At 39.8% G+C, this 288,358-nt stretch overlaps 3 protein-coding genes across 5 annotated transcripts; 1 reads left to right on the top strand and 2 right to left on the bottom strand.

Moving 5' to 3' along the window:
- Window positions 1-86,410: 86,410 nt before the first annotated feature.
- Window positions 86,411-165,120, top strand: ITGA4 (integrin subunit alpha 4). The gene is made up of 29 exons (XM_081095436.1): window positions 86,411-86,650; window positions 86,964-87,085; window positions 104,226-104,332; window positions 104,429-104,558; window positions 106,425-106,492; window positions 108,107-108,236; window positions 109,800-109,885; window positions 110,796-110,858; window positions 110,951-111,088; window positions 114,904-115,015; window positions 121,599-121,693; window positions 122,874-122,964; window positions 123,998-124,043; window positions 124,411-124,565; window positions 127,558-127,712; window positions 137,302-137,451; window positions 139,892-139,968; window positions 149,944-150,094; window positions 151,323-151,418; window positions 152,044-152,123; window positions 152,487-152,576; window positions 154,374-154,464; window positions 156,443-156,550; window positions 157,362-157,487; window positions 158,098-158,217; window positions 159,829-159,927; window positions 160,275-160,394; window positions 160,912-161,050; window positions 164,293-165,120. Exons 1-28 carry the CDS (start codon window positions 86,454-86,456, stop codon window positions 161,014-161,016), a joined length of 3,108 nt encoding a protein of 1,035 aa, XP_080951562.1. The 5' UTR covers window positions 86,411-86,453; the 3' UTR covers window positions 161,017-161,050; window positions 164,293-165,120.
- CERKL (CERK like autophagy regulator) lies at window positions 163,243-258,037 on the bottom strand (the record flags this gene model as incomplete). Of its 3 annotated transcripts, none has more annotated exons than XM_081095439.1 (13): window positions 163,243-163,482; window positions 164,142-164,320; window positions 168,566-168,662; window positions 170,447-170,555; window positions 170,649-170,674; window positions 171,262-171,321; window positions 171,409-171,586; window positions 172,359-172,433; window positions 182,893-183,035; window positions 188,743-188,806; window positions 196,253-196,384; window positions 218,077-218,313; window positions 257,806-258,037. In XM_081095439.1, 13 exons carry the CDS (start codon window positions 258,035-258,037, stop codon window positions 163,401-163,403), a joined length of 1,614 nt encoding a protein of 537 aa, XP_080951565.1. In that variant the 3' UTR covers window positions 163,243-163,400. The 3 variants fall into 3 exon arrangements, with proteins under 3 accessions (XP_080951565.1, XP_080951563.1, XP_080951564.1); XM_081095437.1 differs by lacking the exon at window positions 196,253-196,384 and adding an exon at window positions 187,854-187,931 and having other exon boundaries at window positions 163,302-163,482; XM_081095438.1 differs by lacking the exons at window positions 182,893-183,035; window positions 188,743-188,806; window positions 196,253-196,384 and having other exon boundaries at window positions 163,302-163,482.
- A 12,931-nt stretch (window positions 258,038-270,968) lies between these two features.
- NEUROD1 (neuronal differentiation 1) lies at window positions 270,969-274,472 on the bottom strand. Its single transcript, XM_081096050.1, has 2 exons — window positions 274,350-274,472; window positions 270,969-272,791 (listed from the first exon to the last, which is right to left on the bottom strand). The coding sequence occupies exon 2, from the start codon at window positions 272,778-272,780 to the stop codon at window positions 271,707-271,709; it is 1,074 nt and encodes a 357-aa protein (XP_080952176.1). The 5' UTR covers window positions 272,781-272,791; window positions 274,350-274,472; the 3' UTR covers window positions 270,969-271,706.
- Between the last annotated feature and the right edge of the window lie 13,886 nt (window positions 274,473-288,358).

Below are 288,358 nucleotides of genomic sequence, written 5' to 3'. Positions count from 1 at the left end.
TATAGATTAAATGATCTCACAACACTTCTGCTTTAATTCAATGGGAGCCCTCCCAAACCATATTCGTAATGGAAGATCCTGCAGCTACACACATTTACTTATGTTTTCAGTCTGTGGTTATCGGTCCACTAAAAATTTTAGTCATGAGGTAGTTTGTCTATATTAGATGTTTTGTTGTTCTTTACTTATGAGCATAATGATAGAGAATTTCAAAAAAAAGGTGTCAAGTTAAAGTAACCCAAGGTATTTAAACAAAGGAGTGTGTACAGCAAGCATGTCAAACTCGCGGCCTGCAGGCCGTGTGTGGCCCAGAATGAATATTTTTGTGGCCCAGGCAATATAATGGTATAATAAGAAATGTTTTAATAAAAATTTCATCACTTAATTTTTACAACATCCTGTTATACATAATTATTAATAGTGAACTACAATGTTCGATAATGACTGATTACTATAATCGTGTTGCATTCATTTTCCTTACATGCAAGCGCACCATTTCTCTCCACTAATACTAGCATTGAATATTTTAGCAGCTGATCGCCATGTCATTAGTCTTGTACTGACTTGTTTGGTGTGCGCAACAAGAAATATTTCTTTTTTGGAGAACACGAAAAATAGGTTTATTTCTGTTACACTTATTAATTTATGCAGTTATTCAGTGTCTGGTAAGTTAATGTTCAAGAAAAAATGTTAATTTTTATTAAAATCTTCTATTATTTTATGTTAACACTTATTTATTTCAGCCCTTTGTATTCAGCATGTCTCTATCGAAATAAACCTACATTTTTGTGAAAATTGAAGCTTTTGTTTTTTGGGGCCCACATAAACTTAAACCTTGTTTATCTGGCCCATGTTAGCCTTTGAGTTTGGCATGCTTGGTGTACAGAATCTCATCATAGCTTAGACAATAGTAGTAATCTTGATTTGATTGTAAAAATGTATGTTTTAAAGTGTTTGCTTATTGTGCTAGAATTGAATAGAAGATGGCAAAAGGTCAAAAACCATGTATTTGCATTCCAGATGTGAAAAAAAAGAAATGGTTCCTTTTCAAAAAGGACTGCTACATTTATCCGTTTTAGAAAGGCAACATAAAGTAGCATGTAGGGGTTTAGAACGGCAGCTCTGTACAGAACACAGAACAGAAGCAAATGCTTTCTCTTTTTACTTAGGAATTATTGTCTAGTAGGTTTTCATTTGCATAGTTGCAATCTTGTCAAACAAAGGCCCCCCGAATGGATTTATATCCCATGGTCAAGAACTGACAAAATGCGGTATAAACCACAGACAGTGGTTTGGTTTGAAGGAAAGAGAGAAGGAGAGATGAGCAAAGAGGGGGTACTATTTGTTTGTTTGTAGAAACAAACAAATCTCTTTGAGATGAGAGTTTCACTGTTAAAGATTCTCTAACACTAGGCAAGGATAATTATTATATTTTAATGTTTTGAAAAGGCATATGGTTGGCAACCTTAATTCCTAAAAACTCTTTATGAAATCTATTATTTTGAAAATAATTTTGGCTGACTCATTGTTTAGGCATACTGGGTTTTTTTCCATCCCATGAACTGGGGAGTCTAAACTGGGGAGCAGCTATGGCTTCTGTGGGAGAACAGTGAGTTTCCTTTGAGTGGAGGAAATAGTGTGAGGAACCAAAAGCCTCCGCTGTGCTCAAGGAAGGATTTATACTGTATATTTGCCAGAATGGGTAGAAAAACATCTAAGCTATATGCTTTTAATCAGTTTAACTGGAAGCAGTCAAAATCCCAATAAAATAAATCTTAAGAATACTATTTACATAACAGATTTAAGTGACCTTGAATGTCTTTTTAAACTCCAATTTATCATGTATAAACCCATACTGGGTTCATATGCAATGCATTAATCATCAACCGTATAAAATAAGCTACATAATAAAATTAAATTAAATCTCAATTTATCAAAACATTAACATGCTAACAGCTACCAACTTTGTTAAGTTACAGTGTAAAGATGAAATAAATAAAACAGTAAAATCACTGTACCAAACAATGGAATTGAAGTTAAAAATGCTGTTTTTTTGTGGTTCTTTTTAGAAAAAAATAACAAGTTATTTACTTTAATGCAGTGACATTTTATTTTGTGATTAATTTTAAAATAACATTGTAAAAACTACAAACTCATTTTAATTTGACAAGCAGTTGGTAATTAATTTTCAAACAATGCTATGGGAACCCAGAAAGCACTCTTCCTTTGACATGTATTTTATAATTTATTTTAAAACAATGCTGCACAAATCTGCAAAGGCATAATTCATTTGGGAGTTCATTAATTATGCAAATGAGTTGCAATTAACAAATCTGTTCCTAGGATGGTATTTGCATAATAATGAACTTCATGTTTGTGACATTATTTAATAAGATACCTTTGTGCATTTTTAAACAAAACACTCCTGTGAATACTATACAGTGAGATGGGGTTGAAAATGAACATCTAGTCAATGAGATTCAAAACTCTACCCAGAAAAATGTTAAAATAAACAGAACTATATCTAATTCAAATAATAAATATGGATATTCTTTTTAAAGCACAGGGTTTTGATTAATCTCAACTTCCCTAAATATCATAAGACTTTAATTTACATTTATAAAGCCAATATACAAATTAGGTTTAAGCAAAATGAAACAAGCAAAGCTATACACTTCAATTAATATTTCAAATGAAGGCAGGTCAAACACTATAGACATGAACCTCAAACTTTTCAGTGGGAAGAAAAAATATAACATTGAGTCAAAAGACTCCCCTTTCCAGGGGGTTATGGCAAGATGACCACAGAACTCAGTTGGCATTCATTTATTTAATCAGTAATCATTATTGGGCATTTATGCCAAACTATACTCAGGTTAGGGCAGTGGTCGTCAAACTCATTAGTCAACAGAGCCAAATATCAACAGTACTTCTTCAAAATAGACTTGCTCAGGCCGAAAACCAACTTCTGCGCATTGGCCACGAAGTTTCAATCGCACTGTACACATGCCCACACGTGGTATTTTGTGGAAGAGCCACACTCAAGGGGCCAAAGAGCCGCATGTGGCTCGCGAGCCGCAGTTTTCTGACCACGGGTTAGGGCAAATAAAAAGAAGAATCAGTTGTATGTCTACTTTCAAGTGTCATGAAGCCTAATGAGGGACACAGGCATCTAAACACTAAAATTCAATGGCAGTTATGAGAGAGAGAGAAACGCAAAGTGTTAACAAGTACAAAGGGTCAGAAGAACTAACTCAGTTTGGTGGGATTCAGGAAGGTGCCATAGATAAGGGTTGAAATATTTTGAAGGATGGGAGGAAGTTCACCTTGGGTAAGAAGGTCAGAGTATTTGAGCAAAAGGAAACCACATATACAAAGTCATGAAACAGTACATGATAGGAAAATGCAGAGAAGATCCACTGACTTGAAGCAGAGGCTAGGTGTGGGCAGACAAATGCTTTTGGAGCAAGACTGGCAAGTGTCTTAGAGATCCAGTTTGAAATTGTAGAATGATAATGAAAATGGTGTTATAGTGGATGGGTTTGAAAGGGCAGAGCAATGGGTAATTTTCTCTGAAGTTGGTCAATTGCAGAGTGTCTTGAATGATTGGTGATGAGTGCAGGGTGAGATCAGGTGAATTGATGAGCCAAGTATTTGCCACTCCGAAGCGCTGTGACTCTGATGAACATAAGATCCTATGCGTCTCCTAGGGCAATGGAAACTAAAGAGAAAATAAACAAATGGGACTACATCAAAATAAAAAGCTTTTGCACAGCAAAGGAAACCATCAAAAAAACAACAAGAAGACCCACTACATGGGAGAACATATTTACCAATGATACCACCGATAAGGGTTTAATTTCCAACATATACAGGGATCTCATGAAACTTAACAAAAGGAAGATAAACAATCCAATAAAAAAATGGGCAACGGACCTAGATAGACACTTTTCGAAAGAGGACATACAGAAGGCAGAAAGACATATGAAAACCTGCTCAAAGTCACTAATTATACGAGAGATGCAAATCAAAACGACAATGCGTTATCATCTCACACCTGTCAGAATGGCTATCATCAACAAATCAACAAACAACAAGTGTTGGAGAGGATGTGGAGAAAAAGGAACCCTTCTGCACTGCTGGTGGGAATGCAGACTGGTGCAGCCACTGTGGAGAACAGTATGGAGCTACCTCAGAAGACTAAAAATGGAACTCCCATTGGACCCTGTGATCCCACTCCTAGGAATATATCCCAAGAAACCAGAAACACCAATTAGAAAGGATATATGCACCCCTATGTTCATAGCAGCACAATTCACCATAGCTAAGATTTGGAAACAGCCTAAGTGCCCATCAGCAGATGAGTGGATTAGAAAACTGTGGTACATATACACAATGGAATACTATGCTGCAGTAAAAAAAAAGGAACTCTTGCCTTTTGCAACAGCATGGATGGAACTGGAGAGCATTATGCTAAGTGAAATAAGCCATTCAGAGAAAGATAAATACCACATGACCTCACTCATTTGTGGATTATAGAGAACAACATAGACTGATGAAAAAGGACAGACCCAAAGACTGAGAAACAGCGATCAGGCTATCAATCCCCAGAAGGAAAGTAGGGGAGAGCGGGGGTAAGGGGAAGAGATCAACAGAAGGACTTGTATACATGTATATAAGCCAAACCAATGGACATGGACAACGGGGGGATGGGAGCATGAGTTTGTGTGTGGGGGGGAGGTTGGGGGTTAAAGGGGGGGATGAGGACACATTTGTAATTCCTTAACTAATAATAATAATAATAAAAAAAAAGATCCTATGCGTCTATCATATGTTTTTCCTAACTCTTGGCCCTTTACTTGTGCTTTTAACCTCTCTGGTCACATTTCAGTTTGAACACAAGGATCTCTTGGGAATCACTCCATGCCCTAGCCTCACCAACTTCCTGCAGCTAGAGAGGCCCTCCAAACCTAGTCTTGTCTATTCTCCACTTAACTAAATTCTACCCAGCCTCCAAAACTAAATCCTCATGGCTTTGAAATTTAAGCAAGTAAATCATCAAATGGCAAAATACAGTCACCCAACCGGCCAAGCAAACTGGTATTACCTTTGGAGCCACTTAGCATTCCTTGACCAGTTTTATTCCAGAATCCCATAGGAAAAAAAGTATGTGGAAAGAAACAAAAGGAAATGTTCATAAGACTAAAATTGAATAGCCCCACTTCAACTCAAGGGCATGTTTTTTTTTTCTTTTGTTTTCATTTAGTATAAAAATACACACATTCTTCAGCTTTAATTCTTTTAATAAGCTTTTGCTTTTCTTCCATAATATGCTCCTGCTGATGGTCAGCAAATCTTGTCACCTCTCTCACAAAAGCAGAAATAGGGAGGGGAATAGATATTACTTTTTGCTCATCTAGCATCCATTCTCCATTCTTATTATTCTTTCCATCTTTCCAAAGAAATTGTCATTTTCCCCATCGTGTGCAGTTCCCCTAGGGCAGTGGTCGGCAAACTCATTAGTCAACAGAGCCAAATATCAACAGTACAACGATTGAAATTTCTTTTGAGAGCCAAATTTTTTAAACTTAAACTATATAGGTAGGCACATTGTTATTAACTTCATTAGGGTACTCCTAAGGCTTAGGAAGAGCCACACTCAAGAGGCCAAAGAGCCGCATGTGGCTCGCGAGCCGCAGTTTGCCAACCATGGCCCTAGGGTGATAAAGCTAGGTACTCCCTTCTATTCCTTTCACTGGATTCCATTAGGCCTTGAACTAAATTTAGTCAATAAAACTCTCTCTCCCTGGTTAGAGTGTTGCAAAGGCTGAGAAATGATGAAGTTTCATTTCCTTTTGCAGCAGCTACATGGGGGACAGACTTGTTCCAAACCTCTTGAATCCCATGAGCTCCCCCACGTACTTTCATAACATTCCCTTTTGCTGTCACTACTGAAGAACTCTGAAGCAATATAGGAATCACAAAATGCTCATGTTAGCCTTCCCCCTAAGTAAGTTTTCTTTGGGGGTCAGGAATAACCAGAACTTCTGAAAAATAGAAAGAAAACTAAAGAAAATGCTACGTGGAACAAATGAAGTCTAAGCAAAGGGCTCCAGGTAGAGACTCTGTACTTGAGTCACTTGGTAGTTCCAAATAATGGCATTGATCCCTGGTGACTGAGGCAGAGGCTGAAAGCCTTTTGGAAGTTTACAGACATACAGAGAATTAACTCAGCCTGCTCTCTCTCCTTTACATTATCTTCCCAACCTAGCTTGACCCCCCTGCCTTCCAAATGAAGAGACAAGCCAATATTATGGCATCTCAAAAGTAGGAATGGGTAACTTGGCCAGATGGTCATGACCCTAATATTGAAAACAGATATTCTCTATATCAGCTATAAGACCTTGAACTTCAGGGTCATTATATTTGCCCAAACTCGCTCACTACAAATGATATCCAGCTGAGTCTGAAATGTATCAGGTTTAAAAGCACAAAAAGAACAAAAATAATTTCTTAAAGTTATAGCAGTACAGTAATTGCATTGGCTATAGCCATTAAAGTAGCAATTATGTTCATTTATATTTAATGCAGAGAATTGTTGAGAGAGGGAAAACATTGCTAAGCAAAGAAAAATATCAAGGCAAATACTCTGCTCATATAGGTTATATTAAATAGCGTATGCAAAAAGTGTAAGAAAAACCCTTAAGAACTATTTATTTGTCTAATGATGCCATACAAGGTTTAGCCAGGCTTTGATATTCTTTTTTCCCTATGTTTTCCAAATTCTCATAAAGCATTCTCCAAATGTTCAGGATGTTGTCAATGCTGTTCTCTCTACATGCCCACACACAATGAGGGAGTGACCTTCCTTTCCCTGGCAAGGATATCTATTCTGAAGGACTTCCTTCTCATGGCCCTTCTCCCTTTTGAAATCCAGTTGCCAGAAATGGTTAGTCTCTTGGAGTTAAACCAGGTTGCTGTCAGCAGGCATTTTAAAGTGTGATATCTGAGAGCTTCATGGAAAATAGCATTTTCTCTGGTTTGACTTATCTGCATATAAGGCCAAAGGAGGTTTAGGCTTAACTGTTACTAGATGCAAGTTGATTAAAAGAAAAGTGAAATAATGTGCAGTGCCTGATTATTTACATGAGCAGTTCTCATCTCTCAGCTGGGGCTTCTGAGATTTGCATATTTCTTCTTCTTCCCCTTCCCCATCCCCTTCCCCTTCCCCATCCCCTTCCCCTTCCCCTTCCCCTTCCCCTTCCCCTTCCCCTTCCTCCTCCTCCTCCTCCTCCTCCTCCTCCTCCTCCTCCTCCTCCTCCTCCTCCTCCTCCTCCTTCTTTTTCTGTATATAGCCTACAACACCCTGACTGATAGAAAGGACTTAGCCGTTTTAATGGTTTATTATTCTATGTGTATTTTGATGGTGTCCAATGCCAAGCAAATAGCAGCAACAAAAACAAAAATCAAAACAACAACAAAGGAGAAAGTATTGTTTTCCGTGTCATTATTAATTATTTTATCTTAAGTAAAACCATAAGAGCAAGTCCTCTTACACTTTACAGCTGGAAGACAAAGTAGCTCTGAGGATGTGTTAGGTTTCAGGGATCTTCTTGCAGCTTTCCAGGGATGCTTCATATCAGTGTGCTATTACCGCCTGACCTATGCAGGCCCTGAATAGAATTCTGGAAGGCAAATGTGTAGGTGTTTGGCTGCTTTCTACATTGTTACGACACTTTCTGTGTCACTGAGTGCTGCCCCTTTCTCCCCTCCCCCTCCAATTAGGGCTACCAGTGTTGAGTCTGAGGGGCCACTTGGCTAAACTGGTAGTCCCCTAGGGCTCTGAGATTAAATCTGTTAAAACAGGACTAGGAATCATTACATGCACATCTTAGTCTGTAGTTTCCACCTCATGTCAAAAGGGTATCAATGGTAAGGGAATAAAAGATGAAAATATGCTATTCTCAGGAGAGAAAAATGCTCAGGAGATGGCTAGTTCATTCACTGGGAGGCAGTATAACTTCATGATTAAGGCCATAGACTTTGGTCCAGGGGTTATTTCCTAGTTCTACATTTTAAAAGTGGCTCCCTAACCTTCTTTATTTTCTTATTCATGAAACAGAGATAACAATATCCCCTATACTTTGGGGTTGTTTTGATATATATATATATTTTAAACAGAACTTCAAACAGTGACCAGGTTTTTATTAAATGGTAGTAATTTTGTCATTATTATCTCCTATGACATGTAATCCTGTATATAATGAGAAACTGAAGATCATACAGCCTCTTTCCAATAACAGCAGAACTGAAATAAAACAACTTCTCTTATCATCTTGTATTAGATCCATGAAATGGAGAACCCTTAATAATAGTGACTTTAAAAACATACATTGGGCCCTAGCTGGTTTGACTCAGTGGATAGAGCATCAGCTTGCAGATCAAATAGTCCTGGGTTCAATTCCAGTAAAGGGCACATCCCTTGGTTGCATGCAGGCTTCTCCTGGCCTGGGCCCTGGTCAGGGCTCATACAGGAGGCAACCAATTGATGTGTTTCTCTCTGTCTTTCCCTCTCTCTTCTACTCTCACTAAAAATCAATGGAAAATATCCTTGGGTGAGGATTAACAAAAAAACAAAACATACATTAGTCAACAGGAACATATAGGTTTCAGATGTGGGTTTCTATGTTACAAGATCTGTATATTGCACTGTGTGCCCACCCAACCCAATCAATTTAATAAAAAATATATACATTTATTTCTCTCTCAAATACAAGAAATCTGGAGTTAGATGGTCCATGCTGGTATGACAGCAACACAATCATCAGCAATCCATGATTCTTTTATTTTTTTGGCTCCCATTCCATCTTCAAGTTTGCCTCATAATTCCAGATGGCAACCAGAGCTCCATTCATCACTCTGCAGTCCACACATCAGAAAGACCGAATATAAAGTCAAATCCCCCTACTGAATCAGCTGCCTTCAAGCAGTCTGCCCAGAAGTCTATTCATCTCATAGGTCAGAACTTAGTCACTTGGCCATAACTAACTGTAAGAGAGGAAGAAAAATGTAATCTTTAGGTTGCTTGCATTTTTTACCCCAAATAAACATTTATTCCTGAGAAAGAGGGAGAGAATGGATACTGAGTGGCATCTAGCAGATCCTGGTCTTTCTTCACTCTTGGTAGGAAGGTGAGAAGTTATATGTGAACATAGATGCAAAACCTTGAACTACTAAAGAGCTGATACTAGACCCAAATGTGGGCCTCTGGCTTGCTCTACATTCCAACCACTTTTGCTGACTTAATCTAGAGAAAAAAGGGTTACAGAGGAATGTCCATAATATAAAGCAGAGAACCACAGATTATACACTTTGTAAATCAATGACCCCTTTGTACTCTAGCCATTTCATGATAGGTTTTCTCTATATTGCTCAGAGCATTTGGCCTTGTTGACCCTTGACAAGTTATAAATTAGCCTATTCTTCCTAAAAAGAAAAAATGATATCTACTCTAATGAAGTATATTTAATATAATTTTATTTGAAATGTAGTCATTTTTCAAAGGAATGTGTTTATTCACACAATTATGTCAGCTTATTGAAAGTATCCATAGACTTAAGAATGCAGGCTAATGTAGTTGCAAAATTCTGTCCCTAATCATTTTTTCTAAATATTCATGAGTGCTGATAGTTGAGCTTAATTCTTCTTTGCTGAATAAACATAACCAAAATGTTGCTTCATTTAGATTCAAACATATAATCTGAAAACAGTGACTTCAATTCCAGCTTTTTCCTAAAGGATGCTTAGGATAAGGAAGAAGTGGCAAATATTTTTTACACTTAATTATCAAGAAGGATTTTTAATGTTCTATTATTTTTATTTGGCCTATGCAAATATCTACAAACTATCTTTTGAAGAAGAATTGATTCAATTTGTAAATGTGTTACCCCTAATGGCCTCAAATCAACAATTATTCAGGGACTGTGAATTAATACATGGGATATATTATAAAAGTGTTTTATAAGATGAAGAACAATATACATATTTTTAGCTACTTCTGGTTATAATAATGTTGGAAAACATTATGTTCATTTCATAGCAACACAATTAAAACTGAAACTATGCATCTGAGTGAAATGAAAAAAATAAAACAGCCTATTAGGCTATTTCTACAAAGAACTTGGAGTCATGTTGACTATTTGTATCTGAAGATCCAAAAGATAGGGAGGAGAAAAATCATCACCCTACAATGGAAATCAAGTTAAGTTACAAAAATGAACAAAAGAGCCATAACATGGAAAACATGGAAAAAAATCCCAAAAGGGATGAAGTGATTATGGGTTCAGAAGTCAAAGGCCTCCACTGAACCGGGTCTCTTTGCTTTCTGAGACCCCACCCCCCTGCACTTCCCAACAAAAGGCTGTTCTTTGATTGGATCCCCACTCTTACCTCCATGACCCCATTTTCTTCCCCTGAAACTTACTTAGTCTGACCTCCCTTTCAACGGAAAACATGTAGCTCCCCAGAATCTCTCCCAACTTAGGTCAATTGGCTAGAATTTCTCCAGGAAATTTCTTTTGACTTCGAGTTCACATATGCTGGCGAATTGCACAGTATGTCAACAGAAATTTTAAAGTCTAAAAATTCAGTGAAGAGTGATGTTGTCAGATATTGGAGACAGGTGGAATATATCCTTTATAAATTCCAGGTAATCAATAAAAACTCATTGAAAACTGAAAAAAAAAAATAGAGTGTGATATTTTGGATAAACTAACTCAGGTTAGAAGTTGACTGAGCCCAAAAGAAACTTGTTTCTGATGAAGAAAGCCACATTCTTCATGTAACAAAGGCTGTTTTCAAAAGCCAGAGGACTCACGTTATTAAACAGACCATCTAGGACAGCTGTACAAGTTCAACAGTGCAATAACTAGACATTCCACACTGCCGCCATTTGATATGAGGTGCCCAGACATGGTCGCTGAGACAGTGAAGCAGGGTTGCTAACACAGTGAGGGGGGAAAATTGTGTGAATGGAATGAGTAATACTGAATGGAATTAAGATTCTGCACTTGCTTCACTGAAGAAAATCCCAACCTAAATAAAGCAAGGCCTGGAATGCTAGAAAGCTTTCAGAGATGGGAACATGTGTGAGGCTGCCAAATGGGTCATTGTTTCTAAAAATGATGTGTCCCAAGATGACAGCAAACTTGTTTTTCAGACAACTGGCGTTGGTTTATGTGATGCCTCTGCTACTTCCTTCTTTCTTGATTTGTCCAGACAAGGCTGGAGAGGAATCCACGTGTCTTGCCAAACTGAAGACTATGACGGTTTGGGGTGTTTTGTGTTTTATAAATACCATTCTCATGGGGTAAAGGTGACTATGATATTTAGGGAAGGAAGAAGAAATAGGTCAGGTTGAGCATTTCGTTCAGTAGCCAGGTCAGCAACCTCTGAACTCAGAAACTATAAATAGCTGTCTGTGAATAAACTCTTTTTATTTAAGTTCAGAGAACTTAATATTTTATTATTGTTCCCCCTGATACTTTTATTAAAAGGAAGTCTTTCCAATTGCATTTGCCTTTGATAAGCATCAGTTAGATTTTGTCTTGTTCTTTTTTTAGATTTGTTGGCTTCACAGTGACAGTTGGGAATAGTATTATTTTTTAAAAACCGATTTCTGGGAAATTTATATGTTGCCCTTGCCGTTCCCGCACTCCTACACTGACGCCAGCCAGCTGTTTTTTTGTGTGGCCCTGTCTTAATTAAAGGCCTGGCCATTAACACCAGGCTAGGAGTCATCCTCTATCACATTTCGTTTACCCCCCACATGCAATCAATCATCCAATCTTGACAGTTCTGCTACAGAGATATCTTCAAAATCCATTGCTTCTTCTCTTTACTCGTGGTCTATCTACACGGCTATTAAAATAACTTTCGCAATGGCCTTCCAATCCTGATTCTGCACTCCCTCTCCCCTCCCCTCTTGACAGCTCCCACCCCACTCTGCCCCCCGTCCCCCATATTACTGGTCATTATAGGCAATGCCTGTTTCTGTGCCTAAAGGCTTCCATTCACCCCTAACTACCTGCAGGCACTAGTATGGCACCAAGGCCACTTCTTATCCTACCTCAGTTCACCTTTCCAGCCTCAACTCTTGCCACATAATCCCATGCCCTCTGCTTCTACCACTAGCTATCTCACTCTTCCCTAAAATTCTATGTCCTTTTATTACACTGTAACTCTACACATGCAGACCTTGAGCCTTGAAAGCCTTTCCTCGCTTTTTCTGCCAGGCCATGTTTTACAAAACCCATCCCACATGCATTTTTACTATGACACCTTTCCCCTGTAATGCCAGCTAAAGTGTGCTGGTCCTTAAAGGCAGTTGAAACCTGTAGTCTTATAACATGTGCGTGTATTTTTGGAATCACCTTTCCACGTGGCTGTTGTGAACATTCTGTGAGCTCTGTGATAGCAAAAACTGTGTTTTATTCATCTTCTTATCTCCATCTCTAAGCATAGGCCCTGGAATAAAGCCGGAGCTAGGAAAGAGTTTGTTAACCAAATGATTCTGTAATGCAGGCATTTCAGGCTATAAGTTTTGAGAAAAGCAAGTCTTTTGTTAGCATTCTCCAAGGAAACCCTACACACAGGCAATGATTTTTTTTTAAGCAGCAAGGAAGTTCTGCATAAAATCAATAAATGGAGCTACAATAGCAAGATCATCAATGGGAAATATTCCCTGCTAACATACACACATACATTCAACAGAGATTTTTGAGTATTTACTCAGTGCCAGGCACTATGTAAGACGCAGCAACTGTAACAGCTCTGGGGAAATATTGAAAAGCCTTTAGAGCAGTGGTTCTCAACCTTCCTAATGCCGTGACCCTTTAATACAGTTCCTCATGTTGTGGTGACCCCCAACCATAAAATTATTTTCGTTGCTACTTCATAACTGTAATTTTGCTACTGTTATGAATCGTAATGTAAATATCTGATATGCGGGATGTATTTTCATTGTTACGAATTTAACATAATCAAAGCATAGTGATTAATCACAAAACAATATGTAACTATATATGTGTTTTCTGATGGTCTTAGGCAACCCACAGGTTGAGAACCACTGCTTTAGAGCAAGCATGTCAAACTCAAAGGCTAACACAGACCAAATATACAAGGCATGTGGCCCGCTGACCGTGAGTTTGACATGCTTGCTTTAGAGCTATTCATTGTAGGAAACTCAGCTAATTTACCTGCAATATTCTTAGGGAAAATGAGCAATAGATTATGTGTGTGTGTGTGTGTGTACATCATATATACACATATATATATATATGTATATATATATACATACACATATATATATGTGTATATATATACACATACATACATACATACATACATACATGCACACACGTATACGGAGTGATATTCAAAATGTTTTAACCACCAGCATGGCACAAACAATGACCATTTATTTTGCCCTGAAACCCTTACCCACAGAAAAGTGATGTGGAAAGTGGTAGGAGAAGGCACAATAAGATGATCTACCCGCAAGCCTAGAACCTAGGGTGCAGCTTTTAAGAGAGATTGTGTCTCTCCATCTTTATTTCTTCTCAACCTCACAGGGAGGAAAACCAGTGATGAGTAAGAGATTGAAGCATCTTATTTTTTATTATTTGAGTAGCCACACCGTTGGTACCTGTTTCCTAGAGACTATATAATTATGGCATTATTTTTCTAAAAAAATTTTAAGTTGTTTTTTGTGAAAAGTAGGGCATGGTCAACCAAGAGAGATGATAAAGCCCAACCCTTGCTCACAGAGCTGATAATGATCAGTCCGTTACATGCTATTTCACAGCTGATATCTCTTCCAACAGCAAAACAGAAAAAGGGGGAAAAATGGTACTAATTGCAAAAGTTTCACAGATGTCTGCAGCAGTTGACCAGAGCTCCTGGGTTATTGCTTGTCAGACTATTAATGGGTTTGGCTATCCATGACAGTCATTACTTTTCCCCCTCCTGCGAGCTACTTTCTGTGTAATTTATGCATAGGTTTTGCCAAGATTTGACAAGTTTCAGGATATTAACATAAAATTACACCGCAGAGCTGAACAATGGGTGGCTTTAAAATTAGCTGTGGTGAAAACCAGTCACACAGAGCTGGCTTTTCCCTTGCATCACTCCTGACTTTATTACCGTTGTCTTTCTTTCCACGTATAAGAAATCACGTCAGCAAGTCTGCACAGATTAGAGGAAGGAGGCAGAGCTGAGAGAGGCGAGATATCCTATGACCTTGGAGAAGGGGTTCTTTGTAACCCAGGCAAGCTCCTGCCAGAGAGCATGCCTGCCAACGGCTTGCACGAATTTAGGCAGCAACCATTCCTGAAATTTAGCAAAGCACACCACATTTTGAAGCTTATGTGAGAGGAGAAGTTTCCCTTTGCCATCCTTCGGTTCCACACAGCTTGCTCTGTGAATGCCGTTACAGAATGCGATGTGCGTGTTAATAAGCCAGGACATCTGGTAACCAGCTTTTTTCTGATTCATTAACTGACTCTGCTTCTGTGGCCAGGGGGGGGGATGAGAGGAGAATCTGGAAGGCTTTGCCTTCAGCAAATGGGAACTTGATATATGCTTTGCTTCTCCGGTTTTGCCTCAACTTTTAAACATTCCCCCAAGGTTAGCATTTAAATGCAAGCCACCTTTGGTACGTCTGGTCCCATATAGACAGCAAGTAGTACTGAAATCATTCGGTACAGTCTGAGAACTCAGGAAACAGGAAAGAAATCTTGGAAATCTTGTAGTCTAAACCTTATTTGAAAGCAGATGAGGGAAGTGAACCTGCCTAGGATCACATTCGTGTGCCTAAGCAGGGGCCAGTCTCCAGGTCTTTTGAGCCTCAATCCAGACCTTCTACCTAACTTTTGTTTTCTGTGGGCCGCACTGTTATTTTTTATAGCTCACCAGACGTTGCCTGCTTTGTTTTCCGCTTTTGACCTCCTGTTCATCGCCTCTAGAACATTGAAGCAGGCACAAGAGCCGAATCAATCCTCCTGCCGCCTCTAATCAGTGATTAGGGACTCATTCAAGCATTTATAACAGGTACTTAGGGACAGTTAATTTAAACTTTTGAAGAATGAACAACTTCAATCCAGGTTGTGAACAACCCGAGGGAATAGAATTAACTAGCGCACAATGAGAAAACTCAAATGGAAAATAGAACAAGGCTCTCCCAATGAGCAAGATGTTTAAAATAAAAAATACTATTATTCCATCAGAAATTAAAAAAAAAAACAAAAACCCAAAACTTCTTTTTGAAGTAAATCAGATCCAAATGCTCTAGAGAGGGATTTGAGTAAAAGAAGTCTGACTTGATGGTACATGGTGAGAGATGAAATGGACAATGAAGTTTCCATATGTTGTTTTTACGCAGTAATTAGAAACCGTCACACACCGTTTCCTTTTTCCATCTCCTTGGGCTTATTTGCATGTTGGAACTTCCTGTGGAGCAGAATGGAGAGCATCAAACTGGTCCCCAGTTGGAATGAGGGGCAGTGGCTTCGGGTGCCCTCCCACCTCAGAGGCAGGAAGGAAGCCAGGGGTGGGCAGCTTGGCGCCACCCCGGGAGGACCAGGGAGGACCGCTGAGCTGCGAGCGATGCAGCTGCCCTGGATGCTCTTCACAGGGCCCCTCCTCCCGCCTGGGCTGAAAAGCTGACCAAGCCCTGCAGTGGTCATTCTGGAGCACGCCGGCTTCCCTAAGCTGATCTCCCTTTTTAAAGCACTTTCATCCCATCCCCTTTATCTTTCCTTTTCTATTTGCCTGGGCAGACTTGAAGGCAGGGACCCTAATTTTCCTATTGCCAGGCTCAATGTGGTTCCCAGGGGGCCTTAGCAAATCTAAATAAATAACCTTTTGATATCTGGATCTTCATATCTTCTATCTTTTTTTAGGCATCTTTGGCATTGTAAAACAAACAAACAAAACAGAGTGGACCAAATAATTTTTATTTAATAAGGACCATGGCTAGAAGATATATACTCCAGAAGTCTTTTGAATGTCAACTGTGTTCTAAAAATCTGCTGCTTTCTACTACTCAGCTGTTACTAGTGACATGAGAATCCCAGGAAGCTGAAAGTAGAAAGAAAGGTCATTTGTCTAAGATGGGTTATATACCTGAACAGCTATTCAATTGAATACTTAAGTAACCTGGAACCATAAGAGTTGAATTACATGGGCATGATTTGACTTATCACACAGTAAAAGACTTTCCAAAAATCACATTGTCGTCAGATAAAAATTACTTGAGAAGTTTAAAATGCCATCTTAATTAAATCCTTTAAATAAATTTTGTTTAAACATCAAGATAAAGAAAAAAGAAAGCCTAATTAATCCCACTTCCAAAGGCAAGCATTATTTTGATATTTGTTTTTTGATTTTTTTAGTATGAGTATAGATGTATAGATATATAAATTTTTCACAAGAAATGGCTAACAATGAAGTAGTATTTTATAATTCTTAGAACCATTTTTCATGACATATTTCTACTACAGCATTTTATTTTTTTATTTTTTAATCATTTTTATTTCAGAGAGGAAGGGAGAGAGAGAGAGAGAGAGAGAGAGAGAGAGAGAGAGAGAGAGAGAGAGAGAAGAACATCAATGATGAGAGAGAATTATTGATTGACCTACTGGGGATGGAGCCACAACCTGATGGAGATTTGAGCCGTGACCTCCTGGTTCATAGGTCGATGCTCAATCACTGAGCCGCACCAGCCTGGCTACAACAGCATTTTAACAACTGCTTAGTGTTCTAGCATATGATTATTCTATATTCTCTTTAGGAAATCTATTTTTTTAGGCATCTGCATTGTTTTACATTTTTTCTCTATTATAATCAATGTGTTGATCGGCATTGAATATCCGTCTTTGGCATGTCTCTAATCCCTTGGGACATATTTTCAGAAGTGGAAGTGCTTTAATGAAAGTCTATGCCCATTTTTAAGGCTTTTGATACATTCTGAAAATTGCCTTCCAGAAAAGTTGTATTAATTTAGGATCCCACCGGCAGCGCACGAGGCACTTATGTCCTTGCTCTCTTGCCAACACCCAGCATTATGGTTCTTTTTAATCTTTGATAATCAGAGGAGTGAAAAATGGTGTCTCTTTGTTGTTTTAATTAATTCATTTTTGCAACCAGCACTTCTGAAGATAGAATGGCACCCACCTATTTGCTCCTTTACATGATTGCATATGCCCGTAGTTATACCTAGCATTCACTATTACTTTCATTTTACAGTCATGATTTTATAGCAGGTAAAACCAATTTGGTTAGACTACAAGGCTGTTTGATCTCCTAGGGAAATACAGATTTATGTAAATAAATCATGGGGTTCATCTTCTTCCTTGTGTCTGGGAAAATACAAAAGACAATGAAATTTAAAATCCATGCTTTGCTTTGTGCTGGAGGAGAAAGGGGGGAGATGTTTGGAAGATAACAGTGTCGCTGGTCAGCCCAGTGGATGGCATTCACTGGCTACCGCACAACTGCTGGAGATGACTGTGTTGGTATCTGTAACATGTTGATGTGTGAAGTGGAAAAATGCATCCTATTCCTCAGGAGAGCCCTGCATATGTCAAGGATATTGTCTCATTAAGCCAATCCATTTATCAACCCGCTGAATGCCAATTAAATCGCACAGGATGGTGCAGGTATATGGTGGGCTGTTGGTGCCAAACTTTATTACAGCTGAGCTTTTCTGGCACAGTATGTTCCACCCAGCAAAATGGCAGGCACATCAAAGCCAAATTAAATGTTCTTGAAATAATGCCTTTAAAAAGGACGAAATGCCACAGCCTGGCAGAAGAGAATGTGAAATGTAATGTCAGTTCTTAGTGTACTTTTAGTTCCAATGAAGATGTCAAGGCTCAGATCCAGCCAGTGCCAAATGTCTTCACAGCGTGCAAATTAGATCAGTGTAATTTCATCAGGAAAATGATCAGACTCGGCTATAGTTATGGCTGAATTCACTGCCGCCGAGGACTGGGCTGAGGACCGAGGGCCCAGCTGAGCTCACACTGCTACTTCAGTAAGAGAGAGAACCTGATTTAATGTATTGTTCTCTTGATGCCACTGTTGGAAATCCCACCTCTCAATAATACTGCTAAATGAGCATCTAACATAGAGTACAACGATTTTGTTTGGAATTTAAAAGAAAGCTGTTTAGTAAAATTAAACCCCAAGTAAGTGAAATGCTAAGCCAGCTGCTAGGAGGCTCTTATAAGTAGGAGACTTTTTATTTCTGGTTAAACATGAAATTTGTATAAAGATATATAGATATTGGTATTAAATGCTTAAAGTCTTAATTTCCAGGAATATATATTTGTGTATATACATATACATATATATATTGATATAAATATTCTTAAGGGGCACAAGAGATTAATAAAACAAAATAAAGAATTCTAATGATCTTTAACTAGAAAACAGAAGCCCAATGAGAATGGTGTGACTAACTTTCAGTATTAAGTATTGGAGAAATGAGACAAGGGGCACATCTTGGGAAGGAAACTATAAGTGATCCAACATTTGGAATAAATTGAAAGAAATCAATTTTATAACAAGAGGTTGCTATTATCATAAACTTGTTTCCCATTTTGAAATTGTTTCTCAATACAGTACTATTAGAAATACTTCTGTGCTATTTTAGTTTAAAAGTGGATTTTCCTTTTCACGTATAGCTTTCCACCAGAGCAATAGTATCAGGATTCCCTTTGAATCTGTTGCCGTATCCTCAGTAACAATAAAGCAGAAATTCCAATACTTGGGTATTATTGCCAAGAGCAGCTGGAGAATTTTCAGTGTTTTATGTTTGAAGAAGTGGTTGCTTTTCAGCCCTTTCAAACCCTATATGTTCCACTAATACTATAAATATGCACATTGTTTTCATTCCTATTTGCATAATTTAAATGTTTATTGTATGATCTTTATAAAATGTATTAACAACAATAACTAATGAAGAAGAAAATAAAAATTACCCATAATCCACCATTCAGACATAATGATACTCATACTTTTATATATTTTTTCCAGTATTGAGTCGGTATACACCTTTTTTTTTTTCAATTCAAGCCCTATTCTTTTGTCTCATCTTTAATAGCATTTTTATGCCATTAAACAGTCTTAAAATTTATTTTAGTGCTGCAGAATACTTTATTATGTGTAACATTCCCTACAAATGCATATTTGTATCAGTATTTAGCTATTTACTTTCACAATGCACATCCTTACAAATAAATCTCTGTTCATATCTAATTAATTTTGGATAGATTCTTGAGAAGTGGAATTAATGAGTTCAAAGTATGGATTTCAAGGTTCTTGTTTTTACCCTGCTACTTTTCAGAATCTACCTATAAATCTATAAGAAAATAACTCTATAAAGTCATATCCATAAAACAGTTCATTTTTATATTCCACCAACCATATTATGGGTTCCAACATTAAATTTTATGGCAATGCAAAGAATAGTTCAAAGCACTTTACAAGTACGTGAAATCTGAGGGTAAGAATATGGGTGCCTTCCTTCTCTTCGTATTTAGCATTGAAAGATGTGCTGTATATTCTCAGTTACTGGAAAGTAATTCATTTGATTGATACAATTAACTTAGAACATGCTTAAAGCCAATGAAAAATCATTAGCTCAAGCCATGAAACTATTTTGACATTCTCTCAGTATATTTAATTGGTAATAGACAAACCAATCACTTACTGAGAGCTGTTACTTTGAATTACTTTTTATTCCTGTGTATGTCTTCAGAGTCATTTAGACTCTCTACTGTGGAACTTTCTTTTATTTCCTATTTTAGCACAAGACCTGAGGCTACTGCTGGGTCTCTTGCCAATACCCAGATGCCAAGCCTTGGAACATTCTAGTAGCCACATCTGGCCTTTTGGTGAGCTACACAGGCAGTTGTGCACTCAGCACAGGACTGCCTCTGGGGATGTCACGTGGCCAATCAATCTACTGGTATTCAGGCTGGGCGCTCTCTAAGGAACCATTTGTCTTTCTGCTCACTTTGGATATGTAGCAGATAACATTACAGATCTCAATTATGTATAAAAATACTGTTTTCCACACAAAATAATTAGATTTAAAATCTTACTTCTTGCGTTTGTTAATGTTGCACTCCAGTCTGGTTTCTAGCTTTCTGTGAAAATTGTGAGGATGCAGGAGTGACACTATTTCAGGTTTGAGCAGCTGCACCAAATTCATGAAAAGTAGTCAGCTTTACATTTAGGAGTAGCTTAAGTTATTGACAGTTGAAAAAAATGTTACTACCTACAAATCGCTTCCTCAAAAATAATGTTCCTAATTTATTGTGTTAAGAATATGCTCTAAATATATGGAATGCTGTGATCCACTATGATCATTTGTTTCTTATCATTAGAGGGCTAAAGATTTGTTTCAATGTCTTTTTAATCAAGAGATTAAAATCCATGTTCAAACAATACCATTGATTTATTTAAAGTTATTATCAATGTAACATGAAGAGTAATCCCAACTGTTTCCCATTTTGAGTATGCAAGATAATCAGACGCAAGAAATAAATGCAATTAAATTAACATATTGCCTCCAACAATTTCCTATTTTTCAAGGAAAAAGAAAAAGTCATTTATGAATATTTGTCTAGTGTGTGAAAAATAAGATCTAGTACCATGTCAAAACACGTGGACTTCAGACAAATCTTTATCCTATCCTTTTTTGCAATTGCAAGATTTTGGCTCCTTAGTAAGCTCTGTTATCATGACACTACCATGTAGTTCGTTTTCTTATTTTTGAAAAAAAGATAACATTTAAAAATTTTTAAATTAAAGTATAGTTGACATACAGCATTATAATATTAGGTTCAGGCATACAATGTAGTGAATTGACATTTGCATTTATACATTAACTATTTTTAAATGTACATTGCAGTGGAATTAATAATATTCACAATGTTATACAACCATGACCACTAATTCCAAAACTTTTTCATCACCAAAAACAGAAACTATATATACCTGTTTAAAGGAAACAATGAGACGTGCATTTTAAAACAAGCTACTTCTTCCTGGCCCCGTGGTTTAAGTGTGGGTGATGAGCAGAGAGCCTCTCAGGCATATGCCCCTTTCTGCATCTGGTTTTCTGAGTAATGTAAACTCTATGTCATATTTTCACCCACTGGTAGGTCCTTGACGAGAGATTATTTACAAAGTGGAGAAATGAAGGGCTCCCATTCAAATTACGTAATAGCAAATCCAATTAATAAAATTCATGTGAGATCCTTGACATTCATTTGCCTTAATGCCTAATGATGACTCCCAGATGTTGGATGTTAGACTTTTCTTAAAATGTAGGCACGTAAAATATAAATTTTTGGTCTTTTTTCTTTTGGAGATTGATGTTGTTACCCACTTTGGAATCCCCTTCAATTGTACTGTATTTTCAAACCACTTCTTATACAACAAATTTTAACAAAAATGCTTTTGAATGAAATGTATTCACAAATATTGAAAAATGCTGAAATAATAGAATAATCTAAACTATGCACCTTGAATTTTTAGGATAATCATTTATAATTGTTACCCAGGAAAAAAAGTATTAAGAAACTAATAATATGTAGCAAAAAGAAAATAAGGGAAAACATGCTTCAAAAATTGTATACACAAACTAAAATATAACAGACACAATGTACATGGGCTTTAAGAACAAGAAAGGAAAGGAGGAGGGGAGGGGAAGGGAGGGGAAGGGAAGGCTGTTGTCAGTTTTGTTAAAGCCATGAGGCTTTCAGGGTAACTGTAAATTAACCTGCCCTGAATTCGTAATGTTCTAGTTCTTGGCTTATTACTACTGGCTCAGTCACTACAGACTTATTCCTGATACCTTATTTATTTTTAAAATACTTCTGTTTTATAAGTTACCTGAATTTTCAACTTGTTTTATACTTCTCTAAATACCAATAATACCATCATTTCCTAATTTTCCTTTTTTGTTTGGTTATTTCATTTTCTATTCTATTTAAGCATAAAAATATGAATTAATACATACACTACAAATTGAAATTTAAACTTCTTCACAGAAAGTAATTACTGTTTTTATGCCACAATATAAATAATGAGTCAAAGAACAATTCTGTTTTAAATGAATTTGCCTGGCTTTGATTTTTATGGAAATGGGTCTTTGATTTATGCTTTGATTCAGACAAGAAGCAAAGTATTTTATGTTTAAAAGATTTTTCAATATGCTTAATAGCTACAGTTGAAGTTTCTTTTATTTCCCCAATGAATTACTTTCATAATATGAAGAAATGACTCCCTCAAAGGAAAATCATTTATTACACCTGAGCCTTTCTGGTCCCAGTTGTACCACATGCTGCTTAGTAATTTGCAATGATTCAGGAAGATTGCCATAACCACTCAATTAAGCAATGGTTTTGGATACAACCTATAGCATTAGGCGCATCCTTGGTTCACATTTAGAACTGTCTTGTTAACGAGACAGAATTCAGCAACCACTGTGCTCTGAGTGTCCCATAAAGAGCAGACAACCTATCCTGGAGAACTGAACGCAGTCACTCGTTTTCTTTGGTCCAGCTAGGCAGAGGTAGCGTTGCCATAGGGTAGAAAGGAAGCCGGGGGAGAAAGAAGTGGACGAAGATTTAGGAAATCTAATTTCTAATTCTGGGCTGGTACTTTTTGGTTTTGTATCCTTGAGTAATGATATTCTCTGAGCTTCAATTTCCTTTTCTATGTGGAATGTGAGCTACAGCTGATAATTTCTCAGACATTCCTAATTAATGACACACCTCTATGTAATTTATCCTAAAGGTAGAAAATATTTTCCAAAGTGTTACCAGGGTAGTTATGAGAAGTCCCAATGACTTATTTCCATGCAGGATTCTGAAGCAACATAATGAAAAATCAGTTAAACATGATTAAGACAGGATCACTAATTTAAAATTGTCAAAATGTGTAATTACTTCTGGACCAATGATATAGAACTGCCAGGCCATGTACTTTAACAGTAGATTTTTATAGCCAGAATCAACCTTCCCGTGGGGGAAATAGACACATGTCCCTATGACTAGGAAGTGAGACTTGAAGGATAAAGGAAAATGAGTGAGTTCTGAACATAAATTTTGCTGAACTCATAAAGATGACTTGAACCAGTCTTATATTATTAAGGTTTGAAATAAGCCCCTTCTGACTATGAAAAGTAAGTAGAATATATTTAACTAACAGCATCGATATAGTCATCTAAATAAATGGATTGTCTTGGTACATAATTAGATTTAAAGAGAACACTCACTTTTGGCTTTTTTCATTGTATCATTTAATAATAATCTATTTGTGAAATTCAATGTATAATATTCATTATTTTTTACCTTATAGTTCTGTTTAAATGAAGTCGCTGAGTATTAATTTACATAATGCCTAGGGCAGTATTCCTGTGTAATTCTTTTTGCATAATACCTGGTATTGCACCTGGTATTGAAATTTGAAATGCTTTGCAGTGCTCCCTAGTACTCTGCAAAGATCATAGGTTTTGGAGATTGCCTATTTAGTTTCTCTTCAGATCATTCTTGACTGATAATGGACAAGGCAGTTAGAGTTTTTGAGGCAATTCTCCATTTATAAAAATAAGCATTATAATAGTATCCAGAGTCTTTTTGATATTCAATGATATAATGACTCATTTATTTTCAGGGTAGTATCTATGCACATCCATTCAAATAAAGTTTTATTCCCATCTCCCTAGATATTTCTTTTTTAAAAAAATTGTTTTATTGCTCAAAGTATTACAGACTATTATATATGTCTCCTTTTTTTTCTCCCTTTGACCCTCCCTAGCCTCCCAGTGTCTTGTGTCCATTGGTTATGCTTGTATGCATGCATACAAGTCCTTCCTTTGATCTCTTACCCACCCTCCCACTCCCCAACCCTCCTCCGCCTTCCTGCTGTATAGTTTGACAGTCTGTTTAATGTTGCTCTGCCTCTGTATCTATTTTTGCTCTTCAGTTTATAATGGTCTTTATTATCCATAAATGGGTGAGATCATGTGGTATTTTTCCTTCATTGACTGGCTTATTTCACTTAGCATAATGCTCTCCAGTTCCATCCATGCTGTTGCAAATGGTAAGAATTCCTTCTTTTTTTACAGCAGCATAGTATTCCATCGTGTAGATGTACCACAGTTTTCTAATCCATTCATCCGCTGATGGGCACTTAGGCTGTTTCCAGATCTTAGCTATGGTAAATTGTGCTGCTATGAGCATAAGGGTGCATATATCCTTTCTGATTGGTGTTTCTGGTTTCTTGGGATATATTCCTAGAAGTGGGATCACTGGGTCAAATGGAAGTTCCATTTTTAGTTTTTTGAGGAAACTCCATACTGTCCTCCATAGTGGCTGCACCAGTCTGCATTCCCACCAGCAGTGCACAAGTGTTCCTTTTTCTCCACATCCTCTCCAGCACTTGTCGTTTGTTGATTTGTTGATGATAGCCATTCTGACAGGTGTGAGATGGTACCTCGTTGTTTAGATTTGCATTTCTCGGATGATTAGTGACTTTGAGCATGTTTTCATATGTCTCTTGGCTTTCTGAATGTCCTCTTTGGAAAGGTGTCTATTTAGGTCCTTTGCCCATTTTTTGATTGGATTGTTTATCTTCCTTTTGTTAAGTTGTATGCGTTCCCTATAAATGTTGGAGATTAAACCCTTATTGGTGATAACATTGGCAAATATGCTCTCCCATGCAGTGGACTTTCTTGTTGTTTTGTTGATGGTTTCTTTTGCTGTGAGAAGCTTTTTATTTTGATGTAGTCCCATTTGTTTATTTTTCTCTTTAGTTTCCATTGCCCTAGGAGCTGTATCAGTGAAGAAATTGCTTCAGCATATGTCTGAGATTTTGTTGCCTTTGGGTTCCTCTAGTATTTTTATGGTTTCCTGTCTTACATTTAAGTCCTTTATCCATTTTGAGTTTATTTTTGTGTATGGTGTAAGTTGGTGGTCTAGTTTCATTTTTTTGCATGTATCTGTCCAATTTTCCCAACACCATTTATTGAAGAGACTGTCTTGACTCCATTGTATGTTCTTGCCTTTTTTGTCAAATATTAATTGAGCATATTGGTTTGGGCCGATTTCTGGGCTCTCTATTCTATTCCATTGATCTATATGTCTGTTCTTGTGCCGGTACCAGGCAGTTTTGAGAACAGTGGCTTTGTAATACAGCTTGATATCTGGTATTGAGATCTCACCTTCTTTGTTCTTCTTTCTCAGGATTGCTGCAGCTATTTGGGGTCTTTTTTTATTCCAGATGAATTTTTGGAGAGTTTGTTCTAGATCTGTGAAATATGCCATTGGTATTTTAATGGGAAGTGCATTGAATTTATAGATTGCTTTGGGTAATAATGGACATTTTAATGATGCTGATTCTACCAATCCAGGAACATGATATGTTCTTCCATCTGTTTATGTCTTCCTCTCTTTTTTCAATGACCTGTAGTTTTCTGAGTAGAGGTCTTTTACCTCTTTAGTTAAGTTTATTACTAGGTATCTTAATTTTTTTGGTGCGATGGTAAATGGGATTGCTATTTTTTCCCTAGATATTTCCTAAGAATGAGTAAGGGCACTTGTCAGCTTAATCAGGAGTATGAAAGGGGCTGTGGGAAAACAGAAAGGACAAAGACAGTATTTTCCAATTTTTCAAACTATGACATATGTATCTCATCTTTTTAAAAACAAAAGCCCTAAAATAGGTATATCACAGCATCTGTGAGTATTGATTGAGATGTCATAAGTGCTTTGAGTTTTTTCTTTACAATTTCCAAAATAGAAATTGCTTGTTTTACTTGATTATGAAGGTTATTCACTGTTATAATTTTGATGCATATTTTTCAAAATTTTTCTGTGCCTAAAGAGAAATATTTTCCTCAAAATAGGGCTCTATATGTAAAATATTTGAAATTTGATTTTTTTGGTCTAATAATATAAGTTGAAAAGCTCCTGTGCCAAATATAGATTTACTACATATTTTGAATAGTTGAATAATATTTCATTAATGGATGTATCACAATTTATTTAAGCAGTTCCCAATGGACATTATCCTGCTTATACGAGTAAAAAATTGGAAGCTGTAATTGACTTCACTGTACATAAATCCTTGTACACTTGTTTGATTGCTTCCTCAAGACAAATTATCAGCATCTATCCCCTGTATTCAGGCCTTTTACATATGGTGCCAAAAGCCAATGTGTTAGTTTCCTGCTAACCACATTAAACAAGCACTCCCAAACTGAGTGGCTTGAAATAACAATAATCATTTATTATCTCCTATGGTTCCTTGTGAGTGAGAAATTCAGGCTCAGAGACCGCTTACCTGTGCTCTATGATGCTGGATCTCAGAGGGAAGACTGGCAGTCTAGGGGCTTGGCCAATCACTCTATTTCTAGTTACCTAGTAGTTATTGCAAGGCATCAACTGAGGGCCTAGCTTTTTCATGGGACTGAGTTTCAAGAGAAAGGGGAGAGAGAGAGAGAGAGAGAGAGAGAGAGAGAGAGAGAGAGAGAGAGAGAGAGAGAGAGAGAAAGAGAAAGAAAGAAAGAAAGAAAGAAAGAAAGAAAGAAAGAAAGAAAGAAAGAAAGAGAGAGAGAGAGAGAGAGGGAGAGAGGGAGAGAGGTGAAAGGAGAGGTGAAACCATGTTACATTCTATGATCTGGCACTTGGAAGTCACACAGCAGCAGTTCTGCCACATTCTATTAGTTGAAGCAATTACAAAGGTCAGTCACTCAGGTTCAAGGGGAGGGGACTTGGGCCCTATCGCTAGATCTTGGAGTGTTGATGTCACATTTATAAGAAATACGTGGAATGGGTTTATATTGCTGCTTGACTGATGTCTTTAGAAAATAGTCTCTACCACAGCCAGTATTAGAACTTTTGGTAATACATCACTGAAGTGATCTCCATCAATAATATAAAATTTGGGGAATATCTTTGCCTATCTGGTGAGATGAAAAATGGTATTTTACTGTCATTTTATTTTGTTTTTATAATCAAACATGCCAAACATTGGTTGTAAGTTTTTTGCCATTTATATTTTTCATGATTTTTTTTAATTTGGCATAACCATTATGTTTCTATAGATGTATTCATTTGTGTAATAGTGATTTATAAAACTTCATATACTGTATTAAGTATATAACCCTTTGTAGGATTTGTTGAAAATCTTTTTCTCCATGTTATTTTTTACTGTTTAATTGCATTATTCATTCTTTATTAACTTTTGAACGTTTTCTATCTTGCATGCCATGCTTAGATATACCTTCCTTACCCCAGAATTATTTTAGAAATTTTTACTTTTATGCTATTTACTTGTTTGTAAACTACATCAGAATGAATTCCATACAGATTAAAGATAGGCTCTAACATTTTTCCAGGTGTTTTAGTTATTAGTTTTGTTTGTTGAAATAGTCAAAACAGCAACAAGTTTTAAAGATAGTGATGTCCAAGAAAATGGGGAAGAAACCCCACACTGGATTTGTTCTGCTGAATAATGCCTGCCTGCTCTACAGGTTAGGCACATCCCATTTATCATGTTTTAATTCCCATATGTTCTTGAGTCTCTTTCTGGACTTTTTATCATTGATCTCTGTTGCAATTCATTATCACAATGTTTTCATCATGAGTGTTTAAAAAATACAGTTTAATACCTGGAAAGCTCCCTTCCTCTCAAACTGTCTCCTAATTCACGAAGAGTGGCTTAATGCTTCATCCTCCGTCTGCTTCCTCCCTGGTGATCTTATCCAGGCTCCGAGCTTTCATAGTTCAACTCCTTAACTTTATCTCTGGTTCATGCCTCTCCTGTGAACTCTCAACCGAATTATTCCCTGCGAAGCTGAACAACCCTCTTTGTTTCCATAGGTCCTTCAAACCCTTGACATTTTTTTCTTTAGGTCTTCTTTTCCTGCAGTCTTCTCCACCCCAATCCATTGCATTTTACCATCTATGCAGGGTACAGTAAAAGGCAGATTTAATTTTGTGGTAGCCAGTCACTTTATCAGTGTACAAATGGTCAAATTCTTCTAACATATCAATTAAAATAGGAAATGTGACATTTGGGGGCAAGTTAAGTCTGCAGGGAATCTAGAGGTCAAAATTTGCACCTGAATTAGCATGTGAACAAGGGGTTCGAAAAAGGCCAGTCAAGGGCCCTTGGAGGAGTTTAGTTTTTGTATTTATAGCAGGAGAGCTGATGTCTTCAGCTATTGTGGTTTCTTGCTAGTTTCTGGGGGCTACACAGTGTTAATAAGTTTTCCCACAAGCAAAAATGTACTATCACACCTACATTTCTCATAGAGTATTTTTCTTGAAAATACTTGATGTATTTTTCTATATGTTTTAAATAATTACAGTAAATATGCAGTTGTAGTTTAAAAAATTGAAGGATCAAAATGGTCCTGAAAAACATACCAAATGGAGATGAATTATAGACTTCAATCAGAAGTAAGGTTAACATTAAAAATCATTCATTAGTACAAGAGGAAGTTCTATTTTTTATTATTGTTAGATTGATAGTTTAAAGTGGCAACTCTAATAAAATATAAAAACAGTGGAACAATATAAGATGGCTTTGAGAAAAACTAAAAAAACATGCCATATATGAAATAAATAACATAATTGAAAACATTATTATTTGGTGATTGATAATAAATAAACTATTTTGCATCTGGTGACCATCCTTATATTATTTGGTAAAAATAAAGAGTCACAAACAGCAACTGTTTTATGAATAGCATATCCAAAGAAAACAGGAAGGAGTCTTATACTGATGATCCTCCATTTGTCTTTCCAGATTCATTCTCCACTCATCCCCGTGGTGCTCTTGCTCCAGCAGGCTGACTTCCATGGGCTCTCTCACCCTTTTACTTCTCTCACATCCCTTGGGTTCATCCAGTGGGAAGGACTTGGTAGATTTCAGAGAGCAGCGGGCTGGGGAAAAGGAAAGCCAAGTAGTGAACCACAGAGAGAGTGAATTTTGACAGTGAATAGATTCTTCTACCGACATCACAGCTCAGTTAGTTGGTCCATTTCCCACTACTTAGCTCTCATCACACTCAGTACCATGTTTTTGGCACTTTCGTAATGGCTTTCCACAGTTGCTACCCCTGGGGTGCTTCACCATTTCTTGTTTGTTTCCTTAACCCTGCCTCACCTCTATAAATGTCCCCTTCATAAGATCTCTCCAGTATAAGATCTCTAATCTACACTAATAAAAGAGAAAAATGGTAATTGGCGTACAGTGCTACCCTTTTCATTGGCTAATCAGGGCTATATGCAAATCAACTGCCAACTAAGATGGCAGTTAACTGCCAACAAAGATGGTGGCTAATTTGCATATGTAGGCACAATGCAGGGAGGCGAAAGGGAAAGCAGGAAGAAGCCCCCTGCCACTGACAGTGATCGGAAACCCAGGGGGGAGCTAAGAGCTGGGGGGCAGGGTCCCCGCTGCCCGGGCCAGACGCCTAGGCCAGAGGCGTTAGGCCTGGGCAGGGGCGGAGCCTGCAACCGCAGGGAGCTGGGGGTCCCCTGCCCAGGCCTGACACCTCTGCCAGAGGCCTCAGGCTTGGTCAAGGGGCCGATCCGGTGATTGGTGATCGGAGGGTGATGAAGGTCAACTCCTCTGGCCGAGGCATCAGGCTTGGGCGGGGGGTGGAGCAAGCGATCAGAGGGAGATGGGGGTCTCCTGCCCAGGCATGATTCCTGGGCCAGAGGCCTCAGGCCTGGGCGGGGGTCAGAGCCAGTGATCGGGGGGAGATGGGGGTCCCCTGTCCAAGCCTGACACCTCTGACGGAGGCGTCAGGCCTGGGCAAGGGGCCAATCAGGCGATCGGAGGGTGATGGGGGTCTACGCCTCTGGCCGAGGCATCAGGCCTGGGCAAGGGGCAGAGCCAGCAATCGAAGGGGCCTGGGGGTCCCCTGCCCAGGCCTGACGCCTGGGCCAGAGGCATCAGGCCTGGGCTGGGGGCAGAACCAGTGATTGGGGGAAATGAGGGTCCCCTGCCCTGTCAGAGGCGTCAGGCCTGGGCAAGGGGCCGATCCTGCGATTGGAGGGTGATGGGGGTCAACGCCTGAGGGCTCCCAGTATGTGAGAGGGGGCAGGCTGGGCTGAGGGACACTCCCCCCCACACACACACACACACCCAGTGCACGAATTTTGTGCACCGGGCCCCTAGTAATATATATATTATTGATTTCAGAGAGGAAGGGAGAGGGAGAGACAGAGACATCAGTGATGAGAGAGAATCATTGATCAGCTGCTTCCTGCATGCCCCACACTGGGGATTGAACCTGCAACCCAGGCATGTGCCCTGACTGGGAATCAAACCATGACCTCCCAGTTCATAGGTCAATGCTCAACCACTGAGCCATGCTGGCCAGGCTACTTTGGTTTCTTTAACTGTAGTCATAAAAGGGAAAGGTGCAGTTTGTGAACCCTGCTTTGATCTTCCTTACAAAGCTATTCATGATCACTTACTACTCTTATTATTAAATCACTCAGTTCTACTTAAACTTCTTTGGGGTGGTTTTTCATAAGCCAAGCACCAAGAAAATAGGATAATGAAAAGGAAAATAAGACAGAGTACCTGTCCCTCAAGAGGGTTCACTTGCTCAGGAGATAATTTATAAACATTTGAAAATTTTAAACAGGATGATGTATGACAGAATGTAATAAAAGGAAAAACAAATATAAGGGAAAGCAGAGAAGAACATGGTGGTGTAATAGCAGGAAAGGCTTTGCTAAGGATGTGAGACATGAACTGGGCCTGGAGGAGATGAATATGCTCCCGTGTGACTCCACCACTAAATGCTTCCTGTCTGTGTTTCACTGCTGCCAACAATGCATGGGAGATCCCATTTCCCAAATTTGGGTTTTTGCCCATCTTCTAGGTTATAAAAATGATTTCTCAGCATAGGTGTTTTGTTTTGTTTAACTTTGTAGTAGGACCATTTTTATTAATTATGCTGCTGAACTTTTTTTTTATTTGTTTACCTTTCACATGAAAAATTGTTTAAATTCCCATTTATAGGGAGAGAGCTCTCTAGTAAACTTTATCATCCTGTAGCTGCCATTCCCTTTTCCTTACAGGGAGCTGTAATATTGCCTTTTCTTTGACAAAGTGGTTTAAAAATTTGTCTAAAAAGTTGTCTCAGTCCAAATGTTGAAGGCAATACATGAAAAATATTATTGAATATGCAAAGTTAATGTGAGAGGAATGTGAAAGTGTCACACATATGGGAGGTAATTATAATGATAAGAAAGGAGTTTTTTATGCTTTCCTACTGGTGTATCTTTCCCACGGAGTTTTGACCTCTGCCGGGAACTTTCAGAATCTCTACTGACCCTCAGTATAGTTTTAATTCAAATTTATCTTAAATCTGAGTATTTCTTCATCTGTGTAAGGATCATTTTTATCTTTATTTGGACTTTTTATATCTCTTGTCCATTTTTATGATGGGTTGTTATGCTTCCTATTAATTTGTAGCGGCTTTGTACATATCAGGGAATTTGCTATTTCTGTATGATATGAATTGAAAATATTTTCTGGCTTGTCATTTTTTTTCTTCTCCTAAGTTTTCAGATATTTAGGTGCTTGTTCTAACATGCACATATATTTTACATATATGTAATAGTCAAAGTTATCATTTAAAAAAGTGTATCTCCTGGATTTTGAGTCATAGTTTAAAAAAGCTTTGCTTCTCTAAGATTATAAAGAAATTCTCCCTTTTATTCTAGTACTTTTTAAAAAATATATACTTTTATTTATTTCAGAGAGGAAGGGAGAGGGAGAGAAAGATAGAAACATCAATGATGAGAGAGAATCCCCTACTGAGGATTGAGCCTAAAACCCAGACATGTGCCCTTGACCGGAATTGAGCTTGGGACCCTTCAGTCTTCAGGCTAACACTCTATCCACTAAGCCAAACCAGCTAGAGATAGCACTTTTTTTTTTCAACATTTATATCTCTCATTTAACTAAAATTTATCTTGGTGTACAGGTACAATATGAATAATCCCATATGGTTTTTTTCTGGTTTATTTATTAAATAGTTTATCTTTTATCTATTGATTACATTGCTACTGCATCAGTTATTAAATCCTGATATATATTTGGGTCCAACTAATATTCTCTAGATAAAGAGATCCTGAGTAGTTCTTACTTTTTTCTTTTATTTTTTTTAATGTTTAAATTTCCTACAAAAGACATATGATTTTTATAATTAGAAAAAAATAAATTTTAAATTTTCTCAAAGCCAGTGTATAAAAATATATACATTCTTAATTATGTTAAGCTCTTAATTATGTTTTTAAATATATAGAAACAAAAGTGAATTTGTTGGGAGAGATTAACAAAGAATTTATATGCATTTATGCATAACCCATGGACACAGACAATAGTGTGGTGAAGGCCTGGGGAGAGGAGTGTAGGGAGAGGAGGTCAATGGTGAAAAAATGGGGAACATCTCTAATATTTTCAACAACAAAGGTAAATTAAAAAATAAATAAAAGTAGTCAAATGTTAGCAGAGATTCTTTCCACATGAGCTACTTTCTTCCTCCTTTTATTTTTCTGTTGCTTTTTCAATTTTATACATTAATTATGAATAATCTTTAAATTTAAAAAATAAGTGTTTTGTGGTAAGCAAACTATGTCTTGTGTCACATAGGGATTTGAGGTTATCTTCAGTATTTATTGGAAATTAAATCTGTCTTCAGTATTATGTGGAAAGTAAATTTGTTTTATCTGTCACTGACTTTCATTAACATTAGTTAGATTTTCAGATTATATTTACTCAACCCCAAATTCCTTTAATATTCATCAAAAGGTATGTTGCCTGTCGATCCCATGAAGTTACAAATATATGTAAGTTGTACAATAAAGAACCAGAAGAAACATTAAAATATATTTCTAAACTTCTGCTTTCTATGGTTTCAAACTAAATTTTAGTTATAAAAATAGAAACATTATTTCAATTGTGTCACTGTACTGATAGCAATGTAATAATTTGTGATTTATATTTTCTTATCATGAAATAGCAAGCCTCAAAACAATTTCACTTTGACATATCAATTTTATAAATTAAGTACTTCAGAATAATTCTTTTTTTTCTGGAATTGCAAAACTTTACTGAAACATAATTTTAGAGTGAGTCATATCTTTAGGTATATATAAAAGGAGTACAAATAATTGAGTTTTTATCAATGCTGTTAATCTTTTAAATTTGTGTTCTCTTGCATAATGGCCTCAAAGGACTGTTTAGTTACTAAACAATGAACAATGTACTTTCAAAACACCAGTCAAATACACATACATAAGTAATCACTGAAATTGAAGAGTACATTCCATTATTTCCTTTAAAACAAATTGCAAAGTAGAACTAGATCTCATAATGAATTTTAATTTTAAAAAATTTCATTTATATTTCCTTCATTTCATTTAATATGTCTTCTTAGAAATTACTCCTACTTGAAAAACTAAATCAGTTTTAGATTTGTAAAGTCTACATTTATAGAACTTAAATTAATGAGGATTTTCCATAACCTAAAATGGCATGGCCATTCAGAATAGCACCGCTAAGGTTTCTACTTTATGCCTGACCACAGAAAGAGATGTAAAGTACAGTTATAGCCAGAACTCTCCAACCCAAATGTGCTTAAGTTTGTTTATCCAGTAGTACCACATGCCATACAGCTGCGCACTATTTAGAGGTTTACTAGATACCCCTCTGTCTAGGAATTTTTTCTTTCTGATTTCCTGCTGTATATCACACTGGGAACAGTTTAATGGAACTACACTAAGTGTTTTCTGAACTGCTGCTATTTCTAAATAGTTCTGAGGTCTTTGGAGGCATACTTCTTCAAAAGACAGATTTCCTAAAAAGGGATTCTGGTTCAATTAATTAACTTAGTATACTGAGCATATCCATTGATACAAACAAGTAGAATTGTTATTTTGCCCAACAATGGCCTAGACCAGTGATGGCGAGCCTTTTGAGCTCGGCGCGTCAGCATTTTGAAAAACCCTAACTCAACTCTGGTGCTGTGTCACATATAGAAATTTTTTGATATTTGCAGCCATAGTAAAACAAAGACTTACGTTTTTGATATTTATTTTATATATTTAAATGCCATTTAACAAAGAAAAACCAACCAAAAAAATGGGTTCGCGTGTCACCTCTGACACGCGTGTCATAGGTTCACCATCACTGGCCTAGGTGCTGGGGCTAAAGCAAGGAATACGGCACACAGATGACTGTTTGTGTGGAGAGCTCGTTTATCAATAAATAATCAAATATTTAAAGGAGAACATTCCAGGAAGAAAAGATAAGCACATAAAGAATGACTGATGATGCTTTCCTAGAAAGTTCATTTTCTAAGCACTCTAAAATAGCATAATTCATATCAAGAGGTAGCCAGTCTCTCTATCATGACATCGGGTCTGTAAAGGCTTTAGAGGGAGAAATAAAGGATAGGAAATCTAAATTAAAAAAAGAAACAATACAAAGGTGACTGTTGACAATAAAGTCACCAGCGAGCAGGAACGCCAAGACAGAGGTGGCCGGGGAACACGTGGCCGTGGGAAGCGTGGTGGGCGTCGTGAGCTGCCATCCCTGTCCCGGGCTCCAGGTCTGGAGAGCTGGAAGCACTCTTTAATCATTTACTAGCGCCTTCCTGTCCTACAGATAGAACGACTGGCCCCTGGAAAGTGATGAGACTCACTCAGATCGTGGTTAGAAATTTAGAACCAGAACTAGAAGCTAACCTTCTTGGTATATTTAATTTACATCTCTACCGATATTTGCTTTCATCTGGGTTATCTGCACTAAGAAATGTGATCCATGGGCTAGAATCAAGAAGTGGTCGTGTAGAATCTAGATTTCCACAAAATTAGCTATTCACTACATTTATGATGTGGCAAAGAATGTGTCTGTAGGTCAGAACATCCTGCCAGGTATTATGATTCTGTCTCCTGGAGCCTCTTTTGATGGGATTATGGAGAAAAGTGGGCTCTGTTCATTTTCCCCAAAACCGTGACCCCAAAGCAGCTTGAAAATGTAAGAGGTATAGGAACTTCTGTTCTGTTGAAAGAGGGGTGCTTGAAAAGGCCCAAAATAGAGACAAAGAAAAATCGGGCTAGGGTGATTAGCTCCTTAGTTATTTGGAAGGAAGATTAAAAGACACCGTGGTCTGGTCTGTAGTTAAACCCCAGGATATATAATTTTAGCAGTCATCTGGGGCGTGGTGGGGTGTAATTATGGAAATGCTGACACAGCAGAACATAGCACATAGTGGAAACCAAATTAATTTTCAGCATGCATGCCCAAGACCTAATAAGAAACTTCCGCTGACGACGAGAAAATAATTGGGAAATAAAAAGCGTGAGTGATAGTATGTGAGTAAATATAGAAAATGAGCTGGATTCTCCTTACCCAGTCTCTGCTCTTTTCACTAGCTCTTTGCTCTCCAGTCGGAGGAAAGAACAGCATCATGAGACTCTTCCCAGCGAGTCCTCTGCGTGAAGGTAAGAACCTGGACCAATGTGCCTAGGAACTTTTTAAAGCAATCTGCTTCTGCTGACACGCGGAGGGAGTTAATAAGTAAGAAAAATAGCTAATGCGTATTCGTAAGTTGTTATAGAAGTCGCATAAAATAACACTGTGACAATGATTCTGAATTAACCATGGACCCAGTTAGTGGCCCAGGAAAACGATAAAATCACACATGAGGATAGATCTGAGAGATGGCAGCTGCTTTGAGATCTTTCGAGAAACAGAAAGGAAAAGCAAGTTGTTTAACACTTGGAATTCAGAACTTCAGGTCACATCTCTGGGACTGCTGCTAAATTTCTCTTGGCTACAGAGTCCGCCTCCACGAAAAGCCTCTGATCCTCTCATGGTCAGAGGGAGTGAGAGTCAACACGTTGTCAGGTCGGAGGCACCATGTACAGGCTCAGCAACAACAGGAGCAGCAGGTACATGGTGTTACATCTCAGTTCAGCTCCATGTGACGGAAGTTTCAGAAAAGAGGAGAAAAAACAAAGCTCCCTGTGAGCAATGGTAAACGGAATTCTCTATCGCTGTCTCCCAGCCTTGGTCATCGTATTATTTATATTCTTTATCTGTTATTAGTTTATACGGTTGCTTAACCAACCACCCCCACATTTAGCATCTTAGCAATAACCATGTTTTATGTCACACGGTTTCTGTGGGGCAGAAATCCAAGAGTGGCTTAGCTGAGGCGGCTCTGGGCCCGGGGGTCATGCAGGTTGCAGTCCAGCCGTCAGCTCACTCACGTGGCTGTAGACAAGAAGACTCAGTCCCTGTGGGCTGTTAGTTCCTCGGCTGTTCAGCAAATGGGACTCTCCCCAGGGTGCTTTTCACGGCAAGGCTGTTGACTCCCCTCAGAACAAACGGCCAAAGGTCAAAGTGAAGCCTCAATGACTTGCTCTAGTTTTGGAAGTCACACTCTTCCATTCCCACAAGAGCCTGTTGGTTACACATCAGCCCTATTCTGTGTGGAAGGGGATTTTAGGGCATGAATACCATGAGCTGGGAACCACTGAAGCCATTTCGAAGGCTAGGTACACAGTCATGTACCCACCAAAGTCAAAAGTTTTGCCTTTTTGCCCTGGTCTGTGTGGTTCAGTTGGTTGGGCATCGTCCTGTGCACCTCAAGGTTGCCGGTTCCATTCCCAGTTTGGGCACAAGCCCGGAACGTGGGTTGGGGTCTCAACCCTGGTAGTGGGTGTGCAGGAAGCAGCCAATTGATGTTTTGCTCTCACATTGATGTTTCTCTAATCCCTCCCCTTTCCTTTCTCTCTAAAATCTAAGAAACAAACAAAAAATAGTTTTGCCTTTTCTACCACATACCACTTATAATATTATTTATTTAATATTTTTCTTTTTATGAGCTTTTTAAAAAATTATTGATTTGAGAGAGAGAGAGAGAGGCATCAATTTGTTATTCCACTTACTTATGCATTCATGGGTTGCTTCTTGTATATGCCCCGACTAAAGATCAAACCCGCAACCTTGGCATATCAGGATGATGCTCTGAGCTACCGGGCCAAGGCCTATATGAACTGTTTTAACAAACCCATCTTAAGCAATAATATCCATGCAATCCTGTTTTGATATGGTCTTTATACTTATTTTAATAATTTCCAAATAAAAATATAACTGTTAAAACAAAATACATTTTTTCTTGGATCTCCTAACAACAACTCAAGCATCACGAGTGTTAGATGCACTACCTTTTGGAAAGCACCTCTAGCACAAACTGGAGCTGGCCTTGCTTGAAGGAGATCCTTCTACTTCTAGGTCTAGTGTAAGTCAGGAGACATTTGTTTCCTATGACATTGTCACTTTCGCTAAACCCTCTTCTAGAAGTATAAGATAACAGTACTTGAGGGTAGACTACAGTGCTACAACCATGTCCATTTGCTACAGTAGTTATAACTGTCACTTGCCAGCTATCATTTGTAATTACTTAAAACAGAAGCAGTTTAAAGAATGGAACCATAAAAGTCAAGCAGATTGTTCTCAGGACATAAAACTAAACTCACCTTATTATGTATTGTTACACTGCTGTCCACTCTCATTACAAAAGGCCATAAAGCAATTTTAACTGTTCCCTGGAATGTCACCAGCACTAAACGTCTTTGCTTTACTGTTCTGATGAGCTCAGTGTAATACTAATATTTTAGAACTCTTCCAGCTGGGAAATCTAGTTATATTTTAGAACTTTTACAGCTGGGAAATCTAGAAATGCCTTCCGGTCTTTGTGAATCTATTAAAATATTTGATTTGGGTAACCTTGGTGTTACCTTAAATATGGTTGGGGAAATCATGTTATAATCACTGAATTTTACTAGCAACCAGCCCTTTTTAATCATAAAATCAGTGTTCTGAAATGGAGAGCCTCTTCTGTCCCATGCTGGTGACTCTCTCTTGTTCAGTGTCTGTGTACTCTGTGATGCTGTCCTGAGGGCACTGTATTTACTGGCGTCCTTCATAGCCAAAGGTGACAACACAGACAATGTAAGAGTGTGGCTGCTGAAAAGAATCTGTGCTGAGTTCACAGAGCAACTCCATGCTTCATCGGGCAAAGGCTGTGACCAGTTGCAGGGTTAAGATTCTGTAATTTTAACATATACCTGTCAGCTTTACATTGTTACTTCATTTGAGAAGAAAATAATCTCTTTTACTTTAATTCTAAGTTCTTATCTGAATTAATGTATCCATTACCTTCTTCAGTTTTCTTCACCATCTGTTTCATGAAATGGGGGAGTCGTGGGGAGCTTCAAAGCAGGATGTCCATCCCCCACGCCAATGCTGTTATCTTCCTGAGTGTTTCCTCCTCCTTCATCAGTTTCCTTTTTCCCCCCAGTTTCCTTTTATTAGGCTATTTAACCTCCAAGAATAAATGCTTTGCAATTTAAAGTTGTATATGCCCAGCCTCTGCTTCATTAAGAATAGGGAGAGGAACATGAGCCTGATCTCTGTTATCCGATTTGTGACTTTGGCATACCCGAAGATGATTTATACAGTTATTATTTCCCTTTTCCTTTACAACCAGGTAGGAAGTAAATATCTCTTCATAATAAAAACTCATTAAAACTGAATTAAGTAAAAAGAGATGCATTGTAAAGCTATAAAGACCATGGTGCAGGTATCTAAGAGAGTCTGGCTAGATCTGGAGCGGCAAGTGGACCTGGAGGTCATGCTGGGGCTGTTCTGGCTAGCTCTCACACACCATGGGCTCTCTGTCATCTTGTTTCTCTCTGCTTCTTCTTGCCTCTGCTTGCCACTGGTCACCCACCCTTTGCACTCCGTGACTATTTCAATCCAACCATCATCTAACCAGTATCTTTGTGTGTCTCCAATTAAAGAAAGAGGAGATCTGAATGTTATTTATACCTACCTTGTGTAGATTCTAAGGAAGATGATATAGAGAGTCTGTGTTTACTGAAGTGGATGAGGATACACAAATACACAATTACAAAGGAAAGAGATTTTAAGTTGCTTTGAGAGAAGAAAAAGTTAAGAGAGAAATGAATTATCTTGGAATCCAGTAAGAAACTTGATGAGACATTGAAAAGGACATACATATTTAATCAGGACTTTTGCTATGGTTTGTTGGGTATGGTGTGATGTAATTCTCTTTTTTGTTCCCTATCAAATCTTCTGTAAATATCTATTTTTGCTAACATTTATGTGGTCAAGATTCTCTTCTGGGGATTCTGACTAAGTGCCAAGTCAAGGTGAGCAGAGCTGAAAGCAGAAAGTCTCCCGTCAGCATTGCACTCATGCTTGTGGAACAGAAAAGGGACCCTGATTGCTTAGCACTTCTGTGACTTTCCTCATGTGATTCTACCTCCTCATCAAAAACTCATTTCAGCAATTCCAAAAGCTACTCTACATCCATCCAAATGCCACTTTCCCCAGCCAAAGTTAACTTCTCAACTCCTATAGCACTTGGTTCAGTACTCATTTAATAACCCTGTCACATTGTGCCTTGCACTAAACTTACTCATTGTATGCTTCACCTGCCCTATCAGAATGAAGCAACATCTGTGCATCTCCGATCTCCCACAGGGCACAGGCACAGTGCCTGGAACATAGGAGCACTCAGTAAATGTTTCTTAAATTGAACAAAAAGGTCAGTAACTCACTTCAAGGTTTGGTTCACACAATGTGTGTTCTATGCAGATTTTTACAGTGCAATACTAGAAAATACTAGACTAAAACATGTGCACTTATATAAAGGCATTATCCTAATGAAGATAGGTTGGCTTCTTGCTGATAAAATAGTGTACTTACATCTACCTGCCACAGAGTCTTTCTTGAAGATAAATGGGAGCATGAACATGCAAACACTTTGGGAAGTAAAAATAGGCTACATAAATAAAATATATTGTTTATTTCTTTAACCACTATATGAAGTAGTATCCCTATAACTCAAGGTCTTCCTGTGCTATGGGCAATTACAGTAGGTTCTGGGTTAATCTGAATGGTACTCACATTTTGAACCATGGACCAGAGCCAATCCATGAACTATTACTGATCTATAATAAGATAAATGGAAACATTGGGGGTGAGCATTCAAAAACATTTATGGCAATTTGGCAGAGCAATATAACTGAATTTAATAATAAAAATGTGGCTTATGTCTATATGCCTGTGTTTTATTAGTTTCATTTTGCCAGTAATGCATTTTTGTTGTTATACAATAGAATTGACCTACAATAGATTGCAGATGAAAACAGCACGTCGGAAAAGTTGGGTCCTTTAACATAGACAGTTTACTGACAGTTTACCTCTCCTGCTTGCTTACCCCAAGTGCATGGCTCTAAGTAATTCTCTCCAGAATGGAAGGTATCCACATTGTGTACATGGGGGAAATGAGAAACATAAATGTGAACATATAAAATACTAATATCAACCAAATGTCAATGCAAGTTCATATCAATATCAACAAAACTGATATAACAGAATGATACAGTGAATAGTAGTAAGAAAAGGCATCTAAAATATGACAGTTTCTATTCATAGCATTCATTTTGATGAAGGTCTTTCTAAACCTTTTGTGCATCTTTAACAATCCTCTCTGCAGACAGGAGTCTGTAGTAAATGAGCTTGCATTCTAGAACTTCTAGAGAAAATGGCATTCTCTCCTGTTGCTAATTGAATTTGGATTTTCTGGGAGGAAACATCCACGCACCCATTTAGTTTAACCTCAATCATAAATTCCCGGTCATCTGTAAGCCTTCTCTATGAAAAATTATTTCAGGAAGCCAATAAGCCAGTGTCTTTAAAATACAACTGAGTCTTGGTAATTCTTTGCTTTCTCACAAGTTTAATGCTGACTTTTCTTTTTTTGGATGCTAATGTTTTATGGCTTGTCTTCTTAATGTGGGTCAGAATGATATTTTGAGCAAACAGTATGTGGTTCTCATTGACAGAGCATCTTATTTTTCCCAGATTACCAAGAAAATACATTTCATAGGGATTTAGAATATGTTCTATCGATTTCTCATCCTATTAAAGATAATATTTGCCAGTGTCTTAAAATTAATATCCATGAAGCGTGTTGCAGATCTTGATTGGAGGAAACCTGGATTCGTTATTTAGATCACAGAACCAGAGGCCCGGCTGGGTTAGGTGTCAGGTTGTGTGTTGTGCCTGATGTGTGGGGTTCTCAGAGACAGTTCCTCATGTGTAAGAGGCGGAGGCCTTGACACTGCATAAATCTAGGAGAAGCAGGAGTGGCTTTATTTCATTGACAATATAATTTTGACTTTCCCATGTTTCACTTTGCTTTGCTTTCCTTCCCTGGCTAGTCAAATCTGGCCCTGGGCTGCTCAGTCCTGTATGAACTGTAATTGGGAACATCGACAAACCCTCTGTTATGGTCCTCCGGGCTGCACACTCCATCCCTACCTCTTTCCTCCTACTTTCAGACTCAGATTTTCTTTATTCATTTTGCAAAGTAGGTTATAATTTGTCCATTTTTTTTTTCAAAAAAGGAATTGAAAAGTTTTATAAAACTGATGATGCCCCAGTAAAGAGAAAGTCAGTTCCTGCTAGCCAGATTGCTTCCTATAATACATTAATATCCAAATCTATTCTAAATTATGTGCATCTAAAATTACTTCTTATATCACTGTTTGTGGGGGTAAAGGAAGTAGGTTACACCCAACAGAGCACTCCACATATATCACCTTGTCCCTGACGACATTTCTAGGCTCCCCAATACAGCTGGCCATCCCTCACTCTCCTGCCTCTCCCTTCCCTCCCAGTGACAGATCCATCATTTCTGGTCCCAGATGTTTCTCCCCAGCTGCTGCTTAGGTATGATGTTTTAATCTTCCCTATCTTTCTCCCTGTTCTTGTTGAAAATTCAGCCTCCCTAAATACATGGTAGCTAGTTCCATCTTTTTCTATCACCCAGTTCCCCCTTTTCTTTTAAACTCATCTCCACTTCCAAACCCAGTTTCTCTCACATCAATGTTTCTCTCTGTGTGTCTCTCCCCCTCCCTTCCACTCTAAAAATCAATGGAAAAAATATCCTCGGGTGAGGATGAACAAAACAAAACAAAAAATCGTGAGTCCTGTTTTGCTGAAGGTAATTGTATAAATGGCATTGCTTGACTAACACCTGACCGGATACTAGAATGTAAATAGTCCAGGACGCTCAGGCCCCAGTGGAAGCAAGCAGGGTCTGGCAAGCCTAATGTTTCTTGTTGCTGGTTGACAAAGGGCCTGACAGTATACCTCCAGCATTTCTGCTCATCTACTCTTGATTTTCAAAAAGGTGCCAATTCAGAAACCTGAAATATCACTTCCCGCTGTGCTTCCCACTTTCCGCCCTCGGGGCCTGCTGTCGGCACCCTGCCGCTGGCATCCCCTGGGAGTGTTCACCTGGCACCTGCAGCAGCTGCTCCCCTGGCAAAGCAGCTGTGAAAGCGGATCAGCCAGGAGTTTTCACTTGAATTCGTTTAAACTGAGCACAAAAGATGTGGCAGACATAACTAGACACGTTTTCTAGCCATTTCTTTCAAATTTACCATCTTAGCCTTATGCTTAGAGCAGTGTGTTTGGTCTGTGGCTTGGGTATTTGGAAGAATACCAAAAGCCTCCTGTCACAGATAACACCCTTTTCCACATTAACCCTTCAGATCTCAGTGATCTTCTAAAGAACAGATAGAACTGACGCTCCCAGGCCTGGCTTCTCGCTCAGTCGGTGACAACACATTTCATCTTTCCTGAAGCGAGCAATCTGTCAGTTTCAACATTTCAGTTCTCTTTCCCTCCATATTTATATCTGTAGCCAAAACGGATTCTTTTCGCTTACCAGCAGCTCTCAAAAAAATTAGGTTTTTTATCCATCTATCTATCTACCCCCTTATCTGTTATTTATTTAATATAGTCACTGTTTTACCATCTGTGTTTTGAATGATTGCGTACTCTTTCTTTTCTCTCACCCTGAACCTGTCCATTTTATTTTTATTATTATTTTTTTCCAAACCTGTGGCTCCTCTCCTGCTTGCTTTCACCAGGCTGTCTAAGACTCTTGCTTTGCAGTTCCCTTCCTTTTCAACTGTCCCTGTGCTCCCAGGTTAAGGTAATTCTATTTGAGCCTTTTATTATCCACTACCATGTGTGAGTCTCATTTCTGATTGAATTTCATCTCAGAGGTGGAATCCTATACAGATCACCTCTACAGATGACACACAGATCACCTCTGCAGATCACACACAGATCACTTCTGCAGATCACCACTGTCAAAGAAAACAGAACTGGATCCTGTCCACAGTCTCATCTTGGATGTGTCCTTGGAGAAGCCACTTCAGCACGATCCTGAGGGTCTCTAATATCTATCTATGTTTACATTGTACTTACACAGTGTGGCCATGTTCTAAGGGCTCCATACATGAAGACTCTGAATTCTAGCAATGCTAGGAGATAGGAGCATTATTTTCCCCATTCACAGGTTAAGATACTGAGGCTCAGGGAGATAAGTGACTCGCTGGTTACACCGCTCATCAGAGAGAAACCAACTTACCCAGGCAGTTTAGCTCCAGAGTGCGTGTTTTTTTACCACCACGCCCCAATAGTGCTTCAACACCGAATATTTCTGCATTCCGTCTCTTCTCTAAGTCCCACTAGCTTCTTCTACATTGCCAGGCTCCACATTCTGACAAGCCAGGGGAAAAATAAAGATTCTCGCTTACACTCATGAAATCTTATGACTTCCTCTTTACTCACCACACTTCCTTTCATTTCTTGGTGCAAATTGAACTTAATCCCTTTATTGCCATGGCTTTGCCCCAGAGCCTTGCCTGCAACTCATTTTACTAAATATAGATGGACGTTTATAATCCTCTTACTGACATTTCCTGTCATGAGGCGCAGCTTCACAGGGAGCACTGGGTCCTTCCAGGGTGCTCACAGCCTTCATCTGAGGACCCAATTCCAGAGTCTAGAACAGTGGTTTTCAACCTGTGGGTCGCGACCCCTTTGGGGGGTCAAACGACCCTTTCACAGGGGTCGCCTAAGACCATCGGAAAACACATATATAATTACATATTGTTTACAGTTGCAAAGTTACAGTGATGAAGTAGCAACGGAAATAATTTTATGGTTGGGGGTCACCACAACACGAGGAACTGTATTAAAGGGTTGCGGCATTAGGAAGGTTGAGAACCACTGGTCTAGAATGAAAGTCCGTGTTCTCCTCCTTGAGTGATGTGCTAACCATTACACAGCGCAGGTCATTGTAGAGCACAGCGAACCATCTGCAGTCCCTTCCCTCTTCGATCAGGGCTGAAACTCCAGCACATAATAAAGCCGACTCAACCAGAACAGCTGGCATGGTGGCAAAGGAAGGAGCACACAAAATGGCATGGGTTTCAACATTTCAAATGAGTGAATAACATGTTTAATTTTCAAAAAGTGAACATTCGAACTTGATAACCCAGTAGCCACATGTTGTGCAAAAGTCTAGCGGCCTGAACGGAAAAGTCTTGGCCCGAGGTCAAGCTATGTAACTCCTCCTCCGAAAGGAAAGAGGCAGGGCTCTTGTGTTCTGCTTGCTCTTTGTCTTTATGAAGATGAGCACCGATAGTTGGTGACACTGAGGAATTAGCCATGATTCCTCGTTTTCACTGCCCACCACCCACTTAGAAAAGAAAGAAAAAGTTTTTCTCTGGTTTATAAAGCACAACACATCCTGGCCCCTGACTACCTCTCTGACTTCAATTCTCCCCTCACCCCTACACCCTACCCACACTGCACTGCTTTCTGTTCCATGACCATCCTCAAGTCAGCACTTTCTCTGTCCAACATGCTCTCTCCTCTGACCTTTTCACAGCTCATTCTTTCTTGTCAATAGAAAACTGCCTGAAAACTGTCCGGTCAGTCTATCATATCGTCTGATTTTAATTCTCTACATTGCACTAAAGACAGTTATAAAACCGTCAATTGGGATTTTTACCTAAGTTGTAGCTGAGTTCACAAAACTAGAGGTGAAAAATACTCCAGTTTTCTAAAGTGAGATGCTAAACCACCTATAAGGGCTTTTCAAAGAGGGAATAACTAGGTTTTGCAGCTCTTAGTGGTCTATGAAATGGGTTGGAGGAATCAAGAGAGATATTGGAGATTATAAATTATTTTTTTTTGCAAGAAATTGATGGTGTGCTATGATTTGCTCCCTCCAAATATATACACTAAAGAGGAACAGGATAGGGGGTGCACCCCCTCTTTTCTGTCTGCTGGAGAGACTTTGGTAAGTTTAAAGTTAGTTGCAAAGGAAAAAGAAATCTCTACTCACAGACACTTGTTTGGAAGGTTTCTATAACGGGATGTTTTGTCTACTGGCTGCCACGTAACCTCTAGATACCATATGTTTGTAATTCTCCTAACGCTTCAGTTCAGCATGAAAACGGAACCATCCCAGAAACTCTGCCACTTCAGTTAGATGTTAGTGATCACTTCCTGTTGAATGACCATCATAACTTAAGACTCGTGTTCCCTTGGAGTCACTGCAAGATCAACAGAGAAAGTGTAAGAAAAATAAAAATTTCAGATTTTTATTTTGGTATCAAATTACAAATACTTTTGTTGCTAGAAGAAAGTTGAAATCTCTTCACATTAACACTTAAAAATTAAGCTCCATCATAACAACAATAGTTAAATCCTAAAAATAGCTCCAATTACTTCCTTGTAAACAAGAGCCTAGGAAGCTTCCTAGACATGTTTCAGCAGTTTGGTCAAGAAATAGTTACTGAGCGATTTTTGCGAGGTGTCAATGACAGAATATGTAGCCAAATAAATAGTCTTATAAGATTTTATTTGAGCCAAACTGACAACAGTTGCCGGGAAGCAAAATCTCAATGGATTGAGAAAGTGCTCCAAAGAATGGCAGTTTCACAACATTAGAATCAAAGGAGACTTCAGGGGGCTAGATGAAATTCTTTGTTGGTAGATTAGGGAGGTGGAAAAAGCAAAGTGGGAAAATCTCTGAGATTGGATAGAACAAGAGACACATACTTCTTCTACATTTGCGGGTACAAGATAGTTAACAATTAACCTTTATAGCACATAGAGATGGTATTGGTGGAACAAGATAACAATGAGGGAATCTATGGGCTTATGCTCTTGTGCCCCGAGGGGTCTGGGAAATCAGATTACTCTGACATTTTAAAGAACGTATGTTATTTTAGATGCAAAAACAAAAAAACAAAAAAAAAATGGACTCCTTTAAGGTAAACATTGACCTTTGTCAAAGAGGCTATAGGCCTGGGACTTGACTACCCACCATGACTCACTTTTAGTTAGGAATTGTTATGTTCAGTCTCTGAGTTTGTACGACTCACCATGCAGGCCTCCCCTGAGCTTGTCAGGTGCAGTATGCGGCCCCCTTTTTTGTCCACAGAGGTGCCAGACCATGTTCAAGTTCTGAAGACAGCATGGCACAACCCCAAGTTCCTGCTCTTACCCAACAAAGCTCTTTTCTGACAGTTATACCTTCTGTGAAAATATTAATTAAGACACTTGCTAGTGCAGTTTTCCAGACTTGCTTGATAGTAAGACTTGCCTGGGTAGCTTATGAAAAGCACAGATTCCCATTCTTTTACAAATGGCTCAGATTTGTCTTAGGCAATGGTGGGGAGCATTGATTGAGAATCCCAGCCTAAGGGTAGTCTGGAAAAGCCTACCAAGGAGGGGCTGTTTGAGTTGAGGCCTGAATGATGAGAACATGCAGGGGAACTGAATTTCAAGCCCAGGAAATAGCAAGGACAAAGGTCCTGAGACAGTTTTAGGTGGCTGGCTTCCAGGAGGAGCGGAGCAAGCCAATCAAGAGAAGTTTGGCCAAAGAGGTTTCAGAAGAAGGCAGGAGCTATGCTAAGGAGTTTGGAAGTTTTCTAAATCAGCGGGTAGCCTTTGGATTGTTTTTAGAAGAATGATAATCTGATAAACATTTCAAAAAGATCTATTTAAAAAGACTATTCATCAAAATCAAACTTGAGAATATACTCCAAACTCACCTGGGATAATGTCTTTAAAAGGGCTGTTTCCTAGTCCATATCCCACATCTTCTGAACTAAGGCCCAGACACATGTACTTCTAGCAAACCCTCCAGGGCAGATTCTAGACCAGTGGTTCTCAACCTTCCTAATTCTGTGACCCTTTAATACAGTTCCTCATGTTGTGGTGACCCCCAACCATAAAATTATTTTCGTTGCTACTTCATAACTATAATTTTGCTATTGTTATGAATCATAATGTAAATATCTGATATGCAGGATGTATTTTCATTGTTACAAATTGAACATAATTAAAGCATAGTGATTAATCACAAAAACAATATGTAATTATATATGTGTTTTCCGATGGTCTTAGGTGACCCCTGTGAAAGGGTCATTCGACCCCCAAAGGAGTCGCAACCCACAGGTTGAGAACCGCTGTCCTAGACTCTGTTTTGTTTACTACTGAATACCCAGTGGCTGCCATTGAAGTAGTGGAGACACTGCTTAATTCCTGAAGATCTTGTAAAATGTTCTTAATGAATATGTAAATGAAAAAGCAAATGGCTTTTTTTAAAAAAATCATGTATTTTACAAATTAATTAGCATTATTAGCAGTCCTTACATATTTCAAATATTCCCTAAACAAATGAACTATAATTTAAGGTAGTGTTTTAATTATTTTCTGAATATTATATTCTGGTTTCTCTAATTTACCTAGATCTGATCAGGTCTCTCATCACAAAACATTGAGTAGTTGATTATTATCCTATATAATAAAAGGGTAATATGCAAATTGACCCTAACAGCAGAGCAACTGGGAATCACTGGTCACTATGACACACACTGACCACCAGGGGGCAGACGCTCAATGCAGGAGCTGCCCCCTGGTGGTCAGTTCTGCTCAGCCACAAGCCAGGCTGACAGCTGCCAGTACAGCGGTGGTGGTGGGAGCCTCTCCCGCTTCTTCAGCAGCGCTAAGGATGTCCTACTGCAGCTAGGCCTGCTCCCCGCTGGCAAGTGGACATCCCCTGAGGGCTCTCAGGCTGCCAGAGGGATGTCTGACTGCCAGCTTAGGCCCAATCCCTGGGGAGCAGGCCTAAGCCAGCAGGTGGTCATTTCCCGAGGGGTCCCAGACTGTGAGAGGGCACAGGCTGAGCTGAGGGACCCTCCCGAGTACACAAATTTTTTGCGCACTGGGCCTCAAGTAGGTTATAAAAGGTAACAAAGCAATAATCACACTTGAATAGTTTTAGTTGCTCAACACTTAGTGTTTGGTCACATCTATAGCATCTATAATCCATAATTGTTAAGAGGAAAATCTTATGAATCAAGACAAAACTACATAGTTGGAATATCGGCATTTTCCCCTCTAATTTTTCTAAAATTCAGCTCATATACATGGACAGGAAATGTGTTCACATTCATATTGTTGTATTTGTAAATGATTGTAAGTATTTTTCTAAGAGCAAAAGAAATGTTATAAAATACAATAACAATCCATAAAACTTAGAAGAAAATATTAATTATCAAATATATATTAAAATATGCTCTGGGTCATTAAAAAGGACAACTTAGGAAGACATACTTTTTATAAAGTAAATGGGAGTAATATGTGAGAATCAGTGTAATTTATAGCCAAAAACTACTAAAACTTTCTTAAATTCTTGGGAACAGCATAAATTGGTTTAGAAAATATATTTAGGTATGAATATACATCATTTTGACAGGTAATATACAAAGCATTAAGTGTAACTAGATCAGTTATAAACCCAATCTATATTGGGCAGATCCCATATTTTACTCACTTTATCTTCAGGGATTAACACATAGTGGACCTTCAATAAATGCTTCATGAATGACTGCCTGAATGGTTGTCACAGTTGATTTATATCATGAAGGTAATGAGATCAAATGCAAGTTCATTCAACTGAACATATCTGTTGTCTAGGCACCAAGATACACTGTATCTTTCTTTTCATCCAGAAACCCAGTGTGTTCTTATTCATATAATCCTGTTTCATATAATCCTTCACAATTTGTCAACAAATGTTATTAGTTATTGCCTTCATATGCCAAGAGCAGGATAAGTATATAAGTGTATATATCTAGATCTAGATTGAGATACACACATACACACACACATATGTTCTAAATATATATATATATATATATACATATATATACATATATATATATATGAATCAATATTATCATTATTAGATAATAATTTGTTGGGATTTCAAAGGGAAAAAGTTAAGGCCCATTATTATAGGCCTGATGTACATTATTGAATTTTGAATGTGTTCCAAAGAGATCTCACTAAAGAGTTAATGTGTTTAGAGCTAATAGAAATAAAAGGTTTTGGGGAAAAAAAATGTTGAAACTTTTTACACAACCACTTTACTCCACTTTCTGTCAAAGCTTATGTGCTTCCAAGGGAGTAGTAATTTGTGCATTTCTATTTTTAAATCATTCATTGTTCTAGTTAGATATTGTGAGTGTATGCCAATTCCTGAAAGAGTCATACAGTGATAGTTGGCGCAATTATGTTGTACTCAAAATAAGTTCATGGTTAAAGCAAATATTTAACTGTCAAATACCGGATTGCATGTAAAAAAAAAAAAAGAAAAGAAAAAGAAACTAATCCTGCATAGCACCTGGAACTTCGAACCATACCTTCCTTTCCTTCTGCACTTTATAATTAGAAAACCAAATGAGAAACTTTTCTGAGCAACCTGGTTTAAGAAACCCACCTGTTTTCTCTTTTTAAAAATGTATTTTGAAGTTAGTATCTTGAAATATTTAAATAACTCAGAAAACTGAAATTGAATTGTAAAATGTAACCCATTTAAATGTTACTATGAATATTTGTGAAACACTGCAATTTGATAAATACTGCAATTTGATAAATGACTTACAAGGCATTAATTATAAATAATATGCACTGAAAAAGAATCAAACTCAAGCTCTGCAAATAAAACACCATCTGAGGAATGGCAAGCATCCCATGGATCACCCGCCAACCCTTACGTTCAGTGACCTTTATATTTCTCCATCTTGGCCACTCACCTTCCTGGCTTCATCTGGGACCTTGTCAGAGGAGCTATACTGAAATTTTAAATTTAGGTGTTCATTGCCTGATGACCAAATCCACTCTGTTAGCTCCACCATGTCTGTCTGCATTCTCTCAGGAACATTTAGTCTCTTGACTCCTCTCTTTTCTCTGTTACCTACCTTGCCTCTCCCAGTGAAATTTCATGCTCTGTTATTTCAAAGGCTTGCTTCCTAATTTCTCTACCCTCTTCTCCTGTTGTCTTTCAGTCTGGGTATTTGGAAAAACCCAGCCATGGCCCAATCTAATTCTTCACCTTTTCTGAAAGAATACCCACACTGCTCAGTACCTTTGGAGAAGTTTCATACAAACTTGCAGATTGAGGTATGCCTAAATGCATGATTTTTAGTCTAAAATGGATTCTCAAAGAGTTCTGCCAATTCTATGGTTTATTTTGTTTTTCAAAATATTTGGAACTTCTCTTTTTGTATCTCCAACCCTCACTCTCTTTTTCATCAGGCAGCCTTCCTTTAGCTTCATGAGGAAAAGAGGAGCCAGCAAAATAGAATAGCCCTAATCTCCCACTCAGATTACAGATTCCCCTGTATGCCAACCATACTTTCCTCCTCCCCTCCTATGGAACAGGGTCTCTGCTAAGGCTAGCCATTCTATTAGGGGAATCCCATTTCTTCTCACCTTTTTAGGAGACTATGCTCTAGTTGCTAGCTCCCTTTTCTACTGTATCCTCAAAATCTCTCCCTATACTAACATATTTTCACAAACAACGGAATGATCAAGTCTTTCCATCATAAAGAGAAAGATACATAAAACCTCTCTGGATGTTCCTCTGAGGCCTCTACCCCTTCTCTCTACACCCTTTAAAAAGTAGTTAACCTTTTTAAAAGAATACTGTACCAGCTAGTTCCTTTTCTTCACCTCTTATTGATTCGTTGGTCTATCTGTAATCTGGCTTCTGCCTGAAAAGACTCTCATCAAAGTCACAAATGACCATTGTGTTAATCAAAATTCCAGCAGGAACAAGATGGGGCATTCCAAGTGGGAATTATTTGAAGAGAATGTAATAGAGACTATTAAGGGCCATTGATAGTGTGTAGTGAGTCCTCAAAGGACAGCACAACACTCCAGAGCTGGTAAGTGCAGGGAGTTCTTTCTCATCTGAGCCCAAAAAGGATAAGCAGAGAGAGCTGAGGGATAGGAAGTGCGGTTTAGATCAAGGAATGCATAGCCCACAGCAAATTCACAGAGAAGAAACAGAGGAAATATATCCCCATTCACTCTCTTAATCTTCTTCCCTCCTTCTCATTTCTTGCCAGTGCTCACCATTGCTCTAACTCAAACAGAAGGTAGAATGCAATACACTTCATTGAGGTGAGTCATACTGGCCAAACTGCCTGGGAATGGAGCGAAATGAACTAGGATGGGGACAAACAGAAGAGATCCAGCACAACCTTACTGCTAAATCTGTCGTGCAGCTTTGAGTCTTCTAACTCAGGCTTCCGGAAGCGCTTAACAATGTTGTCCTCTTCTTGACACTCTCCTTTTTGTGACCCTTTTATGCTACGTCAATCTACTTCTCTTCACCTGCAGTGTCTGTATTCTACACTGTTTTTTTTTTCTTTTCTTTTTAATTCCTGGTGTTCTTCAGGGCTTATAAAGACAGCTTTTTCTCTTATTGCCCCTCAGTGGCCTCATTTATTTTTATTACTTTATTCACCATCTAGAGTGTCATGATTCCTGAGGCTGTGTTTTGAGCCCAGATCTTTCTCCTAAGTTTCCCTCATCTGTCTCCTGTGCATCTTTACTTAGAAGTCTTATAGGTACCTCAAGATCACCATGTCAAAAATTAAACCATCATACCTAATCTCAAATCCACTCTATGTGCACTTCCTATTTTAGTAAATGATACCAGCATTCTTGCAATTGCCCCAAAGCAGAAATTTAAGGTTCACTTTGACTTACCACATTTACAATTCATTAGAATTTCTATCTTTTTTTTTCTCAAATATTTCTCAATTTCATTGATTTCACCAACACTATTCAAATCTAGACCACCAATAGGTCCTCATTTTTCTGAGAATAAAATCCAAATTTCTCACCTTGGTTTTCAGGACTTATTCTTTCCCATCTTAGACACCACTGTACTACTTTCCAAAAGAGAAACATTTTTTTTCAGTTGCTTAAGCATGCCATGCTCATCTCACCTCTGGACCCCACACATCCTTCACCTTCTCGGTGTGCCACTTGCCTACTCTTCATCAGAATAACTCCCGCTTTGCCTTCGGGCCTCCGTATAAATGTCACTTCCTTCATTCATAATCCAAACCTTCATAAGCCATCTTCCATAATCCAAGCCCGGACATTGTGGAGCTGCCCTATGCCTTACTCTATATTGTGCTTCCCAACATGCAACTTGTTTGACTTGTGTACGTGCCTCTCTAGACCCCACGTGATGTGCTCAAGGACTGTGGCTTTCCTATTCCGTGCTGTATCCCCAGCATCTAGCAGAGTTGCAAGCATTTTAAAATAATGAATGAAATTGCCTTTGAGGATATGGAGGCATTTTAAGGAGTAGGAGTAGAGCATGGAATTGACAAGGTGTAGCAAGGTGGCATTGGAGATGGCGTTATACTTCTGTCTGAAGTTTTATGGTTCTTCGGAGGGCAGTCGTAAGCCACAGTATATTTTTAAACAATGAAGTGATAGTCAGGAGTTGTATTTTAGAGAGAGCAGTTTTCCTGCTGATTGTGGGATAAACCAAAAGAGAGGAGGACCTGGAAATTGGGAAAATAATTTTGAAGACTTAACAAATTTGGGCAACGTGTTAGACTTGCTAAGACTGCAAAGAAAGAGACAGCTATGGAAGCTGTTTGGAAATAAAAACAGAAACACTTGGACATAAGGGCAAAGGACAGGAAGAAGTAAAACATGACTGATTTTCATCCTGGTAACTAACAAAAATAGTTCTGTCAGTTACCAGAATAGGGAAGTGGGAAAGAGGAATTTAAGGGAGACATATAAAGAGAATTAGAAAATATAATGAGGTCATAACATCTAAGTAGAAATGTTCTGAGAAATGGGATATAGGACAGGACTTGAACCATCTCTGCGGTTTCTCAAGGTAGAATGCCCTTTTGTGACCCTCAAAACATGTGTTCTGATACCAAAAGAAACACTGTAGGGCCTGAGGTTTTTAATGTGCTACTGTCTAAATTCTGAGTCCTACCAAAGACTATTAATGATGATGGACAGAGGACAGAGAAGCATAAACAACATCATGTAGGTGTTAAACCTCTCTGATCAGGCAGAGTTGAAGAGCAGTGAAGAAAATTCCATTGCTTGCTTTTTCTATTATAAATCACACCTAGCTGAAACTCTGTTCTCCAATGACTACACTAGTTCTCTGCTCGCTGCCTTTTATGATGCTTGTTAATTAATAGAGAGGGTGCTTAACACGCACAGAAAGTGTTCTTTAGTATGTAAGTGCTGGGAGTCTGCATGTGTGTGATGCATATGACACAGTATTTTGTAAATTACCTCCTTAGGCTTTCTTCACATGATAAGAATACAATCATCATCTGCTACAAAAATGCCCTCTTTACATAAGGCTATTTCTGTCATTTTTAAAAAACAAAGTACAGCATATTTCAAAGTCATAAAACAGCTTTATTCTTTTTCCTCACAGTTACCCAAAGCTGTTTTGTGGGGTTAGCTCTTTCCCTCCCCTGCAATGCCCATGACTTTTTAATTCTCTGTATTTGGCAGATGTTTAAAGTGACTCTTTTATGTGTATTTTCTCGGACTCTTCTCAGATCCCTCATCACTAGAGATGTCTCATTTACATCTCTCAACTTCTCCAGCTGTCATTTTTCCTCTAGTTCCTGGGTAGCCAGCAAGTCATCTCCAGATTCTTTCTGCTGAGGCCTCTTTGACCTTCTAATAGTCTTGTTGGGAAAACCCCTAAAAAAATCCAGACAGCTCTCATTTATGGTTACCATCTGGGCCTCTGTCTATAGGCCATTCAATTACTCCAAGCGTAGCACCCTCCACTGTCACCAGAGGTCACTTCAGCCAGCCACCTGCCCTCAGGCGATGCTCAGGTGACTACTGTGTTCCCATAATTCCAGGAAATTTTCTGTGTGGCCTCTTTGAAGCCTTTCTCATTTGACTCGCCGTAACAAGGATACACCTTTCAAAGCTCTCCTCAACAGAAAGAATCCAAGGACTATGATGAGTCTCTCTAAAGAATTCTCCTGGAAACCCCTCTCCTCTCATGAGCTTTCTAAGCTTCTTTATAAGCTGGAATTGAGTGATTGGCTAAGGGTATCAAAAGCCCCTCCTGTACAAATACAGCTAAAGTTAGTTAACACTTCATGTGTGAAGTGGGAGTACACTTGTCACCTCTAGTTTGGGCCTCAGCTAAACCCCAAACAGAAAGAGCCCCATTTAACTTCCTGTTACCAATGAGATGTAAACACTTACCAAAATCATAAAATTAATATTTGACTATAAGATAATTCTGGTTAAATAGAGCCTTGAGAGGGTTAATGAGAAACACTATACCAGCAGGATAACAGGCAAAGCTCATTGCATAGGACATAGAAAATTCATCTAACCCCACCTGTGGTGCTTGTTTCCATAGAAACTACACTTTCAAACACATATTGCACTTCAACAAGAAAATAAACTTTTCACATCTATGAAGCACAATTACAAGAGAAAGAAATGAGTCATGTGCTTTCATTTCAGAATATGTATGTGTGTGTTTTGTGTGAAAAACTAGAGAACAAATGAGGGTTGTTTATTCCAATAAATGTGAAGTATGTTCTACAAAATTATTCAGATATTGAAAGAATACAAAAAAACTACAAATTTCTCTTTCAGCTTCATTTTTTGTTTGTGTAGGGTTTTTTAAGTTTCTTTATGTGCAGGAGGGCCTACATGATCTGAGAAGAGAACTGACCTCTTAAAAACCTAATTTCAACCTTACATTATGACCTCCTTTGCTCTTTGGAAAGTTTTTAAGTTTTATAATTGAGGCATACTCATGGAATGAGTGGTCTAGAAAGACGTATTGCTGTGGTTAAATTGTGGTGACCTTAAAAGACATGGTGAGGTTGTATCCCCTAGCACCTGTGAATGTGACCTTATTTTGGAAAAAGGTTTTTTCAGAAGTAATCAAGTTAAAATGTGGTCATATTTCAATGAACAGGTTCTAAATCTAGTATGACTGGTGGTGTCCTTATAAAGGAAACACCCTGTGAAGACAGAGACACCTGGGGACTTTAAGTCAAAATGACAGAGTAGGGCCCTGCTAGTGTGGGCCCATAAGTGTCAACCTATGAACTAGGAGATCATGGTTCAATTCCTGCCCAGAAAGCATGCCCAGGTTGCAGGCTTGATCCCCAGTAGTGGGCATGCAGGAGACAGCTGATCAATGATTCTCTCTCATTACTGATGTTTCTCTTTCTCTCTCTCTCTCTCTTCTTCTCTGAAATCAATAAAAACTATATTTAAAAAAATATATGGCAGAGTAGATAAATGCTGGGCTCTCCTCCTCCCATAACCACGTCAAAATGACAACTAAACTATAGAATAACCTCCATTGAGAACTACCTGAATAGATGTATAGAAGTCCTACAACTAAGGATATAAAGAGGAAGCTACATAGAAGCTGGTAGGAGTGGAAGAGACTCAGAATGGGCTGTTCCTACACCCACATGTGGTGTTTAAAAATTGAGAGTGACATCTCAGCTATGAAGGTCCACCCTGAAGAGTGAGGGCTCCCAGCCCACACTAGGCCCTACAATCCAGGGTTCCTGCCAGGAAGAGAAGTCCTCATAATTCTGGCTGTAAAAACCAGTGGGGATTATGGCTGATAGGATCTGAGCTGAGTGAGATGAAGGGATGCTAGAGACCCAGACATTACTCCTAAAGGGCCCACACATGGGCCTACTTGCTGATGACTCTCTTGCTCTGAACTCCAGCACTTGATCGGCAGCTGGAAAGTGCCAGGGACACCCAAGAAGGAACTAAGTTGTCTAGCTCCAGGGTGAGGGCTGGAGGGGCAGCTTTCTCCCAGACAGAAATGCTGGCAGAAGCCATTGCTCCTCTGTTGAGCCCTCCCGCAACCCAGCCTGCAGGCTCAAGCAGTCTCCAAGTCTGAGGGTCTATCAACCTGGATAACACTATTGACCCAGTCCTGGTGATCCCTGAAACCGTGCCACACCCAACTTGCAGGCCCACCCAAGATGCTTCAAGTGGCTTTTCCATGCAAATGGCTTGTCTTGGCTCATACTTCAGATTTTCCTAACATCTATTAAAGGTTCACAAACCCAAACAAGGTCAAGGGAACTGCACCACTGGGCCCCACAGAGCACCTATTACATAAGGCTACCCTGTCAAGAAAGGGAGACATAGTAGCTCTACTTAATACATAGAAACAAACTCATGGAGGCATCTAAAATGAGGAGACAAAGAGGCATATCCCAAATGAAAGAACAGAAAAACTCCAGAGAAACAACGAAACAAAATAGAGACAAGCAGTCTATCAGATGCAGAGTTTAAAACTTTTATAAGGATGCTAAATAAATTTAGGAGCATAGTAAATGAACTTAGTGAGAACTTTAGCAAAGATACAGAAAATATAAAAATGGAGATAAAAATATAAAGAACCAATCAGAAATGAAGACTACATTAGGGGGAATCAAACATAGATTAGATGATGCAGAGGATCGAATCAGCAATTTGGAAGATAAGGTAGCAGAAAATACCCATTCAGAACAGAAAAAAAAAGAGAAATTTTTAAAAGGATAGTTTAAGGGTCCTCTGGGACAATGTCAAGTGTATCAACATTTGTTAGCATCAAAGGAGTACCAGAAGGAGAATACAGAGAGCAAGGATTTGAAAACCTATTGGAAGAAATAATAATGGAAACTTCCCTAACCTGGTGAAGGAAATAGACTACAAGACCAGGAAACTCAGAGAGTCCCAAATATGCTACACTAAGATACATCATAATTGAGAAAGAAATCTTACCTTTTACAACAGCATGGATGGACCTGGAGAGTATTATGCTAAATGAAATAAGCAGTCAGAGAAAGAAATACCGTATAATTTCACTTACATGTAAAATCTAATGGATAAAACAAATAAACAAATAAAATAGAAATAGACTCATAGATACAGAGAACAGACTGACAGCTGTCAGAGGGGAAGGGGGTTGGGAAGCTGGGTGAAAAAGATGAAGGGATTAAGCAAAAAAAACAACAAAAACACACACACAAAAATCCCTCATTGACACAGACAACACTATAGTGATTACCAGAGAGAAAGGGGGTGAGGTGTAAGTACAAGGATACAGGAAGATAAATGGTGTGATAGAAGAGACTTGACTCAGGATAGTGAACACACAATACAATATACAGTGGATGTACTATATAATTGTACACCTGAAAGTATATAATTTTATTAACCAATGTCACCCCAGGAAGTCCAATTAGAAAATGTATATTCCTCACAGATTCTATGTTTAAAATGGTGTTTTACCAGAGTCACATAATGTCATAATATTTTCAAGGTGGCCCTTGCCTTTTGAAACAATAAAAAACTTGTATTTTTAAAATTTATTTTATTCTATATAAAACCAATTATTGCAGGATTAGTTCATTTTAAAATGCATTTAATAACTTGTATTAAAGGAATGGAAAGACTATGCACATTTTAATATACTCTCTCGCCGAGGCCGGTTTGGCTCAGTGGATAGAGCGTCGGCCTGCGGACTGAAGGGTCCCAGGTTCGATTCCGGTCAAGGGCATGTACCTGGGTTGCGGGCATGTCCCCAATGGGAGATGTGCAGGAGGCAGCTGATCGATGTTTCTCTCTCATCGATGTTTCTGGCTCTCTCTCTCTCTCTCTTCCTCTCTGTAAAAAATCAATAAAAATATATTAAAAAAAAATATACTCTCTCTAGGTGAGTATGAAAAAAACAAACACTAACAGTTAAAGACAAAGAGGGAATTTTAAAAGCAGTAAGAGAAAAGCAGTTAGTTACCTAAAAGGGAGTTCCCATAGGACTGTCAGTGATTTCTCAAAAGAAACTTTGCAGGCCAGAAGGGACTGGCACAAAATATTTTAAAAAATGAAAAGCAAGTACCTACACCCTAGATTACTCTACCCAGCAAGGCTATTATTTAGAATCTAAGGACAGATAAAGAGCTTCCCAGACAAGAAAAAACTAAAAAGTTCATCTCCACCAAACCAGTATTTTTTTTTATAAGTGTTAAATGGACTTCCTTAAAAAGAAGAAGAAAAGACAAAAAATATGAATAATAAGATGATAATAACTATATATCTTTCAATAATCACTTTAAATGTAAGTGGATTAAATGACATGGGTGTCTGAAACGATAACAAAAAAAAAAGATCCATACACATGCTGTCTACAAGAGAACCTCTTCAGATTGAAAGACACACAGAGACTGAAAATAAAGGAATGGACAAAATATTACATGCAAATAAAAATGAAAAAAAAAATCTAGGGTATAGCAAGACACTAATGAAGGACCCAGCTTCTGAGTATTTATCTGGAGAAAACCATACGCATCCCTATGGTCATTGCAGCATTGTTTACAATGGCCAAACAACCTAAGTGTCCATCTATGATGAATAAATAAATAACTAAGAGGTGGTACATAATATACAATGGAATATTACTCAACGATAAAAATGAATAAAATGTTGCTATCTGCAACAACATGGATGGACCTAAAGGGTATTATGCTAGGTTAAATGGGTCAGACACAGAAAGACAAATGCCATATGATTTCACTTATATGTGGAATTTTAAAAACAAAACAGAAATGAACACTTAGATACAGAGAGGACATTTTGATGGTTGCCATATGGGAGAGGTGTTGGAGGGCTGAATGAAAAAGAATTAAGATGTGGAACTTGGCAGTCATAAAAACAGTCATGGTAATTTAAGGTACATTATAGTCAACAATCCTATCTAATAATAGACAAACATGGTAATTGACCGTACCTTCCCTACACCTCCCATTGGCTAATCAGCGAGATATGCAAATTAACTGCCAACAAAGATGGCGGTTAATTTGCATACATAGGCGCGAAGCGGCGGAGCAAAGACTGAATGTGGCTCCGGCTGGAGCAGCGAAGGCTTGAAGGCAGCTCCGGCCAGAGTGAAGGCCTGGGTCCCGGGTGCCAGAGGAAAACCGGTGCCGGCAGCCAGGGGAAGGGAAGGCCTATTGCAATAATACTATGTAATAAAAGCCTAATATGCAAATCAACCGAATGGCGAAACGACCGGTCGGCAGACAGCACCATGCCAGCCAAGGTAGGTGCCAGTAGGCAGAGGGAGGGGACGGCGATTGGGGGGTGGCAGGGCCGGCCACTCATCAGCCGGCACTGGTTCCCGATCCCCCTGATCGCCCCACCAGTCGCCTCCCACAGATGGAGGCCACCAGTGCAGGTGGTGAGGCGATGGGAGGTGTGGGGCTGGCTGTTCACCTGCTGGCACTGTCCCCCAATTGACCCACTGGTTGCCTCTCACAGATGGCTCCTGGACTGTGAGAGGGCATAGACCGGACTGAAGAATCCCCCCTGCCCCCCAGTGCATGAAAATTCAGCACTGAACAGCCAGCAGGTGAACAGCCAGCCCCACACCTCTAGTAATATAATAACTACATATGGTGTAAGATGGGTACTAGACTTCCTTATGTGATCACTTTGTAAGTTATATAAAATGTCTAATCAATATGCTATACACCTGGAACTAATATAATATTGTATTTCAACTCTAATTGAAAAATACATAAATATTTTTTTTAAAAAAAGCACAGACATACATACAGGGAGAATGCCACGTGATGACAGAAGCAGAGATTAGAGTGATGCAGCTACAAACTAAGATATACCAAGGCTGGGCAGTCACCTTCAGAAACTAGAAAGAGCCAAGGCAGGAGTTTGTCCTCTGTCAAAAAAGGCACATGCCTCTGCTGGCACTTTGATTCTAGATTTCTAGCTTCCAGAACTGTGAGAGAATAAATTCCTGTTGTTTTAAGCCCACTTTGTTAGGGCAGCCCTGGGAAACTAAAACACACAGAAAAGAACATTTTAGTTGCAAATGTAGAAACTGTAAGGTAATTTCCTTATGAAATTTGGGCTCCACTGTATAATTGGCTGAGTGAGAAAGTTGCTTGAATTGATGGTCTGTCTTTTTTTGGGAGGACGGGCATTTCCAGTTTTGGTGCTGATATATTGACTATTGTTGGAAGCACTTGTTTCAATTCAGTGACTGGTCTTGTCCTTTCTGACTTGAGTGTTGTTGATCTTAATAGATCTCAAGCCGCATCACTCTTCAGCAGTCATAAAGGAAAACAGTCTCACTTCTCAAGATGATGGAAGAGCGCCTAATAAAATTATTTGTAGAGAGAAGAATTTTTAAATATCTGTGTGTTTTTTTCTACTAAAGGATGTAAATTCTTTAGCTTGGTGGCAAATTCTGATGCAACATAAAAATAATTCAGTTAAAATTTTATTATTGCCATGGATTAGCAGTATATTTACAGCAACTACATTACCCAGTCTGCCAACTCAATGACAACCAAGAATGTGAGGTATTAGTCAAACTACAAAAAGCCACAAATTAAATACTAACTGTTCACATTAGACCGTTTATAATCATATTTTTACATTGTAACCTTAAATAGGAGTCATTTATTTGTGCTTATTTTACAAACTTAAAAATTAAGGAGTCTTTATGGGCTGATGAGAATATTCTAAAATCATGTTGTGAGATGGTTTTACAACACTGTAAATTTATGAAAATCATTGAATTGTGCACTTAAAATGTGAAATGTTTTTCTTGCAAATTATGTTGATAACGCTGCTTAAAAAAATAAAGATTCTCTGTTCCTCATAGGGACTATCTGCAGAACTGGTGATAGTGTTTACATCACTCTGATAATAGTCCAAACAAAACAAGATGCCTTGCATATGTTGCAATTTTGTCTTGCCCAAAAGATGCATGTGGCTAAACCAGGACCCTGTTGGATGAAAGAAATTCCAGAGACAGTGGTCCTCCAGAGGATGAATAAGTGTTTCTCCTGCAGTGGATGGAGAGCCCTGGATTAATCATTTGAAGTCCTTTCATGGCATTACCTTTACAAGAATTTGCACTGCTCCCAACTATACCTGGCACCTCATCTGACACACTGATGATGTAAGAAGGATTTAGTCAAACAAATGACACAATCTGTCTCCTTGGAACCACTGAAGAAGTGTTTAGATCTATACAGGGTTTGAATATATGACTCTGACCACTAATTCATTGGCCTGTTCCATGATAAATCTTCAATGTTCATAGACTGAGCAAGGAGGTAAGGGAGAAGGAAGGAGTGAAGAGGCTGCCTTTTGAGGCATTAAGACATCCCATGTATTCAGGATGGAGGTGCCCTGACTTTTTCTTTAAAGAAGCTGGGCTGATCAATAAACCACAGTCTTCACAAATGCCCTCTGAGAAACATTGACACTGCTCTCCACATGCCCTTACTCTGTGATTTTCTTATAAACAGCTCTCAAGCTACTTGGATATTAGGACATCTGAGTGTGTTGGACAGTCTTGATCCTCCAGCCTTTTCCATAAAGTATCTCCATTCTGTTGGGGTGTTGGGTGGCCACCTTCCATAGGCCACATCAACTATGTCCCTCTCCTCTGGCTTTGGTTGGCCTTAGTCATTGGGAGGCCCTGGTAGATTAGTGAGTTGAGAGGAAAGAAGTTAGGGATTTTATTTCATGGCAGACCTTGGGCTGTCAGCAGCTTTTTTCTTCAACAAGAAAATCCTCCTATAGGGTTGCTCTACCCAATAACTGCTTTCTTGCCTTCACCTTCAGGTCTAGTGGTAATACTCGCTTTACCATCTCTTTAACCTACTTGTAACCCTGACCTCACACTTGATTAAATTATCTTTATTTACCCTTTTTGAGTGTGACATTCCTTTCCTGATATACTGAGGCCATTCTTTCCATAGAAAATTTGTTTGCCAAATTCCTCCTTGGGTTGGTCATGGGAGCCTCTGAGTACTTAGATTTTAGTCTAGTGTCAAACTGCTAAAGATCACATTTTTTAAGAGGATAATTGACTAAAATATTTTCTACAAAATTATTATGTACAGCTAAGCTCACAGCTCATGGATATAGCGCTGCCACTGTTCACATTGTTCAAATATCAAGAGAACACTAATCCAAAATTATCGTTCCTAGTTCAAAGTCAAGCTTAAGGGATTTTTTTCTTTTTCTTTTCTTTTTTCTTTCTTTTTTTTTTTTTTAGGGACAGAAAAAAATATATACAATTTTGGGAATCCCTCCATGTATCTACCCATCTAACCCTTGGTAATTTTAATGATCCACTGGGTTGGGAGGCCAATGCATTAACCTCCTCAGTATATTGTATTACAAGGAAGGCATAAGGCAAGACACTAACAGCCACCTGTGTTCCAAATTTCTTACGAGGAAAGTGTCTGAAAATGTAGAGGTGTTTTACTCCATAAACCAGCAAGACCCAAAGGATACTGTCTAGAAATCCTGCTTTATCAAAAGAAGAACTGACTAGTAGTTTCCATATCAAAGATCAAGCTCCGCTGAGCCCAGTGGCCTTTGTGTGGCAACCACAGTGTTGGCACACTTCTCAAGTGTTTCAAAATGGTCCTCCAGTGCTAACCGGGGCACTATTCATTTGCTTAACAAGCTGCTCTCCTTCCTCCCCCCGCCCCCCTTCAAAAGACAATAGGGAAAGATAAATTGCATTCTAGGCCAAATCTGAGTAATCACACATTTTATATTAGAGAAGCCTAAAAAATACACTTTCTTTTCTTATTTTTTTGCATATTTTTAAATACTTCTCAGCTCACAAAAAGCTGAGTGTCAGCATAAAGTGATTTATTTTATGGTGAAGTTTCAGGGATTATGTAAAGCCTGTAGATTATTTGGAGACCATTTTTCAATAAGATATAGAGAAAGGGGAAAGCAGTTTCATAAAACTTTCAAATGTACCATAATGAGCTTTCAAATGAAGTATTACTACCATGATCTTAGAATAACTAAAATTATTATAACCTATTCTTAGGACATGAGTTTTGATACTATATATGTTTTCTTTTTCATTTTTAAATCGGTACTTTTGAGCAAATTAATGAGTTTACAGAGCATTCTCAAACTGATTTCTGAAAAGCAGAATATTTTGGAGTTAAAAAGTTAAACCATTTTTCATAGCAATATACGTATTTCCTTCTGCTCATTGTTCAGTTATGTTGATGCTCAAATTTTTCCCCCACTGTAGAATAGACAATGGCGCAGGTTATGAGCTAGACCACTGAATACAATCATTCATAAGATAAACTAGTGTGTCAGTATTTCTAACTAAGGCAATCAGTCAGGAATTTATCCTTCCCCTTGATTTATGATTTTGAGTCTGTTGGCAACTGTTTGATACATTTAACTATGTACAATAATTAAACAAATGCATCTAGCTATAAGTAATTTCATCTGGAATATCAACAATGTTATACATAAAAATCTAAAATCTAAATAGTGTAAGCAATTTACTTTACACTAAGATGCTTGAGTTCTACCAAGTAAAATGTATTTTTTTTTTGCATTTAGAATGCAAATGCTTCCCTAACCTCCTTTCCCCAAAAGATAATCTATAGCAGAATCTGCAAATGGATTTGAGCATAAAGCTGACCACATCCCTTTTATTGCAATAAGGAGTGCATCATCTACGATGTTCATTTGTATATTGGCGCTTTCTGGGAAAGGAACTGCATGGTACTTTGAGAAAGGGCAGCATGAGATTGTCCATGATTCGGGAAAGTTAAAATTAGAGGCCATATATTTATTCCACGTGTTTAATTTAGTTAGTGACCATAGATACATTTACATGGTGGGGACTTTCTTTTTCCTTCTCTAAAGCATTGTTCTTAGTAGGCTGGGGCAGTGTTAGGATTTGAGGGTTGATGTTCACATAATAAGAGAAAATTAAGTAATTTTGCAGAAGGATGGCCCTGCAGCCTACTCTCTAGTATAGTGGTTCTCAACCTTCCTAACGCCGCGACCCTTTTATACAGTTCCTCATGTTGTGGTGACCCCCGATTTCATTGTTACAAATTGAACATTATTAAAGCATAGTGATTGATCACAAAAACAATATGTAATTATATATGTGTTTTCTGATGGTCTTAGGCGACCCCTGTGAAAGGGTTGTTTGACCCCCAAAGGGGTCGCGACCCACAGGTTGAGAACCGCTATGACTCCATGGCACTGGAGCACTTCCAAGATTGTTAAGAGACTCCATTCAAAAACGCTAAGGCAAGAGGCAGGCACCCAAAAAGAGGAGCAATCCTGTTTTCTAAATGAGCTGATGTGCTGAAGCAAGCCTTTAAACTTGGTTTAATAGTAAGAAATATTTGGCCTCACAACCCAGTACATACTAACACACACACACCATCACGCCATCACGCCATCACGCCATCACACCATGACATTTATATACAGTTGAAACTAAATTGCCCAGCCAGTGTGGTTCAGTGGTTGAGCATCGACCTATGAACCAGGAGGTCATGGATTGATTCCCAGTCAGGGCACATGCCTGGGTTGAGAGGTCCATCTCCAGTTGAGGGTGTGCAGGAGGCATCCAATCAATGATTCTCTCTCATCATTGATGTTTCTATCTTTTTCTCCTTCTCCCTTCCTCTCTGAAATCAATAAAAAGATTTTTTTAATTAAGAAAAAGAAACTAAATTACATAAAATGGTACTTATTAAAATTATAGCCAAAGCACTATTTCACTATTTTATTCTGTTCATCCTATTTTTTGCTATGTTAATCATGACCCAATAAGTTATATCATGTCACACTAAAGATTTTGGAAAGCGGGGCAAGGTGCATTATAAAGAATGACATGTACGATGAGCACCTGTTATTCTCCAGTTTCCAAATACAGGTGGCCAAGAGAACATGAACTTCCTTTCATCAGTGCTGTCTACAAATTCTTTCACTTTTGGCCTCACAAAGACTGATTAAGTTGGAATATCTAAGACAGTACTCAGAAATTTTGAATGTCTGATTCATTAAGACAAGTAAAAGAAAACCTACGTTGAGTCACACAATCTCAGTTGAATCTACTTACAGAGAGTAGGTAGTAATTGATATTTATTTAATTCATGACCATCTGAAATTATAAATTAAGCCCATGTTTCTCAGATTAAAAACTTGGATAGTCTCTTACTCCTAGTTACCTAACAAGACAGTGGTAAGGAGATGAGACAAAGAGGCTGGCCTCCCTTTGTGCCCTCTTTCTCTCTTGGAAGGGGCGGCTGAGCCCGGCTCTAGCCTGAGAATCTGAGAGGAAAGATCCTTTCCCTTAAGTCGAGCCATAGAGGATATAACTGGACAGACACCTGAGGGGTCTTTGGGCTTCTGCCTGAACTTCTGCCAGTAAAAAATTCATCAATTTGGGTTAAGTGGCAACTCTCAGGAAAGGTAAGTACTTTTAGGAGAAGGGATGGCCTATAAGCTTCTAAACACTTAACTGAGTTTATGTGAGTCCTTTGAAAATGTCAGGTCACTGAAAATAAATGCAACAGGACTCAGGACTTTGATGTCCAACAAGCCAAGAGCATGAAGGAAAGACCCCAGAAGAGAACACACACATAGCTCCTGAGGGTCCTGGTGAGTGAGAAGGCACCGCGAAGACACACAGAGCATGAACGGGGAGTGGGAGGGCCCCAGAGATGGCTTTAACCCCTGGATTATTCTGTGTAAAAAGCAAAGCTGCTATAAATGCTATCCCAGAGGGTCTTAACAATAGAGAGCCTTTAAAAATAACTTCTATCTCTTCCTCACATATCCATCTGGGGAAAGTAAGCAGGCTGCTATGCTCCACACAGTCAGCAACCCTGGCTCCTTCCATCTTTCTCCATTAGCATCTGGAGTGTTTCCCTTGTTCCCATAAGGAATGCTTTCTAAGGAAGATTGCTTAGAAGTAAAATCTGTTCCAGCTTGATTGTAGGAGAAAATGCATGGAGGGAAAACACATGTGTTCAGTGTTTCAACTCCAGGAGTGGAAGAGGTACATGGCGCCTCCATTTAATTTCCCCTGGTGAACATGAAGTCACATAGCCTTGTTTAGCTGCAAGGACTAGGTGAGCCAGTGGCAGTGCTACACAGTTTAGTCCCTGGCTTGATGGGCAGAGCCCTAGCCTAGCTGCATTCCTAGAGAAGAAGGGGAAAATGAACTTTGGTGCCCAGCCAGCATTCCCTGCCATAGCTACTCTTACTCAGCCCTGGCTTGTAGACTATTTCTGTCTACTGTCCAAAGGCAGGCTGTGGTGTACTAGGATTCTGGGACTATGTATAAAGCATTCTTAATGGTGCAAATTTCCCTTGGACATTTATTATCAGGTCATTGACATAACTACAAAGCCTTTTGAAAAATAACCTCGTATTAATTGTAATCCAATTTTTCTATTAGCTTGGAATGCTTTACAATTCTTCTGGGACTAAAGCCATAAGTTAAAAGTAAATGTCTTTAATCAGTTCCAGATTTTCAATCTAAATTCTATTATAAATCTTGCTCCTTGAATTTAATATATACTGTAAGAGAAGAGGTATGATAGATAAGTCATACATTTTAAAAATATTGGTTTGAACAGAAATCAGGCCAAAGCTGACACTGCCATCTATACTAAAAATGATCTTGCATATAAGGAAAGTTAATGTGGGTTCTTTCCATGTAAAAGAGTGCACAGCCCCGATAAAATTGTCTGGTAAGTTTATGAATAATCTAGCCTTGGATTTTAATGTCTTTGAAGATGTTTTCTTAAGGAGGGTTACTTCAATAGAATTTGAAAGGAAGGGAAGGATCAGTTTTTAGCTAAGTGGGAAACTGGAATTCAAAACCCAAAATGTAGAAGACACCTTAGATTCTGTCCAATTTAGAGGTATTCCTTTGTCCATGTTAATCTGTGACATTCTCTCAGAATCAGTGCCCCAGTCCTAAATCTTTGTTAAGGTAGCTCTTCCTTATAGTAATGAGAAAAAGTCTCTAATTCTAACATCAATGTGATCGTGTTGTAGATGTGAGAGATGTCAGCAGAAGACTCAGGTGGGGTTTCAAATGGAATCAAAGGCATACTGGTACACTAACAGCCACCTGTGTGTTGTCAAGCTTTGCAAATGCAATTTTTTAGCCTTGCTAACTCTCAGTGAATTATCCTCATCTCGGGTTTTAAAAGAGATCGAAGATGTCAACAAGGGCTTTGCTGTTTGGTTTTCATTATGAAGGTCCCCAAATCATTTCTACTACTCTGCACTGTTCTTTCCAAACAAACCATCACCTGATCTTTTAACTGCCTGTGCTGGCTTTCTCTTTTAACTTTGTGAATTTCAGTCATGCAAGCCTACTGTGTGATTTACTGTTCTAAGTGCTGAGCATATAGCTATGGATGAGATCAATTCATGCTTTTATGTCCTAGTGGAAGCAGCAGGAAAAAAAAGCTAAGTACAAAAGTATGTAACAAAAATATACATCAGAAAAATAAAGTAGGTGTCTTACAGGGCCTGATCAAGGGGGTTCTCCCTGAGGAGGTGACATATGAGCAGGGAATAAGGGAGCAAGTCAAGTGAAAATCTGGGTGGGGAAAAATCTGGGCAGAAGATTGAAAGTGCCAAGGGCACAACATTAAAAAAAATTTGTGGCATTTTGGAAGAATGATAAAAAGGCCAGGACTAGAATGAACTGAACAAAGCATGAGGTAAGGTTTATGCAAAATGAAATTGCTAAATGAAATGGAAACCCATTGGGAGGGGTTGAGCAGGGAAGTAACATGGCTTGGTTTATGTTTTGAAATGACCACTCTGGCAGTCCTGTAGAGAACTGATAGAAAGGGGACAAGAATGGAAGCATTAGTAAAAAGGCATTTACAGAAATGGGGAAGATGGTGACTTAAACCAGTTTGAAAATGGTGGAGGTGGTAAACACATTAAAAAAAAAATCTCCTATAGGTGTTGTTAGTTGCCTTCCCAGAAGCTATCCTCACTTGCATAGTTTGCTAACAGGGCTCCCATCTGGTGTGCCAACCCCTGGTAATGAAGTATGATTGGTCTAATCATATCCTGATGATCCTGACTCCCCTTGGTAGATGTTCCCTTGGCCAACACAGCTCAGAGGATCCTGATGATCCAAAAAGACTTCAGAGAAAGTCATCTGGGCACACTTATGCGAAGGCTTTCTTCTTATTGATGATGGAAGGAAAGGCATTCTGTCCAAACCAAACACTTGAATGCTATGTAACATTTTCTAACTAAAAGATTACCCTGTGAACAAATGTATTTGAAAAAACACTGTGATAGAGTGCAATAGCTTTATTCCCTGGATTTAAAAATATTTATGTGCTTTATGTATGTTCAAGAGAAAAATAAAGAACCCAGATTTTCCTAAATATATGTAACCATAGAGTTCCCATTTGGGGATTAATCTGGTTCACAGAATTAATCTTCTTCAGAACACCATTATGATAATATTGGACAAGAGAGTGCATTTTGTAGAATCAAATAATAGTCTTCAAAATGTTGGTGTACCATTCAGGAAGGAAAGAAGGAAGGAAACAGTTAACAGTCTTTACAAATACAGTAGTTCATTCTGTTAGTATTTAAAAGCATTTAATTAAATAAAAAATCTGAACTACACTAGAAATTTTAACATGACAATTTATAGTTATAGAGAGAGAAAGGATTTCAAACTATAATTCATTGAATGCTAGTAAAAGATCACATGCTGCAAAATTTTATCTCATAATAAAAAAGGATTAATATGGCTTTTAACTAAATGTCAAAATACATTTTCATTACATAGGCTAATTTAATTTCTCAACTATAAGATGTTGGTAAAAAAGAGTGATTTACACTCAGCTGCTCGGTTCTGATTTTCTCTGCTGGCAATTCTGACAGTAGACTTTATATTTACTGGAATAAGTGTGTAATGAAACTCAGTCAAGAATATTCTCTTAAATCCTTACTGCTTACAGTGTTATCCATAGCCTAGCAGCTTTGGGATTACCTGAGAACCTTTAGAAATGTAGAATCTTGGTCCCCACCCCAAACCTACTAAATCAGAATTTCCATTTTAACAAGATTTTCAAGTAATTCATAAGCACATTAAAGTTTGAGACACACTGCCTTCAAATACATTCTCCAGGTGTTTTGCTATCATTGAAGATTAGAGGCCCAGTGCACAAATTTGTGCATCGGGGGGGGGGGGGCGTCCGGCCAGTTCACCCCAATGGAGGTCCATCAGGCCAGGCCAGGGGGGGGGGGCACAGACAGTTGGCCAGCCGGCCCCACCCCCAATTGGGGTGGGGAGGCTGATGGGACACAGATCAGGCTGGTTGGCTGTCGCAGTGCACGTCATAGCCACTGATCGTTCTGGTCATTCTGGTCATTCCGCTGTTTCGGTCACTGGGCTTTTATATACATAGATTGTTCTGCCACTACCTGGGGTGAACAGCAGGTTTTACTAAGAACCTGACACTGGGATTCTATCTCATAACCTTCATGGTGCACCCACTTAAAATGTGTGATTTGCAGTAGAGCAAAAATACTTTCAGAGTGTAACATACACCATACTTTGTGCAGATCTGGCCTGCAAATGCTGAATAATAATTAGTTACACACCTATCTATGCTCACTTAGTAGGGAACAGATTTACAAAGCAGTGTGTGTGTGTGTGTGTGTGTGTGTGTGTGTGTGTGTGTGAAGGAGAGAGAGAGAGAGAGAGAGAGAGAGAGAGAGAGAGAGAGAGAGAAGAAGAAGAAGAAGAAGAAGAAGAAGAAGAAGAAGAAGAAGAAAAGAAAAGAAAAGAGAAGAGAGAGAAAGTGCTAGCACACTTGGAAGTATGTGAGTATGCTACCTAGACTCCAAGTTCACCAATTAGCAAAATTGTAAACAGCCAAGTCTGTTGCCACTGACTTCCCCAGTATAATACCTCAACTTTATTGGAAGTATTAGTATTTGGCATTTAGATTTTTTAAAAGCTTCCTGTGGGGAGGCACGGGACAGGAGTTGGCTTAAGGCAACTGCCCCTGCCTTGACTTTTCCAAACAAGTCTGAGCCTCAGGGTGTTTACTGGAATCTTTATGCTTAGTCTTCAGATGCCCTTGCTTAACAGACACTATAAACGCATGTGTCTTCTCAAGGATACTTACCCTGTTGATAATATTTAATAGTTAATTTTAGTTCAAGCTGTTGTTACAATAAAAGCCTAAGGAGGCAGGCGAATGGGGCTTTTTGGTTCCTATAGCCAAGCAGTCCCTTAGCCCTCTCTTTCACAGAAATGTGTGTCAGAGTAATCATTCATCTGTTGCTCAGAGCCTGCTGGTGAGCCCCAGCAGCTTCCATCCTAGATTCTAAATGAAATCTCTGAACCAAATTTTTCTAAAATCCCCAAGGTTATTAAAAACTCAGCCCACTCTCAAGCACATCACCAGACTACCTGGATGGCATACTCACATAAAAATTCAAGAACTTCTGATCTTCTCAGAGCCTGACCTTCTCTACACACTAGTCTACAATGCAACACAATTACATGCTGATCACTCAGCCTAGCACCATAACATGGGGCAGTGATACTGGGAAGATTTGGCATCTGCCAGTAAGGTCTGGTGTGTTAGGTTGAAGTACAACCGTGTCCTTGGCTGTCTTCCTTCTTCTCCTGAGGAGTCCAACACTTGGCCTTCCTATGTAGACCTTCTTGCTTCCCCTCATTTTCCACCACTCTGTGATAAATCTACATTCTCCTTGTGAGGGTTGCAAGCACTAAGATTCACATGCCCATCACCTCCTGTAATAAACCAACTCCTCCTAAATTTGAGGAGACTGAGGTAGCTGGAATTTGGAACAGTGGTCATCCTTACTAGCCATCCTTAGAGGAGGAGAGAGGGAACTACATGTTAGGACCAAGGCCAGCAGAGTGGAAATTTGAGAGAACATTTTGTATCTGGTAGTAACACGGGAGAAAGAAGAGGAGGCACATGCTGGCAGAAAAGGTGGGTAGGCAAATGAAGAAATGAGCTATATGTAAAAACCAGCATTCAGAGAAAGCAGTCTTCCCTTTTCAGTACTAATTTGGCCTTAATGCTAGTCCTGAGTATAGCATGTGATGATTTCAGAGGACACTCACTCAGGCCTCCCTCTTAGATGAAATAGACAAGCAGCTCTAGGGTGCCCTCAAGATCTATCTTTCTCACCCAGCTTTCCCTGAACACCCTTAGTGTATGAAAGCAGCCTTTTAAATCATGTCTCTGAAGAGCCCCTAATTGCGAATCCCCATAGTACTTGGCCTATCAGTCCCATTTCACATATAAGCCACTTTCTTCTTAACATTCTCTGCTCTTGGTCATCTGAACCATAACATTACCCTGGTTCTCTTAGCTCTCTGGTGATTCCTGTGTGGCCCTCATGGTGAGTTACTTTTCTTTTGCCTGACCCAAACTTTGGTATACTTCATGATTCTCTTCAAAGCTCTATTTTATTCTCTTTACACATGCTCCCCTATATGTTAATGTGTTTCCAAAATAATGTTGTTAGCACAAGTGTCTCCTGAGTTCTGAAATTGTCTATATAATTGTCTCTGGAACACATTCTCTTGTATGTCTTTCAGAAAATTCAGCACAGCCAACCCTGCCATCATTATCTTCTCATTGCAATCTGCTTCTCTCCTTCACACTTTATCACAATGAACCGCAAGACCCTGTCACCCAAGAACTGTGGATACCATGCTCAATTCCCCCCAGGCCCTCATCACATCCCTTCCTCTTCAGCCCTTTCAGACTCATTTATTTTGAGCTACTGACATCTCTTTATGATACTAACACACCAGTCATTTAGCTAGACTGCCTTCTTCTAATTTCTTATCACTGTGAACTCTTGAGATGTGTTATTCTACTGCAGCGGTTCTCAACCTGTGGGTCGTGACCCCTTTTGGGGGGGTCGAACGACCCTTTCACAGGGGTCGCCTAAGACCATCGGAAAACACATATATAATTACATATTGTTTTGTGATTAATCACTATGCTTTAATTATGTTCAATTTGTAACAATGAAATTGGGGGTCACCACAACGTGAGGAACTGTATTAAAGTGTTGTAGCATTAGGAAGGTTGAGAACCACTGTTCTACTGCATAAAATATTTTTCTGAATGCAATAAAAAGTCATACTCCTTAACATAGCATATGAGATTTCCATATCTAAACCTGCTTATGTCTTCTGCTTCTGTTCTTGCCACTCCTTGATCTATGCCCAGTGCCTGAAGTTCCCTGAATGTACCATGTATTCTCATGCCATTCCAGTGTTCCACCAACCAATTCGGTAAACACCTAATTGTACTGAAAGGTTCCCACCACCCCCACCCTCAAGCCCCAGATAAAACTTTTCCTGACTCTTAGCATTGGCCACTCCTTTGTTTTATATATATTATTATATGATAATATTATGTATTCTATTATTATGTATATAATAATTTTCTCAAGTGTGGGATCCTGTCTCATTTATGTTTGTATTTGTAGCACCAAGCACATTGCCTGGCATAGTCTAGATGTCAGTACATATTCACTGAGAGGAAGAATAAATTTATAGGCATGGAGTGAATTCAAAACAGGGAACTTGTCTGTAGTCTATGTGCTGGTGCCTAAATGTATCATCACAAAGCCTGGTTTAAAATGAAATGCCTCTGGTCAGACAGCATTCACAGCATGGCCTAAAAGAGTGCTATCACAGTCATTCTTGTGCTGAGAGCTGAGAGGAAGCAGATCTCTTAAGGATATGGGCACTGACAAGTGGTCAGGGGGGTTCCAAAAGAAGAGGGGCCGATTTTATCTGTTAACAGACATCTGAGTTACACATACGGAGGAGCATAAAAGAACAAGAAGGCTTACGCTCAGACAACTGTTCCTTCACTTTAATTCCCATACAGGAGACCTTTTGATGTTGTTTACAAGTCAGACTGTGATCTCACTTCAAACAATATCCGTAGCCTGTGTACACCTCCTTTCCTTGTAGCTGAGTTCTCTATTGTGGAAACAAGGAATTCCCCTAAATTGGAGTGAAAAAGCCATTTGGAAGTCTTGTCTGTGAAAGATTATCAAATGAAGTTATGAAACCAGGGTTGTTGTTTTTGAAGACAGGTCTCATGGCTTAAAAAATAGTCTGGTGCTACTGATAGTGTGGCTTAGAATGTGAGTCTGTTACGTGGGCAACGGAAGAGGTTTAATCCTGCCCTACCCCCATTCTGCTCTATGGTTTTTATTTTATAAACAGTCAAAGTCGATTAAAATGTCCATTGGCAATAATTACTGTCAATATCGACATTGATCCCCAAACAAGGATTCATGTCAGTCAAGCCACTAAAATTTCATTGGACTCAATGAAAGTTTTTTCAATGGAGCTATGAAAGTATTTTCGCCCATTCCCTAAACTGTTATAGTTGGAAACTGAATTGGATTTCATAAAGATTTATGAGCGCTTCCAAAATCACCTAACGGCTGAAAGCCATATAGTAACCTCTCTGTGTCTGAATAAAACGAGAGGCTTGTAGAAGTGACAGTTGTAAAAGAGCAGTGAGATTAGATTTGGATTGTTTCTACCCAGCCCTTGCTCCGTCTGCTGCAGGGTCTGTGGCTCTGCTGCTAGCCCTGGTCTGTCTGCTGCCCCTAAAGAATTATGCAAGCTTGCTGAAGCCTGGGAGTGCAGTATCTAACATTAACTTGTTAGAGTTCAAGTTAATGTGAGTAAAACTCACTCCTAATTATTGGCAGAAATATAGAAGGGTAATTATGACTCAAGTGTAAATAACTTGAAAATTATTCTGAATAAGAGTTGGAATAGGTTTATTTTTACATTTTTACCTGAATTTAGGTAGGAGAGATGGTCTAGGGATTATCTATATATATAAAAGGCTAATATGCAAAGTGTCCCCTTGGGATTCGACTGGGAGACCGGGAGTTTGATTGCTTGCTATGAACATGCGCTGACTACCAGGGGGCAGTGCGGACGAAGGAAGACCCTGGCTGGCAGCCAGAAGGCCCCGATCAGCCCTGACCACCCGCCAGCCCTAGAGACCCTACCCATGCACAGATTTTGTGCACCAGGCTTCTAGTTTTCAATAAAGTCTCATGATTAAGATCTGACTTACATGGATCTAGATTTTAGAAAGTCATTCTGTTTAATTCCTTGTCTTCAGCCTCATTTCACTTATGCATGTGAAAAGCCATAGACTGGGCAGAGGGCTTCCTCAGAACTGCCTTGAGAGAAAGAGTGGTTCAGAGTTTGCATTCCCAAGGCTTCCTTCATTTACAAGGAAGAAACTTGTGAATCTGAAATCGACTAAACTAAAAATTAAACAAGTAGATACTGTCAACATTTAAAGACGAGATTTCTTGGAAGAATGAAGGATGAATTCTCAAAGTAGGCTCTTTTTCTGGTGTCTTCAGATACTGAGATTCTCTTCTCTAGGCCCTGAGCTGTATTGGAAAAAATAATTGGGGGGAAAAACAGTACATTTGAATATCAGACCATGCCTTGAATTTCATCTCAGTCACTTATTAACACTGTAACATCCTCCCCAGCAGTCTCCATAGCTTTAAGGTTCCAAAGGCAGTCTAGACAAGCCATAGATGCTCTACTCCACTCAAAGCAAGTGCCCAGGAACATTCAGACTTGCTCTTGTTTTGTGAGTTTCCACCTGTTTCCTGAACCTTAGCTTTGTCTTCTTTTCCCTCAATTCTGTTCTTTGGTTGAATGGATTAATCTTGGTTTCTTTAACTCAAACTTGAGGAAGGTCTTTCTACTTTTGTCCAATTCTGTTCCCAGAGACCCACTGTTATGGTCGTCCTGCTGGATAGGCCAGTTCAGTCTCCTGCTAAGGGAATGTTAGAGAGTCAGGAATGTAGCCACTCACCTTGAGCAAGCCACTTAACACTCTGTAAGCCATTATCTCATCTCTAAAATGAAAGAAACCATCCTGCCTAATTCAGTACTTTTTTCCCAAGGATCAATGAAGTTAGCATATGTAACCTATATAGTTCACTTAAGTAGCCAGGAATAATCCTTAATAAGACAGCATTACCTCTTAGCTAACTGGTAAGTATTCTAAGTAGCAGAGTATTGACTGCAATTTTTAGTTGAGATGCTTCTAGAACTCTATATATTAAAACTGGTATCTTAGTACTTTGTACTAGTAATAAAAGCATCAACTAGGATTGAGTAAACTAACAGAGAAAAGTGAGCTGTGAATAACTTATAATACTATTAACTTGAAAAAAATCAGTGAGGTAGACTTCTGATACTGATGTCAATCTCTCCTCTCTGAAGAATCAGTAATAATCTTTACTCCGTTGTGGCCAAGACAGTTGTTGCTAGTATGGTCAATGTTGTTTCTTATCTATTCTCTTGACCTGGTTCTCTACATCCTTTCTGCTCATGCCCCTGTTAGTACTCGTGCGATGTTGATGGGACCTGGGGTGGCACTTCCTTTTATTAAGATTCTTCATTCTAAACAGAAGCTCCTCAGTTTTTCAAATGCAATTACTCCAAGTTTAGTCTCCCTTAATAAAGGTTCTAGTGTTCTGCAATTATACCACAGAATTATCTTTAGTCAGGCTGTGACACTCTAGGAATGTGCTGTCCCTGAGATCTGTGATCTGTCTGGATGTCTTTGACATTTTGTCTCTGACTTTCGAAATACTGATATTACTTGCTCACTTATTGATGAGAAAAATAACTCCCAGATTAAGCCTATGGTGAAAATCTTGTCCCCAGGATGCTTCTGTTTGGAGTCTTGTCACTCCTGGTACATTTTATATAATTTCTTTTTGCACTTTACCATGCCCCTGGGATCTCAAGCTTTACCGATAATCACTTCACATCTCTTTTAGTGCATCTTGGAAAATGTACTTTGTGAATGGTAAAGATCCGTACAAGTGCAGTTTATTTTTTGGTCATTTACCTGAAGACCACACTATAAGAGTACAAAGGGAAACGAGCCTTGGAGAAGGCAACTGTAAAACACTAGTCAAACAAAAAAAACCAACAAAAAAACCTATACATTTCTTTTCTCTTCATTAATCACTTCTGACATTAAATGTGTGAGTTTTTCACACAAGTAATTCTCCAGTTTTCTGCAAACACCAGGTTGGTGTACTATCCCTTAATTTGGCTATGAACTAACTACCCAGAGTTAGCAGACCCCACAGGTTAAGGAGGTTGGCCCATAAAAGCGATGCCAGTCACAAGTCTGGGCCTCCTGAACTTATGACCAACCAAATAAAAATTGAGGATTCCCAAGACCCTCTCCTCAGGTTCAAAAAGTTGATAGAATGGCTCACAGAACTCAGGGAAACACTACTTATGTTTAACAGATTATTATAAAAGATAAAACTCAGGAATAACTAGATGGAAGAGGTGCACAGGGCAAAGTGTGAAGGCAGGGAGAAGCTCAGAGCTTCAATGCCCTCTCTGGGCACACCACCCTCCCAGAACCTCCCAGTGTTTATGAACCCAGAAACTCTCCACGCCCCATCATTTAAAATATTTAATAGGCACAATTGATCAAAACATTGGCCATGGTGGCTGAACTCAGTCTCTAGCCCCTCTCCTCTCTCCTTAAAGGTTGAGGATAGAGTTGCAAGTTTTAACCCTCTGGTCACATGGTTGGTTCCCCTTGGCAACCAGCCCTCTTTCCCCACCCCCCAATCTTAGAGGCTTTCCGAAAGTCACCTCTGTCTCTCCAAAGCTATTTCAGGAACTGAGGACAAAACGCAAATATTATACAAAAGATGCTCCTTTCACCTTTATCACGTAGGAATTTACGAGGTTTTGGAAAATCTGGTCAGGATCTGGGGCTGAAGACCAAAATATATAATTCTTATTATATCATAATGTGACAACTAGAAAAGAGTGTTATCTAACATTTCTGGAAAGGAAAATTAAATGTTTCTATTTGCACTTAACCAAGCCCACATATGATAAGATAAATGATAGCCAATGAGGGGTATTGACATATAGTTATGCAGTTGTCCACATTTATTCAAAGTTCATATTTTTCTCCTTACAGTTGCATCAGCTTGCCTTTTTGAATAGAGTTATTTATCCACTGAAATGTCCTGCCCACCTGTCAGTGTGGTTCCCTGATTCCTATCACAGGCTCTGAAAGAACTGAGGTCTCCAGCTCTGTTGTAATGGAAATCACTTCCGTGACAATCTAATGGAACTCATTCATTTTATTAACAAAGAAGCTGTAAAAATATAAGATCAGTTCCATTGTCAGAGTTCATGTGTCCTCAATCACTGCATGGTTTCTAAAACTGGTTTTTCAGAAGCCTGCTGACTTTTAGGTGAAGCATGAAAAGTAAGATATATCTCTATATAACGTTTATAGGATTATTGTATTGAATTAGTATTACCATCCATTAAAAAATGAGTCTGAAATTGATTCCTTCATTTTTATCCACAATTCTAATGAGGTTCTTATGAAAAAGTTGTGGTTTTAAAACCAAAATAGTCTTTCTAATTTCTATAAACAGAGGAAATTTACTTTACTAGGTCAATATACTGTGCAACTGACATAAACAAAGCTGATATTCAGTATGCACCAAAAATAGAATATCTAAGTGCTCTGCTGGTCTTGCAATGCATAGATGTGAGATAGAGCCGAACTTATTTTTGTATTTGTAGTACTATTTATTCTATTTCAGTAATCCAAATTAGAATTCCTTTTCCAAAGTTTCTCCAGGATTTTAAACAATGTAGGAAACTTTGATGCATTGCATTATTTTCTTATTTCCCACTATTGTCCTTGCAAACTAGTGTAGCCTCTTTTGATGTTTACATTCCTCCTATTTGCTGATGATATTTTAGTCTCTGATGTTTTCTTATCTCTTTTATCTGGCCTACAAAGACTAGTCTCTGCGTTCTCCCAGTTTGGTCTGGTTTGGGAAAACAAAAGAAAAGAAAAATAAATCTAGGATTAAACTAAGTTTATTTCCTTTAAGTCTTCCCACAAAATATGCTGCCACTCTGAAGACATCATTATTACATTATATAATTTGTGCTATATTTACAACGTATTTTGTAAGTTGCTTTGAAATTGTTTTCTGGTTTCAAGTTTGTGTTGTCTGATATTCGATTGCCAGCTATTCAAGAATAAGAACACATCTTTAATGTTTTTGTGTGTGTGTGTGTGTTTGCCAAGTGCTTGGGACATATGTCTATCAGTGTTGGTTGTGTGATGTAACTGTGTCCATGATGAACTAGTTTCACACTGTATTCGCCATGGCCCTTTCCAGATGCCTAGGAACTCTGTTTTTCAAGATGAGGTCGTGCATATGAGAGGTTTCGGATAAGACACCATTAGATAGCACTTTTACGTGGAGTCTGATCTCTGAAGATCAAAAAAAGAGTGATGCTGGCAACTATCTGTGTCTTGTAAACCTTTGCCCTTTGGCTTGAACCAGTTGTTAAATCATTCCAGCGCCCAAATGCAATCTTCCAGATCAGATTACTTACGAGATAAAATGTCATAATAACTATGTGCTCTGAGGGGAGGGTTTATGCCAGTCCTTTATGCAGTAACAAGAGGAGCAATTGTTTCTTTCTCTGAGCTGAAGCATGAAATAGACATGGTTTAAGTTATGAAGTATCAATAGTTTCAGGAGTTGTGAAAAGACTGGTAGAAAAGTGAAATTTCTCAAAATTGCCCTTTACTTCAGAAAAATTGTCCTGAACACCTCAGCCAGAAAACAAAAAACAAAAACTTGTCTGTTGTGTGTCTCTGTTATGCACTATTTGTACGGCATTTGTTACCTACTGGCTTAAATAGTCCTTTCTTGATCTATTAATTCCCCAAACTAAAGGGAACATTGCTAGAGGAAAGGAAAAAAAATAGGCTCTAAGTTTGGGGTGGGAAGGAGGAACGATTGAGGCCAAATGTGGAGTGTATTAAGCCCCAGGCAAGACATTCTAAGTGGGTCGGATTGGGAATGGAGACATTACCACTCTCTGTGTGGGGATCTGACATATTCATAGTTGTGCTGTAGAAAAATCATCTGCCTATAAATGTCAGTGTACTGAAAAAGTTACAAGCCTATAAACAGGAAACATTATTGAGCATTGCTTATTGCTTCGTTGCTTTATTGGAATGCACATGTAAAAAGGATACAGATTCCAAATCTGTTCATCATGTTACACACAGCATCTCTAAATTACACATAATAGGTGCTCCAGAAAGATTTTTTGAATGAGTGAGTAAGTAAATATAAACTAATAGAGACAGAGAATGCTTCTTATTAATTTAAACAACCTTCCACATATGGGCCATTCGCCCTGAGCTCAGATTTTCATAAATAGTTTATTTCTGTAAGTAGTAGTATATTTCTATACAAATTATATCATTACTGATACTGATGATAAGAAAAGAGGGATAAAGGAGAAAGGGCTACTATATATTCAGTATTAATTATGAGCTAAGCACTGTATTAAGTCCTTTGCCCACAGCCACTCATTTTCCCCATCCAACCAGAGAAAACTAAGAGATGAAAAACCAAATTTGACTTTCTCTGACTGGTTTATTTCATTTAGCATAGCACTCTCTAGATTCATCCATGCTGTGGCAAAAGGTAAGATTTCCTTCTTTTTTACTGCTGCATAGTATTCCATTGTGTAAATGTACCACAGATCTTTTACCCACTTCTCTACTGATGGGCACTTGGGCTGCTTCCAAATCTTGGCTATTGTAAATAGCGCTGAAATGAACACGAACGAATACCATGATTTCACTTATATGTGGAATCTAATGAACAAAATAAACTAACATACAAAATAGAAACAGACTCATAGATACAGAGAACAGACTGACAGATGTCAGAGAGGAGGGAAGTTGTGGGGCTGGGTGAAAAAGGTGAAGGGATTGAGAAAAATATAGACACAGACAACAGTATGGTAATTGACAGAGGGAAAGGGGGTAGGGGGAGGCAGAAGATGGTTAAGGGGGATAAATGGGTGGTGAATGCACGATGAAATATACAGGTGATACATTATAGATTTGTACACTTGAAACTTGTACAATTATATTAACCAGTGTCACCCGAACAAATCCAATTAAAAAACAAAAACAAAAACAAAAAACAAAACAACACAAGTTTGAGTAACACTATCAAACCGAACAAGGTTTTGATTGGCAGTTGTGGCAGCTGCTGTCAATCCCTGGCCCCTTCCACTATCTGAGCTCCCCTGCTGCTGGGCAGACAATTTCAGCAGGTTGGCAGCTTCCCAGCACCTTGTCTGTCTTCTCCGCCTGAGGACTCTGGCTCCTGGGGGTGTGCTTGCCTGCAAGATTGCAGTGTTAGCCCTCCACCGGAAGAGGATGAGTCCTTAGATAAGTGCCCCGGCCTCCTGGTCTGTCAGAGGTGGGGGATTCTGAGGTGTGGTTTCACACAGTTTCTCAGCAGGTTTAAGAGCTCTTTGTTTGTTTAATGGTTTTATTGATTTTGGAGGGAGAGAAAGGGAGAGAGATAGAAACATTGATAAAAGAGTGACATCCACATCTTCTGGCTGCCTCCTGCATGCCCCCCACCATGCATGGAGTCTGCAACCCCGGCATGTGCCCTCACCAGGCCTCGGAACCAGCGACCTCTTGGTGCATGGGTCCGTGCTCAACCGCGGAGCCACGCCAGCGGACAGGTTTAAGAACTCCTGTAATTTGGAAGGCATCGCTTTAAGTTTCCTTTAAAGCAACCTTGTCGTTGATACTTTATCAAGAAATTTGTGCTAATATTACATATCGGGATAAAAGACTCAGAGGTTCTTGCGGCTTTTTGGGAGCTTTGTGACTGTGAAAAAAGAAATTCCTCTCTTGATTGGATCCTATCTTAAGGAATCTTAGTTTGAATCCCTCAAGAGAGGGCCTTGGGGACAAGCACTTTATAGGGAAGGGGAGTGAGTGCCTCCAAAGGTTGGATTACAGGAGGCAGGGAAAGGTTGGAAGCATTTCCTTATACACCTCTAAGTGTTCTACATGTTACATGCTTTAATTTAGTTAAAAAACAAGCAAACAATACTTCCGGACCAATCTATGCAAGTTCTACCAACATCTCAGACTCATCTCTAAAAACCCAGTCAGCATTATCCAAACACAATGTTCCTGCCCTCCCCGATTCCAGCCCTTTCTCCTGGTGGTTTTTTGCTTTGTTTTTTATCATAGTACCACCATTGTCTAGCCTAAAAATGCCAGGCATATTTACTTTTCCATATTATCTGCACCTGACAGCATGTCAGTTTTTCCTAATGTATTGTATCAATTCTTTCATTTTTCTCTGCCTTCCATTCTATCCAAATTAATGTCTCAAGCCTGCCCTTTAAGCCTACTCCATGGTTAGCTACCAACTGTCTCTTCTTACCCCAATGTATATGACATTCACATCGACTATATTCTCTGGTCTTCTAAGGGTATCATCTCTCTCCTTGTAAATTATAAGCTGTTTGAGAGTAGGACCTATGTTTTATACATCTTTGAATTTACCAGAGGACCTAATATATTGTTTTGCATGTAATAATGTATCAACCTAAATTTATAGAAATATCCAGATTTATCTCAGTTTATGACATCAAAAATCCAAATCATGTAAAGGCCACTTTAAAAATACTTATTGACCACCTGCTATTTGCCAGGTAGCATATCAATTGATGGAGATATAGTGGTGAACAACAATAACAACACAACACGAGTTCTTCTCATAGTCCATAGAGGAAGACAGAATGAAAAGGTAAATCCATATGTGGTTATAAATTAAGAGCTCCAAAGACACTGAGCAGGACTGTCTGCCAGAGAATAATATGATGATCTATTTTAACTGGATGAGCAGGAATATCCTCTGTAAGGAGGAGACCTTTAAGTTGAGACTAAAGAAAGAGAAGAATCGTGAAATTTCACAGGTTGTGTATTCCAGCAGAAAGAACAATTCGGGCAAAGACCCCATGGGTGGAAAAAAAAACCCAACAACAAACAATGCACCTAGGGAAATTAAGGAAGGTCGATGTGGCTAAAGCAAAGTGATCCTGAAGGACATGGCCAATGGAGAACTGGCAAGGTAGTCAGAGACCAGGTCATAGGGTCCTTGTAGACCACCTTAAGTCTGTCCTGGAAGAGCAATGGGAAACACTACTTATAGGACTGAAGCAAGAGAGTGGCATGATTAAGTGTGCTTTGATTTAGAATTGTAAACGTTCACTTTACCATGCATGTAGAAAATTGATGGTGTGAAGGAGTAAACAGGGAGGCCAGGTAGCAGATTACTGAACAGGCCAGATGAGATGATTGCGGTTTGGAAGGGGGTTGGAGCAGGGCAGAAGAAGATAAACTGATGCACTTGAGGTATATTCCAAAGGCAAATTGTTATAACAACGATGAGTGGATTGTATGTAGGGAATAGAGAGGGAGGAGTCATGAATTACTTTCCAAATTTCTGGACCAAACAACTAACTGGGCAGATGGATTGTGTTTTTCTCAAAAGAAAGACATTGGACGGAGGACTAGTTTAGATGTGGGATGAGAGAATCAGAACTCGGTTTTTCAGATATGCTATGTGCACAATGCCTGCTAGATTGTGCACGTAACATCCAGGTAGAGATGTCAGGAAGGCAGTAAAGCTTATGATCCTGGAGCTCAGAAGAGAGGGCCAGGCTGGAGACATGGACGGGGGACTCGTGTGGTAGTTAATGGCATTGTTTAGCTGGTATTTGAAGATGCAAAGACATTTAGGTGTGAGCTCCTAAAGAGAGAGATATGGGAAGAGAAGGAAAGAGGACCCAGACAGGGCCCTGGGACTCTCGAACACTACGGTGAAGGGAAAGGGGCTAGCAACGAGACCCCGAATGGCCAGAGACAAAGGCAGTGTGGGGACTAGAATAATACTATCACAAAAAGAGGGGCTTTCAAAAAGGAGAAATGTTCACTCTTGATAACAACTGAGGAGTTGGGTGAGCCCATATTAGGATGCTCTCTACTGGGAGGACGTCTTATCAAGGATAGAGAGTCTTTTATTGTTGAGTCCCTAAAGTAGGTCCTGGCACACAGTGGGCACTTGATACATATTAACCAAATGACACATATTGATTGAATCATTTATGTTCAGTTGAGGGTTACAGATAGGCAGAGGTAGTTTTTAAAAGTCTTCCTTTTCTCCCCCCTCCATGTACCCTTTTCCTATCAGATTCTCACACTTGCCTACAAAAGCATTGGTTAAAGAGAGAGCAGTATCTACAGGCTTTGTCAAAGCTACATTAAACACCCTTTATTTCAGCTGACTTCAGAAAAGTGAACTGTTCTCTAAGCCTTGGAGGAATGAAACTTGGGCTAATATAGTGTCTGAAGCAGTAAAGGGTGGTTAGTTCTTGAAAAGTGGTGAAATCATAATTATAACCACAATCATAGAAATAAGATCCTGCCCCATGAATGCTCTATTGGCTGCTACTCACCTTAATTATGATATGAAAAGAATTGTGTTGAATGGATTCTGTTACATAAGAAGGGAGAGAAGTGAAAGGATCTGTGGCTCTGACATGGCCCAGGTCTGGAGAGTCTGGAAGTACCTGTGAGACAACTACTTCCTGGGCCCCAAATGGACATGCGGCTGCAAAACAAGAGGGATTGCTTACTTATAACGATGGCAATGTGAGCTAGTTGCAGAGCTGGGTTGAAATCAGCATGTGGATCTACTCAGAAAGAAGGAAGCTTGGAGTGGAAAAACAGAGCAAGAGGACCATTCTCCATGGGCCCTGTGAGCTACTTTTCTAGAAGCCATTTCATTTCATTTTGCACCATTGTTTGCCTTTTACTTTGTTGCAAATAATAAGAGAGGATCACTATTGCTCTTCTTTTGTCTGTTGACAAAAGCATAAAAAATGATTGGGTCTGGCTAGAATATCCTACTATTCCACAAATACCTCAAACTCCAAATCTAATACTGAAACTGCTCGTGTGTGTGCCCATTCCTGTGCATACACACATGAGCAACCTTGTTCCTCCCATGTATTTTTTTCTCTATGAATTAGCATCATACACTCAAATCCCAAACTCAGGACTGAGCCATCATCCTGACTCCTTCATCTCAGCTCCATCTTTGTATTTGCCAACACTGTCACCAAGTTCTATTGGCTTCTGTCTCTCATATCTCTTGAGTCTATTATTTCCTCTGTTCCACCTTTGCTACTCCCTAGGGCAGGCCACCCATCTCCCTACTCATTATTTACTACAGGGGCCTCCACAATTAGGTTTCCTGTATCCAATCTTCGCTTCATATTTCTGAAGCACACGGCTGACCAAGACAAACCTTTCAACAGCTTCCTAACCTGGCTTAGGGGGGTCATGATGCGTCCCTGTTTCTCTAGTCAGCCTCATATCATACCAACCTGCGCGTGGACAGCTAAATGTGCCACCAAGACCACCTCTTCCAGTTTCTCTACCTGGCCCTGCTGGAGCCCACCCTTCTTCCTCCTCTCTAACTGCCTAGGCTAACTCGACCCTCCTTGTCCTCCCAATCTCTCTTTAAGTGTCCTTAAGCATTCAGAATTTTCTCTACTAAGTACAAGTTTGTCCATCTGCCACTGGATGAAAAATTTTCCTGAAGGCTTATCCTGCCTTGCTCACCATGGTACTGTGGGTCTTGCAACTTGCTGGCTCAATGAATGTGCTGAGTAAATGAACAAGTACTTTAGTGACGTATCTGCCATTACAATTTAAGATGTGATATTTCAGTGTGCATATGTGCACCCGCGCGCCTGCACACACGCACGCTCACACTCGCACACCTTAAGAAGCCCTTTTTCTTTTTTCGTGTTTTTTTTTTTTCACATAGCAGTAATTCATAACTGGGCCTGTATCTCCAAATATCAGCCAAATCACCTATGGCTGTCTCTCTGGTTGCGGGAGAAAGAAACCTGTGGCACATCTGGATCGCATTAGAAGGAGAGTCTAACGGTTAGACTCTAGTCTAACCCCTTCGGATGTGCTGAGCCCTGGTCCCCAGCGCATCCTCAGAGGCTTAGGCTGTCTGTGCCTTGGCCTCACACTGGCTCTCCGGTGGTGAGTGGATGCGTGGAAAGGGGGAGCAGCAAGAACGGGGTTTCTTGGTTAAAGTGAGGCCAGCCACAGTGCGCTCTCTGCCCTGCCCCGCTGCTGAACTCTTGGCAGCCCTGACCTCCTGCCATTCAGCCTGCGAGCTGGCTGCTCATCTGCGTCCGCCCCGGGGCAGCCCAGGGCTTAGAGGAAGTGTGGGGGGAAGGGGGTGGTGGTGGGGGGGGGGGGAGTCCTGGGCACAGACGCTCGCAGGGCTCTGAGTCTTGAAGTGAGTAACCCTAACGTCTTTGTGACCAAAGTACACCCTGCGCATTCAGGAGTTCTTTTGCTTGCCTTTCATTGAGGCCCTCTGCTTATTCCTACGCTGCTTTTTGCAGCGAAAAGCAGACAGTGCGCCCGATTATCAGCGCAAGATCTAGACGGTTCCCCGCCGCAGCCGGCGCCCAGGTTTGTGGCTGGCCCCGGGCCACACTGGGGCGGGCCGCGGAGGCTCCGCGTTCCTAGTGGGGTTCCCGCGGGTCGGATTGGGGCCACACCGCGCCGCAGCCGGGCCCACCACGGTCAAAAGGGGAAGCCCCTGCTCCTTCCAGCTCCGCTCTTGCAAAGCCCCAGAGCCCAGTCATCCGGCTCTCGGAGGAGGCTGCGAGGTCCGGCCACGCGCGTCCAGCAGCGCAGGTCCCCTAGCGCCCCCTACAGCCCCTCGTGGGGGAGGGGGCACGGCACACGGTCCGGCGCCCCAGCACCACGCCCGGGACCCCACCCAGCGGCCCGGCCCAGGACCGCGGGAGCGCCCGCACCTCCCCGCGGCAGAAACCGGGCGTGGGGTCCTGAGGGCGGGCGCACTGCATCCCGCGGCGGTGGCTCCGCCCGAGGCCGACTTCCCCTCCCTCTTGCTGTGCGTCCCTCCCTTCCTCCCCCCTCCTTCCCTCCTGCCTGCTGGCACCGGACACGCCGAACCTCTTCTCTGGGGGCCCTCTTCCCCTCGGCGGAGTCTCATCCCGCACGACGGCGGGACGGTGCCATTTGGTGTTGAATGTTCCCCTCCGAGAGCGCATGGCCGAGGGCGCGAGACCAGGGCCGGGCCCCCGAAGGGCCGCCGTCCGGGAGGCGGTGATGCTGCTGCTGTGCCTGGGGGTCCCGACCGGGCGCCCCTACAACGTGGACACCGAGAGCGCGCTGCTTTTCCAGGGCCCCCCCAACACGCTTTTCGGCTACTCGGTGGTGCTGCACAGCCACGGGCCGCAGCGATGGTGAGAGGAGCGGGATGGGGGCGCGCGGGGCATCTGCGAGCGGGGAAGGGGGCCCCGGGATCGCCGGCGGGGCCAAACTTTCCTCTCCCGGGAGGCGCAGAGGGGAGAGCTGCGATGGCTGGCGCGCTGGAGAGCTGCCCGGGAAACTAACTTATCTCGGGGTGGCAGCGCCCGGGGTGCGTCCTGGCCCAGGCCGTGGAGCGGCGGGTGAGGGTGGCCCGTGGGTGCGCGGCGGCGGGCGGCGGAGGGGGCGGCGGGCCAGGCGTTCCCGCGGCTCGGCTCCAGCTGCGCGCACGTGCGCGTTTCTCCGTAGGCTCGTCGTGGGGGCTCCCACCGCCGACTGGCTCGCCAACGCGTCCGTGGTGCATCCCGGGGCCATTTACAAATGCCAGATCGGACAGAACCCAAACCGGACTTGTCAACAGCTCCAGCTGGGTGAGTAGGATCTGGGACCAGGAGCGAGTGCACACACACCCTCCCCCCAACTCGGGGGCTCTAGGGTCACGCAAGTCCCGGAAGGACGCATGGTGCCTTCTGCTTCTAGGGTAAAGCAAACGATTTTCACTCAACTCTACACCGTCTTCACTGCTTACCCCTAAAGGGGCCCCCTTCTTGATGTCACCCTTCTCCTCCCTGTGCTAAGCCTTGTAGCATTGAGTGCAGTTCTCTGACATAACTGAATTAGAGGGACATGTTTATAGTACCTTCCCCTTCCCCCATCCTCTTGTGAAACACATTTTAAAGTCTCAGCACATTAAGAACAGGATACAGCTAAGCCAAGACGAAAGAATTGTATTTCCATCATTGACCCACCGGCCTTGTTTAGAGAGCAAGGGGGCTAGGGGGCAGATCAGGAATCGCAGTTGGAATTGATCCCACATCCTGTCAAGTAGCCTGAGGGCTCTCTAAATCAGAAAACGCTGGAGCTTTACTTAGCATATAAAAATGTCAAAGAAGGACACAGGAAAATTCGGCATCTTCATTGTTAATACAATTAAATTAGCCGGAACATAGAATTATTAGTTTTTATCTCCCCAAACGCTCATGTTAAATAGCTACTTCCATGTGAAGTCGTTTCTTAATGTCTCTTCTTAGATTTGTGATGACTTAGAAAATGCGTTCTGAAGGGGGAGGGGAGAAAGTTCATGTTTCAAAGCACCAAAGCAAATTTGCTTTGCACAGACCCACGGGGTGGGGTGTGAAAGAGGAACTAATACTAATTCAGACCTATCTTGTTCCAAATACTGTTAGGCACTGCCATATATGTTGCTTAATGTTTTCCTCTCGGGCACCACTGGGTCATAGTGGGCATTGTTCCTACTTAACATACAGCGGACTCTATGACTCAGGGGGTTGCAAGTCCTTCTTCTAAAGGCTACTCAGCTAGTGAGTGGAAGATGGGACCCCACGTCAAAGTCAGGTCTGTTGGGTCCAAAGTCCAAGCCCTGCTCTTTTCTGTACCCATCTTCAGTGCAAATGAAATGAAATGAAGAGTCCAATATGTTGCCTGCTGAGCTGACGAGTCATCTGTAAATGGTGAATAAAAGGTTATAATTGGTACCGTTTTCATATTGAGACTTTTGAGATAAGCTAGTTATTATACCTTTAACCCCTTTTACTAGTAGTTTTTGCTTTTCCTCAAACTAGGAAGCTGGTTTTCCTCATTTAGAATGAATTCAAATAGAGTATGCATATAATGGGATTTTTGTTTTTAACTCAGAGAGCATCCATAAAGTCTAGGAGTTGTCAGTAGCACGTAGAATAAGCTCCAGTCATTCATGAAGCCTCTTCCATCCCCAAAAGCAGACTATTAAAGCATAACACATTCGTAGACCTATATCTTTGGAATAATTCTGTAAAACATAATTTTCATTGCGTGAGGGAATTGTGGGATAAAGAATTAACGAGTGGAGCAGGCAACCTTGACCTGCCAGAGGATCTTAACAAGACTTCAGTAGGTAGAAATGTCATTTCTGTTATCCTGTCGTAGTTTTCTGATCCATGACATTATAACTGCTGGTGCCTGGCACTTAATTCTTATCTGGAAGGTCATGGAATCTATTTCTAGATGTCTGTATTTTAACTGGAAAGATGTCATTAGCATTATATAAAACTAGGGGCCCAGTTTGAAAGAAACTGTGGGCTGCGAGGCTGCAAGTAGGCACAGGGGCAGGTCTCGGCCCGTCCTCTGCGCCCTCACCTGGTCCCTCCAGCCACAGCCCCTGGTCCCCTTGTCTGCCGGCAGCCCAGCTCCTGCCGCTGCCACTCCCACGCACTGAAGGTGCCGGCCCCACTCACACCCGCTGATAGTGTGGAGCGATCGGGGCTGGCTCCAGCAGCAGGTGCGAGTGGTGGCTGCTGCCCCGATTGCCCCTCAGGAGCAGGGGGAGGTGGAGAAGCCCTCAAGGGTGATCCGAGCCAGCAGCCGCTGCTCTCACCCATTGATGGCGCCGAGTGAGTGGTGGTCCCGGCTGCGGGTGCGAGCAGGGCCAGAGTTGGCACTGGGTGCGAGTGGCAGCTCCAGTGCCAGCAGCAGGTGCAAGCAGGGCCAGGGCTGGCAGCAGGTGTGAGTGCCGGGCGGTACCGCTGCGCGCAGGAGCAAAGAATTTTCAGTGACCACCAGAGGCTTGCCCTTATGACAGCGACTTGCGGAGCTCCGCCTTGGTCTGGCACCCCCACTCACCTGCTCCACCATCCCACTGCGGCCAACACCCGCCATATTCCATGCATGCCCCCTGGTGGTCAGCGCACGTCATAATGACCGGTTTTTGGTTGTTATGCTGTTTGGTCTATTTGCATATTAGCCTTTTATTATATAGGATTTCAGATAATAATGCCTGTCAAAATTGGGCATTTGGAACATAGGGATCAACTACAGAAATATCCTTAGAGAAATGAGCACATGGTAAATGCAGAACAAACACAAATTAAATGAAGATATATTGATAGCTGAATGAATAAAAGCAAAGCAAAAGTTTGTTGTCAACCTGATTGGTAAATAAGAGAAATAATTAGAAATGACAAGCCAAAGGGATATTTTTAACTTTTAAATTTTGGGTCAGTTAAAGGCAAAAAGGAAGAAAAGATTTCTATTCAATCACTGATTGTAACACTAGTGACTGTAGTACTAGCTTTGCATATTAGCAAAAAAATTGACTAAAATTATTTTTCATGCAATGTTTTGAACAGTGAATCTTCTCTTCCTTTTATAAAGAAACTAGAGGCCCGGTGCACGACATTCATGCACTGGGTGGAGGAGCGGGGGGTCCCTCATCCCCGCCTGCACCCTCTCACAATCTGGGAGCCTTTGGGGGATGTCCGACTGACAGCTTAGGGGAGCGGGCCTAAGCCGTCAGTCTGACATCCTTAGTGCTGCTGTGGAGGCAGGAGAGGCTCCTGCCACCACTGCTGCACTTGCCAGCCGTGAGCCCGGCTTCTGGCTGAGCAGCGCTCCCCCTGTGGGAGTGCACTGACCACCAGGGGGCAGCTCTTGCATGAGCATCTGCCCCCTGGTGATCAGTGCGCGTCATAGCAACCAGGTGTTCCGACATCCAGTCGATTTGCATATTAGCCTTTTATTATATAGGACTATGTATCTCCCCTTTATCCTCTTCTTGGGTAAAGGGGGGATAAATGGTGATGGAAGGAGGCTTGGTGATGGATGGGGTGGTGAACACGCAATACAACGTACAGATGATGTATTATGGAATTGTACAGCTGAAACCTATATAATTTTATTAACCAACTAGAGGCCCAGTGCACAAAAATTTGTGCACTCGGGGGGGGGGGGGGCGGGCGTGGGTCACTCAGCCCGGCCTGCGCCCATTTGCAGTCCAGGACCCCTTGGGGAATGTCCACCTGTCGACTTAGGCCCACTCCCCAGGGGATCAGGCCTAAGCTTGTAGTCAGACATCCTTCTGGCAGCCAGGGAGCCCTCAGGGGATGTCGACTAAAGGCTTAGGCCTTCAAGGGATCAGGTCTAAACTGTTAGTTGGACATTCTTAGTGCTGCCACGGAGGTGGGAGATGCTCCTGCCACCACCACTGCACTGGCCAGCCATGAGCCAGCTTCTGGCTGAGTGGCACTCCCCATATGGAAGTGCACTGACCATCAGGGGGCAGCTCCTGCATGAGTGTCTGCCCCCTGGTGGCCAGTGTGCATCATAGCAACCGGTCATGCTGTTCAGTCAATGTGCATATTAGCCTTTTATTATTATTACTAGAGGCCCGGTGCACAAAAATTTGTGTACTCGAGGGGGAGAGGGAGGCCCTCAGCCCGGACTGTGCCCTCTCGCAGTCTGGGACCCCTTGGGAGATAATGACCTGCTGGCTTAGGCCTGCTCCCAGGTGGCAGAGGGCAGGCCCAATCCCTAGGTGCAGCCCCTGGTCTGGCTCAGAGCAGGGCTGATTGGGGAGTTGCGGCGCCACCCCCTGTCATGCACAGAGTGGGCGGATCGGGAGGTTGCGATGCCACCCTCAGTCACGCTCAGGGTAGGGCCGATTGGGGGGTTGGGGCACCGCCCCCTGTCACACTCAAGGCAGGGTCGATGGGGAGGTTGTGGCGCCACCCCCTGTCATGCACAGAGCAGGGCCGATCAGGGGGTTGGGGCGCTGCCCCCTGTCACTCACAGAGCAGGGCCCATCAGGGGGGTTGGGGCTCCGTACCCTGTCACGCACAGAGCAGGGTCGTACACGGGGTTGAGGAGCTCCCCCCTGTCACTCACAGAGTAGGGCCAATAGGGGAGTTGGGGCACCGCCCCCTGTGACACACAGAGCAGGGCAGATCAGGGGGTTGGGGCGCCGCACCCTGTCACACTCAGGGCAGGGCCGATGGGGAGGTTATGGCTCTACCCCGTCACACACAGAGCAGGGCCTGTGGGGGGCGATTGGGGCGCCTTCCTCTATCTCCCACAGAGTAGGGCCGATCAGGGGCTTGGGCGCTGCCACTGTCACACTCAGCACAGGGCCGATGGGGAGGTTATGGCTCTACCCCGTCACACACAGAGCAGGGCCCATGGTGGGGGGGGGGTTGGGGCGCCGCACCCTGTCACACACAGAGCCGCAGGGCGATCAGGGGGTTGGGGAGCTCCCCCCTATCAGGCACAGAGCAGGGCTGATTAGGGGGTTGGGTTGCCTTCCCCTGTCACGAACCGAGCAGGGCGGATAGGGAGGTTGTGGCCCTGCCCCCTGTCACACACAGAGCCACAGGGTGATCAGGGGATTTGGGCGCTGCCCCCTGTCATGTTGATCCCGGTGCTGGGAGGCATATTACCCTTTTACGATATAGGATAGAGTCCTGGTGCACAGGTGGGGGCTGGCTGGTTTGCCCTGAAGGGTGTCCTGGATCAGGGTGGGGGTCCCCACTGGGGTGCCTGGCCAGTCTGGGTGAGGGACTGAGGGCTGTTTTCAGGCTGGTGGGTGACTGAAGCTCTCAATCACTCCTTCTTTTCTTTTCTTTTTTATTCTGGGCCAGCTTTAGCTCTGAGGCTTGGCTCCAGCTCTTAGGCCTCAGCTGCTGAAAGCAGGTATCTGGTTTGTTTAGGTTCTATAATCGAAACACTCCAGCTCTGAGATCCCGCTGGCTGAAAGCAGGTTTCTGGGGTTTTGTTTAGCTTCTATATTTGTAACAATGTTTCAAACTGCAAGCTCAGAGGCCAGCAAGGCAGGTGGGGAACGTTGGAGTCCTCCATCACTGAAGCAAGCAAGCCTCATGTTCGCTTCAAGCTGCCTGGCTGTCGGCCGCCATCTTGGCTGGAAGTTAATTTGCATATTGCCCTGATTAGCCAATGGGAAGAGTAGCAGAGGTATGGCTAATTACCATGTTTCTCTTTTATTAGATAGGATATAGGATGTCCCTATTTTCCCCCTTTTGCCCCCTCTACTCAGCGCTTGCCCCCCACTTCTCTCTGGCCATCACCATACTGTTGTCTGTGTCCATGGGTTGTGCATATATTTTCTTTAGCTAATCCCTTCTTTAAATTCATTTCTTTAAATTTTTATTTTCAGATAAGTGCTTAATACTGCATTATTATATATTTTCTATCATATCATTTAGAATTAAGATATTTTTAATTGAACCCTTGTAAATTTTAGCACAATTTAATAAATTATGCTAGAAGCAATTAGGAGATTTTTCATGTAATGCAGATACATTTCAATTAATATTTTATTAATTTTTAATTTTTTAATATTTTAATTTGAAATAATCTCATACATGTAAAAAAAACTATAAAATAATACAGCATATTATATGTACCCTTCCCCCAATTTCTTAGGTGTTAATAATTTAAACATAACCATTATACAACTAACAAAATTTGGAATATATTTTCCTTATAATCTCTTTAATGTTACTTAATCCATTTACTTTGTTTTTGTTAATCTTCACCCAAGGATATTTTTCCATTGAATTTTAGAGTGAGTGAAGGGAAAAGGAGAGACACATTGATTGGTTGCCTCCTGCCCATGCTCTGATAGGGACTGGGGATCAAGCCAGCAACTGAGGTTGGAGAGGTAAGCAAGGATTATTTTGGGTACAACTTCCTAAACTCTCTTTAGGATTATGAATTTGCCCTGTGGTAATTTTACGCTGGGGAGTGGCATGATTTGATTTGTGTTTTAGATACTTCTGGTTGCAGAGTAGCGAATGCTTTGGAGGAAATGGGTTAAGATAGTGGCAGTAGGAATAGAAAAAAAACAGATTCTGCAATTATTTAAAAGACAGATTCAGCAGGATGTGATCACTATTAAATGAGAGATGAAGGAAAGTTTCTTTAACCCCCAAGACATAACTTATTTTTAAATTAACCCAAAACAATACACTAACTTATACAGACAAAAGATAGGTTTACGAAAAATATTTCACAGTTGACTCTCATATGTGACCTCCAACCAAATCTCCTTCATTTGAGAACTGCTAATATAAAGAAAGTATGCTTTAACATTTAAGTATTCAGAGAAGTTTTCAAAGATGTTACTGACGGTTTTGATGTGGGCTGTATGGTGCTGTGTCCTGTGAGACAGAAGTAAATACATAGTCATCAGTTGGAGGTATGGGTCAGGCGGGCAGGAGAGGTCTGTACCAGCAATTCAGAGTTGAAGGCAATTGGCCCAGAGGTGGCAGTCAATGCCCTGGAGTTCAATGAGTTTAATCTGGGAAATCTCCACCCTGAAAAGATTAGAGGACCCAGGATAGATCCCGGAGGATGCTACATTTGAGAAGTGGCTGGAACAATGCTGCTCTACTCAGGCCGCTATTTAGATTCTCCTGCAGAACATTAAGAATACTGCTGTTTATTCCCCAAGATGTTGGGAGGTGGGTCTAGGTAAGTGTAATAGTGTAATTTATAGAAAGGAAAATGTATGTATTTGGTCTTTGTCCCTGTTTCTGGCACAAAACAACTAAAACCCTTATAATTTCCTGAGGGATAAGAGAGACAGAGATATCTATGGCTATTTTAATGAAGTGGTTTTTGGACCTCACTTAAGAATGGGGGCTGGGCCCAGCCGGTGTGGCTCAGTGGTTGAGCATTGATCCATGCACCAAGAGATCACCGGTTGGATTCCCAGTCAGGGCACGTGCCCAGGTTGTGGGCTCGATCCCTGGCAGAGTGTGCCGGAGGCAGATGATTGATGTTGATGTTTCTTTCTCATCGATGTTTCTATCTCTCTCACCTTCTCCCTTCCTCTCTCTCTAAAACCAATAAAAAAAAATTCTGGCAACTATAAAATTAAAAAGAAAAAAGAATGGGGGCTGGTTAGTAGTGGAGCCCACCAGATGATTAGAGTGTGGACTTTTCAGTCACACTTCCATGAGCTCCGAGATGGGGAAAGGGCCTGGAGGTGGAATGAATCACAAATGGCCAATGTTTTAATCAGTTGTGCCTATATAATGAAGCCTCCGTAAAAACCCAAAGGATAGAATGTGGAGAGCTTCCAGGTTGATGAACTCATTGGAACTGAGTGCAGAATCCTCAGTAGGGCATAGGATCCTCTATGCAGCAGTTCTCAACCTGTGGGTCAGGAACAATGAAAATACATCCTGCATATCAGATATTTACATTACGATTCATAACAGTAGCAAAATTACAGTTATGAAGTAGCAACGAAAATAATTTTCTGGCTGGGGGTCACCACAACATGAGGAACTGTATTAAAGGGTCGCGGCATGAGGAAGGTTGAGAACCACTGCTAGGTTCCCAAATGATATGAATATTCATCTTCTCTTCTCCATGGTTGTGAATACTGGAGAAGAGAAGAGAAGCCTGAAAAAATGCCTGAGGAGAAGCCAAAGGGATGGGAAGGAAATCAGGTTGGTGTGGCATTATGGAGGTCTAAGGATGAGAGAATTTGAGAAGAATGAGTGAGTGACAGTATCAAAAGTTGCTCCAGTCTCAGGCTTGTCTCTTCCTTTTCCTACTTACTGTGACTCCGTCCCTGTTGAGTTGGGTTGGGCAAAAAAAAAAAAAAAGTTGCCAAGAGGTGGAGCAAGTAAGAATTTAGGAGATTTCATTGGATTCAGATAGAATCAGTTCATTAGTAACCTTGGTAAGACCAGTTATAGAGGTGAAGCCAGATTAGAGGTTGAGAAGGAAGGAGTGAGAAAATATTGGAAGCAAGTCTCAATAACTCTTTTAACTGGGCTTTTCATTAATTATATAAATTTTGTCAATTACTTGTGCTAGGTACTGGGAATAGAAAGTTGAATAGGACATGGCTGAAGCCCTCAAAGAACTCAGGTGGACAGTTAATCATGAGAAAATATAAGCGTGATAATAGAGACACACACAGTGGGGGTTTGGGGGAGAAACCGGATAATGAGAGTTGGTTTCCTGGAAGAGCAGACCCCTGAGTAGTTGAGCCAGTTCTTACCAGTTTTGATGAGCACATAGTCAAAGCTCAGTACATGTGAAGTGGATGGATGCATTTCTCCGATTGGGTGGGACGCTCTGCGGCACACTTCGGCATCATTCCAAGAAGTGGAGGCAGCCTTGGGCTCCCAGGGGTCCCTCGATTTGTACCAGGCAATCTAAACAATAAAACTCACTCCAGAGATAGGAGCTTGGAACTGACCATCTTTAAAAACAGGGATTTTTTATTTTCTTTTAAAAGTAGCTGAAGCATCAAATTGAAACATGGAAGTGGTCTTACAAATGACAGGACTGGGCTCAATGATGCATTGTGTTTGTGCTGATGCTCTCAGTTTACCTCCAAAAATCTTTTTTTTTAAAGATAGGAAATATTTATAAGAAATTCTGTAATGCACAATGAGAAGAGTAACCATGTAGACTTAGTTGCCAGATCTCTCTGATGGGAAATAATGTGTGAAGTGGATTAGACACCCTACATAGGAGACTCTTCCCAGGCACACCCTCTGTTGGGAAATCTTTCTAGGTGTACCTCACCCTGATACCGTTCTTTGTGTTCCTGTAAATGTTTTCTAGTATTTGGTAGGTTTTTTCCACAGTCATTGTCTCTGCAACATTTTATCCCATCCTTAAAGTTTAAGCTTTTTATAGAGACTCGTCTGCTATAACTCCTCATCTCAGTCCAATCCTCCAAACGTTCAGGACAATGCCAAAGACTCCCTGACTGATTGTTACTTCTCTCACATATTTTTAAGCCTTGCTGTCTTCCTGACATCCTCTGTTCTGCCCTGTGAATTCCCAAACCAGGCACAGAACTTCAATATGGCCCACCTAGCATGAAGCCAGAGCAGATTTCCCCAGAGTTTGTTTCTGTTAACATTTTTGTGTTTTCTTATTTCAAAGGCACTCAAAATGGAATTCATATATTAGTGATAGTTTTTCAAGCGAATCCTGAAGACAAAGAGATTAACTGGAAACCATGGAAGTAGAGAATTTTCTAATGTTGGAAATTAATGTTACCAGCTTAGTAGGTTTATTATAGAAATAAAATGAGTATCCTGAAGACAAAGAGATTAACTGGAAACCATGGAAGTAGAGAATTTTCTAATGTTGGAAATTAATGTTACCAGCTTAGTAGGTTTATTATAGAAATAAAATGAGTATAGAATTATTAATAATGTTAATATTTGGGTTCTTTTCCTCCATTAATAGGGGAAAGTATTAATAGCATATCATTGTAAGGTAGTGTAGATGCTAATTAACAGTGTGGGCTTGAATCCTTTTTTCCTCCACTAATTAGGGTTGTGATTTGGGGCAAGATGCTTAATCTCTCTTTGTTTCAGCTTCTCTACCTGTAAAATTTGGATAATGACAATAATATCTCCTCATAGGGATGGAATGAAAACTAAATGAATTAATGTATACATAAGAAGCATGTCATAAATATTAGCAATTATTATAAGACAATGGCCCCTCCTTAAATTATGTTCACTCATGTTCAATTATGATAAATTGCAGTATATTTTCCTGGTGTAGTTAGTAAAAAGATTTGTGTAGGTTTTCTGCAGGAATTTGAAAGAGTTTGGGCCTAAGATCCCTGGAAGAGACACTAAACCTAGAATCAAGCTCACAAGTAACCAGGTTTTTTAGAGTTCTGTGGCCTCATGGTAGCTCAGGATCAACCCCGATTTATAAACTTGGCACTACCCTCTGCCAATGTTTACCTCAGTGTTCAACTCTCTTTCCGGATACAATAAAGTAAAATAAATAAAATTCTAAAGTTAAAAAAATGTACATAAAATGAAATGAAATGAAATGAAATGAAAAAGAGAACTGAAATGCTGGCGTTTTCAGGCCTGTGATTATATAAGCTGTTTCTCAATGTAAGTTGTGAACGATTATTAGTTATTATCCGATTTTGATAGGAAATCTGAGAAGCTGAGATTTCAATACCTGTTTTTCCAAGGAGAAAATACTTTGAGAATGGTGTCTAATGTTGATGTTTGTTTTGATAGTTTGACTCTCGTTTCCCACTACACAAGCTGGAGGCTATGGCTCGGAAGTGTAGTGCTCTCATGTCCCTTTTCACTGCTAGCACAAAGGCATTTTACTCTACTACTTGTTACTACTATTGAATCCATACACATTACTGTTAGCTCTTAGAAACATCATCACTTTTCATTAGATGCATTTGGAAAGTAAATAGTTTAATATGATAAACTTATTATAATGGATTTAATAGTTAGGGTTTGATAAGGAAAACTATAAAAAGGGGCCACTGGGCTTAAAGAGCTGACTGCTGGTCAAATCTCTCAGCCCTGTGAGCTCCCCCTGCTGGTGTAGTCAAAGCAACATAATGTGGGTGTGCTGGGGAGCAGAAGCATTTACCATTTAATGAACACGTACTAGTTGCCAGGCAGCCTGGCATGCACAGCCATAAATGTTCCGTAACCTTCATAACCCTGCAATGGTAGGCCTGAGGATCTTGTCACATTTGAATTGATTTGTTCGCCTTGAATCATACATGTTTTTCAAATATTTTTAATTTAGGTAGAGGAATTAATTGTATAATTATTTTCACTCAGTAATTATTGCTTCTACAAATAAAGGTATCTTGAATGAATGACTAACATAGAACAAGAGTCATTCATTTTTCAGGATTAAGAAAAAGAGTGGAACAGTTTGAAACATATAAGATGACTTAAATGGAATAGAACTTCAACATAAAAAAAGTAATTGGTGGAAGTAAGGACTTTCACTATTTTTCTGAACTTTGAAATTACATCACATGTTTTGAAAGATCAGACACACACACACACACACACACACACACACACACACATATATCTCTTCGGAGCTAGAAAGCCAGACGGAGTGCCCCGATCAAATGTCTGAAGTGATGGGGAAGTCACAGCACTGTACACAGGCAGATAAAGCAAATATGTCATTAAAACCAAAAGTCCCAGGCACCCCTACCCACAGAGCGTTTCACTCAAGCTGCCAGCAAGTGATGGAAAGAAGAACTGTGAGTCTGTTTTTTCCTTTTGGTCTTTCCTTGATGGAAATGCCAAAACACTGAGAACTGATCTAAATTGAGGAAAATCACAGGACAAGATAGAGACCAAGTAAATGACATTTTTCGTGAACACTATAGAGTTGACTACAGTCTGGGGTCAGATTTGTGATATTTTATACATTTTCTGATGAAAAAACTTAGTGACATGACTTCAGTTAATTCATACATCTGAAAGTAGACTTCTATTTTATATGCTATAGGGTAGTGGGAAGTAACAGGCCTATTTCTGACAAGTTTTTTATTCTAATAATTTCCATTTACCAGCCCCATGGGGTGGGGGAAGTTATTTTTTTCTATAAGACTCAATTTTCTCATCTGTAAAATGGGATTGATAAACTAGTCTTCTGCTGCTACTGTGAGGATTAAATGAGCTAATGTGTATGATAAGGATTAAGTGACAACAACAATGTGCCACAAATATTTTATGGAGGATATATTCCATGACATATGTACAGCTTAATCACATGTTTAGATTAATCTTTAAAATAACAGCAATGTTAACATCAGCTAACATTTGTTTGCTTTCTCTGCTAAACTCTGGCCCAAGCGCTTCACACATATCTCACTTGCTCCCCATAATCCTTGTGCACAGCTGTGAAACAGGCACCTCCTATGTGCCCAGCTGACTTCGTTTTAAATAGTCCTGCTCACATACCCTACTTTGTAAAAATCTTCAAACCTCCAAACACGGTTTCCCTTCAGAACATCTGCTACCATCTTAAAACTCAAGGCAATATTTTAGAAGAGAAGTAAGGAAGAATAGTAGTGAAGAAAGATCTCTCCAAAGCTTAGATCCCTGAGAGTTTGGTGCAATTATTGCAGTAAAGCAGCAATTTTCAACCGGTGTGCCACAAGAGGTGTGAATGAATCAAAATTATACCTATTCTATTTTTTATCAGATCAGGAAAAATTATATATATTTTTGGTGTGCTGCAGAATATTAGTAATTAGTTTATGTGTGCCAGGAGATGAAAAAGGTTGGAAATCGCTGCAGTGAAGGATTAGTAAATCGAGTAAAGGATTTGCGGTGGTATAATGTATTTCAGAATTCCCTCCCTCAGCAAATACGCATTTCATTCCGGCCTTCTGCAGGGAAGGCCCTGTTCTGGGCTGTGGGAGTGCCACGGTCAACAAAATACGGTTCCTGCCTTCATGGAGGAGACATTCAAGATTGAATATCTACCCTTCCATAGTCTCTTTCATATTTGGGGACTTGCAACAATGACAGTAATTAACACCAACAAAAGGGGGTGGTAAAAAGGTGTACTTAATTGGCTTTGTACTAACATCCTTTATATTCATCTATCGAAGTTACTGTTATTCATATTTATATACATGTATATATACTGATACAAAAATCAGTAGATGGAAATTTAAAAAAAATGAAGTAGTAAGCATTCATCTGTGTATTTCCTTTCCCAAATGAAAAAGAAAAAAGAAAAAAATGGGTTTCAGTTTTTAGAATAAGGGATATGGTTTTTATATAGCTTTGTATTTTTAATGTCTATTGGGAAAATGCATTCAACTGTGCTAAGAATTAGTCATTCTAGTTGTATAAAAGCATGGGAAATTATCAAATGTTAATTTCTGCTGACCTCTTTTATGTTAAACCATGTAAAGTACTTTTTTAATTATGAAGCTGATTTAATTGACTGAGTTTACAGTAGTAATAAATGAGCTGAGTTGAAAACCAGATTATAAATAATTACAGCCTGACATTTGAGTCAAAAATAAAGATAATCTGGGTTTGTTTATGATCTTCAGTTTCCTGACGTTAGCTTTCCCATGCCAGTTTTATTCATCATCATTTCTGGCCACATTAGAAATACTGAATTTCCACACACAAAAAATTTACTTAACATTTGATATCCTATTCAATATCTAGCTAAAACCAAGGAGGAAAAAAGGTATTATTATAGAGATATTTGTTGTTGAAAGTATTGCATGTCTCCTTTTTCCTCCCATTGACTTCGTATAGCCCGCCCCTGCCCTCTAGTATCATTTTTTAAAAGGAAGGTTTCTTTTCAGATATGACATAATGCAGGAAAGGCACAGCGTTTACATTGCAGAGCAGTTGCTCACGAGCCCGCATGCACACTACAAGTGCCCAGGGAGCTTTTCAGATAATTCTGGCGTCTGGGTCTCAACCCAGACAAGTCACATCGGAGCCGCTGGGAGAAGGAACCAGGTGTCAGGATTTGTTGAGAACTCTCCCCAGGTGATCCTAATGTCCAGTCAAGGCCGAGAACCACGTGATAAAGGAGTGGACGTAGGAGCAAGCTGGTTAAGAAAACGCTCGGGAGAAGGCCCCGAGTGTAAGCTGATGATGAGAAGGTTTTATTTCTCTGCCAAGATTCTGTAGGCATTAAAGAAGAAAACCTTAAAGAAAAGTCCCTGGAAATTAAGAAAAGACCTGGAGTGGTAGTGGGGACTTACAGGCATTCTTTGAACTGCTCCTGTCTTGTAACCGGTGCTGGAAGTATGACCGTGGCCGGCAGAGGTGTGTTAGGAAGAAAAGGAGAACCCTCTATAAGTGTGAGTCTGTGTGTTTGTTCACTGATTAGAATTAGTTCTTATTTCTTGTGTGGAAGGGTAATTGTTTCATGACTGTGTTGGTGTGTGAATTTCCTTTCTGCCGAGGTATTGATCCTTTTGTACTCACATTTCACGTTAAGATACAAAACACAAATAGAAGATAAGATACTCAGTCAAAACAAACCAGTCAAAGTTTTGAATTGCTTTTCATTTATTGAACTTCCATTTTCAGCACACGTTTCCAGGCTCTGTGCCGGGGGTGGGCTAGTAATGAACAAGACTTAGTACTGGTCAAGATGAAGTAGGTCATTATTTACTAGGCCTGGGAAGTGGACAGAATAGTTGTGAATGAATAATGTACGTGATTTAGTCAGGGTTCACCAGAGAAACGGAACCGACAGCGTAGCTAGATAGATTTACCCATCTGTCTACCTTTCAATCTATCTACAAGGAGATTCACAATTGGCTCCCTCAGTTATGGAGGCTGAGAAAGTCCTGTGACCTGTCATCTGCAAGCTGCAGAGGCAGGAAAGCTGGTGTACTTGAGGCCAAAGGCTTGAAAAGTGGGGGTTGGGGGCATGGTGCATTGGTATAAGTCCCAGAGACCTGAGAGGTACTCAGACATGGAGAGAAAGATGTTTGAGGAAAGTGACACCAAAAAAGTGGGAAAGTGAGTAGTTTGGTTATGATGTGTGTGAGCCTGAAGTGTGAGATTCTGAGCAGTGGTGACATCCTGGTGGAGCTAAAACGAAAACAGGATGATACAAGGTGGAATCGTTGATGGCTCCAGAAAACAGCTTAATCACACAGGGGTTTCTCTAGTCTTCATTTTTAAATTTAAAGACTCGGCCAAGAAACAGACAGTAACAATTCACTATTTTTGCGGGTAAAAAAATTTTGGCCATTTTTCTCAAGCAACTTACATAGCATTGTGTACTTCTAAACTATGGTTTGTTTACATTTTTAGAACTTTTGGGGTGCATCTCTAGAACAGTAAATTTGTTTCTAAATATTGAGTATAATTTTGATGAAAGTGTCCATTATATCACACCACATTTTAATAGAGATATGTGTTACTTGTGACCTCCTTCCTCTCCTGTCCTTATTTTTCTCCTACTTGGTTGCCTTAGTGACTGTAAATTTAGAAGACTTTGGTATTTTCTTAGAAGATATTTCATTGAAGTATCTATTGTAAATAATAGGAACTTCAACTTCAGTTAAACAGGGTCTATCATTTATTGTCTATTTTTGACATTAGTAAAAAAAAAACCAAAAACTGGCAATTTTAGTGAAAAGTCAAACTGAAAATTGCATCACAGTGAAAATTAAAATTTCATGTCATTCTCTTTCACTTTCCTTCCATTATGTTGACGACATGTAGCCACAGTTGAACTCTGTATGAGACCTTACCTACCAAAGCACGCAATACAGTTCTTTCTCTCTCCCTTCTTCCCTTCCTTTTCCTTTTTATTAGTCTTAACATAGAGACCTTACGTTTCCACTGGGATTCTCTTTTGCCAAGGTTTGGGCTGCAGCAAGATTCTTTCTATTCCAAATAGACATTGCTAATCAACCCCAGCATTCTTCTTCCAGACTCATCCTTAGGTGCCGTCCTTTCACTGTAGTGCTCCAAGCAGCCACTGCCAATAGGTGGGACTTGCCAGTCCCTATTCTACAGGAAACCTGGCCAGAACAACATAACCCATAAGAATTGCTCATTCTTTCATAGCAATTTCCAGATCATGGGAACCATCTGGGGTAGTCAGGGCCTCACCTGAACCTACTAAAGCAGAATATTCCAGGGGCTAGTAAGTTTTCTTCAGTTCCGCTGTGTTAAGAGTTTTGCTGTTTTTCCTGATCAACATCTTGAAGAACAAACAAGAGTATACACAATCATCTTCCTATACTCCTTATAACAAAATCTCTCCTACCCAGGAGATCTTTTGCAAATAATTTCACTTTCATATTAGCTTTATTGATATAGGTATTCTGAGTTTTCCCAGGAAACTTTAAGGTTTAAGGTTATAGGAGGAGACAGTGCCTAATTTAGAAAATGGTTCCTATAAATGTCTGAACACAGTGACCAGTGTTCAAAATGAAGTAAACAAACCCAAGTTCCACATTCTTCCGATCACATTAATGCAAGTACATAGACCTGCCTTTGGAAGGAAGCCTGGGTGGACTAGGCTATCACATGGCAATTGAAGAGGGTGGAAATACAGACAGCAAAAGGAATCTTAAGGTACTGCATCTTATTCTTCCCTAAAATCACTTAATTAAAATCACTTGAATACAGGATCCTAGCTATAAAGCATAGAAGTCACTCTAACAAAGGGAAACATCATCACTGAGTAGGTGACTTTCTTTTGTACAGTTTAGGAGTACTGTATTGCCCATGAGTCATATTTATGTTTAGTTTTCTTTCTATTCATGTATTTGCCAAAGAGCTCCCAGGGTTTTTTTTTTATTTACTACTGAGATAACCTGGTTTTCACGTCTTTTTTCCCTTGTTGAGAGCAGTCACGATCAACTTAATATAAACCACAGGGTAGTTTGCTTTCAGTGCTATTCCGTGTTACCATGCCCATTAGACACTGCCCATTTCCACATGCTCAGTCATCCCCTCCCAGCTTCCAGAAGCTGGCTTCAGTGCTGAAGACCACACTGTCTTTTATTGTTAATGCCTCAATTCGAGGTATGTCTTACAAAGTGCTCTGATAATGTTGTCAATAATGCTAGATAAATGGTCCAAGCAAAGGTGGGAATTCTTCACCAAGCATTATGCATTGCCATTGATTTTGCACAGCCTATGTTGGTGTAAACTGGTCATCTCCCCTTCCAGTCATTTCTACAAATAAAAATCACCTTTCAAGAAAACATTTGTACCAAGTAACTCACAGTTACATAACTCACAGTTATTCCTCCCCCCTCCATTGTGCAATGAATGTAAGATGACAGAAGCAGAAATTTGGGCACTTCACATGTGGTTGAAGGGAAAAAACATTGGGGACAAGCATGATGTGTTAATTTTCTCTGCTCTCCTAGAATAACATGGTTTTCAAGGTCACTGATGATAACGTTGTTTTCAAATGCGGTAGGTAGCCCTGATGGAGACCGTTGTGGAAAGACTTGTTTGGAAGAAAGAGACAACCAATGGTTGGGGGTCACACTTTCCAGACAGCCAGGAGAAAATGGATCCATCGTGGTAGGTGATTGGAATTGGTCCACTGATTACATCATGAAATCAGATATTCTGGGTGTGACTTTCACATAATTTAGTCTACTTTTATGTTTTATTCAGACATGTGGGCATAGATGGAAAAATATATTTTACATGAAGACTGAAAATAAGCTTCCCACAGGTGTTTGCTATAAAATGCCCTCTGATTTCCGGACAGCGCTGAGCACAAGAATGGCTCCATGCTATCAAGGTAAGGAAGATTTTAATACTAACTGGATCAAAAGAAACAAGTGAATGACTTTCAATTTTTTTCAATTATTTTCAATTTTAGATGTGTGGGGAGGGGATTTTTGAAATAGCTGTGTTCTTTATAAATACTCAAAGTACCCTTTTGCTTTTTTACTCAGTTACAGTATTAGTTTTCATAAATGCACTTTGTGTTTTTAGGAAATTCCACAGTTTAATTTGAATAATTCTAGATTCTAGTTGATAATTACCCATTTTTGCATTAAATACATTTTCAGTTCAGTGTACGTGAGTCTAATACTCAACTATAGGACACTTAAAATCGTGAAATTACATTGAAATGTATGATCAGTGAGAAAGAAAAACTATTTAGGTTACTTGCTTTATCTTTAGCTGCAAAGAATATTCAGAAAGATTCAAGTATAATGGGAGCAAGTATTTTTCACTTTTTTTTTTTTTTCAAATTCACTTGTTTTTCTTGAACTAGCAAGGGATTGGTATCTTAAGTTTGAAAGGTTTTCCCATAAAAATTCTAGACCATAGGTAGCATTACTGCACACAGAGCTAGGACATAAATAAACAACTGAAGGGAAAAAAGTTCATGGTGAATGACAATAGAGCATTAAAAAAATATATCTGCAATAGAACAAGGTCTAAAAATCTGTCTTTGGAAAACTCAGCATTAAATAAATATACATTCCAGCTTTTCTAACCAAAATGATTATTCCAGTCTCCAAGAAAATATCTATCACCTAACAAAATTTTGAACAAATAAGTAAATTCAGGTACTGACTCTATTATTGCATTTGATATCATGGAGAAGCTTATATATAGTCCTGATTGGCCTTTGGATGGCAAGAAAATAAAAGGTGAATTTTGAATTCTTAATGCAGTAAAACTCAGTCTATTTTTCTCCATGTTTATTATCCTCTTCTTCCTAATGGTTTGTGATTTATACTTTGAAACATTTTCATAATTGTTTTTAGTTTTGCTAGTCACATTCTACAAAAATAAAATCAAGATGACATAAGTATAACTAAAATTATGGGAAAATTTATAAAAATAGAAAAAATAGACTTGGGGAAGATATTATAAAAAAGTGAAAATCATGACAGAGTATAGTAATTATAAATGACAGCAATTCTTTTAAATTTTCTAGTTAGTAAAACCAAAGCAAAGATGGGTCCTGATTCTTATTTTCATAGACGTTTACTGATGTCAGTGTTTCAGAAGCAAAGCTTTGTGTTCATAGCAAGTTCCAAAAACATCCATTCATAGCGGCTTCATAATAAGAGACTCTCTATTGGGCAAAATCTAGGAAGCCTGTATGTGGGGTTTTTTTTTTCCCCTGTTAGTTTTTTTTAATGGAGGAACTATAACTAAAAAAAAATTGGGAATGAAATACGTGTAATTTCTGGTTGGTAATTGCATATATGAAATTAGGCAGTAGACTTTAGAATATTAGCTGTGGGAGAAATTCTGGCAATTTTTTGAGTCAAATGCCTTCATTTTATAGAGGAGAAAACTGTGACCAAGGGATCTCATCTAATTGTACCAGCCCTCTGGTAGCAGAAGGGGCCCCCACCTCCGATTGTTATGCTATTTTTTATCCCAAATGTCTATCCATATTTGCAAATGAATGTGGAGGAGGGAGGGGGGCTTATGAAATGAGGACAGTAGTCATTGTTTGTGAAAGTTTTTCTCCCCCTTTTCTGCCTTTGGTCAAAAACTGGCTGATGGTAGAGCTAGGAGCCTCCATTCAAGTATTTTTTAATTTGTGTTCTGGCCTAGTCATCGATCCTCCATAAAATAAAATTATACAGATTCCTTTATGTGAAATCCTGAATTGTTTCTTTCTTCTTTATTTTAGATTATGTGAAAACTTTTGGAGAGAATTTTGCATCATGTCAAGTTGGAATATCTAGTTTTCACACGAAGGTAATAGTCCAAAAAATAGCTGCTATGAATGTTTACATATAGAATTTTAATGTTTCTGAAGACTTAGAAGACTGATATTATGCTTTACAGTAAAAATTGTATAATATATGATTAATATTTGAAAGTACAGTACTATAGCTTAATTTTTATCACTGAATATTTGACGTATATTGTGAGAAAATACCTAATATTAGATAGCTATGCCAAATAAGAGCAATTAAAAGTCTATACTAAAGAATATTACTTTCATTAAGAATTTAATAGAAATTAAAAGTAGCTATAGTTATTTGTTTTGTTAACTTAGACATCGAAAATGCCTATGTTATTTTTACTTGTTGAGGAGAGGAGTAAACATATGAATTCACACTTTCAATTAAAATTATGAGAATTGGGAGATTGAAGAACTTAATAACCTCTTAGATTAGATATATTCTCAAACTCGATTATTCTTTTTCTACCACTCTAGTCATTCTGTGAGTCCCAGTGAATGATCACAGTTGTACTCAACCTCCAAAGTTCCCAGTTTCCCTTAAAAACCAGTTATGAATTCATGAATGTTTTCTGAATCTATGTAGAAGGCCTTAGGTTTACAATTTCCATAAATATTACCTACTATGTAAAAAAAGCAATGATTTCTTTAATGTATATTTAAATTGGTCTTTTTTGAAATTCAGAATTGTTTAGGAAATTTAGAAATATGTTAAGTAGGTTTGGTTGCTGAAAGTTTTCATATTTTACTAGACAACTATCTGCTTATTCGACCTTCCCCCTGTTTGCTTTTTCTAAATCCTTATTTATCATCAAATATGTCCCCAGATTTTTAAAAAATATTTTTTTATTGATTTCAGAGAGGAATGAGGAGAGAGATAGAAACATCAATGATAAGAGAGAATCATTAACCGCATGCGCAAGATTTTATTACAGCAGTTCTCAACCTGTGGGTTGCAACCCCTTTGGTGGTCGAACGACCCTTTCACAGGGGTCGCCTAAGACCATCCTGCATATCAGATACTTACATTACGATTCATAACAGTAGCAAGATTACAGTTATGAATTAGCAACGAAAATAATTTTATGGTTAGGTCACCACATGAGGAACTGTATTTAAAGGACCAGAAGGTTGAGAACCACTGTTTTATTGGATTTCTTTTTTTTTCTAATCTAACATTGTTAAGGAAACTAGTTAATGGCTTTTTGCAAATTGAAATAAATTGTCTACTTTTTCACTCTTTGACAACACATGATTATCTCTGTAATGAGCACTAATGAATTACCCAGATATGATTGACTTTAATAGAAACCACATTGCCTTTCTCCTGAAAACTTACTCTAGTGTTCAATGATTCTACCTTTGGTTTCTAAGTCCACTGATAAGTGTGAAGTGAAAGTTTCTTTTCTAAAACTCTACTTTTAGTGAAAATCCATTAGCTAGCTTCTCTGGCTTTTTTTTTTTTTTTTCCTGGTGTGTTTTTAAATTCATAAAATGCTCAGGCTTTAGAAATTTATAATAAAAAATCTATTCTTGTTGCTATTTACTTAAAATGTATATCTGGAAGAGGTTTGGGGTGGTGAGATTAAACTTTTAAATGATGCTAAATTGTTTATTTCTTACAGGATTTAATTGTGATGGGAGCTCCAGGATCATATTTTTGGACTGGCTCTATTTTTGTCTACAGTATAACTTCAAATAAATATGTGGCTTTTTCAGACAGTGACAATCAAGTAAAATTTGGAAGTTACTTAGGTACTGTAAAAATTGACAAACTGAAATTATAATCTTTCTTACAGATAGTAGTGATTATAAATAAGGGAAATTATATTTTCAAAAGATCAAAATGGCCCTAGCCAGTTTGGCTCAGAGAATAGAGCATCGGCCTGTGGACCAAAGGGTCCTGGGTTCGATTCTGGTCAAGGGCATGTACCTTGGTTGCAGGCTCCTCCCCAGCGTGTGCAGGAGGCAACCAATCCATGTGTTTCTCTCACATGTCAATACCGTATTTCTGTCTTTTCCTCTCTCTTCCATTCTCTCTAAAAATCAGTGGAAAAATACCTTAGGTGAGGATTAAAAAAAAAAAAAAAAAAAAAGATCAAAATGGCCAGTGGTTATTAAAAAGAGAGTTTGTTTAAGAATACAATCTATGAAATTTTAACTTACATTGAACATATGTAACTACAGTCATCGACATATAATTCTTAGACTGGAATTCCTGGTTTACTGCAAAGTGTTTATTCTGTGGAGTAAAACACTTGAGGGCTTGTATCTTTATTATTATAAAGGTAGTATTGATTGCTTACCATATCTGAGGAACTTTTGTAAGCACTCTATATTAATTAACTCATTTAATTATATAAGAGTAAGTAAGTATAGTTTCTTAAAGGACCAGCTGAAAATCAGTCAGGCTGTCGACTGCATTCTAGACAGCGGGTAACATTATGAAGCATATGGGTCTGAAAACCAGCTCATTGACCTTTGCCTCATAAGTTCTTATAATATTTCTCATAGCTTAGCTATTTTTATCTTCTTATCCTTTTTTATCTTCTTATTCTTATTTAATGAATCAGAGGTGGGATTATTTGTAGTTTGTTTCAGTAGAAACACAAGATTTTTCTGGCATTAATTTCCATTATAGTAAAAGGAATGCTTTTCCTATAGTTTCTTAGAAAGTACAGATTTGCTTAAACCATATGTGTTTCAAATGTGAGCAGTTTATACTCAGAAATAATGATAAGAAAAGCAGTACTATTTTTCCCATTTGAACAGAAGGAATTCACTTTCAAACAGAGGGAATTCATCTACAATTCAACATTTACTTGTTTATAGTTGAAGATTATCTTCAGGTATTATAAAATATAACTTGGCATTACCCTTTTTATTACATAATAAAACCAAAATATTTCCCCAGTTCTATCATCATAAAATTTTATCATAATGAAGATTTCATGGCAAAAAAATTGCAACTTAGGAAATTTATGCTTAAAGTTTAAAATGTCATATTTTATATACTCTAAAATATTTCTGTAGTAAAAGGACATGCAGGAAGCTTGCATGTCCTGGTACTACACAGAGACTAACAAACCAAATGTAAAGGTGCTATCTTCAATTTGTTTCATAACACACATATGAATAATTAAAGCATAAAATGAATGACCAATTGTGTGTACTAGTATTGCTTTGCTAAATGTTATTAAAATTCTGTTCCGTGTAGTCACTTTGTATTCAGTCTCACTTAATTCTGAGTGGATATGTGATAATATATTTCACCCATGGCAGATGACAAGGCTCACAATTGTGTCCGTTTTCTTGAAGGATACTCAGTTGGAGCTGGTCACTTTTGGAGTAGGGATACCACCGAAGTCATCGGAGGAGCGCCTCAGCATGAACAGATTGGTAAAGTAAGAACTACATTTTTATATTTATTTCTTTACAAGGGTCCAAATAGATTGCATGAGAGGAGAGGTTAAAGGAGGAAGTGCACACTTGCTAAGGAATGAAAGCTAGAAATGATGAGCCATGTGCTGCATTTAGTGGAATTGGTGAATGTTGTATGGCTTTTAGAAAAAATTGGGCAGAAAAGCTTTAAGGAAAATTATATGTCAAATGAAGCTTTTTTTTTCTTATGAGTAAACTGTTTTTAAGAGAACTGTCTCAAGGTGCCCGAGGATTATATTTATTGGTTAACAAGTTTACAACTAAAGGGAAATTGAGGCAGCAACAGGTTTTATGGTAAGACTACAAAGAATAAGATGTTATTTTTGGCTTTAGTTTTCATTACACTTGTTGTGTAAAGGTTACTAAGTTTTTCTCAGCCTTACTTTGAAAAGTGAGGCAAAAACGCTTTCTTCCTGCGCTCTCTCTCAAGGGCCAGGAGGTAGCTCCCGAGAAGGTAGTTTTGCAAGGAAGGCACGTTAGCCTGAACGTGGTTTCCTAAACCTTTGGGATCATTCTGAAAGGGATTTTTTTTTAAAAAAATATTTTATTTATTTTTTACAGAGAGGAAGGGAGAGAGATAGAGAGTTAGAAACATCGATGAGAGAGAAACATCGATCAGCTGCCTCCTGCACATCTCCCACTGGGGATGTGCCCGCAAGCCAGGTACATGCCCTTGACCGGAATCGAACCTGGGACCTTTCAGTCCTCAGGCTGACGCTCTATCCACTGAGCCAAACCGGTTTCGGCCTGAAAGGGATTTTTAAAACTGTATTTGAGCAATTACAAGTTATGAAAAATGATATTTTGATCAAATGAAAAAAAAATGTTTAAATGTCATAGTCTAACCTTTTCTAATTCTTTTCACAATTGCAGGCATACATATTCAGAATTGATGAAAGAGCACTAACGATCTTACATGAAATGAAAGGTAAAAAGGTAATATGTCTCTACCTTTGGTCTCCCTGGGGGCTTTGGTGACTAACCCTGCTTTTTTCTCAGTGACTGGGTCTGGTTTGTTTTTGGAGCAGCTTGGCTCTTATTTTGGAGCTTCTATCTGTGCCGTGGACCTCAATGCAGACGGCTTCTCGGACATGCTGGTGGGAGCTCCCATGCAGAGCAGCATCAGGGAGGAAGGCAGAGTGTTCGTGTACATCAACTCCGGCTCAGTAAGTCCAAGGATCCTCAAACTGGGAGCCCCTCAGGGGACTGTGTTGGGAACTTATTCTGGAGTTCTGAGACTACAGGTCCTTAGGCTTATTTTACTGCTGAAAGTGAAAATTCTGGTATGGTACTGACGCTCCCAAAATGAAATAGAATATGATGGTAAATGGGCCACTGACCCATTTTGCCATTCCAGAAGGAGGTGATGAGTCATTCCAGAGCTTCTCTGTTCACAGCTGGGAGGTGTTCACTGCAATATATGACGTTTCTTTCAGTTTCCATTGTGGCACAAATCTAACTTGAAAGCATGATGTTTGCATCCTTCAAAATGTGGATTTCTTATTTAGTGATTGTCCTTATATGATTTAATAATTATAAAATATTACTTGAAGTAGAAGAGAGAATATTTCATATTTTCAATTTCTTGATTTGACCATTGACCATCAAGACATGTTTTGATAAAATGTTAATTTGCACAACTAATATAGATTGATAAGAATATAAAATTGACATAGTTTCTTCCACAGTGGATATAGGATTTGTAGAAATACGTAATTATTGCTTATTGTTGAGTTTTAAATTATGGACAGGTCAATTAAAAGAGTTCTGCTGGCCTTGTCTTGCCAGCCTATCTTCTTGACCTTAAAGCAGAGAATTGATAGGGTCTTCATGGGGTCCTTTGGGCCTGCCTTTGGTTTAAGAACATGAGTGGGTTTGTGAGAACATTAGTTCATTTCTTAAGGCATAGGTAGGATTTAACAAAGTAAAATCTGTTTCAAGAAGGTATTTGTAATCTTATTTAATTAGTGGTTCCACACCATTTAATAAATTTCTATATTAAATATGAGACTAAACTTTTTAAAATTTAAGAGGAAATCTATACTAATAATAGACAAATAATGTAAATTGACCATCCCTCCATGATGCCCACAGCCAATCAGGAGTGAGTATGCAAATTAACCCGACAAAGATGGTGGGCTTGTGGCCAGTGCACGTACACGCCAGCTCTGAGCAGCTGGGGTCCCAGGGATGCCACTGGAGTGTCCGGTCCTGTCAGCCCAGCCTGGAGGCATCTGGAGTTCCCAGTCATTTTGGTTTCTGCAGCCCCTGGACTGGAAGCAGAAACCAAGAGCACAGGGTGCACCAGGAATTCTGGGAATTGTAGTTCTGATGGCAGCCCCTGGACCAGAAGCGGAAGCCTAGAGCACGGGGAGCACCAGGAATGCTGGGAATCATAGTTCTGTTGGCAGATTCATTGTGGGATCACCTAGACCAGTGATGGCGAACCTTTTGAGCTCAGCGTGTCAGCATTTTGAAAAACCTAACTTAAATCTGGTGCCGTGTCACATATAGAAATTTTTTGATATTTGCAAACATAGTAAAACAAAGATTTATATTTTTGATATTTATTTTATATATTTAAATGCCATTTAACAAAGAAAAATCAACCAAAAAAGTGAGTTCGCGTGTCACCTCTGACACGCATGTCATAGGTTCACCATCACTGTCCTAGACCCTAGAGCAAAGTGAGCCTGGAGCAAGTTACTGTTGCGGTGGGGGATGGAGGGAAAGCAAAGGTGAGAGACATAAGTAAAGTCAGAGTGTTGAGGAAAAATTTAAAGGAAGATATCTTGCAACTTCTAGGAAATCTCCACCAATGGAGCAAAGAAAAAAAAAGACCTCTATTATTCTGTGAGCACCAAACCAAACTGGGTTGGGGTCTCAGACAACTTGCTCATATGAATGCAAAGACAGACAGAAACTCCTGGGTTGGAGAGGGTTCCCCTGAAGGCTCCCAGTTTGGAGAGGGTGCAGGTCGGGCTGAGGGACCCAGCCCCTGTGCACAAATTTCGTGCACCAGGCCCCTAGTAGTCTTATAAAGCTGAGAGATTCTGAAAGTTTCAGATGTAGAGCAGGAAAGTTATGTATGTGTTGGAATTTTCTATACTGTTTTAATCTAAATTTAATAGTAAAAGCTTATAATCTGCAAAGTGATCATACCTCATTAATAGTGATGTCATGTATTATTACTTTTTCTGGCAGAGCTATTTAGTTTGAACAGTAACATATATACCTAAAATAAGGCAATATAGGACCTTGTTGTTCTCATTGAAATCTTAAGCAATCCCAATATGAAAACCAGATAAAAGTGGAGCTCCTTTGCTTAAAGGGCAAAAGAGTAGCTGTACCCACAAGTCTACCCTTTTATTCTTTCCTCACTCCTGCCCTCAGCCACCACTATTGAACACGGGGGTTAAAAATCGTAATTGATTTCAGCTTTTAAAGCTTACTCTGGCATTGATTATTCTTGCTTTGCTCCTTTCTAACTTCTTGTTTTATACCTCTCTAAAAAGGCACTAACCACTACCACAAAGGAATTATATTATATACTTATTAGTTTGGTTTGCTAATATCTGTTCCTCTTTGGAATGTAGACACCCTGTGGAAAGGGATCATCTGTCTTGTTTACTGCTGTTTCCTCCGGGCCTGACAGAGTCCTGGACAAGTAGGTGCTCAGTAATTATTTGTTAATGAACTCAAGAAATAATGGTACTTGAATGAATATGGCTTCCACCTACTTCTACTAAAATAGCTCTCAGGGGTCCCCAGCGAACCCTTGGTCACCGTTCTCTGTGACTGGAGAATACTCACAGAAGAGTGATTACCCCTTTTTGAAACTCTCCCCTGGAACTTCAGTGCCTTTGCATTTCCTTAGGTCTGCACCTTCTCATCCTTGTTGGAGTCTCTTCTGCCTTCTGCTCTTTAAATTAGGTGATTCTCTGGGAGCAAAATAAGTACAGGAATTTTTTAGTTGGAAAGTAAAAGGTGAAGGGCACTAGCCAAGGGGAAGAAGATGCGTCTACTTAGGAAATGATGACTAGACCTATTTGAGCAGAGAAATGAGTAAGTACGTGGATATTTTTTCTACAAGAGAGTGACATTTAGAGAGTCTGGTAGCTATGATTGCAACATAATGGAATGTCTTATTGTAGTAACTCATCTTCCCAATTCAGGGATAACGGTTGACCAGCGTTCATTGCTGCTGGAATACTGTTCCAAAGGCCAGCTTCGGTCGCATCACTCCTCAACTCAGAAACCTTCAGCAGCTTCCTATTGTCCTCTAAATTGAGAGTAAATTTCCCCCAGTGTTCACAGTACCACCCTACAAGGATCCAATCTGAATATTTTAGTCTCACTCATTATACACACTGTTCATGATAGCCAAAGTCTTTGGAATCTGTGCTTTGCTGATAATTTCCTCTGTGTATTAAAATTATGCCCATCCTTCAATAGTTACCTTGAATATTGCTTATGAAATCTCTCCCGGCTCTCACAATTACATATACTTTCCGTGCTCTTTGATATTACCAAGCAGTCTGTACTTCTAAGTCATTTACATGCTTGTGTGTAGCCTTTCCTGTAACTCTGGGCTTCTTTAGGAAAGGACCTGTGACATATAAACACATGCCTATTCCCTTTCATTTGTTCAGTCTGTAGAGTGCAGTGCCTGCAGTAGGAACTCGATAAATATTTGCTAAATTGAATTATCAAAATGATTTATTGGATTTTTCAAAACTAAGAATCATGAGTTTGACAATTTTTTAGATCCTTTGAGCTCTAATCATACTATTATGTGTTGACATGTGCTTGATAAATATTTATTGAATTGAACTGAGATGTGTGTACTACAGCTCAGTCTGTAGTTTGTCCAACTTGTTTGAAGCATTAGAAAAAAATCAATATCCAATTACAACAGTAAATCATGTGTAAAGTTGTCAGGGAGTGTTCTAATGACACCTTTCTCCCCCTTTCTATCTAGGGAGCAGTAATGAATGAAATGGAAACAGCGCTCGTTGGAAGTGACAAATATGCTGCAAGATTTGGGGAATCTATAGTTAATCTTGGTGACATCGATAATGATGGCTTTGAAGGTAAGTAAAAGTATCCAATTTAGTATTTGATTTCCACTTTTAAAATGGTACATGGAAGAAAATATGATTGGAGTTTTATGTTGTTTGTCTTTCTATAGAAAATGGGGCCAGGATGTATGCTCTTTTTTTCTTTTTTTAGTCACACCTGACTTCTCCTTAGTTGTCAGCTATTGATTCTTACTGTTGTTATATGCCATTGGTTCTGAGGCACCATCCGTTATGAGTGGCATTTTTTGTGCCCTTAAAAAATGCTGTTAAATTGTGACCCACCATTTTTCTATTCTAAAAAGGATTCTAATTTCGGAAATGTTAAAATGTGGAGAAAATGTATGTCATAGATTCGTTGGACCCTATTCTTTCACTGTTGTTACAATAAAGACTCTGACAAAACCCAGTGGAGGCTGGCTGCAGAGCTGGCGCAGGGTTCTGGAAGCCCCTGCTATACCAGGAGTTCCTTGTTCAGCTGTAGCATTGTGGGAGGATCTGAGGGATCCCATGATTGAGTCCTGAGCAGTGGTGAAGTGCAACTAGTAGACTCAAGAATAGTGGCTATTTATCAACTGATATGGGACAATTTCTATAATGGAATAGATGGTACATCGTAACTGTGCCTATTGCCTAGAAATCAGCCCAGCTGCTGAAGTACTTGTTTCTACCAGCCTTCCCTCTTAAAATTTGTGTTTTCCAATCTAGCCCTGAGTGATTACCAAGTCCGTTAAAACTGGGCATAAAATGATGAATAGGCCCTAGCCAGTTTAGCTCAGTGGATAGAGCATCGACCTGCGGACTGGAGGGTCCCAGGTTCGATTCCTGCAAAGGGCACATGCCTGGGTTGTGGGCTCCATCCCCAGTAGGGGGCGTGTAGGAGGCAGCCAATCAATGATTCTCTCTCATCATTGATGTTTCTATCTTTCCCTCTTCCTTCCTCTCTGAAATCAATAAAGAAATATAAAAATAAATAAATAAAATGATCAATAGGTTTGAGAGAATGTGTGTGATTCATCGAGTTCAGCAAATAAGTGTTCGATATTTATTTTCAGAGCTAGAATTGTGTCTTCTTGATAGTCATTGATGATTGGTATATGGTAACATTCGGTCAAAATTTATATGGATATCAAAAATTAGTGGAGTACTGTAAATTCTCACTTCCTTAATTCCTTTTTATGCCTAAGTGCTTTCTTCTTTCTACTTTAGATGTCTAAAATGTTACTCTGCAAGGAGAAAGTTAGTGTATTGTTGAACATATGCTTTCAATGAGCCCCATTAAATGTAAGATAGTGAGCCAGAACCGGTTTGGCTCAGTGGATAGAGCGTCGGCCTGTGGACTGAAAGGCCCCAGGTTCGATTACGGTCAAGGGCATGTACCTTGGTTGCTGATGCATCCCCAGTAGGGGGCGTGCAGGAGGCAGCTGATCGATGTTTCTCTCTCATCGATGTTTCTGGCTCTCTATCCCTCTCCCTTCCTCTCTGTAAAAAATCAATAAAATAAATAAATAAATAAATAAATAAATAAATAAATGTAAGATAGTGTAATTTTGTATACAAACATTACCATTTCTGGAATTTTTTTACTATATTAAAAACAAAAGGATAGATATTTTTATGATTATGATTATACAAATAACATTTTACATTAAAGAGTTTATAAAATTCTATGATAGATATTCTGAGTTAATTTTTGTGTATGGTATAAGGTAGTGGTCTAGTTTCATTCTTTTGCATGTAGCTGTCCAGTTTTCCCATCATCATTTATTACTGTTTCTCCATTGTATATTCTTAAATGAATTGACTGTGTACATATATATATATATATGTGTGTGTGTGTGTGTGTGTGTGTGTGTGTGTGTGTGTGTGTGTGTGTGTAGATTTATTTCTGGGATCTCTCTTCTGCTCCAATGATCTATATGTCTATTTTTATGCCACTATCATGCTGTTTTGATTAGTATAGCTTTGTAATACAGTTTGAAATCAGGGAGTGTGATGTCTCTGGCTTTGTTTTTCTTAATATTGCTGTGGCTATTCAGGGCCTGTTGTGGTTCAATACAAATTTTAGGATTTTTTTTCTAATTCCGTGAATAATGCCCCTGGAGTTTTGATAGGGATTGCAATAATTTGTAGATTGCTTTCAGCAATATGGACATTTTAACAATATTCTTTCAATTCATGAACATGAAGAACCTTTCCATTTATTTTTGTCCTCATTTTTTTATTAATGTCTTAAAGTTTTCAGTGTATAGGTCTTTCACCTCTTTAATTAATTTCTAAGTATTTGATTCTTTTTGGTGCAGTTGTAAATAGGATTATTTTCTTAGTTACTCTTTCTAGTAGTTTGTTAGGGTATAGAAACACAACAGATTTTTGTATATTGATTTTGTACCCTGCAACATTACTGCAATTTTTTATTAGTTCTAACAAGTTTTTTGGTGAAGTCTTTAGGGTTTTCTATAAATAAAATCATGTAATGGGCAAATTGTGACAGTTCTACTTCTACCTGTCCAATTTGAATGCCTTTTGTTTTTCTTTTATGTACCTAATTGTTCTGGCTAGGACTTTAATAGTATGTGGAATAAAAGTGGTGAAAGTGGGCATTTTTGAATTGTTCCTAATAATAGATGAAAAGGTTTGAGGCTTGTTGTACATGGCCTTTATGATGTTGAGGTATGTTCCTTCTAGACCCATTTTGCTGAGCATTTTTGTCACAAATGTTTGGTAAACTTGGTCAAATGCTTTTTTTTTTTTTTTTTGCATCTATTGTGATGATGTTTTTTATCTTTGCTTTTATTAGTGTGGTGTATCATGTTGATTGATTTGTGAATGTTGAACCATCCTTGCATCCCTGAAATCCAATGTGGTCAGAATGTGTGATCCTTTTAATGTACAATTGAATTTGGTTCGCTATATTTTACAAAGGATTTACAGAGGATTTCTGTGTACCTCAGGGATATTGGCCTGTACTTTTCTCTTTTTGTGTTCTATTTTAAAAATATATATTTTTATTGATTTTAGAGAGGAAAGGAGAGGAAGAGAGTGACAAACATCAATGATGAGAGAGAATCATTGATCGGCTAACTCCTGCACACGCCCCCCACTGGGGATCGAGCCCACATGTGCCCTTGACTGGAATCGAATCTGGGACCCCTCCCGCTCCCACCCCCCCACCCCCAGTCCGCAGGCCAACACTTTATCCACTGAGCCAAACCAGCCAGGGCTTTTTGTGGTGTTCTTGTCTGCTTTTGGTATCAGGATACTTCTGGTCTCATAACACAAGTTTGGCAGCCCTTCCTTCTTTTCAATTTTTTGAAGGAGTTGAGAAGGATAGGTATTAAATCTTAATGTTTGGGCCCTAACCTGTTTGGCTCAGTGGATAGAGCGTCGGCCTGCGGACTGAAAGGTCCCAGGTTCGATTCTGGCCAGGGGCATGTACCTTGGTTGCGGGCACATCTCCAGTAGGAGGTGTGCAGGAGGCAGCTGGTCAATGTTTCTCTCTCATTGATGTTTCTAACTCTCTATCCCTCTCCCTTCCTCTCTGTGAAAAATCAATAAAATATATATTTTTAAAAAAAATCTTAATGTTTGGTAGAATCCACCAGTGAAGTCATTGGGTTCTAGGCTTGTGTTTCTTGGGAGATTTTCAATTACCAATTCAGTCTATTCAGGTTTACTATTTTTCATGTTCAATCTTAGATGAGTGTATGTTTCCAGGAATTTATCCATTTCTTCCAAGTTGTCCAACTTGTTGGCATATAATTATTCATAGTAATCTTTCATGATTCCTTTTATTTCTTTGTTGACCTCATTGGTTAAGTATCATGTTGTTTAATTTCCATATATTTGTAAATTTTCTAGTTTTCTTCTTATAATTGATTTCTAGTTTTATACCATTGTGGTCAGAAAAGATGTTAGGTATGATTTCAATCTTCTTAAATTTATTAAGACTTGCTTTGTGGCTTAACTATCTGCACTGGAGAATGTTCCATTTGTACTTCACTAGAATCTGTATTCTGCTGCTCTTGGATGGAATGTTCTATATATATTTATTAAATCTATCAGGTTTAATGTGTTATTTAAAGCCCATGTTTCTTATTGATTTTCTGTCTGGAAATCACTGGTGTAAGTGGGGTATTCTAGTTTCCTATTATTGTAGTATACTATCAATTTCTCCCTTTAAGTCTGTTAATATTTGCTTTACATATTAAGGTGCTTCTATGTTTGCTTCAAAAATACTTGCAAATATTACCTACTTTTGAATTTACTCATGTATCATTATGTAATTATCTTTTCTGTGTTTTATTACGATCTTTGTTTTAAAGTCTGTTTTGTCTTATATAGATACAGCTACTCCAGCTTTCTTTTGGTTTCCATTTACATGGAATATCTTTTTCCATTCCTTCACTTTCAGTCTGTGTGTGTTCTTACATCTGATTAAGTCTCTAGTAGGCAACATATAGATGGGTCTTGTTTTTGTTTATTTGTTTGTCTTCAATCCACTGAGCCACTCTTTTGGTTGAAGATGTTAGTCCATTTACATTTTAAATAGTTGTTGGTAAGTACGTACTTATTGCCATTTTGTTGTTTTGTAGTTCCTATCTTCTTGTGTTTTTTTTTCCCTTGTGGTTTGATGACTTTCTTTAATGTTATGTTTAGATTCCTTTCTCATTATCTTTTATATATCTACCATCAGTTTTTGCTTTGTAGTTATGAAGAGGCTCATAAATAACAGTATATAGATTTACAAAACAGTCTACTTTAAGTTGACATCAACTTAAATTTGAATGAATTTTAAAACTCTACATTTTTACTCCCCTTTCCCACATTTTATATTTTTTGTAACAACTTACATTATTCATTTTGTTTATTCCTTAACTAATTACTGTAGTTGTAGTTATTTTTACTACTTCTGTCTTTTACCTTCATACTATCTTTGTAAGTGCTTAATCCACTACCTTAGCTATATGTTTACTTTTACTGGTGAGATTTATACTTTCATATGTTTTCTTATTACTAATTAGTTCTCTTTTTTGTTTTAAATAAGTCCCTTTAGCATTTTTAATACTGTATTCCAAACATTTGCCAGGAGCTGACAGTACAGGGCAGTATTTTTTCAGATTTTTCAGCAGAAATTTAGTAGGTGCTCAATAGTTGCCCACTGAATGAACAAATGAATGGGTGTATTTGTGTATGAAAATTTAAAATAATTTGTACAAGTCAAGGAGGGTAACCTTAGCAGGTCAAAACAAAATACAGTATAAGATATATCAACCAGTTATTTTTATATGAAAATAGAAAAGCTTTTGCAGTTTTAAAACTGCACAGTATTTGGTCTAAAGCAGTGGTTCTCAACCTGTGGGTCACGACCCCTTTGGGGTCGAATGGCCCTTTCACAGGGGTCGCCTAAGACAATCAGAAAACAGATATATAATTACATATTGTTTTTGTGATTAATCACTATGCTTTAATTATGTTCAATTTGTAACAATGAAATTGAGTGTCACCACAACATGAGGAACTGTATTAAAGGGTCATGGTGTTAGGAAGGTTGAGAACCACTGGTCTAAAGAATATATTAAAGATTATTTTATTTGCATTGAAATGGCAGTAAAAAACTGCCACCTGGTTTTATAAAAAGTTTTTAGGTCTGATGAACAGTGATAAGAAATGAAAATCATAAAACAAACTTTCTATATTTTAGGTTTCTATTAAAGTAATAAGAAAACATTGCATATAAACACAAATATGAATATACCCAAATAAATAGACATAATACTTAGTAAATAAGTAGAAAAATGTAGAGTTTTTTCTTTATGTACTCTATATTTACAGCGCATAACCAACCATGTCATTCATAGTGTCTATTTTCACTTGGCTTTTTTTTTATGTTAGTTGATCAAATCTTTTCTCCTGGTGTCAAAATCTGATTTGAATCTTAATAAAGTCATAAAGGTGATACAGTCTTTATTTATAGAACAAATCTATTTTCTGAAATCTCTGTGTGTGTGTGTGTGTGTGTGTGTGTGTACAGATACCCTGAACAAATACCTTCATTACTTGCATTGGAACATGAGTTAATTTAGAAGTCATTTTGCAAAGAGAGTAAATCTTAGAACTCAAAAACTCAAAGTAAGGATTCTTTGGTTATGCTCTACATCGATGAGGATAATTGATTATGTTCTAGGTGCTGCTCTGAGCACTGTAGATGAATAATGTTCTTCTATGTTGAGTGACTGAGTTCTCTTAGGACCCTGTATTATAGGTGAGGGAACAGAAGAGACACAGAGGCGTTAAGGACTGTGTCCAGTATAACAGCACGGCAGCAATGCTGGGGTCCAGGCCCTTAGCCATTCTGTTAAACTGCCTCTCAGACCCATTTACTCTGCTTCTTTCATGCACCCACTATTCTGTACAGCACTGTACATTGTTGTGAGGATTAGTATTTTGTAATCTTTTTCTAATGAGAAAAGTGTTAGTTTTTTTACAAGGAGTTTCTTATGTTATCTGATATGATTAAGGAGCGTGCAGGTTAGTTTTCAGAGTTGCATTCTTTATCTGAAGGATTTATCTTTCCACCACTTACATTCTTGAATAGATGTTGCTATTGGAGCCCCACAGGAAGATGACTTGCGAGGCGCCATTTATATTTACAATGGTGGAGCAGATGGGATCTCATCGGCCTTCTCACAGGTAGGAGATGATTCCATTTTCAAAAGAAGCATTGGTAATAAAAGCTTCTTTAACATTTCCGGTGTTAATGAGACTCCTTTTTCTTAACTTGTTTGTTCAAATACTCAATTATTCTATTTCACCGTTTTTATCACTATAGTAGACGGTCTCACTTTTAAGAGTATTAATAAGTCTTTGGAACCATTTTCCCCCCATAAATAAGAGTTCTAGTTCACATCCATCCTGGTTTGTCGTTAACCTATAAAGATTTCTCTCTGGATTTCATTAAATTCATGTTCTGAGGTAATATCTATACTATTCCAAATGAGCACATTTGGATTTGGTTAACTATCCTGTCTTGTAGCTAAAGCCCCATATTTCATGGAGATCACACAGAGAGAGCAAACACTCTATATGTTACGCTGTGTTCTTTCAGTGCAAAGCAGTAAGCCGATAGCACTTTAATAAAGTTCCTGATCTAACTCTGACTTCACTTCTACAATCTGAAAAAATAGACCGGTTCAGGGCATAGAAAACAACTATATGCACATGCAGAGAAGAAAAGCTTTTCGAAAGACACTTTTATGAAAACATTAGCTAATATTGTAATTTCTGATTAGGCAAAAATAGGCATGTGGCTTTCTACATTTAACATGAAAGGTATGTGTTTGTCTAGTAAAAAATACTGATCTAAGAATGGATAGCAGCCTGATACTTATAAATCACTATCGAGACATGAAATGAGACACATGGAATAGGAAGCACAGGACTTGAGTTGTCCTTGTCAAATGCTAGGATGCAGTCAGCTAACGGGTGGCTTTCCTCATAAGCCTGAGTTGAGGACTCCACTAAGGGACTAGCAATGTCTTATTTTCCAGATTACTTGTTTGGTAATTCATGCTGGTCAGGGAAATAAATATAGAACCAGAGAGAAGACTGGGGAGAGGGGTCAGAACCGTTATAGGAGATCTGTACTACATGATTTCCCTTTGCTCACAAAATAAAGCAATTTTTTTAGATGTCAACTGCCCAGGGAAAGCTGGAAAATTTTGTTTCTCTTAGATACAAGTGTTTGACTTAGCCAAAATGTATTTTGCTCATAAATGTGCCGGGGCATGGGAAGGCTTTTTAACTAAATCACTGCTTCTCTAGGATAGAGGGTGTTCAAAAGCACTTCTCACGCAACTTACCTGTTTTTTAGAGAATTGAAGGGCTTCAAATCAGCAAATCCTTAAGTATGTTTGGACAGTCCATATCTGGGCAAATCGATGCAGATAATAATGGATATATGGGTGAGTATAAAATTTACCTTATTTTTTATATTGGGATAAGCTCTGTTGTGGATTCTATTTATTGAGAAATACGTACATAAGAGAGTTCTGATTTACTGATAATTTTTTCCTTCATTTTTTTTTAATATATTTTATTGATTTTTTACAGAGAGGAAGGGAGAGAGATAGAGTTAGAAACATCGATGACAGAGAAACATCGATCAGCTGCCTCCTGCACACCTCCTACTGGGATGTGCCCGCAACCAAGGTACATGCCCTTGACCGAATCGAACCTGGGACTGTTCAGTCTGCAGGTTGATGCTCTATCCACTGAGCCAAACCGGTTAGGGCATTCCTTATTCTTTATAAAATTAAAAACCATAAAAGTAAATGAACCATCCTATATAATAACAGGCTAATATGCAAGTCAACCAAATGGCAGAAAGACTAGTCGCTATTACGTGTACTGACCACCAGGGGGCAGACACTCAGCACAGGTTGCTGCCCCCTGGTGGTCAGTGCGCTCCCACAGGGGGAACACCGCTCAGCCAGAAACTGGGCTCGCCAGTGGGCTCATGGCTGGTGAGCGCAGCGGCAGTGGCGGGAGCCTCTCCTGCCCCCACAGCAGGCAGACATCCCCCGAGGGGTCCAGGACTGCGAGAGGGCACAGCCTGGGCTGAGGGCCTCTCCCCCCAAGTACACGAATGTTGTGCACCGGGTCTCTAGGTATGATGACGAAAAGAAAGAAGACTATTATTGTGGGTTCTCTTTTTGTAATTTGAAAGATTTCTGGGTGAATGTTTCTAGTCCAAAAATTGGATTTTCATTTTATATCACATTATGTTTATATTATGAATGTTGTTACAACTGGGTAGATTCAGACAAATGTGGAATGAGTTTTAAGATGTATGTAAGCATGTCTTTTCTAATTAATTTTTTGTAAGTAGTGTTTTGATGTAGTCCAAAGGTGATATGTAGTTAAGTATTTCTGACTGAAAAGTAATTCCCTTTGACTAATGATGATCAATAATCCGTGTTGTTTTTTATCTTCCAGATATTGCAGTTGGTGCTTTTCGGTCCAATTCTGCTGTGTTGCTAAGGTAAGGTTGATACATTTCGCTGCTTAATGACAATTGGGCTTAAGTGTAAATGATGGGAGGCAATTTTTAAAATCAGCAATGGTGGTGACTTCATAACCCTCCATTTGGTATCCCAAAATTTAATTTTTGAACTTTAGGATACTTTTCCCACCTTACATAGATATAATTAATATAATTAGAGTCAATATTTTATGAAAATCCCTCTTGATTCATACATGGAAAATTAATTGAGTTTATATGCACATACTATTAATAAAACAGTTTCATGAAATTACTTAGTCAATGGAAACTGACAAAACAAATGCAATTCTTTTCCTAAGGAAAAATAATTCTGTAGTTAATATTGCTAATTTTATTTCCTCCTTAGGACAAGACCTGTAGTGATTGTCGAAGCTTCTTTAGACCATCCTGAGTCAGTAAATAGAACAAACTTTGACTGTATTGAAAATGGATTGCCTTCTGTGTGCATGGATCTAACACTCTGTTTCTCATACAAGGGCAAAGAGGTTCCAGGTCATATTGGTAAGGGCACCCTTACAAAATTAATAGAATGTGTACTTTACCCATTAATCTCACTGTCATCTTTTGAGCCCTCACTTTGTGTCACATTGGAGGACTGGTTAAGGGCAGGAGAGAGCAGTCACCTGATACACCTTTCTTGCCCATCTTTCAGATGCTCTCATTGTTCTAACCTATGAGTGGGGCACGTTAAGAGGTTACTGTTGTTTAGAGGTTATGATAAGCAAATCAGCTGTATCACTTGCTGTATTATTTAAAGTGAACTATCTGAGCTTAATCTCTAACAGCTCTTTAGAACAGAAAAATCATCACCACAGTTCCTCCTCTGTTTTACTGGGCTCCTTAAAGCGTGGTGTTGGCTGAACTTGGAAACCCAGGGAGAGAGAACATTCTTTTCTTTATATTCTATCCTGTTTAAGTAACTGAAGAAGCTTTCTAAAGTCTAGAACCTGATTCTATTTTTCATAAATAACACACATCTGTTAAGGATTTATTATGGCACTCAACTCCTGAGTGCTTGTGCACATTTTTCTATAGGTAGCTAACTGAGTTTTCCTCTCTGCAAAAAGTAGCATTGATATGGCTCATCCAAAATTGTGGCTAATTCCAAATCCAAATATGTAACTTGATTAAGTATTACATTTTTTACTAGCAAGTTAATTTTTCTAATTATGTTATATTAAGGCTAATATGGGAATGACTACTAATGAAACTAGCCTATGATCGGAGAGAAGCTGACATGGGTGTATCATTTGGACATCAATAATTCACAAAATTTACGAGCCCCACACTTAAGAGTTGACTGTACTCATGACCCTGCAGGCTGCCCTCATCTAAACATCATGAAGGGCAGCAAATACTGAGCCAAATAACAGATGTGTAACAGATGCTCCAGTCTGAATTAGCCTGTAGTGAGAAGTACAGAAGGAGCCTAGCATCTCTACTTGTGGTCAGGTGCATTTTTTATAGCACTCTGCAAAAGTCCTGGCTAGAGATGCAGTGATAAGACTATGGGCATATCCTTCATCTGGTTCCTGATGGAGGAAGTGGCAGTTTGAGAGCGTGACTCCATTATCACAGGAGCACAAACAAGCTGATGGATTATGCAAAAGATAGGTGCTCAATTGATAGGACTGTTTCCCTTTATGCGATATCAGTATATGTTGTACTACCAATTCCTTTATGACCAGATGTTTTTTAATTGGTTGAAAACAAATATATGAAATTCATAAATAACCACAGCAGTGTTACAAAAACATGCTTTATAGTTGTAAAATGACTCCTTGGGAGAAATAATTCACATTAAGTATCTATATATATAAAAGACTAGTATGCTAAGTGTCCATCCGGGTAATGATGTCACATAGCAACACCCAGCTTCACTGGGCTGGAAAAAGTTTAGCTACATCAGAAAGAAGGTCTAATTAAGCAAGTTTACATTCTATAGGTATAAAAGGCTAAGTTGACTTGCACATGCGTGATACATATAAAGCTTTCACTGGCGCCAATTGCACGCATGTGTTTTGATCTGTCATTGTCAATCATGAATTTCGTTGACACTTCTATTATAGAGAAAGGGTGAATAGCAGTATTAAAATATTTCTTCTAATTAATTTCCTTTTGCACAAATCCATGCACCAAGCCACTAGAGTTTAATGAAACCAAAACATTTTTGCCTCTTACTGTGAGTGGATTTTTATTCCCCTTTCTTCATTTACTTTTGTCTGAATATCTCTAAGGCACTGAACCTCAGTTATTGTGATTTTGAAGCCAATTGATTTGGACTTTATTATTTATTTTCTAAATAAAAGGAAGATTGACAGATTTATTTGAAATTTGTAGGAGTAGTGTAGGTTCTATACTTAGATTTCCCTGAAATATAAATAAAATACTTTCAGAGAAGTTATTCATGCCTAAAATATAAGTGAACACTTCAGGAGTTACATAAATTCAAAATACCACTTAACGAATTATTGCTCCTATATGAGTGACACCTCAATAAACTATAGATGCAGCTTGTTTTGCAAAGATCCTCTTTAGATTCAAGAAATGGCTCTTTCTTGATAAGATCTGGCTTGGACTTTTTAAAAAAAGTTGCTGGTAAATTTTCCTTATTGTTTTGCTTACTGAAGATCATTAGCAGATGATTACTGTGTACTATGTCAGATTTGAAATAAGTCAGCCGTCACCAACCGGTGGTCTGCAGACCACCGGTGGTCCATGGGGTCCGAAAGGTTGGTGACTGCTGAAATAAGTTCTTCTCCAGAACTGCCAAAATATTTATTGAGAATGTCTGTCTGTACTTGTATATTTTTGCACAAATCAGAAGTTCAGACTAGAAACCAATAAAATTGTGGAGCTGACTTACCAGGGCCCAGGGCTGGAAAAGAAGACATCTTTGAGTACACTGTTTATATAGGTTTGACTTTGAATCATGTGTTCACTTTACATTAAAAAACAATAACAAATAAAAGAAAAAGATCAACCCCTCAAATTGGAAACAAATGGAAATAAATGAACCTAACAACATATGAAGTTAATTATATAACCACACAAGATAGAAATATTCCAGGTGACATTTGAGCACAGTACTCTGACTGTACTTCTTTAGACAGATTTTCTATGCACAAAAAAGGACTCCAAAGAAATTTGAAACTTTACTTAGGACTTTTATTATTAGTAACAATTTGGTACTGCCGTTTTGAAACATTGACATATTAAGTGGATTAAGCCAATAACTAAAGATTTTAATATTGTTAAAATAAGAAACCTAGAGAAAAATTTTTACATTTTTTATTTAGAAAAATAACTTTTGTAATTTGTATTTTTAAATTGTTCCCTCTTTCATAGTTCAGGTTAGTTTTTAAAAAGCTATTTGTTGTATAGAATTTAAGACATTTTCAATATTCTCTATAACTTTGACTATGATCACTTCGAAAATAACAAAATAAATGCTTTTAGAAATTAATTGCAATTCTCTCTACATTGTTTTCAGTTTTGTTTTATAACATGAGTTTGGATGTGAGCAGGAAGGCAGAGTCTCCATCGAGGTTTTACTTCTCTTCCAATGGAACCGCCGATGTGATTACAGGAAGAGTAAGAGTATCACGCACAGTTGCTAACTGTAGAACACATCAAGCATTTATGCGGGTAATGTAGGCTAGTTTGTAATATTAATGTATAAACTTCAATATTATCAGTACAGTAAGAATCTTAGTACATTAGTATCTGTTTTGTTGTTGTTGTTTGTTGTTGTTAATCTTCACCTGAGGATATTTTTCCATTGATTTTTTTAGAGTGGAAGGAAGGGGGAGAGAGAAAGAAACATCAATGTGAGAGAGACACATCAATTGATTGCCTCCCACATGCGCCCTGATCAGGGCCGTGGATTGAGCCTGCAACCGAGGTACCGGCCATTGACCGGAACTGAACCCGGGACCCTTCAGTCCTCGGGCCGAATCTCCATCCACTGAGCCAAACCAGCTGGGGCATTGGTATCTTTTTATAAAATACAGTTAAAGGCCAGTGCTGTCTCCTCCCGAACTAGCTGGCCTATTTTATTGCTCCAGATTCAAAACCTTTAGTAACCTGTGATCTGGATAATTCGAAGTCCACTTTTTGCACCTCCTTTATTGTACATTTATTACATTTTACTGCATCACTGTTTTTAAGACTTGCCTTTTCCTTTCTACAATTGCAATGTTCTTATCTCTGTTTATACCCTTGCCTAGAAGTGTACATATTGAACAGCTCAGCTGAGCCTCAGATCTATTCCTGAGGAGGGCTTTTTTTTGGGGGGGGGGGGGGTAGGGAGGGGGTGGCGAGTGGGGAGGGGAGGCAGGAGGTGGGCCAGTTGGTTTGTTTCTCATGTGACTCTAACAAAGCAGAATGCAACATGACTGCTCTGGGGTTGTGTCATCGTCTCCATGCCAGCATTGTCAGTGCGGTCAGTGGGAACGCGCACAGTGGAGTGGGACAGGGATCAGCTGTGGGCCAGGAGGACGGCCTGCATGATGGTGTGGGGTATGTCCTGCCAAAGCACAGCCCATTTCATGTTTCTTTTATTAAAACACCCGTTCCCAAACTGATCATCATGTTCCTTGCATTGGTCAGATTTTATCATACGAAGCCGTGCCAGGTCTTTTTCAAGAGGGAATGGTGTGCTTCATCAGAAAATCTATTGTCACCAAAAAAGCCAAACTATTCCCGGGAGCCGTTTCTGGGATTTCAAACAGTAGCTTCAGCTTAGAACTTAATTGTCCCTTAGATCCTTATTCCAAGCAAATGCAGACAAGCACCAGGACTCCAGTGCACTAGTACATGCTAAGAACGCTAATCCCTATGCTGTTTCCTCGTTTCCCTGAGCAGTTTTTATTGTTGTACTTGAACAAAGCAATCAGGTGGTCGGGAGCCAAAAGTGTGGAATGATATTAATGTAACCATCATTTATATGCTAGAGTTTAAAGGGGTTCTTTTTAAAAAAAATTTTATATAGTTGTCATTTCACTTAGGTTAGTCAATTTCAGAGACTAACATGGAGACCATTTTAAAGGCAATAAAAGGGCCAACATGAGGCATTCACAAAGAAACATATTGTGTTGAATGTGTGTAAATGGCAGTAAATTGATCTGATTTATTTAGGCCTGTGTTTCTTGGCATTGTTCCTATGAGTAAGTGTTCCTCAAAATTGTACATTTTCTTGGGAATAAATTTGTAGTAGAAGTGACATTTTAGCAGAGGTTTCTGTGTTTGCTGTTTATATACTTGTAAATGTTGCCATGGTATCGACCATTGACTTTGGGCCATATTGTCAATGTCAAACAAAAACACTTGGCTCCGGGTTGGAACATAGTGGGGATTAAAAAAAAAAACACATGTGATTTTATTGTGTGTTTTTTTTCCCCCTTCCTAAATTTTCTTGCTTTTGTTTGGGACATTTTAATACTCGGATATAAAAAGGCAAAAGGGTACTGTGACCCTCCCGCCACAACCCAGGGAGGAGGTAAGAACCACAGAAGCAGCTTCCCCACCTCCGTCAGGGAGCACTAGCTATTGTTTAGGAAAGGGTAGTAATGCAGTGAGTGCCTTTTCACCCCAACAGCATGGCACCTGATGGGAGGCATTCGGCAACGTTAACATGGCTGTGCTTCTACTGTCTGGATGAATAGAACCACAACCAGAATTCTGCCAAAATATCTTCCTAATAATAGAGAAAAAGAAAATGAACACCAGTCAGGATGCTCAGGTTGTTCCTTTGCTCTGTAAAACATGCCCAGTGTCAGCAGTGTTAATATCCATGTGCGTCCTACCGTGGCACCCTTACGGTGAAACGAGGTGTTGCTTGTTAATTATTTACTCAGGCCCACAGACCCCTCCTCTCAGAGGACTCCTAGCTTACTAGTTAGGTACACTTTCCTTGTATAATTGTTTCCTTTGGCTATACCAAGGAAGTTCCACTTATCCATCCACCCAATCAATTCAGAAGATATTTAGTGAGTTGTGAATGCATGTCAGGTTGTGTTTGAGACACTTGTGATCACTTAATGAAATATAAAATGATTACTACCCTCAGAGAGCTTGTAGTCTTCTGAGGGTGAGAGAAACAATAACATGGTCAAAATGTAAATTGTATAGTATTTTAGAAGACGATATGGGTGCTGGAAAAGAGGGCAGAGTTCAAACCATTGTGGAGGTCTATGGGAGGAGTGAAGAGTACAATTTTAAATAGGCCTCATTCAGAAGGTGATGTTTGAGGAAAGACTTGAAGGAAGTGAGGAAGTTACTGTGTAGATGTCTAGGACAGTGGTTCTGAACTTTAGCAAGTAACAACAGCATCACCTGGAAGGCTTGTTAAAACACAAATTGCTGGAGTTCGGGATCCAATAGATCTTCAGTGAGGCCTGAGGATTTGCAATTCTACAAAGTTCCCAGGTGATGCTGCTGCTGCTGACTTGGGAACCACACTTTGAGAACCCCTGATCTAGGAGAAGACCATTACAGAAGGGAGAGCTCGGTGAAAATGTCTCAAGACAAGAATGCACCTGGTGGTTTTAAGAAACAATGGAGAGACAAGGATGCCTGGAAAAGTGAGCTAAGGGAAGAGTAGTGGAAAGAGAGATCATATGGGACCTGTGGCATTTTCCCTGAATGAAATGAGGATCTACCTGGCTCAGTAATAAAAACGAATGTGTACTCTAACTGCTGTGTTGAGACTAGACAGTAGGGGACCAAGAGCTGACACAGAGAGAAGAGGCTACAGCAATAACCCAGGTGAGAAGTGATGGCTTCATCAAAGGTGGTGGCAATAAATATGGTCAGAGGTAGTTGAAGAAATATCCTACACAGTTTGCTGACAGATGGGATGTCTGGCTTTTGAAAAAGGGCTCTGAGGTGACTCTAAGGTCTTAGCCAAAGCCACTAGAAGAATGTAGTTTTCATCACTGGAGATAAGATGCAAGGAAACAAGTGTTGGGTGGAAAATTCTGGAGTTGAGTGTGGACCTGCTGGGTTGGAGAGAACTGTGTTGCTTACAAGAGTAAATATCCATTAAACATTTGTACACACTCATCTGGGGTTGGGAAGAGGCATAGAACTGGAAATATAGCTTAATGTACCTTTGGCATATGGATGGTTTTTAAAGCCATATGAGATGGCTGAGGCCACCACAGGAAGAGAAGAGGGTGGAGTCTGACACTAGGGCACTACCGCATGAAGAGATTAAAGAGGAGAATGCTTTCAAAGGAGATGAGAAGTAAGAAAGGGGGGAAAAAGCAAGATCTGTCACATCCTGCAAGTGAAGTGAAAAAAAAAGAAGAGCAAAGAGGAGGGCATGACAATGTTTTCAAAGCTGCTGCTTGGTGAAATCAGATGAGGGCTGAGAACTGGGCATTGGGTTAGCAATGTGGAGGCTATTGGTGACTGTGGCAACCGCACTTCAGAAGAGTAGCAGGGAGAAGGGAAAAGAATTTGAGACAGAGAGTACAGGTAATTTTTCACAAAGTTTTGCTCCACCTGGACCAAAGAAATGGGGTTGGGAGTTAGTAGCTAACATGAGAAGTGGAATGAAGAGTTCTTTTTTTTTAAGATAGAAGAAATAGCATGTTTTTATAATGATGGGTATGTCCCAATAGAGTGTAACATTTATGATGTAGACAAGAGGAGAGAACAGTTAGAGCAAATACCTTGAGAAGGCAAGAGATGGGAAGAAGATATGATATAGTCTTTGTGAGAGTGGGAGAATAAGTACAGAATGGTTGTGAGATGGTATTAGTGTCTAACTTGTACCCATGGTCATAAAGTGAGATGAGTCGGATGGTGATGGGTTTTTTCCAGTCACATTCAATCTTACAGGTGAAAGTAGATGAAACAGTAACAATTAACCAAGGAATGGTTTGTCAAAGAAGTAAAACAAAGGGGCCAAAGAGTCAAGGAAGTATGCAAGGGAGTGTTCATCATAAAGTTTAAGGGTAGTGAGGAGAGGGGAGGACATCAGAGGGTGAGGAACAGGGAACTAAGTTAAATTGGAGGTTCCAGTGGGATCAGCAAATTGTTGGAATTGAGTTTTAAAGAGAATAAGCTGGAAAGATATCACCAATATTACGTTAACAGCCATTAGGGACCTAAAGTTGAAGAAAAGATTGAATTTTTATTTTATTCTTGGTCACAATTCCTGGTTATATCGTGTAAATGAGTCTTTCAGCCTGCCTGCATTTATAAAACCCATCACATTCTTTGATGGTAGATAATTTATTTAAAATCCAAAATCTCATAAAAGTTGGGCTTCATTATATCTTTTTCTTTCAATCACACATTCTCTAGTTTCTGAGACTATGGTCATTTATCTGGTTGGTAAGCACACCAGTTTCCTAACGTCTACTTAACCTAATCATAAATAAAACAGCACATAGGATTGTTTTATTTGTATGGTCAAAATTTGTTCCTCAAAAAAACAGAAAAGAGGGCAGAAATTGTTTACTTTTCTCTTGCAAAACTCTACTGTGTTTCAGTTGCTTATAATTATGCCAAGCTTTAATTTTTTGCTTCTAGAGCCATAAAATTTGATTTTTAGGAAAGTAGAACCTAGAAGTTAACTTGAGAGTTCATAAAAAGTTTCTGTGATATTAGAGAAATGATTCATTTTTTTATACCTTCAAGTGTTTTATCTACTGAAATTCTCTTCTACTAGAGATCTCTTTTCCCTCAATGAAAATGTTTTCCCATCCATATAAATATATGAAATGAATTTTTGTCTTTGCTGTGTTCAAATATACAACTTTATTAGATCTTAAAGATGTATTAGGACAAGGGATAATTTTTTAGATTGTTTTGATTTAGAGAAACCTGAGGGATAATTGCAGCAATTTTTGGAAGTATTGGAGCAGCCATGGAAGTGAAATGCCCCTTGAGGTTTTCCTAGATGACATTTCTTCATTGAATTTGATGGAATCTCTGCATCAAAATATTCACTGATGTTTGAGAGGAGTAAAAGGGTGCTACATTGGGATAACAAGGAAGTAACAGGATTCACTTCCTGCCAACGTAGTATTTCCAATAAAAACTAGAAATAGGTAGCTTAGTCAGACCAGGAATGCCTATGGGTATCCAGAGAGCCAATGAGTACAGTGGCATTAGCATGTTCCGTAAAAATTAAATCAACCTACCTACTACCTGTTTAGTGAATTCGTTCATTCTTCTCTTTCCCTTATTTTTCCTAATTTCTAGATTTTTAAATTTCTGAAATAAAGGAATTTTGTTATGTAGCTCTGTGGGTGATTTCTAAAGCCCATCTTGTTCGATAATAATGTCAAGGAAATTCATGAGTATTTGATTTGATTTATTTTTAATTTGTATTTTACATATTGTATTTGCTTATATAAGCACATAGTTTAGTGAAGTGCCATTTGCTCCAAAGCAGTTATATTTTAAGCACAGCACACTATGGACCAATCCGTATATGCATACATTTCTGTTCAAAATTTAAGTGCAAGCAAACTATATAACTATACTCACATTATACTATTCTAGAAGTGAATTGATTATCCCAGCATATATTAATTCTTTGATAGATTGTAAGGTCTTTGAAAACATAATGTTATCTTATGCATGTTTGTATTCCTTTTAGAACTAACACATTACATAAGGCAGAAAATCAATATTTGGTCAATATATGGGTAATGTCTTCTCTGTGCTATTTAAAGAATTCTGTGAGGGAAAACCTGAGCATGTTCTACTGATAAAATGGTTAGGACAACTGTGTTGTGGATGTTGTTTTGTTTTTTCAGGAAATTGTAGTGCTGGATGTTTGATAGTTTTCTGCCTCTTGATTCAACCTTACTAGATAAAGCGATTATAATTACACATGGTCTTACTGGCTTAGGTTCCAATCTATGCCTCAGTTTTACCTTTTCCCTCTCCAACCTTTTACCAACATTAGTACTAGAGGAGCATTTAAAAAAAAAACTCAGCCCTAGCCCATTTGGCTCTGTGGATATAGCATCAGCTTGTGGACTGAAGGGTCCCAGGTTCGATTCCTGTCAAAGGCATACGCTCGGGTTGTGGGCTCGATCCCCAGTAAGGGGTGTGCAAAAGGTAGCCCATCAATGATTCTCTCATCATTTATGTTTTTATCTCTCTCTCCCACTCCCTTCCTCTCTGAAATTAATTTAAAAAATATGAAGAAAGAAAACAAACCTCACACCGCCCTAGCCAGTTTGGCTCAGTGGATAGAGCATCAGCCCATGGAGAGAGGGTTCCATGTTCGATTCTTGCTCAGTTGCAGGGTTGCAGGCTCTTCCCCACCCCGGGCCCTGGTCGGAGATCGAGCAGGAGGCAACCAATCAATGTGTTTCTCTCACACTGATGTTTCTCTCTGTCTTTCCCTCTGTCTTCCACTCTCTCTAAAAATCAATGGAAAAATATTCTCGGGTGAGAATTAAAAATAGTAATAAAAATAAATTTAAAAACCTCAAACCAAAAACTTGATCATATTCTTGCTCAAAATTCTTCTGTGTAAGAACCTTCCTATCCACTTTCAAGTATAGATTGGGTGGCCCTCCTTCTTCTGTACTTGTGTATGCATATGTCACCACACTCATCTCCCATACTGTGGATTTACGGGTTATAGACTGTGACATAGGAATTGCCTTTCAGTTTTATGTCCTCAAAGCCTGTATTGTGCACAGAAGATCTTATGAATAGATATCTTCAAATGCTGATACCTCAATGTCATTTTTCATTAAGTAATATTTTATAGATATTTCTGGCCCCTTTAAATAAATTCCTTCACTACATAAACACAATAGGAGGGCATGGGCCTACAGCTCAGTTCTTAAGTTGGGCATAGATACAAATGTTCATGAAAGTCAAATAAGGAGGAGGACTTTGTATAATTTCAAGCATGTGGTCATTTGCATGCTTGTGGGTGCCCTATTTTATGAAATTGTCCATAAAAATGTGGCATGGAATCTTCATTATTTTTGGTAGAGATAGCACATACCCATCCAAATTAAAAATTTTAAGCAAATCTCCTTTTTTCCTTCTAAATAGTCACTTTAAGACATTTTTGATATTATAGCATTTGTCCTTAGGTAGAGCTGTTAAAGTTAAATAAGTGTGAATGTCTGTCAAGTACAGTTCTTGCAAGAGTACATGTACATTTTATATATTGTGAGAAAAGCATAATTAATAGCTAATTAGGATAATGAAAGTAATATACACCAGATGTAGAGAAGACCTTGTGGAAAATTAGTATGAATTAGGTAACATGTGATTTGGTCAAAGTAAGCTTGTTGAGAAAAATTAAAACAGTGGACATGTGGAGGGGCAATCAGTGGCTGTCTAGCTCCTACACCTCAGGGATAATTTAATCAAGTTTGCTATTGTAATACTCAGGGCTTCAAGCTGTTCCATTTTCACAAGTTGATAACTTGGGATTTGGGCCTTGATTTGCAGCATTCCTATATGGTCAAGATTTCACGTTGAGATGATCACTTAATAAAATCATCGCCATGTATAAGATTAGAAAAGTAATGAGAGCTCTTAAGTACTCTGATTCATGTTCCAAATCTTCCAGGAACCACTTAACTAATGCAAGTCTAATACTTGTTATGTAACTCATTTCCTTTTTAATGTTTATTGGTTGTCAGTAATCTAATTTTCTTTTTTTCTTATTCCTTCTAAATGTTTACCAGAATTTCCTATTATAAGAAATTAAAATTCAGTAAGTCCTTGTTGGCTTATATAGCTACATTTTGAAAGCAACATGCACATAGATAATGTCTAGCATCTGTTGATACCTTAATAAGTGCCAGGTATTGTGCTCAGTGTTTTATGTACATTATACCATTGAATCCTTACAACAATAAGGTGTAGGCATCATCACTATCATCATTATTGTTATTCCCATTTTCAAATGAGGTAGCTGTGCCACAGAGAGATTAAGTAATTTGCCTAAGGTTACGTAGATAATAAGTGATGAACCTGAGTTTGAACCCCAATAGTCTGCCTCTAGACCACTTGCTTTTCATGTTTTTATTGCTGTTTCTCTCTCTCTCCTTCTTTCCCTCCCTCCATATATTGATAATGTCTTGACTGGTGAGAAAGAGGAAAAATTACATAAAGACATAGAATAGATGTAGCTTTTTTTTTTTTTATCATTACATAAAGACATATGATAGATGTAGTTTTCCATGTGATATGTGTATTCCTTTTCATTGATGGTGTCAAGTTACTATAGATATAATTAGTACAACATTAATCAGTATGATAGGGTGTTGTTTTATTATCCATTAGAGATAATTAATTTATGAGCTTTGAAAATAATTTGTTTTTTGTTTTTTAGTTATTTTACTTTTTGTTTGGTTTTGCTTTTGCTTTTAGACAGTGATGTTTAAGTCATATTCCTATCCTGGGGTATCTATAGATAAATAGAAAACTGGCCCATTATATTACTCACTAGAAAGGCTGTCAATTACAGCTAAAAATTAGTAAGATACTAACTTTATAAGAATGCATACAGAATATAATGGATTCCAAATGGGCTACAATTTCTGTGTAATTGATAAATAAACTCAAGAGTTCTTTTCTTGTCAAGTGTGAAAACAATAATACTAGAAAAGTTATAAAACAACTAGCAAAAAGATTCAGTTCAGTGAATAGGATAAAATATTGAATATAAAAAACAAGCAACTTTGCCATTAGAAAGGATAATTGGAAAGATCCATAAAAGGATATGCTTCATAATAAATATGAAAACAAATGAATCAAATTATATAAAAATACACTGAAAGATGTAAAAAGAAAACTTGAATAAATTGAGAGATTATATTTTTACAATTCTATTAGAGGGCAATGTTAAATAGAATAAAATGTTCATTAGTACTTTGAAATGATCTACAATGAGTTTATAATGAAAAATGCTATGTTATAAAGTCAAGTTATAAAAAGTATGCATAGAAAATACCATGGAAGAAAATATGTTCAATGTAGACCTTTATATATTGTTAGATGGTTATAGTTTTTTATTTTTATGCTATTTTTGGTTTTTTTCCTAAACACATGAATGTTTTTGTAATGTGAAAAACATAGACATTCACATTTTTTAAAAATAATTTAGATTAAAAGATAAGATTTTTTTTACTTCCATGTGTTGTGTTTGGCCTTATGCAGGAAAGGAAGAGCTATTTTTTAAATTTACATTCTTCTCTTTATTTTTAATTCATATGGTTTTAAATTTCCTTAGAAAGATGTGCGAGACATCCTCAATCCAATTCAGATTGTAGCTGCTTACCACCTTGGGCATAATATCACCAGTAAACGAAGTATAAAGGAATTCCCACCACTCCAGCCAATTCTTCAGCAGAAGAAAGAAAAAGACATAATTGAAAAAACAGTAAGAATATTTTCTTTTATTCAAAAATTGTGACATGTAACTAAAAATTGTTTTTTTGAGGTATTACATAATTCTAGGAAAATGAACTCTAATTTTTTTTTAAATTGTATAAAACTTGTATAAAAAGATTTATGGTATGTCTTGTTTTTCATTTTCATTTTTATTTTTATTTTTTACATTTCCTTCAGGATATTGAACTGGATATTTTAAAATGTGCATTTAGTCATAGCAGTGGTTTCTCATCCTATCTAATAAAAGGCTAATATGCAAATCAACCAGCAGAATGACTGGTCGCTATGACGCACACTGACCACCAGGGGTCAGACGCTCAATAGAGGAGCTGCCCCCTGGTGCTCAGTGCACTCCCACAGCAGGAGCGCTGCTCAGCCAGAAGCCAGAGCAGCAGTGGTGGAGCGGGCCTAAGCCAGCAGTCGGACATCCCCCGAAGGCTCCCAGACTGCAAGAGGGTGTAGGCTGGGCTGAAGGATGAGCACCCCCCCACCCCAAGTACATGACTTTTATGCACCAGGCCTCTAGTATACTACATAAAATGTTAATTTTCTCTCTTGATGTCTTGCCAGGAAAGAAAGTATATTACTAGAGAGCACTCATAGTGGGAGTGAGTTGTGTTCATGAGTTGGTTATTCTGTGTCATCATGTGTGTTTAGTTTATCTTTCTCTTTTTCTGTCTCTTCTCTCTCATTTGTGTCTCCCTCTCACTCACCCCACCCATGAATCACTCATGTCTTATTAGTCTAATTCCCTTGCTGGGTTTTACTTATTTATAGGCATATGTATTTATGTTACACAATAGTTTCTCTTTTAAAATTTAGCTGTATGCTTTCCAGCCCCATTCCAGCACTGACTACATTTTGGGATGGATCCTGCATTCTAACCAGTGAACTGCTTTTTCCAGTTTATCTCAAAATATATCAGATTCACTGACTGAGCGTTTGTTTCTGGGAGTCCAGTTGTTCATAACTTTTCTATCCAACGACACAAAGACATAGTCAACAGGATGCTTGGGGACATGGTAAAAACATTCATTAAAATGTTCGCTAATGGCACACAGAATGTAAAAGATAAAAGAGACGTTTCACAGCCTGCGGACTGAAGGGTCCCAGATTCAATTCTGGTCAAGGGCATGTACCTTGGTTGCGGGCACATCCCCAGTAGGAGGTGTGCAGGAGGCAGCTGATCGATGTTCTCTCTCATCGATGTTTCTCTCTGTCTCTCTCCTGTCCTCTCTGTAAAAAATCAATAAAATATATATATTTTTAAAAAGGGACATTTTAAGGTCTAGTTCATTTCCTATCCCAACAAAATTGCCCCTAAGTCACTTTGATATTTGAGCTTACAATCACCGATGTCTAGTCTCCAATATTAGATTGAATAAAGATAGTAGCTTAAGAGCAAATTTTCTTTATACCCATATATAAAAATATTTCTGGAAGTTAGTTTTTCAGTCTTCTGTTTGACTTCACTTTTCAATAGCAAGTACCTTTAAATGTGTTTTATTGTAAGTGCACAAGCCAAAACCTAAACAGTTTGTAGTTATAATAATTAACATTTTGACTCTTAGAACAACCTGTTTTATAAATAAGTGATAGAAAAAATCGTATTTACCTAATCATTTAGAGAAAGATTGACACTCTCCTTGTGCTCCCCCTGTATAGACAGTCTGTGATCTGACATGCAATTTGACAACACTCTAGTCCTTTGCCATTTCATGTACCTGGCTCATTTCTCTGAGTTTCCAAATTTCTTTCTTTTCTGCATCTCATTGTTTTTTACCTTTGCCTCTCATTTTTCTTCCCCCCACCCCTCCCTGCTCTTTCCATGTTTTTTCTTTGTCTAACTTTTTAAACTCGGGTCTTCCACGTACTTTATAGTATCTCCTGGTCCTATTAAAATGCTCAGAGGTATGATATGCTATCATTTACTTTTGTTCAATGTGTTCTTAAAGTGAAATTTCTAAGTTTCTACAATTTGTTGTTTTCAACAAACATAAAATCGCTGCAAAATTAAGTGCCAGGCTCTTACATAGTAAGTGGAATCAAAGCATCAGAAAATTGAGAGGAACCTGACAAAGAACATCTCGGCAACATGGGTTTTAAATACTTACATAGATTACCACCAAAGTTTGGTTTAAAAATTTTTCTTACAACTATTATGAAAGAAAAATATCTTTTTTCCCACCTAACAAATTTAGGTTTTAAATTTGCCTATTAGAAGAACTTTGTTCTTTTAGCCCAATAATTATTTTTCATTTAAACCTACTAATTAATTCTCATATTGAACTCCTCATAAAATGATAAAACGAGTTATCAATCTGATTAATTTTATTCTTCTCATGTGTCATAGATGTCTGTCTTTAAAAAAACAGAAATATGCCTACTAACTGAACTAACAATAAAATACTGTCATATTTTATTTCCAGATAAACTTTGCAAGGTTTTGTGCCCATGAAAATTGTTCTGCTGATTTACAAGTGTCTGGGAAAATTGGATTTTTGAAGTAAGTCTAGTTTACTCTTTGTTATTCATCAAGATGGGATCATGGGTGTGCATGTGGTTTTCAAAGAGTAAATGCCTAAGAACTAATACTTGGGGGTTAGCAGCATTTAAAGAACTGGAAAAGAACAAGATCCAACTGAGAGAGATTATCACTTTTCGAAAGAACAAGAATATGTGAACACCAAGGCTTTATGAAGCATGTCTTAATCTTTTGTAGGTAACTAAAGAGATAGTTTAGGATTTGACTGTGTTCAAGTCATCCGCATTAGAATTTTAGTTGTGTTTTAGACATTTGTCAGTGCCTCTTACTACTAGAGTTTTGATGGCATAATGAGCTAACCTTCACTACATGATGCTTAGTTTTGTGTCGCTCAGAAAAATGATTTACATAATTCAGACTGGTGTATAAAACAAAGAAATTCCTAAATATATAGGACACCTTTGAGAGGGAATAAACCATCTTGTTCTTCTAAATTCACAGAAGGGGAAACAGTCAGAAGAAAACTTATGCAATGTGCTTAGAATAGTAGCTAACATGTAGAGAACACTAGATAAATGTTGACTGCTGTCATTATTTTATTATGGGAAATAAACCATTATAATTTTGTCATGTTAGATCCCCTATGTTGAAATTATTTTGCATATCAGAGGGCAGACATGAAAATGAGGATCAGGGATAGAATGCACGGCGCAGGTTGAGGGATGACGATGTATGGGAAATGAAGGAGGAGAAAGAGGCATCAGTGACAGGACAGAAAAAAATGGGAAATTATATTGGGAGGTAAGTCTACAAAGGCAGGATGTTTAATGGAGGCATGTTGAATGTGGTGGAACTTCAGCTCTCCGGGAATACTGTGAAGTGCTCTACACGTTCCTGACTTGTGAGAATGCTTGGGGGTGGAGGAGGTGAAATGTGCACTTCACAGAGAAAGAACTGAAGATTAACTCTTGGGGGGACAGTTTTATTTAAAGAGCTTAACACAAATAGAGAGTCCCTGTAGGAGACTGAAGAGAACTGAGAGGAAAACGGAGTGCACTGTGAAATAGCCAATATAAAAAGAGGGACTTCATATTGTAAAATTTTGTGGAGAGACCAGATAGCATAATGACTGAGAAAGCTCATGGGAGTTGGCATTTAAAATGTGACTTGTGGAAAAAATATCACTGGCAATTTGTAAGATGGAAATTTCAGTGCAGTAGTAGCTGAATGACAAGGTAAGTGCTTAGGGAAGAAAATATACTAGGAACAAGTGGCTTTATCATGTTATTTCATCATGCAGAGGCAGGGAAAGAAAGAAATTGGAGAGAGAATTTTTCTACTTAAATCCAGGGGGGCACTTTTTGTACCTATTTGAACTCTCTGAAGCATTTGACAGCTTTTCACTTCCTCCTTTGAATGTCTTTTGCTTTAATTTCCATGATGACACCCTACTCCCTTCTCCTTTTCTAGCCTCTCCTCAGTTGTCTTTGGAGATATTTGATTTTGGCTCTATTGATTCCCCAATGGTTTTCTCACCTCTTTCTCACACTCCCATATTTTCCCTGGCTATCTTACCTACAACTGTGACCTCACCTGGTCTGCCTACACTAAGAATGCCTAAATCAGTGTCTCTGAGTTCCACACCTACACATCCAGTTGTCTATTGGGCATGTCCTCTGTAGCTCAGTCTGCGTTCTTCCCCCTTTCTTAACCCTACTATTCAGTAAGTTAGTAAGTCTTATAATAACCAAATAGATGTTATTGGTGGTTTGTTTGTTTTTTGTTTTTTCATAATAATTCTCTCCCTCTCCTACTATTGCTTCACGCCAAGCTCTGAATATTCTACGTAGCTCACAGGCTTTCCTGCTTTCTCAACTACTGGTCTCCTGTTTTAACATTATTTTAATCCCTCTACCATGATGTTTCCAGAGTGAGCTTCCTCACATACACCTCTGATAACAGTGCTTCACTGGTTCATTATAACCTAAACTCTAAACTCCTTCGTGTTTTCTCACCAACTCCCTGGGACTTAGGGTTGCTTGGCCATACCATGCTCTCCCGAACTCTGAATGGTTTCACTTCTTGGTTTCACTTCTCCAACGTATCTACTTGGTTAATTTTTATTTATCTTGAAAATCTCAGCTGTTTCCTAGGTGAAGTCCCTTTTGTCTCCAGGTACATAAACCTAAGTCCTCCTGTGCCCCTAGTCCCACTGCACTTGCCACTCACTACCATTACTGTCTGTCTCCACACCATCCTGGAAGCTGCTTCAAGGCAGGTTCCTGTCTTTTCATCTTTGTGTTGACTTTGCCCAAAACAATATCTGGAACACTGTCAGTGACTAATAGGTGTTTGCTGAGAATGGAACAAGGTTCTAAAAAAACAACAGTATATAATGAGATCGACTCAAGTGGAGGAGTTAGCTTTAGGAAGAAATTAAAATTGTCCTTGTCTTGAGCTGAACAGGTATGAAAAGATGTTTGACATTGATTAAGAAACTCAGTGTAGAAGGAAATGTAGAGAATTCATGGATGGCCAGAATACAAAAAAGTAGGCTCATCTATGGAAAGTGGGGGTCTTTAGGATAGATTTGGGAACGTGAAAGGCATGGGGGGAAAAGCTCAAAATAGCTGTTATGATAAATGGGATAAGAAGTCAACTAGGAATGAGTGAAAAGGTTCAAAAACAGTGTTGAGTACCCTGCTGGGTAGGAACACATATGGCAGAGAATAAATTAATTCTTTTCACTTAAGAAATGCCAGTATAGCCTTGAGCATCCACAATTGAGGGCCAAGAAGCCCTAACCTATTTGATTAATAATTGGACTTTATACTTAATTATCCAGATTGGCTGTTCTTCTAGTCCAAAAACAGTGACTACTAACTACTTTGCATCCCAGCATGTAGTGTGGTGCCTTTGTTGAAGTATTAGCTGAAAAATGTATAACCTTCCCATTTGTGTATTTATTTTCTTCCTAAAATGTTTAGTGTTCTTAGTGTTTTGCTGCCATGGGCCTTTGATAAGTAGAGTTGTGTGTGGGAAAGCTTATCTCAGCTACAAATAGTAGGGTTTTATTTTCTTAAATCAGAAACTCCCACTGTCACCTTTGTCATCTTTCAGATCCCTCTGACCTATTAGAAAATGGGACATTAAAATTTGTACAAAAATTTACCAAGAATGCTTCTTTTTGGAATAATGAAAATACATCTTGAATTAAGAGGTCAAATATTAATATAATCGAATTATTATTTTTTATTCATTATGTATTTTTTCACAATAAGCTATTATATTATGGTTAATTTGCATCAATAATTTGAAATGATACTATTTCTTAACATCTAAATATCAAGTCCATTATAATTTTAAATGGCAGGCAACTGAGGGTACAGCCATGTTTCTCAAGCTGTGGCCTTTGAGTCACTTTTACGAGAATCACTTAGAAATGCAGGTTTCCTAGACCCCCAGACCATCCAAATTAGAAGCGATGGGGACCAGGCCAAAAATGTTGTTTATTAAAGGGGCTCCGAGGGTTTCTTATTATACTAAGATCTGAGAACCAATGTGGTAGTGGTGATGGAGAGTTTCAGGTTTGAAATCAAACCTGGTTCAAGTTCTGTATCTACCCTCTGCTAGCTGTAGAGAAGCCTTTTAAACTCTATAAACCTCTTTCTTTCTTGATAAGGAGGTAAAATAGTCCCTACTCTGTGAAAGGTGTTTTAAAGATAAATAAGGCAGTAATGCAGGCCCAGGTGCATAGCACAAAACCTGCTATGCATGAAGCTTTCATAAAAGTTATTTTTGATAAATTACGGTTAGAATACTTATAGATTATAATAAAGTTTTAGTTTGGCCATAAAATGGAATGTTGCCATTGAAGTCTAAACATTTTCTGTATATATATGTATATATACTAGTTATTTGTCCAGAGTTTGTCTCTTATGTCCCCCAAATGCTGCCGACTATGACTGGGTCAGTAGCTTTCAGTTGTATGAGATTTGAAGTGGCAGGAATGCCGACGTGAACTACAAGCCCTGCATCATTTGCATCAATTAGGAGAGTTCCAGGTGATTTCTGCTTGGGAAATGATAACTTATTTAAGAAATTCTCTTATGAAAACTCTTCTAATCAATTTTTTAGGCCCACGGTAAAAGATTCTGACAAACTGCTTTGCATCTTTAGTAAATTATACTCTATCAGACAAATGGATGCCTGCCTCACTTAGGTGTTCCCTCTCCCTTCTCTATAATACTAGGCAAATTGTGACCATATGTTCTATGCATTCTCCTGCCCATAACTCTACTGGCACTAACGGTATTCATGTGCCCCAGAGCTACACACCCGCTTTAGGTAAACGCATTTACTCGGTAAAGAACGTGCGTGGCTGAAGGCTGCAGTAATAGACTGCCAACAGCAAACTGAACAGTGCTTAGTGTTTTCATTAAGTTGAGGCTTTCTCCTGACTGACTAAACTCTCAGGAGAATAAATCATATTCAAGTGGACTTACCGACTGCAAAACGAAGATGAACAAATATGACTATCACGATTACAAATATAACAGCCGGTGTTAGTCATCACAGAGGTAGTTTGAAATCAAGTCCTGCATATAGATTCTGACGTAAATGCTAGTTCTCTTCTGTTCCTCAGTCACGATTCCCGCGCGAGTGAAACAATGGCTTTCACATCCTTTAGGAATGCCTTTAACTGCAAGGAACAGAATACTTGAGCAATAGGGGCTTTTAAATAAAGGCATTTAATTATTGTTGCAGGGTTAGTGAGCACCTACCAAACCCTGAACATTCCTGGTTATCTTCCCAGTTCTCTTGGCTTTTCCCTCGCGGTCACCAGATGGCCGCAGCAGCACCAAGGTTCCCAGCAAGAAGAAAAGGGACAAGAGCAAAATTCCATGTCCTCTTGAGGCTGCCTTTCCAGGAAGGGCAGTGCCTGAGCCGACTTATTCTGATCAGCCAGACCTGTATCACATACTCAACCCTGGGCCCATCGTGGCTGGAGAGAATGGAGTCATTGTGATCAGATTAGTGCGATCATAATTCATTCCCTGAAGGTGAACTAGGGGCTTGTCGTCCGCAGCAGTATCGAGGGAATGCTGCCCAATGCTGGGTCTGTCAACAGCTAAATAGGGCAATCTGTTGACTAGACAGCAGACAGTTGTCAACATCAGCCACGATGCTGTTAGCCCCTGAAAGAGCTAGTCTAACAAACGTGTCCATTTTTGAAATGGAGAGAGTAGGAATATACAGGGTGGGCAAAGGTAGGTCTACAGTTGTTCGTATAGAAAAAGGAATGCAGGATATGACTGTTACAATAGCTTTGTTAACTCTGTGTTTCATGTACTCACAACTGTAAGCCTCCTTTTATCCACCCCTGTGTGCCTCACAGAGGTTGGGGAAGATGAATTAGGTGCTTTGTACACGAAAACATGCTATTTCCTAGTTCAGTCTTCTAATCCAGTGCAGCCAGCTGTGCTCCTCTAGACTTCAATGAATTTGCCTTTATTCGATAAAATCTTCTTAAATGTTGGGTAACTGTTATTCAGTAAACAAGAATTTTCCAGTATTTTTCCCCCTGAAGTCAGTAGTAAAATTTTAAAAAATAGTTGTCTTTACTTGGACCTGCAAGCCACCTGCAGCAGGCTACATGTTGTCAAATAAGTGACTCATGCATCTTGACAAGGTACATATCAGCTTACATTATACTTTATCCTCCCCTCTTAAATAAAGTTAGCCGGGAAGGCACTAATTTGTGTTGTCTAGGCAAAGTACATTCATTAGACTACGACTTGGGGAGTATTTCTTGCAAAATAAAACAATGTCATTCACTCAAGAAAAACATAGTGCTTGGTGCTAAAATACATCATTTTTCTATCTTTCCTCTCTCACTTATTAAGTTGTGATTCTCTATGTACACAGTACCTTGATTTGTTTAAATTCCATGGATTCTAGGCAGCTTGGTAAATTTCAAGTCTGCATTATGCGTGTTCTAATGAAAAATGAACTCCGATTTCTGGGGAGAGCCCTGGTGCAGCCTTGTCGCACTTGCAGATGCGCACCTGGTCCTTTGTCATGTCTCCCGTACAGAGCTGGTGGGTATCATTCCGACGGCACCTTGTTAACGAATCAAGATACAATATGATGTATATTTTAACAAAAAGAGTAGAATCGTAATTATGACTATGTGACAAAATAGCTTAAAAATGGAAACTAAACCAGGAGTCTGGCTGCTGAAATGTGAACATTGTGTTTCTCTTTAATTTGCTGTTGTCTGGGAACCTGGCTGTTTATGCAATGCTTTCACCTTCTGTTGCTTGTCTAAGTGCCAGCTCCTTTCCCAAAGGTGTTCGGTGACTAATGCTTTGGTTACGTGCCAGAATATTTTACAAACGTCTATTTCTAGGCAGCTCTTCTTCAAGTCTTAATTAAACTTGAATGTCAAGCTGAAGTTCACTTTTAGAACCTCCTAGGCTCCTTCCGTTGTAACGTGATTAGAGAACAGTGGGGGGATGCAGGATGGCCATGTTCCTGCGCATTTCTTCTCTGCCGGTTAGCACGGTGCCACCAAGCAGATGCGTGCTTATGTAACACGGTTTACCACACAGGAATGGGTGAATCACCGCCCTGCTCTAAAACACGCCATCACGGAGTCAACTTGTTCCACCCTGAAAAGGTTTAGAATGACGGCTTTGTTAGTCATTGCACATCCTTCCCAGCTTCTCGGACCCAGGGGTCAGGAGCTGGAGAGGCTGCACGTGGGCACGTTCTTCATTCCTTTCTCCTCGATGCCTCCAGGACCAGCCAAGGAACTGTGAGGCCTAGAGAGGCATTTTCTCTAATTCTGCGTCCCAGGCTGTTTGAAGTGAGCCTCTATGGTTGTCAGAATAACACAGAATAGATTTTAAATACAGTGATATTATTTTGCATGCTTCTTAATGACACTTATCCATCAGACTGCTCTGTGGCAGAAGCTGGCACACCTTTTCCGTAAAGGGACAGATAGTGGCTGTTTTAGGCTTTGTGGGACGGAGATCTCGCTCAGCTACTCAACTCTGCTGGCATCCGTCGTGTAAAAGCGGCCACAGATGAACGAGCGTGGCTGTGTTCCATGGAGCCGCTATTTACCAAACCAGGCAGAGGTCTGAACGGGGCCTTCTGGCAGCAGTTTTTGAACCCCTGCTCATAGTATGCTTGCTTTTTATATGAGAGTTCTGTAGTGTATCTTTATTTTTGGTTACTTAAATATAGTTCCTTATGGTATATTTTGTTATTTAAACACAGTTAGTATAATTTAAGCTCGTTGCTAAAATAGGCGAAGATGTAGCATTTTAAGGAATTAATCTGGGTTACAAACCATAAGGGTCTGCTCTTAGAGAGACCCAACAGAATTACATAGATAGGTTCACCAAGAGACTGTAATCCAGCCAAACTAGAAATTGCCGGATAGTTGAATGGATAAATACAATGTGAATGCATAAGAAAAATGTTGTATATTTACAAAATGGAATATATATATAACAGAGGCCCGGTGCACAAAAATCTGTGCACTCGGGTGGGTGCTTCAGCCCGGCCTGTGCCCTCTCGCAGTCTGGGGCCGCTCGGGGGCCCTTCCCCTGGCTGCTGGCACCAGTTTCCCTCCGGCGCCCGGAACCCAGGCCTTCGCTCTTCGCCGGGAGGGGCCCGGTGTGGCGGGCAAGAGGCTTAGCTCTTCGCATGCCCACTCGGGCCCCGGGGGCGTGGCGGGGGGGGGGGGGGCTTCCCTCTTTGCTCTTCACTCACCACGCCAGCCTTCGCTCGCTGCTCCTGCCTGGGGTCAGCCACCTTCGCTCCATTGCTTGGCACCTACATATGCAAATTAACCGCCATCTGTGTTGGCAGTTAATTTGCATATCGCCCTGATTAGCCAATGGGAAGCATAGCGAAGGTATGGTCAATTACCCTTTTTTGTCTTTTATTAGATAGGATATATATATACATATATAGATAATCAATGAGAATAAACAATTCACAAGTCAATGTAGATTAATTTTACAAACAAACTTTTAAGAAGGCCTGATTATTTAAAATTTGAGTAAAGAAAAATTACATACATTATGAATTCACTGATGTGAAATATAAAAGTGGGCAAAGCCAGTCTGTACTGGTAAAAGCAAGGCAATAGGTGGGGGAAGTAACTGGAGGGAAGTGCTTATTTCTGATGAGACTGGTAATACCTTTCTCTTGATCTGTGTGCTGGTTTCATGTCTGTATTTAGTCTGTAAAAATTAACTGGGCTGCAACTTGGAATATGTGCATTTTGCTCTGTGTATGTTCTACCTTGATAAGTTTAAAACAGGAAAAAAATCAAGATAAGAGGGGAAGACCTTTTACTAGTAGGTATTAAGTAAACGGTTCCATTTCTTAGAGTTATACTAAAGGTATAAAAGTGGAGAAATGTGCCCCAAATTACAATTTTGCTTTCATTCTGAAGTTCATGGGAATTAATAATTAACTCCTCAAAACTTTACACTTTAGTATTGATGCTGCCATTAATTTCTTGGTCAATTGAGTAGTTGTGAATGCAGGGTACAGGTCACATGAATGTAGTATAGAAGATGCTTACTTTCTTAAGGAAACTTTCTAAACTTTAAAGTGCTAAGTGAATATTTTACCTTTTATATAGTTATGATTATTGTCATCTGGTCTCTTGCTTTGGGTCATACCCTTCTCTGGTTGAACTACTATTTCTAAATTCTTGGATATCTAGGGACATCTGTCTTTAAGGAAAGCTTATAGAATCATAGTGTAGCCAAAGTCTTCTTTAGCATTCAGCTCTTCTCAGTCTGTCATTGGTAAGGAGAATGGGCTGTGTAAGCGAAGAGATTTGCATTTGCTTTGAAACTTTTTAGCTGTGAGAGACCTTGAATAAGTTCTTTAAGCCTCTAGTTCCTCATCTATAAATGTGTTGCTCTGAGGATTCCATGACCCACATCTTCAATGAGTAGTAGTTATTATTACAGGTGACGTGATTGAGGCTTAAAAATGTTAATTACACCACCCCCCTCCAGAAGAACGGGGGCCAGAGCCAGAAGTTGACCTCACTCACGTGTCTAGATTTGGGGCAGTCTTCTCTTTCCAGGTCACAGCACAGTGAAGCACTTCTACACGTCTGTTAATTTGGTCTCATTATCCATAGAGGATACCAGCCTGTCTTATGAAATGGATTCTACTCTACAGATCTCAGTTGGATTCACGTGCTGAGAATAGCCGTCCTTTCTCATGTCGTGCTCACTTCCACCAAAACATGTATTTTGGTGGCAATACTCTCCGTTCTCCTTTTCTTCCAGTTACCCCCACTCCCCCCTTCGGTTTGGGCAGCAGCTAATTCAATGTCTATTCAAGAATAAAGAAAGAGGAAAAACATACTTTGCTTTTAGAAATATGTTGCACAATAATGAGGAAAATGTGTTAAAAGTATAGAACCAAGAAGTTAAGCAGAAATGAAGTATTAACGAGTGAGGAAGCTCAGAGGGAAGACAGGGGAGGTGGGTGGGTGGGAGGTAATCAACCAAAGACTTTGTATGCATATATGCATAACCCATGGACACGGACAATAGGATCAGGAAGGCCTGGGGCAGGGTGGGCTGGAGGAGGTCAATGCGGGGGGAGTGGGCAAGACAGAAGGGGGACATATGTAATACTTTCAACAATGAAGATTTATTTTAAAAAAGAAACAGCCAGTGAAGGCAAAAAAAAAAAAGTATAACAGAAAGCAGACTAGTTTAATTATAACCAATTAAAAAAAACTTTTCCCCAGTAATACATGACCAAATTTATTTGAACTAAGGGAAATTGAGTTCTTTCAAAAATAGATTTGCATCTACTTGCATGTGGTCATTTCCCTCTGATTGTTTTTTTCAAATTAATATTTTATGTTCGGGATAAATAAATGAAGAGATGGGATTTTTATTTCCAAATTAGAACTAAATTATAGTACTTAATTTTTAGGCCATACGAAAATAAAACCTATCTCGCTGTTGGAAGTATGAAGACATTAATGTTGAATGTGTCCTTGTTTAATGCTGGAGATGATGCATATGAAACAACACTGCATATCAAACTGCCCGCTGGCCTTTACCTCATTAAGATTTTAGATCTGGTAAGTGTTGAAAACCACAGTAGCATGATACCACAGGATATTTTGCTTAGTTTTTTAAAGATGTAAATGGTATAAATCACTTCATCAATTTGAGGTCTAAATAGCTGGCATTTCTTTAGACATCCCCTTTGGCTTCTAGTAATTTTAAGACTTTCTCATGCCCCTGATCAAAATGACAAGTTCCTTGGAATCCGAGATCAAAAAAGTCAGCCTCCTGCTTCCCAGAAACAATGGCCTAGTTATCCAAGCCATTGCTTTTCTCACTAGTACGTCTTCCTGGTGCTTGATGCTGCTGCTCTTGGTTGGATTCCTGCACAAGCAATACTGGTCCTCCCTGCTGGACTCCCAGTCACCCCTCTGCATTTGAAGTTCATACACCCAGTCTTGTTCCCAAAGGACCTCTAAACATGCCGCAAATCTAAAATTCTGGTGTTGACCAGATTTTAGGAAAGTTTTTCCTTCCCTGAAAGGGTTCAAAGCACCTGGAGATCTTTTCTTACCTCCGTGCCTCAGTTGTGAGCACTTAAATCCACTAGTGAGGTATGAATAAGGTTGAATTTCAAAGACAAAAGCCTCAACTTCTTTCTCCTTTGATGCTTCCCTCTTCCTTAGAAAAGTTACTCAGATCTTATCCAGAGACCATTTCCTCACATTAAGAGCATTTTGAGAGGCCTTTGACCTCTCACAAAAATCTATTCCCCCTTTTCCTAAGGCGTTAAGAGCTTGTTTGCACCTGTAAGAGGGAAAACTCAAATATTCAGGGAAATACATATCTGTACAAATACATACAGAGACGTATATCTCCCTGGAATATTGGGATATGTATGTGTGTGTATTTAGACTATGATGATTCCAGTTACTGCATTATATACCTTTAACACGTTCTCACATCCCACACAGAAGAGGGATGTGAAACACAGACCTTATGATTCCTTGCCTCATGATTTTACAAGGAACTGGGCCTTGAATTAAATAGGGATACACAAACCTGGATGATAGCCTCAAGTCCAGAAATTATTCTGTGGAGAATTTACATGAATGATAGAATAAACCTAGACACATATGTACACATTATATCATTTGATTACATTTCTGTTTATTCCAAATATAGTTGTCTAGGAAAGTAAAATCTTTGGGGATGTTTTTTCAAAAGCCATCCTTAAACATGGGTTACAAACTTCTTGTTCCCTTTTCTACCTAAACCAACTGATTTTGTTTGTTCATTTAGGAAGAGAAGCAAATAAACTGTGACGTAACAGACAGCTCTGGCACAGTAAAAATTGACTGTAATGTTGGTTATATATTTGTAGATCACCTCTCAAGGGTAAGCATTTAGCATTTATAATTTTTAATACAAAAACTTTTCTATTTTTTCCATGTTTATGATGCATACAAATATAATTTATTATTATTTGCTTAGGGTAAATAGCTAAAGTGATAAAACCAAAACCAACTGGGCTTGAGACCTTTGAGATTGTGGTTATAGTCTTGGCAATGTTCACTGTAAAAGGTGGGGGGCACGTGAATGTGTCGATCAGAATTCTACTCCCGTGTCACCCCTCCCCAACACTCCCCCCGCCACGCCCCAGGTGGTCCTAACTGCCAGGCATGTTACCTCTGCTATCCAGAGAGGTGTTTCTGGCAAGAGTCCCCCCTCAAGTTGTTAAAGCATCTCTGATTCTGTCCGTCTGGACCTGCCCGTCTTTACATTCGGAGGAGGCTTTGTCTCTGAATGTCACTTGTGGAAATGCTGGTGCTTTCAAGTCGCCACAAACCCCAACAGCTTCCCTGTAGCTCACTGTACAAATGGGGGGGTAGCCTGTGTTTCTAGAACATCGTTTAGACAGCTGGGCATCCCACAGGGTATAAACTATTAAGAAACATTCAAGTTCAGATGATCAACATGTACTAGATTGTTCTTTAAATGCGCTTTCCTTCTCTGTGTGCAGGTAGATATGAGCTTTCTGCTGGATGCGAGCTCCCTGAGCAGAGCAGAAGAGGATCTCAACATCACAGTGCATGCCTCCTGGTGGGTTTCACTGTGAGAAATAATGGTGCGGAAGGAAACAGACCCCTGACATTTTTGGGAGGGGACCTTCGGGAAACCATGGCGTGTCCCATTGTCTGCAGGAGAAAACTTCTCTTACATGATCTAAGGCACAAACCTTTAACCAGCATAGGAGGAATAAAACAGTGTATATAATGAGAGCAAATTTCTGCCAGCAGACATAAAAATGTCTGTCACATCCACTTTTACACCCACTCCCCAAAAAGCATTATTTAAACCCACCTCCAAGTTTATAAGGTATCCGTGGTATATATCTAGTTCTCACTGAAGATGATGTTTGTACCGGATGCATTCTAACAGGGCATTTTCTGTTTGTTTCTGTAGCAAAAACGAAGGGGAGATGGACCATCTGAAGCATAACAAAGTGACTTTGGCAGTACCTCTGAGGTATGAAGTCATGCTCACTGTGCACGGGTAAGTAGATATGAGGCCTCCTCTAGAGAGGAGAGCTCATTTTAAATCTTGTAGCTGTGTCCATTATTAGTCTAAACCATATTTAAAAGACTTCTTAAAGATTCGATGCTGTTTCTCTCTCTTTACAATTACCGCAGCATTGTTCCTTGCCCAGCTGTTCCTTATTTTACCCCATCATATAATTGTCACTGAGACCACCTCACATGAGTGCCTAGCTGGAGGGGATTTCTTGCTGGAAGAGCCTGGCCAGCCTTGCGCGGGACGTGTCTGTAGGTCCCCAGGGCAGGCCCGGCCACTGGGAGTTGAGCAGTGCACAGTTTGCTTGGTCATACTCAGTGGCTGTGGCAAGTGTGAACTTTCAAGAATCGCAAGCTTGACCAAACGACTACTCTCTAGAACCTGTGTAGGAGAGAGATGTCTGCAGCCCTTTTCTGCTCTTAATAACTGTGAATCACAGAGTTCCTCACCCCACAGCCCCAGAGCCAGTAGTCACTGATTCCTCATAATTTTAGTAATTGTTTATGTGGTTCTGATTCTGATGCAAGGAAGACATGTATGAAGAAAGAATGAAAGGAGTCTTAAGAAAACCTTTAATGATTTTATTGGAAATGATTAATCTTTGTTTAAAAATACATTTTAAAGCTATTGAAGATAAATATAAAATGGACAAGTGAGTTTTTGTTGTTCTAAATATAAACCATCCTCAATAACTTTTAGCCACCCATAGGATGGCATAGAATTATATAAAAATAAACATATCAGTGTCTGAAACTGATGAAATAGGGTAACAGGTTTGTGAAATATAAAAAGCAGGGGGATAAAGGCAGCCGTCTGAGGAAGATGAGGACCTAGAAAGTCAGTGGGAAGCAAAGAGAAGCAGTTGCGCGTTTCTTGGTTTTGAATGGTGTCTTGCCTGCCCTCCTTCATTTTCCTGTAATGAGCATCCTCCCTTTTTTTCATATCCACATATTATTATTTTGAGCAAGGACTATTCTGCAACTATTACCCTGCCTTCTCTACATTTGAATATTTCTAATTTCTTTCCTGTGTAATGGGTCCCTAATTTGCATTGCATCATATCAGCTGCCAAATATAAGCAACTTGTAGAGTCAGGATTTCCCTAGAAAAGTATTTCTTAAAGTTCACTACTGACCATACATATATATAATCACAGGTAAAAGGGTAACAACTTTGTGTTCTAACAAAAATTTTGCCATACTTCTTGCTGCTCAAATTGTTCCCCAGGTCTGGGTTCACTACAAATAGCCAGCAGGAATTAGGAGATGGGAAGAAATAACTCAAAAAATAGGTAAGGTAGATTGAAGTATAGGAGCATATTGAAGTCATAGGGGAAGGCTAAGAATTTATATCATATTTGCCAGATTTACATAAATCAGTAGAATGAGCCATAGTGTTGGAAAGAGTCTGTCACCCAAGTCAGAGCACATGGCTTTCTAATTTCATGAACATCTTTACTAAAATTACTATCTTACCAAGAAACCGAAAGTATTTGTGCTTAAGAAAGTGCCTGTTGTCTAAATTATAGCATATTTAAGGGATAAGCTGTAATCCAAACTGTAGAGGAAGACTGTTTATAACACCTCATCAAAAGAAAGACCACTACCCAAGTTCGAGTAAACTGTACAAATCTCGAGTGGGCCAAGTGTCTTATGAATATTGGCCTCCTTGCACCTAGCACAGCCTGGCACCTGGCACACATCCCATATATACTTCATAAATGAATGAATGAGACTGTAACACTGAAAAACACACTAAATGTGAATTTGTTTCTATTAGGTTTATAAATCCAACTTCACTTGTGTATGGATCCAAGGAGGACCATGAGCCCGAAACGTGCATGACAGAGAAAATGAACTTCACTTTCCACGTAAGAAAAGTTGGTTGTGTTGATGTTTGTAACAAACCGAAAGACTGTGGCTGGTGCATTGCTCGAGAGGACGTCCTATCCCTGTGATGTCCCTCAGCCTTGGGCCGGCACAGTTTGGTGAGGATAAGGAAGGAGCTGGCACATGGGTGCCCATGCCCTTTCCTCCCACTGTTCTTGTCCCTCTTACTCAAGCCCACATCTCCTTACGGTACAGGTGGGAATGAGCTAGTAGAAACAGAGGTAACATTTGAAGCTAGCAAAGTTATGGGAGGAAGAGAATCTGCTAGAGGTGCCTAGAAAAAAAAAAACAAAAAACAGGCTAGGCCAAGGGAAGGCATGTTTAGGTGCAAATCAGTGAACTCTCATCTTAGTTGAAGCATTTAAAAGCCCTAAAATGACCAAGTCAAGTCAACTCCATTTAAGGTCTCCTTTCAAGCTATTGATAGGTTACCTGTAGCAAGCGATGCCTCATTTATTCAATAATCTTTTTAAAAAGTATAGTGTCATTTTCCAGAAATATTAGTATACTAATATAAAGACAACTTAAAATGTTTATTTACTATCAACTGATATTTTTGGTGCATCATGGATGTTGATGATTAGTAAATAATTGGAGATAATGTCCACAAAAATATTTTTTGAACCAAAAGTACTGCCCAAATATCCTTAGAGCTATGTAACAATCTACGGGGTGTGGGTCTGGATTTCGGTACATCATGATAGTTTGTAAGGCAATGCTTTTCAAAATGTGCATCAGAATCACCCGGAGTGCTTGTCCAAAATGCAAATTCCTGGGCCCTGCCCCAGATCTGTGGAAGAAGAATGACCTTGAAATCCTATTGAGTCTACATACAGTCGTTTTTGTTATACTAACACACAGCAGTACTGACAAAATTTAGCCCTCTATTTTGAAGTCCTGTAGGTTTGGTGAGTCTGAGTAAGTATGAATACATTCTTAGAGGTCTAAATGTTACCCGGCAAATACAGATGGAAGGTATTGTAGGTTAGAATGATTATTTGCAGGCTTCGGGAAAACTTGTCCCAAGGTCTGGGCACTGCCTTTGAAACTGCCCCTGGCTTGCATGGCTGAGCAATTACCATGTGTCCCAAAGCCAGAGACACTTTCTTCATTTATATCATACGCATTCAAAACAGTATTGCAAGTCTGTGAGTCATGCTGTTTCAACCAGGTATTGTGGTACATCTCATTTCTGACTTTGTATTGGTTTTATAGTGAAGCTCTCAGGAGGCAATATTTTGGCCCAATTTCCTTTTATAGGGATCTGCAATCCCCAAATTTATCAACAATAATGAAATATCACTCCCTTATGCATTATTCTTTAAAAACCTATTGAATTTTTTCTAAAACCGAATAACCTACCCCTTTGTGGTTTTCTGAGTGTATCAGCACTATAATAATCCTGAATTAAAATACATTTTATGCACTTACTGCTGACATCCCCTCTGCACAGAGTGGTTTGTGAAAACATCATAGGATTTAAATTAGAATACCTGGGTTTTGTCCCAATTCTTTTCATTTTTATCTTGGGCGCATCGTTGACTAACACCTCTTAGCATTTTTTTTGAGCTGGCAAATAATTAAATGTTGCCCCATCTGATGGGATAGTGATGAGGACCGATTGGTCATGGCATTTTAGATACAGAATGTGCCATACAAATGTACACTGTTGATGTCTCTTTCTTTAGACAACAATAAAACATCTGCCTGGACATTCTGTCCTAATTAATAGCAAAAGGAGAGAGCTGGGAGTAAAGACTAAAGGTTGTACTTCTTAGCAAATTTTTTTAAGTTCTCGCTGTCAACATTCTGTCTCCCTTTGTGGTGTAGCTGCCAACTACAAATCTCTACCACTAGAAATGTTTCATGAAACAGATGGGCTCGCCTAAGAGCTCATTTATATCTGTACTTACATTTATGAAAACATTTAACAGTTTCATTTTTTTTCCTTCTTACCAGGTTATCAACACAGGCCCTAGCATGGCTCCAAATGTTAGTATGGAAATAATGGTCCCAAATTCTTTTATCCCCCAAACTGATAAGTTGTTCAACATTTTGGATGTCCAGGTAAAAATCTGTTCCCTCCTTTATTGTAAGTAATACTGCTGAAATGGAAATGTCTGTTAACTTCAATCACACTCTCAGCTATAAATTCACCCTGCATTCATTGAGTACACCTTGACTATTATACATTGCATTAGAACCCCTGCATTTGACATATACAATAACAGAATTACGCTCTACTATTTCAGTACATTTTCTTTGTGATATGGACCTGTGGGACTAATTTGATAGAATTTACCATAAAACTTGAGACCACTGTTGGGGAACAAAATTAGTATTTCAGCCTTTTTTAAAGAAAGAATATTCAAATCACTACTTAAGAATAAGTATTCTTATGTTGTTGATTCCATCAGAATTGCTTTTACTCTCCCAGTTTCAAGACAAGCAATCAATCAATAAGCCTACCAATTGGGTTTGTGTTCTAATTTTTTAAAACCTTACTTGAATTCCAAATTTAGATGGTAGGACATAGTGTCTAAAGCCCGAGAAATGTTGAATTTCATGCTAATGCTCAAATGCCCATTTTTTTACATTGCCCTAATTTTCTGTAAGGTTAAGGCCATTTGATTAGTTGAGGACCTATATCCAACCCTCTAAAATTTTTCTGAGTTTGCTGTGTTTTTGCTGCAGAGATTTAATCTCTCCCAAATATCTGTCAAAAATATTTTCACACTTTCAGAAGTACTTGATATTTTTAGAAAAGCTAATCAAGCAATTGGAACTTCATTTTTATTGGAACTTTTAAAACCATGTAGCTTTTGTTGTTCTTTCCAATATTGAATTATAACACTTTTCTTGCTTCCTATCTTTATAGACTAGTTCAGGAGAATGCCATTTTAAAAATTATCAAAGAATGTGCACATCAGAAAAGAAAAAAGATGCAATGGAGGCCCTAAGAGACATACATAAATTCTTTTCGAGGACTGATAAGAGGCTATTGGTGAGTTTCAGTTTTTCATTGATTTTGTTTTCCAACCTGCAGAACTGAAATGCTTAAAGTCAATGGGTTTGAGCTGTCAGTTGGGTTAGGAGAGAAACAAGTAATATTCTTGCATGTGAGGAACAGACATGATTGGAAATTTGAGATAGACCCAGGGTTAACTATATACATTTTAATTATTTGTCTGACAAATGCCCATTCTGTGCCAGCCAGACATTTCTCCATACCCTCTTAATCTCATTTCACAAAGGCTACTCAAAAGAACTTTGACTCTTTTCAGTTAATTGAATTTATGAGAAAAAAAAAACAACACAAGCAATCTTAGCATTCAAATTATTCAACTTTTATAATAAACAGAGAACATCCAACTTGGCAAGATTCTGATTAGGAGTCTTTCTTTTTAACATCTATCCCAGACGGTTAGGTTCATAAGAACACATGCTCCAGTTCAAATACTTTGTTTTATAAAACAAACATTTGTTTAAATTGTTTAAAGTAAGATTTTTAAAATGCCACTAACAGAAACAGATCTTTAATTCCATGTAAATTATTTTAGCCATCTTCTAAAAAATGTTGAAATTTTAATGTAGCTTTTTGGTATTCTTTCAAGTACTGCACAAAACCTGATCCACATTGTTTGAATTTCTCATGCAATTTTGGAAAAATGGAAAGTGGGAAAGAAGCCAGTGTTCACATTCAGCTGGAAGGCCGGCCATCCATCTTAGAAATGGTAAGTCCATACAGAATCTGCAAACTATATCTAAGTAGGATGGTATATAGCAGTGATGGCGAACCTTTTGAGCTCGGTGTGTCAGCATTTTGAAAAACCTTAACTCTGGTGCCGTGTCACATACAGAAATTTTTTTGATATTTGCAACCATAGTAAAAAAAAAAAAGATATTTTTGATATTTATTTTATATATTTAAATGCCATTTAACAAAGAAAAATCAACCAAAAAAATGAGTTCGCGTGTCACCTCTGACACGCGTGTCGTAGGTTCGCCATCACGGGTATATAGGGAAGCATTCAACAAATAAAATTTAGAGAAACTTAACTCTTTCAGTTTTTTTCTTTATTGATTAAGGTATTACGTATGTGTCCTTATCCCCCATTTCCTCCCCGCCCCTTACCCCTCTGGTGTCTGTGTCCATTGGTTATCCTTATGTACATGCATACAAGTCCTTTGGTTGCGGTTGATCGCTCCCCTTTTACTTTAGCTGAATACATTGTCTAAATGACATGGTTTTTAGTAATTAAATAGGTAATTAAGATGTTTATTTTAGGAAGTATGTTCAACTATTTTTAGACCTTGATTAAATCAAAGAAATTGACTGCCTTAACATTTTGTATAACCTTAAAGTTCTTTCCAAACTATTTTAAATTATGCTTAAAATCTAATATTTAATAAAGCTAAAAAGTAAAATTGTCTTTAAAACACAATAACAAAAAAACTTTTTAAGACCTTCAAGAATATATTCTCATCTTCCCCAATGAATGCGCATACTTAAAAAAACACCTCAATTTTGCATACAATTTCAAAAGTCCTTAGTGTTTGGGGATTCTGGCTTATAAGTCTCTGTATTAAATAGTAAAGTTCTCTGAGTTCATCAACCTACTGATTTGATATCTGAATGCTATAACTTATTTGTACCAGATTTTTCTGTTACAGTATTAGGTAGACTATGTGTATTTGATCAGAGCAGCACAACTTAGAAAGAAATAAAAAGAAGCCCAAATAAAATGAATTTTAGGAAGGGTTTATCAAGTGGAGAAAGTCTTATCTTATTTTGGGGTTAAAAATTCAATACCCAGGGGAAAATACACTACAAACACATAATATTTAAATTAAGTTATCTGCAAAGTGGCTATGTTTAATAAAAAAAATTTCAATAAGCCCTGACTGGTTTGGCTCAGTGGATAGAGCATTGGCCTGCGGACTGAAGGGTCCCAGGTTCAATTCCGGTCAAGGGCATGTACCTTGGTTGCGGGCACATCCCCAGTAAGGAGTGTGCAGGAAGCAGCTGAATCAATGTTTCTCTCTCATCGATGTTTCTAACTCTATCCCTCTCCTTCTCCCTTCCTCTCTGTAAAAAGAAAAAAAAAATGAATATTTAAAAAAAATTTTTTCCAACAAAATGGTGCCATATAAATTAATACCAAGACCATGCCTTTATAATCAAAATAAGCATTGCAATTAATTACAAATGGTGAAGTAAATTGTGGAAGATTAATTATGAAAACTTCTAGATAGTAGGTAAGGATCGTGAGAAATTAGTTCGGTTAATATGTCTTCATAAAATAACACTATGCATCAATAGAGATCTTTCGTTTATTAAACAGGATGAGACTTCAGCACTCAAGTTTGAAATAAGAGCAACAGCTTTTCCAGAGCCACATCCAAAAATTATTGAACTAAACAAGGATGGCAATGTTGCACACGTAAGTTAAACTGAAACATTAAGACTGTAGGAAAAATAGTATTGTTAGGGTGTTTAGTCAGGAAAATAGATTTTTTTACTAGTTCATGGAGGGCTTGAAATACTTTCCTGAGAGTTGGTATTTTCCACACCTGGAAAGAGGGAATGACAGCTTTTTAAGGAGTTTAGGATGGATTGGAGGAAGAACCACAGAAAAAGTCCATTGTACTTACTGTTTACTGTTTCTGATCAGGAACCAGCAAGAGAATGGGATGGGTTGTTCTAAATACTATTGGGGATTGAGGAGGGGCTGCAAAGGAAACAAGCAAACTTTTAAACTGGTGCTTCTTTATGTTGGTTAATATGTAGGTTTGGCTCGAAGGACTACATCATCAAAGACCCACACGTCATCTGACCTTAGCAATTATTTCAAGTAGCTTGATACTTGGACTTATTTTACTTTTGTTGATTTCATATGTTATGTGGAAGGTAAGCCTTTCTTTAATAATTACCAATGTTAACCCACTCAAAATGCCACCCTTGACTTTCGTAAAGCCAATTTGTGCCTCCCAAGTGAATATACAGTACTGATTTCACCATATTTCTCCTAACTTCCATATCAGAGTTCTAGAAAAATATGCCTTCTTTAAAGATAACTCATTTAAAAAAGAACATTTGAGAAACACTGCACATTATGTTGAATGTCAATTTTAGGGAGTTTACACCTGCATTAGTAAGTCCTGCAGTAATTGCTCTTTAATCCCATATTTTCCAAATTAATTTTTACTGACTACATGGGACACAGTTTAAGAACTATAGCAGGTCCTCAAATGGTGTCAATTAACTCTTGTTTATATCAGTTAGCCTATGAAATATTTGGTTTTGTTATATGTTGTTTTACTTAGTCATAGAAAGTATCACCGATGTTAACTTGCCATTGACTGTTTAGATATTTTATATGAGTGTAATAATTGCACACTAGTGATTATACAATGATTTTTTTCAGGCTGGCTTCTTTAAAAGACAGTACAAATCCATCCTACAAGAAGAAAACAGAAGAGACAGTTGGAATTACATTAACAGTAAAAGCAATGATGATGATGATGATTAAAGATTTCTTTTAAATTGAGAAAACTAAGACTCAGGTATATAATAAAGAAATTTAAGACATTGTTTACAAGAAACCATGAACTTTGCTTTGCCCAGAGTTCTTTTATGTACTTTTTACTCATAACCTTGTGACATACTATGTCTTAAGGCAAATGAAAAAGGTATTGTTTCAGTTATTAAATGGATATAAAACACTAAAACATTTAAGATAAATAATCCCTTGAGGATATTTGGAAATAAAAGTGCATCTGAATTAAATCATAAAACTTGATTGAAGAAGTCTTGGACTTCAACATATATACTTGCTTCAGCAAAATAAATTTCTAATCTTTGAGACTTGTTTGAATTATGTTCTTTAAAAATATTCAGCCGAATTTTTTCAAAGAGCTGTTTCCTAATGAATGAAACAGCTCTTTGAAAAAATTCGGCTGAATATTTTTAAAGAAAGCATTTTACCTTTAAGCCCTTAACTTGTAATATATTTCCTATGGGCTTTGATCAACAACCATTCAGCAGTCTATGATTAATGGGCCTGAAGAGCAAACTTCAGACTGAACTTTTATACACTGGTTTGAGCTTAATGGGATGACTTCTGGGTAATTGTTGTTTATACAACTATGGATTTCTTTCTTCTTTCTGTACATACATAACTTTGAAGTATACATATATGTTCACATAGGTATAAATCCATAAGTCTCTCCTGTAACAATTTTTTTAAGGGTACCCCAGAGTAAATTTTAAAAATCTATCATTAGTCAATTTTCTTGTTTACAAAACAACAGTACTTAAAATTCTAATTTATATTCTGAAACAGATTGTGAATGTTGCACTTTAACTGGTATATGTAAAATATGAAAACTGTACCTCACAAATAATTTTTTAAAATCAAAGCTCTGTAAAAACAGTGGTTAAGGAGAAATCTATCATACTGATACTCTGTAAATAGTAACTGGATATTACCCTTTTCTATTCAAATGTAAGTGTTAAATGCTTATAAGATCAGTCTCTTCTGCATGGAAATGGGGAAACATAATTTATAATTTTAAAATAGATTTAGCTTATATCCAGTGAATATAAATATAGCATCAAAATTTCCATGGTATATGTTTTAGTGATCAGTGAAACATTTTAAATTTTTATTGGTTATCTTAGATTCCTTTTTATAATATAATTTATATTTTAAAATTTTAAGACATTTAAAGATAATCTTTTGTATTATTTATTCATACATATGAACTAGATGCTGATCTTAGGATATAATTTCATCTGAACTGAGCTAAATCTGGCTTTATATATATATAAGAAGACAGTGGCCAAATTTTGAAAATCTGTTACAAGATGTGATCAAATAGATAAATTAGAGGTCAGTCTTTACTATTATGGAAAATATTCCATAGGAAATATTTATAGGAAGTCCCTGCCAAAAGCCATCTTCCTCAGACTACCTAGTTGCTGTGTAAGTTTATCCATCACAAGCCTACAGTCTGTGATTGGTGGAAAGTGCGGGATGCACGAACATGAAACCTCCTGTGAACTCTGTGTGCCAATATAATCTGATTACATTTATAAAATTTAAAGTATACTTTTTTGAATAGAAGCTGTTCAGGAAAATGTATAGAATCACTGGCGGAAAATTAAGCCCAAATTTAGAATTTCTTTCTCAAGGATGATCCCTGAGGAAACTTAAATTTGGTTCTTTCCTATTCAGAAATGACAGCATTTCAGGTGCTATTGAAAGCTACGTTATAATGGCCAGAACACATGACTGTCAGGAGCAAGAGAGCACAGCTCCCTAATGGGCCAGATTCTGCCCAGTTAGATATTTTGCATAGTTTAAAATAAAATTTAATAAACTATGAATTATAAAACCCCTACCACTTTGAAGTAAGAAAATCAACTTGCATTTTCAACTTTCAGAGAATATTCGTAAAATTGGTACCATAACAACTTAAAAATTAGTTATTAGAGAAATTTTGAAAATAGTAGTTCTATTTCTGGTCAGACTGAGTCGTATAATTTTGAAATTTAACCTCACTGGACAAGTCCCTCATTAGGAAAATCAGGGCATTCGTACATGAACTCTGGTCTATGCGTACCAGACTACAGGATATTTAACAACAGAATTGATGGTCCTGAAAAATGAAAGAATGTAAATTATTTCACTTTGGAATTACATATCTAGGTTAAAAAGTAGATATAAAGACATTCCAAAAAAAACCCCAGAATTCAAATCATGTTTGGTATATTCAAACCCTCAATGCTAATTTTTAGCAATGTCAAAAGTAGCAAGCAATTTTAATTTCTTTAAAAGATTTTTTTTTTCCTGTTAGGATATCTGTTTAAAATATGTCCATTCATATTAAGATTTTAGTTCATATGTTTCTGTTATAAACAATTACATGTTACTTTGGAATCATTCATTTCTTCCATGCTTTCACCATAAAGATTGATAAGTCTTGGGTGTAATCTGCAAAGAATAAAATATGTGTAATTGATTATTTTATCAACCTGTTATTTTTCACACATATACCAATTGAGTACAGTGCTTAATACCAAGTGCAAGTCTAATGATAGCCAACAAAAACATACACATTCATGTCAGAGATGAAATCTAGAGAAACTGGGGCCAGGATGTGTAATAAATCAGCACTGAATTAGTATAAAGACTTCTTGACTAATATTCTCCATTGTTTCTGTAAAATGCAGCCAATTGTACATATAGAGAGCTCACCAGTTGCTCTTGTTACTTAATTAAATGATATGTAAATCACATGGAACTGCTGAGTAGGAAGTGTTATATAGTATAAGACTAATGGATTAAATTGTAATAATCTGCTACTCAGTGTCACAAGGTTTAAACTTTTGACTCATGTTTTTCAAATTCAAAATGGAAATTGTAGACATGCATTATCTGTATAGTGTAGACTTATAACCAAAGAAAATGTGTTAACTCTCCATAACAATTGATGAATAAATGAAAAGTCATACTTAAATTACATATTTATCTGTTTATCCTTCCCTGATTTGCTAATTTAAAAAGAAATCTAGCCAATTGCTTGCTTCCATTATACTAGTAGTTTTGTGTCTACTGGTGGACATAGAAGGCAGTGAAATAATTAGACTTACTTAACGTGGACCTCTGATGTAACTTCCATTAAATCGCCATCTACATTCCAGGGGAAACTGTTTTCTGAAGCAGTTTCATGTGGTTGATCCTCCTCCTCTAGACTGTGTGCACTTGTTTTATTCCTTGGATAAACTTTTACTTCTTCAACAGTGTAAGTCTCAACGAATGGAAAATTGAACTAAATAAAACAAATGGACCTAAATAGACACTTCTCCAAAGAGGACATACAGATGGCCAATAGACATATGAAAAAAAATGTTCAACATCACTAATCATCAAAAAGATGCAAATTAAAATGACAATGAGGTATCACCTCACACCCGCCAGAGTGGCTATCATCAACAAACATCAAGTGCTGGCAAAGATATGGTGAAAAGGGAACCTTGGTACACTGCTGGCAGGAATGCAGACTGGTATAGCCATTATGGAAAACAGTATGGAGTTCCTCAAAAAATTAAAAATGGATCTGCCATTTGATCAGCAATCCCACTTCTGGAAATATATTCTAAGAATCCTGAAACGCCCACCAGTAGATGAATAGATAAAAAAGCTGTGGTACATTTACACCATGGAATACTCTGCTACAGTAAGAAAGAAGAGTCACTTTCCCTTTGAGACCTTGGGAGGGACCTTGAGAGTATTATGCTAAGCAAAATAAGCCAGTCAGGGAAAGACAAAGTATCACATGATCTTACTCATATGTGGAATCTAATGAGCAACAAACTGATAAACAAAATAGATCCAGAGACATAGAAGCATGGAACAGACTAGAATCTCAGAGGGAAGGCTGGGGTGAGTGGGTGGGATGAGATCAACCAACGAACTTGTATGCATATATGCATAACCCATGGACACAGACAATAGGGTGACGAAGGTGGGGGGTGGGAGGGAAAGTGGCTAGAAAGGGTCAATGGGGAGGAAAGGGGACATATGTAAATGTAATACTTTCAACAATAAAGATTTTTTTTTAAAGCTGTGGTACATTTACACTATGGAATACTATGTGGCTATAAAAAAAGAAGCTCTTACCCTTTGCAACAGCGTGGATGGACCTGGAGAGTATTATGCTAAGCAAACTAAGCCAGTTAGAGAATGACAAATATCACATGATCTCACTCATATATAGAATCTAACGAACAAAATAGGTCCAGAAGTGTGGATGCATGGAATAGAATAACAGATCTCGGGAGGGGAGAGGGTGAGAGGGGACAGGAAGAGATTAACCAAAGAACATATATGCATACCAATGGACACAGACAATAGCATGGTGAAGGTCTGAGATGGGGCAAAAGGGAGAAAATGGGAGACATCTGTAACATTGTCAACAATTTAAAAAATGCAAATAATCAGGGTGCTTCCTTTATCCCTAGCTGCTAGTGCACATTAAGAAAGTTCACTGTGCTCTCTCTTGCAAGTAAATATCAACATGCATGCTTTGAAACTAATTATAACCAGGGTTCCCCAGTTTCTCTGGAAGAAGGAACCCTTCTTCTGAAGCTTTCCACCTCATTTAGATCTAGCAGCTGGCCAAACTTGTTGGATGACAAAACAGGAAATCTCTATGAAATTGTATATAGTAATGATATCGTAGAATTTCCAAAGACAATCCTTAATACTGGTCTGTTGATACAGAAGATTTATATAATCCACTGACTTGATTAGTAACTTGTCACCTAGTTTAGCTGATAGAAAGCGAGGTCTAGTGTCAGTTTCACACTTGGAATTTAATTAAGAAGAACCTAGGCCTAAACTTACGAAGGCAAAAAAAAAACAACAAATTCAATCGACTGTTTCACAGGTGTTTGCTGGCTTCATGAACCCACTTTAAAGGTGACCACAGGTTGCAAGATAATTGTTTAGAATAGTGTAAAGCAGCGATTCTCAACCTGTGGGTCGCGACCCCTTTGGCGATCGAACCACCCTTTCACAGGGGTCGCCTAAGACCATCCTGCATATCAGATATTTACATTACGATTCATAACAGCAACATTACAGTTATGATGTAGCAACGAAAATAATTTTATGGTTGGGTCACCACATGAGGAACTGTATTTAAAGGGCCAGAAGGTTGAGAACCCCTGGACTAAAGTAAACTTCAAATTTCAATTTTTCTTGTTTGCTTAAGGAAACAAGTGAAAAAATAACCTACTTACTCTAGCAGAAGTGCAGAGTAACTACTCATTTATTTTAGTTTTCAGATAAATGACATGAGACTTATTCTTCATATTATCTACAATGTGGTTCTCAACCTTCCTAATGCCGCGACCCTTTAATACAGTTCCTCATGCTGTGGTGACCCCCAACCATAAAATTATTTTCCTTGCTACTTCATAACTGTAATTTTGCTACTGTTATGAATAGTAATGTAAATATCTGATATGCTACATGTGTTTTCCGATGGCCGCGACCCACAGGTTGAGAACTGCTGATCTACATGTTCTCTCTTCCTCCTTCCACATATAAACCTCAATGAAGCACAGAAACTTAAAAGTTAACAGAAAACTGAAATTTTCCAAACACCCTTATTTTACATAGTAGAAAACACAGTCCAGTAGATTTTCCAGTTCATACTGTATCATACACTGGGTTTCAGTGGATTACACTGGGGTTATATGGTGGCATCGGCTGTTCTGATCAGAGGGCCCCAAGCAGTTCTCTGAAAATGCTTAAGTCTCTGCATCAGGTTTCCCCTCTCAGGGTACAGCCTTGCAGACACCCTTCATACTGCGCACTTATAAAAATTCCTCCTTAATCATTCATTGTCTACCTCGTCATTCCTTGTAAACAATGAGTTTGAAATGAGTCATTAGTAACTGGCTATTATAAGCTAAACTGTGTCCCTCATAAAGGTATCTAGAAGTCCTAACCCCTACTACCTGTGAATGTCATCTTCAGAAATAGGGTCTCTGCAGATGTAATCAGTTAAGATGAGGTCACTGGGGTGGGCACTAACCCAGCAGGACTGGTGTCCTTGTAAGAAGAGGAAACGGACGCAGAGAGATACCAGGAATGTGCAGACACAGAGGACAGCCAGAAGGCAGCCCTCTGCAAGCCAAGAGGGGCCTCAGGAGACACCCACCTTCTGGGGCTTCTCCCATTCAGAATTGTGAAGAAATGAGTTTCTGTGCTTAAGCCTCCCAGTCTGTAATATTCATACGGCTGCTCTAGCAAACTGATACAATGACAAAAACAGGAATTCTGGGAGAGGATGGTAAAGAGGTGAGCCTTCAGTGGGCAAGGGCCAGAATACAAAGGGCCATGAACATGCTGGGGAAATTAGATGTTAGCCTGATGACAATGAGAGAGGCACTGTGGAATTAAGCAGAAGAGAAATCAGAAGTGTGTTTTAGAAAAAGCCCCTTAGAAGGAAGTTTGGAAGACAGACAAGACCAGGGAAAAGGAAGACCAGAAAGAAGGCTATTAGAAGCGAAAAGGCATGAGTTTTGAAGTAAGGAGAGGGAGCAATCTCAGAAACATTTAAGAGGGGAACAAACAGACCTGCTTGGGGGGTGGGTTGTGAGGAATGAGGAAGACAGAGAAGTCAGAGCAACTCCTGGATGGGTGGAGTGATGCCACTGACCTGTGTCGGGAACCATGGAAGGAGCACCTTTAGGGGAAAAGACAATAAGGTCAGCTATGGACACAAGATGCCTGTGAGTTTTATAACCGCAGCACCGAGGAAACCACAGTGATCCTGCAGGTCAGAAGAGAAGACAGAACTCTTGAAAGTGGGCAACACTCAGATAGTTCAAAACAGGCGGCCACGTGATCACCCAGGAGGAGGTGTCATGAGAAGACAAGGAGGCTACCAACAAATCCCTGGGGAACTCTAGCATTTAAGGGTTTTAAACTCCCTCCTAAAAACAATGGCCAATGTGAATGTAGAAATGCATGGGCAGTGGAAACTGTCCAGATATAGGATGGAGTCGAAAGAACCTGAAATGGAACTTTTACCTTCCAGGGACTATACACAGAGATGAGGAGGTAGGATGAGTCACACCGCAAATGATGGGTTTTCAATATGCTCTACAATTGTTAATGTATGTGAACATTCATTTCAACCTAAAGATGGTTCACTACTTCTCATTCTGAAAAGTATCCCAGTATGTAATTTTAACCTTAATTTACTTCATAATTTCAATACAACACTAAATTTTCTATTTTCTTTTTACACAAAAACCCAAACAAGCCAACAAGACACAAATATATAACCACCAAGCCATAGCTCAAAAAAAGGCCAATCTATATTAGTACTGGTGGATGCTTTTCAAAATTTGGAGGAAGTACATGTTGAAAAAAAATTAATGTATTTGGAAGAAAATAAAGCCTTCTTATGAGGCAAGACTTGATGTCAGCTCTTGCAACGTATCACTGTCCGTGCTTAATAGCTTTGCATATAAGTAACAAAAAGAATTTACTATACCTGATTTTTAACACTGGCGTATCTTTTCAGGTGTTTTATAAATTCCGGTCGAGAAGTGTTCCGTGCAATTATAAGAGCCATACTTCCATTATTTAATCTGAAATTAAATATTTGTATTTGACATCAAAGTTTATTAAGAGATTACATCAGAATTGACTCTATATCAATATTTCTAAAATATATAATGTTTACTAGAAGTTTTAGGCAGGAGAGATAAATCATCATATTAAATTTATTTAAAATTCTTAAATCATATTTTGCTGTTATTTTTTAAATGACGCAGCCTTTCAAAAATGCTTTTATTAAACAATTGCCTTCTTCTCAGCAAGCTCTTCAGTTCGGGGCTTTTTATAAAATGAACCATTATGCACCCTATCCATATATCAAGATGTAATTTAAAATCCAATGTATTTACTTAAGGATTCTACATGTTTTTTAAAGATGTATTATAAAATAGTTACTATAGTACCAGTGGTATAACAAACAGCTCAACACTTTCTAAAATCTAACGTTGATTTAAATATTTATTTATGGGCAGGTCTAAGTGACACAGGAAACTAAATCAAACTGGCCCTTGTATGGATGACACGAAATGAACAAATGCTGCCACACATGTTCGGTTAAATGACCGAGCATTTTAATCTTGCATAGCTGTTTGGTTCAATATAAAAGAGTGTAAATTTAGCATGTGTGATTCAGTGCTCAAAAAAGCCACTCACAAATGTATGTAGCTTTAGAAGGTCATTTGCAGAAATACATGTGAATGACTTCTAGCTCAATTTCAGTGGAAATACAAAGTTGTTCCAAGAATAACAACAACAACAAAAAAGAGCTCTTTAAATCTATGGACGCTCATGTTAGAGCTATATGGAGCGTTGGAGATTATCCGTCATTCACTCCGTTTATGTAGAAGGAAAAGAAGAGCCCAAGCTTAAGTGATTGTTCAGAGGCACACAAATTAAAAATGATCACAGAACCAGAGTTCTTAATTCTCAGAGCTCAATGCTTCGACTTGTCATGCCATCTCTTCCCAACTGAAAATAAACAACACTGAAACAGTATTTTTTAATGTGCTTAATTTTTACTCATAATCATTCTAGTTAAATATTTTGGAGGGAAGTTGAAACTAATCATTACAATAATGTTATAGATTGCCAAAGTACATTAGTCATTCTTTTATTCCACCTCCAGGGAAAATCTAGATTTGACTACATTATACAACATTCATGATCTTTTCTTCTATGCTCTAAGGAAAAGGGAGAGAAATTTTCATACCAATAATGGACAACCACTGAAAAGAATGTGTAAGAGATGGAAAAGCTATATCTTATGGATGAAACAATATGTAAAATGTCTCATGGTATTTTATATAAAATGTGGGTAGTAGATTTTTATTCACATGTACCATTATTCACATTAAGTGTAACAAAAACGTTTCTTTTGATTAAAGGTATCAAATATACACAAATACATGCTTTTCATGTTATGGGTATTTGTGTCTGCACTAAAATTGGAAACCAGAATTAAATATAATATTCTCAACAACCGGTAAATAAACCTAAATAAATAAAGCAAGCAAAGTGACATAAAATAACATAATAGAATCATGTCAATAAAACCCAAGGAATATTTTACCCTCAGTGATATTTAAAAAATCAAAGTAACTGTCTGATCATGATCATTTTTTCCAGGTTAATAGCTGTTCTGAACCTACTCTGAGGACAAATTCCTGAAAATCTCTGATATTAAACAGTCAAGGACAGAATACCTCTTCATAATATTCTAGCTAGCCAAGTTTTGGGGCAAGGAGGGGCAGGTATTCTGAAAGAAAATTTTGGTTTATAGGAAAGTATTAATGATTCAATAAAAACACTTACTCACCTGGTATCAGGTGCCAAGCCTCTAGGTGCCACTGAACACAGGCAAGGAATTGCCATAATGCTGACATTCAAGAACGGACCCTGGATCATTTGCCACTGATCATTGCCGTCTAAAGATAGGAAAGTGACCGTTACCTTCCCTCAACACAGCCAAATGGCACTAGAACCTGCGTCAGTTCTCAGGGAGATACTTCTAGGCTCACCAGATTTGGGAGATCCCTGTGCCCTCCTAAAAATAAGAAAACAAAGGGAAAAGTAATGACAAAAATAACATCTATTAAATATGAGAAAATTACAGACTCCTGCATTATATATATTAAATGTTTTCTTATATTAGACAGTAAGTAAAAATATGTGCATAATTCCATTACTAAATTATATTGCATTGATTCATTTCTAGGTAGCATCACCAGTAAAAATGATTTTCATTTTTTTTTAAAGACTACAGCACTTCCTTTTTGTGACTTTGATTAATATTTGTACTCCACACCCAACAAACTCTCATGACAACAAAAACTATGGGTTTTGTTTACTTGTCTATTTTTCTGGCTCATGTATCCAACGTGCTTGGACTATATTAGGCACTCAATAAACAGCTGTTGGGTGGATGGACGGGATGAATTAATGGTTGTATCTGGAGACAGAAACCAGACTACATGGCCTACTAGAATCTGTAAGACCCCATGAGTCTATATTATTCACTAATATGTTAGAAAAGCAACCAAAGATCACAATCTAACCAACTGCTTATATCAAACTATTTTATGCTTTAAAGAAAGATACAGATGTAGATGTTGCTTTGAGCTTTCTACCTACCTTTCTTGTAAATCTGGAGAGCTGTTAAATGGTAAAAACGATATTTCACAGTCCTCTGGCCTAAAATACAATGAAATTTGTTATTAACACTCACTGATTCTGAGATAAAAGATTCTTGGTTTAAGAAGGAAAAAAAAAAAGACTTACTTAAGTTTTGCCAGTGCCTTCATTACAGCAAAATCCCTCCGTTGGGTAGGGGACATCCATCGATGTTTTTCTGCCAGAGCCAAAGTCCTCCCACCAAAGCCAAACATGGCCGAGAACCCGAAGCGAAGAAGCTTGCCAGTGGTGCTGAAGGTGCAGACATCGACCGGTTGTATGTGCCCTTGAATATTATATTAAATATTACTCAAATGTGCAAGGGTGCCAGTTGTCAAAATGGCAAACACAGAAGAGCACATTTATTTACTTTCAGATCTCGAGCTACTTTATACCATAATGAATATCTTTGCTTTCTCTCCATCTTTACCTACAACTACTGGAATTGCCATTTGAATCTTTTTCAGGTTCTAAGGAAAGAAACACAAGGCAGTAGATTTTGCAGCTTATAGCTATTTTATATAAAGCATGGTTAGGATGTCTGAAAAGTAAACAGATTTAGCAGCAGCTTTGCATTGCATTTATCTGAGTGTATATGTTTCCCATGAATTGGGATAATAAAAGGTCGAGTGGATGTACAGTGGCTGAAAAGTTTTATCATGTACTTTTTTTTCCCTTTCTTTCAATAACATAATCCTAGCCCTAGAGTATTGGTACAATCCAGCAACAGTATCTGATATATTGGAATAGTGTGCATGGATTTTCTTGATGTGGTTATAAAATCATGATCTTACACATCATTACAATGTATTTTTTTCTATCACTATTATAGCAAACTTTACTTACTGCTCTTTATAGCATCTGTATTCTGAAAAGATAGGCAGTCCAAACAGAGAAGTGTTGCATAATTGACCTTTGGGTTTTAATTCAACATTTCTCTGCTTTAAGAGACAAAGAACCTGTCTCTCTTCAGGCAAGTCTGATGGGAATAAAATAACCTCCCTTATAGTAATATAGAACCTTGCTTATAAAACTCACTCCTTTGAAATAATTCTTACCCATTATAATGTGCAAAGTTGCAGTTACCACGTGAGGGGTCCCATGGAGAGAATGTGCCAGTACGTTGGTAGAGCCTGCCAAATCAATTTTAAAACATTTACAGTCAATGTAGCCTAGGTTACAAATCAACCACTTGCTCTTTGTGCAGATGTCATTATGTAATATTCAGATGACAAATGGAAATTTGTTTCCATTCACAGCTCAGATGCACATCAAATGGTTACGGAATGATTCTTTAATCTTCAAACAACTTAAAGATTAGAACATCGTTTATAGTATCTCCTTACTTACAGCTTTTTCCATCATGAATGTCTATTTTCTACCCAAAACTACTAGCTATGTCAAAGTCTACTCCATCCAGCTTTAACAAATGGGCTTCTAACTTCACCAAAAGGAGCACCAACAGCAAAAGGGTGTTTCTGGAGAGCAGAGACAAATGCATAAATACATAAAAAAATAAAAGTCCCAACAGCAGCTAAGAAAAGCACACACGATCACTATGAAGTCCAAAGGGCATGCTGTAAATACAGTTGATGAATCTCAGAGAGAAGCTCTCACCCAAACAGGGATTCTCCTTTGTCTGACAAATGGTATCCTAGATGAAGAAAATGTTTAATTCCATGGTATTTGCCATGGTATGAAAATCTGTATTGAGACATTATAGATTTCTGATTTTCAAAATCATTAAGATAATTTAAAATCCACATGAATTTTTCTTACCTACAGAAGAAAAAGAGCTCTCTCAAGTCAGGCCCCTAGAGCATTTATGACTCTGAGATCCTGGGGTAAATATCTGCTTTTGAAGGGGGAAATGCCAGCTAGTCCCTGCCATTCCCACGAGGCAAAAAGCATTTAAACTTAAGAAGCTACAATTTTTCTTTAATTAAAGAATATGAGGAAGAAATCCTGTAACAGCCGAGGGCTGTGGAAACATGGATGTGCTATGTTCTGCAGCTTTCAAGGCAAAGGTTTGTCCCTGGATTTGTGAATCAGAAATATTCCTGTGTGGTCCCCTGTTAATCTCTCCAATTTGCGTCACTTTGAACTTATGTGTGCTTGGGTTGCTCAGTTGGAAAAGCTGAGGTAACAGACCATCATTAAAATAATAATCATTAGGGATCTATCTAATCATTAATGATTCCCAGACCTCTAGTAACACCAATGCAAAGAGAACTCCACTTTAACCAACTGGCAAACTGGCTCCAATTGCTTGAGCAACAGGCAAGTTATGCTATGACCCTTGTTACTCAGAATATGGCCCAGGGTCCAGCAGCAACTGACAATACCAGGGTGCTTAGTAAGACCCACTCTCAGGCCCTACTCCAGACCGACCAAGCCAGCGTCTGCGTTGTACAGGACCCTCGGGTTGCGTGTGCACACGTTAACCTGGACAGGCACTCCTGGAAGGCATGGTCCAGGGAGCAGCAGCACTGGCACTACTTGGGAGCTTCTTAAAAAGGCAAATTCCTGGGTTCCACCTACAACCCATGGAGGTGGAATGTCTGGGAGTGAGGCCCAGGGAGGTGTCCCTGTTTTGGGAAGTTCTCGAGTTGATTTGTATGCACCCTAAGGTTTGAGAACAAGTGGTCCAGAAACCTGTTACTCAGTGGACCTCTACCCAGGAGTCAAATACCTAGTCCTTTTTAACAATCCTGTGACCCTCACAGCCTGCCTTTTGGCCATCTAATCGCTAATGAATCTGGACTGGGGGAGGGGAGGGGAGGGAACAGATCAGTCTATTTTGCTTCCCAGTCAGATTTATGGTGAAGATTTTGGAGGAGGCCACATAATTAGAGGGAGATATTTAGAATTATCAATGGATTACAGTACTCCATGAAACACATTTCCTCCATTACCATGGTTAATTAGGAATGGCCATAAACGCATTCCTCTAGAAAGGTTATTAAAAAGCATAATGTAATGTTGTCATGTGCAATAGAGAATGACACATATCATGACTCAAGAAAATACAGCCTGTTTATTTCCTGTGAGTTTGAAGTATGCTAAGCATGCCCAAGCACAACTGTTTTTAGAATGCTAGAGATCACTATTTTTATTTTTGTGATGCTAAGGCTTCTCAACTTTGCAACTTTCCATAATTCCATAGAACTTGGCAGTGATGACAGGCATGACCAGAAGTCAGAAAATTATTTGTCATCTTCTACTCTAATTAACCTGGACCTCAGTCCTTAAGACGGTGTTTTAGGCTCTACATTAAAAAGAAATAATATTGTAGTAATTATGCATGGAAATATCAGGGGGAACACTTTGTAAAGTATACGATTGTCTAACCACTATGCTGTACACCTGAAACTAATACAAAATAATACTGAATGTGAACTGTAGTTGAAAAAATATTTTTTAAAATTAAAAAATAGCCCTGGCCAGATGCTGGTTGTAGCATCCTCCTGTACACTGAAAGGTCACAGGTTCAATTCCTGATCAGGGCACATAGCCAGATTGGGTATTGGTTCCCTGGGCAGGGTGTGTATGGGAGGCAACTGATCGATGTTTCTCTCCCTCTTTCCCTCTTTCTCTCCCTTCCTCTCTCTCTAAAATCAATAACAACATATCCTTGAGTGAGGATTTTAAAAAATTAAAAATAAATAAATGAAGTCCATGGGGGTGGGGAGGGAGGTGTTCATGAGGAAAGTGGGTGCAAAATTGTAAAACTCTAGACTGCTCTATATTTTTATTTGGATAATCTACAAGATAGAGGACAGTGTGCTGAAACAAAATGTGACTCATCTGAAAAGATGTCTACCTGCTAAAAGAACATGCTGCTCACATAAATAGCAACTATGTAATTTTAGCATCCGCACAAAAACTATAAATGGTCTACCTCACAGTAAACATTTTAATTAGCCTGAAAAGTTCTTTTTCATAACGTTACCAGCAACTTGGCTCACTCACCACCACCTTCCCAAACCTGTTAAAATGCGCCCGCTACAGAGTAAGGGCAGAAGTAGGAGTCCATGACTGATGGAAGCTCCAGGCAGAAGCCAAGGAGGCAAAAAGAAAAAAAGGAAAAAAAAATTGTCCTTGGGAGTGCAAGCACTTCTGCAGAACAATTAACTTAATTAACCAGACACCATGAATATTCATAAGGCCGTTAATGTCTCCCACATCTAAACAGATAAATGTGATGTAATGACTTCCTAGTCAAGCATATCTAAAATTCTCAGGAAAGCTGCACCTACACATTGGTTCCATGCCCGAAATATCGCAGAAATTAACAGTCCCTTGGAAATACTTAATTTTCCTCAAATTAATTGGAAAGCATGAATTTATTTATGTGAATTCTATAGGAAGATATGGTTTGCAGCCATCAGTATGTGGATCGAGCCTTGTTTTACAACTGGATTGCTTTTTTTATTTTTATGTCCTCTCAAGCTTTTTTCTCTGTCCTCCCCCCCACCTCAGGCACACCCTTTAATCCAAATCTCTCCCTAATAGTTCCTTAGCACCAGTTCCCATAGCAACAAACACCACTGCTAATGGCCAGCAGTTCAAATACAGGCTTCCCCACATCTGATCCATCTAAGTCTGACCGTAATTCAGCAGCTTAGTCTGTTGGCTCAGTGTAGTCATTTACTAAACACCCTCCCTCTGGGTGTCTCTCTCCAGGAGGCAAATGGCTTCGAAGGCAAACGGTCTTCTGTGTTCAGCTTGCAAACTTCCTGCCTAGCTCCTGCTCTCCTGCTGCCAAAGCCCCGGGTAGGCATAGAGTCCTCACATTAAACACGCCCTAACTTGCCTTCCTCCTCCTGTTACATGGGATCCACACACTGCAAGTCCCGGACAATGACCAGCGTTTGGGGAACGGGCTGTATCTTCTAAACAATGAGTATTTAGATGGCATTTCTACATGGCCACTGTATACAAAAAGTGCTTTCAGAATCAGATATGCTTAAAAAGAGTGATGATGAAACTTGGTGCTACTCCTTTATAAAATCTGACTTACATATTTAAAAAAATAATCATAGCCCCCAATTTTTCTAGCCAACGATTCACTTTCTGTCAAATGCACAGCTATGGGGAGGCCCATCTTCCCTTTCTGATTCTCAGGAGCCAAAGAGTGACCTCATGAGGGACAGTACTAAGGGAGAAAAACAGTGACCTACGCAGGTGCCCTTTGCATGGAAAAGTTCCACCATTCTAGACAGAGAGCTACTAAAGCGACACAAAATGTCAAAGTGGCTGGTCTCAAATGCATCTTTTTTTTTTCCTAAGTTGAGGTTTTGTTCTCTTAAAGACTACCATAGGTTTTTCTCTATATGCTTAAAATTATCAGGGTATATCCAAGTAGCCTTTTAAATTCTTGTTTGTATAACAGACTTCATAGTCTAAAAGGACATTTAAATATCTTTTGTTCTTTGTCAATTAATGCTGAATATACTGAAATCTATACTACATGAATGTGATTATCATATGGATTAATTTTTCTCAATCATGTACATTATTTCTGTTTTCATATGAAAGAATAATTCTTTCTGCTTTTCTTTAGAGAAATGTGTGATTTTTTAAAAACAAAAAGAAATAATCACTTTCCTTCACTGTTGTATGTTTAAGCAATATTTTTGAAGGAGTGACTCATATAACATCATAAACTCTCAAAAGATATCCCCTCTCTCTGGATCCCTGTGCGCTCCTCCCTTCTGGATCCCTGTGCTCTCCTCCCATCTGGATCCCTGTGCGCTCCTCCCATCTGGATCCCTGTGCCCTTCTCCCATCTGGATCCCTGTGCGCTCCTCCCATCTGGATCCCTGTGCTCTCCTCCCATCTGGATCCCTGTGCCCTTCTCCCTTCTGGATCCCTGTGCGCTCCTTCCTTCTTGATCCCTGTGCTCTCCTCCCATCTGGATCCCTGTGCTCTCCTCCCTTCTGGATCCCTGTGCGCTCCTCCCTTCTGGATCCCTGTGTGCTCCTCCCATCTGGATCCCTGTGCGCTCCTCCCATCTGGATCCCTGTGCTCCTCCCTTCTGGATCCCTGTGCACTCCTCCCATCTGGATCCCTGTGCGCTCCTCCCATCTGGATCCCTGTGCTCTCCTCCCTTCTGGATCCCTGTGCGCTCCTCCCTTCTGGATCCCTGTGCACTCCTCCCATCTGGATCCCTGTGTGCTCCTTCCTTCTTGAACCCTGTGCTCTCCTCCCATCTGGATCCCTGTGCGCTCCTCCCTTCTGGATCCCTGTGCGCTCCTTCCTTCTGGATCCCTGTGCGCTCCTCCCTTCTGGATCCCTGTGCGCTCCTCCCATCTGGATCCCTGTGCGCTCCTCCCTTCTGGATCCCTGTGCGCTCCTCCCTTCTGGATCCCTGTGTGCTCCTCCCTTCTGGATCCCTGTGCGCTCCTCCCATCTGGATCCCTGTGCTCTCCTCCCTTCTGGATCCCTGTGCCCTCCTCCCTTCTTGATCCCTGTGCGCTCCTCCCATCTGGATCCCTGTGCGCTCTTCCCTTCTGGATCCCCTGTGCGCTCCTCCCTTCTGGATCCCCTGTGCGCTCCTCCCTTCTGGATCCCCTGTGCGCTCCTCCCTTCTTGATCCCTGTGCTCTCCTCCCATCTGGATCCCTGTGTGCTCCTCCCATCTGGATCCCTGTGCTCTCCTCCCTTCTGGATCCCTGTGCGCTCCTCCCATCTGGATCCCTGTGCGCTCCTCCCTTCTGGATCCCTGTGCGCTCCTCCCATCTGGATCCCTGTGCACTCCTCCCATCTGGATCCCTGTGCGCTCCTCCCATCTGGATCCCTGTGCGCTCCTCCCATCTGGATCCCTGTGCGCTCCTCCCTTCTGGATCCCTGTGCGCTCCCCCCTTCTGGATCCCTGTGCGCTCCCCCCTTCTGGATCCCTGTGCGCTCCTCCCATCTGGATCCCTGTGCGCTCCTCCCTTCTGGATCCCTGTGCGCTCCTCCCTTCTGGATCCCTGTGCGCTCCCCCCTTCTGGATCCCTGTGCGCTCCCCCCTTCTGGATCCCTGTGCGCTCCCCCCTTCTGGATCCCTGTGCGCTCCTCCCTTCTGGATCCCTGTGCGCTCCTCCCATCTGGATCCCTGTGCTCTCCTCCCTTCTGGATCCCTGTGCGCTCCTCCCATCTGGATCCCTGTGCGCTCCTCCCATCTGGATCCCTGTGCGCTCCTCCCTTCTGGATCCCTGTGCGCTCTTCCCTTCTGGATCCCCTGTGCGCTCCTCCCTTCTGGATCCCCTGTGCGCTCCCCCCTTCTGGATCCCTGTGCGCTCCTCCCTTCTGGATCCCTGTGCGCTCCTCCCATCTGGATCCCTGTGCTCTCCTCCCTTCTGGATCCCTGTGCGCTCCTCCCATCTGGATCCCTGTGCGCTCCTCCCATCTGGATCCCTGTGCTCTCCTCCCATCTGGATCCCTGTGCCCTTCTCCCTTCTGGATCCCTGTGCGCTCCTTCCTTCTTGATCCCTGTGCTCTCCTCCCATATGGATCCCTGTGCTCTCCTCCCTTCTGGATCCCTGTGCGCTCCTCCCTTCTGGATCCCTGTGTGCTCCTCCCATCTGGATCCCTGTGCACTCCTCCCTTCTGGATCCCTGTGCACTCCTCCCATCTGGATCCCTGTGCGCTCCTCCCATCTGGATCCCTGTGTGCTCCTTCCTTCTTGATCCCTGTGCTCTCCTCCCATCTGGATCCCTGTGCGCTCCTCCCTTCTGGATCCCTGTGCGCTCCTCCCATCTGGATCCCTGTGCGCTCCTCCCTTCTGGATCCCTGTGCGCTCCTCCCTTCTGGATCCCTGTGTGCTCCTCCCTTCTGGATCCCTGTGCGCTCCTCCCATCTGGATCCCTGTGCTCTCCTCCCTTCTGGATCCCTGTGCGCTCCTCCCTTCTTGATCCCTGTGCGCTCCTCCCATCTGGATCCCTGTGCGCTCTTCCCTTCTGGATCCCCTGTGCGCTCCTCCCTTCTGGATCCCCTGTGCGCTCCTCCCTTCTGGATCCCCTGTGCGCTCCTCCCTTCTTGATCCCTGTGCTCTCCTCCCATCTGGATCCCTGTGTGCTCCTCCCATCTGGATCCCTGTGCACTCCTCCCTTCTGGATCCCTGTGCGCTCCTCCCATCTGGATCCCTGTGCGCTCCTCCCTTCTGGATCCCCTGTGCGCTCCTCCCTTCTGGATCCCCTGTGCGCTCCTCCCTTCTGGATCCCCTGTGCGCTCCTCCCTTCTTGATCCCTGTGCTCTCCTCCCATCTGGATCCCTGTGTGCTCCTCCCATCTGGATCCCTGTGCACTCCTCCCTTCTGGATCCCTGTGCGCTCCTCCCATCTGGATCCCTGTGCGCTCCTCCCTTCTGGATCCCTGTGCGCTCCTCCCATCTGGATCCCTGTGCGCTCCTCCCATCTGGATCCCTGTGCGCTCCTCCCTTCTGGATCCCTGTGCGCTCCTCCCATCTGGATCCCTGTGCGCTCCTCCCTTCTGGATCCCTGTGCGCTCCCCCCTTCTGGATCCCTGTGCGCTCCTCCCTTCTGGATCCCTGTGCGCTCCTCCCATCTGGATCCCTGTGCGCTCCTCCCTTCTGGATCCCTGTGCGCTCCTCCCTTCTGGATCCCTGTGCGCTCCCCCCTTCTGGATCCCTGTGCGCTCCCCCCTTCTGGATCCCTGTGCGCTCCTCCCTTCTGGATCCCTGTGCGCTCCTCCCATCTGGATCCCTGTGCTCTCCTCCCTTCTGGATCCCTGTGCGCTCCTCCCATCTGGATCCCTGTGCGCTCCTCCCATCTGGATCCCTGTGCGCTCCTCCCTTCTTGATCCCTGTGCGCTCCTCCCTTCTGGATCCCTGTGCGCTCCTCCCTTCTGGATCCCTGTGCGCTCCCCCCTTCTGGATCCCTGTGCGCTCTTCCCTTCTGGATCCCCTGTGCGCTCCTCCCTTCTGGATCCCCTGTGCGCTCCTCCCTTCTGGATCCCCTGTGCGCTCCTCCCTTCTGGATCCCTGTGCGCTCCCCCCTTCTGGATCCCTGTGCGCTCCTCCCTTCTGGATCCCTGTGCGCTCCTCCCATCTGGATCCCTGTGCTCTCCTCCCTTATGGATCCCTGTGCGCTCCTCCCATCTGGATCCCTGTGCGCTCCTCCCATCTGGATCCCTGTGCGCTCCTCCCTCCTGGATCCCTGTGCGCTCCTCCCTTCTGGATCCCTGTGCGCTCCCCCCTTCTGGATCCCTGTGCGCTCCCCCCTTCTGGATCCCTGTGCGCTCCCCCCTTCTGGATCCCTGTGCGCTCCTCCCTTCTGGATCCCTGTGCGCTCCTCCCATCTGGATCCCTGTGCTCTCCTCCCTTCTGGATCCCTGTGCGCTCCTCCCATCTGGATCCCTGTGCGCTCCTCCCATCTGGATCCCTGTGCGCTCCTCCCATCTGGATCCCTGTGCGCTCCTCCCTTCTGGATCCCTGTGCGCTCCTCCCTTCTGGATCCCTGTGCGCTCCTCCCTTCTGGATCCCTGTGCGCTCCTCCCATCTGGATCCCTGTGCGCTCCTCCCTTCTTGATCCCTGTGCGCTCCTCCCTTCTGGATCCCTGTGCGCTCCTCCCTTCTGGATCCCTGTGCGCTCCCCCCTTCTGGATCCCTGTGCGCTCCTCCCTTCTGGATCCCTGTGCGCTCCTTTCTTCTGGATCCCTGTGCGCTCCTCCCATCTGGATCCCTATGCTCTCCTCCCATCTGGATCCCTGTGCGCTCCTCCCATCTGGATCCCTGTGCTCTCCTCCCATCTGGATCCCTGTGCGCTCCTCCCATCTGGATCCCTGTGCTCCTCCCTTCTGGATCCCTGTGCGCTCCTCCCATCTGGATCCCTGTGCGCTCCTCCCTTCTGGATCCCTGTGCGCTCCTCCCATCTGGATCCCTGTGCGCTCCTCCCTTCTGGATCCCTGTGCGCTCCTCCCTTCTGGATCCCTGTGCACTCCCCCCTTCTGGATCCCTGTGCGCTCCCCCCTTCTGGATCCCTGTGCGCTCCTCCCTTCTGGATCCCTGTGCGCTCCCCCCTTCTGGATCCCTGTGCGCTCCCCCCTTCTGGATCCCTGTGCGCTCCTCCCTTCTGGATCCCTGTGCACTCCTCCCATCTGGATCCCTGTGCTCTCCTCCCTTCTGGATCCTTGTGCGCTCCTCCCATCTGGATCCTTGTGCGCTCCTCCCTTCTGGATCCCTGTGCGCTCCTCCCTTCTGGATCCCTGTGCGCTCCTCCCTTCTGGATCCTTGTGCGCTCCTCCCTTCTGGATCCCTGTGCGCTCCTCCCATCTGGATCCTTGTGCGCTCCTCCCTTCTGGATCCCTGTGCGCTCCTCCCTTCTGGATCCCTGTGCGCTCCTCCCTTCTGGATCCCTGTGCGCTCCTCCCATCTGGATCCCTGTGCGCTCCTCCCTTCTTGATCCCTGTGCGCTCCTCCCTTCTGGATCCCTGTGCGCTCCTCCCTTCTGGATCCCTGTGCGCTGCCCCCTCTGGATCCCTGTGCGCTCCTCCCTTCTGGATCCCTGTGCGCTCCTCCCTTCTGGATCCCTGTGCGCTCCTCCCTTCTGGATCCCTGTGCGCTCCTCCCTTCTGGATCCCTGTGCTCTCCTCCCTTCTGGATCCCTGTGTGCTCCTCCCTTCTGGATCCTGTGTGCTCCAGCTGTTCTCCCTGCCTCTCACCCCCATGTTCTCCTGTTCCCTTCCTCTGATCAGGAATCTTCCTAGAACAGGCTCCCAGCAAGTTGCTCCCTTGCTCTGAACCTCCCATTGTTTCCTCCTGTTTATCAAGTACCATCCTGACGCCTTCCTATGGCATCCAGGAGCCACCATAGTTTGGGCCTATTTTGATACCGTAATCACCCAACAAATGATCCATTTTCTATTCCTCAACATTCCTGGGTTTTTGCCTTGGCGTTTTTTACTTTTGCAGGCAAAAACCCAGCTCATTCTCATTTTTTTCAGGCCAGACCTATCGAACCCATTTTTAGGCCTAATTCAAGTGTTGCTTACTCTAGAACATCACCCTCACATTCATTCACCTAATAAACCTAATTGTTGAGTGTTCGCTGTGCCGTGTTCTATTCTGTTCTAGCTGTTGGAGAAACAGCAGTAGGAATAAATCCTCTTGGTGTTGTCAAGGTTACCTGTGTATACTTTGATTAGGGGGGTTACCACACTTGCCCTCACATGAAGTTATCGGCAGCTTGACTGGAGTGGCCCTGTTTTGAAATTTCATGATCTGGGACCGTGTGATCATTAGACCTTCACATGGAAAGGTAGAACAACAACAACCCCATTTATTGAATGGTTCATGATGTATCCGACTCTCTGCATATGCCTCCTAATTTAATATTACCATAACCTTGTACTGACGTGAATATTATGTGGGTTACCTCCCTTTTATGGATTAGAAAAATGCGGCTCAAAACTATTAAATAACTTGTCCAAGCCTCACATTCTTGCTAGTGAAGATGCCAAGCTTGGGTCTTTCAGACTCAGAGTCTACATGTTTAACTCTATATCGCACTGTCTAGAAAGTAAAAGAGGGGAGGGTGGAAGGATAGAAGGAGAGGGTCCATTTAGCAAAGTCGTGGCCACTCCCTTGCCTGCCGGTATCACACCGAGCGGCAGCTGGGCTCGGGCAGGGGTCAGGATGCGGTCTGTTTCCAGGCCGGCACTCTGCTGGGCTCGAAGGAGCAACGCGTGGGCTACTTCGCTGGCAGAACCGTCTCCACCAACACAGACGACGCTAGAAAATAAGAAGTTACATGAGACAACGCAGGACTTCACATTAATGGATAATCATTCATGAGATCTAGACTTTAACTGTTCATCTTCTATATTCTATGTGCATGATCACTACACACCTTTCCACATTTTAGTATGTGGCAGTGGATAAGGAGACACTTGCACTACACAGAATGTAATACTTTCAGTCATTTCCTCCATGAATGTAATGCCTAGATGATACCCAGAGAGTAAATATTCTCAAATGGGGAAAGAGGTATCGAAGGGGCAAATTCACATCTGACCTGCATTTTGCTCTGTTAATATCCAAAATCATATTATTCTCATTTTGTTAATGTTAATAATAGCGATGGGCAATTCCTTTCACTAATGCAAAACAAAGTCATAAAATCCTGCTAATTTTCAATAGAGCTCTGAAGATACTGAAATAAGAGTCACGTAAAATATGAGGCTTTAATTAAAGGAACTGCTCATTATCATTAGTATATGACTGTAGTGATTGCAAAGCTGAACTGGTTTTCATCTCCTGGATATCACTGCTAAATGGCACTTCCAAAGTTAATGTTACTACCCTTTGACCCTAGTCAGTACTGCTTGTCTTTTTAAGACTTCATGAAAAGTAGACTATTGGGCCTTGGAGGTGGGACTCCATGAAAGTAATATAGAAGGCATCAGACATTTGTTTCATAATCATTTGTATTTAAAAGATCCAAAATAACCTTAAGTAGCAAAATGACCTCAATTTTCTCAAAAGAAAGATTTAAAAAAATTTAAATATGTTTTTATTGCTTTTTTAGAGAGAGGAAGGGAGAGGGAAGGGAGCTAGAAACATCAATCAGCTGCCTCCTGCACGCTAGGGACTAAGCCCACAACACCGCAGGCATGTGCTCTGACTGGGAATCAAACCAGTGACCTCTGGGTTAGTGGGTGACGCTCAACCCCTGAGCCACACCAGCAGGGCCACAAAAGGAAGGTTTTATTATTGGAAGCATGTGTCACAGCTCAAGGGCGGAGCAAGACTAGCAGAGCATGTTCAGTCTAAAGGAGAGGCGCTTCTCAGCTCCCACCCACACACATCCTGTGGGGGCAGGCCTCCAGGACCATATCTCCTGAAGCCACAGGTTCTGATTTGGGGTTGTCTTTTAGTCTGTAAACACTAGCATTTTATCTATTTAAAAACACTATGTGCCAAAACAAACAAACAAACAAACAAACAAACAAGAACCGCCACAGCCTGCAGGTCATAATCAGCAGGGCTTACTGGTTCCCGCAGCTCCAGATGCTGATGAATCCAGAGGCTGCGGGAGCTTTTCCATCAGCTCTCTCCACCTTGTTCTCAGCCCGGCTGACCCTCACCTAGCTGAGGCTAGCCCATTGGTAGCATGTAGCCTGAGCCATCCAGGTCCACTCTAGTTAGAAAAGCCTCTAGGATATGCGATACGTTCCAGGCCTTTTTTGGCTCGGGGCATTATTTTGTTTCTAAACTGATTCCATGGGTTCATGTTGTGGCCACTGAATCAGAAGTGATTGTATCTACTCAGGGACAATTTCATGTCCGATGACATCTTAGCTCTTTTCTAGCAAATCCTCAGAATTCTGTAAACTAGGCATTAGCCTCCTCCTTGTAAATGGGGAAGCCAAGGTTTGATTTGAATCTTATCTATATGATTTTAAAGATCTCTATGAGCAAATTTCCAAACATTGTATAAACTTATAATTTTCAGATCCATGCCTGTCTACCTACTGAGGTGTGTGGGGCCCAAAAGGAACTTGTAAAGTCATCTAACAAAGCATCTACCTTCACACCAAAGATCTTGCCTCTCTTGTACAGCATAGCAGCCTCTGACCCCTGGGATCCTGCATCCAGTTAGAGCGTCATGTCCACAGTAATGTGTGGCTAGAGTTAGTACAGGTGGCCTTTCTATGAACACACCCTGCTACAAAAGCCTTGGAAATGCTATCACCACGCATGCAGTGTTACGTATTTTGAAGCTATAACAAATGATAATTTGTTAATGATAATTACAATAAAATTTAACATTTAGTGAATAAGTACTATTCTCAGCACTCACATGTATTAACTACTTTAATTTGAACAACAACTGTGTGCAACAGATATACTTTCTCGTTCAATTGACAGGTTAGAAAACTAAGGCATTGAAAGATTAAGTAACTTTCCCAAGGTCATACCATGGTAAGTGATAGAATGAGGACTTGAAATAAGACAATTTGGCCTTGGAGACTGCACTTTTATTCAAGATATTATTTTCCTTCCCTATATTATATAAAACCTCATTGAGTATAGCCATAGGAGAGTTTTATTACTTTGCAAATCAGTTTACCAGGATAACTAATGTGAAATTAAATGAGTTAGGAAAAAATGTATTTACTTATGTTGACTAGTACTAGATCATTAAGATCATTTCCAGATGTAGTTATTAGACCTACAAATATACTTAATACAAATATATCACAAGGGTCCGGATACTACAAGAAAAGGGCGGAAAAATCAACTTTTTATCATTATGAACTAATTTAACCACACTTAAGAGAACCTAAAACATAACCCTTAGAGTAACTAATATTTGGCATATGGCTTATGTTTTTAGGATAAGTCGATTTCTTCTTGCCATGGTCCCAAGTAGAATGATTCTGCCTAGAAGAGTATAACTGGAGGCTATTATCTTATATCTCTTTATAAAACTAAAATTAAAAATTAAATGGATGTTTGTATATTTACCTATCAACCAATATCATTTTTGGATGATTTACTACATTACTGGATTTTTCATTTAAAACATTTTTGAAAAAGAGATATTTTTCTCTACCCTTAACTATACAGATACCATGGTCAATGTGATAAAATGTCAATGTGAGCCAAATAATGTTTAAATTATTGTGGATCTAGTTAATGGTGAAATTAACAAAATAAGAAAATACATAATTAAATAAATTCAAACAGAAAACACTGTCAAACAAAATAGGAAAATGTTAGTATATTTATAATTGACTCGGAGCTACAGCTTTGCTTAACCATATGTACACTATACATTCAACTGTTACTGCTTCACATCTCTTCTTTGCCTTTGCAAAGCTTCCTATTTGTGCCCAGTAAAAATAGGGGCCAATATAGAAACCGACACGCCTAAAATCTCAGCAACAGGATCTGTTTTCTAGAACACACGGGAGCTGCACACCAGCTGTCATGGGCACTGGTGCACTGTTCCCGTTGGCTTTAGAAATATGTCACACTGTGTCTTCACAGAAACATATGTAACTCATTAATCCTAGCAAATAACATTTCTTAAACAGTACTTACCAAACCGTTTTTGCTTTACTGAAAAATACACATAGACTCGTTCTTGGATCCTAACCTCTCTGTGTCTAAAAAAAGCTCCCCCAGAGTCAGGCAGAGCGCATCCGTGGAGGAATGATAGCCCCTCTCTCATCAGAATCCCATAGAACAGTGAGGTCACCTTATCCCACCCCAGAGTCTTTATATATATTCTTCAAAAACTGTTCCCATATAGGCACTCTTTGAACAGGTTCAGGAACAGGGAACTCGGGACTGTAGGGCATTCCATTTTCAAACAGTCCACTTGTTAGAATATGGTTCTTTTGAAGTGCCTAAGAAATGACATTTCCATTGTCCTCCTCATATACCTCTCTAGGTAATTCTAAGTAGAGTGGATTAAAATGACCATTTTATTAAGATCCCAACTGCCATATCAGCTTCTACTGGGGGAAAAAATGAGCCCAAGGAAATAAATGAGCTATTTAAAGGATCTTATAAAATAGAGAACTTTTAAATTATAGTAAGTCCTAACTAAATCAGCATGCTAGAGTTTAAAAATAGTTAATTACTGGAACTCAGTTCATATAATGGGTAGGCCAAACTATTTGGTTAAAAAAATGTGGGTATTAACTAAAGGATCTATATATTCTATTAGTGCCACACTGCAAAATAATAACAAAAATTAAGTAGGTTCAGGTAAAGAGGAAAAGATGACCATACAACACTTGAGCAATAATCTTTCATCATTCTGCAAAGCTCTTCTTGATCCTTGTAAAATATAGTTACCAATGAAACTTATTCACAGATACCACTTTTAGCAGGACACTTCATAACGCTGAAGGGCAAGACCGGGTCTAATACCTACGATATCTGTCATGTTCATATTATCATGTTTTGAAGCAAGAGCTTATTTGAAATGCAGCCACACTTACACTTACTCCCAAGCTGTGATTCAGGACTATGCAGTATATTAAAGCATGTACTTAATGGGCATGATTCCCCCAATTACTTTCTTAAATTATAAACTTGATAATTTCCTAAATGTAGCTTATTAATTAACCTGTCTAGTGCTAAGTCTAAATCACCTGCCCCATATTCCTCATCATTGATATAATATTGCTATCTAGATTTATTCCTATTAAATTACTTTTTGAAAAATAATTTTACTTACCAAACTTTCTTCATCTACTAATATTTTTCTCAGCAAAAAATATGAAGCATTTTGAAAACAACCCTTCTAAGGTCCCATTTTGATGAGATCACTTTCCTCCCTCACACGTTCTTGTACGGCAAGCCTTTCGCTTTGGTTGAAAGACCCTCCTGCCCTTCTCGACATGATGAGTCTTTTGTTGTCCCCCTTGCACGTGGCCACGTGACACAAATAATTCACACACTCGCCACCTTTTAGAACTCTGAAATATCCACCCTTGAGAAGATTGTTTTTGTCTTATTTATCGACCCAGCACTTTAGCAAGTTAATTCACCTGATTTTTAAAAATGGCTATTAAACTACATGCCACTGGCCTTGTTTCTAATGTTTGCATTTCAGTGGACACTTCCTGCACACTCCCACAGTGCACTGCAAACAACAGTTTCCAATGTCTATGGGGAATGACACACTTATTAGGCAGCCACAGAATTACAGAAGATAATTTAAATTAACATCTTGTTATGAATTCTGAAGATAATATATTTATTTTTATAAAATATTTACCCTCTGTCAATCACAGTCAAATAACTAGTGGGTTGCTATTAACACTCTCAATAAATTTGCAAGAGAGAATCATTGTACAGTTATGCCGTATGACCAATATATCTTCCATCAGTGCTTTTCTAGAAACTCACATGGGTAAAGGCAAGAATTCAGGAGAACAGACGCCAGTGTCTGCATTTTAGCTCTGTATAGCATGGTACACTGTGATGTCCCAGAACTTACGATTACATTTCTCCTTTTTGCTTTCTATGCCCAATCTTGAGAGGTGATGACTATGTCCTGTTATCATGATTACCATTAACTGTCATTACACAGATATGAAAGAAATAGTGCCTAATTATATACATCACAAATATTTTAAAATTGTAAGTCCCAAATATATAGCTAAAAACTAATGAAAATAGGCCTGGCCAGTTTGGTCCGTGATTAGAGCATCAGCCCTCGGGCTGAAGGGTTATGGGTTTGATTCTGATCAAGGGCATGTACCTCAGCTGCAGGCCCATGCGGGGGGCAACCCGTCAGTGTGTCTCTCTCACATCCACGTTTCTCTCTCTCTGTCTCTCCCCCTTCCTTCCACTCTCTCTAAAACATTTTTGGAAGAAAACAGCCTCAGGTGAGGATTAACAACAACAAAAAACCTAATAAAAACATTTAATAATATAAACCATATGACATACATAGATTAATAATGCAACCTACCCATCAAATCCCTGTAGTTCGCATTCCTTTAGCAGCGACAGAGCATGCCCTTCATATTCTGTTACTATTAAAAAAAACACACACACACACACAAAAACACACAACAAGTGAAAGTTTTAAACAATGATCTATACTTTTTAACTCGGTCTGGCAAAATAATATAATAAACATATGGTCAGGTCACAAAACAACATTTATTCGTGAATATTTATATTTTAATCATGGGAAAGAGGATTAAGTGTTACTTGCCTGATGTGTTTTACAGCTTTATGTAAAAGAGGGTCATATATCTGTTCCAACTACGTAAGTCATGTGGGGATATCCCCACACAGAGCAGTTGGATAATTTATCCTGGTGCCTGTCGACTTAGCGTTCCCTAAATAAGACACATTTCTTTTAAATCAGAAGCCTAAGAGCAGGAGTATTTTGAAAATAAGGCATATTGGCTGGCATCAAGCCGTCAATGTTAAATCGCTTTGGCAACCTTACATGAATAAATTACTTGAAAGGTTAGTGTAAGATTTACATACCAGAAGAATGTGTATCTGGAACTGCTAGACTACAAGGAGGAGGAGTTGGATGTGGAAATGTGAAGCAAAGCCAACACCAGTGATAGCAGATCCAAGCCAAGGAGGGTGGCACAGGCCCACCCGAGCTGGTCCTCCGAGGAAATGAATCTGTCACTCCCTATTGCCGTCTCCACAGTTGTGATGCCCCATGCAGTATTGTAAATGCCAGTGGAGACAGGATAAACTGGCACACTGCAGATGGCACCAAGCATCCCAGCCACGTTTAGCATTTTCTGGCGCAGCTCTGCCAGAAGAGACAGCCCAGCTGTATCCACCCATCAAAGATTTCTGCTGACTGACGTGACATCGCAGATGGATCTTTTTGTGTAAGAATGTGCATCGTTATATGCAAGATTACATTAATCTTTCATGCCTGTCTGTCCCTGGTGCCAGCATGGTTCAAGCTTTTCCTACAGTGTTTTTAGATATTATTAGTCTTGGTGTCTAAAAGAATCATTCTGTATCCAGCAGCGTTACATTGTAATTCTCCCACAGCTTATTCAAATGCCATTATATTCACATGAGTAAAACCTCTCTGTGTTAAATTCTAATCAGACGAAGGCTACGAGCTTGGAAGTTTAAGTTATCATAAATGATTTTGTGTTGATCATTTATTCATAACCTCAGTAAGTAGTTACAACCTTAAATGCAAAGTAATAAAATATCTACATACACACATTAAAAAGAATTAAGAATAGCATGAAGAAATATTTTTGCTGAGAGTCAGATTATCAAGTCTCGCTTTTATACCAACACTTACTTTGGAAAAGCTTCTCAACCCCAGTACAAATTTAGCTTAAAAGTATGTCATGGCTGAATGCTATTTTTACTTAGGTAAAATTTTAAATAACAGTTTATTTTTTCCTTTTATCTTGCAGATGGAATTTGATTATACATGGGTGCAAATCATCCAAGAAGAACAATTTTTAAGTGACACTGTATATAAGTTAAATAAAATCACTGAGCTGAAATAAAGAGACAGAAAAGATGAAACAAACCTAACCACAATATATTAGGACAAAATGAATAAAGTCCTTGGCCTTCACATTCTAGATACAGACAATACTAATTTAAAAAAATAAATGTACAATAAGAAGTAGTAATAACTTATTAAATATAGTAGAAGGACTCAACATATTTATTTAGATGGCATATTATAGACTCTGGAATCTGAAAAAGCCAGATTCAAATCATGCCACTCCAAAGGAACATAACAATAATAATAATAAAAAAAGAGTAGATCGCTGGGCAGATGTAGTGTCCAAAAGTTACCAGCTCTTTTTTCATCCATCCTTTTCCAATGAGGTGGATACTCTGCACCCCTTCTATAGAGGAAATTTGGAGTCTCTATTATTTCCAAGCCTTCAAACAGTTCTCACTGCTGGGATCTCCTATCCTAACCATCAATTTAAGTCACTTCCCCAGGAAGACAGACCTGAAAGAGAGTACTGTCTTGAGGTTGATATTGAATATTGATGAGGAAATGGGCTAAAGTGCAAACAGACGAATTCCTTTGGACATAAGGAAACTTTTTTTTTGTCTGGTGATAAAATTCTATAATTGGATTAAATGCTGAGATGTCATTTGCTACAAACTCAGTAAGCTCACAAAGGAAGGCATCCTTTCCACCTTTAACTATATTTCCTCTCAAGTATATTGTTCTGTTTGTGTTCCGTAATCCACTCCCCACTGCTCAAGACAGGAAAACGACTTCCTCCTAGATTATCCCTCTCCTTCACTCTCCACAACCATCTCAGGCCGAGGTCAGTTGTTTCTGGCTTTAATTATGCTGCAGCTGTAGCACCCCAACACTCCCCCAGCCAATGCCCTGCATACAGGCACCCCCATCGTTAATGAGTTTGTTACAACAGTCTCTTCTCCTGTCTCTCTCCAACCTTTATCCCACTCTAGCCAGAATGACCTTTCTCACAACACAAATTTAATCACATCACTTCCCTACATAAACCCCATTCATGACTCTTCACTGTCCCCAGGATAAAGTTCCAACTTCCTACCTGACATCTGTCTATATGAAATGGGATCAGCCATTTACATTGACAATGACTTATGGAATAATGAAAAGAACCTTTCACCTAGAATTTTCTTTCTTGCTAGCTGACTCTGATGTAAGAACAGTCACTCTCCAGACTTGTAACCAGAAGCAGGTGATGTTGGAGAGGAGCATTGCCTCGGCCTGCTACCATCTTTAGTGACTCTGTTTTTGCAAATGGCCTAGCTTTCTACAGGGTGATATAAGGAGCAACAAGCCGCATCGCCAAAGGAGGGACGGCTTCAGTTAGATACAAAGGGCCAGACATGAAAAGTCCAAAGAGGAGAGTGGGTAACAGTTGGATGTAAGGAGAAGAAAGGAGGACGTGACAATAAACTACTTTCTTGACAATTCTGCCCAGGGCCAGCCAGGCAGTGAAAGTTATCTGGTGACTGGGCACCCCCGTGGGCCCTGAGCTGGCAAAGATCGAGGCTGCACTCAGCGGTAACTCTGACCATAATAACAATAATGAGCATGATAAGGTTTAGCAGTGCTTTGTTAATACAAAGGTTGACTGAAGGAGATGGAATTGCATGCCACAAACAAGCGAGATCAAGGATAGTTATATCTATTTTCAAATATCTCAATGACTCTTATACAGAAGATGGGATATATTTATGTCACTTATGTATTCCCACAAAGGATAACATTAACTCTAGTAGATAAAAATGACTAGGAGGCAAACGTCAGCTCACAAATTCTCTGTGTTGTGCAGTTTATGTTTTGCACAAAAGCAACCAGGCAAAGAGGCAGGTGGGTTTTGCAATCCAGCCAGTGCATGTACCCAACATGCTAGGTGATCTTGAGCTGAGCCAGCCCATCGGGGTAACTTTTTGTAATTCAGCAAAAGGAGACGTCATTTTCTAATCTGCACAAAAATCTAGTGACCCTGAAATCAAGATAAGACTGTCCATCAGCATTGCCCATTAATGGCACACACTGACTCAATGATAGGATGCCCTAGTCAAGGCTGGGTGCTCACCCATGAGGCACGTCACACCCTGCACTCTACCACAAGGGGGAAAGGGAGTTCGATGGCCTCTACAGTTCTTTCCAGCTTGATTTCTCTGCTGTCTTGACTTTTTCACTTCATTAATTTCAGAATTATCCTATGAATCAAGGATCTCTCAAAATTTCTCTTTCCTTTAATAGTCTAATGCCTAAAATCTCCTCTGTTTAGGTAGGAAGTGAGAGCAACGATATCACACACCTGCATGGGATTGACACACATGCTTTTCCTTGATTCGTATACCAAATTATTAGGAAAAATAAATCCGGTGGTTTGTGGGGGTTTTTTTTCGGTTTCTTCCAGAAGTTTTTCTGAACCATCTATCTATATAAAAGACTAATATGCAAAGTGTCCCCTTGGGAGTTTGACCAGGAGACCGGGAGTTTGATTGCTCACTATGACATGGACTGACCACCAGGGGTGGCACGGAACAAAGGAAGGCCCCGGCCCGCAGCCGGAAGGCCCCGATCAACCCTGGTCATCAGCCAGGCCTACAGAACCTACCCATGCATGAATTTTGTGCACCAGGCCTCTAGTTATGAAAATAAAATACTACATTGGTAATGGGAGGGATGCAACTTCAGCTCATTTATTTCTAAAGATGCTGAAGTATTTCCAGAAGTGGTTAGGGTTTCAGCACTAGCTATATGAAAGGAGCAAGTATATTTTTATTAACATGATGAGATATTTAAAAGGTTATAGAAAAAATTACTTTATAATGACTATATCTAGCTATAATTTTTCAAATCCTGACTCATTTATATAGCACTATCTTCTAATGAGTTAATCATTGTATAGAACTTATTATGTAATTCAAATTCCATTTGCACTCAGCAATGTATGCAAGATAAACTGAATAAGAATCACACTGGATGTGCAGAAAATATGTACTCTTCCTGCTTTACTCCTTAAGATGAGTTTTCTTTCAAATGAAGTGTGAATTGAATCTTACTGTTGCATAATTTTATAAAACTGAAATGCACAGCATTATGACATTTCTATAGCATTTTCTAATACAAAAGGTAGTTTCAAATACATTACTTTATTCAAACTACAAAACGACACTGTGAGACTAGGAAGGAGGATTCTAAAACGTTTCAAGTACCCAAATGTTTATTCAGCCCTTCACACAAAATAGGAAACATGTTTATATAAATATTTAGTAAATATACATACTGAAGTGGTTCTATAAGCAAAAGATGCAATTTTATAATTTTGCCTGTAGGAGGAGTGTTAGGCAATAATTAGCCATTCTGCACAAATATGTAATATTCTAATTTTATCTCAAAATAAATATAACATTCAATAACATTTACAAATTTAGAAAAAAAAGCCCAATAACATAATCTTTTTATCTCCCACACAACTGTTTTAAGAAGGAAACCACATTCCGATCATTAACTCTGCCTTAGGTCAGGCCTCTGTTCCAGTTTCCGATCCTCCTATCTGTCTCTCTGTCTTCCTACTCTCTATTCTGCTGGCAGAATCATTTTTGCTGAACCAGATTACAACTCTAAAACATTTATACCCACTCCAGATCAAGGCCTGATGAATAAACTCCTGAGGGTAGCATTAAGGTCCATCCATAATCCGGACTCAAACTTCCTCGTGTACATTGCTGGGGGCCTTCACAGAAGCCCATTCACCTTTTTATCTCCCTAACAGAATCCAGGATCAATTCAGGTATTCTCAGCCTTCAGGAAAATGGGGTCCCACCTTCAGCCTAAAGGAAGGTTACAGAGAGTTAAGAGATCGATTGCTCCAGGTTGGGCATACATACCACACTGGCAGTCAATCTAAAAGGAAGAAATTTGAATCCTTTTTCAGAAGTAAAGAATTGGATCTCTCACATACACATACCTCTTCCCACCCCACTAGATTTGAATAAAGAAAAATCCAATCCACTGGCAACCATTTTATGATGACAGAAACTACCAGATTTAAGATGAAGTCAAAACTAAAAGGCAGAGCACAAGTACTCCCTGGATATTATGGGTACAACACACACACACACACACACACACACACACACACACACACACACACACCCCTGTATGTGCCTGCTAGCTGGCCTACCTTCCCTCACTTTTCTTCTGCTATGTCTGCACGGAAAACCATTCTTTGCCTTTTCTGACACTTCTAAACTGCCCAATTCAAATACTTTGAGTCTTGCAGTCAAAATTAATATCACCCTTTGAGACACCATACTTCTTTTATGTTATTCCAATGACATTTATTTTAAATACCTATTTGCATCCCTAATGACCTATACAGGTCACTCAGGAACAGGTTGTATATCTTATTCATCTCCCATTCTGCATAATGTTTAGCACAAATCATTCAACAAAAGCTTCTTGAACTGAATGATATATAGTAATATCCACATAAAACTGTTCTGGATATTAAATAAAAATAATATGAAACAAAATAATTTTAATGAGTTTGCCAATAAGTTTATTCCACTCATCCTAATATGAATTTCAAACTTCCTTCTGCCAATCTTTCAACATCTTCGGTGGGAAAGAATGATAGATTTGTATTGTTTCTTTTGCTTGTGATCATCTAAGTAAGCCAAAAGCCACATGATGAAAGGGTAATTTCTACACTCTTATTTTATTTTGAGACTTTACCAACCAGCACATTTTTTCAATTTTTAACTTTATTTCTATTGGTGACACTATTACAGGTGTCCTCATCCCACACCCCCCTTTGCCCACCTCCACCCAGCCCCCTCTCCCTCCTCCCTCTGGCCGTCACCACATTGTTGTCAGTGTCTATGGGTTATAGTTCTTTGGCTACAATTTAATTTTAATTCAGAAATTTCTCTTGTGTTTTTTATGTTCATTTCTCTTGAACTTCTTTTGTTGTAGCAGCCTTTTCAGGTGGCTGACCTTCCCACAGTGATTGCCTTTTCTTTCTTGTTTCCATTTTATTTTTAGAAACTTCCTTCTGCCCCAATTCATCAGTCATGAGGTGTGGGCTTCACTAACCTTAGGAACATTGCTGAGCAAAGCCGGGTCGCTGTGGGTCCCGTCCCCAGGAATTTATCACTGGGATGAGGTGACTCCACCGCACTCCAGCCTTGACTCCTGGGCAAACTTATCACTCAGTACTCTTCATAAATTAAAATCTGCTATAAATTTACACTGTGTATTAGTAAAGCTACATAGAAGCAAAACCAGAAAAATTGAGGGTATGTTATTGATAGTAGCATCAACCCTCCTTCTCAGTCCCACCTCCCCATGGGAAAAATAATCTTGTCTCAAAATAATTTGGTTACCAAACTCAAAAAGTTGAAAAACATTTTACTAATCTTCTGTCCATTAACTTCAGAAGTAGCAAGTTTCTATTGTCCTGAGCACAAACCTAAGCACCTTTCTTATTTCAGACAATGGATTTAAGCATCTGGCTTCTTTAAATTCATCTAAAATCAGCAGTTAAGTGCTTAGTATTGACCTAACCAGCAGGGGTCAGAGTCAGAACAAAAACCACCTAATGAAGGATTCCACGGAAAGGCATCCAGAAAGGCATCCAACATTTAAGTCGGTGAAAGTCCACTGCCTGCCAAGTTGCAGAAATGATGTGTAAATAGCAGACATGTCAACAAAGATATCAAAAAGCAATACCTAGTAATTGTTAAAGTCTGGAAAATGCTCTAAAGAGAAAATACTGATATCGTAACAAAATATCACAATAAAGAAAAAATAATTAAACTTATCATCCTGAAGCTGGCTGCCGCAGAGGTTATAAAACACTTAAACAGCTTTAGATATTACAAGTAGCTTCCTAAGTTTGGATTAAGAACAAATTCAGGTTGTTTCGTTTCCTTAAAGTGTGATGATTTTTTTTTAATGGCAAAATTATATTCTGATAATGACGTACTTGTTACATCAGTCTTAATTCCTGCGATCTTCAACAGCGGTTCCACCTTCTCATAATATATCTGTGTAGCTTCCTTTTTGTGGCTTTGGGGATTTAGGAATATTTTTAATGACTTGGGTCTGTTTGAAAAACCTAAGAAGCAAGCATAGAGATAATGTTACAACGTCTCTGTCAGCATTTTTTTATTCCCTTTAAAACCATAGAATAGTCCAATTAGGATGTTATAGACCTATCCGAATAGTATTTGCTCATTTTATTTGAAATTCTTACAGTTTTCCTAAATATGGCATTAGCTTAAAACATTTACATTTCTTAGCAGTGAAAATAGGAATATCCCTCTTAAAAAATAAATCCTGAGTTATAACAAAGCATTTCATGTATGAAGGAATATGTGAATAAAAGAAACATTGTGATTATTAGGCAAGGTTTTTATATATTTACCAAATCACAAATGATACATCCAATGTTCCTTTAGCATGTGTTTCTGGGGAGAAAAGCGATGGACTGTACAAATAGAAAAGCCTATTTCCTCTCCTTGGATAAATATGCTCATCATTGGAACGGGGCATTCTGGGGACCTCAGGGCTACCCAGGCCTGACCTGCGGGGTGAGGGAGAGCGTGCAGGGCGGGGTCAGGGCCTGCAGCCAGAGCAATTCATGCTGGGAGCTAAAACCTGGGTTTGGGTCATAGTTCAAGCCTGAGAAGGGGCCAGGGGAGAACGGACTCTCCCCCGGGGAACTGGGAACGCAGCCCCTCTCGGCGGGATCCGATGATAGTGCTGCCTCACAGTTGGGGCTGAGATTTGATACTACAATTTTCTGGGCTTGCAAGATGTTTATCACTTAGAACCCAGTTGGAGCAGGTGCAAAGCAAATTTTCTGTTGTTGGGAAGGGGGCAGGAGGGACACAGGAGCCAAAGGAAAGCTGCTGACCGGCTCATGGTAAGCTGCTCTCACACGGCCCCAGGTCAAGGTTAAAAAAGCTGCTACTAACTTCCGTTTTTAATAAAACCATTACAAAAGCCAAATGAAAAATGTTCACTACACCAAGGTCAGGTTTTTGTGCCTCATTTAGAGACAATATGTCGTTTCCCATCATATCTGATACAACTGAACGTTTCAACAGCACATACCGTTTTGAACTCAGGGACCCTGAGTTTGGGATGAGGAAGTGCTAGGACCATGCTAAACCCCTTATGTGCTCTGTAATGGCCCCTGGGTCCCTCTTTCAGTAAGAGGCCCCTGCCTGTCTCCTAGCTCCCCAGTCCTGAAACCTCAAAGCCATGTGCAATTCCTTCCTTCTCTTTCAATCCCTCCATTCAAATGGGTACCCAGGTTCAGGAGGGGTAACTACTTCCTCCAGTTCCTTCTCCCCTCCTGGCTGTTGCCTCTGGCTCAGTGCTCTCCAGGCCACACGGGGGCACTTTAATGTTCTTCCATCCCAGCTGGACCAGCCCTGCAATTTTCAAAAGCTGCCATGGCTCAGGGCTGTAGGCGGAGCGAGCCCAAAGCCCTTAACATGACATTCAGAGCATTCCCTCCCCACCCCCCCCCACTCCCCCACCCCCCCACCCCCGCCCCGCAACAAACTCCTACCCCATGACTCCCCTTCTTCTCTCACACATACTGAAACACATTTATTGAGCATTTGTGCTGAGTGCTGGGTAGAAGGCAGAGCAATTAAGATATGGTTCATGCTTTAAAGGAAGATGTACCCACCAATAGAAGTAGGGCAAGACAGAATGGGCTTGTTAGCAGAGTTGCAAGGTGCCACGGGAGTGTCTGAGAGGAGGGTGGTTAATTCCTAGTAGGGACCTGGAAAAGGCTCCCTGGAGAAGGAGTATTCAAGTGTGGTTTGGGGCTCATGCTGTTTTCACTACTTAAAATTCCCTCCTTCCTTACACCTCACCCTATCCCTTAGCAAAAAGCAGAGGTGGGGGGATGGAGGAAAATCTGAGCAGTGCAACCAGCCTGGCCAATGCACAATGCTAAGGTACCTGCAGGAGTTTTTTTGTTCCGTTTCAGCTTCCCCATCATGCCCTGGACCCACGGGCTTGTCAAATAGCAGGTATTCCAGGCCCCTCTTATTCAGACGGTTTTTCCTTTCCACTCCACTGTATCACCCTTTCTCTCAAAATTCTACCGCTTTTCCAAAGCTCACTTCAAATACCACTTTTTTGCCTTTCCCATTCACCAACAGAATTCGCCTATCTGGCTTCTCGCTTAATACAGAAAACTCTGATGCAATACCCACTATCTCATCTCAGGATTCTCATTAGCCAAACCTGAACAATACAAAATGGAATAAAGACAGTAATATGTCATCCTAAAGGGGAGAAAGGAAACTGTCTTATAGTAGAATGACAACTAATAAATATGGGAGAACTTAAGAGAGTTAGAAAAAATCTCCATGCTCAACCATCGTAACAATGGATTCAGGCGAGAATTAGCAATGGAAGTTAAAACCACCAGAGACAGTCAGTTGGGGAATAAAATATTTACTTATTCTTAAACTCTGTCCCTCCTTATTATTCTCGTTACCAAGGGTAAAATGTCTCCATTTACAGTTAACAACACCCTTTATGGTACAAACGACACATATGCCTCACGACAGGCAACAGAGCACGGAGAAGGACACACAAGCACTTCTGTGGTACTTCTTCCCAAAGTGCATAATGTGGGTCGAACACGATGGAACACTCAGATAACACAAACCGAGGAGCATTCTTAAAATAACTGCCTTAAACTCTTAAAAAAAAATGTTGCCCGGCTGGTGTAGGTCAGTGGATTGAGCATCCCCCTATGCAACAAGAGGTCACCGGATTCCGGCTCAGTCCCCAGTAGGGGGCACACAGAAAGCAGCCAATCAATGTTTCTCTCTCATCCATGCTTCTATCTCTCCCTCTCCCTTCCTCTCTCTCTAAAATCCATAAAGACATGTTTTTTTTAAATGCCAAGGCAAAGAAAGGCAGAGGACCTATTCCCATAGGAAAAATAGTCATGTGCCATGAAGGAGGTTAAAGAGATAACAAGTAAATATAAATCATTTGGATGACAAGTGATTCCAAATCAGGTATAAAAAGAAAAAAAAAATGCCCTAAAGGACAGAACTGCTGTCCTTTAACCAGGGGAGACTAGGCACATAAATCCAGGGCTCACTTTTATTGAAAACACGACAAGGACAAAAAACTCGTTCTGAAGTCCCGGGTCTGAGTGTCAGATTAAATATCGAAATTAAGTTTGCCTCACCTGGTAAATGTATCAAAGGACTCTGCTTCGTTTCTCAGGCAGGGCCAGTCCCAGTACAGAAGGTATCTAGGCACCAAATGACAGTCTCCAGATGTTATCATGTAAAGCAACCTGTGTCTCTCCCTCTTCCTACATCATGACCGTGGGAGAACGGAAGTTTGTGAAAGTGAGAAACAGTTGGTTGGGGCTTGTGAGGATAAGCTCATTGTTCCTGAAAGCTTGTAGCCTTTGAACATATATGTATAAAAATGCACAAAAAATGTCCCATCCAACCCTTGTGAAATAACCCCCTACATAAGGCAGGAAAGAGGATAAAATTATTGTTTCAAGATTTCCCAAAAAGATTTAAACAAAATAATTTAATTCTTAAGCCTCAGTTGGCAATAAGCCTCAGCTAACAATAGCAATAAAAACTAAATACATTCATACGAATATTCCATTCTTCAGGTATTCTGGTAAATTGAGGTCTTTTAAACACAAATCAACAAAGCTCTTTTTTCACCAGAGACTGAATTCATTTTCTCATTTCTCTTCCTTTTGGGTACACTTAATATGATGATTAGGAAGCTAAAGTCTAAGGGTATATAAATCAGGTGGTAATCTGATACCAATTTAGAGATCAGGCAGGGATTTCTATGAATAAAGCAGAATTTTGAAACATGTTCTTAATTAGATGGAATAAAGAGATATCATTTAAAAGTCTACAACCTTCTGTCCTCCCATGCTTCCTCCTCTATTCTGTTCAGGTCCCGGAACTCACTAGGTTCCCTCTACCACAGTGCCTTTGCACCTGTCCTCCCCTTTATCTGCCCACCTACACTTTCTGCCACCATAGCCACTTTGTCCAATTAACTTCTACTCTTTGTTTTGACTCACCTTCGTCACTTCCTTGGGACATCCCACGTGGCCTCCTTGGCTATGCAGCTTTGGCTGGGTTATTTCCCCCCATTTGTTCTTACAGGTTTGTACACACCCCAATCTTGATACCTACAATGTTGTAATTTTATATCTATTTATTAGTTGTTCTCCCATACTGGACTGGAAACTCTCTGGGGTTTTTCTCCATATTCTATCCCCTTAGTGAAGGGTATACAGTAGATGGCCAAATATTTGATGACTGAATAAAAGGGTAGTGTTACCCTCAGGCCATATAGAGCACAATAATATCCATTCATTATTCACACAAAAAACTGCATGCCTGTCATTTGCCAGGCAGGGTACTAGAAGCTGAGGCTCTATCAGTGAATGAAGTAAACCTCTGCCCTCACGAAGCTTTCATGCCAATGAGGGGACACAGAAATGAACAAGAGAATTCAGAGTATGTCAAGTGGTAATAAGTCCTAAGGATAAAAAATGAAGCCCTGGCTGGTTTGGCTCAGTGGATGGAGCGTCGACCTGCGGACTGAAGGGTCCCAGGTTCGGTTCCGGTCAGGGGCATGAGCCTTGGTTGCGGGCACATCCCCAGTGGGGAGTGTGCAGGAGGCACTTGATTGATGTTTCTCTCCCATTGATGTTTCTGGCTCTCTGTCCCTCTCCCTTCCTCTCTGTAAAAAATCAATAAAATATATACAGAAAAAAAATGAAGCTCTCTAATGGGAAAGAGTGAAGGCAAAGGCAGGAGAAGTGACTTGCTGGCCAGGACAATCAGATCACCCAGAACCTTGTGGGTGTTGTGACTGTAGCTCATGTTCTGAGTGAGAGAAGCATGGAGAATGCTGAGCAGTGCAGCAACATACCCCGGGGTGTTAGAAGGATCACTCTAGCTGCTGTGTGCAAAGTAGACACAGTGAGGGAAAATACTGACAAAGTAAGAACAGTTGAAATATTCCAGATGGGAAATGATTGTGCTTGGACTAGAGTGAAGTGGAAACTAAAAAAAAAAAAAAAAAAAAAAAAGTTAGATTTCAGATATATTTTGGAGGGAGAGATGACAGGACTTGTGTACTTTTTGGATATGGTATGTGTAAGAGAACAGTCAAAGCATAGTCAAATGTGTGGCTGGATAAAAGGAAAGTGAGGACGTAAGAAGGGTAAGGACTAGTGAAAAATTTGTAGTCAATAAATTGTGGTCTTAGTGAAACTGAAGGATTTTAGGAGTTGGGAGAGTAGAACAGGTGAGCTAGGAAGATAGATGGCAGTAGCCACGTAGAAGGTAGGATGCTTGAAATTGAGACTGTGAGTTATAGCTAATCATAGTAAGATTTGATGAGCTTCCATATTCATCAGAATTACCTGAAGGGCTTCTTAAATACAGATTTCTGGGTCCCAACTCCAGAGTTTTGGACTCAGTTATCTGGGGTGGGGTCTGAGAGGTCACCTTTATTACAAGTTCCCAGATGATGCTGTTGATGTTGGTCTGGGGACCGCACTCTGAGAACCACTGATGGAGAAATATGATCATGGGAGGAAGTGGGTAAAGCGAAGCAAGCGCAGGTCAAGATCTTTAAAGAAGAGGCCAAAAACTGGGAGCACTTCTACAAAACACACAGTTATGACAGCAGGACTGTCAGGAGGAGCGGGGTGGGGTGGGAACTAAATCTTCGGAACTGGGAGAAGGACGCAGTAGTTTGCACAAGACGACAAGTAGAGGAGCTGGCGGTGGCTGATGGATGGAGCTTTAATGATGATGATTTTTAAAAGAATACACTGAGAAAATGGTCCCCAAATAGCAGTGAGATGCAAGGACGACATGAAAACACCGACAAACATATAACACTAGGACCAGTTGTATGAAACCCATGGCAAAGAAAACAGCCACCACTTGAGAGGACTGTCTACTTGACAAGGAATCCAATCTCTTTCCTAAGTCAGTGTCAAAATGAAAAAGATGATGCAGAGGGAAATGTTTAGGTTAAATACGTTCAATGAATGAGCCCTGGTGGGACACTTAACTGGTACAAATCCGCTATCAAAGACATTTTGGAAAACATGAGGAAAATTTCAATAGGGACCAAACAGCTTGTTTATAATGATATTTGGTTATTTGTGAAAGGACTATTTTTAAAGATGCATCCTGAACTATTTCTGGCAGAAATGTCACTATGTCTACAATTTATTTTAAAACACATTGACAGAATAAAATGTTTGAAGCAAATATGGAAAAATGTTAAGAACTGTAGCATCTAGGTGGTAGGAATATAGGTGCCAATTGTAATGTTGTTTTTATATTTTCTGTGTTTGACATTTTTTAATAATATACTAAAATATATATTGGTATCATCCTTGACTTTTTCTCTCAATATGGCCCATATCCACTAAGTCAATAAACCCAGCCAGTTCTTTCTTCAAAACAAGTCCAAAGTCTGACCTCTTCACACCACCTCTCCTGCTCCTATCCTGATTTAAGTCACCACGTCTCACCTGGATTATACCAATTTCCACTTAACTGGTCTCCTACTTCAATCTTCTCTCCCCTCATAGAGTCTATTCTCCACTTGACAGCGAGAATATTTTAAAAGTGAGTTATATCATGTTGCTCCTTTGCTTAAAATGTCCAAATGCCCCCCCCATTTTCCCAAAAATAAAAGTTAAAAATGATACACAGCTTGCAAGACCCTTCATGTTCTATGCCCAGCCACCTCTGTGACTTCACTTCCCATTACTTTGCTCCCTGCTGACTTGACTCTGTGCAGGACTTTCTTGCTCAAGTTTCAGCACTTACTGTTCCCTCTGCTGGAATCCATTTCCTTAGATATCTATATGGCTCCCTCTCCCCACTGCTTTCAGTTCTCTTCTAAAACATCACAGCCAATGAAGCCTTCCTTGATCAGCTCTGTATAATAGCAAATACTTCCATCCCATTGCCTGGTGGTACCTATCATTTCACATCATGGAAAATATATTTGATATTTTTCTTATAGCCTAAATGTTTGTGTCCCCTCAAAATTTATATGTTGACATCCTAATCCCCAACGTGAGGTATTAGGAGGTGGGGGCTTTGGGAGGTGATTAAATGATGAGGGTAGAGCTGCTATGAATGGGATTAGTGCTCTTATAAAAGAGACCCCAGAGAGCGCTCTACCTCTCTTTTTGCCATTAGAAGACACAAAAAGAGGCCGCTCCCCAGAACCTGACCATGCTGACACCCTGCGCTCAGACGTCCAGCCCCCAGAACTATAAGAAATAAATTTCTGTTATTTATAAGCCAACCAGTCTATGGTACTTTGTTATAGCAGCTCAAACAGCCTAGGACACCCCACTACCACTGGAATTTAAGCTACTTGAGGTCAAAGACTTTATGGTTCTGCTCTCTGCTATCTTACTAGTTCCTAGAATAGTATCTGGCACACAATAGCTACCGTGTGTGTGTGTGTGTATTAGTATACACACACACACACACACACACACATACATACTGACCTTTTTGTTCAGAATCTAAAATAAATCAGTTGGCCTTCCAGAAACAAATAATGTTATAATAAAAATCAGAAAGTGTCCCTAGAAGAAACTGACGTTAGTCTGCATGGCACTGATGGGTTTTGAAAAGCAAACTCAGGAGTCATATCCTAGGCTTGGGCTCAGTGCGTCCCTCAGCCCCTCAGCGCCCTCGGAGCTTCATCATCTCACAAGAGAAGGGAAAAGTCAAAGAGAAGTAGGTAGCCAAGGGCGTGGCACAGGTGAGCACAGATGATGTCGAGATAAAATCCAGCAGCTAAGGCTGTCAAATGAATAGGTAAACCTATCTTCCATGAAAAGAACTGTAACAATAGAAAAGCTTTCGGAGACTTTGGAAACTAGGTTAGGGAGGTAAGAAAGAGGAGAAAGTTCTTTGAGTTTTACTAAATGTAATTAATTTATTAATAAAAAGTTTAATTTTGTACATGAGGAGATAGATATGTGTATCCTATCCTAGACCTCTTGCCCAAACAATAACTATTTCCATGTAATAGAGAAATATAGTATACTGTAAAGATTTAGGTAAAATCACTAGCTATAAGAACCCTATGAAAAATATTTTTAAAATATGACAACCTTGTTCTTCTCTTATACAGTGACAAACTGTTCAATACAAATGCTCTATTGAGACACAAATTCCGTGAACTCCTTGAAAAAATGAATCCCAGAGTGATAATTATCATTTACTCATAATTTTTACAATAGTATAAACCATCCCTAAAATAGATCATCAAATATTAAAATGTAGGTGTGATTCAACATGAATATGCAACTGACTTGGTCCTCAGTCCTTTGGTAACCTCTCAATTCATACTCTAGAGTCCAGACCTTTTAGCACGCCGGTTTGCAATGAACCAGCAATGTAAAACAGAATGGCCAACTGTTCCTCCGTTAGTAACAAATGTGCTAATATGTACTAGTTTAAACTTGATCTATCAGTGAGTCAATGAACCATGAAGGGTGGGGGTTAATCAGGGTGTTCTCCAAACAAAGGCTCCTGAGAGCTGCGGGGACGCCACTCCCAGACTCACATCTGTGCTGTTTTGAGTGCAGCGCGGTGGAAATGGCATGGTGTTCATCAAAATTAAGAGCCCAGGACCTTGTCATAGTCCTGTGTATACTCGCAGCCTTTTTACACAGAAGAGCAAGCAAGTTGTTGCAAAGAACAAAGCCAACCACAGGAAATAAAGACTTCCCTTTTGCCACAAATCTCAGGAGCTATTAATATTAAACTATACTCAGTTAATGTGTAACAGTGATGGTAAAAGCCTAGCCTTTCACACGTAAGACCTGACAACTTCCCAGCAGAGCTCAGCGTTGGAGATATTTTATATTAGGTGATTTATATTAAATGCACCAATTTCACTTTCCTATCAGCAAAAGCTTACTGATGTGCATCTTTACACATACAGATGAAAATAACTCAGTGCTATATGGTTTACTTAAAGTAACAAACAAGCCCACTAACTTCACACGCAGCCCACCAATGTGACATGTCTTTCTAACAGCTGCAAGACTGAATAGCAGGTAATAGAAAAAATCACCTGCTGCTGGTAGTACCTCAATACTTCAGTATTAATCAATAAAGGGGTCAAGACTATGTAGATCGAGCAAGAGTACACAAGCAGGAAGGAGATCAAAGAGAGAAAAAGAAAAAAAATCTAACCAAATATATCCATTTATTTTTACCAGATTTTTATAATCTTATGATAAAGTGAATTTTAATTTATTTTGGAAGACATTTCCATACATGGCTGGTGAACATGAAAAAAAAAGGGTCCAAATCCTCTAGAAGGGAACTTATTCAATACCTAACTAAACTACACATGCACTTACACTTTAATCCAGAAGTCTACTTCTACAAAGTTACCGCCAAGCTACAATATGTACAAATTTATTTATTGCAGCATTATTTGTGATTGAAGATATGAGAAATAATCAAAATGTTCAGACATTGCGATGTATTGAATAAAGTATGGAACAGACCACAAAATGGAATCTTATACAGCTGTTAAAAAACATAATAATGAAGCACTCTATGAAGTACTATGGAATGATTTTCAGTATATGTAGTTAGGTGAAAAAAGCAAAGCACAGAAGAGTTTATATGGTAACTTTTTATGTAACAAAGGAAATTTTAAAAATGCACGTACCTGGTAATTTTGCAAAAAGAAATATAGCTCAACCCAGCCGGTATGGCTCAGTGGTTGAGCATCGACCTATGAACCCGGAGGTCACAGTTAGATTCCCAGTTAGGGCACATGCCCGGATTGTGGGCTCAATCCCCAGTAGGGGGTGTGCAGGAGGCAGCCAATCAATGATTCTCTCTCATCATTGATGTTTCTATCTCTTTCCCTTCCTCTCTAAAATCAATAAAATATATTTTTAAAAAAACTCTTCAAGCAATATAGTATCTAAACATGACACAATTTTATTACCATTAATGGTAGTGTAATGAATGCCACGGGGCTTAATAATAATTTGTCACTTAATGTGAAATATGTATTTCCTACTTATGCAAACTGTAAGAATGATGCTTTATTACTTTTAACTTCATTTTTTCCAATGAAAAAGTTGTTAAATGATAATCCATTTTACTTGCATCCTAGAGTTGATCCGATTTCTATCTTTCTTGTATGCTGTAAGCATTTGTGTTTTGCAAAACTCTTCTAAAGATAAAGCCTGGAAATCAGTCACAAATTAATATGTGTTTTTAAATTCCTTTAAGCTAGAAAAAAAATATCTGCAAACTTTTCATAGTGCATGCTCAGTTCATTCTAAGGCATTTGAGAAACCTTAATTAATAATGGTAACAGTCATGATGAGAAATTTTTTAAGGATTGAGAAATGTATTTTACTGTTACTGCTCACCCTAAATATTTTTAAAATATGTTTTTAATAATTTTAGAAAGAGAAAGGAAAAGGGAGAGAGATAGAAAAAACAACATTGATGTGAGAGAGAAACATGGATCAGCTGCCTCCTGCACGCCCCATAGAGGTATCGAGCCATAACCCAGACACATGCTCTGACAGGGAATGGAACCAGCAACCTTTTGGTGCATGAAACAACGCTCAACCGAGACACACTGGCCAAGGCTCACCCTAAATATTGAGGGTGAGCTTTAGAATTCAAAGACTATAGAGTTCTGAATCATAATGTTGGAAAAAGAACACAAGAGAGGAATAGTCTTCAGATAAGATGATGTAGCTCTTTTCTAACAAGAAAAGTGTTTGAAATTCTTTTTTTTTTTTTTTTTCAGGATAAAGTCTAACCCATGCAGTATATATAATACACTTAAGGGTGGTAGAATATACCACTGACCTGGTGTAGATAAGAGAATGAACAGAGGTTAAGAACTCATGCTCCAGACTCAGACACACAGATTTGTCCCCAGTTCCTCTACCAGATACGAGCTGTTTAACCTCAGATTAGCCCATTTTTAAACTATATTAAGCCTTAGTTTTCTCATGTACAACCTAAGAGATGGTAATGAGAATAATAATTTACTTAATTCTACTATTTGCTAAGTCATATGGCATTTTAATTCTTCAAACTTAACAAAACACACAAGTATTATTTCTTTTTTATGAGAACACTAGAGGCCCGGTGCACAAAAATGTGTGCACTCGGAAGGGTCCCTCAGCCCGGCCTGTGCCCTCTCACAGTCTAGGACCCCTCGGGGAATGACCACCTGCTGGCTTAGGCCTGCTCCCCAGGGGGATAGAGCCTAAGCTGGCAGTCAGACATCCCTCTGGCAGCCCAGGAGCCCTCGGGGGATGTCCACTTGCCAGTGGGGAGCAGGCCTAAACTGCAGTCAGATATTCTTAGCGCTGCTGAGGAGGCAGGAGAGGCTCCTACCACCACCGCTGTACTGGCAGCCATCAGCCTGGCTTGTGGCTGAGCAGAGCTCCCCCTGTGGGAGCACACTGACCACCAGGGGGCAGCTCCTGCATTGAGCGTCTGCCCCCTGGTGGTCAGTGTGTGTCATAGTGACCAGTGATTCCCAGTTGCTCTGCTGTTTGGGTCAATTTGCATATTACCCTTTTATTATATAGGATATTTGTAGTTCTTGATGCTAGTATTGTAAGATTTAATGAGCTAATTTATAAAAATTGTGTATAAAAGTGGCACAGAGTAGATGATTAATAAATGTCAGTTATTATTAAAATTTCAATTTTTAAAATAAGGACTTCTCTGTAATTCAGCAAAGGGAAAAAATGTTAACTACTTTATTTAACAGCATAAAAACAATTCAACATTTTACTGGCTACATTTAGAGAATTCCTTATTTAGCCTTTTGAATATAATCACTTAAGATATGGCAAAGCACAGCTAATTTTTTTTTTCTCCAGAGAAAAAATTTTGTTACACAAAACACACAAAGGACTTTTATCTAGCAAAAAGATTTTGAAATATACCAGAAATAACTTGAGAATTAATCCACCTCAACTCTTATTCTCAAGATACTCAATGACTAAAGCAGGAATACAGCTGTCTTCTATCAGACACCAATTACTTGCTCTTAAATATAATGAATTATGTACAAAAATAGATTCCTTCATTAGGATAATGCTATAGAGGCCAAAGAGAAACATTTTGGAAGATGGCTTCTGTTACTCATCCCAAGTATACACAGCATTAATAGTTTGTAAGGGAAAATTGTAGTTTGCCTTCAGCTAAAAGAGCAATGGCTGTGCGTTAGAGCTGATGTTATTAAGAAAAGAGACTTCAAGTGACAAGAGAAACCCTAGGCATGCCTCTGTCAGTCTTTAACAGGCTTTTCCGAAGCAGTCCCAAGGCATAAGTGTGATAGCACAAGATCAGGAATGGGTGTCGGCTAACCTTTAAGACCACTTAATATAATAAGAATATATAGTGTCCTGCCACCTATAATTAATCCTCACAAAGGCAGCTTTGGTAGGCATGGAGTGCAGAGTTTTATATATGTTCATTAAATCAAACTTGTGTTGTTCAAATTTTTGACATCTGTGGTTCTTGGCCCTGGCAACACTTCAGAATCACAGAAGGGACTTCTCAAGGCAACTCATGCCTCTGTCCATCGAGACGTATTTAATCAAATCCCCAGAATTTTCAGACTCAGGAACAGTTAAGTCCTTAGAAGGATGAATTTTTTAGGTGAAATTCACACATACGTACATCATAGCAAGAATGCTATCCTTTTTTATTGCACCCTACTCTTTCATGTTTTTAATTTTTTTGTTTGATCACTTGAAATGTATTTATTTCATATTCTCTGCTTTTTCTATGATGGCCGGTCCTTAGGGATGTATAGTTTATTATGTCTGCAGACTCTTACTCCTGGTGAGTTTTCATACTGCTAATTGCTAGAATGGAAATGGCTCAAAATGTAAAACACAGGTTCAAGAAATAATTTTTTCTATCCTTTATTAAGCAAATTTTTCATGATAAGGATATATTTTCAGTTGCAAATTTGATAAAATTGGAGATTTGGTTTTTAAAAGGTTTTCTTTTTAATGTTATTGTCCTTTCAAGAGCTAAACAGTGTTATTAGTGATTGTGAATTTAATAGAATTAGTTTAATTTCACTGTTTTCTTCTGAATGTCCAGCTTAGAAAGTTCAAGGCAGAGGAAAACAAAACAAAACTTCAAAGCAAACTTTCTTCAACTCGATTTTAATCTTTCATTTTGATAAAATAATTTTTCTTATTTGCAAACTGATTGAAAAGCAGTATCTCATAAAGTTATACAAAGGAAAATACTTAAATATATAGGCTTTCAAATATGTATAACACACTTTGAATAATTATAAAGTCAGTGTTTATTAAAATACATTTCATTTTCAAAATTGAGCTATCAGCTGTTACAGTGTGTATACATTTCGGGGGGGACACCCTGTATGTGTAACAAGTAACATCTATTGAAAAGAATAAAATTACCTGGACAATCTCTGGTAGCACAAACTCTGTGATTGCCATAGTGAGTGTATAGTTGAGCACCTAACAAAATCATGAGGTCTCAGTGTGCCTGGAGGTGAACAAAAACAGGCATGACAAGGTGACAATATACTGATGGGTTATCATCCTAGGGATGACTAAAGCAGAGATTTTCAAATGTAAATTTTGTTTTAAAAGGTTTAAACCATGCCTTGCTCAGAACTACTAACTATAAAACAGATCAATGAGGAGGTACACTGGCTCAGGAGTGAGTGGCAGGTGTGGCTCCTACCCAGTGAGGCATGTCCTGGGGGAGGGCGGTGACACTCCACAGAGCGCAGTTTGAAACCACTACAGGGGGCAGACGTCACGTGATCTCTGTTGGACAGAGTACTTCAAATGGGATTGGACTTCAGTATTTACATGTAAATGAGGTAATGCATATTTAATCAGTTTCCACATTACTATAATATATATTGCTAGTAAAAACATATTCAGAAGTGGCACGCGTGATTTTAATGTCGAACTCAACTGGTCATAAAACAAAGTCTCAAATCATTTTTTCAGTGCTTCAAGAGAGAAACTACCCGTATTTCAGAAATAATGCTCTTGCAGTAAATAACTTGTCCCTAAGGAGACAAGTGTTGCCAATTCAAAGAGTGCACAACCAAATGTCTGAAGCTATCATACTTTCGACATGTAACAACTGCTCGTTTTAAATAATCATTATAATGTTGATTTCCAGTTTATTTTTGCTTATAAGTACATCATTTGGCAGCACATCCAAGGAAAACTTCACATCATTCTGTTCTTCTGCTAAGAAAAAAATCTTCCTGATTCACAAAAATATGATTGATGACATGGCTTGGATTTTTTTAAAGAACCCAAAATATATTGCACCATGATTTTCTTATATAAGACAACATAAGTATTAAGCAAAAATCAATGTTTTTACAAAGTCTGAGTTTTGGCTATCAAGGAACGCATCCAATTAAGGCCAAATTATTATTACATGGAAAACAGATTTGACATCTAGTGGGAAACTAGAAAAAAATTACTCATATGTAAATAATTTTTCCATTTTCCTTATTTTTCATAGCTGAAAACTGAGTGAGGCTGTTGAGTGAGAAGATAAGAGCAGGCTTCATTACAAGGACAAAATTTATTAAATAAATATGGCTCATTTATATTTGCCTATTTATAAAATTACCGGGTGGAAATGAAACAGAAAATTATCAGAAATAACTCAATCAAGTGAGTGCTAAAAATACCCTTGTTAATTCTCTCTGGGTAACCATTAAGTATTGTAAATAATTTTCAAAACCTACATGTACCAGCAAAATTCAGTGGTCCTGTGCTATAAGGGTTCTTCTGTTTCCTTGATTATTTCTATTTTTTAGTTCCAGTTATCTTCTCTGCCTATTTTAATATATGAGTATCCCCAAGTCCTCTGCTTTTTTTAAACTCTGCACTACTTTCCTTGCAAGCTTTCATCTATTCCCATCACATTAGCTCTTCTTCTTCACCTCTTCATGTATTCTCAAATATAAATATGCTTTAAAGTATAGATTTCCAAGTCTAGAAGGTTGGTTGGTTCAGGATCCAGAAGAACTTGCAACTCACCATTTCTAGGAAACCCAAATATGCAGAGACTGATCACACCCTAATTGAACAAAAATTAACATATCTAGTGTACACAAATGCTATATTTAAAGGTTGTGCATGTTTATCTTTGTATCACAGATGTAAAAAAATAAAAGCAGAAAAGACTTAAATGAGTTTCATCACAATGACTATGTGTTAGGCTTACCACTCACTACATATCAGCCTTAATCACATTTTTTAAACATATATCTTTTTATTAATTTCAGAGAGGAAGGGAGAGGGAGAGAGATAGAAATATCAATGATGAGAGAGAATCATTGATCGGCTGCCTCCTGCACACTCCATACTTGGGATCGAGCCCACAACTGGGGCATGTGCCCTGACGGAGAATCAAATTGTGACCTCATGCTTCATAGGTCAATACTCAACCACTGAACTATGCCAGCTGGGCTCAATCACATTTTTTTAAAGACCTGAATTTCTGAATCAATGATCAGTGTTTATGAACCTTACTAGTTTGTTCATATTTTCATTGTGATCTTTAATACATTTATAAACAAGTTTCCTTGTTTGTCCCCAAGGACAAAAGAGTTTTATACAGGATTATACCTCATTCATTTCTGTACTCCCAACACTTAACACAGTGCCTGCTACAAAACCTGTGTTGGATAAATTAACCTATATTGCCTATTAGTGAATAAAGTTATGGTAACTTTTCTATTACTAAGAATTAAAAAAAAAATGCTATGCTTAACTGTGTAAAAGGACTTAGCATATTTTCCAAGAAAAACAGAAACCATGCTGAAACTCCTTTTTTTTTTATATTATAAACCCACTTTCCTCTGGTCAGTCTTTGTCAGTTAGCCTTGAAACTTAAAGTATTGGAAAGTTGCCTGCCTTCTCCCCTTCTACTATTGCCAATTTGTTCTTTCCTCAAAAATTCATCACATCTTATTCATTGCTCCAGTTCAACATATAAATGCACATACTTGAAAGTAACTCAATACCCAAATATACTAAAATTATAATTGTTAGGCTAATTAAACTAAAAGATGAAGTTGAGGTTTTCCTGTTTTTCTTAATAGAGGGGGAAAGTGGGAAAAGATGTAAAAGGCTGGCAGGAAACAAATTCAATTTGCTGATGAAAGACAACATTCAAATAAACAAATGCAAAAAAGTGTTGTTGTTTTTAATCTGCTGATCTTGCCACAGCACCGGTTAAAAGCAAGGTCTTGGATTTTAAATAGTGATGTCTAATATTCAATTGTACATCATTTTTATAGCCCACACCCCCGCTCCTGGCCTCAAACTTAAGTCAAGTCCGCTTCAAACACAAGTTCCTTGGGTGAGGACTTTAAAAATATAAAATTGGAAACCAAGGAACAATCACCATCTGTCAGACTTGATGCATGTAGTACAAAGCAGGGACATGGATGTGAGTCAGGAAGGTCATCCACAAATAGACCAAACCCCATGGAAATCAGAACCAGAGAGGAAGGCATGTATGGCATGTGGACTGAGCCAATTGTTTGTCTCTCAGATGACAGACACTTGAATGAACACCTAGATTACATGGAAGTGAAAGAAACATCAAGAAAAATGTTCTAAGACTGTAACCTTAAAAATGAAGTATAGGTGGAACATAATGTTTGGTAGAGAGCTTTGGAGCCTCCACCATTCATTTATGTAGGATGAAGGTGACAGTCTTTGTGGGGCTCCGGAAGGAGGAGTTGGCTCCTCCCACAGGACCTGCTGAGTCCAACTGGGGGGAAAGATGGATCAGACATTTATTCAGTCTTTTTTAGTTAGATTTCTTCATTTTTATTAGATGATTTCAATCCTGTTTTATTTTTTTGTGTTTTTTTTTTTGCTTGTCTACAGATATGTGCAAAAAAATAAGACTAGACCACCTTCTTACAGCATACACAAGAATAAACGCAACACGGATTAAAGACTTCATAGCAAGACTCAAAACCATAATACTAGAAGAAAGCATAGGCAGTAAAATCTCGGACAATTCTCATAGCAATATTTTTTCTGATATAGCTCCTCGGGCAAGGGAAACAAAAGGAAAAATAAATAAATGGGACTACATCAAACTAAAAAGTTTTACACGGTGAAGGAAACCATTAATAAAATGAAAAAGGCACCCCACTGAATGGGAGAACATATTCTCCAATAATACATCTATCTGATAAGGGGTTAGTATCTAAAGTTTATAAAGAACTTTTACAATTCAACACCAAAACAAACAATCCAAATAAAAACTGGGCAAAGGATTTGAATAGACACTTCTCCAAAGAAGATATACACATGGCCGACAGATATATGAAAAGATGTTCAACAGCACTAATCATCAGAGAAATGCAAATTAAAACCACAATGAGATATCACCTCACACCTGTCATAATGGCTATCATCAATAAATCAACAAACAAGTGCTGGTGAGGATGTGGAGAAAAGGGAACTCTAGTGCACTGTTAATGGGAATGAAGATTGGTTCAACCACTATGGAAAACAGTATGGAGTGTCCTCAAAAAATTAGAAATGGAATTGCCTTATAACCCAGCAATTTCACTTCTGGGAATATAGCTGAAGAAACCCAGAACATTAATTCAAAAGAATATATGCACTCCTATGCTGATTGCAGCATTATTTACAATAGCCAAGATATGAAAACAACTCAAGTGCCCATCAATAGACAAGTGGATCAATCTATTTTATTTTAATCAATAACTCACTCTGTACTCCAGAACCATGCCAGAGAATATGACCCCATATATTATAGTACCTTTAACTCTTATCAAAATCAAAGGTACAAAAAGCAACATTCCCAAAAGATGAGAGCCTAAAATATATGCAATTCACCTAGATTTTAACCCTAGACCAGTGATGGTGAACCTATGACACGCATGTCAGAGGTGACATGTGAACTCATTTTTTTGGTTGATTTTCCTTTGTTAAATGGCATTTAAATATATAAAATAAATATCAAAAATATAAGTCTTTGTTTTACTATGGTTGCAAATATCAAAAAATTTCTATATGTGACACGGCACCAGAGTTAAGTTAGGGTTTTTCAAAATGCTGACACGCCGAGCTCAAAGGGTTCACCATCACTGCCCTAGGCCAAGCCAAAACATCATTCATTAAGATGAAATAAAAAATTGAACACTGTTTTGGATTTTTTTTCAACAGACTCCTCTATTCCTATAAAATTGCTCTTACTAAATTAAACTTTGTTGTGATGTCCTATGCTTACTCACTATTGATTTTATGGGTGACATATATTGAGGACGTTGTCTCTCACACTTCTCTCAGCTAGCCCTTCATAAGCTCCATGAGAAAAGATATCCTCAGACCTTCAGTGCAAGAGCTGTGCCTCTCCTAAAATGACACATTCTTATTTTATAGACCAGGTAAGTCTCATGAGTACCTGCCAATGTTAGAAAATTTTATTAAATTGATCTTATTAATATTTCATTTTTATTTTAGATTTTAAAAATCTCTTCTGACATGAATTTAAAATAACACCATGAAAGACCCACCATTACAGTGGAATGCTTTAAGTTAAATATACAGGGTGGGGCAAATGTAGATTTACAGTTGTTCAAATGGAAAATAATATATAATCTTATCTAATAAAAGAGAAACATGGTAATTAGCTGTAACTTCGCTACCCTTCCCATTGGCTAATCAGGGAGATATGAAAATTAACTGCCAACCAAGATGGCGGCCGGCAGCCAGGCAGCTGAAGTGAACATGAACATGAGGCTTGCTTATTCCAGTGATGGAGGAAGTCAACGTTCCCCGCCTGCCGCAGCTCAGCTCTGAGCTCCGGATGAAACAATGTTGCAATTATAGAACCTAAAAAAAACCCAGAAACCTGCTTTCAACCAGCGCGGCCTCAGAGCTTAGAGCGGCCAGTGATGGCAACAGAGTTTCAATTATAGAATCTAAACAAACCCAGGTACCTGCTTTCAGCCGGCAATGGCCTCAGAGCTGGAGCCTGCTCTCAGCTCCAGTGACAGCTATAGAAGGTAAATTAATCCCAGAATTAAAAAAGAAAAAGAAAAAAGGAGAGGTTGGGAGCTTCAGTCGCCCACCAGCCTGAAAACAGCCCTCAGCCCCTCATCCAGACTGGCCAGGTACCCCAGTGGGGAACCCCACCCTGAAGGGTGTGTGACCAGCTGCAAACAGCCATCATCCCCTCACCCAGGCTGGCCAGGCACCCCAGTGGAGACCCCACCCTGAAGGGGGTGTGACCAGCTGCACACAGCCATCATCCCATCATCCAGGCTGGCCAGGAACCCAAGCAGGACCCCCACCCTGATCCAGGACACCCTTCAGAGCAAACCAGCCGGCCCCCACCCGTGCACCAGGCCTCTATCCTATATAGTAAACGGGTAATATGGAAACTGACCCTAACAGCAGAAGGACTGGGAATGACTGATCACTATGACACACACTGACCACCAGGGGGCAGACGCTCAATGCAGAAGCTGCCCTCTAGTGGTCAGGGCACTCTCACATGGGAGGAGCTCTGCTCAGCCACAAGCCAGGCTGATGGCTGCCAGTACAGCGGTGGTGGTGGGAGCCTCTCCTGCCTCCTCAGCAGTGCTAAGGATGTCCGACTGCAGTTTAGGCCTGCTCCCCGCTGGCAAGTGGACATCCCCTGCAGGCTGCCAGGCTGCCAGAGGGATGTCTGATTGCCATCTTAGGCCCAATCCCCTGGGGAGCAGGCCTAAGCCAGCAGGTGGTCATCCCCTGAGGGGTCCCAGACTGCGATAGGGCACAGTCCGGGCTGAGGGGCTTCCCATCCCCCCCGCCCCCCCGAGTGCACAAATTTTTGTGCACCAGGCCTCTAGTTGTAAATAATAATGCAAGAATAAACTCTGTGTTTTTTGTAGTCACAAATGTACTGGTAAGCCTACTTTTGCCCCACCTCTGTGTGTGTGTGTGTGTGTGTGTGTGTATTTTCTCTATTTTCAGGGAGATGAAACCAAGGCTTCTGTGGTTTTCTATCTTCTTAAAAGGATCAGGTTTCCTAGAAGGTTCCAAAGGGGCTAACAAGGAAGCATAGGGGCCTTAGTAACAGGATCACCTAGTTTTACTATGTCACATCATTTTATCTTTTATAGGTGTAACCTATCAGTTGGCTGCCCTTGACCAACTTAGGTCCTCACTCTTTTTTTTTTTCCAATTACATTTGACATTGAAAATTATTTTATATTAGTTTCAGGTTTATAGCATAGAGGTTAGACATTTTTATAATTTGTGAAGTGATCCTCCCAATAAGTCTAGTATGCACCTGGCACCACACCCAGTCTTAATTAATGATGCCTGGCCTGAAACGGTCTAACATCACCATGTGCCTGCTTTTGTCTGGCACCCATCTCTGTCCTGTGTCTTCTTCCTCCAAACTGCACCACCAACCACACCAGCTGCCTCTACCCTGATCAATCTGGCAAACAGAAAGAAATGAGCTAAAAAGAAAGCAAGGCTTACAAATCTATGAGGGAGAAAAATCCCAAAACTCAGTTTGGTTATTTAACAAGAAACATTCTAAAAATTCAAGTTGCACTGTGTTTGAATTCATGCATTTTATTTAGGACATAAAATACAAGTAACATATTTTCAGATACATTGACTTCATTAGGAGTTCATATTCTAGTAAATATGTTCTATTTTCTCTGGTTATTTAACTTTAGAAAAGTCTATCCTGAAATAAACAATTTAAATATTATCTGTAAAAAAGCTGTTATTCTCAAGTCACACAGTACATATATGCACTTGCCATCATTGTATAGGTATAAGGAAAATAAATTCTAATATAAACTTGAGACATTAATAGAAAAATAAATATGCTTTCAAAAACAACTCTCAACTGAACTGAATTATTTAAGAACTGTTATTTCAGATTATCGAAGCTTCTGCATAGAAATGGTCATTCAAGAGTTACTTCCTGCCCTAACCAGTTTGGCTCAGTGGATAGAGCATCAGCCTGTGAACTGAAGGGTCCCAGGTTCAATTCCTGTCAAGGGCTTGTACCTTGGTTGCTGGCTCAATTCCCCAGTAGGGAGCGTGCAGGAGGCAGCTGATCAATGTTTCTCTCTCATAGATGTTTCTAACTCTCTATACCTCTCCCTTCCTCTCTGTAAAATCAATAAAAATATTTTTTTTAAAAAAGAGTTACTTCCTAACTCATTCTATGAGGCCAGCATTATCCCGATACCAAAGCCAGACAAAGATACTACAAGGAAAAAAAGAAAAACCCACTACAGACCAGTGTCTCTTATGGATAATGATGTAAAATCCTCAACAAAATACCAGCAAAGAAAATTCAATAACATATTAAAAGAATACACCATGACCAAGTGGGATTTATTCCTGTATTGGAAGGATGGTTCAACATATGAAAATGTAATTCACCACATTAACAAAATGAAAGAAAAAACCATATGATCTCAATCTATATAGAAAAAGCATGTGACAAAATTTAATGCCGTTTCATGCATAAAACACTCAACAAATTAGTATTAGAAGGAAACTATATCAACCTAAGAGTTTCTGTGCTCATAAATACAATACCATGTTTAGATTAATAACTCACATCAAGGAAACTAGACTCATTAAAAATTCCCATAAGGAGTACTTACCTGCCAAAATTTTCTTGAACTGTCGAAACCATATGTTGCAGTGGTCTTCACTTAAATTAATGAGATCGAGTGTAGAATCCTTTAATTTATTTTGTTCTTTTTTCAAACAGATGAAGAGTGTGATACCCAATAAAGTGCCATGTCCACTAGCAAAACAACGCCGTTTCAGTTTGACAGAGAATATGTCCTTGAGTTCAATAAGTTCTTCTTTACATAGCAAGTCATACTTGGAATCACCTGAAAAGAAATTAAGTTTTCCAATCAAAACCACTGTGTCCATATCTCCCATGTACAAATCACAGTAAAAGCCCAGAAAGTCTTTCTCATTAGTAATCTTTCTTATTGTCCTTTATGTCAATCTGCATATAAGACGGGGAGGAAAGACAAGAAAAATTGGGTCTGTTTTCCCAAGAATTAAAAACAGAAAAATCGAAGACAGTCTCTGCCACTCAAGGCCTAGGACATTCAAAACCTGAGGATAAGAACATAAAGCAGCATTTCGACAATAAAAATGAGTTTTCCACAGGAGGCTCTGAGCTGCTAATACGGGCAGAGTAAAGTCGTGGAAAGAACAGACTGCACTAACAGGACTGGGTTTATGACTGGTTGCTGAAGGCCACATTTAAAGGAAAGAAAATGTGCATTCTAGGAAAAGTAACACATGTACAAAAGAAGGCAGAGTAAGATTGTTATGATTAGAGAGTATGAATCCCTGCTATCTAGAAAGAAGTTTCCACTGGAATGTCACCCCAATCAGACTTCATTTTATAGAGGCTCGAAATTTTATTGTTTAACCACACATCAGAAAATAATTATTGTAGTAAAGGACCCTTGACTCTCAAAGTAGGAGTATCCTTTTACTTCTGCAAAAGTACTTCTAAAACTTCTACTCTGGCCAACATGGACTTGCAGACACTGATTTTACCTTCCGTCTGAAACAACTTAAAAAACATACAAGATATGCCCTGACCGGTTTGGCTCAGTGGATAGAGCGTCGGCCTGCGGACTCAAGGGTCCCAGGTTCGATTCTGGTCTAGGGCAGGTACCTTGGTTGCGGCCATGTCCCCAGTGGGGAGTGTGCAGGAGGCAGCTGATTGATGTTTCTCTCTCATCGATGTTTCTAACTCTCTATCCCTCTCCTTTCCTCTCTATAAAAAAAATCAATAAAATATATTTTTTAAAAAAAACATACAAGATAGCTGAAGCTTCCGTTTTCAGATGTCATACGAGAGGTGGCGCAGGACAGGGATTGCTGAGAAAAGGGCAGCAAAGGAGCCATATGATTGCCCCAGCTGACTCCTTGCGAGGTTTCTAGGCCACAGTAGGGCACCCATGGGAGAGCTTGTTGAATCTCTCCTGAGCTGAGAAGTTCGGAGTCTAGGAAAGCCAAGACGACCACAGTTCACTGGGCACATTACTGGAGGGGAGCGGGCTGCACAGAGAGAGAACTCTGTGGATCTGCAGAGGTGCCCCTTGAATCTTCAGCTGAGCGTGGATCAGCATATGTGTGAGGCCAGGGGAAGGACTGCCTGAAGGATTAAAGGGAACAATGCTCAGAGATCCCACCAGTGAAGAAATATTGAAATTCGCAGGACATTAGGGAGAGTACTTCCAAGAGTTCTGTCTCATTAGTGAGCTAATGCCTGCATTCATTCCACCCAACAAATCTAAAAAGCAGGTCTCAAAAGGATTGAACTGTTTCCAAGTAACTTAACTATATTCTAGAGCAAACCTCAAGAATATTTTTAGGAATACCAAAATAATCAGTAAGTCTACATGGTAAAATTCACAATATCTCCCTGTCAATCAAAAATTACTATGACTGTAAATAAACAGAAAAATATGACACATGATAGGAGAAAAAATAATCAGTATAAACCAATGCAGAAATGACAACAGCGCTGAAACGGCCCTAGAAAGCAGAGGCCTTTCTCAGCTTCCTGAGCCCTTAAGCAGGCTCAGCGATATTCTCAGGCTGGAGTATTTTTATTTATTAAAAGAGTTTCCTCCACACACGCATTTTCATACTTCTATTTGGATGCTTCCTGTCGAATATGTAGGAGCCCTTCAGATATTCTTGAAATCAATACTATGTATGTCTGATATATGTTACAAATAACTTCTTCTAGGATACGCATATTAGTTATGACCTTGTATCTCAGATAAATTTTAATTTTTTATGTAGTCAAACATATAACAAATAAGAGCTTCAAGGAAAGAAGGAAGGGCATATAGAAAGAAAAAAGAAGGAAAGAAAGAAGGGAGGGAAGGAAGGACATGGAGAGGGAACAAAGAACCATTGGAAAAGGGAAAACATGGAAGAGAGAAATTCTTTTCATTCGAAGTCCTTTATTATAGTCTGAATTTTTTACCATGTGTGCTTTACTTTAATAACAAATAAGTCACTGACTATTCCAATTTAAAACCTCTTATAAATTGCAGATTTAAAGATACTAAATCAACAGCTAAGATCAGACTTAGTAGTGAAAACAAGAACTCCTGGAAATAGGGCAAGAATACCTATTATCTCTCTCATTATTCCCGATTATTCTGGACATTCTGCCCGATACCATATGTAAGAAAAATGAAATAAAAGATGACCATTGGCGGTGGGAGGGGCACAGAGGGAGTACATGCCTAACAGATATAATATTATCTGTAACTATTTGTAGATGATATCATAATATATTTGTAAAACCCAAAAAGAATCAACTTAAAATCACTGGAACTTAAAAGAACACCAGTAAGGAAGCTGTTCACAAATATATTAATACCCAGGAAGAAGGCATAATGGAGATAGATATTCCATAAAAATTAGCACATTATACTTAGGAATAAATTTAACAAAATAATCCTGGACTAGCGTGGGAGGGGAGAGCATTTAAAATGAGAGACAAAGAATTGAATAAAGGGGGACATACCAAGTTTCCAAGATTACATATTTTTCATGGCTGTATTCTCACAGCCACTTCTAACACAATCCCAGTCACAACCTCATTAGTATTTTCTTTGACATAAGGAGCAAGGAACCTAATTAAATGATTATAAATTTTATGAAATAAATATATCACATTACTGAAGAAAATGTTTTAAAGTACAGTAATGAGAGGGAGTACATGCCTGATCAGATATAATCTATACTAATAAAAGGATAATATGCTAATTAGACAGCACATCTTCCAGACACCCTTCCGGACAAAGCCACGGTGGTGGGGGCCAAGGCAGAGGCAGTTAGGGGCAATCAGGTCAGCAGGCAAGCGAGTGGTGAGGAGCCAGCGGATCCGGATTGTGAGAAAGATGTCTGACTGCCGGGTTAGGCCCGGGCAGGATCGGGCCTAACCCAGCAGTCAGACATCCCCCGAGGGGTTCGGGACTGGAGAGGGTGCAGGCTGGGCTGAGGGATGCCCCACCCCACCCCCATGCACAAATTTCATGCACTGGGCCTCTAGTACTTTATAAAGCTATAATAATGAAAACATTTGGATTATATAAGAGACTGGTCTAATGAAACAACACTCATATACACTTTAAATGTCACTAAAGGGACAATAATGGCATCTCAGTTCAATTGGAAATACTGAGTAAATGGTGATTTAGAACTAGTTAATCTTTTTTAAAAAAGAAAAGAAAAAATAGAGCCCTACATCTTAATATACACCAATATATCTAGATTAGATAAAACTATGTATAACCATAAATTAGTAAAGCCCTAAGCATGACAGTATAGGCAGATATACAGAGACTGAAATATTTAACATAAAAGTTATTTAATGCCTATAAAGTCCTAGAGACCCATAAATAGAAATCACAAGCAAAGGCGGCCAACTGGGCAGAAATATGTGCAACATATGACAGTTAAATAATCTATTTAACCAAGGAAAGAAACACTTTGGTGGGAAAGTACATAAAAGACCCTAGACAGGCATTTCACAAAAGAAGAAATGCAAATTGACCAACGAACATATGAGAAAGTTCAATCTAATTAGTAATCAAAGAAATGCAAATCAACACAACAAGATACCATTTTTGCCTTTTAGATTGGCACAAGATCAAAAATAGTGCTCAATGATGGTTTGGGTACCAGTGCTGGTGGGAATGCAAAAATGGTAACTGCTGGAGAACAAGTTAGAAATAGGTATCAAAAGATTTCAAAATGTTAATTGCAGCAGTATTTATAATAGCAAATGACTTGAAGCAATATTCACGTTCTTCAATAGAAAGATGGTTGAATTAGTTTTCCACAACTCATAAATGAGCAAATTAGATCTGTGTTCTGATATGGAAAGGTATTTGTGTTAAGAGATATAAATTAGTGGACTAAAAGCAGTTATAAAGAAACCTGAGGGATTTGACCTCACTTCCATTAAAAGCAGAAAAGAAATAAATCCAGTGGAAAACACACAACAAACTTAACATTGGTTACATATTAAAAGAGAGAAATGCTGTAGAGAGTATGAAATATTTTCTTATAAACCTCCATAATTTTCCCTTTCTGTAATCAGCATTATATTTTACTAGAGACCCGGTGCACGAAATTTGTGCAAGGGGCTCGCCCTCGCAGCCCCAGCTGCCTCGGCCCTCACAGCCCAGGCTGCCACCTTTGCCCTCGCAGCAGTCCCAGCTGCCAGTTGGCCCTGTGGCTCCACCCCTCATCCCCCCCCCCCCCATCCACTGGTTGTTCCGGAAGGTCATTCCAGAAGGTCGTCTAATTAGCACATTAGCTCTTTATTATATAGGATACTTTTTACAAATGTAGAAAAAGGAAAACGCTTTAAAATATGCATCTTTTTGATCCAGTGATTTACTTCCAGTAATTTACTCTAAGAAAATAAATAATGTGCACAATTTAGCTAAAAGAATGCTTACCCAAGCATTATATGAGTGAAATTTGGAAACAACCTACATGTGCAATAACAGAGTGTTGGTTCTGTGAAATAAATATATTCATATAACAGAATGCTATTCAGCCATTAAAATTTAGAAATCTGACTAGAAAATTATCTAAAATAGAATAGTACAATTCCATTACTGTTTTGGATATATTTATTGAATACATAATGTATGTGTAATGTATTTTCATATGCACATATATATGAATGTGCATATGAAAAATTGGAAGGATAGTGAGATTGTGATATAGTTTGTGTATATGAATTTAAAATTTTTCTACAAAAATATTTCTGCAATTAATTGAAGGATTATTTCCTTTGCTCATCCTAAAATAGTTCCTGATCATATTACTTATTCTAATTTTTTAAAGTCCATTCCCTAAAACGAGTAGCTAATATTTAATGTGAATGTGCTATATGCCAAACATTTCCCTAAGAACTTTATGTGTATTATTTCATTTAATCCTAACAAGAACCCTATGCAGTAGATGCCATTTCCTAAAAGAGAAGAAATTCAGGACAGAGTTTAAGTAACTTTCCCATGGTCTTACATCTGGTAGGAGGAAGATCCAAGATTTAAATCCAAGCACTTTGGCTGGTCTTCACAACTCCTTACCAATGTTGAATGGGAAGTAAGGACCTTCAAGTAAATACACACACTCTCATCAGACCCTCTGGCTCTGATTGAAATAGTCAAAGTTAAAAGATTTGGCCAACCATTGTTCTGGCTCTAAGTCAGCGGTTCTCAACCTGTGGGTCGGGACCCCTTTGGCCATCGAACGACCCTTTCACAGGGGTCGCCTAACACCATCCTGTATATCAGATATTTACATTACGATTCATAACAGTAGCAGCATTACAGTTATGAAGTAGCAATGAAAATAATTTTATGGTTGGGCCACAACATGAGGAACTGCATTTAAAGGGCCAGAAGGTTGAGAACCACTGCTAAGTAGTCCTTAGGAAAAGCGTAAGACAACAAATGTGTCATCCTCGCTGGTGTGGCTTAGTTGGTTGAGCACTGTCCCATGCACCAAAAGGTCACCAGTTCCATTCCCAGTCCGGGCACCTGCCCAATCAGGGCACTTGGCTGGGCTGCAGGCTCAGTTCCTCTTTGGGGGCCTGTAGGAGGCAGTGGATCCATGTCTCTCTCCCTTTCTCTCTTTCTCTTTCTCTCTCTCTCTCTCTCTCTCTCTCTCTCAAATCAATTTTTAAATATGTGTCAATTAATGAGTAGTATTGAGGTGTCCTTCAAGGAGATGGAAGGTTAGATTGCAGCAACCGGGAGCTCTCAGAAATAATTCTGAAAATTTCCATAATTCTCTGAAAGGTTATTTCCTGCTTTCCCTGCTCAGGCTTCCAATTTCTTTTTCCTCATTTGCCCACAAATTCAAATTTGGAGTTTTTACATAAATGATCTCTTTGCCAGTGTGACAAGAAGAAGAAACAGATTTAGAACAAACATTTTGTTTCTACTTGAAAGAAAAAAAAAAAGGATAATGTATTTATGAATAAAATAGTTTCTTACCAATTTCTAACTATAGGCAAATGTTCTTCGGGAGCTATATACATCTCTCAGCTGCCAACTTCCTGTGTAGAAACTCTGGTGTATTATTTATTTCTGCAGCGTTAATCATTTCCATTACATGAGTAAATCTGCCCAGGTCTCTCTAATCAAGGGATTCACTTGACTTTCAATATAGCTTTTATAACATGTGGAGATATGTATAATATTAGTTTTAGATAAAATTGTTTTCTCAATTAGAATATGGTCTTCAGGAATGAAGTATGTTCGATTCTGTGAACTTGAATTTGAAGTGCTTCCATTTGAAGGCTTGGAACTGTCTAGCTGTTGTTTCATCGCCCCTCGGATTAGGCGGTGCCGTTCTGGCCTCTGTCTGGTTCTGCAGCTCCTACGGTCTGATCCGAGCCGCTGACCAGCCGGCTGCGGGCGCAGCAGGGCCTTGGTTTCCTTGACTTGAAAGAGCGCTCAGGCCAAAGGCCCTCAGGTTTCTCGTCGGGAAGCCCTCAGGCCAACCCGCAGTGAAGCTGAAGGTTCTGGAAATCATCTGACAGGATACACTGAAAATCTAAGAAGGTCATTGTTTCTCTCCTCAACCCCCAAGCCAAAACACTGACTCTTAGAACACACAAATATTTATGAGACGTAAGATTACAGGGGGCGGAGGGGAAAGAAACCACATTGAGAGAGAAGACCGTTGTCTATACAGACTGAGCACTTACACACACCCCTTTGAAGCAGTAACGTAAGAATGACTTAGATTCACTTTATTCTCCATGTGAGACAGAAAAATACTGCTTTTCATTTATAAATGGTTTTATTTATAAATCTATTTATTTATAAATGCTGACAAAAATGTAGGTTTTATATCTCTGCTTAATTCTTCACCTGTGAGATAGCTGCTCTGATCCCCGATTTAGCCACCTCTTAGAGTACAACTAGTTTCTGCCACAAATAAAAGCAAATATTTCCATAATTGTACGCAAAAGCCACAATTCCATGTACAACTTAACACATGCAGGCAGTATGTTAAAAGAGGAGTTAAAAATAAAAAACATAATTTTGGGGCATGTATTTTAAATATAACTTTAATTTTATATTAATGTAAAATATACCTTAATTGGTAAAAAATATAAAGTAGAACTTGATTCATAAATTGACACTTGATAACAGTAAATAAAAATATGGAAATCATCTATGGCCACTTTTCCTTAGAGATTATAAGAATTAAAGCCTTACAGATGATATATAATTTTGCATTGTGGTATGTGTTTTATTATTTGAAATCTACGGGTTCATTTCTATTGTATTGGTTCTAGCTAGTTGTTTCAGAACATTAACTGTCCTCTCACATTACTTACAGAGATACTGGGGACCATCTGTTCTTGCAGGGGATTTAAGTATACATCTATTGGATATCATGCTATTTATTTAATTCAGCACCCACTTCCTATTGTTGTATTTTCTTGGGGGAAAAAGTCAATTTAATTACATGGAATAAAGATAACCTCTCCTGGCAGGTTACCCTGTCACCATGAGAGCAAAGCAGAACCGGCCTAAAGTAGGTTACAGTGGTTAACAAGGAGAGTAAAAACAACAACACTTAAGAATATTTAGCAAAGGTTTAACAAAAATAGAACAGTGAATGGAACTTTATAAAAATATTACTGTAAGCCTAGGGCTTGTCTAAATCAATCTTGGCACATCTGTCTGATGCAGACCGTAAACAGGATTAGAGCTGGATTTATCTGCTTGGCGCTAATTGTGCTCACAGTGTCTGCACATGTCCACTCTTTCAAACACTGCCTGGAAAACAAGCCTGCCTGAGAGATGACTCCCACAGCACAGTGTATACACACACGGTATATTAGATGGTTAAGCAATGTGATGTCTAACAATTTTTTTTTTTTTGGCTCTTCAGAATTACTTATCTAATCCCCTAATTAAAAATACAAAATTCTGTTTGAATACACCACATACTGAGATAAATCTGTGAAGCAAGGGACCAATAAATTTGAATACACTTTAATTGTAAGAAAAAACACAATTTAATTGTTAATAATCAGGTTAAACTAGGGTTTAAACAAATAGGGCTGCTCCTGTTGCTTACTGAAAAGCTATCACAATGCATTATTGTCTTCAAGAATTATGACATAGAATTTGTTAACAGAAAGGTTTAAGTTTCTAAATATATACATATAGTGACAAGAAAAAGTATTTTATCTAGTAAAAGATGTAGAGGGAACTTTAAATTTATCATTTACAGAAAGGAATCAAGAAGCAGAGAGAAACTGATACTCAAATACTCAAAATAAAAAATTATACTTTATCACACCAAATTAAAAAAAATCAATGATCAACTTCTATCTGTAATTTTTTCCCCACTAAGTCATGTGTAAACAGCTTAGATACTTCTCTTAAGAATTTAAGCACTTGAAGATATTTATTTTTTGCATGAAATCCAAAATGAACTTAAATATTGTTCTTTGGGTTGAGGATTTGAAATGTAGACAATAAACATGTAATACAAGTCAACATTTAATGCCTATGATACAAAGTGATATTAGCAATTTTAAATCATGAAGTCTATGCCCAATCATAAATATCACATAAAATCTATTTTAACAAACAGTATAATTGAGAATTTAAGCTGACTTCCAATCATAGGCAATTTTCTGTTCTAAAGCTTTTTTCTTGATATATTACTTATTCATGTTCCAAATATTTCAGTGAACTTTCAGAAACCAGCTTTCCCCCGAAAACTTCTACCATTAATAAAAGGTATGTGTATACTTATACTGTTGTTTTATACTGACAAATAATAGGAGAAATTGGCAACTTAAGTCAATCATTTAAATACTTACCCCAAAACAGCTTCATCAGCAATTCTCAGTGTGTGGTCTTAGAGGATATACAGGGTCACACTGATTTTTATCAGAATATTTTCTTTTTTCACCATGTTAGCATTTGCACTCATGATGCAAAGGCAATAGTGGTTAAAACTCTTGGTATAAGTATGAATAAAGGCAATGACATCAAATTTTACTAATAATTATTGCCTTATCAACTCAAATTCAATTTTTAAAAAAAGTTTCACTTACCTATTCTTGATGAACAGTTCTGACACTTTAATTTTTTTAACTTTTAAAAATCTCTAGGCTTGAGTATATTTCCTTTTATTATTATGTGTGATGAAGTGGGAAATATGCACAAAGAATTTATGCCACATAAAAAAGGAATGGTTCTCTCCAAGAAAAGCACTTACACCATTTTAGTTGCAGCTGAACTAGCTAGTTTTTGTGGAAAACCATTTTTCTTTGAGAGATCAACTAACAGACTATGGTATTCAGATGCGAGTATTTGGCAGACATTTCCTGGGAAATGAGAAGAGTCAGCTAGTCAGACAAGAAAAAACAACTGAGAATGTTTGTTGCCAATGATGAAATTCAAGCTTTAAAGCAAAAATTAGAATTTAAAAAATTTGTGTCGGCTACATGAACTTGACAGATTCCCAATACTTAAAGAACTTTCTGATGAGACTGGCAGTGATATTAGTGTATATGATATATTTTAAATATTGTATAATGAAATGTGTCAATGTCTGGAAGCTCTTTTTAACTCAGTACACCAATTGTCCAAATAGCCAATGCAGGATGTTATAAAATCATGCATGAGTAAAATATTCATTCAAAGTGCAAGACATGCCTATAAATTTTCACCTAGACTACAAAAGGTAGTAAGTTTTCCAATTCTGCATTGTAACTAACCTTTAAGATATGAGCACTTAAGTTTTGTTGTAGTGTCAAAGAAAGATAACCACAATTATCTGAAAACATTATTAAAATATTTTCCTAAACTCACATCTGTGTGAAACTGGATTTTCCTTATATACTTTAACCAAAGAACATATCCACAACAGACTGAATGAAGACGCAATCTTAACAATTCAGCCATCTTCTTTAAGTCTTCTGGTAAAGGTATGACTTCTATTCAAGAGATAAATCTTAATTTTAAAAATTTTTCTATTAGAGCCCGGCGAGTGTGCTCAGTGGCTGAATGTCGACCCTCCAACCAGGAGGTTACGGTTCCATCCCTGGTCAGGGCACACGCACGGATTTCTGGCTCGATCCCCAGTAGGGAGCGTGCAGGGGGCAGCTGATCAATGGTTTTCTCTTATCATTCATGTTTCTATCCCCCTCCCTTCCTCTCTCTGAAATCAATAAAAATATATTTAAAAATAAAGATTTACAAAAATATAAAAATAGTAAAGTGGCATTGCTTCTTTGATGTTTTTATAAAATACTTTAATAAAAATATATTAAAATGCAGTAAAAATATTACTATTATTTAATGAATTAGTATTTTAAATGTTTACTTAATTTCTACTACAATAAATATTAATGACTATAACTTACATAAGCAAAAGCTCTTTGTGGTTTCTAATAATTTAAGAGTATAAAGGGTCCCCAAGACCAAAAGCTTGAGAACCCATGGTAGGTAGCTTCGTGGAGATAGGCATAAACTTAAGAAAACACAGCCAGAAGATGGCATGATTCATGCATTTTATCCTTCACCACCTTGTGTCAAATAACTAAGATTTTATTACATTAATGTTTTAGAGACTATATCTAAAGTCCCTATTATATCTGCAACACATTAAAAACACTTCAAAATTCATATTCTATATTTCATATTAATATTTCACATTCTATAGCCTGACTTTATCATGCGACACCATTTTCACCTCAGCAAAGGTCCTATGTGCTACTTGTGTGGAGACTATTTATTCCTTGATTTTACTACCTATATATTTGCCTCTGTCATTTTTTAAGTCTACTTCCATCCCAATTCCATAGGAAAATAATAAATGGGGAGTCTCTGAGAATGACGATGACAGAAAATATGGCCTTATTTGATTCTTCTTAGTCTTATAATCTAGTCATTTTTGGCATGACCAGTTCAGGTATGTATCTGAGTTCATATGTAATATATAGTTCATATACAGCATACCAGATGATCTTTGTACAGATTCCCCCATGAACCTCAAAGGTATGGTAATTGCTCTTTTTCTAGTTTCTCAGCAATTCGGTTCAACAATATCTCCCTCATCTTCCTCATCTCTAAGCTCTGTATCCCAGCACTTAGCCCAATTCTTCAAACACAGGCTAGGCTTTCCATAAAAGTTTGTTGCTGACTGTATTTACAATCAATCAGATAATATCTTAACCATACTATGTCATTTCTACCTCTGAACCTTTGCTCCTTCATTCCCAGCAAAGCCTTTTTGACTCCAATCTTTTCAAACATTAACCATCTGTCCAAACACTGGTAAGCCCCTCCTCCAAGAGACATCCTTCATTTCCCAGTTCCTCTCAGCTCCTGCAACACAGTGCTCCTCAGCTGAGATTTAGTCAGATATCAGAAGTTCCTAAGGTACCAGAAGGAGAAGACATTAAGTCTTTGAAAATCTGTTATGGTCATATGTACTTTTTCCATACTAATTAAATATGGTTTTCAAAAATGGTGGTGGAAGGCAAGGGTTAGAGAAAGATAAGACTGTCATAGTTGAGGGTAAGCCCAAAGGTGTCCTTTCATTTAACATATTTGAACACCTACTACATTCCAGGCACTTCTGTGTATATATTAAAATTATCCTATTAATATAACAATTTTCATAAAGGTTGAGTTCGTCTTTCTGGCCCAGAAGTTACTGGAAATAGGACTCAATCTAAGCCACAATAATGGCTTCTATTGCCACCGTCTAAGGACAATGCCTGGTCATGGGCTTCCTGCTAGATATAGGCCCTTCCATCTCAGTCCAAGCTGACTCGCTGACACTCATTTCTTCTGAGGACCTCAAAGATAGCCACATTGACCTTGCTTTCACCTCCACCACTACTATCAACCAATGCCCTGCCTGTGTCGGTCAGATCCCCTTGACTTAACAATAGCAGTTGCAGTGACGATGCCACACAACCCTCCAGTTAATCTGAAGTTTTGCTCCTGAAGGACACTAAAAGGCTTACTTTCGTACCACTCTCATTCCATTTTCCCCTGAAGACTGTCACTATTTGCTCCTAAGAAGAAATTCAGAATAACTACTCAAAGTCCAGGGTATTTCAACTTGGCCAAAGGCAGATCTGTGTTATTGAAAAGGAGCAGAACCATTACATGAGAGATTAAAGAAGTAGAAACTTTTAATTGACAAAGATGAGTCCTAGTACCAAAAAGGAAGTTCATTTAGGGAGTGTGGTAGCTAGGAAGAGAATTCCATCCACTATCCAGAAACCAACTGAAAAAGATTCACTTCATCAACCCCCAGGTTATCTGAACTAATCACCAGTCCACCTTCCTGATGCTGGGGGAGGCCACCTGTGGTCAAGGAAATCACTGGGGGAAGAGGCAGGGGAGTGGGGGAGGATAAAGAGAAATTGCCAGAAGCTATATATACTGAACATACAAAAGTAAACTAAAAACAAATACACATAATTCAAGATGTTCTAAAAAATATTTGTAAACCTTTATGTATTTATTTGATGAGGATTTACAGTCCTAGACTTGATGGAGGCAAAAGAAAAGTGATAAAAAAATTTTAATATGGCTTATCATGGTTTTATTAAAAAATCCAACATAATAACATTTAAGACAAAGTTCATGTTTATTTTTAATATGCTAGGCACATGGGAGATATAGCCCTTTATCTCATTTCCACCATTAAAAGCATATACTTGACAAAAATATTTCTAAAACTCTAGCTAAGTGAATCCAATTGACTAAAAAGGAAAAATTACTTGAAAGAAAAATTACCTATAAAATGTAGTCAAATTTCTGAACTTTCTAAATTATTTTCAATTGAACTTAGGTAAAATGTAAGGGAACAATTAAGTCTTAACAAACACACACAAACACTAAATTATGCCGGTCAGCTGATATCATTTAGGCTCCTATCCACACAAAATATGATCCTCCAACTACATATTAGAAGTAAAACAAAATTTTGAAGCCATTTTGGAGTAGAAATTAGAGAATGTTAATTTTTTTTCCTGAAAAAGACTTAAATTGATTCAAAGAGTGTGACATGAAAATAAACTCAATGTTTTGACCTTCGCAGACTACCTATATGATATTTACACACGTGTGTTCCCAATTAAAAAGTTTTAAAATAATAGTTTCTTCTCCTTGTTTTTCACCATTCTACAGTTTTACAAGATAGTTAGTGCTATGATAAAAGGCCAACGTTAAAGGAAAAGGTAAGAAAGTATTACCTGATAATGTAAATTTTTTAAAAAATTAAAAATTTTAGGTGGAGCATTTTATATATTTTTGCTACCCTATGTAACATGTAATCAAAGCAAAACAGCTTATAGGATTACAGCAAGCCGTCTTCTCCTCTGGGCTGTGATGTTACTGTCAGGGCTTTTTTTTCAGAGAGATAAATTTGATATCAACATGATGTGACACAACTGCATCAAACCTTAATTTCACTCACAGTAAGAAGTCACAGGATTAAATAACACTGTGCAGTCTTTTAGAAAAGTTTATTGCTTCCAGATGGATTCAAGTTTCCCTTCAGCCCTGATTACATCTAATATGCACAGGGTGCCAGCATTATAAAGGGCAGAGTCAAAAATACCATTTATGCACGTAGCAAGGGCTGGGGTACAGAAACTTTGGCTTCTAAACTGGTTGTGCTATGCAGGTCTTGACTATTTTTAAGAAATTATGATGACCATCTAATAACAGAACAACTATTATACTGTGCAAATGTCTTCAATAATGGCTGTTTCACAGAAAAATACAAATCTACAGCAAAGTATCCAGAAAATGACTCCTAGGTGGAGCTGCATGCTCTCTGCCCCATGGTGGGTTGTGCCATGTGTCACACCGCATGAAGCTTGCTACCAAGATGTCCACCTGTGCCTCTGTGTCAGGAGAGGTGCCCATGTTTATTTCATTTAATGGCACTGCTGAATATAAGCCATTGTGATCGGCTTCATAAAGACCTTCTAGAACGCTGGCTAGTTAAAGGCATGTTTGCTAAGTTTAAAAAGGCTGCAAGCAATTACTGCTTACCTGTAAAATAGCTTTTCTTATACAACTGAAATCTCACTCATGACCAGAATAAATAAAGCCATTTCCATAAAACCCCAACAAAGCTGTCCCCATAATGTGATTTTAAAAAATAAAATCACATCTGCTCTATCTAGTCAATGATAGGAAAGCAATAAAAAATCATGATTGAAGATTGCAGTCTACAGATCAAGAGCCAAAGTTTTTCCATATAGTAAAACTATAAGAACACATTCTCATTTTCTTATATCTAGTTGTTCAAATGTTCGGAAAATATTATGCTGATTATAAATTTGATTGAATTTAAATGTTAAACAATGTATGTAGCCTTCAAAACAGATTAGCAATTTAAATACAATTATGCTAAGCTCAACAGAAGAGAAAATGATTAATTTCTGGAGTACACAAAATCCTTCTTGCTGGCGAACCATTGCCAAAGGTGGCAATAATAATTCCTACTCATGTCTAACTTTCTGCTATGGCTGTTCAACCAACATGAAGACAAATATCATTATGGCACTTTATTACTCACATTTTCTTTCGAGAGAAATAAGTTCCTTTATGTAAAGAATATAAGTAAATGTTAAAATTTCAGGTGATGTTTATAAAAGTTTTTCACTATCTTTAACTTTCAATTAATTTTAAAGTGTCACTTAAAATGGATCTGAGCACTAAAAATTTTAAGTAGATTGAAATATTGATGCAATATCCCTGACCAATTGCTTGAAAATACTTGAATACAGAGGGCAACCAGAAAAGGATTAAATTATACTAATATTCAACTTACAGTTACATGCCAAATCAATAACAGATCAATGAGACAGACTCCAACCGGTTAGGCAGGCTACCAGGCATTAAAGCAGATAATGAGTTTTCCATTACATATTTCTAATATTCCAAATACTAATATGCATTTGATACTATGTTTTCAATAATAGTTAACTATTCTTCAACTGATCAGACTGTCTTCTAAAAATAACACATACTTGAGTGGAAAATGATTTGAGCTTCATTCCTTCTCTCGATAACTGGAAGCTGAACCCTTTTTACATGCCAGACTTTACACAGAGAACCCTTACAGATAGAAATCTTTCCTGACTACCCAATAAATAGTCATTGAATGAAGATCAGAAAAAATAAATGAAAGTGTAAGCCATGTGGGTACAGGTCCAGCATCTCCCATCTGTGATTCCAAAACCCCAAAGCTCTGAAACTGTACGGTTTTTCTTAAATCACTTAACAGCAAAACGTGAGCTGACCTCACATTGTAGGAAAACTGGGCCTGAATTGACAGTAAGATTTTAAGCTCTATTTATCCCCTTTAGCATGGATATTCTTAATGTTTAATTCAGAAATCTGACTGTTTGATTACGTAAAGCCACTTGTGGATGTTACATAATATATGTCCTGTGTTAACTGTCTAAAGTCAGGCAATATCTAATTATAACACAGACGGTTCCAAGGCTTTCTAGGCAGAGAAAACAGTAAGTGTAAAGGCCCCAGGGCAAGGGCATACTTGGTGAGGGACAATGAGATGTGGCTGGAGCAGGTGAGAACGGAGGAGAGGGGTCAGACATGAGAACAGAAAGGTTGGAAGTAGAAAGACTATAGCACAGACTTTGGATTTTAACCTGAATATGATGTTAAGTCACTGGAAGTTTTTAAGTAGAAGAAGGTCGTGATCTATAGTTTAAAAGTAACATTCTATGTGCTCGATGGAAAACAGAGTGATATTCTCTGGACTAGACTTGTATGGAAACGAATACGATATGGGTGAGAAATAGTGGTTTCTCTTACCAAGGCTGTGGCAGTGATGTTGCTTAATTTGGGGTGTATTTTAAAGGAAGAGGCAACAAGATTTGTTGATAGACTGGATGTAGAGTGAAAAAGTGGAATCCAACAGATTTCCAAGTGTGTTTGGCTTGGGCAGTTAGAAGGATGAAGTCCCCCATGTACTGAGATGGGGAGGTCCCTAGGAAGTGCATATGTGGAGGCTGCTGGGGGGGATGTGGAGTTTGTTTTAGAACATACATTTGAGACATCCACTAGACTTCTAAGTTGATATTTTACTTAGATTTCTAAATCTAGAATTCTGAGCAGGGGTCTGGAATAGAGATATAAATTGGAAGGTCAAGAGTACTTGGTGTTCGAAGCCAGAAACTAGAAGAGGTTGAACCTCCCTCCATTAATGTGCTACCCGCCTTGCGAGAAAGCAGCCAGTTTTCACTATAATAGCGTGGCACAGAAACACGGGGAATGGAGAGCAGGATCAAGTGCCTGTCAGGCTGGGCACTCAATCAGATACCATCTATTTAACTATAAATTATCTCCAGGTTATGGTAGAATTAAAGGATACAGGCACCCTGTTTCTCAATTTCAGAGAAGACCAAACAGATCCTCAGAGAGGTGAAGAGGCTTATCAAGTACAGATTAAATGATGGAACCTTAATTGCAACCTAACACTAGACTTTAAATCTCACACTCCTGTGCTCTGTTCTATAGACCAGAGGGACTAAAGCACCACCCTGTAATTGCAGTTGCGTTATTACAGACTTCATAATTAGGCTTTGAGAGACCATGCTACAGATTCCATAGAATGGGTTCATGTTTCAGATGATCTTTTGCTGTCTTCCTGAAACCTCAGATTAAAAACAGCATGTAAGTTTCTATTAAGTAAAGGATATCAAAGAGAAGCAATGGATGCCTCTGTTTGGTTCCGTGGATAGAGCGTCAGCCTGCGCACTGAAGCGACCCAGGTTCAGTTCCTGTCAAGGGCACATGCCCAGATTGTGGGCTCCATCTCCAGTAGGGGGCGTGCAGGAGGCAATCAATGATTCTCATCATTGATGTTTCTATCTCTCTCCCTCTTCTTTCCTCTCTGAAATAAATAAAAATAAAAAAATCTATAATAGTAAAAGCATAATATGCAAATTGACAAAATAGCTGACAGCGGAACAACCATCCGGACGAAGCCAGGGCTGCGAGGGCTTACTCTTGCATGAACTTCATGCATCGGGCCTCTAGTGTGTGTGTATGTATGTATGTGTATATATATGTGTATGTATGTATATATATATATGTGTATGTATGTGTAAATATATATATATATATATATATAGAGAGAGAGAGAGAGAGAGAGAGAGAGAGAGAAAGAGAGAGAGAAGCAACAGAGATTAGTGATTAAAGGCATGTCCTCCTACGAAAGAGGTTAAAATCCAGGCTCAGCCTCTTCCTACCTGCGTAGGAAGAGAAGTGACTGCGTGACCTTGCCCAAGTTACTCCGTGTGTGGCTTTGGTGAAGTTATTTAGCCTTTGAGATGACGAAGAGCCCTTCCTCTGTGGACTGTTATGAAGATTCAGTGAGTTTACATGTAAGATGCTTCCAAGTTTCAGGCACATACAAGGTGTTATTGTTGTTATTGTTTTATTATTGTTGTTATTATTTATCACTATTATTATTGTCATCTGAACTAATTTCAACAAATCATTTGCAGTCACCACACCAGGACCTGAATCAGATAAACCAAGAAAGTCAGTATTTGTGACAGGACAGTAATAGGAAGGAATCATTTGTGTATTCCTCTATCTTACACTGAGAATACGAAATGCTCTGGCCTTGCTTCAAATTTATAAATGTAACTCCTGTGAGTAGGGGGCATCCTAAGTGCCTTCTCCAAAGCAGACTAGTAAACCTCCCTTGGCACAAAGGGTCTATAAAGAATTTATGGACTGGGTTAGGAGGAGAAAAGTAGAAATTGAGAGAGTATTGACAGTAATGGGAAAATAAATTAGAAATAAAAGTAAGAGGGAAAAATTACCAAATGTTGACTCGTGTTCCACTGCTCCTCAAATTGATCCTCATCAGGCACAAGTATTGTCCCAATATTGTGGGAAATGGATCAAGTTTATTTGTATTCATCCTGGAAGGGTTTATGTGCCCCACTCACCATGCAGAGTTCTTCATCGATTCCACCCCAGGATGGGATGACGGTGTTTTTGACAAATACCCATGATTATGTCGCACGGAACAGAAATGTGATCACAGTCACCTGGTTTCATCTTGTGGTTTTCCTCTAGATCCTGGATTTTGTTGTAGAAATGTAGACTGTGCTGAGGAGAAAAGGCTTTGCACCCTCTATGACAGGAAGGAAACACCGCATACATCAGCACCCTGAGTACTGAAACATTAGATACTGTGAGAGCGCACAAACCCTGAAATATGCCATTTTCCTTGTTCACCTTCTCAACAAATGTGAAAACTGTGCCATAGTAACACGTTACAAGTAAAGTAGTTGCTAAGAAGTCAAGACGAGGAGATGGCATGTCTAGAAGATCATCAGAAACAAAAAATACATGCCAATCATCTAAGATACACAAAATAAAACCCATAGCACAATTACTTCAGGATATTTTTAAAGTATAATGTCTTATCCTCAAGATTTCTTTTGTGTTCAAAAATCTTTTTTGTGCCGAAACCAGTTTGGCTCAGTGGATAGAGCGTTGGCCTGCGGACTGAAAGGTCCCAGGTTCGATTCCGGTCAAGGGCATGTACCTGGGTTTGCGGGCACATCCCCAGTAGGAGATGTGCAGGAGGCGGCTGATCAATGTTTCTCTCTCATCGATGTTTCTAACTCTCTATCTCTCTCCCTTCCTCTCTGTAAAAATTCAATAAAATATATTTTTTTAAAAAATCTTTTTTGTGAAAAAATATGTTGACAATTCTATCTTTAGATGTTCTTAATGCTAACTGGCTATTTAGACAATGACTATGAACAAACTCTTATTCAAAAAGCTTCAAGACTCCAACAATTAACACCATCAACTTCAGAAGTTTTTGTTAAATCCTCACAACTTTGTTGCTACCTATTTAAGAAATGGTTTATGCAGTGGTTCTCAAACTGAGCTCCAGATCATTCCAGACCTCCCATGACATGGACCTAAGTAGCTCTGCTTTGCTTCACCTATGGAGGCAAGGGAGAAAGGGTGCTTTAAGATGCCCATGGAGAGGAGATCAGAATTACAGAAACCGTGGCTTTAGTAGTGTTAATACAGGTAAGCATGGTGCTCACAGTGCCGATTTGTTTCCAACAGTTATGTGGATGCTAAAGATTGGGGATCAGTTCATTTGTTTAAAATGCTCTATTTCTGTGGGAATAACAACAAAAACAAAAGCAGTAAACTACAAAGACATGATTAAAAGCTTTGGTCTCAATATATCAGGATCTAGAGTCCGGGAAAACTTCTTCAAAAAGTTATTGAAGTAACTTTCCCAAAAAGTAAAATTGAGGGCATTTTTTGCTTTTAACGGGATTGATGAGACAACATTTATATAAGTTCACTTTCCTTTTAATGTATTTTAGAATCACATTATTCTTCCAATACATAAATGCAGTTACCACGTACACAAGATTATTATAATCTATTCCAGGTAATTACTGCTGAGATCAGCAAGTTAATGCCCTTTGTTTGCCAAATTTTTGTTTTCCCAAGAACCAATCCCACGCTATAAAGATGTGTTTCCAGGATACATATAATTATGCTGGGTATAACATCTGTTGCTTTGCATGTTCAGAGCCTTACCAAACCAACGTAAGAACAGGCTTCTATGCCGACTTCAGGAAGAATGACTGAAGTATTAAAGGCTTAAATACTCGGAAAATTTTTAAATCAGCATTCATCAAAAGTTAGAGCTAATTCTATTATAAATATGGGATGGGCAAAAGTAAGTTTACAGTTGTGAGTACAACACAAAACAGAGTTTATTCTTGTATTATTATTATTTAATTATTGTATTATTTTCCACATAAACAACTATAAACCCACTTTTCCCTACCCCTGTATTTCAAAATAGAATTAACGCATTTCAGTCCTTATTTAGATAAATTTTAACAGTCATTATATTTTTCAATATCATTACTTTGTAATCTTGAGAATTATTTTACTCTGATTGCATACGGCAATCTTAGTGACCTTTCTACTTCAGTTATCTCTCAGAAGTAGACCATGTAACCAAAAAAAGAAAGAAAGAAAGCAACCAATAATCAAGGTCATCAGAGAAAATAATACTAGAGACCTCTTTTCTGTATTTCACCTTTTATAGCACAGTGGATTTATATAACAGATAGGGCAGTGTTGCACTTTTAAATGTAGGTCAGTATTTTGATTGTGCCATAAAAGTGAATTGTTCAGACTTGAAAAAAGCAGAGCAATATTGACCCAAATTACTTCTCTGCATGATCTTTTAAGGCTGCCCCAGTAATCTGAGAGTCCTAAGAGCATCCCAATATGGGCAAGATAACTATTTATTGGCAAGGTACACCAGGAATATATGAAGATAAGTGAACACTGATTTTAGTACCAAAACCCGAAATAATCCCTTAATACGTGGGAGAAATAATCAGACATGGTCATCTCTTACCAAACATTAGTAATCATAGACCCAAAAAAAACCCTCGAGTTATGAGTTCATCATGCTTTCAGAATACTTTACGAGGACAAGCAAACTCATGACAGTGTTAGTGATATTCAAGTGTATCTCACCATCTTTCAGAACCACTATTGCTGCTATTACATAACTAAAAGATTGCTGTTTGGGTGGCATTTAGCCTGATTAGATTACCCAAGTTCACTTAATATGTGAAAAAATAACCCATCTCCTCAAACAACTTTAATTAGCTCACTTGACTCCTAACAATTCTTACATCTCAGTGTTAATATATGGTTACCTTCACATTGAAAAAAAATAAATAAAAGAGAATCAAACAAAAAACACCTCCCCTCACTGTTAACAAAAATTTGGGAGAAAGAGGATCAAACTCTTTTTCGTGCGTGGAAAAGTTTAGCCTAAAGAGAACTATAGTAAATCCACCCCCTATGACTGCATTACGTCTCCCCAAAATTCATACGTTGAATTGTGACTGTATTTGAAGATAGGACCTTTAAAGAGTAATTGAGGTTCAATTCGCTTATAGGGGTGGTGCCCTAATCTGATAGGACTGGTGTCCTTATAACAAAAGGAAGATACCAGAGACCTCTCTCTCCCCGTGCGTGCACAGAGGAAAGGCTGTGCGCGGACATAGGGAGACGCTGGCCGTCTGCAGGCCAAGGGAGAGAGACCACGCCAGTAACTCACTCTGAGAGCGCCTTGACCTTGGACTCCCCGCCTCCGGAACTGTGGGAAAATAAGTGCATGTCTGTCTAAGCCATCCAGTCTGTGGTGTTTTGTGATGGTAGCCTCGCAGATTAATGCACCAAATTTCCTTAACTTGCCTTAAGTTTTCATTTCTTTAGAATCGCTGAATTTCCTATATTGGGTGACCTTCTGTCTTATCACCAGACCAAGCAAAATATGGCAAACAAAGAAACTGATCATTCCCCTTTTCCCCCTCCTATGTTCCAATACCTCCCATTGGGAGCGCTGAAGAATATTTAACACCAAAAGGAGAAGAACGCTAAATAATCACTTGGCTTATTACTAATTTGAATTCTAGAGTTATATTTGGAGGGCAATTATTTTAGGGATGAATCAAGACAGCAAGGGATGCCATCAGGCCCAGAGAGGGCAGATGAAGGTCACTGAGAAACTTGTGTAAGATTTGAAAGTAGCATTTACAATATTTCTCATGTTGCCTTCCTGCAAGATCAAACAAAGCCTCTCTCAAAAGTCCTTCATATTTCTGTGCCCCTGGTTCTTTAAAAGCCTGTACTGGGCCCAGCCGGTGTGGTTCAGTGGTTGAGCGTCGACTCAGGAACCAAGAGATCATGGTTCGATTCCCAGTCAGGGCATGCAGGACGCAGCCAATCGATAATGTTTCTCTCTCATCAATGTTTCTATAATTCTATTCCTCTCCCTTCCTCTCTCTCTCTCAAATTGAACAAAAGCATGGTTTTTAAAAAAGGTCTGTACTGGAACTAGAAACTGTACCTCCTTGAACTTCCAAACCCAGGAGGACCCAGGACAGCTACGCCCAGAAAAAAGGGTCAAGACTGATCCCGGATTAAGTGGAGAAACAGATCCGTTTGAAAAGCCCAGAAGGGACCAACTAGAAAAACAGCCCTTCATCTACCTCCACCCCTCACTCCCCCCCCCCCCCCCCCCCCTCTGCTAATGCTGCTCCCTGGGAGCTCAAGTTCTGATTTAAGGAGCTGAAGGGAGGGTTTTAAAAAGGTCCCATATGGAGAAAAACTTTGCCCCAAGCAAAACACTCCCTCTTCTTACCACTTACCCTAATGCTGTCCTCTCCAGGGCTCACACATGATTTAGGAGGCTCAGAAAAGGCCTGGGAGTATGGGGACAAAAAAGAGAAGAAAGGGGAACAAAGCTTATTCTGGTAATTTTTCCTAAAAGTAACAATATGCAGGACATTTGTATTCGCTTCTCTTCTCCCCGCCCCCCCGCCCCACTACCCCCCAACATTTTAACCCTAACCATTTTTTAAACTAAATTATCTTCAGACACTAAAATAGTATTTCAGGAAAGCATTTATCTGAAATGAAAAATATGTAGTTCTAAATATAGTATTTGAGGGTAGGGTTAAATAAAATAATGAAAATAATGAATTTATATTTTTGAATAATGTATTGCAAAGAGCAAGCCATCACTGAAAAAGAGTGTTTCCACAGGTTCTATTGTTCTTAACCTGTTTCTGTACTTTTGCCTGTCCCAAATCTAAAGTAAGGGACCTGGAGAGTATTATGCTAAACAAAATAAGCCAGTCAGAGAGAGAGAAAGATAAGTATCACATGATCTCACTCAGATGTGGAATCTAATGAACAAAACAAACTAAATAGAGGGAAAGACAGAGAAGCATGGAACAGACTGATGAATCTAAGAGTGATGAGGGCGGAGGGGGGGCAGGGGGGAGTGCAGAAATTACCTAGGAAACTTATATGCATGTATGCATAGACCACGGATACAGACTACAGTGTGGTGAAGGCCTTGGAGGGGCAGGTGTGGGGTGGAGGGTGGTCAATGGAAAAAAGAAGAAAAAAAGGGGAACATCTGTAATATTTTCAACAATAAAGATAAATTTAATAATAAATAAAGTAAGGTCTTGACCTTGCATTTTTTCTATGTTATCATCCAAAAACTTTGAGATGCATTATTGAAATGCAGTGGTTAACAGAACTATTTAATCTGGAAATATGTATTATCCTAAGACACCATTAGATTTATTCTCATATATAGAGATCAGGGAAACAAGGGAAATAACTCCAATTATTTAAAGCAGTAATCCCTTAACACTGGGATTTTGTTTTAATTATAAAGAGTGTTATCTTATTAAAAATAAGACAGAGCCTTGTCCTTTAAGGGATAAACCCCAAGTTTCTCTAGTGAACATGCATGCAAGATTTCCTAAAGAATGTTTCAACAAATTAATTTTGTTATTCTTCATGATATAATTAACTTCTTAAAAAGAGCATCAAATAAACAATTATGGGCCCACCTGTTCATGATATCATACTAGACACCACACAAAGTTAATGGAAATGTATTTCATTCTGTTCCCTACCTCTCCCCACCATGATAATACAGACAAAATTCCCTGTATTAAAAACTAATAACAAAAAGTACAGGAAGCACCAAGTATTCAAATGAAAATTGCTCAATTGTTTATACTTCAAACATGATTCTAGATATACCCAGGACCTGAAAGTCATTTTATAAGAACATCCTCCCCATCCCTATGGTTTCTCCAGTGCCATGGACAGACAGGGTAGGAGGAACAAGAGGGGTGGGAAGCTATGACTGAAAGTAAATGGCCTGCTCTACAAGAGACAAGAAAAGTCATTGGGGACTTCCCTTAGTTGGTCCTACTCATCATCAGACAAAGAGGGAGAAACTAAAGCACAATTGTGGGGAAATTACATTCCCCTTTGGGTCCAACAGCCTGCCCACTTAAATGGTTGAATGTTGAGCCCAGAAGGCTGAGGGAAATCCCTCTTTCTCAAGGGACATTGAGGCACCTACCTCTCCTATTTCAGGCCGAAAGGGAAGCTACTTAGGCACTCAGCACAGCCGTGCTTGGGTTGTATCACTGAAAATAAAGCTTTCAATAATCCTGTCACCCCTCACAGAATTGAGTGTTGGCGTGGAGGGGACACAGATCTCACCAGGGCCAAAGCTGGACCACAGCAGACCCAGCACCCTAAGGTGCCTGGCAAGGACCTCGCTCAGTTTCAGCCAAGTGATGACAAGTGGGAGACAGAAGGTTGTCCTAATGACATCAGTCACCCAAGGGACGGAGGGAGAGTAAGAGCAGCAAGGGCAGCTGAGCGAGCACAAAGATGTGAATGATGACATGCTTAAGAGTCTGAAGGAGTCCCGCAGCTGGTGTACAGAAGGCAGATGAGCAGGACATAGAGGCGAGATGTTCTAGTTACTATCTTAACACAGGTACATACTGTGATTAAGGAGTATAGCTTTCATGTATAGTATTTACTTTATTGGATTTAGATTTGGTATGGCATGTAGGTAATAAAAATTTTATGATAATGTCCTCTAGAAAAATAAAGGGAACTGGAAAGAATCTATACATTTTCCACTGGAAAGCAAGGACAAGTGTTGCTATTCAAAGAAAGTTTTGTTCTTCGCTTTGTTGATGTTTCAGGTTTAAGTACCTTAAATAGAGTCATATTGCTTCCTTTGAATAAATAGCTGTCTGTAAAAACAGAGCAAACAAGGAGGGAAACAGAAAAGAAAATGCCAGACAATGGAAATCTGTGATCCCTGCTTTTTAGGCAAGGTCATAACAAAGCCAGTAAAAGGGCCGTCCGTCCATCAGACCAGGCTTAGCTCTCTAGATGCTTCCCAGGCTCCTGGAGCAAAGATTTCACAGCTTTATAGTAACTTCACTTCCTTTTCCTCTGTCAGCCTTTACGCTCTCATCAAAGATACTAAGAAGGACTAGCACAGGTTATGAACTAGCCAACAACACACCACGACTCCTACACACTTCTGTAAAATTCAATGAGTAAATTCAGAGCCATTAGAAAGCAGTTTTGGACCTGTCTTTTTAGATCCTAAAGGATCCGTTAAAAGGACAACTTTTCTCTCTTTTAAAGTATCAATGACTAAAAAATTAAAGCTATGTTTAAAATAATGTGTACAGGCAGCTTCAATTTCTGAATTATGCCATTAGGCTGACTCAAATTGTTAATTAATATCAATGGCATGGAAACCCGAAAGTGAGCCTACCGAATGAAATACTGTATATTCACATTAAAAAGCGACTGGCAGGTCAAATTCTAAAAAAGAAACAGTAGATACCACCACAAAACCAGCAGATGTTTCTCAGGGTCATTTGTACAAAAACATAAGCATATGTTAAAGAAATCTGACACTATCATGGAATCAGTTGGTGTCTAAAATAATAGCAGCTCCTTATGGCAATATGGGAATATCCGTATCAAATGCACAACACATCATGTTGCAACAGTATGTGCGGACAAATGAGCATCAGTGGCAGTAGTAATGACCAGTGCTTTTATTAAGGTGAAAAAATGAAATTAGAATATTATATAGAGGGCATAATATTGTTTAGCAGCAGAGTGAACATGATAGTATGTTGAATAATCAGAGTTTGTGTTTAACTGATTTTACTGATACTCATATGAAGGCAGAATATTAACCAATAAGAATACTGAAGTGTTTATAGAGGCCTCCAAGGTGAGTTTTCTGATTTCTTCAGTCTACCCAAGAATGATGGTGAAGATAGTTGTTATTTTCAAAGCTAACAATAATACTTGGTGAGTTTAAGGGCAGGAGCAGGGTGGATGGGGGTTAACGGCGGGGGGGGGGGGGGGGCGGGGGGAGTAAAAGAGGGCATTTGTAATATGTTCAATAATAATGATATGTTTAAAAAAAGAATTCTTCACTTCAAAATCAACTGGGTGTCCCATACGCAGTAGTTAAGCAATAGGTAACTGAATCATTATGTTAATGTAAAGCAGTTCCTAGCTTAGTAAGTGCATTTTCAGTTTCAACCACAGAAGTGTGAGATCTTCTAGAATATTTGGAACTCGTCATATCACCCCAAAGTACACAATGTACACAACTGATGCTAATTAAATATTATTGACTGAAGGTTTTTAAAAAGTCAAAGCCAAAACACATCCCTCAGCTTTCCAAACTAATTGTTGGGACTTACCTTATATTCTAGGATAAAGTTCAATTTGAAAGACCACTTTGCATGTTAAGGCACATATTTTTCGTGCAGATTTGAGTCAAATTAGGTTCACCCAGAAACCTTCCATGGCATGAAGCCCAACACAGAGTAGGCTTGGTCCCAGTGTAAGACATTCAAACTGGAAAGTGCTAGATGTGTCTTTCATTCAGAAGCTAGGATACCAACACATATTTTCCCCCCAAGTGTGAAAAAAGTTAATTCTAATAAATAAAAATGCAACTTCTAGAGAAAAATTTGTTTCTACTTTAAAAATAAGAGCTTATTATAAATCAAATTATATGACAAAAGAACGTTATCTACAATGTTTAGTTTACTCTGACCATTTAAAGGAAATATTACCTAAAATAAGTACACTATGAATGGGACTTTAAAGATATGTTATATTCACCAAGATTTTCACTGTAAGTTCTCATCTGTATAATGAAAAACCACAACAAAACATATACTGTCTTCCCTTTACACTTTCAATACATGAAAACATGCCTAAAATATAAGGAAACTAATACATCCTAACAGCTGCTCAGTTTTATTGATCCTATGCTTTCTCTGCACAGATGGACACTAGAAAGTACTTTGAATTATGTGTTTGTAACCTTTACTAAACATAAAATTTTGATTTGGAAAACATTTGTATTAGACAAAAAAAAAAAAAAAAAGAACAGCAAAGGGATTTTATATAGTAAATGATTTTTTTCAGTTTAAAATAATATATAACGTTTTTCTACATATAAAAATTGACACTCTTTAAATTATTTCACTAACTTTATATTTTAATAATACCTAAATATTATGGCTGTACAAATAAATTTATTTACCAATATTTATTGACTAATGCTTTCTGAAAATAGATTTAAACTTTTTTTTAAGTGGTCTCAACCTAAAAGAAACCAGACACAGAAGAGAGAGTCTGAGGCCCATGAGAACATAGATCTTACATTGATAGGGCTCACTTTACAATCCTTCAGGAGAGATTTCTCCAGCTTATGCATTTTTCAAACTGTGAATTTCCCTTCTGTTTGGACATTTTGCTAGCCACTGGCATATTTGATGCTTTGTAGAATAGATCTGAGAATTAACTTTAACAGTGTCCACTATTCATTTCATTGTCTGAGCTAAAAATCTAAGCATCGCATTGTTTCTTTCCTTTCTCTCAAGCCCCACATCCTTCAAATTCTTTGACAATATTCCTTCATCTAGACTCACCACTCCATTCTCCCTGCTACATACACACTGCCTCCTGGATCCTTTGATACATGGGTCACTGAAAGGGGCTACGCAATGTAGAGCCCTTTTAAAATCCACCCTGCCCCCACGATTGCCTTTCTAAAACCTGAACTCACTTACTTTAGAAAACAAAAACTTGATTTCTTCTGGCACTTGGCTTTTGCCACCCCCTACTCAACCCTCAGGTTAAGACACCAACTTCCTAATATGATATTCAAAGCCTTATACAAACTATTAACTCATCACAAAGCACTGTCATCTCCCCCCACTAATGTCCACTACAGGCTGTGGTCTTACTAGTATTTTCCAAATAGGTCAAAGCATTCTCTCCTGAGGGTTTTTTTTTTTCTAAAATACTATTTTTCTAGATATGTTTTCTTACTCCTTTGTGTAGCCAACTCCAATCATTCTTCAAGACCCACATGCATTTAAGAAAGTGGATAGAGGTGGAGTAAGGACAAGAATATTTGTACATATTTGCTTATATTTAAAAAATAAAAGACTAAAACAAAAACTTGAAAAAGTAATCTTACCTATAACAAGGAGAAAGAAAAATGGTAGAAGAAACACAGGTAAGTTATACTTCTCAGAACAGGGCTTGCTTAGTGGATTTAACTTTGGAACCATATAAACATTTTACATATTACAGAACAAAATTAGATTTTTTTTTTTTTTTTATGTATAGGGCGTAATGTCACAGGAAGGCCATAGTGTTCCGCCACCCATGACCCATGAGGAGTAAGCCCAAGTTGCCGTTGGATGTGTTATACACGGAGGAAAATTAGATTTTTTAAAAGCCATGCCCCAAACCAAAATGAAACAAATAATTCTGCGCATTGAGTTGGAGGTATAACATCACAAATGAGAATGATTCCAAGTATCTTTAAAACACAGTACTTGACTACACATGGCATATACTCAAAGTGGTACATACTCTATGAGCAACAACCAAAAATACAGAATGATCTTAAATGGCTTTCCGTAATTATACTGCTGATTGTTATTCTGTGATGTGTACTCTGTGATGTACATGTATTGCAGAATATAGTAACAGTTAGGGATTTTTAAGGTTAGGAGAAAGGAGAGAAAGTAAAAAACCTCTTAGTCTTGAACCTGAACTGAAGTCAGCATAATTCTATCATACATTTTCTGTTTAGAAAAAATAGAAACAAGACCATATAAAGGAGGTATTAGCAATGAGCACACATGGTGCTCAGATTGTGGTCTCTGAACACCACTACCCAACAAAAGGAACTGGGCTCCCTTGGTGATGGTGTTAATGTTCGAGATGAGCCTGGACTATCTTACCATTCAGGAAAGAAAGCTATCAGAGATGGCTGAGAGAAGGTCAAAGGACTCAGGGAAGTCAACTTGAAGGGGTTCCCATTGGTCCAAAAATCTAGAATTGGGACAATTTGAGCATTCCATAGCCCATGACTGAAAATTGCTGAGATTTGACCATTTCTTTTCCAAGGCAAGACTCCTAAGGGGCAGTCTTTTCTCTCAAACTCTCAACATAGATAAGCAAAGAGTTTATCAGATAAGCATCCTCTACTGAGGCTTTCCCCACCCCTGTCTGCTTCACCCCACCCCCCCCAAACACACACACAGGTGTCATCACAGTCTAAAGGTATCCCTCTGAATCTGTTCCTCCCCTTTTTATCTTTCACAGACATTTGTCTCCATATTTCAATGGGAAAATGCAGGCCAGACCACCAGTTTTTTTCAGAAAATAAATTGCAAGGAAATAAAAGAGAGAGAGAACAATCTGTGGATTAGAAAAATAAAAGACAGCAACCAACTGCAATATGGACCTTATTTAAATGTTGATTTATATTTTAAAAAAAGAAAAAGATAAATAATCAGGAAAATATGATCACTGGATATTGAAGGATTGTTTTACATTGGAATAGTATAGAAGGGGGTTGGGGGCTGGGTGAAAGAGGTGAAGGGATTAAGAAGTACAAATTGGCAGCTACAGAATAGTCACCAGGATGTAAATTTAGTACAGCATAAGAAATAGAGTCAATAATAATGCTATAACATGTATGGTCCCAGGTGCGTACTGGCAACATTGGGGGGAACAAATTGTAAAGTAAATGACTGTCTAACCACTATTCTGAAACCAGTACAAACTAATGTTGAAAGTAAAATAATAAAATACTGGAATTGTGATTATATTGTGTATTATAAATTTACAAATTCTTACCTCCTAGAGATGTATGCTGAGATATTTATAGACCTAATTAGATGTGTCTAAGAATTGCTTCAAACTCTTCCAGAGAAAGAAGGGAAATGGGTAGGTCACAGATGAAACAAGACTGGTCTTGAAAACTATCTAACCTCAATGTGTTACATAGAGCTTCACCTCTCACTGAACATGGGGGCTTATTATGTTATTCTTTCTACATTTGGGTATGTTTAACATTTTCCATCTATATATATAAAAGCCTAAGTGACCAAACAACCAAACAACTGGTCAACCAGTCGACCAGTTGCTATGACGCGCACTGACCACCAGGGGGCAGATGCTCAATGCTCCTGCACAGTCTTCAGTCTTCTCCCACAGCCAACCTCCTGTGGTGCCTCCCCCTTTGCCCCCCCGACCCCCGGGCCAGCCAACCTCCTGCATTCCCTCCCCCCGCACCCCCCCCCCCCGCCCCAGCCGGCCAGCCCCAATCGGGACTGGGCAAGACAGTCCCGATGGGCCCCAATCACTGGCCAGGCCAAGGGACCCCACCCATGCATAAATTCATGCACCGGGCCTCTAGTAATATATATGGGGTTTTAAAAAAACTTTAAAAACTCCCATTTCTTGCCCTTGCTGATTTGGCTCAGTGGATAGAGCGTCAACCTGCAGACTGATGGGTCCTGGGTTCGATTCCAGACAAGGGCACATGCCTGGGTTTCGAGCTCAATCCCCAGTAGGGGGCATGCAGGAGGCAGCCAATCAATGATTCTCTCTCATTATTGATGTTTCTATCTCTCACTCCCTCTCCCTTCCTCTTTAAAATCAATAAAAATAAATTTTAAAATAAATAAATAAATAAACCCATTTCTCGCCGAAACCAGTTTGGCTCAGTGGATAGAGCATTGGCCTGCAGACTGAAAGGTCCCAGGTTCGATTCTGGTCAAGGGCATGTACCTGGGTTGCGGGCACATCCCCAGTAGGAGATGTGCAGGAGGCAGCTGATCGATGTTTCTCTCTCATCGATGTTTCTAACTCTCTATCTCTCTCCCTTCCTCTCTGTAAAAAATCAATAAAATATATTTTTTTTAAAAAAACTCCCATTTCTCTATCCCATTTTGGTCATTTACTCGTAAATTAAAAAATGCCGAGAGAACTGGAATATGCTCTCTATGGGGGAACTGTCTTAAAGGTCTGAAAGAAATCAGATGACATTATTGTAGTAAAGGTTTTTTGTGTTTTGTTTTGTTTTTCATATTGGTTTGGACTATGATGCTACACTATCACTAACTCAGACATCAGACTCCTGAAGGTATGAGGGAGTCTTCTTTCTTGCTTGACTGAGAAAGCAGCATAACCGAATGGGTACACCGTGGCTCTAGGGTCAGATGGCTTGGCTTTGAATCCCAGCAACTCCATTACTAGCATGACTTTGGGCAAGCTATTTAACAACTCTGGACCCCGGGAATAAGAATCCTATCTAGACTACACAGTCTCGTTGGGAAGATTAAACAGATAAGATACTTAGCATAGGACCTGGCAGAGTAAACATCAATAAATGTTCACTATTTTTAGTCAAATACTGGACACTGTTGTGTAGCAGCCGTGGTAGTTTCCAGAACACCGTTTCTGATGAAAATCTTGGAATGTACATGGGAATTCCCTGATGACAGCTGGTACATTATTTTAGACTTATCTTTAGGCTTACCATAAGTCCATAGCACTGTGCCAATTTTTTTTCTTTTTTTCTTTTTTTTTCTTTTTCTTTTTTTGGTATGCATATCTGCCTGCCTATGCCTGCCTCCCTGCCTCTGGGTTCAGTCATCCATTACACTAACTAAGGGTCCTCAACTTCTGGTTTGCATCCAAAAAGTGAGTATAAGATTTCATTTCCTTCAAACTCCATTTTTCTTCCCTCTTTTCCCTTTACCTCCCCCTTCATCATGTACTGATTTAGGAAAATATAAAAGAATATAAAAAGCCATGCTACTCAGAGTTCTTTCCCTTTGCTCACACCACACACACACACACACACAGATATCCCTCACTAGCTCAGCATATATTATCCCCATCATTGTCACAGTACTCCTAAAACTTGGGCAGAAATATAGTTATATGGCAGAACTTAGAGAGGCCCATGTTGAGGACTTGATGATGTTTGTAGATTTGTCAATATTTGAAATGTAATCTAATAACCTAGTCAAATAATAGACTAGGTGGGATAAGCAATGAGGTTCAGAATGAGTATTCTAGTAACGGAGACGACAATGAATTATATCTACCACATCCCTGGCCCTTTAAACAAGGATGGTCCACTTTCCCAAATTACAGGGGGCACAAAAATGTTCAGTCTAGCAATAGCATCCCATCTGCCTCTGTACCCAACCTATCCGTTGATTCCTATATCTACTGCCCTGGCTCTTTCATTCTTTAGTTTCATCAGGTTGAGACTTCTGCAGGGCACCTCAGGTCCTCCTTCTTTGGACAATCCCACCTGGACCAACTTTTCTGATTTACTGACCTTGATCCAGACCATCTGACTCTCAATCTGTTCTTCCTATAGCCCTTGGCATCAAAGCAAGTGCTGTCCCCACTCCTAGGAGGATAGTTCTGTGCCGGTTCCAGCCCCAAAGACACCCACGTGGGCGAGGGATTGGATAAAGAGGAAAGCAAAAGTAGATCAGTTTTAAAAAGTACTGGCCTTCAGGGGGCGCCCATGGTTGTGGCATGTTTAAGAACATTAGTATGCAGACTTCCATGGGGTCAGGGTGCATAGGCTAGGACAGTTATCATATTGACTATACTAATCCTACACTAAGAAACTAAGTCTTCAGAGGGAAGGCAGGGGAGGGTAGGAAGGGGGGGAGGGTAAGAGATCAACTAAAGGACTTGTATGCATGCATATAAGCATAACCAATGGACACAGACACTAGGGGGGTGAGGGCATGTGCTGGGGGGTGGAGGGTGGCCGGGGGGGAGGTCAATGGGGGAAAAAGGAGACATATGTAATACTATATGTAATACTTTAAACCAGTGGTCGGCAAACTGCGGCTCGCGAGCCACATGCTGCTCTTTGGCCCCTTGGGTGTGGACACGAAGTTTCAATCACACTGTACGTGCGCGCCCGCACGTGGTATTTTGTGGAAGAGCCACACTCAACGGGCCGCAGTTTGCCGACCACTGCTTTAAACGATAAAGAATAAAAAATAAAAAAAGAAACTAAGTTTACCAAATTTCAGTTTAAATAATAAATCATGGTGACCATGAAGAATAGTATGATGACTTTTAACAATTTTACTGTTAGCCAATTAATTCACAATTACAAATAAAGCATTTTTTTTGTATTTACAGAGTATGTTAAAGGGTTTTGCCTGCCTCCCTGCCTCTGGGTTCAGTCTTCCATTACACTAAGTTAGGGTCCTCAACTTCTGGTTTGCATGCAAACAGTGAGTGTAAGATTTAATTTCCTTCAAACTCCATTTTCTGGACTCATCAGTTTTACCTTTAAATCAGCAGCTCAGATTGTATGAGCAGATAAGTTCTATGTTGAGGTTAATTATTTGAAAACTGCACCTTTCCATAGAAATAGAGATTTAAAATTTTTTTATATATCTTTTAAAATAAAGATTAAATTCCCTGGGATAAAGGAAACGAACATTTTCAACTCTCCATTCTTTAAAGCTGTAGTTACCACTGGCTACAATGTGGCTACTGAATTTAAATTAAAGTTAAATAAAATTAAAATTCAGTTCCTCAGTCACACTAGCCACATGTCAGGTGCTTGATAGCCACATGTGGCTGACGGCAATGGTTTCCAACATTCAGACACAGAGCGTTCCACCATCGCAGAACGTTCATCCAGTCATGCTGTGGAGATTCATTCCACAGTCGTTGTTCCACATGGACCAATTTTACTTTAATAAAAAGCTAATATTTATACAAGATGAGATTTACACAATCTATACATATAAAAGCTTAAGGGACCGAACAACCGATCAACCAGTCGCTATGATGCGCACTGACCACCAGGGGGCAGACACTCAGAGCAGGAGCTGCCCCCTGGTGGTGAGTGTGCTCCCACAGTGGGAGCGCCGCTCAGCTGACTGATGGGCTCTAGATGCTGGACTCACAGCTGAGGAGCACCGCTGCTGTGGTGGTGGCACGAGCCTCTCCCCATTGGGACTGACTGGGCGAGAGCCTGTGGCAGGCGCAGCAGGGCCAGGATGAGCAGGAACGGCAGGCAGGAACAGCAGGCGGCATGGACTGCCAGTTTTGGCCGATCCCCACAGGCCATGCCAAGGAACCCTACCAGTGCACGAATCTGTGCACCGGACCTCTGGTAGGTATACAACAGGCTAACAGACCTGTCAAAGCATTTAAATAAATTTTAAAACTTCATATGCAGAACATTCAGTTACTTGGTAAGCTTGATTTTTCACAACCATCTTTTTCAAATTCCTTCCAATTTGACAGCTTAGAAACATACTACCAAGTTTTAAAATTGTTTTATTCTTAATATGTAGCACAGTGAATCAAAGCATCATGTTTTACTGAGTAATTAGTCCTTCAATAATTCACGTGAGTAATAGGTCATTTTGGGGTTTAACCCCTGCTTCCATTATTTCTGACCACACGGCCCGCTGACAGATGTCTCACTTTGGATGTACACAACAGACGACTGGATCTGTTTCACGTACATCTGTTCCCCAACAGCTTAGGCAGATTAGTGCTTAGAATGCACCCAGCTCTGCTAAGTCCCACATAATCACTAACTCTTGTTGTTGTAAAATTGATTGCTTTTCTCATTTTCACATTTTTCCACATCGTCTTTCACGTTGCTAAGTTTCCAGCAAATAAATGTTTATATAAACTTAAAGCACAAGAGAACCAATCTAACTCTCTTCTCAAAGAAACACTGCCGAGACCTCCTTCTGCAGTGCAGCTCCCTCAGAGTGTCTAGCTGCTGCTCTAAGGCAGCTGGGCTCAGCGTCGTGGCAGGAATAACCCTTTGGAAAAAAAATAAGGTGAAATTGTGTAACCTGAGGTAGTAAGTCTCCGAAAAAGAGAGACTTAAAACCATAGTTAAGATTTGAAACCCACATTTTATTTTTAGAAATATTTAAAACATTACATTCAAATGCTAGGCAAACATAAAAGCCTTACTCTGAGATCTGATGAGAGGGTACAGGAAATGAAATAGCAGCAAGAAAGGATAAGCTAGTCCCTCTGTCCACTATGAAAAATCTGCTTATGTCTGGCCTTGACCGACACCTGTCTGTAGATAAAGGTTTCTTCCTTGCCAAAGACAGGACCTGTACTGAGGCGATGGCTCACTCTCACCGTTATGCCCGGAGCTGGGGAAGGGGAGCAAGGGGCTTGGGTCTTCTAATTAGAAATTCATTAGGGCTGCGAAGCTCCGGCTGTAAAATGCATCACTCTTCCACACACAGCAGACGGTGGGCCCCACTGATCACGCAAACCCGACTCAGGCTTCCTTAATCTAGGAAGCTATCCATCCTAACACTTCACGTCTATACAAACGGGGTTCTCTTTACAATGCAACTTCAGAGCTGATGCTTCTTGGAGACCACATCATACAAATGCCTCATTTTGCAGGTGAAGAAACCGTAACTCAGAGATGGTAAACGACTTGCCCAAAGTCAGTCACGCCCCTGCGAGTGCGGAGACAAAACCGCGGGTCCTTTGGCGCCCACTCCTGAAACCTCTCCTACACCACAGGTGAGAGCACATTACAGAGGGCTGGAGGAGGACGCCTAGAAAGACCCTACAGTGCTTCAGGGTCTACTTTAGGGTGCTTTCCATTAGTGAATGACAAAGTTCCCAGTGTGAGATAGGAGAGAGAAAGAGGGGAGGGGGGAGGGCATTTGGCATTCCTGTCAGAGATCCCTAAAATTGACCATTCTTAAATGTACAAAAATATGAGTTTAATATAGTCCAGTCCTACCCATTACTAACTCTCCCCATCAGTAGTTTTGCGGGAAACAGATAAGAACATTATAATCCAGATTCTGCTTTGGGGAGGCACAAAAATCCTGTATTTTTCTATTTCAATCTAACATTTCAGGTAGAAGCTTACCACTTGGTAAGCACATGCTCCTAGAAGTTTGTCCTTGGCTGAGATTTGGAATAATGCCAACAAGCAATCGGTGATGCTCTGAAATGATTTAACACTGAAAAGATCTGATTCAGTGACAGCACAAGCCGAGGGTTAAATTATAAACTAGGCAAACTGGTCTGTGGCATCCACTCCTGTTCCCTTTCTGAGCTCTCTTCTCAATGTTTGACACCTTACGCCCAGTCCCGGGCACTCTTTTGAGGGCTTCCCACAGGGTGGCATTACTCCTGACCAGCTCTGCCTGGGCAGGGCTCAGCATCCAGTCTTGCCTACCTTTCTCATTTGGACTCAAAGAGCTAGCCTGATCCCTCTTCCATTTCTTTAGGATGTCGCTTCCTGCGAGCTCACAGACAGCTAACTTGGTAATTTCTTTAAATTAACATGAAAAAACATATTCCACAAGAAAAATGGCTTTTATACCTCCCATCTTGACTTACAGGCTGTCCTTAACAGTCCTCACTTCTATGGGGATGGGCAACACAGCCCTTATTCCAAGTCACCCTTGAACTCAACGAAAAGAAGTACAGTGCCCTGTACGGTTTTGCCAAGTGGTTAGAGCATCGACCCGCCCACCAAAGGTTCTCAGGTTTGAATCCCAATCAAGTTCCATCCCAGGCCCCGGTCGGGCTCCTGCAGGAGGAACCAATTGATGTCTCTCTCTCTCTCACATCAATGTTTCTCTCTCTCTCTCTCTCTCTCTCTCTCTCTCTTCTCTTCAACTCTTTCTAAAAATCCATGGAAAGTCCTCAGGTGAGGATTTTAAAAAGTGAAATGTAATGTCTATAAACTCGGCGGCGGTGATGATGCATCAGTGTAAATTCATCATGTGTGATATCCAAACCTCTGGCGGGAAGCACCGGGAACAGGGCAGGCTGTGTGTGTAGGGGACGGAAGCAGAGGTAAATTGTTGCCCAATTTTGCTGTGAACCTAAAACTGCTCTAAAAATAGTCTATTGATAAAAACAACTACTAAGGTACCATGAGGTTTAAAAACAGTGATCTCAGAAAACAGCTCTGATGTGTGATCTAATAATGCTCAGTGACCCCGCCCGCACCCTTTCCTGGAACGGCCAGTCACTAGCCAACTTGGAATGGACATGGGCACCCCCCCTTCACCCTCCCACACCACGTCCTCACAAGTACAGTAACCTTATGTAGTTTTTCCTCCAGTTTCTGGACCGATTTCATGTGTCCTTTGCTTAGTCACATGTAGTAAACTAATTCCACATCAGGCACTATTTCTCATATTAAACATCTCTTAATACCTCCTTTTCTTTTCCCAATCTTATGTTACTAAGTAGAGCATCTCTTGGTTTCTCCTATAAATAGAAATACTGCTGAACGGTTTGGCTCAGTGGATAGAGCCTCAGCCTGCAGACTGAAGGGTCCCAGGTTCGATTTTGGTTAAGGGCATGTACCTTGGTTGCGGGCACATCCCCAGTAGGGGGCGTGCAGGGGGCAGCTGATGGATCTCTCTCATCGATGTTTCTAACTCTATCCCTCTCCCTTCTTCTCTGTAAAAAAATCAATAAAATATATATAAATGAAAAAAAAAAAAGAAATACTAAGGTGCTTCTGTACCTTCGAATTTAGGGGCCCAATGTGTTCTGCATACCAGGTGTTAGTTACAAAGAAAAAGTGGGACATCTAGATGAAGGAAAAGAAAACCAGAGGGTTTTAGGGCCAAAGTAAGCAAAAAAGAGCCCTGGGTGGTGTGGCTCAGTGGATAGAGTGTCAGCCTTCGGACTGAAGGGTCCCGGGTTTGATTCCAGCCAGGGGCACATGCCTGGGTTGCGGGCTCCATCCCCAATGCGGGGCATGCAGGAGGCAGCCAATCAATGATTCTCTCTCATCACTGATGTTTCTATCTCTCTCTCCCTCTTCCTTCCTCTCTGAAATCAATAAAGAAATATATATTTTTTAAAAAGAGTTGCAACCTTTAGAGTTGTAACTGTCAAGATGCCTTTTTAAATGCTACCAACAGTAATGCTAATTAAGCCTACTTTTCTTCAATCACCACTCAATAGAAAATAACATTTCTTTTTCACGTCATTATTTGCCTCTTTGTTTACCAGAATTGAAAAATTAATTTGTACAACTCGTTGCATCTTTCATTTTAATTCTATCAAATTTCAGCTTCATTGTAGTTTCAAGTGGCTCTTGTAGACTAACCTAAACTCTAATTATGAACTTCTGTATCCCCCAAATTCAAACTGACTTGAAAACTAAGCAGAACGATTCTGTCCATACTAGATTTTAACTCAAAAGTGCAAGAAGATATTCGACCTGGGTGTTCAACACACCGGAAAACATTTAAATTAAGGTCTAGGTGGTTTTAGTGGCGTGAGCATGGCCAGTGGTTCTCAACCTCCCTAATGCCAGGACCCTTTAATACAGTTCCTCATGTTGTGGTGACCTCCAACCGTAAAATTATTTTCGTTGCTCCTTCATAACTGTAATGTTGCTACTGTTATGCATCGTAGTGTAAATATCTGATATGCAGGATGTATTTAGGCGACCCCTGTGAAAGGGTCGTTTGACCCCAAAGGGGCCGCGACCCACAGGTTGAGAATCGCTGGCTTATACAGAAGCTGAATTCACACTCAGGACCAGTGCTAGGTCCCTAGCTCAGCCACTTCATTTGGTTAGACTTTTGTGCATGAAATTTTTAAATAGTGTTGTTTTTCTACTCTGTAATATAAATAGTACACTGTGTCTTGTTTTCCAACAGGGGAGGCCATTTATAATTTCATACGTTTGTGTTTAACTAGAAGAGGCTGTACCACATCCCGAGGGTTTTCTCTAAACCATCTCTAGACTCAGACTTGAAATATTTCTTTTGCAAAATACAGCATTATAACACGTTCTAAATAGCTCAAGTTTCGAGTCAATAAAAGTCAAATGCAAGTACACAGCATGCTGATGATTCTAAAGGGAGCCTTAAAAGTCAAAAGTTTCCAGACTGAGCCCAAAGAAGGCTGGACTCTAGACTTTGGCAGAGGGATGTGAAGGATGGAAAAGTCCAGAGACTCCAAAGCCCGAGGCCAAACTCTCGGAAGTCAGCAAGGGGACCGTTGCGCTCAAACCCGCGTGGAGGGACGCCCGGAAACGGCTCACACTTGCAGAGCGCGGCCAGAAACAGACACTAAAACTTCATCGCCTGCGCGGGGAGGACTGACCTTCCCGCCTTAGAAACCACCACCCCTTTGCCCTGGGGGATCCGTTCTTTCCTCTTCGGCGCCGAGCAGAAGCTGCGTGTGACGCTGGCCGGGGAGTGCACCCCCAGGGGAAAGCCCGGCAGGAGGCGGCCAGTAGCCCAGGCCCAGGGAATGGCTCGGGTTCCCCCCAACTGGCTGGGAGGACGCCGCAGCCCGCGGGGCGGAGGAGGAGCTTAGGGAGGAGGAGAGGCAGCGCCCGGGCGGCGTGTGCAAGGAAGGGGGGGGGGGGGGGAGGAGGGGGAGGAAGGGGAGGGGGCAGCAGTAGGAGGCGAAGGCTCGGACCCGCACACTCACCCCCGGGGCGCTCGGGCTGAATGGGCCGCCACCTCAGAGCCCGCTCGCTCAGCACCACGTCGCAGCTGCTCCTCCCGATCTCGAAGATGCCCCGGAGCAGAACCTGCTCGGCCGCCGCCGCCGGCTGCTGCGGGACCGCCCAAGGCACCGAGGGCACCGCGGCCGCCGCCGCCTCTTCCTCCCCGCCGCCCTCCAGGGCGCTCACGCGGCTGCCGCGCCTCCCCCGGGACATGGCGGAGCCGCGGGCTGGGCTGGGGGCCCGGGGTCGTGGAGGAGGGCGATTTGGAGAAGGAGGAGAAGGTGGAAGCCCGGCAGTCGCCACTTTAGCCGCGTCCCGCGCTGCCACAGCAACCGCACGCGGGGCTGAGACCCAGGAGGGGGCGGGGCGGGCAGGCGGGGCCGCCCGACCCAGTGCAGCACCGTAGCCCGCAGGCCTCTAGTCTCTGCCGCTCAAGGTGCACAAAACCAGACAAACAGACAAAAAAAGGCAGGTGCGCGAAGAGGAGTAAGTGCTCTCTCCATCCAGGCCCTACTATTCAATGCAATGTAGCGCGTGGCGTTGCCCGCAGCTGAATACATCCGCGCTCCTCAAACTTTGGCTGTAGACTTTCATACTCACCCTCGTGGGCATCCTGTTGAAATGCAGATTCTTCTTGAATCGGTCTGGGTGGAGACCCAAAGCACTGTATTTTTGGGACGCTCCCCGGCTTTGCTGACGCCGCTGAGCCGCGGAACACACTTTGAGTTGCAAGGGCATACCCCCACCCCCGCCCCCGGCCTCCCCTTCCCTTGCAGAGGCCTCTCCCGGGGAGCAGAGGTCGCCCTTTGTAAGCCCGCGCGCACGCCCTCCATAATTAGCTGATCTTTATGCAGCTGGTGTAGAATGAGCACGGGCTCGATTCCCAAAAGCCCTGAGAGGAAGTCAGAGATAAGTCCTTGGTTTGCATATAGGCAGATTTAGTGTTAAAGGAAGGTGCCTCCCTGCCCCAAGATACCTCTGCCCTTGCCCGCCTCTGGCACTCCCTCCCTGGAGAGAGACGACTAGCAGCAGGACTTGCGCTCCCGGAGGCCTCTGCTGCCATGTAGTGTTACCTGCACTGGGGAGAGCCTGGGCCTGGGACTCGCCCTTCGAGTTCTCCTGGTGGCTGCGATGCCTGGCCTTAGCTGATAGTTGATTTGGAACTCGCGGGGAGCCTGGGGGCCCCCGCGGTCCGCAGTGATGGCTGCACATGGGTTTCCTGGGAAGATTTTTTAAAACCCAGGTGCCCAGGCCGCACTTAAAGACGATTGAATTAGAATCTCTGGGGATGGGACCAGAGTTCAGGAGTTTTAAAAGCTCCCCAGGTGATTCCAATGTTCGGGGCTGAGGAAAGCTGCTCTAAGCAGTGTAATAATGGGGGCGGGGGCAGAGTGGGGGGAATCAGCAGGTGTTTCATAAGGTCAGAATAACTATTGAAAAAAAGTTAGGGGTCAGGGAGTTGAAGAGGAAATTAAATCAATAGAATTGTAAGTCTAATTCCGGTGTGCCGGTGCCTAACCAAGGACAGCCTCGTCTCTGGTCACACTGAAAAGTTATGGTAGCAGGAGTGACTCAAGGTTCTCTGCTCAAACTTGGATTTCAAAAAACCAGGGCGGTAGACTGTCTGGTGGCCCAGCCAAATCCCTCTCAGACATAAAACACCTGTGTGCCAGTTAAGCCAGGACTCTCGCTGTTCAATGCTCTGAAAACAAACACCCGGCTTCCAGGCAAAGCGGGGAAGAGCCTCGGATTGATCTGATTACAGCGAGCTGTTTCTTGGAGCAGAAGCGCAGCTGCTGCTAACCCCACGCCGGCTTCAGGTTGCCCAGGGAGGAGGCATCCGTGGGGCAGGCTGGTGCCTCTGCAGAAGCAGTCGCAGCTCTGGAGTCAGCGTCTTGCAGTCACAGCTGTCGGGCAGTCAGCACAATTAGAGCTCCCTGGCCCTTTAGCCGCTCACTGGGAGCCCTGGCCAACGGGCCAACAGGGTGGCTACTTCTTAGGACCTTTTAGAAAAATTCAGTCAGGTCAGAAGGTCAGAAACACAGGCTTTGCATTTCTTGAGGACCAGAGTCATGGTGTTGCTCCATTCTCTGTGTTTGATGAGCTGTCCTCTTCCAGGCTCTAAAGGTTGCAGGGCCCTGAGGCTCTGTCCTCAGGCTCTATCCACAGAGGCATCAGTTCCTGAGGATCACCTGCCCATAGTGACTCGTATATCTAATACATTAATGCCTGAAAATCGCTCTGTTAAAATGTCCCGGAAGCTTCCTGAACATCGCTGTCCCTGCTTCAGCTGAAGCTTGGGTGTTTGTTTCCAGAGCATTAAACAATAACCTGTCCGTTCTTAAAAGCAACATAGCTGCTTTCCCTTTGGAAGTCATTTGGCTAGGTTTAGAAACACAGTCTCCATCCCTGTTTTTTTTTTTTTACTTTTTTTGTTTGTTTGTTTTAGAAATCTACATCTGAGCAGACCTTGGGAAAAAAAAAACTCTGCTATTAAGATTCTTTTCTGGAGGCCAGTAAGTACCTGGGCAAATCCCAGGTATGGAGCTCTGATGGTATAGTCTCCTGAATTTGAGATCATCTCCTCTCAACTCCTCTCAGATGGAGGCTGGTAAAATCACAGCCAACAGAGGCATTCAGACCTCCTGCTTCAAGGGCAGGGGACAAGGAAGTCTGATGCCTGAGCTTTGGCCAGTGGGTAATTCTATGTCACTCCCTTTGATCTCTCAAAGTCTCTACTGGCTTCAACATTTGGAGTTTATGTGACAACTGATTGAGTGCCTATGTTATCAGGTTACCATCAACATAATTATTTTTCAAACTTCAGCTTACTTTACAGAATATTTTTCATTAAGGACTGCTCAGTACAGGTAGGATGAAACCCAAACTCCCACCCTGACCTATGAGAGCCCATGTGATCTGACTCTACCACCTGCTCAAACCCCATCTCCTATCCTTTTTCTTCTATTCTTATTATATTTAGGTCTAACCACACTGGCCTTGTCATTCCTCAAATAAACAAAGTTCATTTGTTGTGAGGGCCTCTGCTGTTGTTGTTTACTTGGCCTAAAACCATTGTCATCATGGTATGGCTTTGCATGGGGCCCAGATCAACTTGATGTCACTTTCCCAGAAAATCTTTCCTGGCCAGTCAAGAGTTGACCCCTACTCAATGTTACTTTCTTTATTACACTCCCCACTATCTAAAAGTTTATAGTTGATTTGTTTACTTATTTCTTGTCTGTCTCTCTTCTCCCATTAGATGGGTACCTCAACAATAACAGTGACCTAATCTGCTTGTTTATGGCTCTACCTATGGTGCTAAACAGTGATTTTAGCAAAATAGATGCTCAATAAATGGGTTTGTCAAATGCATGAATGAACAACTTTTTAAATTGAGTTCCTGTATTAATTTCTGATGTTGTTCATGTTATATCTCATGGGTGAGAAAAAATTCATGACATTTCATTTCTTCATGTCAATCTACATTTTGGGTGAAGTGATCTTTGATTACAGCCATCTCTCAGTCATTTCTGACGCTAAATGGGCACATCATCAGTGTGTCAAGGGGATGGCTGTCCTCACATGGTGAGTGGAGATTTTGTCAGTGTTCTTGCTACTCTGGCTCCTCTACCTAAAAGGTGGAGAACCATATGTCCTTACAAGAAATACAGAGAAGATAGAAGAAATTTTAAAGTCCCACCAAGTCAGAATATCACATTTTCTTCATGTGCCAGTTTTTCACACTCAAATCTAAGCTCTGTTTAAAACTCTAGAAACTCTGTGTTCCAGGACACTTCTCCCCTGAGTATGTGATGACAATGATCTCTAGCTCCCCAGAAAGCAATAACAATGAATAACACAGAAAAGGAGAATAGGCCCTTCTTCCCTTCCCCTCAAGTTTTTAAGATCCCCTTTCAGGTAGGTCTTGATGTTTATAAACTTGGAACAAACTATTTGAAATGTATTTCCACCAAATAGTTTGAGACTCTCATAGTAACTACTAGCAATGCCATGATGTAAAATCTTAAATCAGGTATAACCAGATACACAAATAGAAAATTTAAATCAGAAATCTACTCTCATTTCCTATAGCGCACACTATTACAGCTATGAAAAAGGCATGACACAGAGAAGGCAATGTCCCTTCTCACTATTGAAAATAGCCCATTGCTTTCAGGCCTCTTGCCCATAGACATCAAAGAGTTTGGTACTAGGTTCACTGTTTTCTACTTTTACATCATTTTCTGTTACCATTTGGAGCACTTTGGTGTCCTTTATAGTGCCCGGGTCTCAAATTTCCATGACAGCTTCATCCCAATTATCTGTGGTACCCTCCATTGCCAGCTCCTATAATCATATCCTCTGGACCTCATAGACTTCTTGAATGCTTCAACTCAAATAAGCACTCTTTCTGACACAGCCTCCTGCTCCTTTCAAACTTGGATGTGCTTAAGTATGCTCAGTTTGTTCTAAATGAAAAGTCAGGGTCTGTACCCCTCCCTGATGCTCTCAGATTTTGAATCCATAGCTGAACTATTCCTAGAAATGTGTATTTTAGACAAGCACAACAGATAATTCCATGGATTTTGACAATAAAAACAACTCTTACCATCAGTGAGTATTCTTTCCTCTTCATTCTTCCTTTGTACCACAAGGCTTGTTTACTTGTCAATAATGTACAAATAACAGGACATCAAGCTAAACGTGGTTTTGAAATAAGATTTGACTTTTCACATAAACAGAGGCCCAGAGTCAGGCTGTTCCGGGGGTGGTCATTGAAAACTCAGGGGCTTTCTACTCCACGGGGTCCAGGTATCAACAAGGACACCACCCTGGCTCCCAGGTGGCTGCCGGAGCTCTGAGCATGGTATCCCCTCCCCAGAGTGTCTACACACACATCCACACAATAGTGCCCAGATCTAGTTGAACTAAAACTCCTGATTAATTGAATACCTTCAGAAGAAATAACCACTAACTGGTATTTCTGAGCAATCAACCCAGTTATGTCATCAGCTGTACAGCCATAGATAAGTAAGATTGCAGTTTTAGCCTTTGTGTTTTAAGTTCATAAAGGAGACTACTGGTTCAAGGCCCTACATAACCTGAAATAGAGCTTTTAGAATTCATTGCACTTAAATTCATTTGGGCCACAATCATTAAAAAATAAAGTTATGTAATTTTACACATTAAAAAATGGTGTGTTAAATGAGTGTTTGTGAAACCAGGGAAAACAAGCAATACCTGTTTTTTCAGAGATCTATTTATTAGTACATATGCTTCCCCACAAATAGAATAAATATGGCATTTTTCATCTGAAGAATAAATAGTAGTTTTTATATTATGCTCTTTATAAAATATAGGAGAAGGCTTTTAGACAAAATCACCCTTAGTTTATTATGACTATTTCAACCTGAGTGCCACAAGAATTTTTTAAACGTGCAGTACCTGACTATTTAGCCAGGAGCACAGGCTTCTTATCCCTTATATTGTCCAATTTAAGAAGTGACAACAGATAAGACAACAATAGCCATCCAGTGTGAATGAATCAAAATTATACCTATTTTTTTCTCAGATTGGCATATATATATATAGCAGAGTTTTAGCAATTAGTTTAAGTGTGCCTTGAGATGAAAAAGGTTGAAAATTGTTGGTTTATTCGGTGGATGCATTCACATGTCCCTGAATCAGTTTAGTTAATTTACATGAATAAAAACCAATAAAACTTTTACATAATTCAAGTGATTAATAAAAAGCTATTATTTATAAGCTTGTTCAAATATCAAAACTGGGCTCTGGCCAGTTGGCTTGGTTGGTTGGAACGTCATCCCAACACTAAAATAGTTGCAATTCGGTTCCCAGTTGGGGCACATACCTATGTTGTGAGTTCTGTTCCGAGTCAGGGTGCCTATGGGAGGCAACTCATCATCAGTCTCTCTCTCTCTCTTTCATCAATAAACATATTCTGGGGTCAGGATTAAAAAAAGAAAAACAAAGCTGGCACTAACTACAATGCACTGGTAGTTATATATTATGTCACTAAAACTTCATGGTAATATTTTCAGGAGAATTTAAATGAACTCTCCTATATTTGTGTATATTTACCATATCAATCCATTGTAGACTTCAACATATGTGTTAGTGCCCCAGGACTGCCATGACCAATTACCACACTGGGTGGCTTAAAAAACAGAAACGTATTGTCACAGTTCTGGAGACCACAAGTCCGAAATCAAGGTGTCTGTAGAGTTGGTTCCTTCTTGGGGATTCAAAGGGAAAATCTGTTCCATGTCTCTTTCCTAGCTTCTGGTGGTTGTTGCCAACTCTTGCAGTCTCTTGGCATACATACATATCACTCCAATCTCTGCCTATGTCTCCATTCTCCCAGTGTGCTGTGTGTCTGTCCTGTCCTCTCCTTGTAAGGACATCAGTCTTCTGATAAGGATCTTTTTAGTCCAGTGTGACCCCATCTTAATGTACACCTTAAGATGTATTATTTGAACACTATTTCCAAATAAGAGCCCATTCTGAGGGTCTGACTGACTGTGAATTTTCAGGAGCAACTCAATATAGCATATTTTTCTTTGATATTTTAAGTTAGATAAATGCATTATTAGTTAATAAGGCAAAATGAAACCTTGGAAGCAAAATACCTCTTAACATTTTTAATATGCCAGTGGTATTGAGGAAACATTAAAATATATTGTCTGTATCCAAAAATCTCATGTTGGGATTTAAAAATATGTAAATCAGTAGCCTTGCCTCTATTAACTAAGAAATTCCTACTTAGATTCTAGTTAAATTTACATGCATGTCACTGTTGTTTATTTATTGTTTGTGGTGTATGTAACCATTGGTTGGAGGAAAGCTTACTCAGTCATCTGTTAACAATGACAAGGGACATCACCCCGAGTCTCCTTTTTAGAATGCGGTGTTACCCGCTCTGCCATGATGTGAACATTAGTTGGTCATGTACCTGTAACCAACCACAGATAATACATGTGTAATTCCCTGCCACCCTACAATTGTTGATGATACCAGTGATAAGGAATTAACAGTTCTCTCAAGCTTTGTAATCCCCCTCATTGACGTCACTGGAAGTGAGGATGATCTCCTAACTGACATCAGGGAGAGAGAACATTGAAGAAGAATTATTGATGTGCTAAGTTTATACAGTGAACATTTTAAAGTAAAAATTATAGGTTAAGTAATTCCGCTGCATTTATCTCAACCAATAGCACATACTGTGTATAAATATGACTATTATAAGGAACATTGGTCATTCTTCAGCTTACAGTGATTTTATACTACATCCTCTTCCAAGAATATTGATCCTTCTATGTTCTGTTCCCTAAGGAGATCTCATCATAATTTCTGGGTAGTGCTAAAAGTGAATACCTGATGTTGTTAAAAATGACTCCACGTTCTTTAATTGTGTTGTATTCACAAAGAATATCATATTTCCTATAAACTTACCACTTTTCTGGTCTAACTGATACTTTGGAAGAAGACTATGAAGTACTCTCTTTTACACTGTGGATTTCCATTGCAGTACTCACCTGCCTATAGATAGCCTATTTTTGCTTTTAAACTCGTTGAATGCTATTCAAATCCCCAAATTCCTTGCTGGAGAACTTAGTGCTTATGGGTTAGATTCTGATCTGCTGTAATCTAAGCTCTTCAATGTTGATAAGAAAGTTTGGGACAATTTTACATAACAATAATAATAGGACAAGAACAATTGCTAGAAGAATGGTGAACAGAATAAAAAAAAGTAACGTGAACTCAAGTTCTTAATGAATGTAACAAAAAATATATATGTTTTGGGAAGAGCTAAAAATATATTAGTTCTCTTTTATTCCAGTTGCAAATTATATTTAACCTATTGATATCAATAAAAACAAAAGATTACTGCCTGGCCAGCATGGCTCAGTAGTTGAGCATCAACCTATGAACCAAGAGGTCACAGTTGAATTCCCAGTCAGGGCATGTGCTTGGGTTGTGGACCTGATCTCCAGCGTGGGGCTTGCAGGAGGCAGCCAATCAATGATTCTCTCTCATCACTGATGTTTCTATCTCTCCTCCCTTCCTCTCTGAAACCAATAAAAATATTAAAAAAAAAAAAAAAGATTACTGATTACCCATTCCTAATCCTCCAAAGAAGTGGGAGGAGGGGAGTTTGGCGTCATGCTGTGCAATAGGCAATGTTTCACTTGTTCTTTTTTTTAATAGAACTAATGCTTATAACTTTCACTGGGTTAAGAATCATTTATGGCCCTCTCCATTCTCAGCTAACCTGATTGTAACATAGTGGTTAAGGCAACAAGCTTTTGCATCAGTGCTGTTTGATTCCCTTAGGATGGTAATATTTATTGAGGATCTCCTAGGTCTTCTAAGCACCAGAGAAACAGCAACAAACAAGAGACAAGGTTCCTGTTCTGGCGAAGCCCACATTCTACTACGGAGAGAGATCATTTAAAAATAAACTAAACAGATAAATAAGCAAGATAACATCAGATAAACAAATGCTCTGCTATAATAATGAATTTAGTGGGGTTGAAGGTAGTTGCTACTTTATTTTTTATTTATTTTACATATATGTTTATTGATTTCAGAGAGGAAGGGAGAGGGAGAGATAGAAACATTAATGATAAGAGTTAATCATTGAATGGCTGCCTCCTGCAGTCCCCACACTGGGGATCTAGCCCTAACAGGGAATTTAACCATGACCCCCGGGGACAGGGTAGAACTACTGAGCCATGCCAGCCAGGTGGGTGGTTGCTGCTTAAGATAAAGGATCAGGAAAGGCTTCTTGGAGGAAGTGGCATTTGAACTAGTACCTGAATGAAGAAAGGAAACCTGTAATGCAAGTTTCCAGCTTCCTGCAGTTTCTCCATCAGTAAAATAAGGAACAGGGCTGCTTTGATGATGAAATGTGTGAGTGAATGGAAAGCGCTTAACACTGACCTAGTAAGTATATGAAGCCTACTGAGCATCTTTCTGGCTGGCTGTCCTCAAGACATCAAAGCCTAGAGCAGGGTTAGATTTTAATCTTGTTAACAGCAAAGTAAGTTACCGAATCACCTCATATATGAGATTTAACTTATTCTCTAATTTCTAGATGTCATTTCACAATCAGACCCATCCCTTTGGATTGCTCCATACCTACTGATCTGTAGATAGTTATTGTCACTATCCATCTACCTCTGGATTAGCTGGGCAAACAGCATGATCATGTCCAGATGACCAAATCCACATTTAATGTATCTGAAGATCTAGTCCAGCATTAACATAATACTGTGCATCTTAAGATATTTTAAAATTAGCAATTTAAACAGAAGTCCCCAGAGGCTGTGGCCTTGTCTTGCTGATGCCACTAGTTAGGTTACACAGCTAATTCCATCAGAGCCATTGGACCAAGCGTTAGTGTGTGTGAAGAGAGTCCCTGAGTCAATTGCCAGCACAGAATTCTTTTTGACATAGGAAGGCAGATGATCTCAACTTTGAGTGCATACAGTGCAGCTTTCTAGTTGAATGGTTCTTGACAATAGTGTCCTCTGAAACATAATGCCTGGCCAGGAGCCAATGATTCTGCCACCAAACAAATCACTGTGCATCTGACGCCAGAACGCCTCTGTGCGATGGTAACAGGAGTTCTCAGCCCTGGTGTTCCACAAGATGTTGCACTGGCTCTTTTATTCTTTATCAGACCCTGGAATTAAAAATTTTATTTAGATTGTTTCCAGGAGATAAGTGATGGTGGAGGGAGAGGAAAAGAGAGGGCAGGAGACTTTAGTGTAGTTTAAGAAATAGCTTTGCTATTTCATGATTCCCATTAGGACAAAATCAGTCTATGTTTTGAAACCCAGTTTTATTAATTGTTTAATAGATATTTTCACTTTAAATCTCGTTTAATTCTAGAACTGAAACAGCTTGGTTCAAACTGTTAGCTAATGATCCATATATCATTTTAGTAGTTGCTAGTTACATTCAGAAATGCATTAGTTTTGTAAGAATTATAGACTTTCAAATGTGGAAACAAGGAGTATTTTTAGATGAATAAATTAGAACACAAATTTGTTTCAAATGTTATTTTACTATAACATATTATAAACCTAAAATTAGTAGAACATTCTTAAAATAGTATAATTCTTCATTTAATTTGCCTTTAATTTTCTTTTTAAGATTAAAAGTAGACAGATCATACTGTATAAATACAATTGGCGATGTAAATGTTATCTAAGTTATGCAGTGCTCTTTTTGAAAAGAAACATGCACCAGTTAAAATATTTAGCCAAATTCCCTCTCCAATTTTAAAACTATTCACTGATTTAAAATTGTAGCTCTTTTTCTGGAAATAACTTCAGAACATTTTTACATTTCACATTAAATAAGTAGAGCTAAGCATCTTATTTGATAGGAATATTTTTCCCAATGAAACTAAACTTGCCAGTGTTTCTTCCTTTTAGTTGCTTTTCACTTAGCAAAACATTCTCTTTTCTTATGAGCTAAATATAGGTATTAAGCTACTATAAAAATTGCAGGAGTCTCTTTTAAGTATGGCTAGAAACCCCAAAAGAAAATAAAAAAAGATCATTGAAAAGGTTTCTTGTGGTTTGAAATGTCTTCCAAAATATTCATTAAACATTTAAGTGAGTAAATTTGCAGAATATGTTTCTGACATTGGCACTGGTTCTGTGGTATTTCTCTGATCAGATGGAAGTGCTGTGTGTTATGCAGAGTGCATTCAGTCCATTCATGCATAAACAATATCATTTTCATAAATTAAAACCTTCCCTGCAGAAGGAACATCTGTGCCTGCCTTTGAATAAAAGATGGTGGCATGTGAGTTACTCCTCGACTGACTGAAAGAATCCTTATGTTTTAGAAAAAAGTTAAACAACCAAAAAGGCAGTGGGGTGGGGAGCAGATCAAACCTAACTTGCAGTCTTCATTTTTACCTTATAAAAAATACCCCACAGTATAGATTTCTCTACTTGCTGTTTTAAACTCTTTTAATTCTTATGTCATTCTCTTATTTCTTTTGTTCACTATAGCAACAGTGTTTAGTTGGCATGAAGATGTCTAATTTTAATTACAGGTGAAATGGAGCTGCTGAATAGATCACATCAGATCTGAATGTTCACTTCATGGTCTCCTAGGCTGGGAGGATGGCACAGTTCAGGTATCATATCATTATTATGTCTCTTAAAGTAAGAGCAGAGAGAGCAATCTTGGATATGGGAAGCAACAGCTTGATTCCAAAACAACTCTGATTCACTTGGAATGAGATATTGCATTTTGGATAAGGTTAGGACTAACTTAAGAGCATTTCTGTCATGTGATGAAGGCTGATGGAAAACAAGCTAAAATAATATATTATAAAGTGCACTCAAACGTTTTCTTAATGTTGAAATACTCCTTGCTGCTACTGTCACAGCTTGATGGAGCCCCATTGGCGATGTTATTAGTAGGGCTAATTGTTCCCGTCCATTAGATTACTCACATTTTTCTGGAGCAGCTTGCTAAATGAGGTCAGCTTTCTGGAACCCCTAAATCACCAATGAGAAGGAGATTAAAGGAACAAGCTTGGGAAGGGTGGTAGTCATCCAGTGTGGCATCCGAATCAGAGGAGGAACAATGGAGTTACTAATGACAGTAATCAGAGCACCAGGGTAGAGCCAGAGCACAGGCGCCAAAATGTTATTCCCTAGGAATCTTTCCTGTCACTCAATACATCCAGAGGAACAAAAATGCCAAACTTTTTCTTTTTAGTGGACTTTACAATGGACAGAATCTTCTGTAAATTTTTCCAGTGAATTTTGTTTATGAAAGAGCACAATAGTGCTCCAAATGCCCCTTCCAACAATATATTATAGTACAAAGAGTATGTTCTTCAGGAAAAGTAATTCATTACCTTTTTTTCTTGGAAAAATTATTGAAATCATCACAAGGTGTTTATAGAACAATTTCAAAGTGCCACTTCTTGGGTTCTTTAAATTAATTAAATAATTTCTTCCAGGCATTTTCTAAAGGTATATAACTTTCTTTTGGGGTTAGTACTGGTTTGTATTAGAGAATATTTCAGCTCAGGGAAATATACAGATAACAAAGCACTAAGCAAATAGTAAAGTTTTTAAACATATTTTTTAATATGTTGGCAAACTAAACTAGGTATTGTTTGTATCCTGCTTGTTAATAATTAACTAAATGACCCTTTAAAAAATTGACACATAACATAATAATTTAAAAGAATGAAAACCCAAAAGCTAAATGTGAAGATGCTCAAAGCAAAGAAAAGCAAAAACAACTGTCTCTCCATGACCCTCCCTCGCTCCCCTCCCCCAACAGCTTCATATTCCAAGTAGTGAAGAATCACGTAGGTCCTTTCCTTATCTACAAAGATCTGATGACTTCCTAAGCAAGATAAACAGACTAGAAAGTTTGCTAAAGTAAACTTTTCTTTTTTTGTTTTATTTTATAAATGCTGCTTAGTATTTTCTTAACTCAGCAAATAAAGCAACTATTCCACTTAGGAATTATTTATACAAAAAATCACTTTTAAAAGAACTGCAGCAATTGCTCAGATTTTTAATACTATTTTATTGCAATTGAATGAGTGTCTTCTAAATTGTGCATTACACCATAATATACAGGATTACAAACAAGATTACAGTACAGATCGATTGCAGTGGTACCAGTATCACGTTTCAAACAGCACTTAGTCTGGACTGCATTTTACATGCAATAGCTATTGTCTAATTATGAATTAAATGGTTTGAATTTATTTAAGCTATGTACTAACTGACTACAATAGTTATAAATCTCAACATTAACAACCTGATTTGATTTAGGCTCAGATTCATTACATGAATATATGACAAACCACCATTTGTGTGACTATGTATAAAATCATGCATTATATTTTCTAGAAACATCAATAGCTTCAGTTTCTCTGTAAAATTGTGGGATGCAAAGGAGTAAAAGACTAAAAAGAAACAGTGCAAATTGTATGTGATAGTCAAGCAGCTTTTGATTTAAAGAAGGGTATGTTGGCATTTGTTTATAATATGTATATAAAAGCTTGTGCAAGCAATGATTTGATATGTTTGATAGGAAATACATCTTTTTTTTTTATCCTCTTGTGTGTTGTGGATCTGGTTTTCATTTTAAAAAGAGGGACAGACTTTAAAGTGAAATGAATTGCTCAAATTGTGCAATCTTTTTTTAACAATTAGAGAGGAAAGAAGTGCTAAGGCAACACAATAACTTTCTAAGCACTTTTCTGCTGGTTTAAATTAGTTAAATTATTTTGTATAAATTAGATATAATTCTACTTTTCTGATATGTATAAAAATTGATGAAGCTGCATGGTTTTAAAATAGGAAATCCACATTATAAAAAGTCATTAAAAATTCTGTACAAAATCACAACAAAATAATTCAGCATGGGAAAGGTAACAAGTAGTAAAATGCTGGTTGAAAAATATATATTTATATATATTTTAATTGGCCCATTACTAGTTTAAAAATTGCATAGATCCTAATTATTGCTTGTGATTTTGTTATCCCGATCAGATAATTAATATGATCTGAATACAGCTACACCAAATTTGTGGTGCTTATTTTTTTTTTTTTTACTTTACTGTACTACTTTTTTTTTTTTTAATAGAAGAGCTATAGAAAATAATACATAAGGTCAACAGGAACTTTGATCCCCTGTTTCTTCCAAAGGCAGTAACGACAATAAATACATATATCACTTGAAGCTTGGAGTATTTGCACTTTGCAGCAGTAGTACCCAAAGGGCTGCCTTTTGTAAACACGACAGTCACTGTAAGCACAGTGGGTTCGTTTCCGGGCGTGGTGAAACTGACGTGCCTCTAATCGTGAAAGATGGCATTGAGCTGGGCACTCATGACTCGCTCATGATGTGAATGGCTATCGAAGGACATGATATTGTCTATAGGGATCTCACAGCGAGGGGCAGCGGCGCCCGAGAAGATTGATCCGTGGCTTTGGGCCCCTGCCAGGGTCGCTGCAGGATAGTGCATGGTAAAGGCATAATTTTTCTCGAACTCGGCGGACGGTTCGTGTTTGAAAGAGAAGTTGCCATTGATGCTGAGCGGCGGGCTGAGGGGTCCATCAAAGGAAGGGCTGGTGCAATCAGTCAGGGGGCTTTCAAAGAAGGGCTCCAGCGCGGCGCTGTAGGCGTGCGGCGGCGGCGGCTTGACGTGGAAGACGTGGGAGCTGTCCATGGTTCCGTAGGGCGGGCTGGGCAACCCCGGCGACTGGTAGGAGTAGGGGTGCACAGGGAAGGAAGCGCTGGCAGTGGGCAGGTGCGGGGGCATTTCCTGGTTCTGCTCCGGCAGAAAAGTCCGAGGATTGAGCTGCAGGCAGCCCGCCACCAGGTTGGTGGTGGGTTGGGATAAGCCCTTGCAGAGCGTCTGTACGAAGGAGACCAGATCCGGGCTTTTGCCGGAACGCAGGATCTCCGACAGAGCCCAGATGTAGTTCTTGGCCAAGCGCAGCGTCTCGATTTTGGAGAGCTTCTGGGTCTTGGAGTAGCAGGGCACCACCTTGCGCAGGTTGTCCAGCGCCGCGTTCAGACCGTGCATGCGGTTCCGCTCCCGGGCATTGGCCTTCATGCGCCTCAGCTTAAAGCGCTCCAGGCGCGCCTTGGTCATTTTCTTCTTTTTGGGGCCGCGTCTCTTGGGCTTTTGATCATCGTCCTCCTCTTCCTCTTCTTCCTCCTCTTCCAGGTCCTCGTCTTCCTCCTCCTCCTCTCCCCCGTTCCTCAGCGAGTCCTCTTCCGCGTTCATAGTTTCTAGGTCGTCCTCCTTCTTGTCTGTTTCGTGCTCCTCGTCCTGAGAACTAAGACACTCGTCTGTCCAGCTCGGAGGACCCTGGGGCTGAGGTTCGCCCATCAGCCCGCTCTCGCTGTATGATTTGGTCATGCTTCGGTTTCCTACATGCAATAAGGGAGAGAGAAAAACAGAAAGAAAAAAGGAGGAAAACGCTGCATTCAAAAAACTTCATATGCCTTCAGCTCCCACTTCCTCGTCCTGTAAAAATGCATGGGAAGTGCAACTCCTTACACAATGAGCGTCCCTAAGGAAAAGTTAAATGCAGCGTTTTATAACGGCATGTGTGTGCCCCGCTGGTACGTAGGAGACAAGGCAGACGGGGGGAGGGGGAGAGAGTGACTGCGTGTATAGTACACTCCTGTGTGCATGTTTCCTAGTGACCAACTTAAGTCCTTTTATGGAGATGACCGGCAGGAGAATATGTGTGAAACGAGTGCACATTTCCGTGACTTTATGCTTGCCTGCATGAGTTCAAAGTCACAACGCCACAAAAATAATGAGTTTGAACATCTCAATTCTGTTCCCGTGCCTGTCCTGGCTTCTCAGTACTCAGCGAATAAAGTCGAAGAGCCATTACGTAATTTACCAACGCTGGCAGTGATTTTTAAGAAGATTATACTAACGGGAGATTGAAGAGCAAATGCATGGTGGACGAAAAGTACTTTCAACCAAATAATCTCACCACCAACAAAACATTTGGGGGGAAAAGTGGGCAGGGATCTTCCACACCACACTGGCCTTTCTCTCCTGGCCTCCGCTGAAAATCCGCCTTGTACAAAAGCGCCTGTTTGGGGCTAGGGCTGGGGGCGCGGCGAGAGCGCTCTCCCAGCGCGGGGATCAGGTGCGGAAGGCTCCGGTCTAATAAACAGCCCATTGAAAAGGCTGCCCGCTCTTTATTGGGCCTTTTCGAAGTTCTCCTCAAACCTCCCTCTAAAAGATGGAGTCATTATAATGGTCAGCGATTGGCAGTGGCGAAGTCAGCGCGTTTAATAAGAGAAATAAAAAGCATTTAGTGAGACAACTGAATTTCTGGTTTCTGCAGTGGCTGCTGGGGACTTGGCCGCCTCTGGAGCAGTAACAGGTAGTATGAGGGAGTCCCGCTCGTTTCTCCACATTTCCCCTTCTCTCAACTAAACTTTCTCCCAACTCGATTTGCTTTCCAGGGTGTGTATACCCAAGGTATCCATGTCCCTTTCATGCGCTGAAAAAATAACTTGGCCCCTCCAATGTGCATCACATACATGCACACAACATAAATCCTGGTAACAAGGGCTTTTTTTCTTACTGGAATGAATAAGAAAGTAAAGTAGTGCATTGCTTTTAAGACTTTGAAATCACCATTAACAAACGACCAGAGAGTTATCTGCCTTATTAAAAATCCAAAGATGCTTCTATTCTTCACCTCCTCCGCTCCTGCCCCCCCCCGCCCCCCAATTTTTTAAAATAAATTTTAAAATCAGAAAGCTTGCAGTAGGTATTTGAGTGACGGGAGTCAAAATGCGTGTATACGTGCCAGCAATCATGGGGAGGAATGCCTGCCTCCCCCCCCCCCCCCCCCCCGCACAGGCTCACAAACGCACAGACACAGAATTTCTAGGGGCATTAGGTCTTCAGTTACCGCTTTTATTTCCAAGCAAAAAAGGAAAGGATTGTAATTACCTGCAGTTCTTAGTAGGTCCTGAGCAGTGATGGTCTCATAACCCTGGGGCCTCCGGACGTCGTGCCTTCTGCGCGGGACGAATTCCTCGTGTCCCGGCCGCGCGGGCGCTCAGGTTATATAGCCGAGGTGGTGATGCGAGCGCGGGCGGGGCCGGGAGCGCAGCGCCAGCAGGTCCCGGCGCCCCGCGCCCGCGCATGCGTCCAGGCTGTGCGCTCCTCTCCGCCTACCCCTCTCCCCCGCCCCTCCAGCCTCGCTCCTCTCTGACCCTCCTCCTCCTCCTGCTCCAGTCTCCCGCAACCCTACCTCCGCCCCTTCTCCATCCTCCCCAGCACGCGCCATATGGTCCTTCCAGTCCGGCCAAGAGCCGGGAACCACGTGACCTGCCCATTTGTATGCCGCGGAGAGCTTCATTCCGGCCCCTTTGTGGCCCAAAGAAAGTGGCCCATCTGTCGCCAGTTAGAGACTCCGCGGACCAGTTTTTACCCGCAGGAGACATTAACCCTTTCAGGCGGCAGAAGGGGGAGCCGCCGCTGGGGAGGGGGGTCGGGTAAGGGGGGATTTGAGGAGAGGAAGCGGGAAAGCTAACTGACTACATTTAGATCGGAGGGAGAAGCCAGCGTCGGGGCGAGAAGTAAGGCCTGGGTGAAAGAGGCGGAAACGCGGGGTGCGGGGTCTGGGGCGCACAGGGATGCGTCCGGTCTCCTTTCCGTTACTCGCACAGGCACTGCCCTCCTGGGCACCAAGACTGCCTTTCCTCTCTGAGGTGCCCATCTCTTGGCAGACGCTTTGCTCGTTGGCGCCCAAAGGTGGCTTCTGCTCATCTCTTCCAGCCCCTTAAGCAAACATACACGCCACATAGAACGGCTTCATCTGTCAAAGCAGTTTTGACATGGTCCTCTAACCCCCTTCACTGGATCGCCCACTCCCAGCCCCTCCCCTCCGGGATAGTTATTTTGTACCTGTCATGCTAACCCACCCGGTGAGCTGACCTTCAGGTACCCTTGTCCCTGGAGACCCCTCACTAGGTCGGGCCACTTGGCCCCGTTGGCCTGAGAGCTCTCTTGCTGGAGAGCTGGGCGATTTCTCTGACTCCTGGAGTCGCCTTTTAACCAAGGCCATTGGATGGTTGCCCTCACCCATACATCCCTGGTTCCTTGCCACAGGCTGCTTCGTCCCCTTAATCCTCACTCTGTAAATAGGTATTGGGGTCAGAGGAGACTTCTCAGAGGGAGGGTGCAAAGGGCCTGTGCCAAATGGGTCTATCTGGCTCCTCTTTAGGGAAAGGCCGCTAGCACAAGTCTGGGAAGAGCTAAAGGCCAGGACTCCTCCAGGCCTCAGAGACTCTGGCTTGATTTGACCTCCACCTATAGGGTCATGCGAAGATCACACAGCTTCCCAACTAGTTTGTAAGGACCCATATTTGTGTTTAAATGGCGATTCTTTCATTATTCACTTGTTTCCAGCAAGGCATGTTAGACAATGATACTTTTTTTTTAAAGCTGGTCCCATCCCTTCCCTGTCCACTCTTTCTCTGCCTGCTTCACCTCTATTCCTCGGTAAACTAACCCTTCTCCCCTCCCAGGCCCAGTAGCCCCCTTGCAATGAGCCAGGGAACTTGAGTTGCTTATTTAAAGGCAACAGCTCTAAATGCCCCTTGAGTCTGCAAACAGTGTGGGGTTGAGGGCTGGGCTGGGTGCATCTGGGAACAGGAGTGGGGTGTGGAGGGCAGGGGCAGAGGGTCCCAAGGAGATGGCTGGTGTCTGGAAAGTGGAGGTGGCAGCTTCCCAGGCTGGCACAAACCTGATGGGGAATAAAGGGTGTGTGACTTGACCCATTGCCCAAAGCATGAATTGTGCTGAATTTCCAGAGCAAACTGTATGGAGTTTTTGCTTTCCTGCATCTCTCGTTGGTGTACAAAGAGCACAGCAGAGGATGAAAGGATTTAAGCACCTCGGCTCCGCGTTTACTCCTGTGTCTTTAGTGCTGGGTTAAAGCTTGAGAGACGTCAGAGGAACAACCCGCAGAGACCGGCCCACACTCCGACCTCCGACCTCCGAGGACAGATGCGGCCAGGTCGGGCCGGTCCGCCCTCTCCCGGCAGCGGCCCCGCGGGCTGGCCCACCGCGTGTCGGGGTTGTGGGGCTCACGTCCTGGCTCCCACTTCTCCGTCCTCGCGGGAGAAGCTGGGGGCGGGGTGAAAGCAGGCCCCAGCTGCCCCGAGGCCCAAGGGTGGCCAAGGGAGTTACCCCTCCTGACCCCTCCCTCCCTCCCTCCCAGAAGAAGAAACTCCCCCAGTTCGCGACACCCTGTGGAGTGCAGGGAACTCTCGGTGGGGCCGCTGTGCTGGGGATGGGAAGTGAACCGGTTTCACCAGCCAAGAGCCTAACGCGCCAAGTGCGGGAATTATTAGAGTCGTTCCCTCCCTCTGCTGATAAACTCATCCCTACCCCGCTGCCCGTCGTTCGCCTAGGCCAGGGGATTGGTACACAGAAAAGGCCGCTCCTGGATGCCCAGAAACCCGGCGAGGGCCGGTCTCCCAGCCCGGGACGCTCCGGTGCGGACCTGCCTCCGTGCCGGGACTGTCTACGCCCCCCCCCACCCCCGCCCCCCGCGTTTGCAGCCGGTGCACGGAGTGCCCGCCGGACCCCTGGGGGGCTGCAGCGGGCTGGTCAGTCCCCAAAGGGAGGCGTCCAGGAGTCCAGATTAGGCCTAAATGGAGGTGCTTTTTGTTGGGGGGAGGGCGGGGGCGAAAAGCCGGTGCCGGAAGTAGTGGAGCGCGGGGAGAGGACGGCTCAGGACCCGGCCCACCGCCGAGCCCTGTCCTGCCACCTTCTTTTCTTCTCTTTCTTTGAACTTTGTTCCGACGGTTGCACACTTCCCCCTCCTGATTCCCCAATTCTCTCCCTGTCCTCTGCCCCCGCCGCCCATTAGCGGCCTTCCCTCTCCAGCTCCGGTCCCCACGGGGCGCCGCAGGCGGCCGAGCGGCACGCGCACTGCACGCGCGGCCAACAAAAGCGGCTTTCATGACTCAGTGCCCTCGAGCAATGCCCCGTCCGCCGCCCCGGTACCCGCTCCCAGCGCGGGCGCGGGCCGGGCGGGCCGGCCGTTAGAGCGGCAGCCGGAGTGCGGGGGGGGGGGGGGGAAGGGGGGAGGGGGGAGGGCGGGGGGCCAGGGAAAGGGGGGAGGAGGCGTGTGGCTGGGACGTGCGGGCTGGGAAGCGTGTGGCTGGTGGGGGAGCGTGTGCGACGCACTCACGAGGCCAAGATAAAGAGCGGGGCTTGGCCGGCGTCCCCGGCGGTGACCTGTTTCTCTGGGAAGCAGATGCTTGCTTTTGCAAAGGGAAGTTTGCCTTCAGTGAAAGAATCGAGTGTGGCCTGGGCTGCCCCAGGGGGCTCCCGCACCCTCCTCCAGTGCCCCCCGCCTGGGGGGGGGAGGTGCGGGGGGGCGGTTGTCCTGGCCCGGGGGCCTGTCACAGGAGCGGGAGGCGGCTGAGGGGCGGGAGACACCGAGTGCGCTGGGGCCTGGAGCCTGGGGTCTGGGGCCCAGAGCCGAAGGTCCCTCGTAGGCCCCGCAGCTCCCAGGCCCTCGGGAGGCCAGGGGAGGATGTTGCTGGTGGCGTCCAGGTCTCGGCCCTGTGCCGCGTTTGCGCCTCCGCCTCCAGCGAGGCCCCTGGGAGCCCTGGACTGAGGCTGGAGACGCCTGGCTTCGCCAGGCAGTTGGCTGGGGAGAGCCCGGAGCAAAAGAGAAGCTATTAAAATGCCTCGCCATCGCCCCCAGCGAAAAACCCGTCCCCTCCAAATCTCCTGGGCTTGCGGCATAATCTTAATTAATATAATTGATTCATATTGCACCTGCGAGAACAGAAAAAAATGGATTCCAACCCTCAGCCCCACAAATGGCTTAGAGCGATTGGATGGAGCAGGACGCGGCTGTGATTTGGAGAGTGATTTAGTGCCGAGCTTCCCCAACTCCGTCTGCCTGGGCTCTTTCATTTATTATTTATGTCCTCGTGGTCCCGCTGGGACCCGGGTGGCGCCCCTCATGGCGCCTCCAGGCTTCTGAGGGACTTCATCTCGGATCCGGGTCAGGAGTGGAGGGGCTGTCCTTAAGCCACCCAACACGCAGGTCCACGGTGTAAAAACGCAGCTCAGAGCACTCGCATGATTGCCGGAGGCCTCGTCATCGGATGGGCTGTGTGTGTGACTGGGTGTGCTGAAGTGTCCAAGCGTGTGTGAATCTGAGAGTGATGTGGAAACGTGAGATTGCGTGTGAACGGGAGTGTGTATATGAATGTGTGATCGTTAATGTGTATGAAATGCAGGAAGGATCTGTGTCAATGAGTGTGTGAGTTATGTGAGTGTGTGTGAGTGTGCATGAGTGTGTGCGTTCGTGGGAGCTCCTGTTCTCAAGTGAGGAGCCTACCAGGAAACAGCGCACCTATTTTCTCCCGGATTGAGGAACAGTTTGCGGTCCACAGGGGACCACAGGGCCCGGAAACTGAGAAGCGTCCTGTGTGTGCCAGCCTTTGCCTTAGAAACAGCCAGGGTAGTGGGTGTAGCTGCGGGTATGGAGAGCAGAGACGCACACCCAGAGCACCTGGGCATCCCTCGAACAAAGCTGCTGCAGTGACCTGGGGGAGGAGATCCGTAAAGTTCCTACTGGCCGAGATGCCAGGGAGGCCAGGTTTAGAGCCCAGGCAGCTTGTAGGGGAAATGGCTTCTCGAGGAATCAGCACCTTGGACAATTCCCCCTTCTCTAGCGGTAGGGAGTTATCCGCAGTAGGGAGTTTCCGCAAAACCACTCCCCTTCTAGCGGCTTTCGCCTTTTCCTGTTTGCCTTCTTTCTCAAAAAGACTGAGCACCAAATCGAACTTTTAATCAGAGAGCTCCGTAAATCTGCAATTAGTTAGCCACCTTCTTTTCAGAATAAGGTTCCCGGAAAGGTAGATACCCAGGTTCAGGGGTGGGGGAAGGGCTTAAGCTATAATTTGAGCTAGAGAGTCTGAAACAAAGAAATGATAACTTTCAGAGAGAGTGTCACTCTTCTAATATTTGCATGTATTTGCCACACAAATAGCATAATGAACTCTTTTTGCTGTGCACAGAAATAATAAAATATTTAAACATGTTTGTGATATTGCTTTTGTTTTATGGAACACACATTTAATTGATAAATATTTTTTCTTTATATTTATCATTATATCAAATCTCCAGTTATTTCATATTATAAACAACTTCTATTAAATCAATGGGGGAAATAAACCCGCTAAAGTTAAATGGCATCATCTACTCAGATCTAGTGAACCACACAATTAATTTAAATCATACTAGATTTAAAATTACAGCTTAATACACATGACATACAAAATATATTGAAAAGGTCTAATAGAGTTGTGACTCTGAGAAGAACAAGCACCTTTGGTAATTTAAACATCTTAGAAACGTACACCATACACCCTCCCCCATGATTGATCTAATTTTCAAACTTCATCATTATTAGCAATCAGGATCCTTATTAAATTTTATTTAGACTTTGTTGTAATGAAAAGTATAATTTTTTATTCAAGAATTCAGATAGTTTCACCTTCATTAAATAACATGTTTTTGTTCCTCTTTAACAAATACATTTTCACATGAATTAAATATTGATAATTTGACCTTTTGTGTCTTTAATCAAAGGGGGAAAATTCCAAATGTAGATCTTGGAGTTTGGCCCTGGTGGGTCTTTCCGCTTGAATAGGCACTGAGATTAAAGGAGTCAAACTTCCTCTTTCACTGCTTTCTCCTTGCACTAATTGCTTATGCAAAAAATGCAGATTTGTATTAATTAGTAACTCCACTGATTAGTTCTGTGGTATTTTCACATAATAAATCATGCTGCAGACGTGAATTTTGGCACATCACCCAGTAGTGGCTCAGGCTGCAATACGAATTTCATATTAAAATAAAATTTCTGACTAAATCTACCTTTCCCATGCAGGTACTGTGAGCAGCCACCTGCTGAGAGCACCTGCCATGGGAAATTACTTTCACTTGGTGACAAGCCACTTTGGGGGCCCAACCAGGACAGTCTGATTAGGTTAGACTACAGTAATAAACAAATAAACACATACAGACATAGCTAAATAACACAAATGTGCTTAAGCTCTGGGTATTTTGTGCACAATGATGTTATAACAGAGGACCTACTTGTAACGGACGAGATGTTTTAAAACAACTTCCCAGTTTATGGATGAAATACCTCAATCTATTTTCTTCCTGTGAGATCTTTATGACATGGTCTGATAGTCTGAGACTCATTCATCACATCTGCTCATTGACTTATCCCTTCCTTAGGCAGGCAGGCTGGTTTTGAAAGGAAAAGAGGGACCAGAAAATCATCAGGGGGAGGAGTATAAATGCTGAGCGCCATCTTTAAGGGAATTGTCCACCCCTTCCATCCTAGTGTATGGTGAGAAACTATGAGGTCAGGCACCACAGTTGCCTGACATAGAACAAATTCTCCTCTCTCCCTTGGTAACTCCATGAGCTTCTACACAACTCCTTTCCCTTTCCTTGAAACCTTTAATTTGATGAGTCAGATTACAACCAATATTCCAAGATTATAAATTAGACCAAGGTGTCTTCTGTGCCCCCAAGCAGGCCCTTCTTTTCTTGTCACTGGTGACACTTTTTAAGTCCCCTCATGTGCTTTCCATAACCTTTTGCCCTTTGTGACCCATGCCTACTATTGAAGCAAGAAGTTCATGAGTTTTAAGAGGAGAGAAAGAGAAGGAATGATGAGAGTGGTGAAGATAAAGATGCTTAATCTGTGCCCCTACCTGGAGTGCTTGCAAAATCACAGGGTACAGGAAAAAGGACGAATACTTAATACTGACATTCAGAGATGAACAAAGGCTAAGGGAGGTATATTCTGGATGGAGGCTGGGGCACACGCTCTGCTACAGTTGTGGTCTCTCTGCCTCCCTTCAAGACTGGTCCTCAGGCTGCAGCGGATGTGGCTGGCGGGAGGAGACGCAGCCTCTACGGAGGCTCTTTAGCCTCATGTACCAAACATTTCAGATGCTGTGATGGTGAAATAAAAAGATTATGCATACTTTTTCTATTTACAATAGATGTGGAAAACTTCTTTCAAAGAACTAACATGATGTCAGAAGAGGAAATATAATTTAAAGCAGCCCTCTCTTAAGTCAAATATGTGTTTTTTTTCTCTTTTGAATTCACTCCTGTTTCCCCCTTCATATGGCTTGACATGGACAAGGTGGATCCTCTGATGGGAAACACACACACACACACACACACACACACACACACACACAAAAAAAAAACCCACAAAAAAAACCCCACCTGTGTTTTCTGTTATTCACAATACTGGGAAGTGGCCAGGCCTGAGCAATGGCTCTAAAGTTGCTGTAGTTATTGTAAATAATGTAGCAATGAGCTTAGTCTTTCAAATTAGTGTTTTGGGTTTCTTTGGATATATTCCCAGAAGTGGAATATTTGGGTCATAAGGCGATTCCAGTTTTAATTTTTTGAGGAAACTCCGTACTGCTTTCCACAGTGGCTGCACCAGTCTGCTTTGCTGCCAATAATGCACAAGGGGCCCCTTTTCTCCACATCCTCGCCAACACTAGTTTGTTGATTTATTGATGGTAGCCGTTCTGACAGTTGTGAGGTGATATCTCATGGTGGTTTTAATTTGCATTTCTCTGAAGATTAGTGACACTGAGTTTCTTTTCATATGTCTGTTGTCCATGTTTGCAGAGCTTGTCTCCTCATTTTCCTCCCTTCAGAAATTGCTGGGTAATAAACATATTCGGCAAATCTATATTGAGTGCCACTTTGTGCCAGGCATACAGGAGTAAATAGAAACAAACATTAGTCTCTGCTTCTCAAAGCTTTCAATCTAGTGAAAGAGATAGACTTTAATCAGATTCACTCCCAAGTGAGTGCTCATCCATCTGACTTGAGAGAGTGCAGGGAAGGAAAACAAAACCAGCCAGTCCACAAAAGCTGAGGACAAAGGAACCTGCCAGAGTCTCATGTGGGAGGGCTCCAGAGTTGGTGGAGTTCTAAAGCAACGAGAAGGGTGTTACACTGGAGGTGGCTGGCCTGAGGGAGAGTCCTCGGGCTGTGGGAAGAATATATGTAAAGGCCCTGGGACAAGAGGAGCTTGGGAAGTTTAAGAACCTGAAAAATGTCCAGTGTAGCACTGCCCCCAGGACTAGGAGGGATAATAGTGAGAGAGGTGAGGTAGCAAAAAGAAAGACAGGACCCAGAGCCTGCTTCCCATCGAAGAGTTTTGAGCTGCTGGGAGGAGTGTGAACCAGGGACCATGAAAACAGAGAGGGCTACCTGAGAATCCTGACAAATACAGCCCAGATCATCGGAAGCATCAGTCGACCCACAGATACATGAGAAATAATAAATATTTGTTGCTTTAATCCACTAAGTTTTGGGGTTGTTTGCCAAGCAGCAATACCTGAATGATACACTACTATGAAAAACTTCATTTTTCCCCCAAGATTGCTTAGAGATTTGGATGTCCTGATAAGTAAAAAAATATCTGTTCAAGAGAGACTTTCCATCAATATCCTAAACTTACAAGTATTTCAAGAATTTCTCCCCCCAGCAAAAAGGTGTGTTTTTTTTGTTTTGTTTTGTTTTGTTTTGTTTTGTTGTTTTTTGTTTTCCGGGAACAACAAAGAATTGCAATTACAGACATGTTGTGTAAAGACATAACAGGTGCAAATGCAGTGAAACAATGGAGAGAAACTATTTTATGGACTTGGGAGAGGGGCTGTTGTAAAGAAGAGTCCATTGGAGGAAACTGAAATTTTGAAGTATAGTGACTTTTTATTGGCTGAGTTGTTACTAGGCAAGGCGGAATTTTTTCTTCCCACAACTGAGGTAGGTAAGTAGCATCATTTCCTGTCAGAGATGCAAGGTACCTTTGTTCCTGTTAGGGTCAGTAGTCTGTGTTGAATGACAGGTGTATTTCAAGAATTTTATACTGTATGTCTCATAGTAAACATTAAACTACTATTTATTTGTTAAGGATTGTGCTAAATAATTTAGAAAAGTTATGTCATTTAATTCTCAAAATAGCTCTATAAATAAGTATCCTCCCTCCCTCCCTCCCTCCCTCCCTTCTTTTTCTTTCTTTCTTTCTTTCTTTCTTTCTTTCTTTCTTTCTTTCTTTCTTTCTTTCTTTCTTTGTTAATCCTCACCTGAGGATATTTTCCCATTGATTTTTAGGGAGAGAGGGAAAGACAGAGAGAAACACTGGTTGCCTCCTGCATGCGCCCCAACCCGGGCCCAGGCCCTGAAGGAGCCTGCAACCAAGTTATGTGCCCCTGACCGGAATCGAACCCAGGATCCTTTAGTCCACAGGCTGCTCCTCTACCCATTGAGCCAAACCAGCTAGGGCATTACTTTAATTATTATTTACATACTATAGATGAGGAAACAGATAAGTTAAATAGCTTGTTTAAAGTTATACATCTAGAAAAGGATAGAGCTCTTTTACTTTTTATCCAGATAAATTAACAATAAAGAATAGCAAGTATTTTTTAAGTTTGTCCTTATTGTTGAAAATATTAAGATATTCCCTTTTTCCCCATTGACTCTCTCTACCACCCCACCCCCCACTCCTGCCCCCGGGCCTTTTCTACACTATTGTCTGTGTCCATGGGTTATACATATAAGCTCTTTCATTAATCTTTCCCCATACACCCTCCCCCGTCCCTGCCTTTCCTCTGAGATTCATCAGTCTGTTCTATGCTTCTGTCTCTGGATCTATTTTGTTCATCAGTTTATTTTGTTCATTAGATTCCACATTTGAGTGAGATCATGTGATAGTTGTCTTTCTCTGACTGGCTTATTTCACTTAGCATAATGCTCTCCAGGTCCCTCCATGATGACTCAAAGGGTAGGAGATCCTTCTTTTTCACAGCTGCAGAGTATTCAATGGTATAAATGTACCACAGTTTTTTTTATCCACTCATCTACTGATGGACACTTGGGCTGTTTCCAGATCTTAGCTACTGTAAATTGTGCTGCTATGAACATAGGGGTGCATACATTCTTTCCGATTGGTGCTTCGGATTTCTTACGATATATTTCTACAAGTGGGATCACTGGGTCAAATGGCAGTTCCATATTTAAATTTTTGAGGAAACTCCATACTGTTCTCCATAGTGGCTGCACCCAGTCTCCATTCTCACCATTAGTGTGCTAGGGTTCCCTTTTCTCCACATCCTCACCAGCACTTGTCATTTGTTGATTTGTTAATGGTAGCCATTCTGACAGGGGTGAGGTGAGACCTCATTTGTGTTTTAATTTGCATCTCTCTGATGATTAGTGACTTTGAGCATTTTTTCATCTGCCTCTTGGCCATCTGTATGTCCCCTTTAGAGAAGTGTCTATTTAGGTCTTTGCCCATTTTTTAATTGGATTGCTTGTCTTCCTTTTGTTAAGTTGTATGACTTCTTTATATATTTTGGAAATTAACCCCTTATCAGATGGTTTTCAGGAAACCTGTTAACCCACCATGTCCTGGGCCCACTTTTCTTTCAGCATTATGATCCTCTCTATTCCTATAACCTTTTAGCCCGTCACCCCACAGTCATACAAAATACATGCTGTACTTGTTACTTATAGCAGATATAATGGGTCAGTTCACTCAGCACCCAACCTAACACTGCTCGTGCACGCTTTTCTACAGGCTGGAAAGCTACCACAAAGGCATCCATTTAAAATGTGTCCTGTACTTCCTAGATGTGGTATATGTTTTGCTAATCAGATGCATTAGGCTTTGATTCAGAACCAAGTTACCTGGGGAGTCAGAGGACAGGAGATTTACTTGGCTGCAACAAATTCTGGTACAAAATATGGAAGTCAGCAGATGTGGTGATGGCTTTCTGATTTGCTAGTCCCCCGACTCTAGAAAGACAGTAGTTTTCTTAATAGCCTAGTTCTGTGATATAGTTTTAGATATTACGCCTGGAATGTCACGATAGAGTCTGTTTTTTTTCAGGCTTCTTAATCTTTCTGTGAATTAGCTATATCCATCATGAAATTCATTTGTATGGATTCTACATAAAGTTGATTACACTGCCTGTAATTAAAAACCCTTTCCTGTTTAGTAATTGGTACCAGAGCAGTTTATGGGCAACGGAACATTAACAAGATGGGAATATGTGATTAGTTGATTTAAAAAATATATAATCGGGTTAAAGCTATTAAAGAAGATGACAGTAATCCATGAGACCCAGCAATAAATTAGTTGATTAACTTATCACCTGTGCTCACCTGGAATGAAGTGCCACATGGAGTTGCTGCATCAGTGACAGACACCTGAGCTGCACTGAAGAGGTTCATGCATTCCAGAGGATGGGAAGTAAATTCAAGGAAAATTTAGGAGCTAGCTACTTCAGTGAAGAGTCTGGGGTTCCTTTGGAGTGGGGCACACCAGGATATTTCTTTCAAAGTAAAAGACAATTTATTTTATACCACCTACCACTATGATTGTTATGCAAATTTTCATGAAAAATTATTGAATTGTAGCCTTAGCTGGTTTGGCTCAGTGGATAGAGCATTGACCCACAGACTTAAGGGTCCTGGGTTCAAATCTGGTCAAGGGCACGTGCTCAGTTGCAGGCTAGATTCCCAGCCCTGGTTGGGGTGCATGTGGGAGTCTCTCTCACATTGATGTTTCTCTCTCTCTGTCTTTCCCTCTCCCTTCCACTCTCTCTAAAAATCAATGGAAAAAATATCCTTGGGTGAGGATTAACAACAACAAAAAATGTTTTGAATTGTATTAAATTCAATTAAAAATGAAGGGAAGGTAAATAAAGCCATGGTTCTTATCCATAGTTAACCAACTTTGGAAATGCTTTTGGTGCTTACAAACAGTTTAGACAAGACCTTATGCTCTGCCCAATTTAATCACATTGTATACAGTATGGGATAAGGGAGCCATAAACTATTTGCCATATCAATAAGATATATTATTTGCAAAGCTAGAAGGTAACTAGCAAATGTGAAATATGGAAGTCAAAGATGCAAGGAGAAAATGTGCTTGGTGAAATAAAATGAGAAACTAGACAAGTAGAATAAAATGAAAGTAATATTCATGTACAGGATTTTAAATTAAGAAGTGAAAGAGCCCTAACTGGCTTGGCTCAATGGATAGAGCATCAGCCCTCGAACTGAAGGGTCCCAGGTTCGATTTTGGTCAAGGTCATGTACCTTGGTTGTGGGTTTGATCCCCAGTAGGGGACATGCAGGAGGCAGCTGATCAATGTTTCTCTCTCATCGATGTTTCTGACTCTCTATGCCTCTCCCCTCCTCTCTGTAAAATCAATAAAATATATATTTTTTTAAAGTGAAAGAATCCTCACACTTTGCTCATGAGAATACAAAATGGTACAGCCACTATAGAAACAGTCTGACAATTTCTCAAAAAGTTGGAGTTACCATATGACCTAACCACTCTACTCCTAGGTACATCCCCAAGAAAACTGAAAACATGTGTTTATACAAAAACTTTCACACCAATGTTTATTGTAACATTCTTCATAATGTCCAAAAAGTAGAAACAACTCAAATTTCTATCACCTGATGAATGGAGAAATAAATGTGGTGCATCCACACAATAAAATATTATTCAGCCATTAAAATTAATAAGTCCTGCCCAGGCAGTGTGGCCCAGTGGTTGAGCATTGACCTATGAACTAGGAGGTCAAATTTTGATTCCCAGTCAGGGCATATGCCTGGGTTGCAGGCTCCATCCCCAGTGGGGGATGTGCAGGAGGCAGCCGGTCAATGATTCGTTCTCATCATTGATGTTTCTATCTCTCTCTTCCTCCCCCTTCCTCTCCGAAATCAATCCACTCTGAGCGGGCCTAAGCCATCAGTCGGACATCTTTAGTACTGCCTCAGGGGCAGGAGAGGCTCCTGCTGCCGTTGCGCTCACCAGCCGTGAGCCCAGCTTCTGGGCTTTTGGCTGAGCAGTGCTCACCCTGTGGGAGCACATGACCACCAGGGGGAAACTCCTGCATTGAGCGGCTGGCCCTGGTGGTCAGTATGCGTCATAGCAACCGGTCATTCTGCCGTTCAGTCAATTTGCATATTAGCCTTTTATTACATAGAATGAAAGAAGTCAGATGCAAAGGGCTCATGTTGTATATTTCCATTTATATAAAATATTTAGACTACTTCATAGCCATAAAGATGGAAAGTAGATTACTAGTTTCAGGGATTGAGAAGAAGGGAGAATGGTAAGTGACTACTTCTTTTGGGGGTGGTGGAAATAGTCTGGAATTAAATAATGGTAATGGTTATGCAATCTTGGGACTATATGAAAAAGAAACTGGATTATATACTTTAAACTGGTGAATTTTATAGGATGAGAATTGTATTTCAATTTAAAGAAGTAGAAGATACAATTGCAATATCTCATTGCTTGCCTTGTATGATACGATATGCACCTGGTTTTCCTCCTCCCTCTCTGGCCATTCTTTTTTTATTTTGCCTCATATCTTTTTATTATTTTATTTTATTTATTTACTAGAGGCCTGATGCATGAAATTCATGCAAGGGACTCGGCCTTCGCAGCCACTGCGACTTGCCTTGGCCCTTGCAGCCCTGGCTTCACCCGGAAGGTTGTCCGGAAGGATGTCTGAAAGGTCATTTGGCTGTCTGGTCTAATTAGCATATTATGTTTTTATTATTATAGATTATTATTTTTAATCTTTATTGCTAGAAGTAAAACATAAGTCCCTTTTTCCCCCCCAATTGACCTCTTCCCCCCCCCCGCCACCGCTCTCACCCCCCAAGCCTTCACCACCCTATTGTCTGTGTCTATGGATTATGCATATGCACATATGAATTCATTGGTTGACCCCTCACCCTCACCCTCTGCCTTCCCTCTGAGATTTATTCAATGTTTCTTTGTCTCTAGGTCTATTTTTATTCATCACTTTATGTTGTTCATTAGATTCCAT

This window comes from Myotis nattereri (assembly GCF_964212035.1).
Source record: "Myotis nattereri genome assembly, chromosome: 7".
NCBI classification, from domain to species: domain Eukaryota; kingdom Metazoa; phylum Chordata; class Mammalia; order Chiroptera; family Vespertilionidae; genus Myotis; species Myotis nattereri.
This window is presented reverse-complemented; position numbering and strand designations above follow the sequence as displayed.

What these genes read in the sequence shown, in the direction of transcription:
- NEUROD1 (XM_081096050.1), bottom strand. Translation starts at nt 272,780, where the DNA reads ATGACCAAATCATACAGCGAGAGCGGGCTGATGGGCGAACCTCAGCCC.
- ITGA4 (XM_081095436.1), top strand. Translation starts at nt 86,454, where the DNA reads ATGGCCGAGGGCGCGAGACCAGGGCCGGGCCCCCGAAGGGCCGCCGTC. An exon ending in AAAATTTGGAAGTTACTTAG is followed by an intron (nt 108,237 to 109,799) that starts GTACTGTAAAAA and finishes GTTTTCTTGAAG; the next exon opens with GATACTCAGTTGGAGCTGGT. An exon ending in TCTCATCGGCCTTCTCACAG is followed by an intron (nt 121,694 to 122,873) that starts GTAGGAGATGAT and finishes CCTGTTTTTTAG; the next exon opens with AGAATTGAAGGGCTTCAAAT.